Source organism: Balaenoptera physalus (assembly GCF_965194825.1).
Source record: "Balaenoptera physalus genome assembly, chromosome: 10".
In the NCBI taxonomy this organism is placed as follows: Eukaryota; Metazoa; Chordata; class Mammalia; order Artiodactyla; family Balaenopteridae; genus Balaenoptera; species Balaenoptera physalus.
Genome location: NC_138889.1, coordinates 101,866,974 through 102,153,826, shown reverse-complemented (window position 1 = coordinate 102,153,826; position 286,853 = coordinate 101,866,974). Strand labels below are relative to the sequence as shown.

The 286,853-nt window shown below is 43.7% G+C and overlaps 10 protein-coding genes, 3 long non-coding RNA genes and 1 pseudogene across 31 annotated transcripts; 6 read left to right on the top strand and 8 right to left on the bottom strand.

The window, feature by feature from the left end:
* The first annotated feature begins 14,876 nt into the window (after positions 1–14,876).
* On the top strand, positions 14,877–20,067 carry LOC309667554 (olfactory receptor 5P56-like). Its single transcript, XM_082476119.1, is given in 3 exon segments — positions 14,877–16,751; positions 16,754–16,791; positions 16,793–20,067. Coding segments are annotated over 3 exon segments (1,113 nt in total). The 5' UTR covers positions 14,877–16,505; the 3' UTR covers positions 17,622–20,067.
* Positions 20,068–27,896: 7,829 nt separating this feature from the next.
* LOC309667606 lies at positions 27,897–33,359 on the bottom strand. The gene is made up of 2 exons (XR_014267837.1): positions 30,780–33,359; positions 27,897–29,676 (listed from the first exon to the last, which is right to left on the bottom strand). It is a non-coding gene; the product is annotated as an uncharacterized lncRNA (long non-coding RNA).
* Positions 33,360–33,882: 523 nt separating this feature from the next.
* On the top strand, positions 33,883–38,151 carry LOC309636443 (olfactory receptor 5AP2-like; annotated as a pseudogene). Its single transcript has 2 exons — positions 33,883–33,904; positions 35,085–38,151. The product of its transcript is annotated as an olfactory receptor 5AP2-like (transcript).
* A 68,980-nt stretch (positions 38,152–107,131) lies between these two features.
* On the bottom strand, positions 107,132–159,221 carry CTNND1 (catenin delta 1). 10 transcript variants are annotated; one of them, XM_082476074.1, is made up of 21 exons: positions 159,086–159,221; positions 131,289–131,405; positions 129,795–130,085; positions 127,739–127,810; positions 126,512–126,664; positions 125,556–126,091; positions 121,904–122,367; positions 120,624–120,807; positions 119,654–119,771; positions 119,044–119,197; positions 118,614–118,631; positions 118,099–118,167; positions 117,137–117,264; positions 116,885–117,035; positions 115,917–116,109; positions 115,446–115,560; positions 114,664–114,751; positions 110,944–111,006; positions 110,067–110,170; positions 109,564–109,651; positions 107,132–109,291 (listed from the first exon to the last, which is right to left on the bottom strand). In XM_082476074.1, the coding sequence occupies exons 3-21, from the start codon at positions 129,987–129,989 to the stop codon at positions 109,248–109,250; spliced, it is 2,937 nt and encodes a 978-aa protein (XP_082332200.1). In that variant the 5' UTR covers positions 129,990–130,085; positions 131,289–131,405; positions 159,086–159,221; the 3' UTR covers positions 107,132–109,247. The 10 variants fall into 10 exon arrangements, with proteins under 10 accessions (XP_082332200.1, XP_082332199.1, XP_082332205.1 ...); XM_082476073.1 differs by lacking the exon at positions 159,086–159,221 and adding an exon at positions 154,178–154,373; XM_082476079.1 differs by lacking the exon at positions 159,086–159,221 and adding an exon at positions 154,178–154,372 and having other exon boundaries at positions 129,795–129,976.
* On the top strand, positions 154,533–167,835 carry BTBD18 (BTB domain containing 18). 3 transcript variants are annotated; one of them, XM_082476099.1, is made up of 4 exons: positions 154,533–154,924; positions 160,664–160,739; positions 161,658–161,822; positions 164,813–167,835. In XM_082476099.1, the coding sequence occupies exons 3-4, from the start codon at positions 161,699–161,701 to the stop codon at positions 166,873–166,875; spliced, it is 2,187 nt and encodes a 728-aa protein (XP_082332225.1). In that variant the 5' UTR covers positions 154,533–154,924; positions 160,664–160,739; positions 161,658–161,698; the 3' UTR covers positions 166,876–167,835. The 3 variants fall into 3 exon arrangements, with proteins under 3 accessions (XP_082332225.1, XP_082332223.1, XP_082332224.1); XM_082476098.1 differs by lacking the exon at positions 154,533–154,924 and adding an exon at positions 159,362–160,496; XM_082476097.1 differs by having other exon boundaries at positions 159,388–161,822.
* SELENOH (selenoprotein H) lies at positions 167,642–169,358 on the bottom strand. Of its 2 annotated transcripts, XR_014267826.1 has the most exons (5): positions 169,049–169,358; positions 168,816–168,961; positions 168,582–168,712; positions 168,089–168,126; positions 167,642–167,826 (listed from the first exon to the last, which is right to left on the bottom strand). XR_014267826.1 is itself a non-coding variant. In XM_082476170.1 (4 exons), exons 1-3 carry the CDS (start codon positions 169,168–169,170, stop codon positions 168,612–168,614), a joined length of 369 nt encoding a protein of 122 aa, XP_082332296.1. In that variant the 5' UTR covers positions 169,171–169,356; the 3' UTR covers positions 167,642–167,826; positions 168,582–168,611. The 2 variants fall into 2 exon arrangements, 1 of the variants encoding a protein (XP_082332296.1); XM_082476170.1 differs by lacking the exon at positions 168,089–168,126 and having other exon boundaries at positions 169,049–169,356.
* A 371-nt stretch (positions 169,359–169,729) lies between these two features.
* Positions 169,730–177,645, bottom strand: TMX2 (thioredoxin related transmembrane protein 2). 3 transcript variants are annotated; one of them, XM_082476155.1, is made up of 8 exons: positions 177,380–177,630; positions 172,873–172,933; positions 172,514–172,627; positions 172,170–172,246; positions 171,830–171,936; positions 171,586–171,651; positions 171,375–171,504; positions 169,730–170,612 (listed from the first exon to the last, which is right to left on the bottom strand). In XM_082476155.1, exons 1-8 carry the CDS (start codon positions 177,566–177,568, stop codon positions 170,466–170,468), a joined length of 891 nt encoding a protein of 296 aa, XP_082332281.1. In that variant the 5' UTR covers positions 177,569–177,630; the 3' UTR covers positions 169,730–170,465. The 3 variants fall into 3 exon arrangements, with proteins under 3 accessions (XP_082332281.1, XP_082332280.1, XP_082332282.1); XM_082476154.1 differs by lacking the exon at positions 172,514–172,627 and having other exon boundaries at positions 177,380–177,631; XM_082476156.1 differs by lacking the exon at positions 169,730–170,612 and having other exon boundaries at positions 171,597–171,651; positions 177,380–177,645.
* Positions 177,646–177,881: 236 nt separating this feature from the next.
* MED19 (mediator complex subunit 19) lies at positions 177,882–184,946 on the top strand. The gene is made up of 5 exons (XM_082476153.1): positions 177,882–178,238; positions 182,402–182,658; positions 182,805–182,901; positions 183,217–183,311; positions 183,412–184,946. Exons 1-5 carry the CDS (start codon positions 177,971–177,973, stop codon positions 183,478–183,480), a joined length of 786 nt encoding a protein of 261 aa, XP_082332279.1. The 5' UTR covers positions 177,882–177,970; the 3' UTR covers positions 183,481–184,946.
* A 136-nt stretch (positions 184,947–185,082) lies between these two features.
* On the bottom strand, positions 185,083–203,760 carry ZDHHC5 (zDHHC palmitoyltransferase 5). Its single transcript, XM_082476101.1, has 11 exons — positions 203,626–203,760; positions 195,518–195,639; positions 191,816–191,973; positions 190,886–191,058; positions 190,628–190,730; positions 189,933–190,024; positions 189,372–189,504; positions 188,783–188,906; positions 188,243–188,355; positions 186,900–187,759; positions 185,083–186,470 (listed from the first exon to the last, which is right to left on the bottom strand). Exons 1-11 carry the CDS (start codon positions 203,727–203,729, stop codon positions 186,305–186,307), a joined length of 2,148 nt encoding a protein of 715 aa, XP_082332227.1. The 5' UTR covers positions 203,730–203,760; the 3' UTR covers positions 185,083–186,304.
* CLP1 (cleavage factor polyribonucleotide kinase subunit 1) lies at positions 203,625–220,987 on the bottom strand. Of its 4 annotated transcripts, XM_082476109.1 has the most exons (4): positions 215,385–216,517; positions 214,683–215,310; positions 207,880–214,274; positions 203,625–204,820 (listed from the first exon to the last, which is right to left on the bottom strand). In XM_082476109.1, the coding sequence occupies exons 1-3, from the start codon at positions 215,417–215,419 to the stop codon at positions 213,603–213,605; spliced, it is 1,335 nt and encodes a 444-aa protein (XP_082332235.1). In that variant the 5' UTR covers positions 215,420–216,517; the 3' UTR covers positions 203,625–204,820; positions 207,880–213,602. The 4 variants fall into 4 exon arrangements, with proteins under 4 accessions (XP_082332235.1, XP_082332238.1, XP_082332236.1 ...); XM_082476112.1 differs by lacking the exons at positions 203,625–204,820; positions 215,385–216,517 and adding an exon at positions 220,967–220,987 and having other exon boundaries at positions 213,158–214,274; XM_082476110.1 differs by lacking the exon at positions 203,625–204,820 and having other exon boundaries at positions 213,158–214,274; positions 216,398–216,529.
* On the top strand, positions 220,182–225,144 carry YPEL4 (yippee like 4). The gene is made up of 5 exons (XM_082476169.1): positions 220,182–220,541; positions 222,928–223,251; positions 223,424–223,467; positions 223,822–223,930; positions 224,159–225,144. The coding sequence occupies exons 2-5, from the start codon at positions 223,111–223,113 to the stop codon at positions 224,246–224,248; spliced, it is 384 nt and encodes a 127-aa protein (XP_082332295.1). The 5' UTR covers positions 220,182–220,541; positions 222,928–223,110; the 3' UTR covers positions 224,249–225,144.
* Positions 225,145–225,707: 563 nt separating this feature from the next.
* On the bottom strand, positions 225,708–230,499 carry LOC309667602. Its single transcript, XR_014267833.1, has 2 exons — positions 230,436–230,499; positions 225,708–226,717 (listed from the first exon to the last, which is right to left on the bottom strand). It is a non-coding gene; the product is annotated as an uncharacterized lncRNA (long non-coding RNA).
* Positions 230,500–230,548: 49 nt separating this feature from the next.
* Positions 230,549–251,593, top strand: LOC309667601. The gene is made up of 3 exons (XR_014267832.1): positions 230,549–230,630; positions 232,793–233,003; positions 251,259–251,593. It is a non-coding gene; the product is annotated as an uncharacterized lncRNA (long non-coding RNA).
* A 121-nt stretch (positions 251,594–251,714) lies between these two features.
* On the bottom strand, positions 251,715–263,094 carry SERPING1 (serpin family G member 1). The gene is made up of 8 exons (XM_082476108.1): positions 263,004–263,094; positions 262,409–262,483; positions 261,163–261,592; positions 259,564–259,698; positions 257,659–257,862; positions 257,322–257,461; positions 253,649–253,850; positions 251,715–252,226 (listed from the first exon to the last, which is right to left on the bottom strand). The coding sequence occupies exons 2-8, from the start codon at positions 262,457–262,459 to the stop codon at positions 251,973–251,975; spliced, it is 1,416 nt and encodes a 471-aa protein (XP_082332234.1). The 5' UTR covers positions 262,460–262,483; positions 263,004–263,094; the 3' UTR covers positions 251,715–251,972.
* Between the last annotated feature and the right edge of the window lie 23,759 nt (positions 263,095–286,853).

Here is a 286,853-nt window from a genome sequence, read left to right as displayed (position 1 = left end):
GCAACAAGAGAAGCCACCACAATGAGAAGTCCGCACACCGCAACGAAGAGTAGCCCCCACTCACCTCAATTAGATAAAGCCCAGGCGCAGCAACAAAGACCCAACACAGCCAAAAAATAAATTAATTAAATAAATAAATTTTTTAAAAAAACAAAAACCTCTAATAGGATCTAACCCACAGAGATACTGCTTAATTTGGTCCAGGGGGACCAAGGCATCAATTTTTTTTAATTCCCTAGATGATTATAATATGCAGCAAAGGTTGAGAACAACATCATAACTGATCCTTCTAATACCCTGACCATCCAGCTCCTAACCTCCTTCTTCTATCCCATTATTCTTAGCTGTTCATTGCCATGATCATGCCATAGACTTTGACACTACCAATAAAAACCCCTCCATAATCTCAGTTTTAAACCTTCCACTCTCTAGCCAACACTTCCCATCTTTTTAGCCTATACTTCCGAGTACTCCAATTCTAATAACCCCCTAAGACCTAGAGTTCACCATCCTACCACATTTACAAGGTCTCTCGACCTCCATATGGCCTCACTTCCCTCCTCACCCAGTTTAGAGTCTATGGTCAGTCATTACCATTACCCTTTGCATATACCCTTAACTCCCTGTCCCATTTTCACTCCTTCTGTCCCTCCATAGAAATTATCAAAACTGATTAAGCCAGTCTCCCCTCATTATCCACCAATTCCCAAAGGGTGGGAATTCTTCATCCTTACCTTCATGGCTTCTTCAATCAGTTGTAGGAAATTCAAAAAATTATAAGATGACTTCCTTTGCTCTATATTCATAATATTTTTACTCAGACCTCCAGGTCACAGATTTTCTCTATTCAATGCCATATGGCCATTCAGCTAAATCTCCAGTGGGGCTTTACTTACTGATTCAAGAAATTATCCTAATAGAGACCTAGACTTAATGACTTTCAAAAGAATCTCTAATTTTCTACATGGTCTAATTGATATGGGCTTCTGCCATCACTGAAAAACAAGGGAATTTTTAAAGCATTGTTAAAAACATCAGGTTGTTTGTGTCCATCTCCCAGTCCCATTGTGACTCCAAACATGTAGAATAAGCTGAATCCTTAGGGTTATTGTTTCTTAACCTTATCAGAGACACAGAGCAATTTCAGTTGCCTAATTTAATCCTAATATACAGTTGTATACCCTTGCCCCTCTCCCACCCATTATAATTACCTGCAAAACGCCAACAAAACACTGATCTGAGACCTTTAGTCACAATTGGGATTCCTCACCCACATCTAGGGTTCCTTCCACCTATAGATATAGGAATGAAGCCCATGTGAACTTTATTTCAGTATCTCTGATATATACCAAACTTACGAAAACTGAACAGGAAGAGTAAGAACATATAAAGTCTTATAACTTATCAAGAAACTGAAAAACCTTCCCACAAAGAAGACTCCATACCCAGGATGGCTTCACAAGTGAAAATTTCCAATCATTTAAGGAAACAATGAGAGAGATCATCTCCCAACTCTTTTACAAGGCAGCAAAACCTGAATCCATCATGTCACAAAAACATAGAAGAAAGGAAAATTATAGGTGATAATAGATGCACAAATCAAACTAAATCCAGTGATGTATAAAAGGGTTATACATCTCAATTTTGTGTTCCTGGATTAATTCCTGTATTTATTCTGGAAATATAAAAAGATTCTTTTAATATTAGAATATCAAAGTAATTGACCACATTTTCAGAAAATATAAAGGAAAATTATATGATCAACTCAGTAAATGTAGAACAATGTACTTGATAAAATGTAATGCTTATTTGTGAGTTTTTTCTTAAATTGTGACAAGCTAGTAACAAAAAGGCATTTCCTTAATCTGATAAAGCATATCTACCAGAACAAAAAACAAACCACAGCAAACATCATACTTAATGATAAAATATTGAAGGCATTCCTCCTGAGATCAGGAACAAGATAAGGATGCCCACTCACACCATTATATTCAACATTGTATTGGAGAGCCAAGACACTGTAATAAATATTAAAATACACAGTCATTATTTGTGGATGTGGTGGCGTACATTGAAATCCCAAAGGAATCTACAGGTAAACTACTGTGAATTGAGCAAGGTCACTGTATACAAGAACAACATTCAAAGCTTAATTGAATTTCTATATGTTAGCAATAGAAACAATAAGAAAATGAAATTGTTAACCATTGCAAATTAAAGACTTAAAATACCTAAAAATAAATCTAACCAAAAAATGTGTATGACCCCTAAGAGAAAACTACAAAATATGACTTAGATACATTAAAGAAAACCTAAATACACTATGCTCATGGATACACTATGCTCATGTTCAATATATGCAGTATTGGAAGGATATCAGTTTTCCCCAAATTGATCTATTGAGTCAATGTAATTCCAATCCAAATCCCAGCAGAATTTTGTGGAAAGAAACAAGCACATTTTAAATTTTATATAGACTTCATTAAAAATGAAGAACATCTATTCTTCAAAAGACATCATTAAGAAAGTGAAAAAGTCAGAAGACCTAAATTGACATTTCTCCAAAGAAGACATACAGATGGTCAACAGGCACATGAGAAGACACTCAACATTGCTAATTATTATTAGAGAAATGCAAATCAAAACTACATTAAGGTATCACCTCACACCAGTCAGAATGGCCATCATCAAAAAGTCTACAAATAATAAACGCTGGAGAGGGTGTGGAGAAAAGGGAACCCTCCAGCACTGTTGGTGGGAATGTAAATTGGTGCAGCCACTATGGAGATCAGTATGGAGATTCCTTTAAAAAAACTAAAAATAGAGCTAGCTACCATATGATCCAGCAATCCCACTCCTGGACATATATCCAGACAAAACTATAATTCGAAAAAATGCACGCACCCCAGTGTTCAGAGTAGCACTATTTACAATAGCCAAGACATGGAAGCAACCTAAGGGTCCATCAACAGATGAATGGATAAAGAAGATGTGATATATATAATGGAATATTAGCCATAAAAAAGAATGAAATAATGCCATCTGCAGCAACATGGATGGACCTAGAGATTATCATACTAAATGAAGTTAGACAGAGAAAAACAAATATCATATGATATCACTCATATGTAGAATCTTAAAAAAAATGACACAAATGATCTTATTTACACAACAGAAATAGACTCACAGACATAGAAAACAAACTTGTGGTTACCAATGGGGAAAGGGTGCAGGGGGAGGGGGAGGGATAAATTAGGAATTTGGGATTAACAGACAACACACTACTATATATAAAATAGATAAACAGCAAGGACCTACGGTATAGCACAGGGAATTATATTCAATATTCTGTAATAATCTGTAATGGAAAGAATAGATAGGTAGATAATAAATATGCATAACTGAATCACTTTGCTGAAACTAACATAATATTGTAAATCAACTATATTTTTTTTTTAAAAAGCTCCAATAAAAATTCTGGGCATAAAAGCCCACGTGAGCTTCTCTGTTTGGCAACACCCTTGTCATGCATCAATGTCCAGAGAGTAATGTGTCCTGAGGACTACAGGTGCTTTGTATTTGGAGCCCTCTCAGACTCTGCCCTCTGCATCCCTTCCCTTGGCCAATTTTAATCTGTATCCTTTCACTGTAATACACCATAACCCTGAGTATAAGTTTTCAGTGTGTTCTGTGAGTTCTGTAAAGAATGATCTAATCTGAGGGTAGGTTTGGGAACCCCTCGAATTTGTAGTTGGTACAGAAGTGAGGGTGGTTCGTACGGACTCTTCTCTCTAACTTTGTAGCTGGACCCTACGCCCTTGAGGTTGGTGTCAGAACTCTTGGACAGTCTTGTGTGAAAACTGTATCCTCTTCCTGTGTAGTTGACTAAACTCTTGCAGTTGTCCTAACTTCCTCAGAGAAAGGAGCATGGACACAGAAAGAGGTGAGGAATTGGGGCGAAAAATTAATCTACTTTGAACCTTTGCTTTTATACTTGAAAGCGATTATACATGGCCAAGATATCATATAGGGGTAGGAAGAAAATTCTATCAGAGTAGGTTGAAGGTCATGATTAGAAGAAAAATAAAACCATTCTGTTTTTCAGCCTGTTCAGGTTATTCAGTAAAACTTCAGAGGGCCCTTGTATGCCCCTGTGCAGTATAATGCAACAATGAATGAGATGTTTGAGAAAGATGGGGATGACATCTGATAGTAGGTCAGGGAGTCAGGATCCACAGGACACACGAGACTCCAGCCCTGCAGGTGGGATTTGTTGGCTTTCTCCAGAGTGCATCCCATGCCTTCTCTCTTTTTTTTTTTTTTCCTTTTTTTTTTTTTGGAGGTGCCTTGCGGCTTGCGGGGTCTTAGTTCCCCAACCAGGGATCGAACCTGGGCCCATAGCAGTGAAAGCACGGAGTTCTAACCACTGGACCACCAGGGTATTCCCTCCCATGCCTTCTCCACACCTTCCACAAAGCTCTCTATTCCAGGGCTCCATCCCAGCTTCAGGAGTCCAGAGACTGGATTTCCTTCACACAAACAAGCTATCTGCCAAAAAACTCTGTTTTGCATAATAATTTCCCAGTGGAGCAGGAGACTAAGGGTCTCCAATTGCTCAGCAGAGGGGCCAACCCCTTATATCTTCACCTTGGAGCAGCATGCCCACGTAACCCATTCTTATTGGCTCCTCCATGTCCTCAGACTCTGCCTCAGGAAACCCAAATGTAGAGAAAGAAGCAGGCTTCTCAGACTCAGAACAAAGAATTCAGTAGAATAAGAAGCTAAGATTCTGAACACCAGGCTAGAGGTGGATGGAAAAATTGAGAGCCAACAGAGAGAGACCTGCCAGCCATGGCAAAACCGTCCCCCAGACAAACTTGGGGCAGAGAGCCCAGGGTTCACTTCTGATCTCTCTATCTCTCTCAACTCTGTGCCGTTTTCTTCATGTGCCTCATGTGCAAAGCTGCCTCATCCCCCCACCCCTTACATAAAATTACTGATGAGACACAACCTGCTATGGCTTATAGGTTGGAATTAAAGTGGACTTGCTCTGTGGGAAGTTACCCGATGCAACGGCAGCCTCCTAGGGCACAACCAGGGAGGTTACAGAGCAGAAACGCTCATGGACCAAATTAAGATGCTCAAATCAAATGGTTTATTAAATCAGTAACAGAAATACAGGGAGAATCAAGAGGAAAGAGACAAATTTAGGAAATAATTCAAGCAGGGTGAAAGAACTACACTACCTGAATCCTGTGTTACACAGTGTGTGTGTGTGTGTGTGTGTGTGTGTGTGTGTGTGTGTCGCCATCTCTCACCCTGTCTCTCTCTCTCTCTGCCACATCAGTTTTCCTGCTGACATATGGTCATGAGAACATTGAGTTGAGGGTAAACAAAGGGTGTCAGAGGACAGAAGGTGCCTGGAGCCAACAGGTATCCCATCAGAAAAACACAGGGGCAAGTAAGCCTCGCCCGTAGTTCTAGCTCCCCAGTGACTTGCTAAGCAACGGTGCCTTTTGTCTCCATGTCCTGGGCAGAAAACAAGTGGGACCAAAAATGGGCATCACCCAACAGTGCCAATTTAAAAGCTCATGCATATTGAGTGTTTTGTGAAACTGCCTCATTGCTTCATAAATATGTATTGCTTCTTGGTCCCTTCATGCCTTCCTATAAATATTCATCACACACATTCTCTACTTCCTTTCTTGCAAGCTCCTTGGTTCTATCCTTACTTTCTCTTACTTCCTGTGATAGAATTATTCTTAAATAATACAAACATGCATTGCAGGTCCCTCTGTCAGAAGGATGTCCAACCTGAGCCTCAAGATGGAGAAAGTCAAGAGCTGTCACATCTCAGGGCCACTCGGGCATGACTCAGATACCTAGGGCTAAATAGAAAGAAACAGGAACTGAAGCCACAGAAATTCACAGGGAGAAACAGGTGGGATATCTCAGGTGACAGGAGACAGATTCAGAAGCAGCAGCTGCAAGAAAAAAAGGCTGGCCACACAGGAAACGCCCAGGCCTGCAATAATGACAGGGCTAAGTTGGGACAAGAAGTCAGTATCACTGGAGCACTCCAGGAGGTGACAGTCACAAAGAAGGAAGTGCGAACGAGGTGTCCCAAAGCTGTGAGATGTGGTACTGAGCCAGAGGTGGAAGAAAAATACAGAGAAATACAGGCAGAGAGAACCCAGGACAACAAGTGACATTGGGGGGGCCAGGGTGCAGACACCCATTTGGGATTCAGCAACAGGCTGCAGGTTCTATGACAAATAGAATCCCAGTCCTGCGAACACAATTCTGGAGGGAAAGGAGTAGGGATCCTGTTTTCAGAATCTGCTGCCAGGTCATATACTAAGCTAGCCTTAAAAATGCATTCCAATATACATTAGGTGCGGACAAATACTGTTTGATTCCACTTATACAAGGTACCTAGAATAGTCAAACTCATAGAGTCAGAAAGTACATTGGTGGATGCCAGGGGCCAGGGGGTGGGGATGGGAGTGGGGAGGGGGAATGGGGAGTTAGTGGTTAATGGGGACAGAGTCTCAGTTTAGGAAGGTGAAAAATTCAGGAGATGGATGATGGTGAGAGTTGCACAAAGATGTGACCGTACTTAGTTCCACTGAACTGTATAGTTAAACATGGTTAAAATAGTATGGTTTATATTATGTGACTTTTACTACAATAAAAAAAAATTTAATAAAAATTAACAAATAAAGCAGAGTCCTCTCCATAACTTGGCCTATGGTCCATTGAATGGCAGGTGGGTGACATCCTCCAGGTACCAGGGCCACCTGAAGTTGCAGAATAACCTCGTGGGTTAGAGGCCTGAGGAAAGAGGGAAATAAGTATTCATTGAGTGTTGACTCTGTGCTAAGCTGTCGTGAGCCTTTTCTCGAACAGAGCTCATTTAAATGTCGCAGAAATTCTACGAGGGAAATCATGCTGCTCTCCCCACTTGTGGATGGGGAAACTGAGGCACTGAGAAGCTGAGTGATTCTTGAGCCAATAGGAAAGGATGATTCCAAACGCAAAAGGTCAGAGGCAGTGAGTAAAGGATGAGAGGGTGGGTCTTGTCACTGATGATTCCATCCTGAAGGTCTTTCTAACCCTCCCTGGATTGTATGCTGAGGCCTCTGGACCTTTGACAGATTGATTGTTGCTATGGTTAAGAGCTAGGGGCTGGCAAACTTTTTCTGTAAAGGTCCAGACAGTAAATATTTTAGGCTTTGTGGGCTGTGTGATGTCTGTTGCCAACTCTGCAACTCTGTCATTGTAACAGGAAAGCAGCCATAGACAATATGTGAATGAATGGGCTTAGCTGTGTTGGCTGTGTTCCAATAAAACTTTATTTACGAAAAAGAAAGAATCTGCTGCTAAGTAGCTGTACAGGAACGTTATCAAGGACAGTGGGGCTGTGGCACAGAGTATGATGTTGAATTTGCTTATGCCTCTCCTGAAAAACATTTTGGATTATTTCTCTAAACTAGACCAGTAATATCAAGTCATTCCAAGATGACTGAACTCCTAGAGGCTGGGAGCTGTGGAGGAAGCAAAGATCAAATACTAGAAGAGCCTGGCTTTGGTCCTGACTATGCCACTTACCAGCTATGACCTTGGGCTAGTCATATCACTTCCTTGAGCCTCTGTTTTTCCCTTCCATAATATGTGGACAATAATGTTTGCTTTTCAGACCTCTGAGGATTTGTACGGAGACAAAATGAAGTGACATACATGCAAGCTATTGCTAAATTATACCAATGGTGGTTATTAATATTACCAGTGATTTGCTGTGGGATCAGAAAAAAAATTAGTGAGCCTTATTGGGTCTCAGATTTGTCTTATGAGAAAGAGGAAAAGATCACTAACAACCTCTCTGTTGTTTATGAGAGAAAAAAATAATTGCCTCAAAGCCCTAGGAAGATGGTGGTGTGTGAGTGCTCTGTGATGAATTTCTGGGCAGTGCTCTCTCTCTGGAGTCTCACACTCATTAAACTTAAGGTAGAGGCCCTCAGGGAAGAGATTTGGTAAATGAAGAGGGCCAACCCTGTGCCAGGAGCCCCAGAGGTTCCCAGACGTCATGCACCAAAAGGATCTCCATCTCCAGGTATCATTCTCTGTGTGTCCTCGACTACCAATCATTGGTTTCCTATTCAGCCCCTGGGACAATCTAAAATGAGGCAATTCTCGTAAATCGATACAGCCACTATGGAGAACATATGGAGGTTCCTCAAAAAACCAAAAATAGAACTACCATATGATCCAGCAATCCCACTACTGGGCATATATCCAGAGAAAACCATAATTCAAAAAGAGTCGTGTACCACAATGTTCACTGCAGCTCTATTTACAATAGCCAGGACATGGAAGCAACCTAAGTGTCCATCGACAGAGGAATGGATAAAGAAGATGTGGCACATATACAATGGAATATTACTCAGCCAGAAAAAGAAACGAAATTGAGTTATTTGTAGTGAGGTGGATGGACCTAGAGACTGTCATACAGAGTGAAGTAAGTCAGAAAGAGAAAAACAAATACCGTATGCTAACACATATATATGGAATCTAAAAAACAAAAAAAGGTTCTGAAGAACCTAGGGGCAGGACAGGAATAAAGACGCAGATGTAGAGAATGGACTTGAGGACATGGGGAGGGGGAAGGATAAGCTGGGACGAAGTGAGAGAGTGGCATGGACATATATACACTACCAAATGTAAAATAGATGGCTAGTGGGAAGCAACCGCATAGCACAGGGAGATCAGCTCGGTGCTTTGTGACCACATAGAGGGGTGGGATAGGGAGGGTGAGAGGGAGACACAAGAGGGAGGAGATATGGGGTTGTATGTATATGTATAGCTGATTCACTCTGTTATACGGCAGAAACTAACACACCATTATAAAGCAATTATACTCCAATAAAGATGTTAAAAAAAATAAAATAAAATAAAGCAATTCTCACAGGCCCGGGTGGAAAGACCAGGTAAGAGCTCATCCAGAAGGTTTCAGAGGAAGGAGAGATCCAAAGGTCCACCAGGACTGTCTGAGAACACCCACCCCTGGAGGTGGTTGGATACAGCCAACAGCACAGGGAGGGAAAGTCACTCCCGGGGGTCTCTGGAAGCTTGATTCAGGGAGAGATTGTCCCTGCTTCTCCACAGGTCAGCGTGCTCACAGATGACCCCCACCTCTTCTCCTGTGCTTCCCTTCTCCCCACTTACCCTCAAGTCCCCATTTAGAATTAATAACAAGCACTGAATGCAGGTGTTCCTTGATTAACAATAAGGTTAGTCCCAATGAACCCAGCGTAAATTGAATATATCATTAGTTGAAAATGCATTTAACACACCCATCCTACTGAGCATCATAGCTTAGCCCCGCCTTCCTTAAATGTGCTCAGAACACTTACATTAGCCTACATTTGGGCAAAATCATCTAACACAAAGTCTATTTTATAGTAAAGTGTTGAATAGCTCATGTAATATATTGAACACTGTACTGAAAGTGAAAAACTGAATGGTTGTCTGGGTACAGAATGGTTGTAAGTGTATCGGTTGTTTTGTGATTGCTGCCGCTGCCCAGAATGAGGAGGAAGTATCTTACAACACATTACTAGCCTGGGAAAAGATCAAAATTCAAAACTCAAAGTATGGTTTCTGCTGAATGTGTATTGTTCTTGCACCATCATAAAGTTCAAAAATCTTAAGTCAAATCATCATAAGTCAGGGACCGTCAGTATTTACTCTCTGCCAAACACGCTGGCAAGAGCTTCAAATGCATCATCTTATTTAATCCTCACAGCAACCCTAAGGGTAGGTACTGTTATCTCCACTTTGCAGAAGACAAAACTGAGTGAGGTTAAATCACTTGCCCAGGGTCACAAAACGAGTAAGGGCTGGCCCTGGGATTCAAATCCAGATCTGGCCAATCCCAAGGCCCATGTTCTTAACTGCTAGGCAATAATGCTTCCCAGAAACAAGCCACCAGCCCCAGGCTCCAGCAGTGGACTGAAGAAACCCTTCTGAAAGGCAATGAAAGGTTCACCTATTTGGTAGTGCATTTGCAATAGTTGGGGGTGGGTGCGGGAAGAATGGTGTAGAATCTCTCTGTCCCCCAGCTCTTCTAGGCCACTTAGATGTCCGCCATTACTCCGTGGAGCTGGATTCTTGATGCCAGACATTCAAAGTCTTCCTGTCCTCCTGGGCTCTAGGCCTCTGCACCCATATGTTGTCCTCTGACATCCCATCAGTGAAGCAACCCCTAGGCTTGGTTTTTAAGTTCAATACTTCTCTTCCACTCACTTATATAAAAATGTGTTTAAAAAAAAAAGCTAGTTCAATCAACTGCTAATTGCTGTTCTTTGGACACATATACAAACCAGGAAAATCCCATAAGGAAGACAGTGAATTTTCCTCCTGTGCAAGGTAGGAGACCCTCCCATGGCCAGGGATCTCCCTGACATCTTTTCATCCAGGCTAGAAGGAGAATGTCTAGTTCTCAGGGGCTTTCCCCTTCAGCAAATCCTCTACCTTCATGACACTCCCCTCATCAGCCCTCCCAAGTCGCTTTCAGATGTTCCCACCAAATGTGTGGTCACTTTCTGAATCAGCCTCAACACAGACTCTTACAAATGGGGACCAGGACCCTCCTCACCTGCGTCGTTCTCCACCAGCATCCAACTCACGCAAGAGCTAGATCCATTCAGGTTGCTGGTCAGAGTGTCTCAAACCCTAACCAGAATAGGAATCAACTGTGAATCTTGTTAAAATGCAGCTCTGACTCAGTAGGAGGGCTGGGAGGAGCCAGATTCTGCGTTTCTAAGAAGCACCCTGTCATGCTACAGGTGTGTCATCTCTCTTTGGTAACCAGGTGCTAAAGATCAGTGACCACAGCTTGTGAACATCTGTGCCATCTGGCCAGGAGGGAAAAAAAAAAGAAGCAAGAGAAAACCAGGCAGGGTCCCTTTGAGAACCACAAATTTTCTTCTCCCCCAAAAAGGAAACGTAGGAAAGTCCAGCAAGGCTGCGAGTTCTCTGCATGAAAACCAAGTCAGAGGCTGCACAGTAATATTTTTATTGGAGGTTTCCTGGCTCTAGATTCCAAATTGTTTTAACCCAAAGTTGCTTTAAGATAGGCGCTGTTGGTAACTGTAAAAGAGAAGCAGTAACTTAAATATCCCTCATTAGGAGACTTCTTAAAAGAGACATTCATAAAATATCTTTTGGGGGAAAAAATGGGCAGCATTTAATCACTGACATTGAAAGATCTCCAAAATAGGTTGTTTAAAAAGAAAAATAAGATGCAAAACAATGTTTATAGTTTGCTACCATTTGTATCTTTTAAAAGAGAAAGGAGAGTATATATGTACACGTATTGCTCATGTAAGCAATGACTAAGAACAGAAAAATACACAGGAAACTGGTAGCTTCTGAGGAAGAGAGGCGAGTGACTCGGGAATCAGAAGGGGCAGGATGAGAGGACTTCTTTTCACTGTAGTCCCGTCTGAATTTTGTACCATAGAAACACATTTCCATTCAAAAACAAAAACTAAAACTAAAATTCAAAGACAATCCCCTTGTTCTTATTTCTGTACCTCCATCCACCCAAAAATTCAATGAAATTGATTCACTTAACATATTCATATACCCTCTTGGTGAGTCCCCAGCTGAGTTAGTTCTCAGAACAAGGATCAGAGTAGCATTGCCTTGTGTCATTGCTGGGGAGACCGCAAAAGGTGTGTGCTCAGAGTCTGAATGCTCTGGGGGTCCTGATTTCCCTTGTGGAAACCAAGAGACCTGCCACTGAGGTCCAGAACTGACAGTCTGGACTTCCCTGGTAGCGCAGTGGTTAAGAATCCACCTGCCAATGCAGGCAACATAGGTTCGAGCCCTGGTCCGGGAGGATCCCACCTGCCGCGGAGCAATAAGCCCGTGCACCACAACTACTGAAGCCCGCGTGCCTGGAGCCCGTGCTCCGCAACGAGAAAGCCCGTGCAGCACAACAACGAAGACGTAATGCAGCCAAAAATAAACTAAAAAAAGAAAAAAAAAAAAAAAAGAACTGACATTCTGAGTCCTCTGCAGGTGGCAGAAATTCTGCACACCTGGATCACCATCGGAGGCTGGGTGAATGGTGAGAGTCTAGGCTCCTCCTATAATCGGATGGCTGAGCTAGAATCTGTGACCGGAAACTTCAGGTGGGAGAACAATTACTTCCTTTAAAAAGTCTTCTTGTAAGGACCTCATACTATACTTAGGACATGTTCTGTTCTCCCGAGTTATTTCTGGTGTAGACATCTGATTTAGGCTGGCTGAACTATCGGGTGTCACTGTTCTTCTCTGGTTACCCTATATTATCTCTTGATTCTCATTAAGTAATTTCCCTAGCTTGTGTTATTTACTTTCTTTCCTGAGGCTATGATTCCCTACCCAATGAAGAGGGGATTATACCAGTTGCTCTCCCTATGGTCATCCAGCTTCAAGTATCAGTTCACCCATTTGGGACCTCAGGCAGGTTACTCACCTCTCAGATGAGGTCAGGATGGAGGGGAGCACCTAGCCTGGAGAATAGCACAGAGCAGAGGCTCAACAAATATTTGTTTCCTCCATCATAATATTTCTTCCTCCCTCCACCATCACCCAGGATTATTATAAGCACCTCATTCTTTTCAAAGCACCTCTGTTTTTACCATCTCTGAATCCCAAAAGCCCAGCCAAGACGTGTCCTTTGCACTTCGAAGATGAGTACATAGGACCCAGCTTTCTCCAAGTGACTTGCCAGTGTCACATCACCAAGTGTGGAACTGGAACCATAGCCCCATCGAGTAGCTCCCGGGAGAACTCCCTGAACACCACTCCTCAGAGAATTAGGTTCTCAGTCCTGTGGCTCCTTCTTGTTTCTCCCCATCAGTACATTCAAATCCACGAGTATTTCAGCTCCCACAATATGCTGTGTTACAGGCAACTTTTTTTAATGTCCAGATCTTTTGTACATGGAAAGGATTATCTAAAACCGTTTATTAATTGATTATATCTTAATCTGTAAATTTATTTTTTGTGGATTTGTGATCTTTACTGGTTGATAAGTCTAAAAAGTTGACCACCAACTGGAGTCACACAGTCTCCAAACATTGTGTGACTAAAATAAGCTGATACCTGAAACTCCTTGGTGGATTAACATCATAATAATAATAAACTTGAATGAGCATCTACATTGTCCTATGGTGAGAAATTGGCCTTATGGAATTGAGATGCTGAAATTCTCACTTTTTTTCCACTCTTTATTTTTCAAGTATTTTTCTATTGAGTTGTAAATTTGGAACTTAGTTTTTCTTAGGCCATTAAATGCAATTTCTAAGTATAATAAATTTAATTATATATCTAGTAATGTTTGTTAAAATTTAAAACAATCGGGGCTTCCCTGATGGCGCAGTGGTTAAGAATTCTCCTGCCAATGCAGGGGACACGGGTTCGAGCCCTGGTCCGGGAAGATCCCACATGCCACGGAGCAACTAAGCCCGTGCGCCACAACTACTGAGTCTGTGCTCTAGAGCTCGCGAGCCACAACTACTGAGCCCACGCACCACAACTACCAAAGCCCGTGTGCCTAGAGTCCGTGCTCCGCAACAAGAGAAGCCACCACAGTGAGAAGCAACCGCACCACAACAAATAGCCCCGCTTGCCGCAACTAGAGAAAACCTGTGCTCAGCAACAAAGACCCAACACTGTCAAAGGTAAATAAATTAATTAATTTTTTAAAAAATTTAAAATAATCACACTTGATCTTTGGTTACTACTTCCTTTGCCTAAAAATCTAACAGATTAAATTCCCCCAAATAACTTAAGTGCTGTTTTACAATCAAATTCTCTTAAATAATTCAAAGTAAAGTCACAAAAAAAAACCCTACAGGAGCAAATTCTCCTAAACATTTAAACACTATTTATAAAACATGATTAATTAAATGCTCTTAAACTTCTTAAACTACAATCACAAATTTAATGTACCTGATTTCCAAGCCTTTCAAGTGCCTTCATAAACATTTAAACAACTCCTGAAAATTACTAAATCAAAATGTTTATTTTTGATAAATCAAATGTTCTGCATTTTAACAGAGTCTAATCAAACATAGATTTAGTTAATTCAGTTTAGCTAATCATTCTCCATATTTCGAGTCTAATTAAGTAGATACTCTTAACTGTTTCAAGCACCTTAAATAGTATGCAGATGCAATATGTATATATTCAAGTATGTATTCAAGTTCATATTAAATAGTATAATTGTTACATAAACTTGTCATCTTATAAGTAGATCCTACACACAATTATCAATGCAGGGTGCAAAGCATACACCCATCTGAAAAGACTCATCCTGAGGCTCCCACAGCAACTGGAGTTACAAATGATCGTCCAAGATTCAAGGTGAGGGTTGTGGAGTCAGTGATTTGGGCTAAGACTTCAAGACTGGAAGAGGGGAGCACGGGTCTTCCTCCCTCGAGTGTTCAGTGCATCCTTCATGGTAACCAGCTCCTGCAGTCAGGTTCAGCTGCTATAACAAGGTACCGCAGGCCCCAGCTTCCAGCGGTATTGAGTTTCACAACCCAGTGCATCATCTTTCAATTCTACTCTTACCTAATTCTTTTTTTTTCAACATTTTAGTTTAAAAGAATTTAAACTTGCAGAGGAGATATAAACATAGTACAGAGAGTTCCTGTCTCCCCTTCATCCATCTTTCTCTACATGACCACAGTACAACGATTGAAAATAAGAAATTAAAATTGGTGCAATACTGTTAACTAAACTATAGGTTTTATTTAGATTTCATCAGTCTTTCCACTAATGTCCCTTTTTGTTGTTGTTCCAGTTGTTCCAGAGATCATAAACTAATCAGTCATGCGTATATAGCATGTTAGAAGAGAATCAGTCCTACGAGGAAAAAAAGATCAAACCGAGAAGAGGAATAGTGAGTGCTGGAGTAGGAGAGAGTTTCCTCTAAATAGGGTGCTTTGGGAGGGCTGCACAAGCAGGTGACATTTGAGCCACAGCTTAAAGGAGTAGAGAGAAGGAGCCATGTGGCAGCTAACTGAAGCAAAGCGAGGGTAGGGGCCAGTTAGCACAGAGGTCCTGAATCATGCCTGGCATGTCCTAAGAGAAGTAAGGAGAGACGTGTAGCTAGAGCAGGGCTAGGGAGAGTGGGAAGAGGAGGAGAAGAGGACAGAGAGGTAAAGAGAGTGTCAGAGTAGTGGCCACCCTAGCAGAGTGGGCTTTGAGGGCCATCGTGAGGGTTCTGACTTTCAGGTGTTAACAGAATCACCCTGGCTGCTCCTCATAAGAAAGAAACAAGACACCAGCTAAGACCAGTTGCAATAACCCAAGCAAGATAGGATGGTGCCTCTCAAAAAAGGGTGAGAAGTCAGTATACATTTTGAAGGTAGAGCCAAAATGATTTGCTGAGGGATTTGATGAGGTGGGGGAGGGTAAAAGTTCAAAAATGGCTAGAAGGTTTTGGCCAAAACAACTGAAAGGATTGAGTTGACATTACCTGAGTGGGAAGACTTTCTTATCTAATTGATAATTAATTTATATTCATTCATTGACATGAGGCACTGTGATAGATATCAGGGCACAAATTATTGAGATATTAAGTAATTCTCCTCCTACTAGGAGTAAAAAAATGCAATAGGAAAGATGGATGGGCATTTTTTAAAATTTTTATTGGAGTATAGTTGATTTACAATATTGTGTTAGTTTCTGATGTACAGCAAAGTGAATCAGTTATACATATGTATATATATATATCTCCATTCTTTTTTAGATTATTTTCCCATATAGATCATTGCAGAGTATTGAGTGGAGTTCCCTGTGCTATACTGTAGGTCCTTATTAATTATGTATTTTATGTATAGTAGTGTGTATATGTCAATCCCAATCTTGCAATTTATCCCTCCCTTTCCCTTTCCCCCCGGTAACCATAAGTTTGTTTTCTACATCTGTGACTCTATTTCTGTTTTGTAAGTAAGTTCATTTGTATCATTTTCTTTTAGATTCCACATATAAGCGATATCATATGGTATTTGTCCTTCTCTGACTTACTTCACTTGGTATGATAATCTCTAGGTCCATCCACGTTGCTACAAAGGCATTATTTCATTCTTTTTTATGGCTGAGTAATATTGGATAGGCTTTATGTTAAAATATGGTGCTATTAATTCAACTAAAGGAGTATCTGTGAAATTCAGGGGAGAGAGGAAGGGAACAGACCTCTAAGCTGGATTTGGAGAGACCCAAGGACACTCCAAGAAGAAAATGTTGAATTTATGAAGACATAGACATTTGCAATAACATTGTATGTTTGTAGAAGTAAGTTTTTCAGGATTGCTAGAAGGTAAACTGAGAGCAGGGTAGCATGGAGGTGTTTCAAAGAGAACATCTGGCAGGTTAAAGAATTTAGACATTCTCCTAAGAGAGACAGGGAACACTGAGCACACAAGCATGATCATGACATCATGGGATTGCTGTGGGATTTGGAGAGCAATCTGCCACTCAGAGATAGATGTGACTTTTCATTTGTAGTAGATGTTAAAGGCTACCTCTTTGATGAGAGTGTATTGTTTCTCCATTCTCGTTTCTCCTCCTCTTCTTCATTGTCATGCGAGAAACACACCAGTTCAATGGCCTGGGGTCAGAATCACACCACAGTGAAGGGATTCATCCTGCTGGGCCTCACAAACAGGGCAGACCAAAAACAACTCAACTCCTCTCTGCCATCTTCCTGCTGATCTACTCTGTGACTCATGGGCAACCTGGGCCCGATAGATGTGATCCACACCAGCGCCACCCTCCACACCCCCATGCACTTCCTCCTGAGTGTGCTTTCCTTCCTTGACATCTGCAGCGCCTCCGTGTTCACTCCCAGGATGCTGATCAACTTCCTCACCACTGACCAGTCCATCTCCTTCATGGGCTGTGTGGTCCAGATGGCCCTCATGATCCTCCATGGCACAGGGGAGTGTCTGCTTCTGGCCATGATGGCCTATGACCAATTCGTGGCCATCTGCCACCCTCTCGTCTACCACACCATCATGTCCAAGCGTATGTGTGTCCGGCTGGTGGTGGTCACCTATGCTGCTGGGGTGTTCATTTCAGCTGTTCAGACAGGGAATGCCTTCATCTTGCCCTACTGTGGTCCCAACATCATTGATCACTACTTCTGTGACATCCCCCCCATGCTCCAACTGGCCTGCTCAGAGACAACCATGGCCAATGTCATCTTGCTCGTCTTTTCTGCCTTGGTCACTGTCCCCACAATCTCAGTCATCTTGGTCTCGTATGCCTACATCCTGGTCACAACCTGTAGGATGAGGTCCTTGGAGGCCCAGCGCAAGGCCTTCTCCACCTGTGCCTCCCACCTCACTGTCCTCTCCCTTTACTATGGGTCTGTGTTCCTTGTATGTGTCCAACCCAACCCTGAAACTGCCTCAGCCTGTAACAAGATCCTCTCTGTGTTCTATACCATTGTGATCCCCATTCTGAACCCACTGGTCTACAGCCTAAAGAATAAAGATGCCAAGGCCTCTGCACAAGTTAGGGTTCTTAACCTAAGCAGAAAAGTAATTTGTTAGAAAAGTATCTGGTAGCCCATAAGATAGAAGAGAAGCCTAGAGAACCCAGCCAGGGCAAGAACCAGGAGAGGCAAGGCACAGCTAAGAGCCTGCCACAAGAGTAGTCTGTGCAGGATAGCACCATAGGAAGCATCACCTTTGGGCATCCTCCATGGCTGCAGCTAGCACTGCTGCCCCAAGCTTTCAACACAACTCAGCGGCTGGACACAGCCACCTGCACTAGCCACCACACCTCCCTCTATAGCATCCAACTGTGTATCATCTCTAACTGATCCTAGACCTTCCCATCATTCCCTGAAGCTCAAGTCCTAAGCAGGAGCATTCACCTGTCTGGCAACGTAGCTATTCTACATCTCTTGATATATTAACTACATCCAGCATGGATATCTTACATCCACTGAGTTCCTACATCCACATTTCTGTTGTACAAAGCCCTGAGAGGTGGAAATAGGACCTCCTTTCACTTCAGAAGTGGGAGCTAGAGTCTATATTCTTCCTGTCTTGAGAGTTCCCAAATATAGAAAGGATCATTGAATGCCAAACAGTGAAAATGACATATTTCAACAGGAGAAACCTTCCCTACAAGGCTCTACAGGGAATGTTGCCCTTCTGAATCCATGATATTGGAGAAATAATCCATGTGGTGTTTGAGTATAGGAAGGAGATAGTAGTCACTCGACTTTGTGGGAGAGAATGGAGGCTCCAATTAGCCAGGTCCCAAAATGTGCTCTAAAGCAGTAATGAGCTATTATTTCTATGTAAATGGCCAATTAAACAAAATTAAAGGCTGAAAGACCATACAACTTTCTTCAATCAAAATCAAATTACCTTTATGTTTTTAGACAAAACCCTACTTGTATTGTAACAGAAATCAGTCTTACTAATTTAAGAGTGGGGAAAAGGAGGTGGAATTTATTGTGAAACCCAGATGTCAACTGAAGTTCAGTATCTTTTGGGTATTCAAATAAAATTGGCTTGAACGCTGTTCCATGTGTGGTAGTGTCCCCACATCCCTGACAACCTGGGAATCCTAGGTAACAGGAGATGGGCTGTAAATGTGGTTTATGCTTTGCCTGGTTACCTCTAACTCTGAGTTCCTTAATCCACTGAATTACTTCAGTTTATGAATCAGCCAGGGAGGGAGAAAAAGCATGGGATTAAGAATGTGGATGATATAAATGAGGAAGAGGGAAAAACAAAACCTGACCATCTTAGATCCTGATGGGGAAGAAAAAAGGGGAGTATAGGCAGGTTGGGTTAAGGGTAATACAGCTGGGCTTGAGGCCTGTGAAGAAGACAAAGAAGCAGTTGCATCTCTGTCAGATAAATCATTCACCTGTAACTTCAAAGATGTCCAAGTGAAACTTTTTCCTAGAAAACTAATTAATCCATGGGTGAACCTGTTGATCAATGCTTAGTGATGATATTGGAATCACCTCCTGGCTTTATGTACAGGTTTGAGGTCATTTTTCTTAACATACTGTACTAGGATTCTCCAAACAAGCAGAACCCACAGGATATATATGGATAGATAGATATAAGAGGAGATTTATTATAGGAATTGGCTCATGCAGTTATGGAGGCTGAGATCCACAATCTGCCATCTGCAAGCTGGAGAACTAGGAAAGACAGTGCTGTAATTCAGTCTGAACAAAAGCCTAAAAACCAGGGGGCTATTGATGTAAGTTGTGGTGAGATTCTGAAGGCTCCAGAACCAAGAACAGCAATATCTGAGAGCAGGAGAAGATGGAGGTCCCAGTTCAAATAAAAACAGCAAAGTCACCCCTCCTTGGCCTTCTTGTTTTATTCAGGCCCTCAACCGACTGGGTGATGCCCACCCACATTGGTGAGGGTCATCTTCTTTATTCAGTCTACCAATTCAAATGCTAATCTCTTCTGGAAACCCCTCACAGACACACGGAGAAATGTTTTACAACTATCTGTGCATCCTTTTGTCCAGCCAAGTTGACACATAAAATTAACCATCACACATACTAAGGCTAGGGCAGGCTCCAGCTGGTCCCCTACCACCTCCGCAACACTCCATCTCAGACTCAGGAAGTTAGGAACTGCAGTCTTTTCATGAAAATAAGCCATTTGCTTAATGAGAAAGTTTTCTTTAAATAATAATTTCCCTTAGGGCCAAGGAGACGCAGAGGACCAGGAAACAGAGAAGGGGAGGTGCCAACCCCTCCTTCACTGCCCTGGTAAACTCAGACTCTGCTTCTTAACTTCACCAATTCCTGAGCACATGTTGCCAACAGCCCTAGGCAACCTAGTCACAGACTAAGAAGTGAACAGGTTCCCCAGAAATTGATAGGTGAGTAGCCTAAGAGGAATGGAGGGAAGACAAGGCAGAGGTGTGAGCGCAGGAGCAGCTGGTGACATGGCAACGTTTCCCCAGAGAGACAAGGCATCCAATTCCTTCAGCCCCCCACATACTGCCCTCTCCTCCCCTCTCCCTTCACCCAAAACCATCTGGCATAGAACCCAATAGGAGTCACTGGAATGTTGCTTGGAAATTAAGTCAAAGTGTTACCTCTCTCAAGAGCATTTGAATTAAATTTTTATTCACACATCTTTAGAGCACCCAGAGCCCAGCCAGTACCTGAAGATCTAGAACTTTCCATTGGGTGGAAGTGAAGCCAAAGATAGGGGCAGGTCAAGCCACAGGTGCTAAAAGGAAGACCAGTCTGTGGTCCCAGAGAGGCAGCCAAAGCACTGGGCTACAAGGGGCCACAGTCCAAGCAAGCAGTCAGTGTTGAATGAGTGTTTACTGTTACCAGTGACTGGCTCCATCACCTGAGAAAAATTGGTCAGCCTTGCTGGGCCTCAGGTCTGTCCTATGTAGAATAGAGATGATCCCTAAAATCTCCTGTTTACAGATGGAAAGGGGGATAAATCACTTTGAATCTCCTGGATGTTCATCTTGTTCTCAAGGGTCTCAAACTCATTTAAACTAACCTTAAAAGTCTTTGGGGGAGGGACATTGTAATGAAGTAGAGAGTCGGCCCTGGCACTGGGATCTTCAATGGAAAACTCAAGCTCTCCAGCGGCTGATAACGTCACTCACCAAGTGTGATGTCTCTCCAGACATCACTTCCAGGGACAACTTGGGGTAGGATGGAAGGAGCCAAAATTAGATAAGACAGGGGCCTTCCCTTGGAGAAAGAATCCCAGACAGTCTAAGGGCATCTCCAACTGGAGCTGGTCAGAGGCAACTAGTATTACAAGGAGAGGGAGATGGGCAGATATCCTTCAGAAGATTCATGGATCCCGCTAGGGTGTGGCCACCCTGCCTTCTCCACAGGATCCTGAATGCTGTCCACACCCCCCACCAGTGTGATAGACCCCGTTTCATCCTTACCCTCTCCGGGACCTCAGGGAAACTGGCCAGTCCCAAGAAGCTGAGTTAGATGGGAAGCAAGCCTGGCTCATAGGCAGTGTGTGGGTAAGCTCTGTAAAGATGAATTTGCCCCATGGAGGGGTACCAGTCAATCTCAGACCCCATTCTTCTACTCTAAGATGCTCATAAAGTATGATGTTTGATAATTTGAGAGACTGAAGTTTCAAGGCCAGCCCTCCAGAGTCATTATCACCCAGAAAACTCTATGCCCAATAAACACTGTATCTGAAGCAGGACCTCAGGGTCTGAACAGTGCAGCTTCCCTTGGGTGTTACTATTGCATCCAACAGACAGTTTGCTGTTCTACTCACATGCGCTTTGAAGCTCAAAACTGCAATTCTTCATAAAAATGACCCAATCACTCAATTTACAAAGTTGTCAGTAAACAAGTGATGTGAGCAAAATTGGCAGGCTCTCCAACTGTGCCCTAGAAGACCAAAGCAAGAAGGAAGACCAGAGACAGACTTGAGAACTTACGGGCAGGATGGGATGTTTAAAATTTCTTAGCGGTTCCTATCTGACATCGTTGCCTTCATGCCTCTCCCGCTTCTGACTTCCACAGTCACAAGAGTTGGGCTCAGACATGCAGCCCAAATGTGGGTCGCTGCCCTGGCAGCCCCAGCACTGAGTCTCCACATTGGAGCTCCTGGGGGAAGCCAGAGTTTTCACTCAGTGTGATCGTCACAACCCGTGGTTAAAGCCAACTCACTTGCCATGCTCACCCCTCATTTCCTCTTCCCCAGGTCCAGCTGTCACTGAGAAATCACACGCTCCTAAATACAACCCAGACCTATTGGGTAATTAATCTACCTCCTTAGCCACCCAATCGCTCTCCCAAATTTCTTTCTTTCTCTTTCCCTATGAACCAGAAATCCTGAGACAGAAGATTGTAGATTCATGAGAGCATAAGGTGAAACAGAAGTTACATGAGTCATGGAATCAGACAGGACTGGTGTCTGAATCTGGTTTTGCCATGTACAATCTAGCTTAATTTGTAAACAAGAAAGTTGTGTAAAGATTACATACTTATATGGCAAAAGGCTTAGCATATAGCATGGTTTATAGTAGACGATCACTTGATACCAGCTTCCCCACTTCTTCTAGGATTATTCATTCTGGGCATTAAAAGGGCATTGGCTGCTGGTATCAGTGATGTGGTCATGCAAAATGGCATCTTCATTTTGCTCTTCTGTGGCTCCAGCACCGTTAATCAGTACTTCTGCGACCTCTGCCTCTCTGCCTAACCTCCAACTTACCTGTGCTGACATTGCCAAGGCTGAGGCCATCCTCTTCCATTGTTCTGCTTACCCTCTCCATTGTCACTGTCTTCCTAGTCATGGTCAGAAGGATGCATCCCCTGAAAGCCCAAAGCAAAGCTCCCTCCATCCGTGACTTTCATCTTACTGTCATCTCCCTCCTCAATGACACCATCGTGTTCATATATGCTCAGCCAAGCTCTCGAAGTCTCAAGACAATGGGCTAAACCCTGTGGTTCTGTAGCAGGACAGAGCCAAGACAAGTAATCAGATCTTGCAGAGCAGAGTAACTCTAAACCAAGGATGAGTCAAAGGCCAAATACCAGGAGAAGAAGGATAAGATTTCAAAACCCAGGTCAAGATAAGAAAGGCAGCATCATGAGTGAAATCAGGGTCAGACACAAAGTTAGACCAACAGGTGGTACCCTTGGGGGCAAGACAAATATCAGATTCCTTGTCCTTAAGGCCATTGGAAGTCAAACCTAACTTGTGAGGAGCCAGACTCAGAAAGGGGTATTTCAGATCCCTCCAGACTCCTGCTTATGTACAAAATTTGTTTGGAGTTAAGCTTCTTTTAAACACCCATCCTCTCCTATTCTGGCACCTGACCTTGACCTCTCCTCCACATCTCTATTGCCCCTGATAAGAGACAGTGGCCAAAGACAGCACTTCAGAGGCTGCAGTGAAGCGTACTCTGTTCCAGCACCTGTTTCCTCACCAGCCTCTTTTTTTCATGAGCTCTCCACTCCCAGGACAGCATACAGACACAAGCACATTTGTCACTGGGACAGTGCTGAATTATTCCCGCAGAGTTACATTCCTACAAACTCTGCTCACCGTTGTTATCTGGCTGTGTATCTCGCTTCCCCAACTAAACTGCAGGCTCTCTGAAGCAGGAACCAAAGCTCATATTTCATTTCATCCCCCACTGAGCCTAGCACAGTGCTGGGTAGTTAATCAGGGCATATTAATTAAGGCATATGTATTTATATATATTTCACCTCTTCCTCTTTGGATTTTCGGCTTTTAGATGGCAGGAGATAAAAAGAATACCAGTTGTTGTTATTCTATAAGGCTCGGGACTTTATGAACCACTCTGCTCCCTGAAGGAGGCATTTGCCCAATAATGATCATTAATAGCTAATATTTATTGAACATATATTATGTGCCAAGAATTCTGGGAGGCACCACATACAGACTATTTCATTTAACCCTCATAACAATTCTATGAGTAGGTTATGCCTATTTCACATATGAGAAAACTGAGAGTCCAAGAAATCTAGGGTCAAATATAGTTCAATGGCAGATCCAGGTCCAGCTGATTCCAAAACCTATGCTCTACTCTAATGTCTAAAACCCCTTGGGTTTTTGCAGAAAATTATACAAGTTTACTTTTCTACTGCTTCCAAAAAATCCAGAGAACTTCTCCCTATTTCCCACCAAGGCCCAGCTTTTCTATTAATCCCATAAAATCTTGACTCCTACCAGGAGTTTTCAGTTCCTACAGAGCACCTGAAGAGCCACTTGGAAGAGGAAAAAAGAAATGGGATAGAAGGGGCAGGAAAAATTAGGAGATGAAAGGGCCCTTGGTGCCACTGCTCTGGCCCCACTCCTTTTGCCACGAAAGAAAGCCCCAATTTCCTAAGCCAGTTACCTCTCCATCATCCCCTTCCTGAGTTCCATCTTAATGCTAGTGTAGAGTTTCTTTGTGAGTCACAACAAATAATGAAGCCACTTTTTCTTCCAAGGCAAGTCCAGGCTGGTTTCAAGAGTAGACAAGCAGTGATTCACCGACTGAATCATAAATGGGGGGCTTGGAGAAGGAGTGACGTTGCTTAAAGTAGCGTCTCTCCCCTAAATCAGAGAAGGGTCTATTGAACCAGGACCTCAATTTTTCCTTGTGCAAAAGGAAGTATTTAGAAAATATGATCTAAGGAAGGTCACTTCCGGTCCTGATATTCACATGAAATCTGAACCCACTTGGCAGTACCAATGAACTTATGTATTGATAAAACATATACTGATGGGGTAACCTGCCTTACAGGTAATGTAACTCTGTTTTTCTTCTCAATTATCAGGTGGTCAAAACAGGAAGCAAAATGGCTCCCCCAAAAACAGGAAGCAAAATGCTCCCAAGTCACCCTGAGTAAAGAATGGATTGTCAATTGATAACTCTTTGAAACACCACCAGAAAACCTGTTCCTCGACCAAAGCTAAGTTTATTAGACTTACTATAATAAGAGAGAATACAGAATCTTAGTAGTTCTCAATAGGAGGAAATAAATGGAAAATGTTTATAGATTTTGGGGGTCTGGATTCAAGTGGTTTAAGGTAGATCACCCACATCAAGGAGCAGATCAGGACTGGACAAAGTCTGTGACATTATAGTTTAGGATTGACAGGTACAAGGGGGAAGGGCCTGAAAGCAAATCTTGGTAAGTAAACTACGGTTTGTTGAGAAAATTATTTACCCAAGTGAGTGATCTATTGTCTTAATAAGAGAGAGGTTTGCCTAGAGAAGCAAACTATTTGTTCAGATAAATTGGCCTGCAGGAATTTCATGAAGCAAACAGTGAAGTTATTTATTGGTTTACGATCATATCTTCCTAGGCCTGAATTTCTGGGAACAATTAGCTAAGTCATGTTACCAAATAGGAAGTCTCAGCTCTCAGTCCCAATAGTTAAACTATGTGGATATAGATGATCTCCAAGCTCAAGTTCAATTTATTTTTTTTAAACTACCATGAGACGCTATTCTGTTCCCATGGAAACTGAATGTCACCTCACTTCCTCCCACCAGTGACATTAAGCCTGGGCTATGATGCTGTGTGTTTCTCCCATCTCACCCCACAAAGTGAGCAGAGATAGTTAATAGAGAAACAGTTTCAGCTGAAGAAGTGCTCATATCACTTGTCAATCAGGCTTGAAAGAATGGGGTTGTATAGAACCTGCTACTAACAACTAGAACCTCCTCATGTTAAAAAAAATGAATTGTCATAAATGAGTCATGGGGACGTAATGCACAGCATGGTGACTACAGTTAATGATACTGTCTTGCATATTTGAAAGTTGCTAAGAGAGTAGATCTTAAACATTCTCACCACAAGAAAAAAAATTGTAACTACATATGGTGACAGATGTTAACTAGACTTATTGTGATCATTTCTCAGTATATGCAAATATCAAATCATTATGTTGTACACCTAAAACTCATAGAATGTTGATGTCAATTATATCTCAATAAAAAATGTTTTTAACTAAAAGTCAAAACAGTTTTAAAAAATTGCCTTAGGTCAATTAGCTAGATGCTGGCTCAGCAAGTGTGAAGAAAGGGCTTCTCAGAGGAAACAGGAAGGAGCCTGGCCCGAGAAGCATGGACCATCTGAATTAGGAGAGATGAGCTAGAACTGGGGTCACAGCCAAGAGAAGAAGTTTGCCCTGGAAGAAGATATCAGGCAGCTGAGGCTGCTGTATTAACAGACAATACCCAAATCTCTTTGGCTCACAGCAGCAGAAAGTGTATTTCTCACTAGTGTTCACGTCTATCATGAGTCAGTAGTGAGTCTTCTCCTTTTCATTCCAAGATTCAGGCTCATGTAAGAGAAGCCCCTATATCCTGGACATGGCTGGTGTCATAGCAGAGGGAAGAGAGGGGATATGGGAGACCACGGGTTGGCTCCTGAGGCATCTATGCTCAGAGAGGGCACAAATCACTTCCATTCACACTCACGGGGCCACACCTAGTGATGTGACCAAGCTTAATTTAAGTGAGGCAAGAGAATGGATAAGAATTCTTATCTGAGAGCTCCAGGGAGGAGCTCTGACTCTTAGGCATCATAATAAAATCTAGCACAATGAAGGAGACATTGCATTCATGAGTAGAGGACTGGCGGCATGAAGGGGGCATTTGCGGGGTAGATGCATCAGACACCTTGTGCCGGTTGGGATGCAGCACAAAGGTCAGAGGACCCAGCACTGTTGCACTTCTACTGGCAAGATTCAGCAGGTCTCTCCCAAGTGAATAAACCCCCTCTTACCTGCAGGAAACATGGGCAATCCAGTCGCTCATCTGCTGTGACTCCCTACCAGATCTGTAGTCTAGGGACTGAATTTCTTTTACCCAAACAAGTCATTTGCTGAACAAGGCCTCTTGCTTTATGAGGTGATTTCCCCTGGGATTGTGGAAACCCAAGGTGCCAGAGTCCCCAAGGAGTGAGCCAGTGTCTTCCTTCCTGGCCTGGGAAAAGCAGTCTTTCCATACCCTGTTCTCACTGGACTTGGCCCTCCAGGGCACATACCTGAGGGTGTCTGTCAAAGTTATTGATAACAGTGAAAAGTTGGAAATACCTTATTGTCAACCCAGGGGGACAAGTAAATGATGCCACACATACACAATAAAAAACATGCAGTGATTAAATACAATTATATAGACTATTACTTATTGATTGATACAGGGAAATGCCCATGGCATGAGTGAGAAAGTAAATGACAGAATATCTTGTGTAGTATAACTCTGTTTGATTCTGTTTATGGGAAATCATGGTCATGATTGCATTGAGAAATTTATAACACGAACACTCACCAATGTCCATTTTCTGTGGTGGCAGGATTTTAGATGATGTTCTGCTCTCTTCTTGGTTCTTTTCTGTGTTGTTTAAATTTTTTACAACTAGCATGTGTTATTTTTACAAAGACAATAGAGTTATTTTGTAGGTGGGAAGAATTATGGTTTTTTTTTTAGGTGGAGAGATGTATTTTCAATATTGTTAAGTGAATAAAGCAAATATGATATAATCCCATTATTGTATATTTATAGCAAATATACATGCTTGTTTCCCAGGGACATTCCGAGGATCAAAGGAAATAACAATTGGGGAAGTCACATCTAGACCATCAAAGAGGGCACATATGTTGATGTCATTATCACTTTCAGTCATTTCTTGTGAGACCTGGGGATTATGTGGACTTGTGTCCCTGTGCACATCTCGGCCTTTTGAGTCTCAGTAACCTGAAGACAGGCCCACCAGGGATGGACACTGTAAATGAAGGGCATCTGTCCTGGCATTTGATGGCGAATCCCTGCTCCTCAGGGGTTCCCAGACAACCCTCCCCAAGACCTCTCCAGCATACCTTGGAGACAACCTGCTGTTCTAGGACTGCTCCTGGGAGGACCAGTCACAAATTCCCACTGGCACATTTCTTAACTCTAGCGGTCATGATGAAAAAAACTAGATGAAACTTAAGACGGGAGTCTTCCCAGCTTTGTTACAACTGGTTGAGAAGTTCCCTTGAGAAAGCCGGTCAGAGGCAATTAATGAAAAGGGGAGAGGAACACCCCAAGAGGTCTGCAAAACCAAGGCTCATGGATAGATGGTCTCTGCTCAACCACAGGTAAGTGGGCTGAGAGGTGGAATCCTAATACCACTAGGGGCTTAGATTCCTTTATCCTCCCTTCCTCATGCACCATGCTCACACCATTCAGATCTGATCAGCCCCTGCACCGAGGTGACTGGGAAAAAATTGGAGCTCAGAAGCAGTGCACAGTAAGGTTGAAATTAATTTCCTTAGGGTTGGACCCAGGGACCTCTTGGCTTTTTTTAAAAATTAATTTGGTTGTATTTCTTTTTTTTTTTTTTAATTTATTTATTTATGGCTGTGTTGGGTCTTCGTTTCTGTGCGAGGGCTTTCTCTAGTTGCAGGCGAGCGTGGGCCACTCCTCATCGCGGTACGCAGGCCTCTCACTATCGCGGCCTCTCTTGTTGCGGAGCACAGGCTCCAGACGCGCAGGCTCAGTAATTGTGGCTCACGGGCCCAGTTGCTCCGCGGCATGTGGGATCTTCCCAGACCAGGGCTCGAACCCGTGTCCCCTGCATTGGCAGGCAGATTCTCAACCACTGCGCCACCAGGGAAGCCCTTTTTTTTTTTTTATATTTGGCTGCATCATGTCTTAGTTGCTGCACGTGGGATCTATGTTGAGGCATGCGGGGATCTTCCCTTGCGGCGGGCAGGCTTCTCTCTAGTTGTGGCACAAGGGTTCCAGAGCGCGTGGGCTCTGTAGTTTGCGGCGCGCGGGCTCTCTAGTTGAGGCACGCAAGCTCAGTAGGTGTGGCGCGCCGGCTTAGTTGCCCTGCGGCATGTGGGATCTTAGTTCCCTGACCAGGGATGGAACCTGCGTCCCCTGCATTGTAAGGCAGATTCTTTACCACTGGACCGCCAGGGAAGTCCCAGGGGCCTCTTGGCTTTTACTGCTCACATTCTATCCTCTGTTAGCTTCAACTACGAGCTTTACTTTGTACACCAGAGACCTTGGAGTTCTCCCTGACACTACTCTCCTCCTCACACTGGCATCTTCAGCCCATCACCAAATCCTGACATATTTACAGCCAAACATCACTTGAATCCATTTACCTCTGTCTGTCTCCACTATCCTCCACCCCTCTAGTTTAAGCTATGAATCCCCCCTGGATGATTTCAACATCCTCCCAACAAATCTCCCCCATCTATTGGCCCTCCTCCAATCATTTCCCCACAACTGAATTTAGAGTGATCTTATCAAAAAGCAAATATGGCCATATCATCTCCCTGGTTAAAATTTTTTTATGGCATCCCAGAAAAAAAAAAATCCTTAACATAGTCTCGGGTACTAGATAATAACAGTGTAGGCTCTAAACCTGACCACCTGAATTCAAACCCCAGTTCTGCCACTTATAGCTGAGCCTTTGGGCAAGTCCCTTAACTTCTTTGTGCCTTGGTTTCCTCATATGTAAAATAGAGATTTCAGTAGTACATCTCATAAGGTTGTTGAGAGGATTAAATGAAATTAATGGTGTTTAGAATAGTGCTTGATACACAGAAAGCACTCAATAAATGTTACAAAGCACTGCCTGCCTGCTGGCCTCAGCTTGCACACTCTCCCTCTTTGCCCTCTACCAGCACTGGCCCTTTATTCAGCTCTTATTCCTCTCTAGGCTTGCTCAGACCTCAGAGCCTTTGCATAGGCTGTCCCCACTCTTCTCTCCTATGAAAAACTCTTCCTGGGGAAAAACATCCTTGGTCTTCTGGTCAAAGTTTCAGGCTTATAGCACTAAGTACCTCCATGTTGGAGTTATTGCTCCAGTTGCAATTTTCAATAATTTGTGTGATTATTTCTAAATTCCACAAGAGTGGGCACTGTGTCTGTTCACTCCTTACCATTGGCTCCTTACTTCCCACTCTGTGCGTAGCACACAGTAGATGCACAATAAACATATTCTGAATGACTGAATATGTCCGTCAACTCTCAAGCCTCCATCTCCTACGCAGAACTTTCTGCTAAGCTTCAAAATGGTAGAGCAACCTGTCTCCTGGACCTGTGTATTGGGCTCTCCCAAATGCTATCAAAAATGGAACTTACCTATCCTGGAGAATGTTCCGTGTGCACTTGAGAAGAATGTGTAATCTGCTGTTTTTGGATGGAATGTCCTATATATATCAATTAAATCTATCTGGTCTATTGTGTCATTTAAAGCTTCTGTTTCCTTATTTATTTTCATTTTGGATGATCTGTCCATTGGTGTAAGTGAAGTGTTAAAGTCCCCCACTATTGTTGTGTTACTGTCGATTTCCTCTTTTATAGCTGTTAGCAGTTGCCTAGTGTATTGACATGCTCCTATGTTGGGTGCATTTATATTTATAATTGTTATATCTTCTCCTTGGATTGATCCCTTGATCATTATGTAGTGTCCTTCCTTGTATTTGTATGGAAATATGTTAATATAAATGTTTCAGACATTACATGAAATTTCTAAAAATCTTATATGTTCTGGTATAATGTTATAAGTAATAATCCTAGTTATTACTTTAAAATGTATATCTCAGAAATAACTAATTTTCTTGTCAACTGCATTATTATGAACTTTCATCAAATCTTTTACCGTGGTCATTTTTAAGTCTTTTGTCATTTACAGACAGTTCTGGGTGTACTCTGATGATTTTGCAAATATGTTCCTATAAAAGGGTTTCATCTTCAAGAAATTCATGGAAAAGACTCTGACAAGTACAGGTTGCTGGTAACTGACTGTACTGCTGAACTGAATGAATAAGCATTTTCAGAACTCTGATGAAAAACTGATGAACTCATAAAAGTGCTAACAAAAGATCAAGATGAAAAAAAACAATTAATTACATGGGACTGAGTGAACTGATGAGGATGAGTATAATTTTTGTGACTTTCTGTCTGAATTAAAAAAAAAAAAAAATCCCACAAGGACTCAGAGGCAAAGAATATACAAATCAATTTTCACTGCAAAGTAAAGGAGCTGTTACAGTGGAGGATTACTGGACTGAATGTCAATATTATGACATAGTATGAGTGTGTTTCATGTTTGGTAATTGCAATCATTGTTGCTTTTGTTGTGGTCATCCATGTACAATGCTTGGTGTCAGTCTATTTATCTCTTGTAAAAATAAAATACAGTGTGTGTGTGTGAAAAAAAAAAAAAAAAAAATGGAACTTACCACATTCCTCCTCGAACCTGTTACCTGTTAGAGTGAATGACACCATTGTTCACCCCATTACCCAAACGAGGACCCTGGGTGTCATCCTTGACTGCCCTTCAGCCCACATATCCAATTAATGAGCAAGTACTGATAAACCCATCTCCCAGCTATTTCTCTAATCTTTTCACTCTCTCTTTGAGCAAGGATCTCATCTACATTGGTCACCATTGTGTCTCCAGTCCTAATAATGGGACTTGATTATTTGTGAGTCAATAAATAACACTATCCCAGCCAAGGCCACTGTGGTCAGCTGCCTAATGTAGCTCCCTGCCTCCTGTCTAACTTCCCTTGAATTCATTTTAACACCTTAGGCTGACCATGTGACCATCCTGCTTAAACTCCTCCAGCAGCTCTCCACTTATAGGACTCTGCTCTCAAGGCCAGTCCTCCAGGAGCTGAGCAGTATTTCCTCATGCTTAACAGTGACCAGTACTGGTTAGTAAATGTTTATTGTATTTACTTATTTATTTATTTTGGCCATGCCCCATGGCATGCGGGGTCTTAATTCCCCAACCAGGGATCCAACCTGCGCCCCCTGCAGTGGATGCATGACGTTCTAACCACTGAACCACCAGGGAATTCCCAGTAAATGTTTATTTTTAAAAGGCAAGGAATAAATAGTACCTGGACTAACCCTGGGGGTCTGAAAACTCGTTTCTTCACCCATTCACTAAAGCTCTTTCTATCAAAAGAAATTTATTGGGAATTCCCTGGTGGTCCAGTGGTTAGGACTCCTCGTTTTCACTGCTGCGGGCACGGGTTCAATCCCTGGTCAGGGAACTAAGATCCCACAAGCCATGCAGCATGGCCAAAATTAAAGAAAAAAAAATTGTTTATGAAATTAGTTGAGACTCCAAACTACTGATCACTGTACTTTACACACAAATATCAAGCAATTAAAGTTATAGCCAAAAGTGGCAAGTTCCTGTACCCAAGGAAAGAGCAGAGGTGTCAGAGAGAGAAGTGGAACCCATCCTTGGCTCTGTAAGGTATCCATGGGAACAGGATATCTTCAGAAACTCTCAGGGACTTTCTCATCTTGAGATGACCTCCACCTTCATGAGCCGCCCCTCTTCTGACCTTGATAAGCCTTCTCTTTTCTTTCATGTCAGGACACTTCATTGTCATTTATGCACTCTCATTGCCATGGCAGCCCCTCATCAACATCTTAGCAGAGGAACTGGAGGAGGCTGTCCTGCTTTCTCATCCAGGAATTTATTACTGTCAATCCAGGTCCTCCAGGGTTCAATCACACCCATTGTTTCAGCCAACTCACCCCTTAACTCTATCAGTGTGCTAGAGATGAGTGAGCCCAGGTCATGGAATTATTGAAGAGACAGGCCAAGCAAAGCACCCCTGCCAGCTTCCTTCTGGTTTTCTCTGTGCTGAGGTCTTTAAGGACCACAATAACTAACATCTCTCCTCTCTATGCTAATTCTGAACCAATTAAGAGAGACGAGGTAGAAGCAAGGCAGACAGAGAGCAAAATACCACCTGCATCACTGATGCAACTTGGTACTGCAGAACATGACTCATCCTTGTAAATTGTCTTCTTAAAAATTAGACAGACAATGACCTAGTTTTAAGGTCTACATTACGGAGAAATAGAGCAGAGCAGAACCTGTGCTTCCAATGAGCAAAGAAGAGAGCAAAGCAGAACTACACACATTCAGTGCCTTAACCCAAACCCATTGATCACAAAAGGCATCCCTCCTCCAGGAGAAGAGGGGGTGAGGTGTATTACACAATGGATACCCCTCTTTAAGAAAGGAAACATCATGAGCAGAGAAGAAGCATCCCCACTGGTGTTCTCCATAGGTAAAATCTGTACATACTTCTTATATTTCAAGAGGCTGAGTTGCCAATAGGTACTCATAGCACAAAGCCATATTACCAGCTTTGACCAGACACCACCTATTTCTAGCTATCCTGAGATACTCTGAAGAGGCCCTGCCTTATTCCTCCTTTGTTCTCAGTCTCATCCAGACGATATAGAATTCCAAACGTTTAACAACCAGAACGCCATGGGCACCAATCAGAACAAATGCTCCAACAATCAGAACCTACACTCAACCAATCAGAACTGATGTCCAACCAATGATGTCCAACCAATGACAGCAGGCCCTGGCCAGTATCCCATACAAGGGCTTCCCCTCAGAACAGCAGCCTTGGTTATCTGAAAACCCAAAAAGCGAGGATGCTTAGAGGCAAATTCTTGGGAACATGACAACAGCTGAGAAAACGTATATAAACATGAGGGCCCCTCTGGGGAGGTTAGGGATGTAGGCGTGTGAACACTCTGACCTGTGCTCTCTGGTGAAAGAGCTCACCTCCAGTTCTGCCTTCAGAACCATGCCCTGCACTGGACCCCAATACCACAAATCTGGCATGTCCTACTGCCTTCAGTTATTTATAGCTAAAACACAAGACTTTGGTTCTTTGGTCATGGTTTTGTCGAACTGGAGTTTTCATATTTAATGTAGCTGCCTATTCTCCCATACAAATATTTTTCTTAGTTAGTGGTAAATAATAAATGACTTTGTTTTAATTTATTTCGTTTAATTTTCTCCCCTTGGATTATTAGCTCTGTCAATAGAGAGAGATCTGAAAGCCCAGGCTCAGGGATTTCCCTGGCAGTCCAGTGGTTAAGACTCTGCACTTCCACTGCTCCCTGGTCAAGGAAATAAGATCCCACATGCCATGTGGCACGGCCAAAAAAAAAAAGAAAACCCGGTCTCCTGACAACTGCTCAGGAGGCCTGTATCAATAGCCAGGAGTGTCCCCAGCGGGGTGTATTAGTGTCCTAGGGCTGCTGTAACAAAGTACCACAAATTGTGTGGCTTAAAACAAGAAAAATACACTCCCTCACAGTTCTGGAGGCTACAAGTTCAAAATTAAGGTGTTGGCAGAGATGTGCTCCCTCAGAAGCTTCAAGGGGTGGATGTTTCCTTGTCTCTTCTGGCTTCCAGAAGCCCCAGATATCCTTGGCTTGTGGCAGCATCACTCCAATCTCTGCTTCTGTCTTCACATGGCCACCTTGCATCTGTATCTGTGTCTTCACATGGCGTTCTCCCATACCTCCTGTATCTCCATTTTCTTTTCTTATAAGAACACCAGTCATATTGCATTGAGGGCTCACCCTAATCGAATATGATTCAACTTGATTACTTCTGCAAAGACCCTATTTACAAATAAGGTAACATTCACAGGTACCAGGGGTTAGGACTTCAACAAATCTTCCTGAGAGATACAATTCAACCTACAACACTGGGAGAAATCACTGCTCTACTGAGTCACCTTATATTAATGAGGACATTAGGCCTGATTTCCGTGTCCCTGGCCTTGGGGACTAGTACTGTTGGAGCCTTTGCCCCCAAATAAATTACAAATTAACACTTTCACGTATTCCCTCTCTGGACCAACATACCGGCCTCCAGCACTCACTAGTGATGCAGTTCTCCATGGAACAGGAAATTTGGGGAATAGAAAATTATTATAACTATATAATAGACATATGATTAGTACTTGGACTGAGTTCTAATCCCACGTTCTTTATGTACTAGCTCTCTTACCTTGGGCAAATTGATCCTCTCACTAAATATAAATGGACATAATGGGTTTTTTTTATGTTCTATACATTTTTACAATTTATTTTATTGAAGTATAGTTGATTTACAATGTTACATTAATTTCTGCTGTACAGCAAAGTGATTCAATTATACATATATATACATTCTTTTTCATACTCTTTTCCATTATAGTTTATCACAGGATATTGAATATAGTTCCCTGTGCTATACAGTAGGACCTTGTTGATTATTCATTGTTTGCATCTGCTAATCCCAAACTCCCAATCCATCCCTCCCCCTGTCCCATCCCCCTTGACAACCATAAGTCTGTTCTCTATGTCTGTGAGTCTGTTTCTGTTCCGTAGATAAGTTCATTGTCATATTTTAGATTCCACATGTAAGTGATATGCTATATTATCTATCTGTCTCTGTCTGATTTACTTCACCTAGTGTGACAATCTCTAGGTCCAACCATGTTGCTGCAAATGGCATTATTTCATTCTTTTTTATGGCTAACATTCCATTGGATATATGTACCACATCTTCTTTATCCATTCCTCTGTCGATGGACATTTAGGTTGTTTCCATGTCTTGGCTATTGTGAATAGCTAAATGGGCATAATATTTAAATGAGAAAGTATTATGAAGTTTCAATAGCTGTTTAGGAAATGAGTTAGCACATGACTCACAGTAGGTGATCAGTTCAGGCCAGTGTCCCCCCACCCAGTTCCTCTAGCACTGCGCATTCTGGGGGAATTAAAAGAGCTGCAGACACTGACCCCAGGGTCTGCCTCTAGGGTACAAGCATGTCTTACTTGGTGTCTCTGCAGTGACAGGGGCACCACAGGGAAGAACTGCACCCGCGTCACCTGGTTCCTCCTGCTGGGGCTCACAGAGCAGGCGGGGCTCAAGGGCATCCTCTTTGCACCCTTCCTGTTCATCTATTCAGTTACCCTCACAGGCAACCTGGCCATGATCACCCCGATCCACGCAGACCCGTGTACTTCTTGCTGAGTATCCTCTCCTTCATAGACTCCTCCTCCTCCACGTTAAACACCCCCAGGCTGCTGGAGAGCTTCCTCACCTCAAGCCAGTCCATCTCCTTTGCAGGCTGTGTGGTCCAGATGGCCCTCATGCCTCTTCACGGTACTGCTGACTGTCTGCTCCTGGCCATTATGGCATATGACCGATTTGCTGCCATCTACCGCCCTCTCCTCCACCACACCGTCATGTCCCAACGTCTGTGTGTCCAACTGGTGGCAGCCACCTGTATGGCTTCTGTTGCCAATTCAGCTTTACTGACTGGGTACATCTTCAAGCCGCTCTACTGTGGTCTCAATATCGTTAACCACTATGTCTGTGACGTTCCCCTTGTGCTCCAACTTGCCTGTGCAGACGTTGCCAAGGCTGAGGCCATTGTCTTCTCATCTTCTGCCTTGATTATCCTCTTTACCGTCACCGTTATCCTGGTCTCCTATGCCTACATCCTGGTGACTATCTGCAGGATGCGTTCCCTCAAGGCTCAGAGCAAAGCACTCTCCACCTGTGCCTCCCACCTCGCAGTCATCTGCCTTTTCTACGGCACCATCACCTCCATGTATGCCCAGCCAAGCTCTCACAGTTCCATGGAACCGAACAAGGTCGTGTCTGTCTTCTACACAGTGATCATCCCCATGCTGAACCCTCTGATCTACAGCCTGAGGAATAAAGATGTGAAGCCTGCTCTAAAGAGGAGATGCCTTGACATGCTGCCTTCCTAACAGAGAGGGGAACATTCTATCCTAAGCCATAACATGGTAGAGACAACATAAAACATGAATAATATTAACACTTGGATAGAAGGAATTATGTGCCAGCACTATTTCAAATACCTTTTACATATCAATCGATTTAATCTTCACAACAAGAGGTTGAAATAAATACTATTATTATCCCTTAGGAATCTGAGGCACAGAGAGGCTGAGTAACTGGCCCAAGGTCACACAGCTAATAAGAAGCATAGTCAGAATTTGAATCCAGGCAGTCTGGCTCCAGAGACCATGTTCTCAACCAATACATTATATTGCCTTTTTCTGATAAGTGCATCTTACAAACAGACAATGGGCACCGTTTTTCCTAAATTCCATATGTCATAAGGAGGGGCTAGATCATGGAATTATAAGGTGGTATGGGCAGAATATGGACTTTGGCACACCTGAGTAATGCTGCCTCTGAGTGATTCTCTCTTTAGGCAACTGTGTGATGTCAAGTCAAGGTATATAACCCCCTGACCCTCAGTTTTCTCAAGTGAAATGGGGCACTAACACCCATCTCAACTGGTTATCATAAGGTTCCCATGAAGATAAAATGGGCTTACATGGGGTCTGGCACAAACAGTTATTCAGACCATTGGGTTCTTTTCTTCCCTGGGGAAACCTCTCCATGAAACCAAATTTTTGTACATCAATGTTTTTTAAGTGTGAGACCATATCAGATAAACTAAAAGGTCCTACTGTATAGCACAGGGAACTATAATCAATATCTTATAATAAATCATAATGAAAAAGAATATGGAGAGGGCAGACAGCAGAACCAAGAAGAACTACAATCCTGTAGCCTGCAGAATGAAAACCACAATCACAGAACTATAGACAAAATGAAAAGGCAGAGGATAATGTCCCAGATGAAGGAACAAGATAAAATCCCAGAAAAACAACTAAATGAAGTGGAGATAGGCAACCTTCATGAAAAGAATTCAGAATAATGATAGTGAAGATGATCCAGGACCTCAGAAAAAGAATGGAGGCAAAGATCGAGAAGATGCAAGAAATGTTTAACAAAGACCTAGAAGAATTAAAGAACAAACAAACAGAGATGAACACAGATCAATAAGAAATCAAAGAGGAAATCAAAAAATACCTAGAGACAAATGAAAATGAAAACACGATGATCCAAAACCTATGGGATGCAGCAAAAGCAGTTCTAAGAGGGAAGTTTACAGCAATACAATCCTACCTCAAGAAACAAGAAAAATCTCAAGTAAACAATCTAACCTTACACCTAAAGGAACTAGAGAAAGAAGAACAAACAAAACCCAAAGTTAGTAGAAGGAAAGAAATTGTAAAGATCAGAGCAGAAGTAAATGAAATAGAAACAAAGAAAACAATAGCAAAGATAAATAAAACTAAAAGCTGGTTCCTTGAAAAGATAAACAAAATTGATAAACCTTTAGCCAGACTCATCAAGAAAAAGAGGGAGAGGACTCAAATCAATAAAATTAGAAATGAAAAAGGACAATGTTACAACAGACACTGCAGAAATACAAAGCATCCTAAGAGACTACTACAAGCAACTCTATGCCAATAAAATGGACAACCTGGAAGAAATGGACAAATTCTTAGAAGGGTATAACTTTCCAAGACTGAACGAGGAAGAAATAGGAAATATGAACAGACCAATCAGAAGTAATGAAATTGAAACTGTGATTAAAAATCTTCCAACAAACAGAAGTCCAGGACCAGATGGCTTCCCAGGTGAATTCTACCAAACATTTAGAGAAGAGCTAACACCCACCCTTCTCAAACTCTTCCAAAAAATTGCAGGGGAAGGAGCACTCCCAAACTCCTCCTACGAGGCCACCATCACCTTGATACCAAAACCAGACAGAGATACAATAAAAAAAAAAAAATTACAGACCAATATCACTGATGAATATAGATGCAAAAATCTGCAACAAAATACTACCAAACATTGTCCAACAACACATTAAAAGGACCATACACCATGATCAAGTGGGATTTATCACAGGGATGCAATGATTCTTCAATATATGCAAATCAATCAATGTGATACACCATATTAACAAATTGAAGGAGAAAAACCATATGATCATCTCAATAGATGCAGAAAAAGCTTTTGACAAAATTCAACACCCATTTATGATAAAAACTCTCCAGAAAGTGGACATAGAGTAAACCTACCTCAACATAATAAAGGCCATATACGACAAACCCACAGCAAACATCATTCTCAGTGGTGAAAAATTGGAAGTATTTCCTCTAAGATCAGGAACAAGACAGGGATGTCCACTCTCGCCACTATTATTCAACATAGTTTTGGAAGTCCTAGTCACAGCAGTCAGAGAAGAAAAAGATATAAAAGGAATACAGATTAGAAAGGAAGAAGTAAAACTGTCACTGTTTGCAGGTGACATGATACTATACATAGGAAATCCTAAAGATGTCACCAGAAAACTACTAGAGCTAATCAATGAATTTGGTAAAGTTTCAGGATACAAAATTAATGCACAGAAATCTCTTGCATTCCTATGCACTAACAATGAAAGATCAGAAAAAGAAAGTAAGGAAACAATCCCATTCACCAGTGCAACAAAAAGAATAAAATACCTAGGAATAAACCTACCTAAGGAGGTAAAAGACCTGTACTCAGAAAACTATAAGACACTGATGAAAGAAATCAAAGATGACAAAAACAGTTGGAGAGATACACCATGTTCTTGGATTGGAAGAATCAATGTTGTGAAAATGACTATACTACCCAAAGCAATCTACAGATTCAGTGCAATCCCTATCAAATTACCTGTGGCATTTCTCACAGAACTAGAACAAAAAATCTTAAAATTTTAATGGAGACACAAAAGATCCCTAAGAGCCAAAGCAATATTGAGAAAAAAAAACAGAGCTGGAGGAATCAGGCTCCCTGACTTCATACTATACTACAAAGCTACAGTAATCAGGACAATATGATATTGGCACAAAAACAGAAATATAGATCAATGGAACAAGATAGAAAGCCCAGAGATAAACCCATGCACCTATGGTCAACTAATCTATAACAAAGGAGGCAAGGATATACAATGGAGAAATGACAGTCTCTTCAATAAGTAGTGCTGGGAAAACTGGACAGGTACATGTAAAAGAATGAAATTAGAACACTCCCTAACACCATATACAAAAATAAACTCAAAATGGATTAAAGACCTAAATGTAAGACCAAACACTGTAAAACTCTTAGAGGAAAACATAGGAAGAACACCCTTTGACATAAATCACAGCAAGATCTTTCTTGACCCACCTCCTAGAGTAATGGAAATAAAAGCAGAACTAAACAAATGGGACCTAATGAAACTTAAAAGCTTTTGCACAGCAAAGGAAACTATAAACAAGACAAAAAGATAACCCTCAGAATGGGAGAAAATATTTGCAAATGAATCGACAGACAAAGGATTCATCTCCAAAATATACAAACAGCTCATGCAGCTCAATATCAAAAAAACAAACACAATCAAAAAATGGGCAGAAGATCTAAATAGACTTTTCTCCAAAGAAGGCATACAGATGGCCACAAGGCACATGAAAAGCTGCTCAACATCACTAATTATTAGAGAAATGCAAATCAAAACTACAATGAGGTATCACCTCGCACCAGTTAGAATGGGCATCATCAGAAAATCTACAAACAATAAATGCTGGAGAAAGTGTAGAGAAAAGGGAACCTTCTTGCACTGTTGGTAGGAACGTAATTTGATGCAGCCGGTATGGAGAACAGTATGGAGGTTCCTTAAAGAACTAAAAATAGAATTACCATATGACCCAGCAATCCCACTACTGGGCATATACCCAGAGAAAACCATAATTCAAAAAGACACATGCACTCGAATGTTCATTGCAGCACTATTTACAATAGCCAGGTCATGGTAGCAACCTAAATGTCCATCGACAGATGAATGGATATAGAAGATGTGGTACATACATACAATGGAATATTACTCAGCCATACAAAGGAATGAAACTGGGTCATTTGTAGATATGTGGATGGACCTAGAGACGGTCATACAGAGTGAAGTTAGAAAGAGAAAAACAAATTTCGTATATTACCACATATATGTGGAATCTAGAAAAATGGTACAGATGAATCGGTTTGCAAGGCAGAAACAAAGATATAGAGAACAAACGTATGGACACCAAGGGGGGAAAGCAGGGCAGGGGGTGTGGGATGAATTGGGAGGTTGGGACTGACATATATACACTAATATGTATAAAATAGATAACTAATAAGAACCTGCTGTTTAGCACAGGGAACTCCACTTCGCTGTACAGTAGAAACTAACACAACATTGTAAAACAACTACACCCCAATTAAAAAAAAGAAACAGGGCTTCCCTGGTGGTGCAGTGGTTGAGAATCCGCCTGCCAATGCAGGGGACGCGGGTTCGAGCCCTGGTCCGGGAAGATCCCACATGCCGCAGAACAACTAAGCCCATGCACCACAACTACTGAGCCTGTGCTCTAGAGCTCGGAGCCACAACTACTGAGCCCACGTGCCACAACTACTGAAGCCTGCATTCCTAGAGCCCATGCTCCACAACAAGAGAAGCCACCACAATGAGAAGCCCACGCACCACAATGAAGAGTAGCCACCATTAGCTGTAACTAGAGAAACCCTGCGTGCAGCAACAAAGACCCAATGCAGCAAAAAATAAATAAATAAATTTATTTAAAAAAAAAAAAAGGCTAGAAATTGTTCAGACTGATATGGACACTCCATGAAGATCCAGGTGCCAGCATCTTTCTGTCCCAGCATCTTTCATGCATAATTTGTGTTATGGGCCAAATTATCTCCCCACCCCAAAATTGAGGTGTTGAAACCTTAACCCCTGGTACCTCAGAACATAACTGTATTTGGAGACAGGGCCCTTAATACAATCAGACTGATGTCTTTATAAGAAGAGGAAATTTGGACACACAAAGAGATACCTGGGATGTGCACACACAGAGAAAAGACCATGTGAGGACACAGCAAGAAGGTGGTCACCTTCAAAACAAGGAAAGAGGCCTCTGAAGAAACCAAACCTTCCAACACCTTGATCTTGGACTTCTGGCCTCCATAACTCTGGAAAAAATTAGTATCTGTTGTCTAAGTTACACAGTCTTTGGTATTTTGTCAAGCACTAATATGGCTTCTATATTCAAGGCTGCCCCTTAGCCTAATATGACAACGAAGCTCTAGCCATCACTTTACTGTCTGAAGAAGAAAACTGGAGGAATGGGGGACATTACCAGCTGTCTATCCCCTTTTTGTAGCCTTTTCAATAACAACCAAGCACAACCATTGGCCTCTCATTGGCCAGAACTTAGTCACACGGGAGTCATATGACTTGACTAAGTAAGGGAGGCTGGGAAATATGGTTATTAGCTGGGCACATGGCCACCTTGACAATCTTGTGATCCTGTTTTTAAAAAAGAAGGGGAGAGGGCTTCCCTGGTGGCACAGTGATTGAGAATCTGTCTGCCAATGAAGGGCACACAGGTTCGAGCCCTGGTCTGGGAAGATCCCACATGCTGCGGAGCAACTGGGCCCGTGAGCCACAATTACTGAGCCTGTGCGTCTGGAGCCTGTGCTCCACAACAAGAGAAGCCACCACAATGAGAAGCCCACGCACCGCAACGAAGAGTAACCCCCACTCGCCGCAACTAGAGAAAGCCCACGCGCAGCAACGAAGACCCAGCGCAGCCAAATATTAATTAATTAATTAATTAATTAATTTAAAAAAAATTTCTGATACAATCACATTTTTAAATCCCTGTTGCCACTTTCTCTGGGAAGAAAAATTGAATTGGAGCACTCCACCAGTCTCATTCTCAGCATAGTTATAATCATCTGGTGCTGAGTCAGAGATGCCCTTTTAAACAGGACACAGATTCTCCAGTTCTCCCCACCCCATTCTTCCCCATCATTCTTCTTGGAGTGTCTGTTGCCTTTTTATCATGCCCTGAGTTTTTTCATAATAGTAGAGAAAATGTATTATATTCACATCTCTAGCAAAAGTAAGAAAAGAAAATAAAGGCTTAGAGATGTACATGTTTCAAGACAAGTGGCCAGTGCCTAGGACAATGCCTGGTGCACAGAAGAAGCTCGGTCAATACTCCTTGAATGAAGGAAGATAATATCTATTTTTTGGATGTGAAGAATGTCCCTATAGGTGTAAGATTAACCATCCCCCCCCCCAAAAAAGTGTGTCCATGTAGAAGAATACATTTTTCATTCATTTAAGGTGTCTGAGTGGTCCTTGTAGGTATTTGAGTTTGCAACCCTTGGTCATGGGGAAAATTCTCACCTCTTTAGTATTATCTTACAAGCTTGTGCCACCCTAACTTTCCAGGGAGCACCTCACAGTTCCCACCAAGCACCTACCCTGCGGCCCCGACCAGTGACCTGGCGTGGCCTGAATAGGTCATACATTTGCGCACCTCTTCCTTTGCTCACGTCCTCCCAGCCCCTGGAATGTGCTCCCTCATCGCTTTGTCAGCCTGACAGATCTTTTTGTTATCATTCCAGTCCCAGCCTAAATGCAACCTCTTCTCGGAACTTCTCTGACTCCTACACACAGGATTTATCATTCCTTCCTCTGTCCTCTGGTTTGCCTTTGTTAAAGAAAAATGTTTAAACTACCAGAAACCAAAGATTGAGTGCTGAATGGAAAAAAAAAAAGGAAGATTTACTTTCAAGCAGGAAGCCCAATCTAGCACAGCCTAGGAAAACGTCAGATCTGACGATGTGGGAGAAGAAAAGGAGTCATTTTCCAAAGCCAGAAGACTATGAACTGTCCCTTTCCCAGGTTAGGAAAGCAAAGTCCCTGGGTGTTCCTGAACGGTTGCTGACACCTGGGTTTTTATTTTTTATTTATTTGTTTGTTTGTTTGTTTTATTTTTGGCTGCACGCGAGCTTTCTCTAGTTGTGGCGAGCAGGGGCTACTCTTCATTGCGATGCGCAGGCTTCTCATTGTGGTGGCTTCTCTTGTTGCAGAGGATGGGCTCTAGGTGCATGGGCTTCAGTAGTTGTGGCACGCGGGCTTCAGTAGTTGCGGCTTGCGGGCTCTAGAGGGTAGGCTCAGTAGTTGTGGCGCACGGGCTTAGTTGCTCCGCAGCATGTGGGATCTCCCCGGACCAGGGCTCGAACCCGTGTCCCCTGCATTGGCAGGCGGATTCTTACCCACTGCGCCACCAGGGAAGTCCCTACACCTGGGTTTCTAATTAGAAAAGATCTGGCTTAGTTGGAGGTGGTCTTCTGGGTACACATGTGGTGCCTGGCTCGGGTTGGGGTTGTGACGTCCAGCTGCCTCTGCGTGTACGTGAGGTGCCTGAGTCGGGGGGAATCACCCTGTTAGCAGCTTACCTCGTCAGCAGCCAGGAGACCAAGTCAAGGCTCATGACCTCCACACCAGCACACTCACACACGGCACTGAAAATGTCATGTTTTCCTCCCCTATTCGAATTTTGTCTTTTTTTTTTTTTTTTTTTTTTTTTTTTTTGGCCACACCTTGTGGCTTGTGGGATCTTAGTTCCCCGACCGGGGATTGAACCCGGGCCCTCGGCAGTGAAAGCGCGGAGTCCTAACCACTGGACTGCCAGGGAGTTCCCTATTTTGTCTTTTTTTTTTTTTTTAACCTTATGTCCCAGTCACCCAGCCCCTGCCCCAGTGTTCAATACAGAGAGGATATTCAATTATTGCTTATTGCTTGACTTAAATAAGAGAATGCAGCAAAGTACCTACTTAGTGTCTGACACATAATAGATGCTCAGTAAATTATAGCTCCTGTGGGAAGGACACATGAGGCCAAATAACGGGCAGGAATCTTTCTCCCAAGAACAGGGAGGAAAGGATGCCTCAAGCTTCAGCCCAGCACAACTGCTACAAATTACAAGGCTGCATCTTTCTGTAAGGAGCTGATACTCCTCACCTCCACATCAGCAAGCTGCACATGTGAGCCATTTTCCCACAGAGAGGGCAATCTGGAAACCCCCAGCACTGCTCCCTGGGACAGGCTCTACCCAGCTGTGTGTGGAGAATGGGAGCAGAAAGCAGAATCTCATTTATACCTAGATTTTATTGGTGCCTTCATTTCGTGAAGAAGGTCATGTAGCTGGAAAATTTTAGCATCAGGATATAGCTAAAGCCAGTGGGGTCCAGAGCACAGGTTCTTTCCATAGTTCTGGGCAACCCTGTCATCACTCTGTCCCCTGACTCTCTGCTCCTTTAAAGCCTCTGTTACCACTGAGTTCCCTTTAATGCCATTTAAATCATTTTAAGTATGCAGGCTTTGTATCCACGGCTAGACTGTAAATTCCCTGAGGGCAGGGAGTGTGCCTTTCAGAGCTGGGGTTTGGAATTAGGGCTCCATGAAAGCTGGTGGGAGAGTTACAGAATGGACCTCTCCCAACACCAGCAGGGCTGCTCCCAGAGGCAGACCCTGGAGACCTGGGCTTCTGCAAGAAATCCGGAGGCAAATTCACAGTTTTTATTCTCTCTGAGGAAACCCTATCTGCTTCCATCAGCTTCCTTCTCAGCCCAACAACTCTGATAGCTATCTGCCCAACAATTCTGTAGAGTCAGATCTGACCAGGAGCTTCTTGTAAGCTCAGGGCAGCTGCAGAGGGAGTTGGAAACAGGAAAAAAAAAAAAAAAAAAAAGGACTGACAAGGTAAAGGAACAAGAGTGGCAACTAATCATGTACCCTCTGCACCAATCCCTTCCCTAGCCCTCTCTCCCAGAGGGCTTATCTCCTGCAGGGAGAGGTCTCCACCTGAGACTTGGGGCATGTGAGTCACACTTGAGGAGAGTTTCTTCTCTCTCCACCAGGATGAGTTCAGGCAGGTTCAGTGCAGGGCAAGGGCCATGAGTCACCGGTGATGAAGAAAGAGCCAGGGAATGGGAGAGGGTGGGGCAGGCCCTTCTACTGTGTCAGTGTCCACAGCCTCCCTTCCTGTCTTTGGCCACGGATATCAAAGGCGTTTCCTAGGCAGGTCAGGGTCTCTCGACCTTGACACTATGAACACTTGGGGCTGGATAATTCTTTGTTGTGGCCGTTGTCCTGTGTGTTGTAGAACGTTTCTCAGCATCCCTGGCCGCTACCCTAAGATGCCAGCAGCACCCCCACCTCACCCAGTGTGACAACCAAAGATGTCTCCAGATGTTTCCAAATGTCCCCAGGGGGTAGGAAGGAACGAGCCTGGTTTAGACCACTAGGCTTAGAGGGCTTCCTGCCTCTCCTTCCCTTCCTTCTACAGAAGGATGGGCTGGGGTCTCAGTCTGCCATATCTCCTCTCCCATGGCTGCCTCTTCCTAGCAATTCCTGAATATTATCCCCTTTTCTCGTCAAAGGACTTACGGCTGCTTCTTTCAGGGTTGTGGATGAAAAGGAATAAGTAATGATCATGGAGAAGTAATCAAGTTCCCTGAGCCTAAAGAGGGAAGGAAGAACCAGGACAGGACCCAGGAGTCCTCATCCTATGGTAACCAAAAGTCCTGATGGACTGAGGCAGCGTGGTCCAACAGAAATCTAATGCAAGAAATGGAGGTATTTGTAATGAGGTGGATGGAGTTAGAGTCTGTCATACAGAGTGAAGTAAGTCAGAAAGAGAAAAACAAATACAGTATGCTAACACATATATATGGAATCTAAGGGGAAAAAAAAAAAAAAAAAAAAAAAAAAAAAAAAAAGGCCATGAAGAACCTAGTGGCAAGACGGGAATAAAGACACAGACCTACTAGAGAATGGACTTGAGGATATGGGGAGGGGGTGGGGTGAGATGTGACAGGGTAAGAGAGTGTCATGGACATATATACACTACCAAATGTAAAATAGATAACTAGTGGGAAGCAGCCGCATAGCACAGGGAGATCAGCTCGGTGCTTTGTGACCATCTAGAGGGATGGGATGGGGAGGGTGGGAGGGAGGGAGATGCAAGAGGGAAGAGAAATGGGAACATATTGTATATGTATAACTGATTCACTTTGTTATAAAGCAGAAGCTAACACACCATTGTAAGGCAATTATACTTCAATAAAGATGTTAAAAAAAAAAAAAAAAAAAAGAAATCTAATGCAAGCCACAGATACAGGCCACATATGTAATTTAAATTTTCTAGTAGTTAGTTACATTTTTTTAATTAAAAGAAACAGGTAAAATTAATTTCAAAAATATGTTTTACTTAACCCAATATGTCAAAAATATAGTCACTTCAGCATGTAATCGATATTTTAAAATTAGTAATTAGCTGTATTCCACTCTTTTTTTCATAGTAAGTCTTCAACATCTGAAGTGTATCTTTCTCTTACGACACATCTCAGTTGGGACCAGCCACCTTTCAAGAGCTCAATAACCACATTGACTAGTGGCTACCATCCTGGCCATGGCAGGACCGAGTCTTCTTACAGAGGGTGAGGTTCACCCCTGCCCTTCTCCCAGCACCAGGGGGCTTCCAGAGGCCAAGATCTTAGGAACACAGTGAGGCAATCTAATCTCCAAGTAGATATTTGTAACTTAGGGAGCAAGATACCCATTTCAAGGGGCCCCTGCCCCATCCAAAACAATGCCCACTCCTGAACCCATAAACAAAGCAGCCTGCAGGTTGTCTGTTGGGTCCTTTTCAGAGACTTGGACCTCAAACATTCCACACCACACCCCATGTCAGAAGAAAGTTATAAATCCTCAGGGTGTATATTAGCCTAACCCCACCCTACACATAGACTTCCTCCCAGCAGTCAGGTACTTCCACCCAGGCTTCACACACCCTGCTTCTTCCCCTGGTACGCAATGTGCTCACTGCTTGCCTAATGCAAGACTGCAGACCCATGGGGCCCTCAGACCCTGCCCTGTGTGTCATGATCAGCTCACCAACCCTTCACCCACATCTGCTTCCTGGTAGACAGAGATCATGCTCCGTTGAGCCTAGAGCCTCTGTTCGATTGATAAATTCCCAAGCCTGATGGACACATTCCTAGTTAAGGTACCAGACCTAGGATTGGGGCCCCTGATGGAGACTTATAACCTCTCATTATGGGTGGGATTCTCCCCTGTCCTTGTTCTGCCAGGATGTACATCCTGAAATCCACTCGTCCCAGCTCAAACAAAGATCTTGCAGGGGCTTGGATAGGAAAAGATGGGAAAATGCTGAGGCTAAGACCAGCTAAGGGGAAGAAATTCCAAAATTTTCCAAATTTTTTTTCACTGGATATGTTCCCAGATAATCATTCAGCAGCTTTAAAGTTTGTTTGTTTGTTTAATCTTTAGACTCCTAGTACATGAGACCTGGCATACAGTAGGATCTCAATTAATACATGTATGAATTTGTTGTAGGTGGCAAATACAGCCCACACTCTGGGAGGGAAGGAGGGTCTCTGAGAGGTCTCCATGTTTGAAGCTTAGGAAGGAATGAGCCCTTATCTGCACAGTTTTCCAGTGTCCTGACCCTTTATCCACAGAGGATTCGGTGGACAGCTAGATTTATGACTCCTGAGGTCAGTTCCAGCATCCTACCGGTGCCAAGCCTGCGCTCCAGACTCACCTCCCTGCGTGGTCATTCAAGCCCCATCCCCAGCTGTAAAGACCCTTATCCAGTCCTCTTCCCCTTGGGGCCACTATTCAAGTTCCACTCACTTTCCTGGTTTTTAGGAGCCTCTCCACTTCTGGCTCTTGGGGATTTCCTTTCCTTAGATTTGCGTTCAATCATATCTTTCGAATTATTTTGTTAGTAGGGTTTTTTTTTTTTTCTGCATTTCTATGTTTGAGATAGAAAGAGCTTCCAGTTTCCTCTGTTAAAGTAACTGCATTAGACCCAAGATGGAGTCGTGCTAAGCCCCATGTCAGCAAACAAAAACTGAACTAAATTTCTTTGCTCTGACAGAAAAGGAAGCCCTAGGTCAACCCATCACTGCTTACCTGCTCAGCCCAAGTTACCTGACCAGGATCCAAGACTTCCCTTTTCTCCATATGAGGAAAGCAACCCTGCTTTACTCAATCAGCAAATGCCCAGTTTCACTTCCTTGTTCCTGCTCACGTGGGTCTGTAAAAATCTCTCGCCTTGTACAGCTCTTCAGAGTTCCTTTCTATCGGCTAGATTGGAGGCTGTCTGACTCATGAATCGCTAAATAAAAGCCTACTAGATCACTAAATTGCCTGTGGAAAATTTTCTTTTAACACAGCTAAGCCTCCCATACTGACTGAAAATGCCAGGCTGACGTACTAATGCAAATCTGATCATCTAAATTTCGGGCTGAAAACCCTTCATTGATTCCCATTTCCTTCAGCGAAGAGTCCAAAAAGCATACACAGCAAGGCATCTCATCATCTGACCTGGGTTGATTTCCTGGGCTGCTTCTCAGGCAACCCCATCCTCACACCCTTCATGCCAACATCCCTGACATATCTGCTGTGGCCCCAAGTCAGCCATGGTCTCTTACACCTCCTCCCTTTACATATGCTACGTAGCCGCCTGGGGCATTCTACCCCCCTCACTCCCACTCACCCAAATGTCATTTTCCACAGCAAGCATTCCCTCGCATCGACTCTGCAAGCCTGAGTCAATCCCCCACTTTCACGTTGGCGCTCTCTTAGTCTGCCCAATCTCTTCTCACAGTGTATTATAATTATCTGTCCTCATGGAATTATTTTCATTTTCTCAGGAAACACTGGGTTAAGCCTCCAGCCACCATTTTGTTCTATAAGACTCTACCCAGAGGCAAATTTTCCAGGAGGGTGACAAACGAAGGCTTCAGGGCTCCTTACCTACCAGGACTCTTCCAAGGCCCTGGGAAGGCCATAGCTATGTGTTCACGTCATCAGGTGTTTTTTGTCAAGTTTTAGAAGGAAGGTATTTTAGCCACAATTGGTTAAAACCACTGTATCTGGGCTTCCCTTGTGGCGCAGTGGTTAAGAATCTGCCTGCCAATGCAGGAGACACGGGTTCGAGCCCTGGTCCGGGAAGATCCCACATGCCGCGGGGCAACTGGGCCCGTGCGCCACAACTACTGAGCCTGCGCTCTAGGACCCACAACTACTGAGCCCGTGTGCTACAACTACTGAGGCCCACGCACCTTGAGCCCGTGCTCTGCAACAGGAGAGGCCAACGCAATGAGAGGCCCGCGCACCGCAACGAAGAGTAGCCCCCGCTCACTGCAACTAGAGAAAGCCCGCAAGCAGCAACGAAGACCCAATGCAGCCAAAAATAAACAAACAAACAAACAAAAAACACTGTATCTTTCCACCTTGATTTCCCCTCCATCCTCCCACCCTCCTGCAGCTTTAGAGTGGCTGCTGGCGTTATGAAGTCCAGCTAAGGGGTAGTTGAGGTGAGAATATACAATGCTTGGGTTTATTGAATATATTTATATGATTTGTAAATGGTTTGGCATTTAGTTCAGTTATTGGTAGTCATCCCAGGGGAGAATGGCTTCTAGGAACACTGATATCACCCGCTGTACCAACTCTCCCAGAATCATGCATGAAAGTGCAGAGCCAGAACTCAGGTCAGTACACTCATGTGACCTACAGCACTCAGATGCATGTGGGTTTGAAATGGGCAGAGGAGACAGTCTATGGAAACCTCTTTCAACCATGAGACTTAACTAATACAAATACCATGCAATTGTTTTATACTGTAATGTTTTGGTATGTGTCAGCTATAGAACATTTTTAATTTGTTGTGATTTATTTTCTCATCCATTCCAAGGAATCATTTTTTGTATGTAATCTTGTATTCTTTTTCTTAATGACACCCCTGTAAAGATAAAATCTCTAAGCCTCATGAAACTTGGACTTGTCCCTACAGCTAACCCTCTGCCACAGCTGACCCACATTCTCTCACTCAGAAATTTGGAATCTGGGGACTTCCAGTGGTTAGGACTCGGCACTTTCGCTGCAGTGGGCCTGGGTTCGATCCCCGGTCAGAGAACTAGGATCCTGCAAGCTGCAAGGCCAAAAAAAACAAAAGGAAATTTGGAATTGGGATTTCTGTATCCCTGGAACTGTAACATGTAAACACAAAAGCCGTGGGGTTATCACGTTTCTCTCTATGGATGAAGTACTGGAGAAGGCTAGTAGGCAGAGTAGCCAGAGGCAAAGAGTTGTGTCTACTTTCCTGCCTACTGGTTCCTGCCTTTTCCCTTCCTGTAGGGTCTGTTTTAGTTTTCTACCGCAGAAATGAAAATTACCCCAAAAGTTAGTAGCTTAAAATAACAAACATTCCTTATCTCACGGTTTCTGCAGGTCAAATATTCCAGAGCAGCCGAGCCAAATGTTTCTGCTCAGGGTTTCTCATGAGACTGCAGTCAAGATGTCAGCCAGAAACCTTGTACACCCCTGGTGGGAATGGAAATTGGTTCAGCCATATGGAAAGCAGTGTGGCGGTTCCTCAAAAAATTAAAAATAGAAATACCTTCGGATCCAGCAATCCCACTTCTGGATATATATCCAAAGGAAATAATGTCAGGATCTCAAAGAGATATCCATGATTATTGCAGCATTATTCACAATAGCCAAGATATGGAAACTACCTAAATGTCAACAAATGAATGGATAAAGAAAATGTTATATACATGGATATAAGTGTGTATGTATATGTACACACACACACACACACACACACACACAATGGAATATTATTCAGCCTTAAAAAATAAGGAAATCCTGCCATTTGCAATAACATGTATGAACCTGAAGCTAAGTGAGATAAGCCAGACCCAGAAAGACAAATACTGCATGGTCTCACTTATATGTGGAATCTAAGAAAGTCAAACACATAGCAGCAGAGAGTAGAATGCTCTACCAAGGGCTAGGGAGGCAGGAAGTGGGAGACATTGGTCAAGGGGCACAAAGTTTCATGTATGCAGGATGAATAATATCTGCAGATCCAATGCACAACACTGCGGCTAGAGTTAACAATACTGTATTGTATACTGAAATTTGCTAAGAGGGTAAACCTTAAGTGCTCTCACCACCAAAAAAATGTATATATATATAAATAAATTTTATAAATTCATTTAATAAATAAATAAATATTATATAATTAATATCTATAATTTATAAATATATATATATGGTAACTACGTGAGGTGATGATTATGTTAATTAGCTTGATTGTGGTGGTTATTTCACAGTGCATAAGTATATCAAATCATCAGTAATTCCTTGGTGGCCCAGGGGTTAGGACTTGGTGCTTTCACTGACAGGGTCCAGGTTCGATCCCTGGTTGGGGAACTAGGATCCTGCAAGCCGCGCGGTGCAGCCAAAAAAAACCAACAAATAATCAAGTTATACATCTTAAATATACGCAATTTTTAATTGTCAATTATACCTCAATAAAGCTGGAGGGGAAAGATGTCAGTGAGCGCTGCAGTCATCCTAAAGCTCAACTGGGGCTCATTCACCTGGTGGTTAGCAGGAGGCCCTGGTTCCCTGCCAGGTGGACCTTACCATAGCTCTTCTTGAGTGTTCTCACAACGTGGCAGCTAGATTCCTTCCGAGTCAGTGATGCAAGAGAGAGAGCAGGGAGGAAGCCACAGGCTTTTTATGACTGCTATGGTTTGAATTGTGCCCTTCCCAAAATTCATATGCTGAAGTCCTAACCCTCAATACCTCAGAATGTGACCTTACTTGGAGATAACGTCTTTACAGAAGTAATCACTTTAAAATGAGGTCATTACTAGGAATTCCCTGGCAGCCCAGTGGTTAGGACTCTGTGCCTTCACTGCCGAGGGCCTGGGTTCAATCCCTGGTCGGGGAACTAAGATTCTGCACACCTCGTGGCCAAAAAAAAAAAAAAAAATGAGATCATTACATGTACACACTGCTGTATTTAAAATAGTTAACCAGCAAGGACCTACTGCATAGCACAGGGGACTCTGTACAATACTCTGTAATAACCTAAATGGGAAAAGAATTTGAAAAAAAATAGATACATGTGTATGTATAACTGAATCACTTTGCTGCACACCTGAAACTAGCACAACACTGTTAATCACCTATGCCTCAATATAAAATAAAAATTTTAATTAATTAATCAAATTGAGGACATTAAGTGGGGCCTTATTCCAATGCAACTAATGTCCTTATAAAATGGGGAAATTTGGACACAAACAGACATGCAGAAAGGGAAAATGCTGGATTTCCCTCGTGGCGCAGTGGTTAAGAATCTACCTGCCAATGCAGGGGACACAGGTTCGATCTCCGGTCCAGGAAGATCCCACATGCTGCGGAGCAACTAAGCCCATGCGCCACAACTACTGAGTCTGCGCTCTAGAGCCCATGAGCCAAAACTACTGAGCCTGTGCTCTAGAACCCATGCGCCACAACCAGAGAAGCCACTGCAATGAGAAACCTGTGCACCACAAGGAAGAGTAGTCCCCACTCGCTGCAACTAGAGGAAGCCCACACGCAGCAACGAAGACCCAATGCAGCCATAAGTAAAAATAAATAATTTTTTTTAATGGAAAAATGCTGTGTGACAATGAAGGCAGAGATGGAGAGAACACCGAAAGATTGCCAGCAAACCATCAGAGGCAAGGCAAGAGGCCTGGGACAGAGTCTCTCTCACAGCCCTCAGAAGGAAACAACCCTGCTGACACCTTGATCTCAGACTTCTAGCCTCCAGACTGTGAGACAATACATTTCTGTTGTTTAAGTCACCCAGTTTCTGCTACCTCGTTACAGCAGCCCGGAAACTAATGCAATGACCGCATCTCAGAAGTCACGCATCATCACTTCTTCCACATTCCATTTATCAGGAGTGAGCCACTAAGTCCAGCCTATGCTCCAGGGGAGGGGAAGTAAGCTCCACCTCTTGACAGGAGGACTATCAGAGAATTTGTGGACATGCTTCAAAACCACCGCCAGTTCCATGAGATACCTCTGTAACCTTACGATAAATTTTCCTCTTTGACTTCAGTTGACTCAAATTGGATTCCTCAGGTCTGCCCTTAAATATCTTTGTTTTTTTATTTTTTATTAATTTTGTATTGCAGTATAGTTGATTTACAATGTTGTGTTAGTTTCTGCTGTACAGCAAAGTGAATCAGTTATACATATACATATATCCACTCTTTTTTTAGATTCTTTTCCCATATAGATCATTACAGAATATTGAATAGAGTTCCCCGTGCTTTACAGAGGGTCTTATAAGTTATTTATTTTATATACAGTAGTGTGTATATGCACTTAAATGTCTATTAAGAAGTTATTTATGTGTCACTCCTCTCATAAGTTCTTAATGATAAATTTTGTAACTCTGCCTCCCAGGAACCTAATCTAGGGCTGGGAATATTTGTTCCAAAAATTGATTAATCCATTAATTATGTCAAAAATAACAATAGATCGCACTTATATAACATGTAGGACTTCACATGGCACTTTCCTTTTAGATTCCTACTCCAGAAACCTGCGGCAGAGATCAAGTGAGAGAATGGCTGTGAAGATTCCGAAAGCATGAAAAGTTATGATTTTCTGTAGGTGAGATTTATTCAGTAGATAAGTAACTGATACCTGGCTTTTCTACCCTTACGTAAGTGTATAAAACATTTTATATAACTTCATGCATTCATGCATTCAACAAATATACATAGTCTACTCTGTACCTGATGGTGGACTAAGTCCTGGAGATAATGTGATGAATAAGAAAGTCCCTGTCCTCAAGGAATATATAGTCTTGCATTAAAATCCTTGTCAGACTATGTGTCCCAACTACCCCTGGGTGGCTCTGCCTGTAACCATCATCCTCTCCAACCTGCTCTCACTTACGGAGCATCCCCCATTTCTGGGTACTGGATGGAATATTGAGGCCAAGAGCCCCTGTCTGTGAGAAGTGGCTGTTTTAGAAGGGACCAGATGGTCAGAGCAACACAGTTGTCTGAAGTTTAATTTTAATGTTCTGTGAATACTTTTTCCCCTTGAACGCTGCAGGGGATCTGGACCAAAGACTGTGAGTGGGTGAAGAGGAATAGAGAAATGAAAAACTAAAAATGACAAAAAAGGGAGGCAATGATACGTTCTCACTTGAGAAATAACTGAGAAGAGACTGCAGGGGGTTGACGTGGGTGTATGCAAATGATATGTAAATGTGACATCCACGACAGCTCAAATTGTTACAGTCCTTTTATTTTACATAGTTGAATGTTGGTCATTGGGAATATTCTCCTGGGACCTATCGTGCAAATTTACGGACCACTAATCTCACTCACCCTCACTACCTATTTAATCAAGTGATTAAGGTGAGACATTTTTCCAATCTGACCCTTAGCATCTTTTTTTACATGACAGAGTTAGATACATAATCTTCAAATTTCTTCCATATTATATATGTTCTTAGAACAGAGAGTGATCAATTTCTTTGCCCTCAGTATTTCCAAAGAAACTACCTCAGGATTTTAACATTTCTTGAAAGGCTAAATCATGGTGAATAGGTAGGAGGAAAAAAAGGAGAGGATAGGAAAAGAAAGTTGTGGGAAAGAATTAAACATAAAAGGAAGTATAAGAGAAGATAGAAAAATAGAGGTGAACTTGACAAAAGGTTGTAGAAAACTTCCCACAACTCCCTAGGATCCACATAAAGGCAGAGTCATAGGTCATCTGTTCCTTCCCAGCACGAGCATTAGCCACAATGTTAGGTATATATTAAGTTCTCAAATATTTTAAATTGTTGAACTGAGCCAGATTGAATTCCATTTCATTGAATTTATTGTCTCTATGGCTAGCAAAGTCCCCAGTACTAGAGGGGTCAGAGTAGAGGTATAATGCCCACCTGGTGAGGATGTCGACAAGGTGAATCACACAACAGCCAACGCCTTTTGGAGTGAGCCCTGATGTCCCTTCCAGCTCTGTGAGTCTACATTTCTATGACAGTTTAGTCAGATTAGATTGAATTGAATTCCCTGAAACTCAAATTTTAAGCTCAGAAACACCTGAGTCTGTATTTGCAAATCCTGTTGTAGCCTGCTCTGCCCCAGATCTAATCAATTATTCCCATGTCCAATACCCAATGATCCTTTTGGGCTTAATTGTTGGGGAAAGTAACAACCTATCAGATTCTCTGGTCCTGCTGCCCTTCCTGAGATGCCATTAGTCAATTTTCAGTTCACTTTTCTGTTCCTTTCATTTCCCCCAAGTCATTTTCTTCTATTATTCAACCAATAAGTATTTATTGAGGACCACTGCAGATCCTGCCTATGTGTTTGGAACTATATAGAATACAGAACTTGCAAACATCTTGGTCCCTGCCCTCCAAGGTGCCTAGAGTTTGGCTGGAGAGGCAAAACTGCCACATGTTTAGTAATTTTCAAAATGAGCTTAAGGCAGTTTGTAACCAAGGACTAAGTGCACGTCCATGGTGAAAATGCTGTAGGATTTCAGAAAAAAGGAATATAGCTTTCAATTTGGGTGGTCTGGAGGAGGGGGTTTTTTAAAAATATTTTTTATTTGTTATATAAATTTTAAAAGTTACTTTCCATTTACAGTTATTACAAAATATTGGCTATATTCACCATGGAGTAGGAGAATTTTAAATTGGACATTTAAATATGGGATAGATGCATCTTAACTGTAGAAGAAAGAAGGCTATCTTAAGCTTGAAGAACAAGAAGAAGACAGTAATTAGAGCAGGGCATTACATGTAAAGGCCTGAGTGGATGGAGGACAGGGGCAGCGCACGCTGAGACACATGGGAATTGAAGCTGAAGGGTTCAGCACAGAATAACAGGCAGCTATAACCATGTTTCCGAAAGCTGTCATCCTCAACATCTTCAGTCCTTGAGGCTGAAATCCAGCCACATTAACACTGGGGGTTATTTATGACTGAGAGAGAAAGTGTTTTGTAGTCATCAGCTCTCAAAGGCTCATTCCAGCTACTTCCCACACTCAGCACCATCCCAGGAATGAAGCATGTGCTGGCAGCAATGAGCATTATTTGCAGGAAGGTTGGCAATCAGCTGGATAGAAGAGAAGATGGGGTGAGATGTGGAGGTCTGAGTGAGAAAGGTAGATGGAGGAGGAAAGTTGAAGTGACAGACTGTAAGAAAGGTGGAGAAGAGGAGGCGTGCCTGAGAGATGATCATTAGTAAGCAGAGACACATTCAGACAAAATTCCTCACAACTTGCTGTGTGCGGCCCTGGGTCATTCAGCACCCTTGTGACTGGACAGCACTCCCTCCAGGCTTGCTCTTCCTATTGGCCACTCAGAGTCTGTATGTGGTATCTCATTCCAATTCTACCTCAGATTCACCTTTTTCTTCTTCATTCTAATCACAATTTACCAATCACAGCCATTTAACAATCTTCAGCTGGCTGCTTCATGGATTTCTGACACCTCCTTGGAGATGCCAGCATTTACTACCCCAAGGAAAATCTAGTCCACCACAATGGAATCAAATAGGTTACCCTTTTTGTCTTTGTTTCCAGGCAGACAAAACTGTATTTGGAAATTAGTGAATCTAAATTGCAATCCATAGTCAATTAAGTTATCATTAACCAGAAGCACACTTTGTGCCAGGCACTACACCAATCTACACATTTTATGTGCTGCATTTCATTTGGTTCTCCCAGCATTCCTTGTGAGCAGGGATTTTCAACCTCTCTTTATAGATGAGGAACCTGGAAGTCATAGACACTATGTAATTTATACAAGGCTATACAACTAATAAATATCAGAACCAGGATTTAAGTCTGATTTAAGCGATTTCCAAGGCCACATTAGTGTGGACCACAGAATTTTAGGTGAAACACAAGTTAACAAATTTATCTTAACAGTTATATTTTTATTTTAGTTTGCATATGTTAATTTGGTGAGTTCCTAGAGTCCTTTGTATTCAGCTCCTACCAGGTACCTATTCCTGCTTCCTTTAGATATTGAAGACAAGGACTTACCTAAGACAAAGAAACAACAAGCAGTTTCTTGTAAATGGTAGGTATTCGACTGATAGCAATTAAATGAATTAATAAATGAATTCCTACACACATGCATGAATGAGTTAACAGTAGGCATTTATAAATAAGGATTTGAATGTGTAATAAAGAGAGAAGATAGTCAAAGTGGGATAAGAGGAAGTTTCCATTTTTCCTTCATAGAGAAAACAGTTCAAATATAGACACCAAATCCATCCAGGTCACACTTTTTGACCCTCCATTAATACAGTGGATTAAGTAGTCATTCCTGGCTCTCCTGCCAACCTAAGCCCAGTGTCACAGACCCAATAACCATTCCTACTACTTCACCCTTGCCTGCCTCAAAGTATAGAGGTTTCATAAGCCAGACACTCTCTTTCCCTCACCTTTGTGGTTAGAGATGAACATGTGATCTACTTCTGGCCAATGATCTTTCAGGAGAAATTAGCTAGCTGGCTTCTGAGGAAGATATTTGTTCATTGGTTAAAAGAAGTCTACCACCAAATTTATTATTAAATAAAGAATAAATATTCTTATCACTTAAGGTACCTTGCTTGAGTTTTCTGTTACTTATAACTGGGCAGATGTAATACAGTTGACCCTTGAACAACATGGCTTTGAATTGTGCAGATCCAGTTATACTCGGATTTTTTTTCAGTAAATACGTATTACTGTACTACATGGTCTGCAGTTGGTTGAATGCATGGATGAAGGACCACAGATATGGAAGACTGACTATAAAGCTACACTGGAATTTTCAGTTGTGTAGAGGGCAGGCACCCCTAACCCTTGCATTGTTCAAAAGTAAACTCTATATTCATCTAATAATTCCATTTAATTCAGTAGATTATGTTTTTAAGCCCCTACTAAGAACTAAGCCCTGTTCTCTTCAAACTTTCCACTAAATTTGCCATCCTCTGACATGTCCTTACTCTTCCTTCTGTCTTTACTTCCTGGGAAATAGTTGGTCTTTCCTCTCCTCTATTTTACATTCTAGAGGTCTATAAGAAAACATCTGCTTGATTGATTCTATTTCAAAATAGAGAAGGAAGGAGATTAGAGTTTATCCATGTTTTGCGAGCGTTGTCTTATGTGAATCTTTACCATCACACTTTGGGGTAAGTATTTTATCCCTATTTTGCAAAGGGAAAAACTCAGGGTAACTGACTCAAGGTTATACAATTTGTAAAAGTGATGAAGCCAGGTTGTCTTAACCTGTTTAATTGCAAAAGTCATACTCTTTATACTTCATTCTTTCCCACCTACTCTCACTTCCACGTAAATTGGTTCCTTTGGGCTTATGCTGTTTGAACAATCTAAACAACCCACACACGCACCTCCATTTCTCTATCTGTACTTGTATAATTTACAGTCAACACTTGGTTATCAACATCTGTGGGGAGAGAGCAGTTACACAGACATCTCAAACATAACTCGTGTTTGTCTCAGAAACCCACAAGGTAATTTGTTTTTAGAGCAGATTTTCCTTCTAATCATGTTTTCTTCAAGCTAACAAAAGATAAATTTGAACTTTCTAAATACCCAGTGATGGCAGAGTATAAAAGCTCAAGCTGAGAAAGGCAACCACCTGGTAGGATTAGAAATGACAGTAGATTGAAAAGCAATGCCCATGTTAAAAGTTGGCCACACAACCATGTCTTCCAATGCTGTATTAGTCTACTAGGGCTGCCATAACAAAACTCCACAGATGGAGTGGCTTAAACACTCAGTTTATTTTTTCACAGTTTTGGAGGCTAGATGTGTAAAACCCAGGTGTCATCAGAGTTGGTTTCTGGTGAGGCCTCTCTTCCTGACTTGCAGACAGCCACCTTCTTGCCGTGCCCTCACATGGCCTCTACTGTGTCTGCACGTGCACAGAGAGAGAAGCATCGAGAGAGAGATTTGGTGTCTCTTCCTCTTCCTATAAAAACACCATTCCTATCGGATTAGGGCCCTACCCTTATGATTTATTTTAACCTTATCTCCCTAACAACACTATCTCCAAATACAGTCACATCGAGGGTTAAGGCTTCAATATATGATTTGGGGGTGGGGGGGGCACACAATTCAGTCCGTACAGACCCTGAACTTGGAAATTAACACAAGTCAAAAGAAGGTGGAGAAGATAACAAAGGAAATGAGGGAGAAGAAGAGGAAGCAACAAGTAGCAGCTACATTTGACTGAGCATCTGCTATGTGCCCTAGGAGGTGCTTTCATAAGTAACATGTCATTTAATTCTCAGAGCAAGCATAGAAGTCAGATACCATTACCCTTCCATCTCGTTTTTTTTTATTTTTATGGTAAAATATATGTAACATAAAATTTACCATTGCAATAATGTTTAAGTGTACAATTCAGTGGCATTAAGTACATTCAGAATGTTGTACAACCATCACCACTGTCCATTTCCAGAACTTTTTCATCATCCCAAGGAGAAACTCTGTATTTCTGAAATGATAACTCCCATTCCCTCCTTTTCCAAGCCCATGGTAACTTCTGTTCTACTTTCCACATCTGTAAATTTGCCTATTCTAGGTACCTCACATAAGTGGGATTATATAATATTTGTCCTTTTGTTTCTAGCTTATTTCACTTAAGGTAAAACTTTCAAGGTTCATTTACATTGTAGTGTGTATCAGAATTTCACCCTTTTTTCTGGCTGAATAATATTCTACTCTATGTATGGCTGCATTTTGCTTACTCATTCATCTATTGGTGGACTTTTGAGTTGTTTCCACCTTTTACTTATTGTGAATAAGACTGCTAGGAACATTGGTATATAAGTATCTACTTGAGTCTCTGTGTTATGGAATGAACTATGTCCCCCTCAAAACTCATGTTGAAATTCTAACCTCCAGTATTTGAGACTATTACTCTATCTTGAGATAGGGTCTTTAAGGGGGTAATTAAGGTAAAATAGATTGTGTGGGTGGGCCCTAATCCAATATGGCTGATGTCCTTATAAGAAGAGGAGATTAATATACAGAAACACACAGAGGAAAGAACATGAGGACACAGAGAGAAGGCAGTCATCTACAAGCTAAGGAGAGACCTCAGAAGAAACCAACCCAAACCACACCTCGCTCTTGGATTCCAAGCCTCTAGAATCTGCTGGTTAAGCAACACAGGCTGTAGTATTGTTATGGCAGCCCTAGCAAATAAACACACTCTACTTTCAAATCTTTAAGGTATATAGCTAGACGTGGAATTACCACATGATCTGATTAATCATATGGTAATTCTATGTTTAACTTTTTGAGGAACCACCATACTGTTTTCCACAGCTGCTGCACCATTTTACATCCCCACCAGCAATGCACCAGGGTTCCAAGTTCTCTACATCCTCACCAACACTTGTTATTTTCTGGGGTCTTTTTGTTTGTTTGTTTGTTTTTAATATTTATTTATTTATTTGGCTGCACCCAGTCTTAGCTGCAGCATGCATGATCTTCCTTGCAGCATGTGAACTCTTTGTTGCAGGGTGTGGGATCTAGTTCCCTGACCAGGGATCAAACCCGAGCCCCCTGAATTGGGAGCATGGAGTCTTAACCACTAGACCACCAGAGAAGTCTTCTGGGGTCTTTTTTTTTTTAATTAATTTATTTATTTTTGGCTACATTGGGTCTTCGTTACTATGCACAGCCTTCTCATTGTGGTGGCTTCTCTTGTTGTGGAGCACGGGCTCTACGCGCATGGGCTTTAGTAGTTGCAGCACATGGGCTCAGTAGTTGTGGCTTGCAGGCTCTAGAGCACAGGCTCCATAGTTGTGGCACACAGGCTTAGTTGTTCCACGGCATGTGGGATCTTCTCAGACCAGGGATCGAACCTGTGTCCCCTGCACTGGCAGGCGGATTCTTAACCACTGCACCACGAGGGAAGTCCCTAGATAAACTCTTTGATGTGTGTTTCTTTTATATATGTATGAGTCACAGTTTGTTTTGTTGTGGTTTTCGTTTGTTTTTGTTTTGTTTTTTGTTTGTTTTGACCACTCCGAGCAGCTTGCAGGATCTTAGCTCCCTGACCAGGGATTGAACCTGGGCCACAGCAGTGAAAGCACCAAGTCCTAATCACGGGACCACCAGGGAATTTCCCACAGTTTTTTGGGTTTTTTTTAAATTATGCTTTCATAGACTAAAAGATACAAGCCAAATTTATGATAATGGTTGTCTCTAAGAAGGGAGGGGCTTGGGACTGGGGTAGAACACATGGGGATTTCAATGACCATTAATAATGTTATTTCTCTGATTAAAAAAAGATCTGAAGTATATATAGCAAAAACATTTACAGTTATTAACTCAAAGTGGTAGACATATGGTATGACATTTGTCTCTATTTTCAACTAAAAAAACTTTTTTCCCAAATAGTAGAGCAGTAAAGTACCAAACCATCTTTTTGGGGCAAGATAGAAAGTTCTATGCACTCATGAATCCCAAATTATTGACCATACACCATTTAAGAGGATGAAAGCCTTGTCTAAAGATTTGTACACTGGGACCCAGGAGACATGAGTTGAAGTTTTGAGTCCAAAACTAATTAGGTGCATGATCCTGGGTAGGAAATTTCCTTTCTTTGAATATCACTTTGGTTTCCTCCAAGATAAATACTGAAAAATTATGGTGCATACCACTCTACTTATGAATTTTGAACTATAAACTAAGTGAAAAGAATTGCAAGAAAGTTTGATTTTTCTGTGATGCTTCAGTGTTTTTTAAAACACTCTCATGTTTATTGCAGCATCATTCACAATAACCAAGGTATAGAAACAACCTGAATGCCCATCACCAGATGAATGCATAAAGAAGATATGGTGTGTGTGTGTGTAGTATATACCATATATATATGGTATATGGTAAATATAATGGAATCTTCTTCAGCCATGAGAAAGAAGGACATCCTTCCATTTGCAACAATATGGATGAACCTTGAAGACATTATGAAAATGAGATAAGTCAGACAGAGAGAGACAAATACCATGTGACATCACTTATATGTGGAACCTAAAAAAGTCAAATTCATAAAAACAGAGTAAAATGGTGGTTACGGGGGCTGGAGAATGGGAGGATAGGAGAGGTGTTAAGGGTACAAACTTGCATGAAATAGTAACTAAGTCCTAGAGATCTACTAATTCACAGTGTAGTGAATACAGACAACAATACTGTATTATAACCATCAACCTTGCTAAGAGACTAGATCTTAATTATTCCAACCACTAAAAAGAAATGATAATTACATGACATGATAGAGTGCTAATTATCACTACAATGGCAATCATATTACAATATATAAATGTATCAAATTAACGTCATACACCTTAAATTTACAAAATGTTATATGTCAAATATATTTCAATTTAAAAAATAAAAATATTCTTAAAAGGTTCAAACATGTACAAAGCAGAGAGTATGATAAATTAATACCCATTTACCTATCATTCAACTTCAACAATTAACAGTTCATAGCATCTCTAACATCACTACTCCTCCCACCCAGATTTTCTTACCTTTTATTAATATAATTTAAGTTATTTTATATTTATAATGTATTTTAATATACTTTTTAAAGTTGCAAGAATAATACAGGAACTCTATGTGGCTTTTATAGTCACCAATTGTTTATATTTTGCCCAATTATATGTATATGTACATAATATATAAAATATTCATATAACAATATATATAAAATTTTTCCAAACCATTTATCACTAAATAGTGAAGAGTTCCTAAGAATAGGTCACTCTCCTACATAGCCAGTAAAGTTATCAGAACGGGGACATTTTACAGTTATATAGTACTATTATTTAATGAACCTTCATGTTCATATCTTGTCAATACTCTCCAAAATATCCTTTATATTTTTCCCCATGCACCCACCCAGATGATTTTTTTTTTTAAATCCCAGTGTCCTACTATTTCCTGGTACTCTTTTTAAATGCCCAAATATGTCCCTTTTTTTCTTTTTTCATTTATTTATTTATTTTTGGCTGCGTTGGGTCTTCATTGCTGTGCATGGGCTTTCTCTAGTTGCGGTCAATGGGGGCTACTCTTTGTTGCGGTGCATGGGCTTCTCATTTCGGTGGCTTCTCTTGTTGCAGAGCATGGGCTCTAGGCACACGGGCTTCAGTAGTTGTGGCTCACAGGCTCTAGAGCACAGGCTCAGTAGCTGTGGCACACAGGCTTAGGTGCTCCTCAGCATGTGGGATCTTCCCGGACCAGGGATCAAACCCGTGTCCCCTGAATTGGCAGGTGGATTCTTAACCACTGCACCACCAGGGAAGTCCCTATGTCCCCTTTTTTAATGTTAATGCCTAGACTTTGCTGGTGCCCTAAGCATGTTCTTGCTCTTTCCATTGGGTAATCTCATCCTGACTCAGAGCACCGCTGTAACATCATATCTCAGCTGAGAGCGCACTGGGCTAGATGCTCTGTAATTCTCTTCACGATTCCAGAACCACAACCACCCCCGTTCCAGTAGCCTCAGCTGAGCCCAGCAAGGGACAGTCTCAAGGGAACAGTGTCAGCTGACCAATGGTTAGGGAGGAAGCCGTGTCCCCACCCCCAAAACACAGTCAGAGAGGGAAAAAGGAGGGAAAAAGCCACAACTGGGAGATGATCAATGTGTGTTTTTGCTCCTGGTTAACAATTCCCTTGGCTCCTCCTTTTGCCCATTGGCGTTTCCTATGCTCAGAAGTTAGCTTCATTTCTGAAAATATAATTCCTTTAATTGCTAATGTAAATAAACTACCCATTCCATTAACAAGGCCAGCAGCACCTCCTCAGACGATTCCCTGGTGGCTGAAGCCAGGAGAGCTTCCTAGAGAGGGTCAGGCCCCAGAATGCCTGCCCCTGTGCCCCCAACTCCCCTCTGTGCTCCACCACGGCTGGGACACAGAGACAACAAGAAAAGGAACTTAGCCCCAGCCTGATCTAGCCCTAGACTCCCACCCCATGGAGCTCATGTCACCAACTTTTTCAACCAGTATAAGAGCCCAGAATAGGTCCTCAGCATCCAGCAAAGGCCCCCTGGGTCCTTTAGTCAGAATAGCTGGGTAAACTGTCCTCCAGGTTCCTGCAAGCTCCCAACGGGGCAAGAAGACTTCTTTTCATCCAGACTTCAGAATCCAGGGAGGAAACAGAAGGGCTCTTACCTGCTCCTGCTGAGTCTTCCTGCTGGCAAGATGGAACCATAAGCTCCAACTCCTCAAGGAGACCCTAAGCTCCCTCTGCCTCAAGACCAAAACGAGTGACCAAAATCTGCAGGGCATAATCTCTTCTTCCCTGAGGCCTGAAGCTTCCAGGACCCCAGGAGAGGATATGGACCTGGGTGTGTTTCAAGGACCTTCCCAGAGCTCTGAGCCTCTGCACCTGGGATCATGAGGGCACGGAGCTAGCCTTATAGACTCTGGCAGGACCGGGATGCATCCACAGCTTCAGTCCTGGGTGCCATTGTCTCGTTTGCCTGAGCTGTGTGCCTTGTCATTGGATCTGGATGTGTGGCCACCTCAGAAACAGCTCTAGGAGGAGAACCTGAAAGACACAGGCTGGAACGAAAGTGACTCTCAGAATCACGCCACGTGCCTGGTGGGGATCTTGAGTCCCCAGTGGAGGTTCACCATTAAAGTTGATAATTGTCTATCAGAAATCCTACTGAGTTCCATCCAGCAGAGCTGATTCAGAGAGCTGAGTTTGCCTGTTCTCCTCTCCTTCCTGCCCCCCCAAATCTGCACCCACCCCATCCGCTACTCTGTCAGCCTTTCAGCATTTCCTGAGACCCCACTGCATTCAGGGGTCCCAGGCAATCTCTTCCAGCTCCCCACCCACTATGTGTTCATAATCTAACTTGTGGTGGGAAGAAAGTTAATGTGCATCAAGTGTCTGCCCTGTTTCCAGAAGTGTGCTAAGTGCACTGACACACGTTGTCTTCCAGTCCTCACAGAAACTGAGGAAACTGAAGCTCAAAGGGGTTGAGTAACTCTACCAGGTCTCCTGACTCTTTCCAATGCAATTTTGCCCAGTAAATGCTTACCAAGGAGATTAAGTCCCACTTCCAGGCTGTTGTGCGTCTCCTCCATCGAGCCCCACCTTCCTCATTTTTCAATGTCCAGCCCCGTCCCTCCTCTTTCTGAAGCCCTCACAGGTCACTCGAATGGTTCCCACTGCAGAGTGGGCACCACGCAACTTCACTCCTGTGTCACGGGAGCGAGTTTGTCTCAACAACATTTCAAGATCCTAAACAGCCAAGGCTATGCTTTATGCTATTTTGAACAGAAGTCGTTTAAATACTGTTGAACAACCTCAACTGTCAAATACTTTTGGGTAACAGTAATTGTTCAAATATTTGCTATTCACTTGATACAAAACTTAGAACAGGGACTTACCTAGTGGTCCAGTGGTTAAGACTCCAGGCTCCCAATGCAGAGGGCACGGGTTTGATTTCTGGTCGGGGAGCTAAGATCCCACATGCCACATGGCGTGGCCAAAAAAAAAAAAAAAAAAAAACTTAGAACAGCCTCTGCTTCCAGAAGTTACAGTGTGATAGGGAAACAAAACAACCCGGTCAGGGAAAGAAAGACTTGGAAACATGGACAAAGCCCTGCTAAAGAATTCTAAATATATCAGTGTGGGTCAAATTCAACTGCCAGGTTACACCAGTGCACAGAAAGAGAATTCAGCTGGGTAAGGGAAGGCTGGCTAGCAGTGATGAGGGATGGCTTTGCAGGCTTATGAAGGAAATCTGGAGGTACTTCACTAGCTGAGAACCTCAGGATACATCTGCAAGGCTGTTGGTCAAGGTCACCACAGTTGAGAGTTATTGATAGATGTCCCTCTGAAGGAATAAAATGGCCCTCTAGGAGTTGGGATGAGAGTAGTATGTTAGGCGGGAACACAGTCTGTCTGGACCAAGGGAAGAAGGGAGAAAGGGAAAGTTGGGGAGGAAGGCAAGAAACCTCATTTACTGGAAAGCAAGATCAAGAAGCTCAGCCTAAACCCAATGCTGAATATGACCTTGTGTGTGTGTGTGTGTGTGTGTGTGCGTGTGTGTGTGTGTGTGTGTATGTCTAGGGAAAGGGGCTGTCATCCTTCTGATGTAAATGTAAAACCTCTGAATGTCTGGAACACAGTAAAGAATCAATGAATGTGAGGTTACTTCCCCATTCTCTTGTGCCTGTATCTATAAATATAGGCCAAAATATGCAACACTGAAAGTCAGGGTCCTGGTGGTGTGGCAGAATCCTATCACATGATTCAGCCTTGAAGTTTAACCTGCAAGGTCAACTTTCTGACCTGTATTCCAGTTTCTCCACCCAGGTGACCCATGTATTTTTCGTATTCACTCTTCCTTTTCTAACTTTCTTGGTTTAGGGGTTTAATTTTGCCCAAATGGAAATGTCCATGAGTCTCTGGTCCACAATGAATATTAATGTTTTCCTTTTTCTATCATAGGATGACAGTTTCCTCATACAACTGTTTCCTAGCCAGAAGTAATGTACATGACTCATAATTCTCAAGAGGTGTGTGTGTGTGTGTGTGTGTTATTTAGGCAGCTACAGCCTTATATAAGATACTGTGCTTTAGGAGACTCATTCAAAAAACATTTGGCTTGGACATCTTTAAATATACATGTAATATGATGTATATGTGTTTTAGAGAATCACACAAAGCTGAACATGACCTAATTCAAGGTTGAATGCTGGGCTTGGAAGGCATGCTCTTAAACTAAGGCAAAGTCTTAACCTGGCCTGCATCGGCCTCACTCTGAGATTTTTGGATTATTAAAAAGGCTTTTCTCAGATCTATCTCAAGGATGTTATTGTAAATGTAGAAAATCTTACTATACAAACAGGCTTATCACTGCATCATTTTTGAAAACAAAAAGTTAGAAGAAACCGAAATGTTCAAAAAGGAAAAGGATTAAAAAATCCACCCCCTAAATGGATTATGATGTAACCACTAAATGTAATGCTTATGAAGACTACATAATAACATGGAAAACAGCAGGTCAGAACATCTAGAGTGTGATTGTAACAATGTGATAAAAACGAGTGGCATAAAACCTGGGAAGAACACACAAAAATGTAAGTGATGGTTATATTACAGTGGTAGCACAGTGGGAAAATGTTTTTCTATTTTTCTCAAAAATTTTACTAAACTTTTTTTTTGTCTTGAAAATCAATAGGTATTCTTTTTTTTTTTGTAAAGAGCATGTGCAATTTGATACTTTATTCTAAAAATGAATAATTTAAAAATCGCTGTCCAGCAAGCTAAGCGTGAAAATTTCTTACTTTTGTCTCCTTTCAGAAAGTATATGCTTACTAACTTCCTCCGATTCTCCACATTCCTTTAACTAATAAACCAAGCTTTTAGTACATGCCTGGAATTGAAGTCAGGACTGGAACATTATGGTGAAGAGACTTGGTAGAAATTAATCTAATTCACTCACCTGTAAAAATATATATGAGGCAATTAGGGACAGCACAGTGTGGTAGCCCCTACCTAGATTAATAGTCAGAACATGTATTGGTCAGATAGCTTACGCTACAAATAAACCCCACAGTGTCAGTAAGTTAACACCACAAAGGCTTTTACCTTTGCTAAACTTGAGACAGACCAGGTGACTCTCCAGGGCAACTTTATCCACCCATCAGTATTTGAACCCCTTTCATCTGACAATGCCACTATCTCAACCTTGGAGTGCCCTCCAAGACTTTAATGCTGGGGGAAGGTCATGTAGAGTGCTTTTTTTTTTTTTTTAATTTTGTAAACACTTATTTATTTATTTACTTATTTGTTTTTGGCTGCATTTGGTCTTTGTTGCGGTGCGCGGGCTTCTCACTGTGGTGGCTTTTCTTGTTGTGGAGCACGGGCTCTAGGCGCGTGGGTTTCAGTAGTTGTGTTACGTGGGCTCAGTAGTTGTGGCTAGGGGCTCTAGAACGCAGGCTCAGTAGTTGTGGCGCACGGGCTTAGTTGCTCCACGGCATGTGGGATCTTCCCGGATCAGGGCTCGAACCCGTGTCTCCTTCATTGGTAGGCGGACTCTTAACCACTGCGCTACCAGGGAAGCCCCTTATAGAGTGCTTTTAATTACCTGGCCTGAGGTTGCCTCACATCCCTTCAACCCCCACAGCATTAGCCTGAAGCTACTCATCTGGCTTCAACATAACTGCAAAGGAGACTGGGAAAATAGCCTCCTTTTTAATCCAGACATAGGAAAACTAAATGAGATTTCATAAACACATAGTTTTGCCTCTGTCACTGGCCAATTGGGCAGGTAATTACACCATCATCTGTATGGAGTTTGAAAACATCACCAGATTAAATCTGAAATAAGGTGCTGCTTAACTCACTTTTCTGCATAATTGAGATGGACTGTTTCTTTGGGTGGAAATTTTTAAACATCCTTTGCCTGTGCTAAACTACCTCTGTTGAGTATTTTTTGAATCTCAGACTAAGTTCATGGTGCCACTACAAGCAGTAAAACTAACTCTGAGACCTGTTAGTTGACAGTTGCCTGAAGCTGGAGGTCATAGTTCCCTTGAATTCTAAAACTAAATAATGCACAACACAGTAGTATTTACTAAGAGTGATCTCATCTAAGCTTAAACCCTGTAATGTATCACCCAAGAGTTGGTATGCACAAACATCTACCTTCCTGAAGAGAGAATAAGTAACTACAAAAAGGAATGCATTTTGAAAACATGAAAGTCAGAAAACAAAATAATACAAGTTAAATGTGCGTATGATGTGGCTCTACTGTACAATTTTAAATTGACTATCAGCTGCTATCCACCTCAACTATATAAATGTTGAACAAATATTTATACTTTCAATCTGAGGAGTGGCAAATTAGTGTCCTGTCCCATTCACTCTTGTATCCTCACTGTCTAGAACAATGCCTGACACATTATAGGCACTTGATAAATATGCTCAGTAAATGAATGCATGGGCATCTACATTCTTGTTTTCCTTGGACCAGTGGCATTGTCGTCACCTGAGAGCTTTTGAGAATTGTAGAATCTGGGACCCACCCCAGACCTACAAAATCAGAATCTGTGATGGCTCTGTGTAAACTGGACTGACCACTTTTGAGAACAATTTGGCATCAAATTAAAAAGTTGAACGTGTATATACAGTATGATTCAGCAATTCTATGAGTAGGCATATAATCAAGAGAAATTCTTGCATATTTTCATTATAAAACATGTACCAGAAATGCTTATATCAGGACTGTTTCTCATAGCAAAAAAAGTGGAAGCAACACAAGCATCTGTCATCAGTAGGAACAGATGAATAAAATAGAGCATATTATACAATTCAGAAACTAAACAGTAGCAGAAACAAATGAACTACAGGTCTATGCATCCAGATGAACATGCCTCTAAAACATAAGGTTGAGTGAAATAAGGAAGCAACAGAAGAATGCACACAGAATTATTCCATTTGTATAAAGTTCAAAAAGAGGTAAGGTAATGATCAAGCAATTCCACTCTTGGTAATGATCAAGCAATTCCACTCTTGGGTGTATATCCAAAAGAAACAAAAACACTAATTCAAAAAGATACATGCATCCAATATTCATAGCAGCATTATTTACAATTGCCAAGGTATGGAAACAATTGTACCATCACAGATGAATGGATAAAGAAGAGGTGGTATGTATATACAATGGAATACTACTCAGCCATAAAAAAGGAAAGTTTGCACCTTGTAGCAACATGGATGGACTTGGAGGACTTTATGCTAGGTGAAAAAAGTCAGACAGAGAAAAACAAATACTGTATGATATCACTTATATGTGGAATCTAAAAACTACTACAAAATAGTGAATATTAAAAAAAAGTAAAAAAAAAAAAAAAGTAGCAGACTCACAGATATAGAGAACAAACTAGTGGCTCCCAGTTGGGGTAGGAGAGCAAGGGGTACTGTAAGGTGGGGGAGTCAGAGGTACAAACTATTGGGTGTAAAATAGGCTCAAAGATGTATTGTACAACACAAGGAATATAGCCAATATTTTGTAAAAACTGTAAATGGAAAGTAAATTTTAAAACTGTATTAAAAAATTTGTTTTAATTTTAAACAGCCCCTCTCAGGGGGTGAGCAAGGGCACCTGCTACTTGGTTTCGCTCCCTCATGATACAGTAAGAGTCCTAGTAAAGCCTTGCCTGAATTTCTCATCTGGCCTATCATGAATTTCTATTGATTACAGAGTCCAAGGACCTTGGTTGGTAACAAAAGCTGGCTGACGCTAGGATGTGTGAGGATCCTGGGTTAGAGGGAGCCTGTCAGGAGCTTCTTGTTTCTGGAGCCACTGAACCCCAGTTGCAGGAGCCAGCTCACACTGAGGTGTTATAATACCTTACCTGGAATCCTTGCCTCTTATGAAGGTATTTTTGGGCTCAGATACTTGTTCAAATTGATGTTTCTGAGAGAGGACAAGCGCTAGAAATTGCTATACTTGTCATGTTGCTGACATCACTTCAACAATATATCTTGAAGCCGTGTGGCTGACAGGGTCTTGGTGCTCCAGCCGGGTGTCAGGCCTGTGTCTCTGAGGTGGGAGAGCTGAGTTCAAGACATTGGTCCACCAGAGACCTCCCAGCTCCATGTAATATCAAACAGCAAAAGCTCTCCCAGAGATCTCCATCTCAACATTAAGACCCAGCTCCACTCAACAACCAGCAAGCATCAGTGCTGGACACCCTATGCCAAACAACTAGCAAGACAGGAACACAGCCCCAGCCATTAGCAGAGAGGCTGCCTAAAATCGTAATAAGGTTAGACATTCCAAAACACACCACTGGACGCGGTCCTGCCCACCACCAATACAAGATCCAGCCTCATCCACCAGAACACAGGCACCAGTCCCCTCCACCAGGAAGCCTACACAACCCATTGAACCAACCATAGCCACTGGGGGCAGACACCAAAAACAATGGGAACTATGAACCTGCAGCCTGCAAAAAGGAGACCCCAAACACAGTAAGTTAAGCAAAATGAGAAGACAGAGAAACACACAGCAGATGAAGGAGCAAGGAAAAAACCCACCAGACCAAACAAATGGAGAGGAAATAGGCAGTCTACCCAAAAAAGAATTCAGAGTATAGATGATCCAAAATCTTGGAAATAAAATGGGGAAAATGCAAGAAACGTTTAACAAGGACCTAGAAGAAATAAAGAGCAAACAAACAATGATGAACAACACAATAAATGAAATTAAAAATTCTCTAGAAGAGGGCTTCCCTGGTGGCACAGTGGTTAAGATCCGCCTGCCAATGCATGGGACATGGGTTCGAGCCCTGGTCCAGGAAGATCCCACATGCCGTGGAGAAACTAAGCCTGTGGGCTACAACTACTGAGCCTGCACTCTAGAGCCCATGCACCACAACTACTAAAGCCACGTGCCACAACTACTGAAGCCTGCACACCTAGAGCCCATGCTCTGCAACAAGAGAAGCAACTGCAATGAGAAGCCTGGGCACCACAACGAAGAGTAGTCCCTGCTCGCTGCAACTAGAGAAAGCCCGCACACAACAACGAAGACCCAATGCAACCAAAAATAAAAATAAACAAAATAAATAAATTTATTTAAAAAAAATTCTCTAGAGGAATCAACAGCAGAATAACTGTGGCAGAAGAACAGATAAGTCACCTGGAAGATAAAATGTGGAAATAACTACCACAGAGCAGAATAAAGAAAAAAGAATGAAAAGAATTGAGGATCGTCTCAGAGACCTCTGGGACAACATTAAAGCACCAACATTCTAATTATAGGGGTCCCAGAACACGAAGACATAAAGAAAGGGACTGAGAAAATATTTGAAGAGATTATAGTTGAAAACTTCCCTAATATGGGAAAGGAAATAGTCAATCAACTCCAGGAAGAGCAGAGAGTCCCAGACAGGATAAATCCAAGAAGAAACATGCCAAGACACATATTAATCAAACTATCAAAAATTAAAAGCATCAAGGGAAAAGCAACAAATAACATACAAGGGAATCCTCATAAGGTTAACAGCTGATTTTTCAGCAGAAACTCTGCAAGCCAGAAGGAAGTGACAGGATATATTTAAAGTGATGAAAGGTAAAAGCCTACAACCAAGATTACTATATCCAGCAAGGATCTCCTTCAGATTTGATGGAGAAATTAAAAACTTTACAGACAAGCAAAAGCTAAGAGAATTCAGCACCACCAAACCACCTTTAAAACAAATGCTAAAGGAACTTCTCTAGGCAGGAAACACAACAGAAGGAAAAGACCTACAAAAACAAAACCCAAAACAATTAAGAAAATAGTAGTAGGAACATACATATCAATAATAACCTTAAATGTAAATGGATTAAATGCTCCAATCAAAAGACATAGACAGGCTGAATGGATACAAAAACAAGACCCGTATATATGCTGTCTACAAGAGACCCACTTCAGACCTAGGGACACATACAGACTGAAAGTGAGGGGATGGAAAAAGATATTCCATGCAAAAGGAAATCAAAAGAAAGCTGGAGTAGCAATTCTCATATCAGACAAAATACACTTTAAAATAAAGACTATTACAAGAGACAAAGAAGGACACTACATAATGATCAAGGGATCAATCCAAGAAGAAGATATAACAATTGTAAATATTTATGCACCCAACATAGGAGCACCTCAATACATAAGGCAAATGCTAACAGCCATAAAACGGGAAGTCAACAGTAACACAATCATAGTAGGGGACTTTAACACCCCACTTTCACCAATGGACAGATCATCCAAAATGAAAATAAATAATGAAAGACAAGCTTTAAATGATACATTAAACAAGATGGACTTAACTGATATTTATAGGACATTCCATCCAAAAACAACAGAATACACTTTCTTCTCAGGTGCTCATGGAATATTCTCCAGGATAGATCATATCTTGGGTCAAAAAACAAGCCTTGGTAAATTTAAGAAAATGGAAATCATATCAAGTATCTTTTCCGACCACAATGCTATGAGACTAGATATCAATTACAGGAAGAAATTTGTAAAAAATACAAACACATAGAGGCTAAACAATACACTACTTAATAACCAAGAGATCACTGAAGAAATCAAAGAGGAAATCAAAAAATACCTAGAAATAAATGACCATGAAAACACAATGACCCAAAACCTATGGGGTGCAGCAAAAACAGTTCTAAGAGGGAAGTTTATAGCAATACAATTCTACCTCAAGAAACAAGAAACATCTCAAATAAACAACTTAATCTTACACCTAAAGCAATTAGAGAAAGATGAACAAAAAAACCCCAAAGTTAACAGAAGGAAAGAAATCATAAAGATCAGATCAGAAATAAATGAAAAAGAAATGCAGGAAACAAGAGCAAAGATCAATAAAACTAAAAGCTGGTTCTTTGAGAAGATAAACAAAATTGATAAACCATTAGCCAGACTCATCAAGAAAAAAAGGGAGAAGACTCAAATCAATAGGATTAGAAATGAAAAAGGAAAAGTAACAACTGACACTGCAGAAATACAAAGGATCATGAGAGATTACTACAAGCAGCTATATGCCAATAAAATGGACAACCTGGAAGAAATGGACAAATTCTTTTTTTTTTTTTAAACATGCTTTCTTTTTATTTATTTATTTATTTTTTTTAACTTTGGGTTTATTTATCTATTTATTTATTTTTGGCTGTGTTGGGTCTTCGTTTCTGTGTGAGGGCTTTCTCTAGTTGCGGCAAGTGGGGGCCACTCTTCATCGCGGTGCGCAGGCCTCTCATTATCGCGGCCTCTCTTGTTGCGGAGCACAGGCTCCAGACGCGCAGGCTCAGTAATTGTGGCTCACGGGCCTAGTTGCTCCACGGCATGTGGGATCATCCCAGACCAGGGCTCGAACCCGTGTCCCCTGCATTGGCAGGCAGATTCTCAACCACTGCGCCACCAGGGAAGCCCCTGGACAAATTCTTAGAAAGCACAACCTTCCAAGACTGAACCAGAAAGAAATAGAAAATATAAACAGACCAATCACAAGCACTGAAATGGAAACTCTGATTAAAAATCTTCCAACAAACAAAAGTCCAGGACCAGATGGCTTCACAGGTGAATTCTATCAAACATTTAGAGAAGAGTTAACACCTATCCTTCTCAAACTCTCCCAAAATATAGCAGAGGAAGGAACATAACCAAACTCATTCTATAAGACCACCATCACCCTGATACCAAAACCAGACAAAGATGTCACAAAGAAAGAAAACTACAGGTCAATATGACTGATGAACATAGATGCAAAAATCCTCAACAAAATACTAGCCAACAGAATCCAACAGCACATTTAAAGGATCATACACCATGATCAAGTGGGGTTTATCCCAGGAATGCAAGGATTCTTCAATATACACAAACCAATCAATGTGATAAACCATATTAACAAACTGAAGGAGAAAAACCATATAATCATCTCAATAGATGCAGAAGAAGCTTTCGACAAAGTTCAACACCCATTTATGATAAAAACCCGCCAGAAAGTAGGCATAGAGGGAACTTACCTCAACATAATAAAGGCCATATATGACAAACCCACAGCCAACATCGTTCTCAAAGGTGAAAAACTGAAAGCATTTCTTCTAAGATCAGGAACAAGACAAGGCTGTCCACTCTCACCACCATTATTCAACATAGTTTTGGCAGTTTTAGCCACAGCAATCCGAGAAGAAAAAGAAATAAAAGGAATCCAAACTGGAAAAGAAGAGGTGAATCTGTCACTGTTTGCAGATGACATGATACTATACATAGAGAATCCTAAAGATGCTACCAGAAAACTACTAGAGCTAATCTATGAATTTGGTGAAGTAGTAGGATACAAAATTAATGCACAGAGATCTCTTGCATTCCTATACACTAATGATGAAAAATCTGAAAGAGAAATTAAGGAAACACTCCCATTTACCTTTGCAACAAAAAGAATAAAATACCTAGGAATAAACCTACCTAAGTAGACAAAAGACCTGCATGCAGAAAACTATAAGACACTGATGAAAGAAATTAAAGATGATACAAACAGATGGAGAGATATACCATGTTCTTGCACTGGAAGAATCAACACTGTGAAAATGACTACACTACCCAAAGCAATCTACATATTCAATGCAATCCTTATCCAACTACCAATGGCATTTTTTACAGAACTAGAACAAGAAATTTCACAATTTGTATGGAAACACAAAAGACCCCAAATAGCCAAAGCAATCTTGAGAAAGAAAAATGGAGCTGGAGGAATCAGGCTCCCGGACTTCAGACTATACTACAAACCTACAGTAATCAAGACAATATGATATTGGCACAAAAACAGAAATATAGATCAATGGAACAGGATAGAAAGCCAAGAGATAAACCCATGCACATATGGCCACCTTATTTTTGATAAAGGAGGCAAGACTATACAATGGAGAAAAGACAGCCACTTCAATAAGTGGTGCTGGGAAAACTGGACAGCTACATGTAAAAGAATGAAATTAGAACACTTCCTAACACCATACACAAAAATAAACTCAAAATGGATTAAAGACCTAAATGTAAGGCCAGACACTATAAAACTCTTAGAGGAAAACATAGCAGAACACTCTATGACATAAATCATAGCAAGATGCTTTTTGACCCAACTCCTAGAGAAATGGAAATAAAAACAAAAATAAACAAATGGGACCTAATGAAACTTAAAAGCTTTTGCACAGCAAGGGAAACTACAAACAAGACGAAAAGACAACCCTCAGAATGGGAGAAAATATTTGCAAATGAAGCAACTGACAAAGGATTAATCTCTAAAATATACAAGCAGCTCATGCAGCACAATATCAAAAACACAAACAACCCAATCCAAAAATGGGCAGAAGACCTAAATAGACATTTCTGCAAAGAAGATATACAGATTGCCAACAAACACATGAAAGGATGCTCAACATCACTAATCATTAGAGAAATGCAAATCAAAAGTACAATGAGGTATCACCTTACACCAGTCAGAATGGCCATCATCAGAAAATCTACAAACAATAAATGCTGGAGAGGGTGCGGAGAAAAGGGAACCCTTTTGCACTGTTGGTGGGAATGTAAATTGATACAGCCACTATGGAGAACAGTATGGAGGTTCCTTAAAAAACTAAAAATAGAACTACCATATGACCCAGCAATCTGGGCATATACCCCAAGAAAACCATTATTCAAAAAGAGTCATGTACTACAATGTTCATTGCAGCACTATTTACAATAGCCAGGACATGGAAGCAACCTAAGTGTCCATCAACAGATGAATGGACAAAGAAGATGTGGCACATATATACAATGGCATATTACTCAGACATAAAAAGAAACGAAATTGAGTTATTTGTAGTGAGGTGGATGGACCTAGATAGAGTCTGTCATACAGAGTGAAGTAAGTCAGAAAGAGAAAAACAAATACCGTATGCTAACACATATATATGGAATCTAAAAAAAAGAAAAAATGGTTATGAAGAACCTAGGGGCAGGAGAGGAATAAAGACACAGATGTAGAGAATGGACTTGAGGACATGGGGAGGGGGAGGGGTAAGCTGGGACGAAGTGAGAGAGTGGCATGGACTTATATATACAGCCTATATAAAATAGGTAGCTAGTGGGAAGCAGCTGCAGAGCACAGGGAGATCAGTTCAGTGCTTTGTGACCACCTAGAGGAGTGGGATATGGAGGGTGGGAGGGAGAGGCAAGAGGGAGGAGATATGGGGATATATGTATATGTATAGCTGATTCACTTTGTTATAAAGCAGAAACTAACACACCATTGTAAAGCAATTATACTCCGATTAAGATGTTAAAAAAATAAAAACTTAATAGATGCCTGTGGAATACATAATTAATGAAACTTTAAAAACACCATTACGTGTCAAAAAATGGTCCACTTAGGCCAGTATTCTGTCTCGGAGAAGAGCATTTTTTTTTCCTTTTATGATGGTAGTCTCAAAAGCCAAGGGAGGTACCACTTCATCTACAATTCCCAAGATTTCCCTATAATGACCCTCTTAACAGAATGTGCATATAAATTTGGTTATTGACTGGATCATACATAATTTTCCAAATATAATTGGAAGACAGGTTTTTTAAAAGCTGTCATAGAGGGGTTTGATCTGTGGTAAAATAATTTAGCTATCTTGGGGATGTTCACCTTCTAGGCAAGCTTCTTAGTTGTACTCATATTGATTTGGAGACCTTTTGCTTGAAGGCAGTACTTATATCCTACTGTATGAACTGAAGGAGATATGTCTCCTTTCTCTTTTCATACCAGTAAAATCAGATGGTAAAGCTAAGACACAGGCCTGGCCAACAGGTATTATCTTGTAGGACTTTGAATCTTGAGCAAGTGATAGCACAATATGACTGTTAGTGTTGTGTGACCTTCCCTGGTTATCTTCTGCATAGCCCTCCAGAAGTCACTTGGTACCTGTCAAGTTTTCAAGCCAGTTCCTCCAATCTTCTAGTATCATTCCAATATATTCTCTTTCTGCTTCAGATTATTATGTAATTTTCTATTGTTTGCAACCACATGCAACAGATGATATAGTGTTGTTAAAGATGTAAGAAAACATGTTACTCTTTATCTTCATTCAAAACTGATTGTTTTAAAGAAGTACAAATATTAATATAAAGTGGAATTTTGACCCCCCCCCCAAAAAAAAACTACCATACGACCCAGCAATCCCACTCCTGGGCATATACCCTGAGAAAACCATAACTCAAAAACAGTCATGTACCACAATGTTCATTGCAGCACTGTTTACAATAGCCAGGACATTGAAGCAACCTAAGTGTCCATCAACAGATGAATGGATAAAGAAGATGTGGCACATATATGCAATGGAATATTACTCAGCCATAAAAAGAAACAAAATTGGGCTTCCCTGGTGGCGCAGTGGTTGAGAATCTGCCTGCCAATGCAGGGGACACAGGTTCGAGCCCTGGTCTGGGAAGATCCCACATGCCGCGGAGCAACTAAGCCCGTGAGCCACAACTACTGAGCCTGCGCATCTGGAGCCTGTGCTCCGCAATGGGAGAGGCCGCGACAGTGAGAGGCCTGCGCACCGCGATGAAGAGTGGCCCCCGCTCGCCGCAACTAGAGAAAGCCCTCGCACAGAAACGAAGACCCAACACAGCCATAAATAAATAAATAAATAAATTTATTAAAAAAAGAAACAAAATTGAGTTATTTGTAGAGACGTGGATGGGTCTAGAGACTGTCATACAGAGTGAAGTAAGCCAGAAAGATAAAAACAAATATCGTATATTAACGCATATACGTGGAACCTAGAAAAATGGTACAGATGAACCAGTTTGCAGGGCAGAAATAGAGACACAGATGTAGAGAACAAACGTATGGACACCAAGGGGGGAAGTGGCGGGGGTGCGGTGGGGGGGGTGGTGGGATGAATTGGGAGACTGGGATTGACATGTATACACTGATGTGTATAAAATGGATAACTAATAAGAACCTGCTGTATAAAAAAATAAATAAAATTCAATAAAAAAAAAGAAGGAGATATGGGGACATATGTATATGTATAGTTGATTCACTTTGTTATAAAGCAGAAACTAGCACACCATTGTAAAGCAATTATACTCCAATAAAGATGTGAAAAAAAATTTTTTAAACAGGCAAAATTAAACAATTATAATATTTAGAAATACATTTATAGATGGTAAGGCTATTTAAATTAAAGCATGGGGTGATTGACACAAAATTTGGGATAGCGCTTACCTCTTGTTGGGGAGAAAAAAGGGGGTGAAATTAGGGAGAGGTACACAGGAGCCTTCTTAGGTCATGCTATTCAAGATGTAATTTGTGGACCACCACCTTCTGTGTCACCTGGGAGCTGGTTAGAAACACAGAATCTCAGGCTCTTCCCCAAACCTACTGAATCAGAATCTGCATTTTAACATGATCCCCAGGTGATTCATAAGCACATTAAAGATACTTGTAAAGTTCTATTTCTAAGGTAGATAGTGCATACCTAGGTGTTTATTTTAGCAATATTCTTTAAATGCTGTAGATTTTATACACTTTTGCATGTGTATTTTGTAATTAATAACATTTTTAAACATATAGTTTGAATAAAGTTTTAAAATATTTTTAAGTATACATATAGAAACAAAGACAAACAGGAAGACCACAAAGATGGCAAAGAACTGAAACCAAACCCAGATATTTAGACTCAAAATCCAATGCTATTTCCACTCTTCCATGCCTTTGCCCCAAGGCAATAAATGAACTGACTCCAAGGAATTGACCCATTTCCAATTCATGCTGCAACTGGATGAGCCAAAGGCCATGATAAAAATAGAAAACTCTTGGAAACTTTGGTGACTCGATCATTTTTATTTAGATATTCTGGGATGGGATAGGAAAGTTATTTTTGTATTCAGATAATCCGTGCCTCTCCTGGAAATACTTTCCTGAAAAATGTTTTGGAGAGTGGAATGCCTGAAATTTGAACCTTGTACTTATATGCTTTATATGTCTGGAAGGAAAGGAAGGAGAGAAGGGATACAATTCAGAGAGTTAATAAAATTATGAAGTCTCAAATATGATATAAACGCTTAATTTGATTTCGTACCTGAATGTTATACACTGTATACGTGAATATTTAAATTATTAACAATAGATTATACTTTAAATACTAACAATCAAATTTAATTTTTCTTCTTTTTTTTTTTTTTTTGGCCGGGCTGAGGCTTGCAGGATCTTAGTTCCCCAACCAGGGATCGAAGCCAGACCCCTGTCAGTTAAAGCGCCAGGTTGTAACCACTGGACCACCAGGGGACTCCCTCAAATTTTATTTTCTGCTGTAACTTTGCAATTCAAAAATCCTTATTCATTTGGTTTATTTGAAAGGAGATTTAATTTCATTGTTGAATACAAAGATCTGCTAATAGTAATTATGCAAATGATGGAGTTAGAAATCGTGTAACTATGAAAATGACTTATCAATGCTCTTTTAAATTTTGTAAAGAGAAGGGACTTCCCTGGTGGCACAGTGGTTAAGAATCCGCCTGCTAATGCAGGGGTCACGGGTTCGATCCCTGGTCCAGGAAGATCCCACATGCCGTAGAGCAACTAAGCCCATGCACTACAACTACTGAGCCTGCGCTCTAGAGCCCACGAGCCACAACTACTGAGCCCATGTGCCACAACTACTGAAGCCCATGCTCCATAGCAAGAGAAGCCACCACAGTGAGAAGCCTGTGCAACAAAGAGTAGCCCCCACTCGCCACAACTAGAGAAAGCCCATGTGCAGCAATGAAGATCCAAAGCAGCCATAAAATTAATTTTAAAAAATTAAATTAAATTAAAATTAAAGAAAAAATGTGTAAAGAGAAAATGTGACACTGATCGTCTTTCTCCCTTCATAAAGAAGACTGCAACAAACTAAATCATGGTCCACAGCTTTGTGGACTGTGAACTTCCCTCTGTGAAGTGTTAGCTGATGCTGATTCTCAGTTCCTCTAGAATAGGTGCTTATTCAATGCTCCAAACTCACCTGTACGAAATGTATGACTTTATTTTTTTTCTTGGCAAGGTCTTTTGAGTTCCTCTTCTGCCAGATGGCAAAAACATTCTCTCTGTCAATTCTGGGCAATCACAGTCAGTTTAACAGGACCCCCTGACCTTTGCCCAACACCCACCCATACACACACTCCTTCCCTTTCCCAGGGCTGAGAGTACCAAGGAGTAAGGATGGGATAGATAGAGATATTGCCTGGTCCTCTGTCATTGTCTCTCCATGCTGGTATTTACTGTGACATCCTATTCCCACCTGGTTTCCAATTGCCAGACCATGAAGTCATGGTCATAACTCTATGTCCAAAAGGAAAGCCACTCTAGACTCTCCACTACTCCTTGTACCCTCTCAGAGGGGGTCGGATGCATTCACCCTCTCCCACACCACTCCAGGTCTCTGGCCGGCCTGCCATACAGGCATTTCTTTCCATTGCTCCTACACCTCAAGAGGTACGGAAGCTCTGGAGACTGGCTCACAGGATTCCTTCCGGATTCACCAGCCTCTAAACTCACTACTGCTCTTTCTTCACCTTACAAGTCTAGGGAATTTTTATTTGGTCTTGGAGAAAAAGAAAGGCACTGGAAAAAGCTGGCTCTGACTGAGCACCTATTCTTATATGCCTGTGGTTTAAGGCATGAGTTTATGCCCTGGGTTATTGATGACTCTAGCTTTTGGAGTTCAAAACCTTTTAATCACAAAAGTTTTATCTCTGCCTTGAGTTTCCAAAACATATTTTAAGCCTCAAAGGCCAGGGATTGACTTTTTTGGTATCTGCACTATGTTGCACCAACACTACACCAAGATGTGTCTGCCAAGAGGTCTAGTGTGAAGGGGGAAGGATCATCGATTTTTTTTAAAATTGTTTTTTAAAAATCACGTGTATCAAAATAAGATTCCACTACATCTAATTGTAAAGATCCACACATTTGCTCCACCACTACAACTTACCTTTTAGCAACAAACTTTGCAAATGTATGTACAGCCTTTTGTACATGTGTTTTAAATTTTGTTGTTCTCCTTATTGAAACAGTCGTCAGACTTGCTTAAATTCAATAAGCATGAAATTTACTGTTTTTGGCGTACCAAATGATATCTTCCTTTGTCTCAATTGTAAAATCATTAACATCATCATTTTATTTTTCCATTTTCCACTCTACTTTTATAAAGAAGGGCAAATACGCAATAAAATGTTCAAGTAGTTATACAAACATTGCCATATTTAGATGACAACACTGCTAAAATGAAACTATTAGCTGGCAGACAGCAGTACTCTGAGGTAACATAAAATGGTTATTTGTCTACTGAAATAGAAAAGTCAAATTTGGTAGAAGAAGGTTGTTTAGAGGTGTGGCTATATAACATATGAAAGGGCCACTTGTTCAAAAGTTAATGATTACCTGAATTTTGATTCATTAAATTTTTGCTCACCCTTACCTATCTTCACATCTCTAAGTGGAAACAATGAAAACAATTTTACTTATAACGACTTTATCAAGATATAATTCCCATACCCTACAATTCATCCAAGTAAGAAAAAACCCACACCTCTCATATTCCTTTGCCTCTCCTTTACCCTCACACTACCACCACACTCACAAAACTTCTGATACCAGATGTTTGGGGTTTTCCCCCCACACCAAGCAATTCTCTGTGATACCAGCAAAGTGTTCTACAATTCAGTTCAATCTGACAGTAACCAAAGTTAGCACAGACCCCACAGGTAAGGGTTCAGTCCCACAAGACTGCTCCCCACTTCAGACACCAAACCAAGCAGTAGGTCCCTAGGTTATCACAACTGCAGTCTGACTTGGCTGCAAATTGGAGGTTCCACGACCACCATCACCTCACTATTGGATTCAGTTATTTGCTAGAACAGCTCATAGAACTCAGGGAAACACTTACCAACATTTATCAGTTTATCATAAAATGAAAGGTATGATAAAGGTTACAGATGAACAGCCAAAGGAAGAGATACATAAGGCAAAATCCAGCAGGGTTCCAAGTACAGGAGCGTCAATCCCCGTAGAGTTGGAGTATACTACCCTCCCAGGATGTAGATGTGTTTACCAACCCAGAAGCTCTCCAAACCCCATATTATTGAAATTTTTATGGCGGCTTCATCATGTAGGCATGATCAATTATTCATTCAATTTCCAGCCGGTCTCCCCTCTTGGAGTATTGGGCAGTGGAGTATGGGCATTCCTTTTCATGGCTGAATAATATTCCATTGGATCTACAACATTTTATTTATCCATTCATCAGTTAATAGACATTTGGATTGTTTCCACCTTTTAACTATTATGAATAATGCTGCTAGGAACATTCACGTACAAGTTTTGTATGAACACATATTTGCAATTCTCTAGGAATAGAATTGCTGGGTTATACAGAAGCTCTATGTTTAATCTTTTGAGGAACTACCAGAATGTTTTCCAAAGTGTCTGCATCATTTTACATTCCCACCAGCAGTATATGAGGATTCCAGTTTCCTCCTGTCCTCACTAATACTTGTTAATATCCATCTTTTATCATTAAAAACATCTTAGTGAATGTGAAGTGGTATCTCTCACTGCAGTTTTGATTTGCATTTTCCTGATGACCAAAAATGTCAAACATCTTTTCATGTGCTTATTGACCACTTGTATATCTTTTTTGGAGAAAATGTGTATTTAGACTGAGTGCCCATTATTTTTTTTTTTTTTTTAATTTTTTTTTAATTTATTTATTTATGGCTGTGCTGGGTCTTCATTTCTGCGCGAGGGCTTTCTCTAGTTGTGGCAAGTGGGGGCCACTCTTCATCGCGGTGCGCAGGCCTTTCACTGTCGTGGCCTCTCTTATTGCGGAGCACAGGCTCCAGATGCGCAGGCTCAGTAGTTGTGGCTCACGGGCCCAGTTGCTCCGCGGCATGTGGGATCTTCCCAGACCAGGGCTCGAACCCGTGTCTGCTGCATTAGCAGGCAGATTCTCAACCACTGCGCCACCAGGGAAGCCTGAGTGCCCATTATTAATTGGGTTATTTTTGTTTTTATTATTGAGTTTATGTGTTCTTTATATATTCTAGATACAAGTCCTTTAGCAGATAATATGATTTGTAAGCATTTCTTCCATTCAATAAGTTGTCTTTTCCTTCTTTTGATAGTGTCTTTTGATGCATCAAAAGACACTTTTTTTAATTTTTATGAAGTCGAATTTATCTATTGATATGGACTGATTTTTTTGTCACCCCTACCGCCTCTCAGAAAATTTATATGTTGAAGCCCTAACCCTCAATATGATAGTATTAGGAGATGGGGTCTTTAGGAGATAATTAGATCTAGGTGAGGTCATGAGAGAAGGGCCCTCATGGTGAGATTAATGTGCTTGTAAGAAGAAACACCAGAGAGTTTTCTTCCTTCCTTCCTTCCCTCCTTCCTCCCTCCCTCCCTCCCTCCCTCCCTCCCTCTCTCTCTCTCTCTCTCTTTCTTTCTTTCTTTCTTTCTTTCACTGTGCTGGCACTGTGATCTCAGACTTCCAGCCTCCAAAACTGTGAGAAATAAATTTCTATTGTTGAAACCACCCAGTCCATGGTATTTTGTTATGGCAGCCTGAGCTAAGAAATTTATTTTTTCTTTTGTTGTGCATACTTGTGGTGTCTTATCTAAGGTCATGAAGTTTTACCTCTGTGTTTTCTTCTAACAGTTTTTAGGTTTTAGCTCTTACATTTGGATCTTTGATCCATTTTTGGTCCATTTTGTATATGGCGTGAGGTAGGGATCGAACTTCATTCTTTTGGATGTGGATATCCATTTGTCTCAGCACCATTTATTGAAGAGACTGTTCTCTCTCTATTAAATGCTCTTGGTACTCTTGTCAAAAATCAATTGGTCAGGGGCTTCCTTGGTGGTGCAGTGGTTAAGAATCTGCCACAAATGCAGGGGACACGGGTTCAAGCCCTGGTCCAGGAAGATCCCACATGCCACAGAGCAACTAAGCCCATGTGCCACACTACTGAGCCTGTGCTCTAGAGCCCACGAGCCACAACTACCGAAGCCCGCATGCCTAGAGCCCATGCTCTGCAACAAGAGAAGCCACCGCAATGAGAAGCCTGTGCACAGCAATGAAGAGTAGCCCCAGCTCGCCACAACTAGAGAAAGCCCGTGTACAGCAACAAAGACCCAACACAGCCAAAAATAAATTAAATAAAATAAATTAATTTTTTTTAAAAAAAGCTCTTTTAAAAGTTGTGAGAGCAGACATACTTTTCTCTTTCCTTATTCTAGGGGAAAATCATTTAGTCTTTCACCATTAAGTATTGTGTTAACCATGAGTTTTTCTTAGATACCCTTTATCAGATTGAGGAAATTTCCTTCTATTCCTAATTTGTTGAATGTTTTTATAAAGAAAGTGTGTTGGATTTTTCTCACATGTTTCTTTCTGCATCTATTTATTTATATTATGTCAGTAATAATGTCCCCTCTCTTATTCTTGATTATAGTAATATGAGTCTTCTCTCCTTTTTTCTTGGTCAGTCTAGCTAACAGGTTTGTCAATTTTGTTGATCTTTTCAAGGAGCCAACTTTTGGTTTGTTTATTTTTCTCTGTAGTTTTTCTATTCTGAGTTTAATTTCCACTTTAATCTTTATTATTTCCTTTCTTTTGCTTGCTTTAGTTTTGGTTTGCTCTTCTTTTTCCTCAAATATCATAAAGTGGAAGGTTAAGTTATTGATTTGAGATCATTCTTCTTTTATAATACAGGTGCTGATAGCTATAAATTTCCCTCAGATTACTGTTTTAGCTGTCGCCCATAAATTTTGTTATATTGTGTCTTCAATTTTTCTCTTTTCTCTTGTGATTTCTTCTTTGACTCACTGATTATTGAGTGTGTTAATTCCACCTATCTGTTAATTTCCAAAATTTCTTTCAGTTATTGATTTCTAATTTCATTTCATTGCAGCTGAAGAACACTGAATAATTTCAATCCTTCCAAATCTATTGAATAAACAGTTTTCCATATATTTATTAATTCTATAACCTTTCTAATGGTTAATTTGCTCAAGTCTTCTGACCATATATTGTATGAACTTTTTGTATAAGAAACACATTAACCATTTGTCATCTTTGCTGTATTTTTCACATTTTGCGTGTATCTCATTTTATCTTGGTTACTTATGTAGAGAAATTTTAAATGTCTGTGTAGTCGAATATGTGTTTTCCTTTTTTAATTTATTCTATTACTTAAAAGTTTGTAAGTTAAGAAAAGATTAAGACAGGCCACAGACTGAAAGAAAATATTTGCAAGACACTTATCTGAAGAAAGATTATTATCCAAACTATATGAAGAAATCTTAAACCTCAACAATAAGAAAACAAACAGCCCAATTTAACAATGGGCGAAAAATCTGATCAGACACCTTACAAAGAAGTTATACAAGTGGCAGATAAGGATATGAAAAGATAAGCATTTAAGGAATTACAACTTAAAACAACAATGAGATACCACTACACAGCTGTTAGAATGAGTAAAATCCAAAAGACTGATAACACCAAATGGTGGTGAGGATGTGGAACAACAGGAACTCTCTCACTCATTGTGATGGTAATGCAAAATGGTACAGAGACTTTGGAAGGCAGTTTGGCAGTTTTTTACAAAACTAAACATACTCTTACCATACGTTTCAATAAACACACTCTTTGGTATTTACCCAAATGACTTGAAAACTTATGTCTACATAAAACTTGCATGAACGTTTATAGCAGCTTTATTCGGAATTGTTAAAACTTGAAAGCAACTAGAACAAATAATTCTAAAATTTGTATGGAAACATAAAAGACCCTGAATAGCCAAAGCAATCTTGAGAAAGAAGAACAAACCTGGAGGTATCATGTGTTCTGATTTCAACTGTACAACAAAACCATAGTAATCTAAACAGTATTGTACTGGCACAAAAGCAGACACATAGATCAATGGATCAGAATAGAGAGCCCAGAAATAAACCATATACAAAAGTAAACTCAAAATGGATTAAAGACTTAAATGTAAGACCTGAAATCATAAAACTCCTAGAAGAATACATAGTCAGTACACTCTTTGACAATGGTCTTAGCAATTTGGGGTGGGGGGGGGGTGGGGGTTGGTTCTGTCTCCTCAGGAAGGGAAACAAAAGTGAAAATAAATAAATGGAACTACATCAAACTAAAAAGTTTTTCACAGCAAAGAAAACTATCAAAACAAAAAGGCAGCCTACTGAATGGGAGAAGATATTTGCAAATTATATATCCAATAAGAGGTTAATATCCAAAATATACAAAAAACTCATAAAACTCAACATCAGGGAATTCCCTGGTGGTCCAATGGTTAGGACTCTGTGCTTTCACTTCTGAGGGCCCGGGTTTGATCCCTGGTCAGGGAACTAAGATCCCACAAGCTGCAAGGTGTGGCCAGAAAAACAAAAAATCAAAAAAAACCTCAACATCAAAAAAAAACTGATTTGAAAATGGGCAGGGGTCCTGAATAGACATTTCTCCAAAGAAGACATACAGATGGCCAAAGACACATGAAAAGATGCTCAACATGACTAATCATCAGGGGAATGAAAATCAAAACGACGTGAGATAACACCTCACACTTGTCAGAATGGCTATCATCAAAAGGACAACAACTAGTGAGTGTTGGTGAGCACGTAGAGAAGAGGGAACCCGCATGCACTGTTGGTGGGATTGTAAATTGGTACAGCCAGTATGGAAAACAGTTTGAAGATTCCTCAAAAAATTAAAAAGAGCCGCCATTTGATCCAGCAATTTCACTTCTGGATATTTTCCCAAGAAAAGAAAAAACTAATTTGAAAAGTTATATACACACCAATATTCATTGCAGCTTATTTACAGTAGCCAAGATATGGAAGCAACTTAAGTGTCCATGGATAGACGAATGGAAAAAGAAGATGTGAAATATTACTCAGCCACCAAAAAAAAAAAAAAAAACTTGCCATTTTCAACAACATGGATGGATCTAGAGGGCATTATGCTAAGTGAAATAAGTCAGAGAAAGAAAAATACTGCATGATGTCACTTGTATGTGGAATCTAAAAAACAAAACAAACAAAAGAAAATAAAAACAGATGCATAGATACAAAGAACAAATGGGTAGTTGCCAGAGGGGAAGGGGATGGGGTGGGGCAAAATAGGTGAAGGGGACTGAGAGGTATGAACCTCCAGTTGTACAATAAATGAGCCACAGGGTTGTAATATACAGCATAAGGCATATGGGCAATAATATTTTACTAACTTTGCATGGGAACACATGGCTACTAGACTTACCACACTGACCATTTCATAATGTATGCAAATGTCAAATCACTATGTAGTACACTGGAAACTAACATAATATTGTATGTCAACCATATTTCAATTTTTTAAAAAGGCTTATAATCTATCTGTACTTTTTAAATGTGTAAAATTATTAGAGACTAATGTGAAAGTACAGTTGACCCTTAAACAACATGGGTTTGAACTGAGCCAGTCCACTTTTTTTTTTCACTTCTTAATCTATATTTTACTTATTTATTTTTAGGCTGCACCGTAAGGCTTGTGGGATTTTAGATCCCTGACCAGGGATCTAACTCAGGCCCAAGACAGTGAGAGCACCGAGTCCTAACCACTGGACTGCCAGTGAATTCCCAGCTGGTCCACTTCTAAGCAATTTTTTTCTGACAAAGCACAGGTGAGATTGTTTCAAGATGGCAGAGTAGAAGGACGTGTTCTCACTTCCTCTTGTGAGAGCACTGGAATCACAAGTAACTGCTCAACAATCATCAACAGGAAGACACTGGAACTCACCAAAAAAGATACCTCACATCCAAAGACAAAGGAGAAGCCACAATGAGACAGTAGGAGGGGTGCAATCACAACAAAATCAAATCCCATAACTTCTGGGTGGGTGACTCACAAACTGGAGAACACTTATACCACAGAAGTCCACCCACTGGAGTGAAGGTTCTGAGCCCCATGTCAGGCTTCCCAACCTGGGGGTCTGGCAACGGGAGGAGGAATTCCTAGAGAATCAGAATTTGAAGGCTAGCGGGATTTGACTGCAGAACTTCTACAGGACTGGGAGAAAAGAGACTCCAATCTTCGAGGGCACACACAAAGTAGTGTGCGCATCGGGACCCAGGGGAAGGAGCAGTGACCCCATAGGAGACTGAACCAGACCTACCTGCCAGTGTTGGAGGGTCTCCTGCAGAGGCGGGAGGTGGCTGTGTCTCACTGTGGTCAGGACACTGACCGCAGAAGTTCTGGGAAGTACTCCTTGGCGTGAGCCCTCCCAGAGTCAGCCATTAGACCCACCAAAGAGCCTGGGTAGGCTCCAGTGTTGCGTTGCCTCAGGCCACATAACCAACAGGGAGGGAACCCAGCCCCACCCATCAGCAGACAAGCAGATTAAAGTTTTACTGAGCTCTGCCACCAGAGCAACAGTCAGCTCTACCCACCACCAGTCTCTCCCATCAGGAAACTTGCACAAGCTTCTTAGATAGCCTCATCCACCAGAGGGCAGACAGCAGAAGCAAGAAGAACTACAGTCCTGCAGCCTGTGGAACAAAAACCACATTCACAGAAAGATAGACAAGATGAAAAGGCAGAGGGCTATGTACCACATGAAGGAACAAGATAAAACCCCAGAAAAACAACTAAATGAAGTGGAGATAGGCAACCTTCCAGAAAAAGAATTCAGAATAATGATAGTGAAGATGATCCAGGACCTCGGAAAAAGAATGGAGGCAAAGATCGAGAAGATGCAAGAAATGTTTAACAAAGACCTAGAAGAATTAAAGAACAAACAAACAGAGATGAACAATACAATAACTGAAATGAAAACTACACTAGAAGGAATCAATAACAGAATAACTGAGGCAGAAGAATGGATAAGTGACCTGGAAGACAGAATGGTGGAATTCACAGCTGCAGAACAGAATAAAGAAAAAAGAATGAAAAGAAATGAAGACAGCCTAAGAGACCTCTGTGACAACATTAAACGCACTAACATTCACATTATAGGGGTCCCAGAAGGAGAAGAGAGAGAGAAAGGACCCAAGAAAATATTTGAAGAGATCATAGTTAAAAACTTCCCTAACATGGGAAAGGAATAGCCACCCAAGTCCAGGAAGTGCAGAGAGTCCCATACAGGATAAACTCAAGGAGAAAAATGCCGAGACACATAATAATCAAATTGGCATAAATTAAAGACAAAGAAAAATTATTGAAAGCAGCAAGGGAAAAACAGCAAATAACATACAAGGGAACTCTCATAAGGTTAACAGCTGATTTCTCAGCAGAAACTCTACAAGCCAGAAGGGAGTGGCATGACATATTTCAAGTGATGAAAGGGAAGAACCTACAACTAAGATTACTCTACCCGGCAAGGAGCTCATTCAGATTCGATGGAGAACTCAAAAGCTTTACAGACAAAAAGCTAAGAGAATTCAGCACCACCAAACCAACTATACAACAAATGCTAAAGCAACTTCTCTAAGTGGAAAACACAAGAAAAGAAAAGGACCTACAAAAACAAACCCAAAACAATTAAGAAAATGGTCATAGGAACATACATATCGACAATTACCTTAAACGTGAATGGATTAAATGCTCCAACCAAAAGACACAGACTTGCTGAATGGATACAAAAACAAGACCCATCTATATGCTGTCTACAAGAGACCCACTTCAGACCTAGGGAAACATACAGACTGAAAGTGAGGGGATGGAAAAAGATATTCCACGCAAATGGAAATCAAAAGAAAGCTGGAGTAGCAATACTCATATCAGATAAAATAGACTTTAAAATAAAGAATGTTACAAGAGACAAGGAAGGACACTACATAATGATCAAGGGATCAATCCAAGAAGAAGATATAACAATTATAAATATATATTCACCCAACATAGGAGCACCTCAAAACATAAGGCACCTGCTAACAGCTATGAAAGAGGAAGTCGACAGTAACACAATAATAGTGGGGACTTTAACACCTCACTTACATCAATGGACAGATCATCCAGACAGAAAATTAATAAGGAAACACAAGCTTTAAATGACACAAGAGACCAGATAGATTTAATTGATATTTCTAGGACAGTCCATCCAAAAACAGCAGATTATATTTTCTTCTCAAGTGCACACAGAACATTCTCCAGGATAGATCACATCTTGGGGCAGAAATCAAGCCTCAGTAAATTTAAGAAAATTGAAATCATATCAAGCATCTGTTCTGACCACAGCACTGTGATATTAGAAATCAATTACAGGGGAAAAAATGTAAAAAACACAAACAAATGGAGGCTAAACAATACGTTACTAAATAACCAAGAAATCACTGAAGAAATCAAAGAGGAAATCAGAAAATACCTAGAGACAAATGACAATGAAAACATGACGATCCAAAACCTGTGGGATGCAGGAAAAATAGTTCAAAGAGGGAAGCTTACAGCAATACAAGCCTACCTCAAGAAACAAGAAAAATCTCAAATAAACAATCCAACCTTACACCTAAAGGAACTAGAGAAAGAAGAATAAACAAAACCCAAAGTTAGCAGAAGGAAAGAAATCATAAAGATCAGAGCAGAAATAAATGAAAATAGAAACAAAGAAAACAGTAGCAAATATCAATAAAACTAAAAGCTGGTTCTTTGAGAAAATAAACAAAATTGACAAACCATTAGCCAGATTCATCAAGAAAATGAGGGAGAGGACTCAAATCAATAAAATTAGAAGTGAAAAAGGAGAAGTTACAACAGACACTGCAGAAATACAAAGCATCCTAAGAGACTACTACAAGCAACTCTATGTCAATAAAAGGGACAACCTGGAAGAAATGGACACATTCTTAGAAAGGTATAACCTTCCAAGACTGAACCAGGAAGAAATAGATAATATAAACAGACCAATCACAAGTAATGAAATTGAAACTGTGATTAAAAATCTTCCAACAAACAAAAGTCCAGGACCAGATGGCTTCACAGGTGAATTCTATCAAACGTTTAGAAAAGAGCTAACACCCATCCTTCTCAAACTCTTCCAAAAACTTGCAGAGGAAGGCACACTCCCAAACTCATTCTATGAGGCCACCATCACCCTGATACCAAAACCAGACAAAGATACTATAAAAAAAGAAAATTACAGACCAATATCACTGATGAATATAGATGCAAAAATCCGCAACAAAATACTAGCAAACAGAATCCAGCAACACATTAAAAGGATCATACACCATGATCAAGTGGGATTTATCCCAGGGATGCAAAGATTCTTCAATATACACAAATCAATCAATGTGATACACCATATTAACAAATTGAAGAATAAAAGCCATATGATCATCTCAATAGATGCAGAAAAAGCTTTTGACAAAATTCAACACCGATTTATGATAAAAACTCTCCAGAAAGTGGGCATAGAGGGAACCTACCTCAACTTAATAAAGACCATATACAACAAAGCCACAGCAAACATCATTCTCAATGGTGAAAAATTGAAAGCATTTCCTCTAAGATCAGGAACAAGACAAGGATGTCCACCCTCACGACTATTATTCAACACAGTTTTGGAAGTCCTAGCCATGGCAATCAGAGAAGAAAAAGAAATAAAAGGAATACAAATTGGAAAAGAAGAAGTAAAACTATCACTGTTTGCAGATGACATGATACTACACATAGAGAATCCTAAAGATGCCACCAGAAAACTACTAGAGCTAATCAATGAATTTGATAAAGTTTCAGGATACAAAATTAATGCACAGAAATCTCTTGCATTCCTATACACTAATGATGAAAAATCTGAAAAAGAAATTAAGGAAACACTCCCATTTACCATTGCAACAAAAAGAATAAAATACCTAGGAATAAACCTACCTAGCGAGAAAAAAGACCTGTATGCAGAAAACTATAAGACACTGATGAAAGAAATTAAAGATGATACAAACAGATGGAGAGGTATACCATGTTCTTGGACTGGAAGAATCAACACTGTGAAAATGAGTATACTACCCAAAGCAACCTACAGATCCAATGCAATCCCTATCAAATTACCAATGGCATTTTTTACAGAACTAGAAGAAAAAATCTAAAATTTGCATGGAGACACAAAAGACCCCGAATAACCAAAGTAGTCTTGAGGGAAAAAAATGGAGCTGGAGGAATCAGACTCTCTGACTTCAGACTATACTACAAAGCTACAGTAATCAAGACAATATGGTACTGGCACAAAAACAGAAACATAGATAAATGGAACAAGATAGAAAGCCCAGAGATAAACCCACGCACCTATGGTCAACTAATCTATGACAAACGAGGCAAGGATATACAATGGAGAAAAGACAGTCTCTTCAATAAGTGGTGCTGTGAAAACTGGACAGCTAAATGTAAAAGAATGAAATTAGAACACTCCCTAACACCATACACCAAAATAAACTCAAAAGGGATTAGAGACCCAAATGTAAGACCAGACATTATAAAACTCTTAGAGGAAAACATAGGAAGAACACTCTTTGACATAAATCACAGCAAGATCTTTTTTGATCCACCTCCTAGAGTAATGGAAATAAAAGCAAAAATAAACAAATGGGACCTAATGAAACTTAAAATCTTTTGCACAGCAAAGGAAACCATAAACAAGATGAAAAGACAACCCTGAGAATGGAAGAAAATATTTGCAAATGAATCAATGGACAAAGGATTAATCTCCAAAATATATAAACAGCTCATGCAGCTCAATATTAAAAAAAAACAAACAACCCAATCCAAAAATGGCCAGAAGACCTAAATAGACATTTATCCAAAGAAGACATACAGATGGCCAAGAAGCACATGAAAATCTGCTCAACATCACTAAATATTAGAGAAATGCAAATCAAAACTACAATGAGGTATCACCTCACACCAGTTAGAATGGGCTTCATCAGAAAATCTACAAACAACAAATGCTGGAGAGGGTGTGGAGAAAAGGGAACCCTCTTACACTGTTGGTGGGAATGTAAATTGATACAGCCACTATGGAGAACAGTATGGAGGTTCCTTAAAAAACTAAAAATAGAATTACCATATGATCCAGCAATCCCACTACTGGGCATATACCAGAGAAAACCATATTTCAAAAAGACACATGCACCCCAATGTTCATTGCAGCACTATTTACAATAGCCAGGTCATGGAAGCAACCTAAATGCCCATCGACAGACAAATGGATAAAGAAGATGTGGTACATATATACAATGGAATATTACTCAGCCATAAAAAGGAATGAAATTCGGTCATTTGTTGAGATGTTGATGGATCTAGAGACTGTCATACAGAGTGAAGTAAGTCAGAAAGAGAAAAACATATATCGTATATTAATGCATATGTGTGGAACCTAGAAAAATGGTGCAGATGAACTGGTTTTCAGGGTGGAAGTTGAGACACAGATGTAGAGAACAAACGTATGGACACCAAGGGAGGAAAGCGGCGGAGGGGTGGGGGTGGTGTTGTGATGAATTGGGCGATTGGGATTGACATGGATGTGTATAAAATTGATGACTAATAAGAACCTGCTGTATAAAAAAATAAATAAAATTAAGTTAAAAACAAAACAAAACAAAAAAAATAAAATCTTATTCAGTAATATTTTTTAAAAAGCTATCAAGTCATTAAAAGACATGAAGGAACCTTAAATGCATATTGCTAAGCGAAATAAATCTGAAAAAGTTACATTAATGTATGATTCCAACTATAAACATTCTGAAAGAGGCAAAATTATGGAGACATTAAAAAAACAAAAAAAAACAAAACAGGGGTTAGGAAGGAGGAAGGGATTAATTAGAGGAAGACAGAAGATTTTTAAAGTAGTGAAACCATTCTGTATGACACTGTAATGGTGGAAACATTACACATTTTTCAAAACCCACAGAAAGAGAAACTCACACAAAGAGTGATCCCTAATGTAAACTATGGACGTCAATTAATAACAATGTATCAACCAATGTTGGCTCACAAATACACCATATCAATAACAGGGGAACTGGTTCGGGGGTGGTTAGGGAGACACTAAGTAAGGGGATATATGGAAACTCTCTGTACTTTCCACTCAATTTTTTTGTAACTGCACCAAAAAAATATAACTTTTTTCAAAGAGTTTGCAAGCTCTTCTCCCTAAAATCTAATATTCACTTGTTTTCTCCCCCTTTTAAATATAACTTTTAAAATCTAAATAAATGTAGTATGTGGTATGGCAGGAAAAAAATCTTAGATTTTTCTTTTCCTACTTGTTAACTCCATCATCCCAACACCATCTACTGACTTTTCTTCCCTCTTTGATTTGTGATGCTTTATCATAGTCTTATGTAGAAGGACCTATTTCTGTGCTAACCCATATAACATTTTGAATTACAAATGATCTACTCATCATCCAATAAGTTTATCTTTATTCTTAGCTTTCTGTGTCTCTTGTTTCTGCAGTGAACTTTAAAAAAACAACTCTATTTCCTTTCAGATCATAGACTATCAGAGTTGACAGAAACCTAAATATGACAATACCCAAATGACTCATTTTATAGATGAGGAAATTGGGGCCCAGAGAGTACATAGACTACCCTGTGGTCATGCAACTGGTTAAAGGAAGAAATAGGACTAGTACCCAAGTGTTTTTCACCTATGTCAGAAGATAATCTAAATCTAATCTTCCCATTTTTCAAATGGTTTAACGTTAGAAAATTTCAGAGATGTGTTCATTTATTAACTGGGGAAGGGGGACCCAGTGTGCAAGTGAACCTCAGGAAATCTAGGATAAGACAGAACACTGGAGCTCTATTTGCATGAGATGCTTCCCCAGCCCAGTCTCTGGGGAACATGTTTCAAGTTCTTGAATGGAGGGAACTATAAGAGATTGAAAGAGTGGGTAAAGCCACTCTTGAGCAGGGGTGGGAGGGTGGCGGGTGGTCACTAGAGCTGAGGATCCAGAGCTGGCCCACAAGGACTTCTACGTATCAAAGGAAGAAAGTTTTGTTCCAATTTCAAGTCAGGAACAGCACAGGAAAAAGACAGCAGTAGTCTTAGCAGAGGCGCCAAAGGGGAAATAACAGTAGCCACAGCAGAAAGAACAAGAACAAAGGAGGCAAATCTCCTGAGAGTTTAGAATACCAATGGCAAACTGGGTTGGGGTTCATAGTCCAAAACTCTGTCATAATATTTACTCAAGCCTGAAGTCTCTGAGAGGATGTGGTACAGGATTTTGCTCTAGTATTAACAAAACAGACCTCCTCCTCCTCAGGGGAGAAAAGGAGTCGCTTCCATTGACCCTCTCCTCTCAATCCTATTTACCCACACTTCATTGTAATATCTTGCTTGTGTGCAAACCCTTTGAAGTACTTTTGTTATGTAGTGCAACTTCTACATGTGGTAAGACATTCCCATTGAGCTAACCTTTCTTGAAAATAGTTCGGTACAGTATATCAAGAGCCTCAAAAATGTTCTTAAAAAAAAAATGTTCTTAACTTTTGACCTCTTCTAAGGAAATAATTCAGATGACAAAGATTTATGCACAAAGATGTTTATTACAGCATATTTATAATACCATACATAAGTAGTATACCTAAGTATCCAACAACTGAGCAAAAGTTAAATAAATAATGTTATATCCATTTGATTAAATATCATGCAGCCATGAAAAAAAAATTATGGTCTTGAAGAATTAACTGGGAAATGTTATAAACCAATGTTAGAAAAGAGAAGCAGGTAACTATGTTGTTTGTATTGTATAAGCTCTATTATGTTTTTTTTAATAGGAAAATACTAGATGGAAGGGTGCCAAAATGTTACTAGTAGTTGCCTCTGGATGACAGGACCCAGGATTATAATTGACTTATCTTCTGCTTTAAAAAAAACAAACAAAAAAACTGTACTTCAGTACTTGCTAAGTTGTTTTCAGTTATTACATTTAAAAAAATGCTTATAGCCAGTAAAAAGAATCAATTAAAAGGAAGTTACTCAGTGACCTTCTCTACTCTGTCATCAGTTTGGAACCTCAAGGATGTACCTGGACCTGTTAGCATTTAGATTTAACCCCACAAACCTGTTTACTGTATCCTTCTATCCCAATTACAAGGCCCTCTAACTCTGAACCACTGGCTATCCACAGGACTAATACACATGAGATGAGGCAAACGTGCAGAAGCACAAGATGTCTTGCTTTGGGTGGGAATCTGTGTCTCCAGTAGAAGGGCGTTTCCACTCTGGATTGGGGAAAGTGAATACATAAAGAACGGATGCAGGATGGATCAAAGGAAGGGGGGAAATGTGGCTCTCTTAGACATGACTTGGCTCTCTAAATTTAGAACTATGCCTGCAAATGAAAGAGACCTAACCCCATTGTCAGACTCTAGAGTTTCTCCAACAGGGGGCTTCACTATAGCCCTAGAGGACCAGGACTCCAGAGTTTGAACCATAGTTAAGTGGCTGGGAGGGGAAGATGAGATAGACTGCGAAGATAAACTGAGTCTTTATAGCACCCTTTCTTAAATTTTAGTGTACTTATAAATCAACCAGGGAGATTGTTTACATTGTTGATTCCGAGGCTCTACCGCCAGAAATTCTGATTTAATAGGTCTGGGGTAGAGCCAAAGAACATTGCGCTTTTATCAAGCAATCCCACCATCACCACCAAAAGGCTTCCTGATGCATTGAGCACAGCTTTAAAAATCTAGAGACTTTGAAATTATAGGCAAAATACTGTGTGTGTGTGCTTTTCTGGAGAAAGTCCATTACTATCATCAGATTCTCAAGGAGTTCCATAATTCAAGACGGCTAAGAACAGTCTTGATGAGCACAAAGAGAACTAGAGAAGCTTCACTCAAGCAACGAGTCAGGGGGGCAGGGGCAAGGTTTTCAAAGAACAAAAACCTACAACTTCTGAGAAACCAAGCAGAACCAAGGCAGAGTGAAGTGAAAGCCAGTAAGGTGGAGAACCCTGAGGAGGTACCTAAATCATTTTCACCTATAAGTCTGGAATGTTAATAGCTTATTTTTATTAACCACAGGAACTTGGTGGATGGATGCGTGGCTTAAAGGCACAGGGGTCAGGGAGACATCAGCTCCAGGGGACAGTAATAGGAGCGAAGGTCAGTGGATTTTCCTAGGCAGATAGACTCCAAGGTTGTGGAGATAAGGGAAGAAATGGTGGTTAACTGTTGGGTTTTACAATCTGGAGTTCAGCTGCTATAAGAATCTAGAGTACTGTTAGGTAGATGTGGTGGGGCATACCTGAGGCAGCTGTAGTTGAGATGGGGCAGTGATGATAGAAGTGGTCACCATTCCCTACCTCCCTGTACGATCAGTCACGGTGCACAGGAGGACAAGAATAGAGACTGTGATCAAAGATGCTGAGACTGCAGCAAGGAGGACGAGTTCTCCTGGTGTTCTGCTAAGAATCGGGTAGGAGAGGGAGCTGGCTTCCAGCCCGTACTCTAGTAAGTGCTCAGAGAGACTGACTTTGTTAGAAGAGTGAGCATATTTCCACACCCTCTTTGTTGTCCTTTGTGGACTGGGAAACAACTATTACAAATATTATCATAGGGACTTCCCTTGTGGCGCAGTGTTTAAGAATCTGCCTGCCAATGCAGGGGACACAGGTTGGAGCCCTGGTCCGGGAAGATCCCACATGCTGCGGAGCAACTAAGCCCGTGCGCCACAACTACTGAGCCTGCGCTCTAGAGGCCGTGAGCCACAACTACTGAGCCCACGTGCCACAACTACTGAAGCCCGTGCACCCTACAGCCCATGCTCTGCAACAAGAGAAGCCACCGCATTGAGAAGCCCGCGCACCACAACGAAGAGTAGCCCCCGCTCGCTGCAACTAGAGAAAGCCCGCGCACAGCAACGAAGACACAACGCAGCCAAAAAAAAAAAAAAACCAAACATTTTCATAAAAGGTTTACCTCCTAGACCAAATGTTCATTAGCTACATTCTCCTCAAAACAAACTTCTCATTCGTTTGTGATATCACAACAGTCTCTTAGCTGATTTCCCTGCCTCCAATCTTCTGGACAACAGCTCAAGGGATAGTCTTTAAAATATTCAGTTGTTCCCCTAATAGTTAGTGAAAAATTTTAAAGCTTCAGAATCCTGTTTTTAAATGAAATATCACTGAGAAGTCCAGTTTAATAAGTTAGAAGCCAAGCTGTTCTTATTAAAATGTGTAGGCGAGCTACACAGTAGCTGTCCCCTCTGTTCAGCACCCCTCTCCCATCCTTGTGGCTGCTCTGGAGGCAACACCACGGAGCTCTAGGTGTCCTTGGTGGTTTGAATCCCACTGGCCTGCTTACGGCAGTAAAAGTACTTATAACCCAAGCATTATAGTTGCTGCCACCACCCCCCTTCCTAGTCCCATACCTGGAACAATTAGCTCCCAAATTGTTTTTCACCATTTTTCAAAACTTTTGACTATGGGGAATTCCAAATATACATAAAAATCAAATCAAATATAATAATAAACCTCCATATACCCATAACCCAGCTTTAATGATTATTAGCTCACAGCCAATCTTGTTTCATTTATACCTCTCTAACCTCTCTTACCCCACACTACTTAGAAGCAAATTTCCTTATAACATTCCATCCACTAGAATTTCATCACATTGCTCAGTCTGACAAGGAATTAATTATAACCAACAATACCAGTGTCACATCTAAAATATAATAATCCCTTAGTAAAATCAAGTATCCAGTGTTCAAATTTCCAATTTTCTCATAAAATGTTATGTTTATATCAGGAATCAAATAAAACTCATGCATTGTGATTCGTTGATGTCTTTTAATCTGTAGAGATTGACTGATATCTTTCAGTCTATAAGTATCCTTCCATCTTTTTTCTTCTTGCAATTAATTTATTTTAAAAATTAGGTCATTTGTTTTGTAATTCTTGTCCTGTTTTGCTAACTGCATCCCCATAGTGTACTTTAACATTTTCCACATTCTCTGTATTTCCTATAAAATAGTAATTGGATATAGAGGTTTGATCAGACTCAGGTTTGATTTTTTTTTTTTTGAAAAACCACTTTGTAGGTGGCATTTGATTGTCTCCTTTTGTGATGTTAGCAGCTGTTGATGCTCAGTGCCTAAGATCTATTTATTAAGGATGGCAAAATGGTGATATTTCAATCACTCCATTTATTAGATGAAATGTTTTTATAAAATAAACTTCCCCTCACCTATGAGGATACCCACACCTCAATATTTTTCACATTATGCCATCTGTCCTGCATGACACATCTTCTCCAATTGATGAAATGCTAGCTATCCTTTCAAACCAACCAGAATATTACCTCTCAGTGAAGTCTTGCCCTCACTCCAAGCAGACTTCACCCTTCTTCTAATGCTAGAAACATATCATTATAATAACGCTTATCTCATTGACTCATAAATTTAATGCCTGTATCCCTGGGGCTCAAAAACAGAAATGGCCTTTGGTCCTAGCACCTGTATAAAGTATTTATTGAACAAATATGTGTAGGATTTCACTTTAGAAAAGTCAGTATCACTTAAGTGACATTATGTAAAATACAAGTTACAAAGCAACTCGCAACGAGGTAACCATCACTAGAAGAAGAGTTACCAGAATTCAAGACACTTTACAAGATGGAGTAGAGCTGAGTTACCAAGTGTCCACCATCAGACTTTAACCAGACTGAGAAGAGAGCCTGGGGCCTGACTTTTCAAAAATACAGAGAAGACATGGTGAGAATCAGGTTGAACCCGGGTCCTTCATAGGAATTCCATGAGTAAAAAGTCAGAAGCAGGCTAGATTTGAACCCTGGTGGTACATCAGTATTTAAGAAGGGAAAGGAGGTCCTGAAAAAGAGTACTAAAAGGAGGAGAGAATTTTTTTCCTAGAATGTTGGTGATGTCCCTAGGGGCATGAAACTAGAGAACTCTCTGGCTTGGGAGCAGTTTTTGTTTGTTTGTTTGTTTTGTTTTTAAGAAGCTGCATGGGGCTTCCCTGGTGGCGCAGTGGTTAAGAATCCGCCTGCCAAGGCAGGGGACATGGGTTCGAGCCCTGGTCCGGGAAGATCCCACATGCCGCGAAGCAACGAAGCCCGTGCACCACAACTACTGAGCCTGCGCTCTAGAGCCCGCGTGCCACAACTACTGAAGCCCACGCACCTAGAGCCCACACTCCACAACAAGAGAAGCCACCGCATGAGAAGCCCGCGCACCGCAACGAAGAGTAGCCCTCGCTCGCTGCAGCCAGAGGAAAGCCCGCGTGCAGCAACAAAGACCCAACACAGCCAAAAATAAAATAAATAAAAAATTAAAAAAAAAAAAAAGGTGCATGGTTTCCTAGTGCAAAGAGAAGTAACTAGCAGCAAAGAGAGTAGGGTTTGCTTTGATGTTTCATGTTTGGATTTTTTTCTCATCTTCCTATAGTGTTTATTTGGATCTTGGTCTGGGGTCTGGGGTCTGGAAACATAGAGGGCATGGATTCAATTTTCATTTAACTCTTCTTCCTCTGATGTAAAACTAAGGTTCCATATCCTGAAGGACTGCAGGAGTCAGCAATTCAGTGGGCAAGATATGAAAATATTCTGTCCTAACCTCCTATCTTTAAGTCAGGCTGACCAATTCACACACAACCCAGCAAATAATTTTTATTTAAATTTTAACTTTGCTTTAATGGAAACTATCTTGGACCTGTTCTCTCTGCCCCCCCCTACACTTCTCTCACTGTTCTTTTTCTGCACACACTATGTCCCAGTACTGTGATACACAGGTAGGCTCCTCACCACTTCCTATAACTGGCACCCTGGGAGCTTAGATTGTTCTGTCAGAGGTAGTACCAGATCTGATCCCCCCATCCTCCTCTTGCCTTCTTCCCTCTCTACTTGTTTGAAGGTGATATGCTCTGTTCTCTAGTGGTTATTCTAGCTAATAGGTACAGTTTCACAAAAGTCTTAAGCTAATCAATACATTCATTTTCCTCCTGAATATAAGAACATGAAAATTAGTGTTCTAGTCACCCCAAGTTACATGCTATTGTCGTCCAGTATTTTAATTCTAGCTCATATTTCCCTCCCACAAATTACAGTTTTTACACTTAACGCTTACCTACTCTTACCAACATTATTTACCAGTATCTTTGTTCAGTGTTCCTTCTTGCATCAGATTTTCCATTTAAGACCATTTTCCTTCTGCCTCAGGAATCCTGACTTACCTGCGGCAAACTCTGCTTTTGGCTGAAAATGTTTCTAATTAGCCCTTTCTTAAAAAACTTTTACCAAGTGTCAATTTCCACGATAACTTCTTTTGTTAACGGGATGCAGCGAAAGAATTCCACTGTTTTCTGGCTTTCATTGTTGATGCTGACAGGTCATCCATCTAGGCTGTTTTCTAATGTTTGTCTGCATTTTATCTCTAGCTGCTCAAGATAGAGAGCATTTTACCTCAGTGTCTCTAGATATGAGTTGCTTTTTATCTTGCTTGGCGAACTCATTGGGATTCCTAAATCTGAGGTTTAGTGCCTTTCATCAAATCTGAAAATTTATCGGTGGTTACCTCCTTGGATAATGTCTCTTCCTATTGTCTCCTCCTGGAGTTCCAGATAACTTAGTACATTAGATCTCATTCTCTTGTCCTCTATTGTCTGCTTCTCAACATCTTTGCCATTTTCCATTCTTCCTTTCATTCTCTTTGGACTGCATTCTGTATAATTTCTTGAGATCTTCCAATTCACTAGAACCCCTTCAATTTCTCCAATCAATTTAATCTGAGTTTTTATTTCAAATTGGTATTTTTCATTTCTAATTCAGAAAGGCTTTTTTTTCCCAAAAAAATCTGCTGGGTTGTTTTTTGTCACCTCTTAGCTTCAAACTTGTATTAGCTCATTAATCAAAAATTATTTCATTAGTCTGTGTGACAATGCTATCATCTGAAGTATTTAAGGATCAGCTTCTGTGACTTTTTGGCCCCTTTTCCATTTGTGGCATCTTATTTCTTTGTGCATCTTATAATTTTTAAGCAGGATTTGCTTTGGGAGTTTATATATAGGAATTGAGGGCTTCAAGGGATTGCATTTGCTTCTGGAAATCACCTGAAGGCATGACCAACTGTAAGCAGATAAGTAGGGGGCCCAGAAAAGAACCAGATATAGCTTTCTGACATAAGAGAAGCTGTTTTAGGCCTAAGCCATTTTATGATCTAAGCCTGGCCACAATGCCTGCCCTTGAACAGGTCTCAGTAATAATGATCTTAAGGGAACAAAAGAACAAATTGTTACTGGGCAAGAGAAGTAACAATAGCAAGGCTAATAAATGAGTTGTAGAGACTCCCAGTTCTGTTTTAAAGGTAAAGATTAGTCTGAAGCACTTTCTTGAGCTGTTTTTCAGAATTTAAACACCCCCTTGGGCACTCAACCACCAGATCAACTGGAACCTAAAGATGATGATGTTGACCTTTTCTGGCTTCAATCAACTACAGCTTGGACTCTGGCAACCTTAGCCCCAATTCTATGGTGAATTCTCCTCAGCCCAAGCTCCTTCATGAATATGCATGTAGCCTTAGCTTAAAACTTCCCCCATTTTGCTGATCCGGAGAGACACTGCTTTGGCAAAGATCCCTGGTGTTCTCCTTACTTGTTGCAAGTAATAAATCTTTCTTTCTCCTGATCTTTGGCTTGACACCCACCAAGAGGTGAGCCCAGTTTTTGGGTAATATCAAGGTTGAGACAAAAAATTCCTTGCTGCCCTCTTCCATAGAGTTTATTTCTTGTTCACCTTTACACTGAGGGTATCCTGGCTTTACTTGCAGTCACCTTCATTTTGTTTCCCATACCCTGCATAGTCACGAAAATAGATGCTGAAAGCCTGCTGAGTTTGGCAAAAGCTGAGTAAAAGCTAGCTCTAGCAGTTGCTTACTTCCTACAATTCCAGTTTTCACTTCATTTTTGAAGATCTATGGATGCCTTACTTTTGTGCTTGTTCAGCAATATGTTTGTAACTATTTTTTAAATAAATACATTTTACCCAGCATCTTGTTTCTGCTGAAAGTACTTTTCAGAGTATCCAATCCACCACAATGCCAAAAAACAGAAGTCTGAATTAGTTCCAACTATACACACTACACTCCCCCCACCCTTGATTCTAACAGACTGGGTTGTAAAAAGGCCCAGAGTGCAAAGTTTGCAAAAGCCCAATGCTAACTTTGCCTTAAGGATGGAGCAAAAAAGAATTGAAGACAAGAGCAGTGTAAGTGCCTGGCACATTACCGTTAGTATCTCGTATTTTTTTCTTTTCCTCAGGCACAAATGCCTTATGGCATTCAGACTATTTGTCCATTAGCACTACAAATACCTGGGCAAAGACAGCAAGATAGTAATCCCTTCTGTATCCTAAATAAAAGTGGAAGAACCTGTCCTTTTCAACAATAAAGATAGAAATGTATACAGTGAGAAGCATAGCACTTTCTCCTCAGCTAAAAATAAAACAAAATAGCTAGTTGCCACATGCTTACAATAATATTTATGGCTCCTACAATTACACTAACAGGTATAATGCTCTTGACTCAATCCATCCATGGCTACATTTCATACTACATAAAAAGCGAAAAAATATTGTCAGGATATAATACAGACAGACCAAAATGACTATCTTCACTTATGCTTTCCCTACCTCATTTCCTCCAGCTTCCTCTCCATCCACGTCTGCCCCTAAATTCTGGGTGGATCAGCTGAAGAACTAACGCTTTAAGTGATATAGACAACAGCAAAGTCAAGAGGTCATAGGTTGGGACTTCCCTGGCAGTCCAGTGGTTAAGACTCCGTGCTTTCACTGCAGAGTGCGAGGGTTCGCTCCCTGGTCAGGGAGTTAAGATCCCACATGCTGCGCACCAAGGTCAAAAAAAAAAAAAAAAAAAAAAGTCATAAATTTACATGAAAAAGAAATTTGCGGAGTTCCCTGGTGGCATAGTGGTTAGGATTCCGGGCTTTCACTGCCATGGCCCAGCTTCAATCCCTGGGTGGGGAACTGAGATCCCACAATAAAAAAAAATAAATTAGCTCCTACAATGTCGTGTGTGTGGGCACGCGCAGGCGCGTGCTTTCTTGGTATAGGCTGTCCCTCAGGAGTGATTTAAATTTCGACACACCTCCTTGGCTTTGGCCAATGGGGCCACTTGCCTCCCAGCTGAGGTACCCTTTGTAGCCAGAAGTGACACTTTAGTTAGAGCCATCGGCTCAAGGGAATTCTCTATTGCCCTAGAGGGCCCCATATCAAGGGCTAAGTTCACGTCTCATCAGCTTGGGCATTATATAGATGACATGATTTACAAAAGAAGTTTCTCCAACCTACATGCTACATATCAGCCTGTCACTATCATCTCAGATTCTACAGTAATCATTCATTCCTTTGAGATAAACACTGTTTCCTATATGAACACTCCTTTATTGTGGTTATCACCACACCCACCATGAAACTAGTATCACTGCCAGCGGAGTTGAAGCCAGTCATCCTGGATTCTAGTTTGAGGCTGAATTCTTAAAGCAAGTCTTTAGTGTCTCAAGTTGCAATTAACTCACCACAGGCATTTGAATAACCTAGGTTACGTAAGATTTCAAATTCCTGAGTCCCACATATTTAAGCAATTTTTGGAAACTTAGCACGGAAATCTGCATTTTTAACAAGCTTCCCAGGTAATTCCTGTGTACTTGCTCAGATCTATAAGGCTGCGTGTAGTTGGTCTGTAACTCTACCTATGAAAATACCAAGATAAACCTTTACTATCCTGTACTTCAGATATAAAGATAAACAAAATGAAAAATAACGATCTAGAATAACTGGTCCTTAGTTCTTCCTGGTTGAGATACTTCTAGTCTGTAACAAAGTGCATTAGTTCAGCAAGAAAGAACAAGTGGCCAAGTGAGGTCATAGCTCTGAGCTGTCAGAAAGTATGTCACAGCAAGACTCATTGCAGCTATTGCACAAACATGTTCACAAAAAAGGCTCACTGAGGCAGAAGAGTGGTTGAGCATAATCTATAACCGCCTCCAGGAAAAAAAAACCCAAAAAAACTCAGGCTCTAAAGGATCAGGGAACAAATGGGCAAATCTTGACAAAATACACAGGATTCCTAAAGTTGGTATTAAGAGATACCAAGGGCCTTCAAAAGCATTACTAAATCAGTGTCAAGAAACGAGATACAGGGACTTTACAGATCATTCTTTTTAACACCTTGTTTTAGTTAAGGGCAGAAAAATGTTTTTAAAAGACCACCGATCTCAGCTGCATAGAATTCTCATGGATTGCATATGAGAAAGGGTCCATCTGTTTCATTCTCTAATCTAAACCTAACATACACAACAATGCCTGGCATATGGAAGATGCTGGGGAAATATTTATTGAATGAGATAAAACAAATGGACCAATCCAGAGAGAAGAGTAAGGTTTCTATGAAGCTCAATGCCCGTGCATAATAAAGAATATGACAGAAATAAACAGAAATAAAGGCTATTCACCAGTAGCCAGGTTTTTCTACATTTAAAAAAAAAAAGTCTCAAGCAGGTCTACCAAACCTCTTTGTAAAGCAAACTCTAATAGCTTTTTGGCTCTGTGCTTCATCCTTCTAAAACTACAACTGTCAGACACAGATCAAGCTCTAAAAGATTATCAGCTACAATGCTTAGATTTCTTGGTCTCACAAGCCCAAGAAAGTTTTCATACCCAAGACCTAGTTCAACAAAATTGAGACATGAGCATCACCAGAAGCAGCTATATATTTTTAATCTAAAGATTGGGCATACAGAAAGCATTTTACATAAATTCTCCAGTCTTAATAATGTAACAGGAAATATGGGCCCCAGAGAAATAAGCCCCTTTCTGTAGGTCTTAATCCTTGGCCTCTACAGTAAAGACAACCCCTGGTAATCCAATGAGTATTTGCTACCCACCCACATATTACTTGGGAGGACACAGAGGAAGCTAGCTATATAGACCTGCCCCTTAACATCTTACTAAAAGATTGCAGAGAGCCTGAGAAGCAACATTACGGCCTAGTGAGCCTTTTAATTCTACATTTTCATACTTATTAGGATGATAGCTGGAGCTGGTAGTTTCTAATCTTCTACCCATAAATGTTCAAGAGGGTCATGTATTGCAATGAGCTTTATTCAACGTTAGTTTTGTCAAATGTCACAAAAGAATCCCAGTGACTTGTTCTTTATACTTCAGTTTCCTATCTCTAAGTTAGCAATAAGCTTCCCGTGCTCTACTTAGCCACATTTAATTTTTAAGAATCTTCAGAGGAAAAATGTTTCATATATAATTAAAAAGAATGTTCCTTGTTAAGAGTTGGGATTGAGCTCAAAATAAATCAGTCCTGGTACAATCCCCTTCTAGTTGCTCTGCAGAGAAAAAAGACACTGATACATAAGGAAGTAACCAAGATGAAAAGGAGAGAAGAGATACAGCTTAAAGTGAAGAAATGACACACACCCCCCACACACACACTTTAAAAACTTTATTTATATAAAAAAACTCATTTGTTTTTAAAAGCATTAACAAGAGAGAGAGAAAAACAGAAAAGGTATGGAGCAGAAGACATGCCCCTTAGTAGTGTTCGGTGGGAAAGTGGGATTTTTGGTTCTCTGAAATTGAACGTTTAGTGTTTTTATAAATGAAAAGGAAAAAACAAACAGTTAAAGGTCCCCAAAAGCCCATGGTTGTTCTATTACCCACACCCCACCGACAAAAAGAGCACCAGGAAAAGAGCAGAAGACAAGAGAAACCAAGAGTGGAGCCACATCTGGATGGGGGCGATTTCCCCTGTGCAGTATGCTTTTAGGGTCACAGAGAGGAAAGGGCTCCTTTTTGCCAGAAAAGGAGTGGGACAAAACGTGAAGGGGGAAAAGGGGTAAATAAGGAATTTTAATGCAGAGGGGAAGGGGGGTGGTGGGTTGTGCACTTTTCTCCTACCCCAAAGCCTCAATATATAAAGGAAGGGGGAGAGAGGAGGATAAAGATTTCCAGTTGCATTAAACAGAGCTTTTAGATTAAGGGGAGGAGTAAAAGGCAAGTAAGGGAAAGGGTTAAAAAAAAAAAAAAAAAATCAACCGCATAGCAGCTGATTCCTCTAGCCCAACCTGCTAATATACACTAAACTGAAAGGAAGAGGTATGGGGGTGGTGGGGGGTCGGGGAGGGGGATATGGACACGACTTCCCTATAACCCCTTCAGAGACGACAATCATTCTGGGCAACTAAGGAGTAAGAGCCACACCACTCACTCCTCCCACCAATCTCATTTGGAGGTTCATCAGAACAGGATTTTTGCAAAATCCCAACATACACAGTTGAGAAAAACCTTCTATGGCTAATATTAGAGGCTATTCCAATTCCCAGTGGAGAGACTGAGGTTCTCTAGGTCACCTCTCCTCTTCTTTCTGCTATTTAGGGCCAAGAAGTAGGTAAGAAAGCAACAAAATATAATTTGCAAAATCATGAGAAATGAGACTGCAGAGGCAAAGAAAGGCACATGGAAGGGAAGGAGGAGATGCACCCCAGGCCAAAGGCACAAAGAAGAGGCAAAGCCAGGGGCGAACCCCACCTTTTTAAGGGTAAAGGGGGCAGGAGTATGTACATCAAGTCCTTTAGTCAGCCAACCAATCCAGGGAGGAAGCAGGGGAGGATGGGGCTATAAGGGTGAGAAAAAGGAGAAATAAGGGCAGGGGGAAGCCAGCTTCGTAGCTTCCTGCCAGTTTCAGACTAAATGATTCATGTACATTCCTACTAGCTCCTCCTAGAGGCTCTTCTCCTCCCCGGAAGACATCTTTCTGCTCCTTCTCACCCAAAAAGTCTTCCTTGACATATTCTCCTCCTTCTACAGCCTCTTGCAAATGGCCAGGCCAAGTCAGCAGACATTATCACAGGATGGGAGAGGAGGGTTAAGGACAGCAGCTGCAGCCCAGGGCTGGCATGAGGCGTGGAGAAGAGATGGAGTCTGTAGGTCCTTGATGGTCCCTGCCCTGGAGATGAGGAGGGCAAGGTTTCTTAATCTCAGCTCTAGGAAACCTTCACTTTCTCAAGGGCCCTTGCCAAGTGGTATGTGCCAATGTTGCCGGCCTTCTTTGCTTCAAAAATAGTCATTAGGAATAAAGGAAGAGCTCACGCCCGCCATTCTCCAAAAATGTAAAGGTCCCTTCCCCACCAAGAGAAAAAAAATCTTGCTTAAGAATCATCGGTTTATCAGATTGCTGGACACTGCATATATAGCATATAACTTCCAATTCTTCCCATGGCTTCCAGTGAGGATTCCCACTCGCTCCCTCCCTCCACACAAGGTCAAGAGTTCCAGGGAGAGCTGGCAAAAAGAGCTAATCTGCAGCAGTTTCTCAAGATATGCATATAACCGAGTCAGGCTTCTTGGGAGTAATTGCAGGGGATCTGGAGGGGGGAGGAGGGACAATTAAGCTTCACTGGAAGAAGTTAGGGAGTTGATGGAAAGAAGGCAGCCACTTAGGGCTACGAGGGCAGGAGGCAGTGTGGCAGTGGGCACAACAGTCCAGCGAAGAAAGGGAAAAATCATCAGTCCATTTCACCACCAAAAAATAAAAGTACATATATTATAAGCCCAGATGTAGCGGAGAGAGTGGTGCTAAATCTTCTGCTGTAGGGAAAAAAGAGAAAGAGATGTTAATAGGGTTGGGAATAAGGAGAACCAAAAGAGAGTTGAGCAAATCTGAAGGGAAGAAAGTAGCACATAATGGAGAATCAGATCACCAGTGGCATGTCCCAGCCTCTTAAGAGGTAACAATCACAGAAGCAGCACCCCCACGCCCCGTGTGGCTGAGACGGATCAGATCAGCATGATTGGCAAACTGCTGGCACACAGAGACCTCCTTCCTCAAGGATGATCCTGGGGGTGGCGGAAGGACATACCATGGGGGCGGTAAGACATTTGGTCCCCCTCATCATCCAAAACCAACACATCCACCTCTTCCTCCAGAGATTCCTGCCCCTCGTCCTGCTGTGAACACATGCAATGTGTTAGTATGAGAGTAAGAAAATAGGAACCTCATGAATGCGTGCCAGATCTAAGGAAAATCCCCAAATTTGTAAACTCAAACAAAACAAGGTAATAGTAAGTGAAGGGCAAGATATTCAAAAAAAGGCAGGAACAGAAAGAGAGTAATGTGAGAATAGATCAGTTGGCGTTAGTCACATAAGCAACACATTTATAGCCTTCTTTCTCCCATCTCAACCATCACAGAATAATGGCACAAGAAATCCCAACATGAATCAAAACTCCTACTTTTTCCCTGAAAACCCCTACAAGAAAAGGTGCTGTCTTTCAGTACGTACTTTCTCCCTATTTCACAGAACATGCAGGCTTCAAAACAGAACTAGCCTTAGAAGGACAACAGTATATAAAGAGAATTTACCATCAGGGGCGTTCCCTTCAATGGCTCCATTTCGCCTAGATCCCCAGATCGATCCAGTGTTCTATTGTGGTCTCCTCTCTCATTCAGTGTGGAATAGTTGTTATCTAGTTTAAAACAAAAAAAAAAAGAAGTACAGAGACATGATGTTCCCCTCTAGTGTAAAATATGTATTAAGTAGATAAATGTGATCTAGGCACCTCTTTGGTGAAGCATTTGAGCTTTACCAAAGGCATTAAGGTCAGGTGGTCCTTGACATAAAAAAACTTACATCTAACTGGGAAGGCAATATATATCATATATGATAATAAAGCTAAACTGAAGAGATCTATGAAGGGTACTGGAATTAGCAGAAGATAGTGAGGTGAGCTGCCATAGTTAGGAAGGACCTAACAAAGTAGACAGGACTTCAGCCAAGCCTTTGGGGATGAAGACCATTTACAAAGCAATTGGGAAGGACATTCCAATAGGAGGTATTACAAGAGCAAAATAAAAAATTATAGACTGAAGAGACAGACCTAGTCTACTTCTAGGTGGGCTCAAACAGAGGATATGGAGAGTAAGACAGAGCGAACCTGGCGTCAGACTGTGAAAGGCTGTGGGCAACAGTTTAGGGACACACACTTGACTCTGTATTAACGGGGGAGGCATATGAAGATTTTTTTTTTAACCTCTGAGCATTTGGGAATGTGGGAAAAGGTAGATAGATCAGGTTTTACTACATTTCCTTGAATCCTTCCAAATGGGATGTCCAGCCAGTGTTCTTCCAGGAAGGTAAATGGTGCGGGTGCTGGAAAGAGCTGCAGAGCCAGATGGTTCTCCTCATCCCATATAATAATACGGATTACTCCATATCCTTAGGCAGGAATTCATCACCTACCTAATGATTTTGTGTTTGAGCCCATACTGCTCATCTGAATTTCTTCCCGATCAGGTTTCTTATCTACAGGGAGTCAGAAAGTTATCCAGGTCAAAAATCAACTCTTCAAAATCTAAACTCATAAAAATTGCTTTCTAGTCTGTCCCCCCTTCCCCCTCCCTCCCATCAAATTTTTACTAAGCACCCACCACAAGTGCTAGGCTCTAGACAAAGCCCTCATGGGACTCAAAGTGATCCCTTTCCTACAGACTCTAACATAAGAAACGATTCACTCTAAGCCAGCAGGTTTCAAATTATTTGGTCTCAGGGCCCCTTTATATTCTTAGAAGTTATGAGGAGCCAAAGAATGTTCACTGGTGTAGATTACATGTATTAATAGCTACAGTGGGGCTTCCCTGGTGGCGCAGTGGTTGAGAATCTGCCTGCTAATGCAGGGGACACGGGTTCGAGCCCTGGTCTGGGAAGATCCCACATGCCGCGGAGCGGCTGGGCCGGCGAGCCACAGCTACTGAGCCTGCGCGTCTGGAGCCTGTGCCCCGCAACGGGAGGGGCCGCGATAGTGAAAGGCCCGCGCACCGCGATGAAGAGCGGTCCCCGCACCGCGATGAAGAGTGGCCCCCACTTGCCGCAACTAGAGAAAGCCCTCGCGCGAACCGAAAGACCCAGCACAGCCAAAAATAAGTAAATAAAAATAAAAAAAAAAGTAGCTATAAATATAAAGTTAAAAAAAAAAAAAAAAAAAAAAATAGCTACAGTGCTTTTAAATATTTATTTCATTTAAAATTTATTTTAAATATTTATTTCATTAAAAGAAAACAATAAACTTATTCCGTTAACATAAATAATACTTTTAATTTTTTTAAAAAAAGCATTGTTTTACATTTTTGCACATCTTTAAAGTTTGGTTTAAGAGAAGATAGCTAGATTCCCATATCTGCCTCTGTATTCAATCTGTTGTGATGTTATTTTGGATGAACATAAATGACTCACTTTGCTGTACAGCAGAAACTGACACAGCATTGTAAATCAACTATACTCCAATAAAAAAAAAAAAGGATAAAAATGATTAAAAATTTTTTTTTCTCACCAGAAAAAAAAAAAAAAAAAAGAATCAAACTGATTCTTATTTAGTAGCATCACAGTGGATAGTGTACCAAATTGTTCAAGATGGCTTTATAAAACGTACACACTTATTAAAAAAATAAAAAGCATTGTTTTACATTTTTGCACATCTTTAAAGAGAAGATAGCTAGATTCCCATATCTGCCTCTGTATTCAATCTGTTGTGATGTTATTTTGGATGAATTATATAAAGAAAATCCAGCATCACACAGATAAGAAGTTGGAAAAGGGAGGAGATCTTTATTAGTCTTTTCAGATAATTGTGGATATTCTTTGATAGTATACTAATACTCGACAAGTAGAGTTTCTTTAAGGTTAGCGCAATAAGGAATCTGAATCCAAACTAATGCTCTCTTCACAGTCTGTTAAATTAATATCTATTGGTCTGTCTTACACTTTGAATGGATCAGTTACTCATGCATGATTTTGAAAATCATGCACTTGGTCACTTGGAAAATACTGGTTCACAGAGTTACGCCGATTTTCTAAATGTTAACACATTTCATGATATAATATCAAAAAAATCACATTCATTAACATCGCCACTGATTTCATTTAAAAGTATATTAACGGGGCTTCCTTGGTGGCGCAGTGGTTGAGAATCTGCCTGCTAATGCAGGGGACACGGGTTCAAGCCCTGGTCTGGGAAGATCCCACATGCCGCAGAGCAGCTGGGCCCGTGAGCCACAATTACTGAGCCTGCGCGTCTGGAGCCTGTGCTCCGCAACAAGAGAGGCCGCGATAGTGAGAGGCCCGCGCACCGCGATGAAGAGTGGCCCCCACTTGCCACAACTAGAGGAAGCCCTCGCACAGAAACGAAGACCCAACACAGCCATAAATAAATTAATTAATTTAAAAAAAAAAAGTATATTAACTATTGGGATGTTACCAGGCTCACGGTGACAGATACAAGTCTTCCAAAATTAAAATTTTCACTTGAAAATTCAGGCAAGTACTGGCAGTTATTTTTCCTCAAACTGACAAGCGCACTGCGTTCATTTTCAAGAAAAGGTCTGCTGTTTTTTTAAGTAAAAATAGTGTTCCAAAAAAAAAAAAGTGGTTAGTGTACCTAGTAACTCCAACAATAGCACAAGTGCATTTCCTCACGATAACCATCATGCTTTGGTATGCTACAGGGTGCTTTATGAGTACTCCCTGTATCACCAACACAGGATATTAAAAAGCTGTGTGCTCAAGAGCAGAAACAATAAAATTAATATTGTTACAGTTCCATCAAGTACATTCTTAAGTGAAATTGGCTCCTTCTTTTCCCCCTACCCTCCCAAAACTGGCCCTTCTTATAACTGCAAGTACATGGCAATGGAGAGACTACAACAACTAGTTTGGTTTGGCGTCATCGCCCTGGTTTACACTCAGCCCCCAGCAATAAAGCACCACCGCTGCTTTTGCACCATCAGCACAAATGTCAACAGATTTGGTGATCCTCAGACTACACTTTAAGGACCCAAGGACCCGTACTGAGGCAAAACCCAAGTGTCATTAAGATAATAAGGGTTATAATGAGCACTTAATATATGATTTGTCTTTTGAAGAAAAATGTATTTGCTCACATGGCAGTGTTTAAAAGATACAGGATAGCAGTGGTTATCTCTGGATAACAGAAATAAGTGACTTTTTTTGTTGTCATTTTTCTGGTTTGTCTGTATTTTCTAATTTTTCAACAGTAAACACATACTACTTGGTATTATATGAACATTTAAAAGGGAAAAATAATCATTTTGCAATATACAGATCTTCCTCGGACTTACAATGGGGTTACATCCTGATAAATCTATCATAAGTTGAAAATATAAGTTGAAAATGCATTTTAATACACCTAACCCACCAATCATAGCTTAGCCCAGCCTACCTTAAACGTGCTCACAATACTTACATCAGCCTACAGCTGGACAAAATCATCTAACACAACGCCTACTTTATAATAAAGTGTTGAATATCTCATAATATAATTTATTGAATACTGTACTAAAAGCGAAAAACAGAACGGTTGTAAGTGTATCGGCTGTCCACCCTCATGACTGCACGGCTAACTGGGAGCTGCAGCCGATGCCGCTGCTGCCCAGCCTGAGACACTGTCCCACCATGTATCGCTAGCCAGGGAAAAAAGCAAAACTCAGAATGTGAAATACAGTTTCTAATGAATGCATATCACTTTTGCAATACCACAAAGTCAAAAAATCATAAGCCAAACCATCATTAAGTCAGGCACTATCTATATACATATGTCAAATCATTATGTTGTACATCTTAAATTTATACAATGTTATGTGCCAACTATATCTTAAATAGAGAAAACAGAGTAGGGTTCACTCCCTGGTCATTTTAAGTCCACAAGCAAAGATGGGGGAATCACACTCAGGCTAACTGCCTGTCTTATTTTCTAATGCTCAGGTCTACCAGCTTCTGGGTTATAATCCTGAGGTGAAGTATTACTCTTCCTCCACCAAAAGACAAGCTCATTCAGAAATAAATATATATATCCTATTTCATTAGATGGTAAGCCATCTAATGAAAGAATAGCAGAAGAATAGCAGAAGTGGAATAAAAGCAGAGGGGTATGTCCCCCAGTTACTGTACCTGATTTCTGGTTCCGGTCAATGAGAGGGAGAGTGCTATCATCATATGAATGAGTGCTCTGGCTTCGAGAAGCATTGTTTAGATTCACCTGGAGGCAAACATAAAACACAATAATGTCACAGAGTAATGAATTCACCCTTATCTTATTCCTTAATGGGCTCAGACTTTTAGGTCCTTATTCTCAAATACAATTCTTACCAAAAGGTAACTCGTAAGGGTTAAATAAACACCTATATAGTGAAACAGAACTAGGATATTAGGCTTCTGTTTGTGTTCTGAACAGATTACAAAGGTATCAAACACTCACGCTATCAAGGAGATACAGTCTCAGAAAATGACAGTCTCAGAAAATGGCAAACTCCTTCAAAGGGCTAAGGCAGATTTGGAGAAAAGTCAAAAAGGCCATCATCCTTCATTACCACTGGTATTTATTTACACTATGCTATGACACAGAGGAAGACCAGAGCTATTTCAGCAGCAAATGAACTACAGGCACCATTTTGGGGGAAAAGTTAATAAATGATTTCTTTACACACAGAGACTTGGGGCAAAAGTAGACTCAGGGGAAGTTCTCTGGTGGCCTAGTGGTTAGGATTCAGCGCTTTCACTGCAGAGGCCCAGGTTCAATCCCTGGTTGGGGAACCATCCCACATGCCGCCAAAAGAAAAAAAAGAAAAAAGTAGACTCAGTGTGACAGTGAAATAGAAGAAACAAAGACAAAAGCATTACCTGAGACCAAGGGGGAAAAAAGGTGAAAGTCGTGGTCCCAAGAGTTATTCTACCTGAAAGTCTGACTTCTTCCATCCTTCTTTTTCCAGTGGCTTCCGCAGTTCCTTATATCCCCAGATTGTCTGTAATACAAGCGCTGCTGCTCGAACTTCTTTTTCTGAGCGGTTCCTTTTGAGAAAGTAACACCAGATGGAATTTGGATGTAGGACGAGGGAAGAAGCTGAGAACTTGTACTCTCTAATGTAATGTAACGTAAGAATATAAATCCCAAAACGGGCAAGATCAAGTATTCACCAAGTCCCATATTTTAACTCAAACGGTGACACAAAAAAATGTTTGATGTAAGAGTCTTATCAATTTATGGATCAACATTAAGACAGAAAAAAGAGCAATACCTCTTCATACTTTCCATGTAAATAAGGGAAAATAACCTTAAAGAGCAAAAGGGGAAAGAAAGCCCCTTCCCAGCAACCCCTCTCTCATATTCAAATTTTTCCAGTTGTAATTTTAAGTGTTCATCTCACCCTGATTTGTTGATCAAAACCAGCTTCTCAATACCCTGTGTCTCTCGAAGCTTTTTGGCAGCCTCCAAGTTCTCAGCAATAACTTCATTGATGGTATTCAAAACAGAGACCACAGTGTCCTCAGAGAAATTCTGGGAAGAGCTCTGTTGCCCTCCTGGCAGATTCTTTACCAAGTTAGGAATAGCATGTTTACCTACAGCGGTAAGACAGGAGCAATGTGTGCAGGGAGAACAAGCTGAGTCAGGTTCTGAGGAGCCTAACACTACACTTAGTCGCACTGATCATATCAAGTATAGATACTATCCGTATGAATCAACTTCATTCTCCTGTAGGATTATCATTTCAAAAGAGCAAAGGACCTGGAATAGCCATGGATGTACTGTCCTTCCTATTCTTTTATTTATTCTTTCAGTCACATTAAAACAATCTGAATACTTTATATCAAATATGCTACACAGTCCATTCAGATAGTCTAATGAAAATAGTACACTGAATACTATACTACTGAATATTATACTACTATTATAGCTTAATAGAACAGTCATTGTGAATTTAAATAAAACAAAAACTGGGCTCTGTCACTTATGAGTTATATTAACTCTGGACAAATTACTTAACTTCCCTGACCCTCAGTTTACTTATTCTAATAAAAAATTTTTTTTAAATTTTAAAAAAAGGACCCTTGTAAAGTGGTGACATTTAAATGAGAATATACAGACATGCTTAACAATCCCTAGTAACAAAGTACATGCTCAATAAATAGATATTATTATTCTATTTTTGAAGAGTCAGCACCTCTTGTCTTTCCAAGAACCATTAAACTATAACCTTCTCCAACCCCCAGATTCACAAACTATGGAGGACTAGGATTCTTCCTCAGCCCTTTCAACAAATAAATTATTTAGCACCTGCTGGATTAAAGGTGCTGTACTAGATGCTAAGGTAACGGCTAACATCCAGCTCCTCACCGATTAATTCTTTGTTGCGAGCATCCACAGCCAGATTTCTCAGTGCTCCAGAGGCAGCTTTCACGACCCGCTCATGTTCATTGGTCAGGAGGTCAGCAATGGCAGAAAGAGCCTTCTCTTGACGCAGAGCTGAGCGGATATATCGACCATACTACAAGTAGCACGTGGAAAGAAGTAAACAGGTTACAAATGGTAGCAAACTAGTTAGGTAAGTCCTCCCATCTCCAAATCCATTTTGTAAAAGGTACTCACCGTCCAGCGCCCAGCACACAAGTTCTGGATGGCCCCAGCTGAGGCTTCTAGGATGGCAGGATTCTTGCTCTCCTTGAGGAGTGAGATGTATATCCGAACCACCTCTGGCTGAAATAAAAGTTCATAGCCTGCACGAGGAAGGACAAGAAAGCAGAGGATGCTGATCAGTACCCACAAACCAGGCTCTGGCCGGCTGAAGTCCAGTGTCAGTACTCTGGATTAACGCGTTTACGCTCCTATACCAGTAGACTCTCTAAACCCTCCCACCCACCCAACAGCAAACTCAAGAGATCTGACTACTACATCTGATGCAGTCAGATGTAGCCTTAAGAATGTAGCCTTAAGAATAAATCAACCACGGCAAGAACAAAACAGATATCAACTCATGTGCAACTCCTGTCTCTCCCTCCTCCTAGCCTCTTCTCTCCCACAGTTTACTCTGACCTTGCTTGGCACTCAAGGGATTCATTTACTCATCGATAGCACTCAGAGTTAAAGATTCCTCATCTCAAATGAATTATTTCTAACTTAATTGAGTCATTCTGCCCACCTGAACTATGATTAAGTGAAAGGGGCTCTCACAGATTTAATAACATCTGAATTTTTATATCCACGGAGAGCTGTGAATTTTGGACTCACCATACTGATGAATATAAAGATCCAAACTGTGATAAAGAGACTTCTTATAACAAGTAAAGTTTGAGTCCCAAGAACTAGTGGCTACTTAGGGTACTTAAGTTTCTGGTCTAGACTACCATCAGGTCCTTATCCTCAAGTAATCTGAATAGTTGCCGTAACAAGAAGTCCTTTGAAAGTTACTGTTATTAGTTTCCAAATACTTTTGTCATCACTTCAAATCCTTAAGTCAGAGAAGACAGAACAGTGAACGCACTGTATAGCCTGTTAGGCTGCTAAACACCTATCTGTGGACTATGGAGCCTGAAAAGAAAAAGGTAACTTACCTCGAGCAGGACTAGTTCTTTGAGGGAAATCCACTGTATCATTTGTTGGATCCTCTGTGGGTTTTTTCCCTTTGGAAATTAAAAAAAGGGGGAAGGGGTAAAAAGTGTAAGAAAGGGAAGAGTCCACCCAGTATATTTTTTTATTCTTCAGTCAAAATCTTTGGATCAGAGATGCATCAAGAGGGGCGTAAAACAAGAAAACAGACAAACAAACAAAAAACCAGGATCCCCAGCTTGTCCCAGATACAAGAACAGAAAACAGGCAGCACATGAGTAAGATAAGGATAACCACTACTGTTGCTGCTGTCCTGAGTTCTGATAACTGGGGCTGCTGTCCAGAAATAGCATGCCATGAGCCATTAGCTCAGAAGAGCTAAACTTGTTTCAGTGGCCATCCTCAACTGAATTTTCCTACATGCATCCACAGGGAAGGGTTAGGCAAAGAAATACCAGGGAAGCTAAAACCAAAACATGCAAATTAGAAGTAGGTAAGCGCCTTAAAAGATTCCACTCACCTCTGGAGAACCACTCATCTTCCAGTGCATCACCCAAGGTGGAAAGTACAGGAGAGAAATGAAGGAAGAAAAATGTGGCAGAGAGATGTCAACAGGATCATGGGAGAATAAGCAGGAAAGCGGAGAGGAAAAGAAAAACACAGGAAACACAAAGGAGGAATGGGGGAGAAGGCCCCAGATTAGTTGAGTTCTCGGCCTTCACTGCCCAATTACTGATAATAATACCACCACCACCACCACCACCACCACCACCACCACCGTCACCACCATGAAGCACACGACACAGGGGAAGCAGCAGCAGAGCAAAAAGACATCCCTGACTAGGCTGATTCCTGTACTGCTCAGCAAATATTTTGTACCTAAAGCTAAAAGTGTTCCTTCCTCTCCCCATCCTACATTAAAGAGCAAGGAACAAGGAACCAAGACTCACCTTTGCCCTTCTTGGCCCCAAAGCAACTGGCAGCATGTGGCCCAGTATTGTTGGCAACATTGGGAGGTGCCTCTTGGTAACGTTCTGCTTGTGGGATTTCTCGGTGAACTTGATAGGACAAGTTCCGAAGGAGGCACACACAGTTCTCCACAAGCTTGGGATCACAAAATACAAGGTTCAATGAGAGAAGAGAATGACTATAGTGATTTTCTAGCAAGTACAGGCTTCCATGATTCACGTATTAAAATATTGATCCTCAAAAGCACAGCCCAATTCATCATCTCTCACAATACCTCAAGTGCCCACGCTTCTCAAAATTCTTGTAGCCTCAGGCTAACAGAAGGTTTCTGCTACCATTTGGTGTGTTAACACAAAACTCAGGCTCACTCTTTTTTCCTAATTAGAAAAAAATGGAAGTATGGCTAAACAGCTTTAAAATATATAGGTGAAGGAAATTCTAAAGAAAACAGTTTTCGTCTATGGTGAACACCCACTTTAAGGAGTAGGGGCTGGTATAGGTATCTAATGTTATTTGAAAGCCTGAGATGATAGGTCTGCACTATGGGTACCTCATGGTTGTTGTGAATGGAATTCTCACCCATTAACCTACCTTGCTGTCTGAATCTTTCTGTCCAATCTCAGCCTGAACAATGAAAATGAGCGCATCCACCAAACCATCACATTCCCGAAGTTTCCGGCGAGCTTCACTCCTCTCCGAGCTGACATTCCTGAGGGAAAAAGGAGAGGCTTCAAGGTGACTAAAATCCAGAAACCCTCTCTTAATATCCTTAACATCTACAAGCCTCCTTAATATCTTTTCTTTTCACTGTAGCAAATAACGAGTACCTGTTATAAGGAAGGCACTGGAGTTGAAAGTTGAATAAAACAGTTCCTGCTTTCAGGACATTTATAACCAGGCCAGGGAGGGGGGTGTATAAATAAAGTATACCAACAACAATAATTTAAGACAGAATAGATTCTTCTTGTATGGAAGTACAAATGAAGAATAGGGGCAGAGCACATAGGGGTATATTCCAAAGAGAGAAAGAATATATTGCACATTTACAGGGTATTAGAAAAAGAAATCAGGAAAACTTACATGAAATAAAAGCACTTGAGTTTAGCTTCAAAAGATAAATAAGCAGAGAAAGGCATTGCAGACAGAGGAAGAGCTCTTCCTCACTCTATCCTTCTAGTAGTTTGTACTCCATTTGTTGCATCTATCGCAGCCTGACTTGAAATACAAATAATTGAAGGCAAGAACACAGGTACACACAAGCCTAGGACTAGACGACTGCCTTACGTGCAGTAGGTATTGAACAAATGTTTACCAAATTATATGAACAAAGTCAAAGAGGCATAGAAGTGAGGAAGATATGTGGTTTACTTGCCGTTCCCCACACAAGGCATATATGGTATGCAAGGGAGTAGTGACAAAGGTAGAAAAACAGGTTGAAGTATGCAATTCAAATAGGAATGGAGGCTGAATGACAGGCTAAGGAATTTAAACTTTTTTTAAAAAGCAATTTAAGTTAGTCTTCAAAAATTCAATCTTTATACTCTCAGAACCCGTATGTTACCTAAGGCAGCCAGCCGTGTTGGTGAGCACAGACTCCCACTCAATGTGGCGCGGCTTACAATCTTCATTAGGTTCCCGCTCCCAACCAGAATGCGGAATGATCACTTCATCTGTCAAGGCATGCAGTGCGTGGTCCACAATCTCCATTTTGATTGAGTCATGGGATGAGAGATTCCACAGGGTTCCTGGCAGAGACAACTCATCAGACAGCTCTCCAGCACCCAAGACAGTATGCTTGAAGAATGCCAAAGAGAATCCCCTATTCCAACATTTCTCAGTCTTCCCCAATGACCAAATACCTTGTAATGATATTCAAGCTTTAGTCTGTGACCCACAATAAGAAATATATTGTACATTATGGCTCAGTACAAACATACATAGCATGAAGTAAGATTTCATAAAACAATACTTATTATAAGCCATACCCTCTAGGCTATCTACACCCACTTCTCAATCCCAGCACCACTGACATTTTGGGCCAGATAATTCTTTGCTGTGGGGAGCTGTCCTGCCCAACATTAAATGTTTAGTGTATGTCCAGCGTTTACTCATTTGATGCTAATAGCACTCCCTCCCAACCTCCCCTAGTTATAACAACCAGAAACACCGCCAGACATTGCAAATGTCCTCTGGGGGGCAAGATCACCCCCAGTTGAGAACTCATGATCTATGCTACTTCTTTTTTTTCTTTCTTTCTCTTGGAACGCTGATTGTGATCCACAAAGTTGTGTTCAATACACACTAATGGAGTATGACTCACAATCTGAAAAAACCACTCTTCTAAAGCGAGGCCCACAAGCATAAACGCCTACACATGCCAGGCAGGTGAGTCAGGACAAGCAGGTATTTAGAAGAAATTACAAGAATATGGGTTCAGTGCCAGCTGACACTCAGCTTCAATTTTGGGGAGACAACTTCCTAGGTGCTGGCAGTTGGTCTGAGATAACATGTTGGAAATTATTGCGAACTGGAGAGCACATGCCCCAATCAGCTCAGACCAACTACTGCCAGGTAGCAAAATAGATCCATTGTTACCAGTTCCCGCACGTTTAAAATAGAAGGCAAGAATCTGGAATTTTAAATGAAATCTTCTGCATTTAAAACATTAGCAAACAATGCTTTAAAATCTGGAAAACCTTGCATGATCCAAATCTGTGAGATGGATTTGACCCAAAGGCCACAGCCTTTAATCAAAAGTCAAAGGACTAGAAATCCTTCTAGCTCTCAATATGTCTAAGGGGTAACAGTGACCCTAACCTAGCAGTTTCCCTTAGAACTCACCAGTAATCACTTCGGTGAGGTCCATATCACGAGCCTTTCGGAGTAATCGCACAAGAGCAGGAACACCATCACAGTTTTTTATAGCAATCTTGTTATCCTGGTCGCGCCCAAAGGAGAGATTCTTGAGAGCTCCACAGGCTCCAAGGTGCACTTCCTTTTTGGGGTGGTCTAACAACCCCACCAGTGCTGGGATGCCCTTGAGCTTCCGAACGTCAGTCTTCACCTTGTCATTGCGGTAGCACAAGTGTTGCAGGTATGCCGCTGCATTGGACTTGACAGCATCCAAACGGAATCCTAGCATGGCTATCACCTCTGGCAGCTCTGGCTGTCTCCAATTCGGGGGTGGAGGCCCTCCCTTGCGCAGGCTATCCAAGCTTGCTAAACTTCCCCGTTCGTGTTGGGCCAAAGGAGCCCAATAGTACTGGTCTGATGGCACCTCCTCACCAATCATGTCTTCATAGCTCCTGCAGTGTTGGAAGAACCAAAAAGAAAAAAGGAATACATTAAGTTGTTAAGCCTGGTTTCTTGGAGGGTTCCCATTACCCCTCATCTTCAAGGAATGAGTAACCCCAGCTCTAGTACACTAGATCTTATCTCTCCTTTGCATAAAAAATATACTGATCAATTTTTCTTAATGAGATAAGACAATAATCTTAAAGGCATCTGCAATTAGATTAAAACTGCCATTTTTTTCTGTGAAGTTTACTAGCTTGGAGGAGCAACAAGCATTCGGATAGTTAATCACAAAAAAGAAACAAATCCTGACTGCTTAGCGTTTGAATGATACCTGACACCTATTAAACTTCTCCGAATAGAGATTGAAATAAACCTTCAGACAGCAGAGTTAATGAAACCAACTGACTTGGTACCACAGAAATTAGCGAACAATATCTGAGAACAGCTCTCGTACGGCCTTAGGCTAAAGGGAAAATAAGGCATTTACACACGGGAAAGAGCTGGTGGAGTAAGACCCTCAAACACATTTCACATTTAAGTCTCTCCTTACCCTATTCTGGAAATTACTAAAAAAGAGATGATAGAGTAAAAGCAGTAAAGGATGTCTCAATACCTCATGTGAGGACTTGGCTTTGGTATTGATGAGGTATAAGCTTGAACATTAGTTTGCACTAGTTCATCCCAAGGTCATCTCTGCTACTCAACAAATGTGTTTGAGACATAATTTCTAGTCTCCAATTTCTAAAGACAATACTTCCAATTCTGTCAAAATAGACACTACTGACCACCATCACATTTGGGATACCCAGTCACTATGAAAAGGAATAGACAGAGCAATTGAAGGTAAAGAAAAACATCTAACCAGAGATATTGCTTCCTATTTCAGTACTACCAACAACCACTAGAGGGTGAGTCTGTCACACTGTTATTTATTCATAACCACCAGGAAGGAAGAGACCCATTATCTGTGAGCTCATCTCACTCTGTGGCTCCCACAGGAGAGAGGAGAATCCATTGTGTGGAACTCTCCAAATAAGCCAGTCGTTTGTTCCGCAAAACCACTCCCACTGTCACCAAACCCTCAAGGTTAGCCTGAGCAGAGGGCCTGCCTCATAGCTGTCAACATCAACCACTCAAAAATGACTTAAATGGACAAAGCAGTTAGTAAAAAAAATCACTATTTTTTAATATCAGTGAAACAAAATAAACAGGTTATATAGCTGAGTTTTAAAAGTAGGCAACTAAACAGCACATTAAGTAAGATTCCATTTCAGTAGGGAAAAAAATAAAGTCAGAGTGTGTTTACATGTATAAGAAAAAGAACTCAAAGGAAAAGCATCAAAATGTTAACAGTAGTTCTTTATCAATGGATGGTGTGCTTATCTAGTTTTGTAGTGATGATGTTTTTACTTTTATTATTATTTTAATACAAGCAATTACAAAACAATTACCATAACAGAAGATTTTGGTCACTCAAGATATTTTTACAAGTGGATCATGACATTCTTTCCTTTGTCTTACAAATAACAAAGCTGTGCCCAGAAAGATTAAATGACTTGCTTAAGGCTACATAGCTAGTGGCAAAGGCACAACTAGAACCAAGGTCTTCTGGTTCAGTGCTTTTTCTACAAATCATTCTGCCTTACTGTTTTCGTTTGACCTTGTATTACTCTCCTAGCCCCAGAACAGGAAGCAGCAAATGTTCTTGCTAGTCAAGCAGGTTTCCAAGTCCAGTATCACCCTGGAATAAACCCAAGAAGCAAGCCCAAACCCTCTTTCTTTATGTCAATTGCCACAGCAAGGGACAACAGAGAATGACCCGGCCACCAGCACCCACCTAGATCCAATCCCTCTAGTAATGAGGAAGTCAGAAAAAGCAGACTTGTCAACAAAGAGAAGAAGCCAACACCCTAGGCAGACTCCTTTGGTGATTGCTGTTATCTACCACTGCTCCAAGTTGCACCAACTAAGGTCTGGTGTGCTCCCTCACCTCCACCCCAGGAATAAAAAAATGAGTCACATGGGAGTTGGATTTGCTGTCCAAAAGATACCTGAAAGGTGAGTGACTCAGGCTTAGATAATGAGGCCTCTACCCCTGGGCCCAGCCCAGTCTACTGTTCACCAAAGCTACCTAATATGAGTAAAATGAGCACCAAGGCATTTGTTTTAGAAAGTCATGACCTCATACAGAAATTCAGCAACAGCTGTTAGGATATCCTTACCATTAAGACATCCATAAATCTTCTCCCTTGATTCTTATCATTTCTCTTTGCCTGGAAAACACTGTCTCTGATTTATTCTAAAGCAGGATTGGCAGCCCATGGGCCAAACCTGTTTTTTGTACAGTCCCAAAACTAAGAATGGTTTTTATATTTTTAAAAGGTTGTAAAAAGAAGAACAACGACATACAACAAAAATGATATACTGTTTGCAAAGTCTAAATTAGTTCTATTTGGTCCTTTACAGAAAAGGTTTGCCAACTCGAGTTCTAAAGCATTTTTTCAAGGCAAACCATCTACCAGTCCAAACGTCGTCAATTACTACCCTTTTTCACATCACCAAAGAATCCCCAGGGATAAACAGTAAAGTCAGAATTAGTGACCTTTCAGAGTGTCAATAATGTACCACCCTCTAAGGAAGCCACCCCCATTTCACTTTACAATCAAATGTAAGGACCTAAGCACAAAGTGTCAGGGTTTTTGTGAGATCAAGGTTTGTTTTTACTCGAGATTAAAACCATCACAGCGAAGGTTCTTATATATACCCTTAACTATCTATTCTGGCCTAAAACCCTCAACCTTGTTCTTAACACCAAACCAGAAGCTGAAGAAATTCACAAGAACACATATTCCATAGCCTCAGACACCAGGCTCCAAAAAGGGGTCAAATCTTAGGCAGAAAATATAGAAACTCTTGGCACAGAAACAAAGGCCGCTCTTCAGAACACAGACCAATAACCATCACAAGTTGTTTTCTATAATGAGAATATATGATTTCTACAACGAAAAAGAGACAAAAAAGCACATCAATACTTAGTAAAATCAGAAAAGGGAAGAAAAGGGTGGTCTTCCACAAAAACAGGCAGAGGAGGGGGCCACAACTACCTCTGATCCCAAAAAGCACTTAGACGGAGAAGGAAGAGCTACCCCTTTTTGCTGTCTTTGAAAGACCCTTTTCTTCCCTTTTTCTTGCCTACCTGAGGCGTCGCCGAGGGTCAGAGGGTGTCCCAGTCCGACGGCCAGTGCCGTAATCAGACATCATGCCGTAATCCACGTCATCGTAGCCCATGCTACGCTGGTCATCCTCAAGCCCATAAGGCTCTGGATGGAAACGATGCAGATCCACGCTGCTCCCACCTACCCGAACCTGGGGCTGCGGCCCATAGACGTCCTGTCTACTGGGTGCCCGGTAACCTTCCATGCTGGGCCTATACCGCTCCTCAATGCGGGTCACCCGGGACAGACTGCCATAGTTGTCACTGCTGCTTGGATAACCGTCTTCATAGTGGCGGCTATATCCATCAGGGGGGTAGTGGAAGTTCCTGGGAAGGGTAGCAGTGCCTGCTTGCCCCACATAGGGGCCAGGTCCCCCATTGCCATTCTTGCGGAAGTCACGACCCAGAGTCTGGATATAGCTGTTCGAAACTGATGAGGCATCTGCAGGCAGCCCGTCTGGTCCCATAGAGACTGGCTGGACCGTCCGTGTTGTCACCGTCTTCACCACTTTCTTGACCTTCAAGTAAAGAGAGAGAAAAGAAAAATTAATGAAGTGAACAAATTAAGCTTAAATTCTAGACCACTCTAAGAAAAGAAACAAACCTCTACCCCCGGCTCGCTTTACCTAGAAATGCCACGCAATCTACCATCTACCTTTCTCTCCATCTTATAGGAATTCTCCAGGCAGGAAAATTGCGCTGGCAGTTAACTATGCCTCTAAGGGAAGCTACTGCAGACTCTCTTCCTCATTCCATTAGATTTTCCCATATCTCTTCTATCTTCTCTGTCTACCCAGAGGTCACTTTCTTTATGCCTTTACCACAGATCAGTGAGTGGCTCCTCATCCACCCTAATTGAGTGCTTAGCCCCTCCCCTTAACAAAGACCATAGGAAGAACTCCTCCATCATCCCAGCCCTTACACAAGTCTTAGCTTACTGTGGTCTCTGTGCGCCGAGTGGTTCCATCATCCGAGGTCTCCACAGAGACAACAGACATGGCTCCCTCAGGGTCCTCCTCCGTGTAGGTCTCCACAATCTGCCCTGGCTCCTGCATCCTGGGGATGGTGCTATACAAAAGGTGACTGTGATCCTACATGGAAAAGAGAAAAAAGAAAGAGCTATTATTAAGCCATATATACTAACAATCCATCCCAATCAGAGGCACTGTCTCCCTAAAGACACTGCATCTTCTATGGGCCCCAGGATTTTTAGTGGGGTGCCTGTCCCCACTTTTGAATTTGTACAAAAGGGCAGAAGACATAATTTCCCAGTTCTAGTCATTTAACAAACAGGAACTGAGTTAACTGTCGCTACATCAACACCCAAGTGACAGAGACAGCAGATATAACTTCCCAGTTCTAGTCATCTAAGTGAATATGAACTGTGTTAAACTGCAGCTACATCTATATCTGAGGGATCTTTCAAAAAAAAAAAAAAAAAAAGTTCACCCAATAAGAACTTTTAAGATGAACCAGAAAATCCCAATAAGAGCTATCTTCTGAATAGCTCTATACTATTCTTCAGATATGCCTAAGGCTCAAGATCAGCCAGATTTTAGGCATGGTTTTCTGCAAAGTAGAACCATGCCCATTCTAGAAAAGGGATGCAGTAATTGAGAGATCAAATACTGGATCAATGGTCATTACAATTAATTCCAAAATAAAACTACATTTATAGTGTATAAAACTGATGACTAATAAGAACCTACAGTATAAAAAAACAAACAAAACAACTAATACTAAACTTTCATTGGGTTATTTGTATGGAAATATGTTAATATAAATGTTTCAGACATTACGTGAAATTTCTAAAAATCTTATATGTTCTGGTATAATGTTATAAGTCATAATTCTAGTTATTACTTTAAAATGTATATCTCAGAAATAACAAAAAAATAATAATAATAATTCCTAATGTTCAGCATTTTTCCACGCCTTTTTCTTTTCTGTTAAAAAAAAAGAAAAATTATGTGAGTACAATTAAAAAAAAAAAAAAAAAACCTACATTTATACTTTGAAACTCCATTTTTTAATTTTCCTAAATGAAAGAAACTAACGGGAGCTTACAATGTGCCAGGCACTTTAGAAGACACCAATATGCTCTTAAGCTGAGGAAGTAAGAAAGATATGAATAAGCAACCCAGACCTTGAGCCAAAAGAATTACCTGGGGTCCGTTGAGTTTTAGATCTGAAAATTTCTGTCGCTCAAGGTCAACATCGCCCACAAACCGGCCGTTCTGAAACATAGCCCACAAGAAGACAATTCATTTTGTGGCCTTCTTTTGCTCTATCAAACACAAATGATTTTTTTTCCAAACAGGAAAAGGCCTTTCAAGAAGACATTTGTGGCCTGGAGTCCTTCTGTCAGTACAGATAAAAGAAGCACATCACTCCTTAGACTTAACACCTCAAAATTGGAACCGGGCCTAGAACTCTGGCAGACTGGGTCTCTGGAACATAGGAACGTAAGCTCTATGAGGGCAGAGGTTTATTGTGTGTTTTGTTTTTGGTCAGTTTTGTTCACTGTCTCCCTAGTGCCTTGATCAGTGCCTGGCACATAATAGGTACGCAAAACCTATTTTCTGAATAAATAGCAGAGACTCAGATAAGTTCCCCACGAAATCTTTTTGGAAAGCCATAAGAACGTAAGGAAACTTGGAAAGCCTAGGTTGGGGGGTTTCCAAAAGCCTTCTTTATTGTTTCATGCATCTTCATGCTCTACAACCACTGGAAACTCCCATACCAGGAAACTTTTTAAAGAAAGAGGCAAGAAATATGAGTTTCTCTTTCCAAGTAGAAAGAAAACAAGTATCTCAACTCCCCTCAAGCAGATGTCTCAGTATCTTCATCACCAATTATTAGAGCCACAGAACACGTTAAAAAATGTCATTCTTAAGTTGCTCTGTCTTAAACAGCAGGAAATAATCTAATAACATTATACTATGTAAAAATACATTTGACTACTCCCCTTCAAAAAGAATACAGTGAGATTCAGCCACCTTGGGAGACTCTTCCCCCACCCTACTCCCATTACATAGGGAGTGTAGTGCTGTAGGGAAAGGAAGTTAAACATTACTTTCAGGAAGAAGGAAGGGTGTGGTTTCATTGCTGAGCAGAAGTTAAAAATAAAAGAGAAAGAGAGAGAGAGAGAATCCATGTACTAAGTCCTGGAATTCCCCACCACCGCCAAGGCTGAGCAGTCCTGCTCTCCTTTTCCATACATACCCCTCCCTCAACCCTAACCCTCTATTCTTGTTCCTATAAAAATCCTAGGAACACTGCAAACACACTGCTTCCAAATTCCTGATCATCCCCAGTTGGAATTATATCCTCTCACTCAACATGCTCCTTAGCATGAGGGACCTTCTCCATCTTAAAAAATAAGTAAGTAATCAATGAAAGGACTTATTGGAGCATGAGCACTGTTCTTAGTTCCCATCAGAGATCTCTTAAAATGAAGTCTATCAGGCAATGCCTACTACACACACACACACAAACACACACACACACAAAACCTCAGACAGATTACATCACAGCGAAGTCAGACTACAGAAACCATAGGAAACACAAGATACTTCTCATTTCTAACACCAACTCTCCCAAGTCACATCAGAGTCAGCCAACCCAGAGACCACTGGCTCCTGTGGTTATCTGGGTTAAACAGCAGCACGATGCTCCCTCTCCAACTCTAACCAAAAGAATTAACAGTGACCCCTTCCTCCAAGAAATGATTTGCACAGCCAACAAAAAGAGTATGGAGCAGGAATACACAATTGATGAACATTGCCACACCTTCTGAGCAAACTGTTCTCTGAGGGAGAATACAAGATGCCCAACTTCCCCAACCACTAAGCAGGCATTTAATTTCCTGAATTTCTGATATGGGGGGGTGGGGGACACACAAGAAAAAAAACAAGTAACCTGAGTACAGTTTCAAATTATATGATCTGCCATTTACTAGAACTGCATCCCAACCCAGAAACCCCACTCCAGCAAACAAGAAGTCAGATGGATGCTTCTAGAGATAAGTCCACCCAACTCAGCACAGCAGCAATATTCCCTATCTCTTAATCAGTATTTATCACCCCTGTAAAGGTTATCATGAGGCATGGGCACTGGACAGCCCATAACCACGAGGAGAGTAGTTTCCCAAGAAGGATCATAGTCTCTCTATGACCATGCCAAAGTCCTACCTGCAGGTCTGATGGAGAGAGGGGTTACCTGGTGCCGGCGGGTGAGGGTGCCGTTGGCCATGAGCGGGTTGGCATCTTGTGGTGAGACCCGGACGCGTTCCAGTTGCGCCGAGACGTGGCGCCGTTCCTCCTCCAGCGCCCGGGTCAGCTTCTCAAACTGGGCCTCTTGTTCCTTCACAGAGGCCAAGATGCTGGCGGTCGACTCCACCTCTGAGTCGTCCATGAAGGTAAGGGGCAGAGCCGCCGCAGGGCAGGGTAAAAAGGGAAGGTGGATCACAGGGGGAGGAGGAAGGAGGGAGAAGGCCCCCCTCACTTCACACTACCGGGAAAAGGTAAGAGAGAGGAGAGAAAAGGTCACAGGTCAGAGAAGACAGATGAATTATTAATCCCAGAGCCAAAGATGCCCTCTCGTGGTTTTACTGCAGCGCAGAAAGAGAGCCACCACCAAGCCTGGACCCACCACCAGTGTGTCTGTTCAAGGAGGATCCTTTGCCCATTACCCTCTTTAACACCCCACCAGAAATAACTATTGAAAGGAAAAGTGCAACTAGATCCAAGAGAGAATGTGCCTAAGGGCTGTAGTCATGACATGAGTTTAAAATTAGGTTATTCTCCCCTGGAAAAATTTGCTGGCATCAACTCAATGAAAGATGTAACTCCACAGTATAGACAAGCACACACTGTCCTGCAGGGGCAAGCCACCTCTGAGATAAGGGGGCAGTACAGATCTTACTTAACCTCTCCCAAATCTGAACACTGAAATTGCTGGAGTGGTGGCAAAATATACTAAATGAATATGCTAAATTAAAATGCCGATAAGAAATGGATGCAGTAAAAAGAATTCCCACCATCAAAGGCAGGAAAACTAAGGCCCTCAAATTGAATACATTTATAAAGGGACTTTTCTACTTTTAAAAACTATACTACAATATTGAGGGCAGAATGTGTGCCTTGGCTAACAGAGGCAAGAAAGCAACAGAATAAAAAAGTCTATGTGCAAAAAGGCTATTTTCAGTGACCTTCACATCTCTTTGTGGAGTAGGAAAAGGAGCATTATATTAAGTTACAAAGTTAACCCTTGAAGTAGTTCGTATTCTAACCTTCAATAAATAGCTGGAACTTCCTACATCTCTGTTAATCCTGCAGAAAGCTCTGAACAGGCTACATTTTTACCTCTTTACATATTCCAACTAAGGGTAAATATCCAAGTATCTAGAGGGTTTACGTGTACCACTTCCACAATAAATGATATTCAGAAGCGAAGAGTTCCCCATACCCTATTACATAAACTGCAAGTTGGCTAGTAAGTGGAGGGGCATTGTACTCATACTGTTGGACTTAGTAGGGTTTCTCTCTTATAACTTGGCTATAAGGGACTTTCTGGTCAGTCCAAGATATACCATGTTGAAAGGCAGGTTTTAGAATAAACCCTCTCCCCTATTTCCCACCCTCTCCTCAATCCCTCCAGAAAAAAGGCACTTAAATTTTTTTTTATTCTTAATAAACATATTTACATACACACCTGTTAAGAGAAGGTCGTAACTGATTGGTTTAACAGAGAACAGCCCAGTCTAGATTCAAAATATCATGGGAGAAGCATCCCAGCCACCACAGCAAGGAGGAAGCAGGAAGAAGAGAGCTGTAGAAATATTTGGAGGAAAAATAGGAATGAGAGGAAAATAAAATATACCTAATACATTTAAAAAAAAAAAAAAAAAAGGAGCAGCAAGGGCAGGTGTTGGGGAAACAACAATCTGGGAATGGAAGGGAGTAATTTAAAATATGACTTGGAATTGCTTAATGTGACAAATGCCCTTTGGACTTTGCTCTGTTTTCAAATACTTGGACCTTGGTTGTAGTTTTCATTAAAACCTGGATTCCACTGTCATGTCAGAGTTCCTCTACATGTATTTCTGTAGAGAACCAGGAGCAGGTCATAATATGGATATAAATTCACTTACCCCCTGTTCCCAGCAACCAAATTGGGAAGGAAAAAAAAAATTGCTGTTGGAATGCCCTTCCCCCTCCTTCCCACCCCTAAGGCAGAAACCTCAAAGCCCAGTCCCAGCATGCCCACAAAGATATTGAGAAACCAATGCAATAGTCGTCGTGGGGAAGACATGTGGGGACTAGCCTAGGCTAAGCCTTTTGCTTCAGTTCCCTTTCCCACGCTCCCCAGAGCCCTACCAAGCACAATCGCTTGGGCCTGTTTGCTTTAGAGTATGTGCAGTATTCAGCAAGCAAGAGTACCCAGAGGAATTGATAAATAGGTGCCCAATAAACTCCCTAATTAATTCTCCATCACCAAGACTCCTTCCAGTGGATCTAAATCCAAGAATGTGGCAGTCTTTTTTCCAAAGTCCTCCTACCCAGGCTCTGGGCTCCTGCAGTCACTTATCAACTCCTGTTCTTCCTTTAGGTCCAAAGCCCATTGTCACTTGCTCAATTCCCACCCTACATTCCAACAGGCCACTCAAAGGTCTTTAATAAGTAGCCTTAATTTTTTTTTAATGTTGCTCCCTTTTCATCTCTATTACTTCATTTGCACTTGCCCTCATCTGCTATGTACAATGACCTATGAACCTTCCACACCAAGAGGACCCTGAGCTGGGGAGATTCTTCCAGTTCTGGGTTTCAACAGGGTCTGTCCGAACTGTAGTTAGCACTCTGGCAGTCTCCGCCCTGTAATCTTCTTTGTTAATAAAAGACCAAACTACCACTACTATCAGGCATACAGTGCCAACACTCCCTGTTGCACAGAGAAACTGTCACCCTTCCATAAAATTGCCACTTTCTGCCCCCACAGCTTTAGCTAATACAATACAGGGAGTTAGGAAGGGTAGCAGGGCCTCTACCCAGGGCTCTAGGTCGGGAAGCAATATCTGGAAAAACATCAGCTTCTCCCATCTTCGTGGCTTTAAAAGCTGACCACCTGGCTCTAATTTGGAGAAGAAGGCAGAAAAGTTAAGAAAAAGAAGTTCAGATTCCTAGGCCTAACAGCATGGGGGAAATTTTCTGCCTGAAAGAGGGCAGAAGCAGAGCTCTGTAGGACAGAACTGGACTCAGAAGACAGGTCCCAGTCCTGGCTCTGCCACTAGCCAACAACGGCAGTAAGTCACCGCCACGTTCTCATCTGTACGATGCCAATACCACCAGCCCCGTCTAACTCAGAGTTGCTGTGAGGATCGGCTGAGAATTCAATGCTATACAAATGTGAGGTATTAAGTTGTTTCAAGAGTTAGTTTCTATCTTCCAATTACATTACTTAATAGTAATGCCTCAGCCCAAAACTATTTTGTGAACTAGTAGACAAAATTAACTGGATCAAGTGCATAACTGGGTTCTAAGGAGTGGATGAGCTGGTTTCCCTACTCCAACACTATTTACTAGGAGGGAGGTCCCACCTAGACCAGTGTTCCTGGGACACAGGGTGCTTCTCTAAGTGCCTGGCATTTATCACAGAATTACACATCTGCTATAATGAGCTCTCGATTCCCTATTTGAGGCCTTAGCAGTTTATTACTAAGGAGAAAGGCAGGGTGAAAAGAACTAGCAATTACTGAATGTTTTACATTTATTATCCTGGCAATCCTTACAGCAACTCTATGGAAGTTTTACTGCAAATGAGAAAACAGGCTATAGGTGTAGAAATTACCCAAGGTCTCAGTTAATAGCAAATTTTGAACTTAAGTCCAATATAAAATGGACAGTCCAGCACCTCTCTCTTACAACTCTTAAGAGCTTTCTACCCAAACATCACAGGAAAAAGGGAAAAGAAAAAGTTTCCATTTATCTTTAGGTTAAAGGGTTATCCATAATGTCTACAAATAAGAAATAAGTGGGAGAAAAGAAATAAATGGGAGGAGAAAGCAAGCATATGTGGGGGAAGAGAACGAAGCAGTTAGGCAAGATATATAGTACACCACCTCACAACTCAGAGACTTGAGTCTTCTCCATGCCAAACATACACATCATAAGAAAATCATACTATAGACCAGAATCTGCAAACTATTAACTGATTTTGGCAGTTAGAATCAGGAAAGCCTTAAGACTACAGGCCAACATCTTTACAGGTTGGCCACTTATTATTTTCAATGGATACACTTGTTCTCACTTAAAAAAAGTTCATTGGGAATTCCCTGGTGGTCCAGTGGTTAGGACTTGGGGCTTTCACTGTCGTGGTCCCGGGTTCAATCCCTGGTCAGGGAACTAAGATCCCGCAAGCCGAGCTGCACAGCCAAAAAATTAAAAAAATTAAAAATGATGATCAAGGAATTGCCAAGGTGGGGGAGAGGGGCAAAGTGAACAAGTGAACCTTGCAATTCCCCTAACACTAGATTTTCTCAGAGTAACGGGTTTTACTCTTTTTTTATTAAAATAAATTTATTTTATTTATTTTTTATTTTTGGCTGCGTTTGGGTCTTCGTTGCTATGCGCAGGCTTTCTCTAGTTGCGATGAGCAGGGGCTACTCTTCGCTGCGGTGCGCAGGCTTCTCGTTGCGGTGGCTTCTCCTGTTGCAGAGCATGGGCTCTAGGCGCATGGGCTTCAGTAGTTGCGGCGTACAGGCTTCAGTAGTTGCGGCGTGCGGGCTTCAGTAGTTGTGGCACGAGGGCTCGGTAGCTGTGGCTCACAGGCTCTAGAGCGCAGGCTCAGTAGTTGTGGCACATGGGCTTAGTTGCTCCACGGCATGTGGGATCTTCCCGGACCAGGGATCGAACCTGTGTCCCCTGCATTGGCAGGTGGATTCTTAACCACTGCGCCACCAGGGAAGCCCTGGTTTTACTCTTAACAAGCCATAGGTCCTACAGACCTACGAGTCTACAACAAAGCTCCCACATTCAAGCAATGACAACAGTAAGTATTCAATCTCTTCTGTAAGAATTCTGAACCAGAAGAAGTTGAATTAAATCAAATACCCAGAAAGACCAAACAGCTTGACAATGCCAACCAGGTAAAAGGGGAAAAGAAGAAAGTCACTTGCCAATAGCACAATCCCCACAATGACTTGTTCTACTGTAAATTGGCCATAGAAATATAATTTGAAATTATAATTTTTAGAGGTTAAGAACATAAACTTTGGAATCACACTGACTGCGTTCAAATCCCAGCTCCATTGCTTCTTAGCTATATGACTTTGGGCAAATCTCTCTAATCCTCAGGTTTCTTTTCTGTAAAATGGGAAAAATAAAATACATAGGGTGGTTGTGAGGATTAAACGAGACAATCCATGGAAAGTACTTAGAAAATGTCTTGACGCACAGAAAGCTACTGCTACCAATACAATACTATTACAAATAGTTAACACAAGAGACTAGGGTTTTGGTCGTGTTGTTAGGGCTTTTGAATAAACCACACGTCTCCACATGTTCCCCTCTCCCACTTACTGTAGCTCTGTAAACTACAGGAATCCTTCACACCCTTAAAGGGAAAAAAAAAAAAAATTAAACTCCAGGCCAGGGGTCAAAAGACCCGAAGTTCAAGCCCTGGCTCCGCCAAAAACAAACTGTGAGACCTTGGAGAAGTTATAAATAACCCCTGTAAGCTTTACTTTTTATTACTTTTCAGAGTTTAGCTTTAATGGGCTAATATATGTAAAACTATAGGCTGGGTAACTCTGAACTTCTCTCCCACCTCCATGCACTTCAGGTAAGTATATCCAAAGAGATGACCAGAATCAGGCATATAAGCCTCTGCGGAAAGCAGAAAAATTATTTGTCTTCAGATGGAGAACTCTAAACCCCATAAAATAGTCTTTGGGTTCTTAGGAAAGAACTGTTATCTTCTGTAGAGCCAGGTCCAAATGCAGCCCTCTTCCCTTCTTCCTATTTCTTCATTATGAAATCAAAACCAATGTCATAAAGTTATCCCTTCCCTCTAAATGCAATGGTAAGCAAAATTCCTCTTCTACATCACCCTAGGGATTTCAAACTGCTTTTTTAAAAAGCACACTGAGGCTTCTATTGAAGAATACCAATCAATAAAATATAGCACCTGTTAACACTACAGAACTGTATTACATAACATTCAAACCAAAAAAGGTAGGTCTTCCAAACACCTAAAAGGCATTTATTTGCCTTAACTGGCATTTGCCCCAAGTTCAAAGCAATTAATGCTGTTCAACCACAAACAGAGAAAATTGGCACCTTATTTTTAAATCAAAAGGAACATATTTTGTCAATAGTTTTTCTATGGCTTCTTATCACAGAGTGCTTAGACCAAAGTCCAAAGTCTTAGTACTCCACCCACCACTTGATGTTCCACCATCCAAAGCTTAGAACAATTCAAAGCTCAGTCAGAACAATTCTCATATTTCTCCCTGCTGGAAAGACTCACTCCCACACTAACCCCAAGTCTCTGAAAGTGACTTGAAATAAGATGGTGAAAGGACTCTGCTCGCTTCACAATCTCATGTCAACTGGGCACTTCTCAGAATTACAAAACTGACATTCCAGAAATGGCATTGTCTTAGGTGTTTAGCAGTTTCTGTGCTTCCCTGGGGATCTGCTTTATGCTAGGCTCAGCTTCTCCACTTAAGAGCACTCAAAAGGCTGAATGAAGGAGTCTCAGTTTTACAAGTAAGGACTAGGTCTCACTGTGTCCAACACAAATCTGATGAATTAAGGGAGTCTCTGGCAAATCACCCTCCTCTTAGGAAAGAGTGATCATTCTATCTCACTGGAGTTTCAGGGAAAATAAATATTTGAAAGGTTTGTGTTGGTTTTCTTTTTTAAAGAAATACTCCTTGTTAAAAGGCAGCTGAGCTAGCAATCTCTACAGGTCACTAGGACACCTTAAACATTCTCGTTACCTGTCAGGATTTAAAGTTTTTACTGTGACTTTAAAAGGAAAAAAAAAAAAAAAAAAAATCACCTCCACCATCTTGACCCTAAATTCAGAAACCAGATGGAACATTCTTCTTGCTCTCTTTTCCCCTCCCAAGTATTCTGGGAACCCCCCAAACCATAAGATACTAAAATGTCTAAATGTTAGACTGGCTTTGAAGCAAAGGAAGGGTGTGGCTCTCGGCTCGTGAGGGGGCCCAGGACTGAAAGGGTATGGAAAGAAACAAAACCTGCTTCTCTCTGGAGCGTGTATGACACACACACAGGACTGGTCTAACAAGTCCTTCTGATCTCTCAGGCCAGGCCACCTCCTTCTCCTCCCCCACCACCCACGTGCCTCTCCAAGGCCTTCCACTGGGACAGATAACACTGAATTTTCTCTCAATCCTGAGAGTCTGAGACACATCAAGTTACTTACCTGTATCCCTGTTGCAACCCTGCCAAAGGCACCTCACGCAGCCTTATAAGGAGAAAGCAGAGCTTTAGGGAGAGGCCAATAAGGAAACAAAGATAAGAAGGAGGGGCAAAAAACAGAGGGAGGTGTCAGACTGGAGAAAGGGGAGAGGCCAAATGCCTTTCTCCATTCTACAAAAGGAGGGGAAAAGAGAGGAGGTCAGGTATACAATGGGAAATTAGAAAAAGTCTAGTCAAAATGGAACAGTATTGTTTAACTCCTGTGTCATAAAAGAGAAATCCTAAAATTAACTAGGACACCTTACACTCTTCCCTACCCTAGGCTAGAGGAAAAAAAAAATTCATGGAAAAAAAGCTTAACCTTAAGGTTTACTAGAGGCCACCCCACTGTTTGAGCTCCCAGTTCTTTTTTAAAGTGGCAGCTTCTCATCAAACCTCCTAACTTTCTATCTCTGGCATTCCCACCATCTCTCTGCCCATCATTTGAAGATGACTTGGAAAAGCTGAAAGCACGTAACTGAATCATATTTACAGTCCAGCTTCCTAAGAAAGCCCTGAGCCCTGAAAAGAGCAACAAGACACCCCTTCCATTAGGTTTAGAGTATGCCTCCCTTTTGAGACAAGCCAGAGAGAGGTGTGAGTCGATGAAGAAATCATAGGAAATATGAAGGTCCTATTTCAGCTCAGGGCAGATAGCTGAAGGAAATGTTTCTCCCTATCTAAAAGAAGAAAATCTGACCTTACAGGAGGAGAAAAGTTGTGAGTCATTAATTACTGACCTCCCCCTATAAATTATCACAGATACTCTTCCCAACAACCTTTGAGGCAATGTTGGCCCCTTTTATAGATGAGTAAACTGTGCATCAGAAGTACTGGCTTCCCTGGTGGCGCAGTGGTTAAGAATCCGCCTGCCAATGCAGGGGACACAGATTCAAGCCCTGGTCCGGGAAGATCCCACATGCCGCGGAGCAACGAAGCCCGTGCACCACAACTATTGAGCCTGTGCTCTAGAGCCCACAAGCCACAACTACTGAGCCTGCGTGCCACAACTAATGAAGCCCCTGTGCCTAGAGCCAGTGCTCTGCAACAAGAGAAGCCACTGCAATGAGAAGCCCGCGTGCCGCAACTAGAGAAAGCCCGTGTGCAGCAACAAAGACCCAATGCAGCCAAAAATAAATTAATTAAATTAATTTTTTAAAAAAAGTATTCACTATCCTGCCCAAGGTCATCATATAACTAGTAAGGGCTAGAAACGCATCTCTTTTACTCCAAGTCCGTGTTCCTTCTCCTTGATAGAGTGAAATGAGTATGAACTTTCTATGCTTCCTGTGGTTAAAAGTTATTCTAACTCAAATAGAGAAGGTGACCAAAAGTAAACTTTGGGGGGAGGAGGGGAGGGTAGTGAGAAAGGATGAGGTGGAAGCACCTAGACCTTTGGGTATTGCCTTCATTTTAAAGAGCAAGACCTCACTCAATTCTGGAGAAGAATGGCCAGAATTGAGAAATACCTTAGATTTCCCATTTTAAAAGGAAAAAGAACTCAGGAGAAAAGGTGAGAGGAGCAAAAGTAATAGTATTACTTGGTACACAATCACCTACTTTTCCACTGAAAGGCCCGCTATAGAAATCTGGCTACTTGCCACATTCTCTAATCACAGCTCAAGAAAGAAATCTAATCACAAATATCCCTACTCTCATTTTTAACGTGACATCTCACTAAACCAAAAGCAAAGATCAGATCAGAGGTGGGGTGGGAAACAGAAGGAACTAGAAGCAGGGAAGACTGTGCTAGCCAGCATCAGAACAGAGGGAAGGGATTGTTCTAGCGGTATGTTAGCAATCTGCCTCTAGGGCAGCTGTCCTCCTGGGTAATCAAAGGCCGGCTTGTGTGTGTGCTCAGGGACTAGCCAGCCTGGCAAGAAGCTGAGGACTCAGCCACCCAATCCACAAAGTGAGAAGAGATGCCTGTTTCACAGCTGGAATGGAGGGCAGGGAAAACACAAAACAAGAGGAAAAGGCGGCGGGAGGGGGTGGGGGGCGGGGACAGAGAGTGCTACAGGTGCTACTTCAGTCTAGACAGAGGGGAAAAAAAAATCCTAGGAAACTACCAACCATTCCCTAGTTAAGTGCAAACAGAGAATTGCCAGTACCTCTCAATACTAAAATAAAAAATGGGTAGGTTTCTCCAGCTCTGTACATAGTAAGATGTCAACTGGAAGGATGAGACCTAAAATGTAGGGCCCCGGCATTGCCTGTTTCTCTCTATCCCTTTCAGACTCAACAAGGTATCTGCAATACACACAGTGAATAAACATAATATAAATAAACATCTATCTCCTTCTAAAATTCCTTTCTTAATTAAATCCTAGAGATATATAAATAATAGTAGCACACATAAAAGTCAGTGAGATCCCCAATACTAAGAGATCGAAGCCATTTATATAACTCAAGTGCTAAAACGCAAAAGGCCGCAGTCAGAATTCACACTCCCTAATCCCTCAGAGTAGCTAGATGCTCTGAGACCCATTAGACACACAAAGGCTGCTCTCTTCTCAGTAGAGCCCTGGTAGCAGGGCTGCTCTCCAGGGACAAAGAGATTTCACAGGAGAACCACAAAGACATCGCCCCTCTCCATTCCCCCACTCCCAGCTTTCTCACTTCCTGTCACAGTAGCACCAGACCACAGTCTCCCAGAAACAAACAAATACAAAGTGCTGGATTCTGGGCTTCAAGCCAACTGCATTCCAGGGCATCCTGTCTACCAATCACCAGCCAGAGCTCCCACTTTGCCCTGCTCAATTCCTTATCATGTTCAGGGAAAACAACCCTCCTCCCTGCCCCAAGCCAACACTACATAGGACAAAGCTCAGGCCTTTAAGAATCAGCAGAAAGATACTGTGTGAAGATCTAAGGGTTCAGAGGGGCTGAGGGGATTTTCAAGATTCCTACTTAGCTGGTTTCTTCACTTTGGAGGCTGTGGATCTTAAAACCGGTATTATACTCAGCTCAGCTACGTGTGATACATCTCATACAAAGCTTCATCATGGCAATCTGATAACCAACCTGAATTCAGTCAATGGAATATTCCCACCTGGAAAAACTACTTTAGGACACATCCTCTGTCAACTTCTCTATCACCCATTTCTACTGTTTTCAAAGTCTTTCAAACTCTTTTCCCCACAAACATAAAGCTGATTTTTTAAGAGGCCCCAAATAGAACAAACAAAGGCAGCAGACTCCACCCTACAAAGAGGCAGAATAGGTATCAGCAGATGCTAGGAGAAAAGTTCTCTACTTCCCTAGGGAATGAAAGGAGGCCCACTAGGAATTGCACAGTAGTGCTTGCAGCAAAAAAAGTCAACACAACAAACAGCTTTTCCTGCTCACTGCTCCCCCTGGAGTGGATCAGGGGCTGTAGATTTGGAACCTCATCAGAAGAGAAAGCCTCCCTTCCTGGTAAGGGTCCACAGCTGACACCAAGAATGGGATAAATGATACATTTTTCTGTTATCTTAAACAAGCCCACTGGACGTTAGCTCTAAACTTTAGAAGCAAAGATGCAGATAGATCAAGCTCTATTTAGCCAAAGATTCTTGAAATCCAAAACAACACCCTTTGCCCCCAGGGCTCAATTCTTGCATAAAGCGTAGTATAAGGCTCAGCACAGAGGTCTCAAACCAGAGGGACATTCCAGGCAACTAACTAGTAATACACTATCATTTCTCATCTTTTCTCCTGCCTTTCTCCTACACTCCTTTCCCCTTCTTCTTGGATCTGCTAGAAGTACTCTGTGCAGAAGCCTGATTCGGATAGTACATGCTGATGCAAAAGGAGATAAGTCTAAAACAGCACAATTAGAAGGAATTAGTCCATATCTGGCTATGATATAACCAGATGGAAGGAAATGGGGCAGGTATATACACAATAGTCAGCCATTCTAGGACTGGATAGAAAAAAGAATATTTAGCAACACTACGTTTTAGAACTGAACTTAACAGCAGGGCCTAGCCACTGCAAACTCTATCACTGAAGTACACACACAAAAAAGTTACAGATCTCTTACCTAGCACTAAATCGGACTAACTCCCTTTTTCACTCAAGAATAATTTTAAAAATTAGTTACAATTGTTGGTATTCTTATCCAATTCTCCCTTATTCATAGCCCAGGCCAAATAAATCAGTCAATTAAGTACTACTGTGTGAGATGGTTATATAAAAAGCAGATAAAAATAGTAGAGTAGAAGAGTTTTCTGAGATACTTAAAAAAAAAAAGGGGGTTATAAAAGACACACCCCAGACAGAACTGGACACACCCGTATCAGTGCTGCTACTGCTACTCCCTCCAAAAGGATGCTTAGCAGGTTCTCTGCCTCAAATTGAGTAGGTGAGACAGAAACTGCATGCTGACTCAGAAATATAGAAACCCCACAATGGAAAGGAGGGAAGGAGACCAGTATAGCCAACTGATCGCAATTCAGCACAACTTCATCAAAAGTCCTGGTCTAGGGGCTTCCCTGGTGGCGCAGTGGTTGAGAATCTGCCTGCCAATGCAGGGGACACGGGTTCGAGTCCTGGTCCGGGAAGATCCCACATGCCGCGGAGCAACTAGGCCCGTGAGACACAATTACTGAGCCTGCGCGTCTGGAGCCTGTGCTCCGCAACAAGAGAGGCCGCGATAGTGAGAGGCCCGCGCACCGCGATGAAGAGTGGCCCCCGCTCGCCGCAACTAGAGAAAGCCCTCGCACAGAAATGAAGACACAACACAGCCATAAATAAATAAATTAAATTAAATTAAAAAATTAAAAAGAAAAAAAGTCCTGGTCTACTTGTATCTCTGGCTGTTTGCAGACATTTAGAAAACCCAACCAAGGGAATAACAAATGGGTAAGGAGAAAGTCAATGGAAGGGCCCAAGACTTAAGCTGAATACTCAATGGTTGGAAAAGTATGAATCTGTTTTGCTATATAACTTCCCACATACCCCTTTCTCTCCAAGTCAGGGCCAAAGCTGAAAGAACTGGAGGGAGGGGAGGCAGAGAAAAGAATGTGATTGGGAAAAGGTTTTGCTACATTCCAACTAGCCGACATCCCACATAGCATTAAGAGTGCCCAAGAATCCAATCCCACTACTGAGAGTTGCTAGGACTCCGCTAACACACGTCCAATTCCTCTACCACCCTCCCCCTAAACACCCTGAAAAGCAGCAGAATTGAGATAGCTTGATGAAGGCACCAGCTGTTTCCACCACTCTCCCTCCCCCCAACCCCAGAGACCACAGTTCAAACTCACATCAAACACGTAATACAATTGGCCAGTAGGAAGGAGAAGCCAGAACTAAAATAGCAGGAAGAGTGCCAACTGGCCCCACTTAGAAGGAATGCTTTCTTGGCTCAATTTAAAATAAGAAACTTTTGTCATCCACTCCCCTCTGCCCAATTATGTTCTCCTTTCCACAACCCACCCCTCAGTGTCAAATGGATTTCAGTTTCTTCCCTACAACTCCTTGATCTATTTTCAAATGTCAGGGAATACAGGGGAGGTATAAGGTTGAATGTAAAATAACGTCTGGGAGATTGGAAGCCTTCCTGGACTGCAACAGCCAAACCTAGCACAGGGCTACCACATAAGGGCAAGTAGACAGGAGCCCACACGGCACCCATCACCATGTTTCAAGCAAGGAAAGAAGGGAGCAAATGCTTCTGCTACTGAACACTGATGATAACCCTATTTCCCATGGAACGCACAGCCAGCTGAAGTAGTAACGCGATCAGCCCCTCCCCCACCCATATTCTAAGTTGACCAGCATTAGCCAAGGAGGAAGGGAAGGAAGCCAGCACTTCCTTTTCAGACAGGAAGTAACATTGGCCCTTCCTGTCGAGTTTTAAACAAATTGTCCAGCTGAGTTTCAATGTTAACATCCTCTCCTGAATTTGTTCCACAATTTCAAAATGGAGAGGGGAAATGGAGATATGGTCTAAAAGTTTCCCTTCCCCCTAAGAGGCAAGTCCTCAATTCCATACTAAGTGCTGGCAGAATCCCCAAATCAGGCGGTGACATCTGTAATTCCAAAACAATACGGGATACAGAGGTAGAAAACTTCAAATTAGCAACCTTCTTACCATGTCTACTACCATGAACTATTCTTCTCTACTTCTTACACTAAGTAAATAACCACCCATCTGAGAAATCATATAGATATGTAGCTTAACTCAAATGCTCAGATTTTGTGGTCCTCAAGCCTAAGTGATCAGAATCACCTGGGAAGCTTTTTTAAAAATACAATCTCCCAAATCTACCTCCCCATCCCTCATACCTCAATTTCTGGAGGGAATGCCTCAGAATTCATGTTTGCAAAAAGCCCTCAAAGTGATTCTGAGAGTCAGCTATTGGGAACCACCGTACCGACCTATCCCAGGCAACCTTCTGACCACCACATTCCTCTCCCAAAAAGGGCATTAGTTATAAAATACATTTTTTTGGACCTGCTTTACTATTCAGCAGACAGCTCATTATTCAGTCTGGATTTGAAAGCATGGATTTAAATATATAAATGGCCAGAATGACACAATCCTAAATGCTATATTCTAGACTCAGAACCTAAAAGAAAGAACTGTCTCACTTTGGAATCCTGAGTTGCTACAGTGGTGGACATCCCTATTTACACTGCAGATTGGACAGCCCAACTTTTTTTTTTTTTTTTAATTTAACATACAGAGCTGGAATTTTTATTTAAAAATATGAAAATCCGATCAAATCTTATTAAATATTTTTATAAAAATGAAACTATACACAATTCTAGGATTCAATGTTCATCTAGTTGCCAATATAAGAAATAATTTCATACTGCATGCATGTTGTGTCACATATGTACATATTTAAGAGTAATACGAGTTATTAATAATCTAAAATGTTCTGTGCCACCATGTAACCTGCAACTGTTGTGAAGACAATGTGAGTACCAACTTGTAAACCCAGTTATTTTCTAAATGACTCAGTTTAACTTTCCTCCAAGGAACAAAGAGTTGTGCCACATTTTCAAAGACTGTTCCACATTCCATCCCCGAAGAAGTCCGAAGTCCTAAATCTAGCATTCAAGACTCTAGATAATTTTAGCCCAGCTGACGATAGAAGTAACCAGAAACTCTGGATTCAAGTGTTACCTCTGACACTTATCCAAGTCACTTTAACTTCTGGTTTGAGTAAGGGCAAGTGAGTAGCAAGATGTTTTTAGAAGAGGCATAAAGAGAAATATTTCCACAAAGACGCATGTCACTGAAGACTTAGGAAAGAAGAATGGCATTGAAAGACATACTTTCAAGACAACTGCAAACATCTACAAATGCTGAAGTAATACACATCAAGCAGTTATTTAAAGCAACTTCAAAATTTGGGGGAACCTGATTGCCTAGAGTATTTCCTGCAAGATGATATACAGTTACCTGACCAAAGGAGAAGAGGATGGAAGGGGGAAAAATGTTTCCTGATTGAGGTCATCGCCCAAGGATGATATTAAGTAACAGAATGACAACTAGATAGTTATAATTAAAGAGAAGAATAGAGGGTAACCAGGTCAAGTTCTAGGGCTACACTCCAAACAGAGAGAGACAGAGAAATTCTTTCACTGAAGGACAGGCTAGCTAAACCAGAAATCTTGAGAGGGAAAGTAAGAATGGGTGATTCAAGACACAGCTACTCTGGTAATCAAATATCCTTTTACTTTCCATTATGGGGTTGCCACAGAACATCAATCACTAAACAGCTGGTGCTTCTTCTTCAATCCCACCAAAGCCAACCAGGCCAAGTGGTTCGGCAGTACGCTTTAACAACCATTACTGCTTAAACACACATATAGAAAGGAAAAAGAGACAGTTAGTTATCAGGATTGATCATGTCCCCTGATGTGCAAGACAGAAATATGGATATGGTGACCTATAAAATGGTACCTGAAGCCATTTAATCCCAATGATTAGGGCTGCGGGGAAGCAGGAGCTTTTTAGTCTAATGAGCAAAACGAAAAGCAGCAGATAAGCGGGGTAGGCATAATATTTGGTCATAAACCAAATCAACAAATGTACTCAAAAGGAAACTCAATCTACTCAAAAAGAAGGCTGTCACTTCTACTATTCATAGAAATTTGAATCTGTAGATAAGAAGGTGGAGGAGAAAAAAAAAAAAAAAAGAAGGTGGAGAAATAGATTTCTCTAGGGAAGAAAATTTTGATCTCACGTCCCAAACACATACAAGCTCATTCTAAGTAGTTGCCTTACTTTTATCATTCTCCAAGACAAGGGTCATCAACCTATGCAAATTCTGCTACTTTGCAAATTATGTGCTGACTATACTCACATGCAACTTCTGCAATGGGACAAAGATGGAGGCTGGGCCAGGTGTTCCCTCAACTCCTTACAAAGGCTACACAAAAAACTGTTAACAGCTGTTGTCTCTGGGGTCTGAAGTGAGGAGACTTTTCTTTGTACCGTATAGTGCAGGAGGAGGTCCTATACTGTGTCTCCCCTTATCTCCAACACACACCCATTGGACCTCTCTGAACACGTCTACTGCCCCCATCTCTCTTGCTTGCTGGTAACAACCAGCCTCAGGGCCTTTGCACTTTGTACCCATACCTATGTGACTTCACTCTCTAATTTCTTTTAAGTCTCTTTCAAACATACCTTGTAAGTGAGGCCCTCCCTGACCACTCTGTATTAAACAACCTCACTCCCACCCTTGCACTTCTTATTCACCACCCTACATATTCTGATTTATTTTTTCCTCAATAGTGTTATCACACTCTGACTTACTATATATTTACTTGCTTACTTAATATCTCTCTCTTCCAACTAGAATGTAAGCTCTGTGAGGTCTATTTGGTGTACAGCAGGCTCTCAAATTTCTTTTGAATGAATGAATGAAGATGTTTTACTTTTGTAATGAAAACAAAAAGTTAAATTTTAGAAAAATAAATCAGTATTATTTCATTTTTCTTTCTATACATTTTTTCTAATTGTGACCTTAGGCCCATCAGTTGGGGTCTCCAGTAGCCTTACCTGCAGATTTGGCTGACCTTCAGCGGGGCAGACATTCAAATGGCCAATTCTGCCCTGGTTTACAAAGTAGTCAACAGAGAAGAGAACAACAGAGAGGTTACAGAACTTCCCCCATTCCAACAAAGAAACAGTGGAAAGAAATCAGATTGGCACCAATTTCTCCTTTAAAATAGACCACTCTGTTTTTAAAAGTGTACTGAATATACACCAGCTACTTTATTTCAATGAGATTTACTTCACTTGCAATGAAATGGGAACTGTAGGTGCCTTGATAAAAGTACTGAGAAGTTGACTTAGTTTCTATAACAATGTCTTATATCCTCAACCACCGGAATATATTTTGGTTTTTCAAATATAAGCTCCCTAAAACAAAAATCTTTTCACTCCACAAAGAGACCTCTCATTATGAGACCGCATTCCAATATAGAACATGGGAAGCACACACAAAATTGACAATTTACTTTGGGAAAAGTAAGTATCTTTTGCTCTACTGTCAACTGAACCAAAATGAGTAATTAACTAGTAAATGTGGATGAGATTTGAAAATCGAAAAAATAAAACCTAATCTTAATTACTAGAAGAAATCAATCTTCTTGAATCATAACAATTAATCCTAATCTAGACCTAACTGAAATAAACCAAAAGCAGTATCCTAATACTTGTACCTTCACCACATGAAGTACAATTTATTCTATTTTAAGAACTAGAAATTTCTTCCAGGGCTTCCCTGGTGGCACAGTGGTTAAGAATCCGCCTGCCAATGCAGGAGACACGGGTTCGAGCCCTGGTCCGGGAAGATCCCACATGCCGTGGAGCAACTAAGCCCGTGCGCCACAACTACTGAGCCTGTGCTCTAGAGCCCACGAGCCACAACTACTCAGCCCATGTGCCACAACTACTGAAGCCCACACGCCTAGAGCCCATGCTCCGCAACAAGAGAAGCCACCGCAATGAGAAGCCCGTGCACCGCAACGAAGAGTAGCCCCCACTCGCCACAACTAGAGAGAGCCTGCGCGCAGCAACGAAGACCCAACGCAGCCAAAAATAAATAAATGAATAAATAAATCTAAAAAAAAAAAAAATTTCTTCCATATTACGTGTCAGTGAGGCAAAGTGATGCCCGTGAAGACCACCAACCTAAGGGGAAAAAAAGACAGGGGAGGCAAAAAGACAAAGGGAGACACCAAATAGAAAGGGGAAAGCAAACGAAAAGAAGAAAATGTAGGAGAATCAGTAGAGGGAAATGGGGGTTTAAAAAAATTATGGAGAGCTGGGTGAAGGAGTTATGATAGGAAGCTATGGAGTGCCAATAGAAATTAAGTTTAAATACTATTCAGAACACTAGTTTCATGGGTTATTTAGTATGAGGGAAGGAAAAAAAGAAGGAAAATCTTAGGCTGGAAGAAACCAAGTTTCCAGGCAAGGCTGCATCTAACACACGTGTATTTCCCACGGGCCGCAGTTTAGCTTTTCCACATAGAAGAGCAGACCTTCTTCTCAGAGGCACACTTCTCACAGGAAGCACTGATGAACTCAAAATTTCTACAAGTCTCAGTTTAAATAAAGGTTGAAAATAGAAAATGATGTTTCCTGAACATAAAAAAGGGAGGTTTATTTCAAGAAAAGACATAGTAAAAAAAAAACTGCCTTCATTGCTATGTAACTGTTTCCTGTACATTCAAAACTAACGTTATCCTACAAAATCCTGGTTGGACAAGTGAGACGGCAAGGAAAAGAATCTGGTTCAAAGTCAAGAATAATAAACCCAAACAGAGCTTTTTCAACCCACTCTCTGCCAAAATTAAAGGAAGTTTATCCTTGGGTGCTAGAGTTCTGTCTCTTGTAGATACAAAAAGGTGGGAGAAACTTGTATTGCTGTTTTTTCCCCTGAAGTATCCAAGTCTCCTAAGAAATTACTGCAAGAGATTCAAGCTTTGCCACCAGCTTCTCTTCCCTCACTCACACCTTACTTTACTTTATGAAGGGTTACCCATTCCCCTAGCACCCATATTTTGGACAACCCTGCCCATGTAACTCCCCAAACCTGCCTATTGCTAAAGGCACTTTTTTCCCCATTAAAGAAAAAAAGTTAGCCTATCCATCCAGGATGCCCATTTATTCTGTAATATAAGCATCTATATCCACCATAGGGTCTCAGGTTTTAAGACACCTTAGAGGGAACTTAGTCCAACAGACAAATGATGTTTGAGTTCACTTGAAGTATCCATTCTAATAGCAAACACAAGGTGTTCCCATGAGCTGGGCAACATCCTATGAATTTTGCACGTATTAAGTCACTTCATCATCACAACAATCCTATGAGATGGTTAATATTATTGTCCTTATTTTACAAACAAGGAGATCAAGGCATAGAGCAATTAAACAATTTTCCCAATTTTGGCTAGTTAAGTGGTAGAAGATTTGAACCCAGGCAGTCCGGCTCTGGCATCCATGCTCTTAACCATGCAAAGCTGCCTTGCCTCTCTAAATTTATGGAACACTGAGATTGGAAATTCCCAGTTTAGTCAGCATATTGATCAAAAAATACAGAATAATTAAGCATTTGTGGCAAAATTTTAACAATTGGTGTCAAGGTGAATGAAGGGTATATAGGAGTTATTGTGCTACTCTTCCAACTTTTCTGTAAGCTTGAAATGTTTTCAAAATAAAAAGTTAAAGTTTCTTTTATCATCACACAATGGCACAAGTTTTGTGAAAGTGATGCCCAAATTATCTGTTAGCCATCAAAGAAGGCTTTAAGAAAACTCTGGATCCTTATAATGTTCCCACTACATGCCTGATTTAAATTGCCCACACCGGGACTTCCCTGGTGGTGCAGTGGTTGTGGTGCAGTGGTTTAAGAATCCGCCTGCCAATGCAGGGGACACGGGTTCGAGCCCTTGTCCAGGAAGATTCCACATGCCACGGAGCAACTAAGCCCATGCGCCACAACTACTGAGCCTGTGCTCTAGAGCCCGCGAACGACAACTACTGAGCCCACGTGCCACAACTACTGAAGCCCGCACGCCTAGAGCCCATGCTCCGTAACAAGAGAAGCCACCGCAATGAGAAGCCCACGCACTGCAATAAACAGTAGACCCCGCTCACCTCAACTAGAGAAAGCCTGCGCACAGCAACGAAGACCCAACGCACCCAAAATTAAATAAATAAATTTTTAAAAAATAAAATAAATTGCCCACACCACTCCAGAAAGGCTTAAGGACTCACTGGAGAGGAAATGGCCTTAAAAATGGGGAACACTGTCCCTGAACCAGAATAGTAAATGTGGGCCCTGTTCTCAATACTTAATATTTAATAATCAATAACATGCAATTCCAAGTAGACTTAGTGGGAAAAAATTACTTCCAAAAATACATTATACAATATAACTAAATACAAATTAATCCATACCCTTATATCCCACTTGTTAGTTCTAACCAGTAACAGTTTTTCTTCCCCGCCTTCACAATCTCCCTGCCAGGCTATATCAATGCCCTCTATTGCAAACCTTGGAGGCAGCTGCGTTTAGGCAGAGCAATCCCTATTTCAGCTTCTCAAAGCATTTAACCCCTTTTGCAAGGGAAGAGAACATGAAATCGCATACTGATAACCTATGGCTTGTTCCTTTAGGCAAATTTCTTGTTACTATTATTCCAAATTTCCCATGAAAATTAATTTGGGTTCTTAAACTCATAAACTTCCCACTTTGTGAACAAAATCTCCTGAAGTTTCACAGTGAAAGCAGTGAAAAAAGTACAATGATGCCCAAACATACTTTCTTTGAAGCACTGGTGTTCAAAACTATGTTCCCAAGCTTTTGGTTTTTATTAACAAGTATAAAAACCATTCACTTCCAACATGGCTGAAAGCAATATTTCCCTGCTGCGGCCCTAATATGTTCTGGGTAACGAGTTCCTCTCCCCAAGAAAATGGCTGCATTTAAGGTTTCAGTGGTTGAAGTTAACAGCTGCCTATAGTATGAAATGAACTGACTAGGACCCTTACTTTTTTCTTTTTTTAAAAATTTATTTATTGATTTATTTTTGGCTGCGTTAGGTCTTCGTTGCTGCACGCGGGCTTTCTCTAGTTGCGGCGAGCAGGGGCTACTCTGTTGGGGTGCTTGGGCTTCTCACTAAAGTGGCTTCTCTTGTTGTAGAGCACAGGCTCTAGGCGCGCGGGCTTCAGTAGTTGTGACACACGGGCTCAGTAGTTGTGATTTGCGGGCTCTAGAGCACAGGCTCAGTAGTTGTGGCGCACGGGCTTAGTTGCTCCGCGGCATGTGGGATCTTCCTGGATGAGGGCTCGAACCCGTGTCCCCTGCATTGGCAGGCGGATTCTTAACCACTGTGCCACCAGGGAAGTCCCGGACCCTTACTTTTTACACTATTATTTGTACCGTCTGCCCAGAAAGAAAACAGGATTAAGGAGAAATTAAAATTTTAAATCTTTAATTATTTCCAGAAACTTTATTTAAAAATGGAAGGTGGGAGATGTGTAAAAGGTTGAAACTACAGACTAAAGTTTCAAAATTACATTGCAATTTTATTAATCTTTGTTGAATTGCTTCCTATTTCAACTTCCTTTCAGCCTTCCCCACAAAAGTCCCTCACTGATTCCCATAGTGCCTATTTAACCAAAGCTTACTGAGCACCTCAATATATCCCAGACACTAAGATAGGTGCTAAGAGGATACAGAGGTAAGACAGTACCTACACTCAAGCAGGTCAGTACAGAGGCAAAGACAAAAATAAATAGATAATTTAATAGAGACACAGATGTAGAGAACAAATGTATGGACACCAAAGGAGGAAAGTGGGGGGAGGGGGGTGGCATGAACTGGGAGATTGAGATTGTCAATATACACACTAATATGTATAAAATAGATAACTAATAAGAACATGCTGTATAAAAAATAAATTAAATAAAATTCAAAAATTCAAAAAATAAATAGACCATTTTAATACAGTGTGATAAACATTATTTGAACTACCTGCTACAAACCTCTCCCTGCAAGTTGGCAGTATCATTCCAAACCACATGCCAGAAAATTCTCTGGAAGAAGAAATTTCACTGACAATCAAATTAAGTTTGAGACATTTCCAGCAAGTTTAAGAAAGAAGAGGAGGGGAATGGTGTGCATATGGAAAGACTCCTGTTCTAAAGATTGAAATAATATCCATTCTAACATATCTAGCTCCCCACCTCCCCACAGGCTTTATGGAAAATGGATTTTTTTACGTACATTACTCTAACACGGAGGGGGTTGGAAATCTAAATGAGCACTGACCTTCAGGCAAGATGAAACACTCCTGCCTCTAGCAAGGGCTCATTTTAGTTCTGGCTCGTTTCTATTCTCTGTGGAGAATGGCAGTGTTTTAGTGGTTAAGTCCACTAACTTTGTAGTTAGTCAGACCAGGGTGTAATCCTGGCCTTGGTCACTTACAAGCCCTGAAATTTTCAGCAAACCTCAGCTTCTCTGAGGCTCAAATTCCTTAAAAAACAAAAAATAAACCAAAAAACAAACAAACAAAAAGTTGTTGTAGGAAATTAAGTAAATACAATAGTTTATGCAAAATGCTTAGCACTCAGTAAAAAAACAAGGAGGGGGGTGGGGGAGGGAGGGTGGGCAGTTAGTAACAGGGGACCACCAGGTGCCAAAATAGAAAGCAATAAATTATTACAGAGCTAATCATTTTGCTATTCCAACTGAAGAGTGATCTATGCTTAATTTATTTGCATCCATCCTCTCTCACTCATCCTTAGAGAGCAACTACCTCATAAACCCAAGGCTGAATTGCAATTACTTGGAGCTTTTTTTTTTTTAAGATTTCCAATAGTCCCCATTTTTATCCTAGCTGGAAGAACACGTTCTAACCCTTCTAACTCTCCATAACTGGAACCCTAAGAAAGGCACTCGGACTCCAAGCGCCCAAAGGAGGCCCCCACCTGGAACACAGCATACCTTAGTCATGTAACAAAGAAACCGACAGCATACAGGAGTCAGACAAGGAAAGAAAAATCTGCACAACTCTTCCTTACTTGTCTTTTTTTACCCCCAAACCAAAATGGGGAGCAAAACAAAAAATAAAAGATTTACTTATTCACACCCCTTATTATATTTCCTGGAAGAACTAGGAGAGGTGAGGTAAAAGACAAATCTTCCATCTTATCATCCAAAAGGCTCTAATAGTACACACCAGTCAAAACAATGCCTCAGTTCGTGAAATAGTCCTGGACGCTAGTTAACTAGGATGTTCACTGCAGCTACACAAAGCCCAGCATTTAAAGCTGGACCCAAACCACCACCACTCAGCCATCCAGAACCTATTTTCAAGCTGCCTTTGTACTCCTTCTTCAGATTCCCTCATCCCTCCCCCTGAAGGTTGAGTGGGAAACTGACACTCTGGTAGCAACATGACCAACCCTCCAAAGATCCACCAAGAAACCCCTAGGCTGGGGTCAAGGCAGAAAGAGCATTTGAAAATTTGTTAATGAAATAAGAACTACAGCCCAACAAACTGTACACATTGTCCTTTTTCTTTCTTTTTAACTGCACTTGCTATAATTAGGAGATCCAGACATTAAAATCTTACTGTAGCCCTTGCATAAATTATATTAAAAGAAGGAACAAAGTTCCATTTCCTCTGAAGCCACAACGTCACAAGAATGAAATCAGCTTTCAAGAAATACTCATGTCTGGAAAAGAAATTCAAGGAAGTGTTCTAGTCTAAAAAGAATTAAGGGGTGGGGGGTACAAAATCAGAGGATTATTATAGATACATACCAGTTTAAAGCTAATGAGCAGCTTACATATTAAGGCCCATCTTGTTACAATTAGGGCAGTATCTACTGCAGTTATAATTTTCAAATGATTCACATTTTCAAAGGGAGAAGGAAGAGAACATCCAGTTTTCAGCCACTGATGAGTTGGTTAAATGGTTATCTAGCATCAGTATTTTTACAAGAATGTGTTTGCAAAACAAAAACAAATCTTAAAATTAAATATAAGATATGAAAGCACAGTCATGGGCCTTCAGATCTTAAAGGCTTCTGATTTCACGGCAAATTAACCAAATAAAAACCTCACCTCCAAAAAATAACTTTGTTTGGTTTAAAAATAAGAATTCCCCTTGTGCTTTCTCAAATGCATCCTAAACACTAAAGTTTGTGTAAGTGTTTTACCCTTAGCCTAACCTTATTTTAATCCAAGGCCCTTTCAGAGAGCACAAAGCTGAAAATATTTTCACATGTGCCACTTTACTCAGGTGAACTAAAAAGCATGATTAGAATTTCCTTATTCCTTTAAGCACATAAACCAAACGTTATCGTATATGCAGACTGAACATACAATACCTCCACAAATCTTTGCTAGCAAAGGTAGTTTTAGAAGGAAAGGGATGGCAATTCAGTTACCATGGATCCATTTATTTTCTTTTATAAGGCAAAACAGGGAGGCTAAGTCTAGAAGAATGAGGCTCCTACCCACCACACCTGGAAAAGTAAAAGAAGGATCCACCCAGCAACAGCAGGGCTGAAACCGATCTGGGCCGTTCAAACTCTCTATGGGAAAAAATATCACCATTTAAGCTGCAAAGTTCCCTGCAACTTTCCACTTCCACAAATCTAATGATAAAAAGGAGAAAGAAAAGTTTTGAAACATATGAAGAACCATCTGTATAACTAGCTTCCGACCCGGACAAATTCCTTTCCCAACCCACACGCAACATGCCAAAAAAACCAACTTTTGGTTTGGGCTCTGAAAACAGAAGTTTGTTAGCCTAACCTAGAAAAAAATACATAAAATCAAAGAACACACCAAAATGTACATTTATGGAATTGCTCTCACCCTCCTGAATCTATTCATCTCCCTATATTAGAGAGACCAGAAGTTTGTTTCTGGGTCTTGAACATTTTACTTTGCTTTAAATATGATAAAATACCAAAATTCCCCGAAATAAGTAGAAAGAAAAATTAACTGCTTAAAAGTTACCCGTCAGCATAACAGACTCTCTCGTTTTTAAATTCCCTCGGTTACCGTAAGATAAAAATTCAACTTGGCTTATCCTCCTTTACCCGTCTATACACATATTTTTTAAAAAGGCACACACCTCAAATGTGGACTTCTAAAAACCAGTCCTTTAAGAAAGAAAACCAAGGCTTCGTCAATGTTCTGAGAAAGGCAAATCCAGCAAGGTAGTTGATTTTTCGCCACCTCTTCCTCCTTTCAGGATCTTTCCTGCTCTTCTTTCTCTCTCTCCCTCTTTTTTTTTCTCTCAGATCCAACACCTAAAATGGAAGTTGCACCCAGCCAAAGGCTAGGGAGCCTGGGTGGTGACAAACTGATCTGGCAGCCCTACCCCCTCGCTTTCCTAAGTGATGTCAGCCCCTGAGAACTTCCAATAGGAGCCGGGCATAAATCAGGGAGCTGATTGTATCCAATAGGAAACTTTATTATAGGAAATTAAAAAAAAAAAAAAGGGGGGGGGAGCAAGAGGAGGAGAAAAAGAGACAGGGGGAAGTTTTATATATATATTTATATTTAAAGTGGAGACCTATATAATCTCTGAGGAATTACTGCAGAGCTGGGAGGGGTCGGGGAAGGGGGCTGAAGGAATAAGGGGTTTTTAGAATGACATGCCTAAGAACCTCGGTTCTCTTTGATGGTGGGGTTCTTGCTCCCTCCTTCCTTTCCGGGTGGGGAAGCAAAAAAGAGCTGATTTTATTTGCCTGCTGCTATTTGGTTTGTTGCTTTCTACCCCAAAGCATTTCCCCAAAGGAAGACAGGAAGGGAAGGAGCGTGAAATGCTAGAAACAGGACTACAATGTGTTGATTGGGACGGTAGGGGATATCTGAGGTAAACTCTCAATTTTATTGTTTTGGTTTAAATGCATTAGAGTTAATTAGAAAACCTAATGCTTGGACTTGTTAACAATTTTCAGTGTCTATACTTTCAACTAGAAGGAAGCTGAATCCACTAGGCTGTTGAGGAAAATCACTGTCTTCCCATTTGTCCCCAAATCAAAATAATGTGGGTTTGAGGGGGAGAGTAAATGATATCCAATAAATAATATATTTGGAGGAGACGAGAGCATGTGTAAGGAAAAGAAAATCTCATACCTAGAAAATTCAATTTGTTAATTTTGAGCTTAAGACTGTCTAGTTCATACATTCTGTTTATGCTTGACCTGAATAAAGGATTATAGCAAGTATTCTTTTTCTGAATTAAAAGTTATCTTTAATATGTTCTTAGACTATTAGTCCATGAAGGACAGAGATTGAAATTTTTTTTTTACATGCTTGACAAAGACTAGTATTTTATGGGCATTCGGGGATTAGCTATGTGAAAATCATACTGATAAATTGAAAATTTTCTTTCTTACTGAAAAATCTATCCTGTAAACTGCTACCAAATGAATCTTCATAAAGTTTTCATAATCTAAAATAGTTAAGAGCATAGGTTCTGCAGTCAGACTGACTGGCTTCAAACCTTTCTCTGCTGTAAGTATACTCAATCAAGTAAATGTACTACATACTTTGTGACCTTGTAAAAGTTATATAATCTCTCTGTGACTCAGTTTCTTAACTATAAAATGGAGATAATAGCTATATCTCTTTCACAGGACTGTTGTGAGAATTAAAATACACATAAGGTTCTTAAAATAATGCATGGCATATAGTACAAACTCAATAAGAACGAGTTATTATTACCAATATCTACCCTACCGAAAAACTTTCAGTGATTCACCATTGCCCAATAATAGCAACCAATAAATGAAGCATCTATCACGTGAGGGCACTTTGCACTCACTGTCCCTAACTTCTAAGACACCACCATGGAGATAGTATCACCACCGTTTAGAGACGAGAAAATCAAGGCTCAGCAAGGTTAAGAAACTAACCTGAGCTCATCTGGCTAAGGAGTAAGCCCCTCATCAGTCTGACTCCAAGGCCCATGCTCTTTCCATTACCTTACACTGTCTGTCTTCGTCTGTTTTCAAGACGCCATATTTACTCATCCAATACATTAAAGTAACACTTATTAAGCATAATCTGACCTTTCCTTATCTTTCTAAACTGGAATTCTGCTCCTCCTCAGGATGAAAGTGCCCTTCTAATCAGGTTTATCTGATCGTTACCCACCCCCTTGTATTTGGTCTATGGTCTCATATACCCTCATATTTGGTCTAATGTGGCCAAAAAGGACTTCTCTCAGAAGTGCTGGAAGACGTAACAGACATCACAGCACTTGTCTGATGGGGTTTAAACAAACTATAATAGAATAGGAAATGAATACATTTGACAGAGAAACAAACAGCCTTTAACTCTCATTGTCTAAGAATCTTTTCCAGTTACCTTATCACATCTTCTACCTCTACTTTCCATCTATTCCTAGTCCTACATAGCAAGTTTAAAAGCCAAAGATTAAAAAAAAAAAAAAAGCCAAAAATGATTGTCAAAGGAAAACAATCAACACATATGTTTGTTGATTCACTGGTTCCTAGGTCAGAGCCATTATCTAGAATATGCTATGATTTTCTAGAGATGGACTAGTCTTGTGTCCTTCACACCACCACTAACTTGTAAGTATTTTGCCTTCCTTTTTTCATGTGTATGTATGTGTGTGTGTGTTTTCCTGTCTCCCCCACCAGAAGATAAGCTCCATGAAGGCATAAAAAATGTCTTTCTAGTTTATGGTGTATCCCCAGAGCTCAGCCTTGTATCTCATATTTAGCAACAGATGAATAAATGAATGAAGTCTGTTGGCTTACTAGTTATATAATCCTGGACAAGCCATTTAAGATTAATGAATTTGTAGATAACATTCAAAATAAAATTATATACAAGTCAAAAAAGTTAACTCAGTGGTGAAAAAGTTGTTAAATTTTAAATTTATCTCAAACAGCCATCTCCAAATAATCACAAGGATTAATACTCACTGAGGGAAAAACTGTTTATACTCAGTGAACAGAAAAAAGACTAGTTCCTTCTGGGTTATTTTGAGCACCATCCCACTCTTCCAGACGTCAAGGATAATGAAATAGACAATTTTCCTGCTCTCAAGTTTACATTCTAGTTGGGGTGGGGGGGGGGGATGCAGTTACAGAAGATTAACAGATAAGATGTCAGATGGAACATTATGCAGAGATCAAAACAGACTGATGAGAATGACTTGGGGCTTGTTCTAGACTGGATGTCAGGGACAGTCTCTCTGGACAGGTGACATTTAAGTTGAAATCTGAATGGTAAGAAGCAGCCAACCATGAGAAAATATAAGCAATGGCAACTACTAATGCCAAAGCCCTAAAGTGTGGGGCTGAAACATACTGGATCCAGCAGAGCATGTTGGAAATGAGGAGGGAGGGATAGGTGGGAATCAGAATGTGAAGGGTTCTATAGGTTAGAGAAAGGAGTTTTGATTTTATTCTTAGGTGGAAGAAAGCCTGTGGGGATTTTAAACAGCAGAGTGACGTAATCCAGTCCACATTTTGAAAAGCTCTGGCTGCTTATGTGCCAAATGGATTAAAGTAGGGGCAAGAGGACTTCGCTGGTGGTACAGTGGTTAAGAGTCCGCCTGCCAATGCAGGGGACACGGGTTCAAGCCCTGGTCCGGGAAGATCCCACATGCCGCAGAGCAACTAAGCCCATGAGCCACAACTACTGAGCCTGCGCTCTAGTGCCCGTGAGCCACAACTACTGAGCCCATGAGCCACAACTACTGAAGCCCACGCACCAAGAGCCAGTGCTCCGCAACAAGAGGAGCCACCGCAATGAGAAGCCCATGCGCAGCAACGAAGACCCGACACAGCCAAAAATAAATAAAAATTTAAAAAAATAATAATTTTAAAAAGTAGGGGCAGAAGCGAAAGCAAGGAAATTAGTTTGAAGGTCAAGTTGCAGTGATATGGAGTTGACTACAGTGGTAGCAGTAAAAATGGAGAGAAGTCAATGGATTGAGGATGTGTTCAGAGATACAGGGTTGTTTTTGTTTGGGGCTTTTTTTTCTTTCCTTTTTTGCTTTTTAGTTTAGTTTTGTTTTGTTTTTTATGCATGGAAGACTACAGTCAGTGCTCACTCTTACAACTCTCAAAGTTTAACTGCTCCACCAACAACCATCACCACGTACACACAAAGAAAAGATACCATAAAATGGTGAAAGATTAGGGAAGAGCCGTGAAATAAAATTATACTTAAAAAAGAAGTGTTAAAATTATTATGTAGGGCAGAGCACTGTGCTGTGATGGCTCTACTTCTAAAACAGACTAAAACTATAAATGCCAAAGAGAAGAAATTTTTAAAAATCCAACTCCAAAAAAAAAACTGGCTATCCATACAAAGGAAAACAAAACATTTTTACTCCTTTCTACCCTCTGATGACAACACATTACCATCCAAAGTTTGTCATTTTTGAAGCCCTGCGTAGGATGGCCATTTATCATTCCCTTTAGAAAATCTACTAACACAAGATTTAACTAAAATTGGATTAAAAAAAAACAAACCGAACATAAAACCAAGAAGTGAGTCCTCGCTACCTCTTGAAAATTAATCTAATCCTGATAACAATATATTCATGAGGGGATGTAATACTTATATTTTCTTTACAACCCCGAAGAATCACCTATAGTGGTATTGCACCTGCATAATCTAGTCTTGATTCCACAGTAACAGAGGCGCGAACAAGTATTGTCCTGCCTTTTTTTCCTTGCTTGCTCGCTGTGTGTGTGTGTGTGTGTGTGTGTGTGTGTGTGTGTGCTGACAACATCTAAAACCTGTCCCTCTGCTAAGTTTTATGTCCTTTCACGAACTGCTACCTCTTCAAAATATGACGGCAACCAAAAATGTCTTCTGTTCCTTGTTTCTTTCTTCCTCTTAAAAGCAGGAGCCTCAAACTAGGGAAAATATTACCTGACTTGGAAATCCACCCCCACCCCCCATATTTCAATCAACCACCTCAAATCCTTTTTGAAAAGGTGCAAAATATCAGTAAAGATACACTTGAGCGCCCTGTACTACTCACCCCTCTACGTTTTGTCCGTGGGCAGGTTCCCCTTCTCTTAGACATCGTCCTTCCTGCCTCCAGTTGGCCTCCGCGGGGGCTGCTCCGGGCGAATTCACCACACTTTGTCCCCAGTGGTGTTGGATTCAGCCAGCGCCGTCCAGCGCTGGACATCACCTGGCAGCGACCCGAAGCCGGGACCCGCGTCCTAACGCGCACAGGGCAGGGAGAAGAAGCTGTCCAGATTTCTAAAGTGGCTTGGCATTCTCTCTAAATGTTTAATCTCGAGATCTTTTAATTTTTGATATCATCCCTGAGAACAGCTGTTTCCAGTCGGGAAGCGTGAGAAGAAAATCAACACCGGTGACCCCCCCTCCAGACGGAAAGTTCTGCCACCCCCTGGGTCACGAGGTCTCCGAGATGTGGGGCTGGAGTGGAATCTGTGAAAAACTTGAATTCAGAAACTAGCCCGAGGACCTTGTTCCAGAACATTCCTGGCCTTAGGAGACATCTAGTGAGAGACATGGGGGACAAGGTGCGACTGGAGCCATCCAGAGGCCTTCTCCTCCATTACGCCTGGGGTGCTCTTAGTGGGGCCGAGGCCATTCGCAGCCTCCTCAAAGGGAAGCCGCAGGTGCCCTTCTACCACCTTGGAGCCTGCCCCGTTGGGAGTCCTGAGCCTCTTTTCCGTGTGTTTTCATCGGGTACAGAGGACGAGGCCGGCTTCCAGAAGAATTCCTTCCGAGCGGGCCCTTCCCCCTACCTCTCGCAGCCCTGCCGCCCTCCCGCAGCCTCCAAGTCCCTCGAGACTTAGCCTCCCGCCCAAAGCGCTCCTCGTCCTGTGATTGGCTCTTTGAGGAGCCTCTGCCAATGGGGATAACGTATTCGGGCAGACGTAAGCCCGCGAGCTGGGGGAGGAGGAAGGACGTCGGGGCCGCGACGTGCGGTGAGCGGAAACGTGGCGCGAGGTGTGTGGCACCGGCCGCGTGGCCTCAGGCCCTCGCTGTCACCACTTCCCAGTGCATAAGGATCCCCGGGCCTGCGGCAGGACGAGGGCACCAGGGAGTGGCTGCAAAGCCCGTGCGGCCGGAGGTGACGGTGTTGGGTGAGCCTTGAATTAGGGCCTCCGCGATCCCCACGCTCCATTCCCAGAAACCTTTGCGCCGAGAGCTCTGTCTTCAAAGGAGTTGGGCCGAGGCGCCCAGCTTTGCAGGGCCTTCCCTGAAGCCCTGCTTTCCCCCGCCAACCCCGATTCCCTTGGTTCTGGACGGGGAGAACCCTCAGGACGTTGTGCAGCTTTGCTAAACCCCACCCCCACCCCCAGCCCCGTCCCGCGCCAGCCTGGACCTTGGGAGGAAGCAAGGCAGGCTGGACCGAGGACCCAAGCACGGAGAGGACAGCAGGAGCACCTCCTGCCGCAGAGCTCTTCCAGGTTGGGTCTGGGGACAAGGCCCAGGGCTGGTGGATTGGGAAGCTTCCCCAGGGCCTACCTCTGGGCCCTTGCAACAGCTGCCATCCTCCATCCCCATCTCTCTGGCTGGGATGGAATTGAGCCTACAGTTTCTTAATTTACCTTTCCACTCTTTTCTTTCCTGATAGTTTGACGTGAACTGTTCGGAGCTTCAGTGCCACCTGACAGAAGACTGCGTGCCAGGGAAGGAGCACCGGCTGTGCAGTGAGTGTGGGGAATCTCAGTGCAAAAAAGCTGGAAACGTAATGAGCCTTAAGTCAGAATACCCAGCTTGTGTTGGGAGGGGTAGAACGCTTAATTATCCTTGCTTTATTGTTAGCCAGAGAACTGACCACATTGACAAACCGAAAGGCCAGATTCTTTGCCAATTTCCAGGTGGAATCAGGCTCACTTCGGTCAAGAACATCTGAACCCACGGTGGCAATATTCTTACTGCTGTGAGAGACCTTCCCACCAAGTCCAGCAGCTTCTTTTCTTTACTGTGCACCCTCTGCTGGTTAGTGTGATAGAGTGAGCTCAGGGAAAAGAAGGTGTGTACGACTTCCTAGAGGTCATTTAATACTCCGTGGTGTTTTGTTAAAATGTGTTAAATTGGGGAAGTATACCCATGAAACGGTGCTCAGGAAGAATATGAGTAGTGAGCAGTATAGGAGTTGGGTTTCTGGCAAATGTGAATGAGGAAGGTTTAAGGATAAGAACAACTCCATTTTTGGAGTGCTAGTTTCGTGCCAGACACTCACAGTACTAAGCAATTTGGTAAAATTGACTCATTAAATCTCTAAAACAGCCTTACGAGGTAAGTACAGTACTGTTATAATTCCCATTTCCTAGATGAGAAAAGTAAGACTCAGAGAAGTTAGGTCATTTGCCTGAAATTATACATCTAAGCTAATAAATAACAGAGCTGAGATTCAAATCTAGGCTGTTTCTGAGCTCCCACCTGTAACCACTAGGATATTCTTTCTTAAGATACCCTTGGCACAGTTCCTGGGCTTATGGTTCCTCAACTCATGCTTTTGTTCTCCCACTTTCAAAATTTCCCTGTCATTTCAAAGACAAAAAAAAAAAAAAAAAAAAAATTAGGTATAATCGTGCTTCTGAAAGGTATTATTTCACCCACAGGAATCTGATCCATGAAAACCTAGGTTTGTTAAGAGACCAACATGTGCTCTTCTGCCAGTCCCACAATCCTATACAGGAATCCCCGGTTCCTCCGGCTAGCTTTTCTGCAGCTTCATCACCAGCAACAGAGTGGTGTGTTCTGTGATGTCCTTCTGCAGGCAGAAGGTAAGAGACCAGTAGGGACTCAATTGAAAACTCACCATAGACTAAGATAAAATGACTTCAGGGCCAAGCAGTGCAGGAAAAAACCAGGAAAGTGTGTAATTATCGCCTTTGAGTACTGTAAGCTATTTGGTAAAGAGCTTGGCTCTTTCTAGGACAGGTACATTTTTCAAGAGTGAAAGTGAGATTATGCTCCTTCGCTTAAAAAATGAAACTAATTACAAAGTTTTGTAAGCATAGAAATTTGGTAAAACATGGATACACCGTAGTGGGATGGTTGTGAACATTGAGTTAACATACGTAAAGCACTTAGAACAGTACTTTTAATGTACTAGGCACAATGTAACTATTAGATGATACTATTACATATTTTCCTTTTTTCTTGTCTTCAAATTGATGGCTTTTATTGTTTTGTTGTTAAACCTAAAAACATATAGCTTATTTCCACCCCTTCCCTTTACACTTGAAATGTTAAATCAGCTTGGGGTAGAGCCTGGTATAGTGTAAAAGGCCTAAGACTAGGAGTCCGAGTTTAAGTCCTAGTTTTGTTACTAACAGTAACAAATGAGCAAGTAACTTCACCTCTTTCCAGTTCACTTTCTTCATTTATCAAAAGGGATTATGACAGGCAACATTGTGTAACACTCTACAGTTTGCAGAGTACATATAGCACAGTTTAGTGTCTCATTTGATTCTTATAACAGCCTTGTGAGATGCGGAACGTTACATGGTTCCAGCTCTACAGATGAGCGAATTGAGGCCTAGAGAGTTAAGTGACTTGTCTCTTGGTTCTCTTAGGAAGTGCAGAGTTGGGATGCATTCCTTAATTCAAAATAAACATAAAAAGTATCAACTTCCTGGTGTATGCTAGTATACTTTACTAGCATGGCATGTAGTATATATGAAGATAAGTCCATCCTCGTAAGGAAACCGTGTAAAGGGGAGACGTTCCAATAACCAGTGCATCCAGGTAACTGGGCAGTATAATAAATAACACTGGGGTGAGTATAAGCTGATACAGCACCACAAAAGAGGAGCATCCTTCACAGACTTGAGTAGGTTGGGGGATGGGTGTTAGGGAGAATTTCTTGGAGGAAATAACCCCATAGGGGACTTCCCCGGTGGTGCAGTGGTTAAGAATCTGCCTGCCAATGCAGGGGACACGGGTTCAAGCCCTGGTCCAGGAAGATCCCACATGCCGTGGAGCAACTAAGCCCGTGCGCGACAACTACTGAGCCTGTGCTCTAGAGCCCGCACGCCACAACTACTGAAGCAGGCGCGCCTAGAGCCCGCACTCCGCAACAAGAGAAGCCACCGCAATGGGAAGCCCGCGCACCGCAATGAAGAGTAGCCCCCGCTCGCCACAACTAGAGAAAAGCCCCCGCGCAGCAACGAAGACCCAATGCAGCCAAAAAATAAATTAAAAAAAAAAATCAACTGTTAAAAATAATTAAATAACCCCATAGGTGAGTTGTGAAGGACAAATAGAAGTAGGAGGAAATGGGGTAAGATTTTCCCAGGCAGAGAAAACAGCATGTACAGAGATGTACACGTGACCAGGGATTTGCGAGTGGTTCATTATGGCTAGAGCACAGACTATAGGTGTATTGATCAGAGGTGTGGCTAGAGAGGTCAGCAGGTCTGAAGTGTTACACCAAGGAAGTTGGTCTTATCCTAAGAACGCTGGGAAATGTATTTAAAGGTTTCAAGAAGGTCCTAACTGCTTTAGAAACAGCACTCGGGCTGCAATGAGAAGAATTATTAGATTGTTACTGAGCCCAGATAGGAGGCTATTTTGGAATCCAGGAGAGAGGGAATGGTGGCCTGAACTAAGGCACTGAGAATAGAAATATATAGTTTATGAGCTATTCAAGAGAATTTACAAAACTTGCTGCAGTTAAGAGCATAGACTGTAGCCCTGGGTTCAAATCTTGTCCCTGCTCCTTAACTGTAATTGTGGCCATGTTACTTCACTATGCCACAGTTTACTTATCTGTAATGACAGCTACCCCACAAGGTTGCAGCGAAGATTAAATGAATTAATGCTGCTAAAATCCTTAGATGCCTGGCACATAATAAGGACTCAAAAAGTATTAGCTTTTTTAAAAAACTGAATGTTTGACTAGATGCAGTGGGTAAGAGAAAAGAATCAAATATGACTTCTGGTTTTCAGGCCTGGGCAATTGGATGAATGTGCTATCTTATTTTGAAGTAAAAACTGGGACGTTTTGGAGTGTGGGGAATGGTGAGTTCACTTTCTAGAAAGGTTGCGTTGGAGGTACTTGTGGGACCTCCATGTAGTCATGCAGGCTACGGCATGCTTAATATCTCAGAAAAGATACCTGGGCAGATGTAGAATCTGGGAAGCCTCAGCAAGCCTTTGCCAACTGAAGCCATCGGAGAGACGGAAATTGCCCATGAAGTGCCCATAAAATGAGAAGGTTGTTCAGGACAGTGGATACCAGGCAGTGGAGAGAGCTCAGGAGAGAACTGAGCCCTGATGACCCATATCCAGAGCTCATGATCTTTCTGTTAGACCACAAGCAGCTTCTATACAAAGTTTTAAACTCTTGTGTGAGTCAAAAACATTTACTCAGCAGGTATTTGATCCCCTACTTTGTGTCAAGCACTGGCTATACTTCAGTGAGCAAGACAGACACGGTCTCTGTCCTCACAGAGCTTACAGTTTAGTGAAGGAGATGGACAGTTACAGCGCAGATGGCTGAATGCTATGATAGCTACAGAGCACCTAACCCAGACGGGGTAGGGTGGGGGAAGGCTTTCTGAAAGCCTAAAGTAGATAAAAACTGAGTTAGCTAGGTAATGGCAGAATGTTCCAGGCAGGCAGAAGAAATAAATTTATCCTTCTACTTGAACTTCTGTGGAGGGAAATTGAGAGAAGAGGCAGCACATTTAGGTAGTCATGTCTGTGCTTAACCCATGAACATGCCAGTCGGCGTGAGACAGATAACAGTGTTTGGGTTTCCCTCCAGGCGAGGCAGTCCCAGCCCATTGCTGCATCCTTTCGGCCTGCAGCCCCTTCTTCACAGAGCGCCTGGAGCGGGAGAGGCCAGCTCAGGGTCGGAAGGTGGTGCTCGAGCTGGGGGGCCTGAAGATCAGGACACTTAGGAAGCTGGTGGACTTCCTATATACCTCAGAGATGGAAGTATCTCGAGAAGAAGCCCAGGATGTGCTTTCTGCTGCCCGTCAGCTCCGTGTATCTGAGCTAGAATCCCTTCAGCTAGAGGGTGGGAAGTTGGTGAAGGCCCCTCAGGGTCGAAGACTGAACAGGGAGTGCCTACAACCTCCAAGTGCTGCTGCCATCTCTGCCAGGGTGGTGGCATCCATCCGCCGCCCTCGAACTCCACTGCCTGTTACCCAGACTCCCTGTCCTCTTGGGGCAGTGAGACTGAAGTCCTCGGGGAAGGAGGAGGGGGCCCAGGAGAAGAACAACCGACAGAACACAGAGAACTTGTCTGGCACTCTTCTCAAGAGGAAGGCCAGAGCCTGCCCAACTCCACAGGAGAAAAGCTCTTCACCGTCAAGCCACAGTCAGGGACCTAAAGAGAACAAAAGTTACCCTGCCCTTGGTCCTACAGCACTTTCCCGACCCAGCTTGTACCCCTCTGTGGACGAGCGACTATTGCCCAGAAAGATCAGGCTGAGCCGCGTAAAGCTGTCTCCTGATGTCTGTACATCCGAGCCTGCCAGCCTTTTAAGTGGACCCAGCTCAGTACCCCCAGCCCCTGGCCGGCGTCTTTGGCGGCAGAAGAGTATAAATAAAGAAGCACCAGAAGACGAGCAGAAAACAGGGCGAACTAGTCCTCTACATAGTACCCCGAGCCAATCTGGCCTTGGAAAGTCGGATGGGAACAAGAAGCGGAGCCCTGAAGTCAGGGCATCTAACTCCGACTCTGCAGAGGAGGGGCAGGTTGGCAGAGTGAAACTTCGCAAGATTGTCAACGGGACCTGCTGGGAGGTAGTTCAAGAGCCTCCCCTCAAAAGCTCTCAAGACAGCCCTCAGATCCCAGAACCTGAAGACTCGGAAGAGCCTCCAGGGACTCAGCCGTCCTCAGGTAACGAGCAGGAAGTGTCATCTGCTAGCACAGACCTGTGTGAGGACTTCCCCACGTGCTCTAGGCTACAAGGCATTCTCCTCTCTGCTGGCCACTCCCCATACAACCCAGTGGTGAAGTCCGAGTTCGGGTCCAGTCCAGAGCTGATAGGGGCGGCACCGGGATTGGATATTGACTGCAGAGAGCCCTATGCATCTGACACAGCCCTGCTCGGGCAGCCGTGTGAGGCTGAGGAGTACCGAATCACGGGTGCTGCTGCCGCCAGTGAGCTGGAGGAAATCCTGGACTTCATGCTCTGTGGCTCAGACATCGAGCCACCCATAGGGTCTCTGGACAGTCCCCGGGCTGAGGGCTGCGGGACTCCTAGTTATCACCTGACAGAAACAGGAAAGAACTGGATTGAAGGGGAAGAATGGTGTTTGCCAGATGTGGAGCTCTGGCCCAGGGAAATCGCAGGATTGGAAAAGGAACCTGCTGGTGAGAACAAAGGGCCAATTGAGCCTTTTAGCCCCCTTGTCATGCCCTCTGAGAACAGAGAGCCAATTGAACCCCACAGCCCCCTTGTCATGCCCTCTGAGGTGAGTGAAGGGGAGGTGCTTTCAGTGGGAGGCTCCTGGACTGCAGACCTGGAAATTCCCAGCTCCCAGCCACTGGATGGTCAGAGAGACAAACTTCTCCACCTCAACTCCCTTAACCCTCCCCAAAGGTCCTATGGGGACCTCTCACCTCCCTGTTCAAGCTGGGTGGAGACTGGGCTGGAAGTGTCCCTAACTACGGAGGAAGTATTATACCCTGCTCCAGAGGCAAGCAAGGAGGGATTTGGCAACTCTGAGTTGTTGGATCCACTTCCTGCTAGCCCTGAAGAGGAAGAGATTGATGTGGTGGACTCGCTGTCAGAGGGGATTGTGCCCATGAGCATTCCCTCCGTGTGGCCCGACCCTTCCTCAGAGTCAGAAACAGAGGTGGACATACTAACGTAGTGGAGTGGGGAGGGCAGGTTAGAGGGAGTGGGCGGGTGGGAAATGTTGGCTAACAGAAGGTACACGGGAGGGCTAGCACGTGCCCTGTCCTCTTAGCACAAGAGGCAGATATACCCCCAGCTCTCCTTCCCTCCCCAGGCTTTTGGAGGCAGGCAAAAATCGTTCCGTGAGTAGAAAATTATGAACTTGAACCACCTTACCTCTTTATAATCTATTTTGCAGTTAGTGACAAGTGAAACAATAAACTGTGTGTCACAACTCTAGTGGGTCATAGGTAACAGCCAAAGCCAGGTCTCCCAGGTCAAGAGGCATCTAATAACTGATTGAGGAAGAGCTGAGAAAGACCAGCCTCTGTGGTGGGGGTTCTGTGGGAGAGAAAATGTTCCAGGAGGAGATGTGAAGCAATGCTGGGATGGAACACTAAGTGGGTGGGAGTGACAGGGTATTGTCTAGTACCTAATGTGCTTGGCTTAGTCACTGCCAGTATGGTTAGTCTAGCCAGAACCTCCACAGGGGCCAGGAAGATGTACTTCCATCATCACTTCGGAGAATTGAGTTGAAAAAGATACAGTTGCTTTTTTAAAAAGAAATTATTTTGTTTTTCCCCATAGTTTTTACAAGTATTTCACATGCTCTAACAGGGACCATAGGAGTTCCAGGTTAATTGGTGACCTTAGGCTATGAAAAACACAAGGGGGACCAATCCCATAAGGCTGGTTTAGGGCATCCCTTACCTTAAGATTAAGTTTTACTTCATCACTCATAGTTTATATCAAACCCAAATACTTTAATTTTTATTAAACCAATCCAAGAACTTTTCAGTGCCTTACTAGAGGATTGCCTCACAACTGAACCACCGTTTCTGGAGGAGAAGAAACCACAGCTTCAGGCACATGACTGAAGTTTGGCCATGTCCCGTCATAAATGCTCCAACATCACCAGGGACAGAGGCTGTGAAAATGAGAGTGGGAAAAAAGTTAAGAGAAGGGCTCCAGGCAATCATATAGCCAGCCCTCCTCCCTTGAACCCACAAACCCAGGAGAGCTCAAGGACTGCATCCTCCCCCCACATCTCACTCAACGTATCAAGTGCCTGACAACATGCCAAAGCACTCTATGAAGCACTGGGGATAAAGACAAGGTCAAATCCTGTGACCAGGAGTGAGTACTACAATGCAGGGTCATTACACGGGGTGGTAACAGAAACAACATACCAGTAACAAAAAACACAAGAGGACAGGAGTAGGCATACCTGAAGTTACACAAAGATTTGATCAGGAAAGGGGAGAATCATAACTTACCAATAAATAAGGGAACCGGTGGGATTTACAGGAAAATGAGTTTTTTTAAACAAATATATAAAACTGGTCTACACCCCAAGGGCAACAATTAACTGCATCCTCTAAGGACACAATTTGCATTTTTATAATCATTTACATTACCATCGGTATTCCACGACTTAGCTCAAAGACAATGAAATGAAACATGGAGTTAGCAAAGGGCACACAGGATAGAAATCATTTTTTGCGGACTTCAGTTTTTCCCACCAGTAAGGGGAAGAGGTATTCCCACTAGAGGAAATCCTGAGAGCAGAAAAGAGTTATGAAAATGTAGGTCCTGTGTGAAATAAGGGGTTTAACAGTAAGGGCTGCTTCGCCAAAAGCCACACCAAGATCAGTCCACTCTCCCCCATTTCCCATTTCAAACCTCAGCGTGAGGACTTCTGCCCAAACCTCCCTACGAAAGGTACTTCTTCAGCTCGTTCACCACCTCTTGAGGCTCAGGGAACTTGAGTTTGCGTGGGGGCCCCTTCTTAATCCCAGTCCAGAGCTCCGCACCTGGGAAAAGTCCACGAAATCATCAGGTGGCGGCGGTTTGAGACCCGCGCTTCCTCGCCTCGGATCCATGCCCCGCAACGCCCCGCCCCGGGCCCTCACTCACTGCTGCCGTCGGGTCGCAGCAGTGTCACCTCGAAGCTGCCCCTCCGGGGCTTGGTAGGGTTCACCTTCACTGGAAGCTCCGGGGCCTCCAGGCGCAGCGCCTGGCTCAGGGCCGCGGCGTTGCGCCCGTAGACGCGTCAGCTCATGCTAAGGAGAGATGGGGAAGGTCAGAGACTGGGACCCTTGGTCTGCGGCGCCCTTGCCCGCCCCCCATTACTCCCCAGACCCCCTCACCAATGCTCGATAACGACGCTCGCCTCCTCCACTCCCTTCTGGCTGCTAGCCGGCTTCTCCCGCTTCTCGGCCGCTGCGGCCAGCGCCGCCTCGGCCTTCCGCTTCCTCCCGCGGGAAGCCATGGCGCCTGGAGCCCGGCTGGGAACCCAGCCGACCTGGGGCGGGAATAGGGTGGAGATGCGGCCACCGAGGAGGCCAGCCAAGCTCCGAGATCCAAACCGCAACCCACTCAGCTCTCCAAACAAAACCTCTCTTAAACTGCAGAAAGCGTGGCGCTGGGCGCACACGTGGCCTGGGGGCGGGGCCTTCGGGCAGAGCCACTCTGCACGCAGAGACGGGGGAGGTAGGCTCCAGACCGAACCACCAGTGCTTGGGGGGGCGGGCAGCTCTGGCAACGAGCCCGGCTTCACACAGGCTTTTCTGGAACCGCGAGACCAGCGAAATGGTGTGCATCACGATCCCTACCCAAAACCGCCTTCCGGGGACCCGCGGACCAATCCCAAACCAAGACAAATTAACTCTAGGGTTAGGGAATCTAAACCTTCTCCAGCTCTCCGCAATCGTGGGGACCGATGTACAGCATTTGGTGAAACTGATCACTATGCCCTTTGCAATTAAGATGGACAATTCCTCTGCAGTTGCCTCGCTTTTCTAATACGTGAATAACACACAAAGGCGCAATCAAAAGTAAATCCCAGTCTCTTTATTATGGAAAACCATCAGCTGGGTGTGGGGAGGATGTAGGAGGGTAAGTGAGACCCTGCCCAGGGGCTTTCTCCTCCAGGGCCCACCACACAAAGGCAGTCTCAAACTTCTATTCCCCTTCCTCCCAATCTCCATAAAATAGGGAGCTTATTCAATACTATCTTCAATGAGAAAACTCTGTGGTTAAAGATTTCTCCTTGGGACCAGTGACAGGCTTATACTTTTTAAATATAGGCCACAGACCAAGCCAAAATGGCTTAAAGCAGCAAGCGTCTTGAGGGAAAAATCTTAGCACTAACTCTGCATCTTGGCCTGTTATGTTAGGGTTTAATCTAATCTAAGCAGGCTGTGTAGATCCATTATGAGGAATAATGAAACCAGAGTGTGATGGAGATGTGTGGGCAGCACACAGCAGTCGACACACTGGCCGAAGGTTGGAAGGAAAGCATTTCCCCCTCCACCATATAAGATCTTTCCCTCCTTCCAGTGAAATAGCAGACCACAGCAGTAGAGGCCTTCCTGGAGGATACCTGTCATTTCCCTGGATGCCTCTTAAAAATCAGAAGCAATCTCCTGCCCCTCCTAGGCAGAGCCGCACAGGGAAAACATAAAAAACCGGCCAAGGCCTCAGGCAACGCTTGTGGCTACAGAAAGGGTAGGGCCTCAGAGGTGCCTGGGATTGACAGGAGAGGAAGTACTGAAGGCAGGGATCCTATTTGTCCTTCTTGCTCTCCTCATCTGGCACTGCAGTGGGCACTGGGGCCACAGGGTGCTCCTCGGGCGTATTATCTCCAGCCTTTGATAGCTTCTTGGCCCGTTGATATAGCTCATTCAAGTTGAATTCTCGGATCACATTCTCCTGCGCAAAAGAGGTGCACACATCAGGGTTCAGGTTGGAAGGGGGTGTTATGTCTGGGAAGTTAAGTACAGTTGACTCTTAAAGGTGTGGGGTTAGGGGCACCAACCCTTCTTGCAGTCAAATATCCACCTATAACCTATAGTCAGCCTTCCGTATCCACAGTTCCTCTGAATCCGTGGTTCCACACGTGCGGCGGATTCAACCAACCTCATGGATCGTGTAGTGCTGTAGTTACTATTGAAAAATGTCCACATAAGAGGACCCACACAGTTCTAACCCATTTGTTCAAAGGTCAATTGTATTTAGACACAGTCTAGGAAAGGAGGAAGCAAAGGACAGGAATCTACTCTAACCCAGCTGTCCTTTTTTGGGTACCTGGAAAAGTCAACTAATATTTACGTATTATGTGCCGGTCGCTGTGCCAAGAATTATGGTTACATTATTTAATGTAACCTGCAAAACAAAACCTGTGAGCCAAGTGCTACCGTCTCCAATGTACTGCCAAGGAAAAAAGACTATAGGTACAAGAGCCATTGAGACTAAATCTTAACTAATAATTGTTGCCCAGTACTAGCATGTCTGGCACATGGTAGAAACAGTATAAATCTGCTAAGTGAATTCATGAACGAGGTCTAATAACTAGTCCACACTCTCAAAGCTTATGGGCAAGTAGCAGAACTAGGAAATTAAACCCAGGTTGGGCTCTAAAACCTACCTACTGTTCCACACCCTCCTCCAAAACTTGCCCACTCTTTCATATACCTCAGAGAAAGTCCAAGAGACAGCTCGTCCTTTCTTGTCGATCTGTGGCCGCCGCATGACCTCCTTTCCACCTTGGAATAGGATCAGGGTAGGGAGCTGCTTGGTGAGGGGTGACATGCTCACTTTGTACCTACAGGGCCCAGAAGGTACTCTGTAAATGCATCTGTGTATATATCACTCTGAATGATCCCCTGCCCAGGCCCTTACATACCGTGTACTAACATCAGTGTAGCGTCCAACGTCCACCTTCCCAAAATTTAGCCCTGTACAGTTGTACCTGAGAAGAATATATTATTTAACATGGTGAAAGAAGATAGAATGAATCAATGAAGTAGAAGTACAGATATTTAGGGGTGGGGGTGGGAGTGCCTTTGGTTGCAATATGCAAATATCAAGGCCAAAAACAATGAGAGGGAAGGTATAATTTCTGTCATCCCTCCCTTTGTCCTACTCACTTGAGGGAGAGATCAGCGTAGATAGGAGCAAATGACTGGCAGTCATTAGACCAATTGGCAAAGAACTCCACGATCCAAGTGACCCTCTTGTCCTGCTCCAGCTCTTCCTGTCACACACAGAACAAACAGTGAACCGGCTTACACAGGCTCCTGGAAAGATTCAGACCTTAGCACCTAATTCCTCATCCTGGCTTCCCTACACCTCTCCTCTAGATCCCACAGTGAACGAGTGCCCTTGACTTGCATTCTGAAGCACTGCTGTTCCTCCTAGTGAGGAGAGAGCACAACTACAAAATCACCCACAAGGGACCCAAGAAACAGAGGGAGAAAGAGTACTCACATCAATGGTTTTATCATTGAAGTACTTGATGTACTCAGGGCCCATATACAATGGGGGTTTGCATGTCATCAGGAACACTAAACACAGAAAAAAGTTGTCACAGGAAACATATAAGGCCTTGGGCAGGGGATTTACTTTCAAAGCAACTCAAAGATTTCAAGCACCAAAGAGTGCATTTTGTGGACATACATAGACACATTCCCTTCCTCTTAAAATCTCTGTAGATTCTCATCATCTGAGGCTCACGCATAATTAATTAGGTATGAGGTATGGCAGAAGGGTATGGAGAACCTGGTTTGGGGATGGAATTTGGTTCCCACAACCAAGTCTCGCAGTCTCCTTACCTATGCAGAGTGTGAGATAAAGCAGGCCCATGCGAATATCCAGGCGGAAGAAAAGAATTGCATTGGCCACTTTACTAAACATGAAGATGTTGCCTATATGTTGCTCCACGGTGACTGAAACACAGAGATGTCACAGGTCAGGCTGGGCTGCATGCTCCTATGACCTATTATTTGCCCCTCTTCCTGGAGTACTTTGAAATGGGAGAGGGGGAAGAGGATAAAAGTCCAAGATCAAATTCAGCCTTGGCACGGAATGAGGGACAAGTTCACCAAATAACGCCCCTCTCATAATATGGATGAAAGCACCTCAGAGGTCACTAGTCCTAATCTTGAGAGACAGAGAAGCAGGCTACACTTACTGGATCTGCGGTTCTTCATCATTACAATGGCACTAAGGAACATGAGGATCTCTACTTCTCTCTGGAACAGAATCAGAGTGACAGGAATGCCATGAACAGAAATGATTTGGGTGAGCAAGGGAGCCAAGTATGTAATAAAAACCAACAGAGATCCAAACTGGGAATGGTAACAATAGAGAAATAACTGGAGTCAGCTAAGGTGTAGTGGGGAAAACACCAGTCAGAAGGTCTAGATTCCAGCTCTATCCCTGCCACAAACTGGCTGGTGCCCTTCAGCAAAGCACTTAACCTCTGAGCTTTGGTTTCTTTGACTGAATATTTCAAAATGGTGTTGTGAGGATTAAATGAGTATGAAAGAGTTATATGAAGTATATAGTATAAAACTGTAGATATTACAATCAACTCAGTGTGACCCTGGTAAAATAAAACTTTTCCAGGTAAACTTTCTCAGTAATATTCCATTAATACAACATATGGTTATTCCATTTGTTTGTTTTCATGTAAGTTAAATCATTCCTCTCCACCTAATATTCATAGTGATAATCCATGCACCTTTAATATAATTTGAGAGCTGAAGGAGGCCTTTCAAAGCTCTCAAAGATCCTTTTCAGTACCCTTGGCTTACTGTTCTTTCTCACCTTCTAGAATGTAAGCTCCGTGTGAATGAGTGAGACAGACACTAAACATGACATAATTTCAAAGAGTAAAGACTGCAATGAAGAATAACAAGGACTTTGTGAGAGAAAGTATAGGGGGAGGATCTGAGGCTTTCCATACCTTTCTGTTTATAATACAGGGATCCAAATCTTTACTTCAGACAGAACCAATTAACTGCGATTTACAGCTAGCAATCAAGGACTTAGGTTTTTAGCCTCAATCTCCAACAAAAAGCAACTGACTGGATTTAGAAATGGACATGTGAAGTGGGGGCTAGGGAATGTGACAGACCTTACTAAATATTACATCCGAGTAGAAATTAGGAAGAGTTTTCAAGAATGAAGCTGGATTAGAATTGGCACTTATAATTATGGAAAGATGAATTTAAAAAGGGAAGTATGGCCAATCAGGAGACCAGAGATAGGACTAAAAGGAATATACTCTAAAGACAGAGAATGGGTCTGTGGTAAAGCCTGGCCATGTATACTCCAAACCTTATTTCCTTTTTCTCCTGGGCATACTGCAGGTAGACTCTCTCCTTGCATCGAGGGAGAACTGTGTGACTAGTACTTCTAAATGGAATGTGAATGGAAGTGATGTGCCACTTCTGTGCCCAGGTGGTTAAGAAAGGGTATGTACGCCCTTGCAGTCCACCTTTCTTTCTTCATCTGCTGGCTTGATGATGCTGGGATGATCTTAAGGCCATCAGTTGAAGACAGCATGAGACAGGGTTCCAGAATAACTATATAAACCTGAGCCCCCTTGGTTGTTCACTTGTTTATTCATTGTTTTCAAACTTTTTATTAAGGACATTTTCAAACATACACAAAAGCAGAGAGGATACTGAGGGTAGCAAAATATGCTACCCCAAAATATGCCACTTTGACATAAGGATTATTTTGAGTCTAAAGGCAATTCAGAAGTAGAATAAAGAAAGGCTCAGTGCCCTCTACCTATTTGTCAAAAGGTAGGACATAAATTCTCAAAGGTGTCCCTCCAACCTCTACCAAGAACAAAACTAATCAGGGGAGATAACTTTAGACCCTATCAGCCTGGAGACAGCACCAGGGGAATCTACATAACAAACTAGCCTTTATCTACCATTAGTTTACCTTTCCACAGTTTTCTGCTCTTGCAAGCCTAAAACTCCTTCCTTCATCCCGTCATTTCTCCACAAACTTATTGTTCTTTGTTGAAGATGCCATATAAGCTGGAAGCCACCTCTTTGAGTTACTGATTTTTCCCTGGGTATCTCCCGTGTATACAAGTTATACATGCTAATAAACTTCTGTTTGTATTTTAATTGTCTTTAATCTGTCTTTTATTAGAGAGGTCTCAGGCAAGACCTCAGAAGGGTAAAGGGAAAATTCTTTTCTGACCCCTACAACACCTTAATAAACCCCTATTACTCAGCTTCAATAGTAATATTTTGCCAATATGGTTCAATTTCATCTATGCTACCCATTTCTTTTGCTGGAGAAACTTAAAGCAAATTCCAACTATATCATTTCACCTGTAAATACTTCAGTATGTACTGCTTACGGATAAGAAATTTTTTTTTTTATTTTTATTCATTTATTTATTTATTTTTGGCTGCATTGGGTCTTCGTTGCTGCGCACGCGCTTCCTCTAGTTGCAGCAAGTGGGGGCCACTCTTCGTTGCGGTGTGTGGGCTTCTCATTGCGGTGGCTTCTCTTTTTGTGGAGCACAGGCTCTAGGTGCGCGGGCTTCAGTAGTTGTGGCATGCGGGCTTCAGCAGTTGTGGCGTGTGGGCTCAGTAGTTGTGGTGCACGGGCTTAGCTGCTCCGCGGCATGTGGGATCTTCCCGGACCAGGGATTGAACCCGTGTCCCCTGCATTGGCTCGTGGATTCTTAACCACTGCGCCACCAGGTGAGTCCCAAGAACTTCTTTTTTAAAACAAACCAAAATACCATTATCATACCTAACAAAATTAACAATAATTACTTGTTATCTAATACCTGGCCCTTATTCAAATTCAAAGAACAAAGTATTAGATTTTGTACAACTTTGTACAGTTGTTTGTTCAAGTCAGGAACAAGCAAGCAAGAACCGCAAATTGCATTTGGCCAATGTGTTTCTTTGGTCTTCTTTAATTTCTAAAGGATACTTGCTCTTCCTTTTTACCCCAGGCTATTTATCTGTTGAAGACCTTGAGTCATTTGCACTGTCAACCTTCTGACTTTCTTGGATTTGGCTGCTTGCATACTCGTGGTATGTGTTCTGACGATGATGATCCTCTATTTCCCATATTTCTTGTAAAATGGTAATGAAATCTAGAGATGTGAATACAATGAAATCCAAATCTTTTGCCAAAAATACATCATAGGAGGTACTAGGTACTCCCTACTGAATCACTTCAGAGGACATAGCAACCTTTCATCTGATGGCTTTAGATGATCATTGTCTAGATTTATTATTTCATTAGAGAATGCTACATGACTTTTAAATGCTATCACTCCTTCTGTAAGCTCAAATTTTCCTATATCAATTATTTGGTTACTCTGACAGTATGTAAAGGAAAAGCAAAATACTTGATTCTTTCTTTTTATTTAATAAAATAGAAATAAACTTTTATTCTGTTAAGCCACTGAAATTTTGAAGTTTACCTGTTATTGCTAACATTATTTACCTTATATTCTAACGTCCAAATCACCAAGGTAAATCAGCAAAACACAGATTTTCCAGGAAAACAAACACTGGCTATAAACCCTACATAGTTTAAAAACAAAAAACATAACAGAGTAATATGAAAATATAAAACCTCACAGTATTTTGCACGTAATTAAGACAAGAGTATAGAGAGAAATTAATTGTATAAAAGGTCCCTCCTTTTATTAAAATCTTTATTACTATCCACTTATATGTTTGAATCTCATTTTGGTTAAAGTGGTATAGATAAAAATAGGATCTTTTGAAGTAGCATGGCTACATTTGAGCTAACTAATAACAATGGGAAAGGACAGAGGAAGTATGAAAAAGTAAACAAGGGATGGAGAATAAAAGTAAGGAAGTGGGTTCTGTTAAAGGTCAAGACTCATTTTGGGGCCTTGAAAAAAGGACAAAAACTCAGGTGATCCTCCTTTCTCAGAACACAGATGCGGCTATACAGCAGAGGTCAGAGAGGTTCAACTTATTTTTCTGAATGGTCCCTCCACTCCAGCTCAGGGAATACTGCAAGAGGCTTGAAATAGATTTCTTTGCAATGTATTTTTTACAATTCCATTTCAACAGCCCTAACAATTTTATTCATTTTTACATCCCCAGGATGCAGCACAATGCCTAGCATTAACAGTCCTCACTCAGTAATTGTTAACTGAATTAAGCAATGGCTGACAGAGCGTGCTGGTGCCATGGCCGAAGAGCGGTTTCAAGTCCTAGTCACTCACTAGTTGTGTGACCTTGGACAAGTCGCCTAACCACACCTAGATCAACTTCTTCATCAATAAAACGAGAATACTACTTGCCTTGTTTAACTCACTGGTTCCTCAAAAGGCTTTACATAATGAGCAGCACTGGAAAACAATGTACTTGCCTAGTTTGGGTAGGTCTGTTGCCGAATATGAATTTTGAGATGGAAAGGAGCTTGGACTCAAAAGGCAGAAGACTTAGGCTGTTGTGCAGGCTAACCGGATGTTTTCCCATCCCAAACAAGAGGTTTAGGCTCGATGACGATCCAAGCCCTACACTCCTAATAGTCTGTTAAGCCCGCTAGAGGCTCGGAACCTCAGATGTTCTCAAAAAGGTAAACCTCGGGGCTCCCGGATGCAATCACAGGGGCAGGGGCAGGGACAGTCAAGGTCGCGGGGTCCTAAGGCGGGGGTCGCTCACCCAGTCAAAGTCACAGGGGTTACCGTCTTCGCGTTGCGTAGGGAGACTGTGGCAGACAGGGGGCAGCTTCCTCACGAGTAGAAAGGCAGCAGAGAGCAGGGCTGACAGAAGGTAGTAAGGTCGGGCCAGCCATCGTGAAAGTCGCGGCACTGAATACACTAGAGCAATTAAAGGTGCCAGGACCGCCATCTTTCCGGCCCTAAGGGCGCCGACCGCTCTTCGGCGTCCGTAGGTCTGGTCCCGCCTCTCCCACCATTGAGGCTGCCATTGGGCCCAGTGTCGGATGCACCGCCTCTGGACCCGGAATTAGATCTCTGATTGGCCTCTACGGCAGGTTAAAAACTGAGAAAGGGATTTGATACTTTATTGGCTAACCTAGCTGTCGCTTTTTCTACGTGTCATATTATTGAATATACGACTGTGGCGAACGGAGGTATCGGAGGAGAATTTAATAAAGGTAGGTAATACTTCCGGAACGTTCTCAGAAGGCGCCGGAAGTAGTTACCGGAAGAGGGTAGGCAGGGCCCGAGGCAATCCAATGGTAAGAGGCTCCTGAAGGAAGGGGGCGGTAGCCCGGGAAAAGATTGACCAATGAAAATCATTAACGCCAGACACCGGGACAGCGCCGGGGCAGAGGGGACGATGGAGAATTTCACGGCGCTGTTCGGGGCTCAGGCTGACCCACCGCCGCCACCAACCGCCCTCGGCTTCGGAGCTGGAAAACCTCCACCCCCACCGCCTCCTCCTCCGGGTGGAGGGCCCGGCCCGGCCGCGCCCCCAACCGCGGCCTCGGCCCCTTCCGGCGCTGACAAGTCAGCGGCAGGTTGTGGCCCCTTCTACCTAATGCGGGAACTGCCAGGTGAGTACGAGGCCTGGCTAAAGCCAGCCAGTCAGATCATAGCGAGGAGGGGATGGGCGTGGCTCTCAGCCGGCTGGCGGAGGTTAGGGGTAAAGTAGGTAACGCGTGCGGGGATTCCAGAGCTGTATATCGGAGAGGACTCTGAGACTGAGGATTCACAAGCAAAGGGATTACATGAATTCTTGAGATGGATTGGGAATGAGAAGAGTAGATATCCGTGACCACCTTTCACGCTCTATCGTGCCCCTGTCCCTGACAGTGGTTTATGGCTCCCTAAAAATTATCCAGAGTTTGAGTTTGCAGCTTGAGAGTTCTGATTTAATATCCTTGCTAACTTAGTTTCAAATCTGCCTCAAACTTCCTGTTGGTTTGGAGCGTGTTGCCTTCCTTCCTTCTCTGGGCCTCGGCGTTTCCTCATCTGTTGGAAGTGATTAGAATTTTTTTTAAATAAATTTATTTATTTAATGTATTTATTTTACTTATTTATTTTTGGCTGCGTTGGGTCTTCGTTGCTGCGCGCGGGCTTTCTCTAGTTGCGGAGAGCGAGGGCTACTCTTCATTGAGGTGCGCGGGCTTCTCATTGCGGTGGTTTCTCTTGTTGCGGAGCACGGGCTCTAGGCGCGCGGGCTTCAGTAGTTGTGGCGCGCGGGCTTCAGTATTTGTGGCACGCGGGCTCAGTAGTTGTAGCTCGCGGGCTTTAGAGCTCAGGCTCAGTAGTTGTGGCGCACGGGCTTAGTTGCTCCGCGGCATGTGGGATCTTCCCAGACCAGGCATCGAACTCGTGTCCCCTGCATTGGCAGGCGGATTCTTAACCACTGCGCCACCGGGGAGGTCCTCAAGAGTCATTCTGGACGTGTTTTAAGTCTCCAGGATGCCTTTCAGTTCATCCCAAGTCCTACTGCTACATCAAGAGCTGAGGGAGATAATAATATTGTTACAGACTTTAAGGTTCACAGTGCAGTTATTTATATTATAGTATTTAATACTTAAATAGTCCCTTGAGATAGGCATTGTTATCTGCATTTTATAGTTGAAAAAACTGAAGCAAGGACTTACCTGCTGGTCCAGTGGTTAAGAATCCGCCTTCCAATGCAGGGGATGCAGGTTCAATCCCTGGTCGGGAAACTAAGATCCCACATGCTGCAGGGCAACTAAGCCCATGCGCCGCAATTCCTGAGGCCCGCGCACCGCAACGAAGATCCCGCCTGCCGCAACTAAGACCCGACACAGCCAAATAAATAAATATTTTATAAATCTTAAAAAAAAAAAACACTGAAGCATAGCGAGGTTGACTTGATTTTAGTTAATTAGTGGTTGATATCTACCAGCAGTTTCTTTAACCTTAACCTGTTCTGATTGTACCTATATACATCAATCACTTGATAGATATTGACTATCCGTTCTGGGCAAATACTGGGTGCGTAAAAAGGGAACATGTGATGAGAAGGGGAGAGAGATCAGTAAGCCTGGTCCTTGCTTTTTTTTTTTTTTTTTTTTTTGGCTGCGTTGGGTCTTCGTTTCTGTGCGAGGGCTTTCTCTAGCTGCGGCAAGTGGGGGCCACTCTTCATCGCGGTGCGCGGGCCTCTCACTGTCGCGGCCTCTCTTGTTGCGGAGCACAGGCTCCAGACGCGCAGGCTCAGCAATTGTGGCTCACGGGCCCAGCTGCTCCGCGGCATGTGGGATCTTCCCAGACCAGGGCTCGAACCCTTGTCCCCTGCATTGGCAGGCAGATTCTCAACCACTGCGCCACCAGGGAAGCCCCCTGGTCCTTTTAAGCAGCTAATTTTACTTAAGAATGAAAAGTATGTCGTTTAAAGATAAAGTAGTGACTGTTATTTCTTGTCAGGATCAATGTCATTATTTTCTGGTCATGCCTCACATACAACTACTAAGAACTGCGTAATGGTTTTCAAAATGTATTTCTTGTCGTTCAACATGACAGCAAGAATAAGTTGTCACTTTAGGTGGACTTTGAAGAATTCATACTGGTGAGGAAAATTAGGAAGAATTTTCCTATAATTAGGTCAGTTTTTCTAAAAGGAAACAATATGAGGGGTATTTTTTTCAGGAGATGATGGATACCCGTTTGGATGGATCAGAAATTTTACATAGGGGAGTAGCAGTTGGTCAGGCCCCGAAGCTAAGTTACAGTAAGATGTGTTTAACCGTGAGTGACAGTCAAAGGAATTTGAGCTTTTTCCTGAGGGAATAGGAAACCATTGAGATTTTTGAACTGAGTACTGCTTCTAAAGATATCTGGAGAATGTGGGTGCCATGTACTAGAATAAAGGAACCATGAGTGAGGTGGGGAAGATTTGGAGTTAAAAAAAAAAATTAAATCTGCAGTGAATTAACTAAGACAATGTTGGAAATGGAAGATTAGTTTTCAGGAGAGGAAACTGAAGAAGAGAGATTTATAAGTCATCTTCATAGAACTGATAGGCAAAACAAAGTTGGATGGACTCTTAAGTTAAAGAATTTACAAAAAAGCACAGAGTGCCTTTTCACCTGAGCCTTGAGAATAATCATCTGGAAGGAGAGCTGACAGAGAGGAAAAAAATCAGGATACTCTTAATGGCAGGAAGCAGTGCTGAGTTATGAGAAGTACCAGGGCACTGAGTCTCCTGCCATTACCATGGACCACTCTTCTGAGATATTTGGCTTGAGAAGACAAAGGAAAAGAATAACGTAAGGCCTGAAGGTGGGGAGGAAAAATACATTGTTCATTTAATGTGTGCTGAGCACCAGTGGTACATGAATGAACAAGGCATTTTCTCTGCCCTCAGTGGGCTCATAGCTCAGAACCTGAGTTTTATCAAGTGAATGATTATAAACAAGTCACTTTTGTCATTTGTACCCTGAGTGTTCATCATAACTATACATCAAATTGTAGGCTAGATATTTCTACCCTCACCACTGGACCCTAGTTAAATTACTCATAAGTTTGTATTCTTTCAAAAAAGCCGGCCGTGAAATGTTTATACTAATAATGCTTTCCATTTATATAATACTTTATACTTTTCAATATGTTTTCATTTGAACCTTAAAAAAAATTGTGTAATTAAGGTAGCTTTTACCCCATTCCATAGATAAGCGGAAACTGAGGCATAGAGGACGGCTAGGATTAGAAGTCTAGTTGCCCAGCTTCTAATCAAACATTTCTTTCTTCTAGGCAAAGCTATCATATTTGGTATTATTAGGAAGACTAAAGATGGTGGTAACAAAAGTTATGCAGCAGTAGCTAGAAAAATCTCCCGTTTTTCTCTGTAAAGGTGATTAGTGTTTCTTGCTAGTTTAAAAAAAAAAAAAAGGAAGCAAGACACTCAAGCCACTGGGTCATATTTGACCCTAAGTTTGGTTGTAGCTGAGCTGTGAGGTTATATTATTCTGGTCATGGCCAAAAGTATAATTTCTCATTAGTACATTTATGAAACACAGAGCAGTGCACAGTGCTTAGCACAGAGCATAAGCATCATGTAAGTTATTACTCTGGTTAGTCCGAGTGTATCCTTTATTGGGTTAAAGCAGTTTCCACTGCTGCCTTATTTGGATTTTTGCCTATTTTTTCTCCTTCTCATTCCAACCTACCATTCTATAGTATTATATTTTTAGTGTTTATTGTATGTTATTTACTTTTGCTATTTTTTTTTAAATAAAGTTATTTATTTATTTATTTATTTATTTTTGGCTGCGTTGGGTCTTCGTTGCTGCACGTGGGCTTTTCTCTAGTTGTGGTGAGCGGGGCTACTCTTCGTTGCGTTGCGCGGGCTTCTCATTGCAGTGGCTTGTCGCGGAGCACGAGCTCTAGGCACGTGGGCTTCAGTAGTTGTGGCGTGCAGGCTCAGTAGTTGTGGTGCACGGGCTTAGTTGCTCCGCAGCATGTGGGATCTTCCTGGACCAGGGAACCAGGGATCGAACCCATGTCCCCCCCCCCGCCACCCCCGCTCATTGGCAGGCGGATTCTTAACCACTGCGCCACCAGGGAAGCCCTACTTTTGCTATTTCCTACTTTAAAAATAACTTTTTTTTATTATTATTATTTTTTTGGTAATTCTCACTTAAAAGATTCATTTACTTTCCCTTCTGGGTCAATGACGTAAAAAAAAAAATTCTCTCCTCTTGGGACTGATTTTTCTTATTATTATTCTCCCTGTATTTTCTAGGCAGCACAGAGCTGACAGGCAGCACTAATCTGATCACACACTACAACCTGGAACATGCCTATAATAAATTCTGTGGGAAGAAAGTGAAGGAGAAGCTAAGTAACTTCCTGCCTGACCTGCCAGGGATGATTGATCTGCCTGGGTCCCATGACAACAGCAGCCTCCGCTCCCTCATTGAGAAGCCCCCTATTCTTGGTGGCTCTTTTAATCCTATCACAGGGACCATGCTGGCTGGCTTCCGCCTCCACACAGGCCCGGTGAGTCCCCTCATGGGGAGGCCTGAAAGGCACGGAGGTGGTTTTCTGTCTACCTCTGTTCCTTCATAACTTACTGAGCAGAACAGATGATGGGAGCAGGGGATTTCCTCCCTCTACTCACCTGGACCTTCCTTTGGTTCCTTCAGTTGCCAGAGCAGTGTCGTCTGATGCATATTCAGCCTCCCAAGAAGAAGAATAAGCAGAAGCACAAACAGAGCCGTACCCAGGATCCGGTCCCCCCAGGTAAGAAGTGGTTCTCTTCAAAGCCAGAAAATCGGACGTTCTGAATCTGTTTTGACCTTCCTCAGTTAAAAACCCAGTCAAATTCCTTATGAGCCCTGGACTCCCAGATTCTCCTTAAAGAAGAAATTGACATAATGTGGGTCTCCTGGGCAAGTAGGAACTTGGGACAGGAGCTTAAGCAGTGCCTCCAAATCCTTTCTGGTCATTCGAAGAAAAGCGGTTGCCCTCGACTAGGGGTTTTCCTCTAGTCTTCAGACTTACGGCAGTGGAGAATTTTGAGCTCGACAGGTAATAGGCTCCTCATCTCTCCTACAGAAACACCATCTGATTCAGATCACAAGAAGAAGAAAAAGAAAAAAGAAGAGGATCCTGAACGGAAACGGAAGAAGAAAGAGAAGAAGAAAAAGAAGGTACGGGAGCGGCCGGTGTCTGCAGCCCGGTGAGTCTTCCCGTCTCACTCGTCCTGGGTGGAGTCTGGCTCTCTTACTCTTGCTCGCTTTTCTTCCCCAGAACCGACACAGCCCTGACCACCCAGGCGTGGGCAGCTCTCAGGCCAGCAGCAGCAGCAGCCTCCGCTAGCAGGACCAGGGGACTCTGCCAGGAGGACCTTTCTGCTGTACTGAACCCGCTGACAAAAGCTGCCCTCCAGGCTCTTGGTCACTGCCTTGGGAGCATCCCCTGCAGCTGGGACAGAAGCCAGCTCCTGCTGTGCTCAGTTAAGATGAACCCATTGGAAGAGAGAAGGGCTATGCTTTTGTAAGCCTCAGCCCAGTTTGCTTTCTCATGGACATCTCTTCCTCTCCCAGGAAGCTTTCATCTCTTTTGTGCCATTTGTCTGATTTAGGACTTTATCTGATTTTTTAGGATTTTTAATTTTCTTAAAATTGCATTTATCAAACTGGCTGAAGTGTGGCTGCCTGTTAAGAGGTAAGTGCCTTTCTAGGAGAGTCAGGGTTTAAGCCAAGGCATGCTAAGATCTGAGGGGATTTGGGTCTTGTATTACATTATCTCATCAGCAGGCAGGGAAACAACCAAAATGAGATAGGGGAACATGGTCCAAAGGCGAGGCAGAGCTTGCTAATACCTTTCCACAGCAGGCACATAACACTCTGCCTGTAATGCTGAGAACCAGTGACCTGGATGAGCTTCAGGCTCTGTCTCAAGGAGCGGATTCACTTAGGTCTCAGCTGTGTTCTGGGTCAATTTTGTGTTGAAACAGAGTAGCCAACGGAAAAAGCACCCACAGTCACCAACATAATTCAGCAAGGTTGCTTCTTGGTCAAGCCTATCATTTTTTGAAATAAACCTCTGGCAAGCAAAGGTAAATGCTTCTCTTTATAATAAGAACTTTTGACCTGCCTCATTCCTTAAGACAATGAAATTATTTGGCCGACGTGAAAACATTTCTAAGCTTCTAAGACAGCAAAAAAGAAAGATAGCCTAAACTAGCAAAATGTAAAATAAATCCCTTCAGTCTTTGCAGCAGGCCAGATAACCAGAAACATCCATGAGAAAACAAGCTAATGTAATCTGACTTTAAGCTCAGTTTGACACAGAACAGTTAAAATCTGTTGCAGTGAGCCAAGATTGTTCACCTAGATCAGCAGGTGGAAAACCACTCATCCGGCTCGTTTTAACTAGGATTTCAGAGCAAGAGTTTATATACTTAAGTTATGGACAGTGAAAATAAAGGGTTCTGGCCAGTTTTCTGAGATTTAGTATCTGAGGGTGCCTTTTTAAAATTAGGGCACAGCCTTTTGCTTTTGACAAACGGAAGAGACATATGAGATGTCAGACTGCCACCCATATATCCCTCTAGTCTGTCTGCCTTTAACAGGCCTTCATACTGTGATCATCCACCGGCTCACCTTTGACTACATCCAAAATGAGCTTTATTTTCCAGAGACAAAATTCTGTATTAAGGAACAACTGTGGCAAAAGTCAAGAGCTCTCTAAGCTTTGAAATGACAAGTTTTGGTGGTTACAAAAGACCTTTTTCTGAAACATTTAAATCACTGAAATAAAAACAGGACCTCTTGTTTTAAGTGGTTATTTTCACTATAGTCCTGCTTAAAGATGGACCAGGACCAGAGACGCTTATGAGGTTTTCCTTGTAACTGACTTCCCATCAGAGATCATTCACCCTGCCTTAACCACACAAAATAACGCAAGTCAGGGGGAGCTGGTTAGATCAGGATTTCTTTTTATTCCTTGTTGGTTTAAAATGGCTAATCAGAATAAAAAATAAAAGGGCTTCTGTTTAGAGGCTGGGGTCTCCCCTATTTAAAGGTTAGAACCCAGGTATCCCCTCTACCCAGCACCATACTGAGGTGGGCTGAGGGGTCATCCCCAGGGGACAACTGGAGGGGCCGAGGCCTGCCACTCCTTCTCTCTATCCCGTTTTTGGCATGTGATGAGAAATATTGCTTTTTGGATTCTTCTCTCCCGGCCTTGAATTTAAAAATAATGTCAACCGTGTGAGTTGGGGGAAGGCTTTGAGGGGCCAGTTGAAGAAGCCCACCATAATCCCTCTCCCCCAAGAAGGGGGGATTATCCAATATTGTTTCTGGAGCTCAGCCAAGCTCTTTTCCTGATCTCCCCACCACCACCACCAAAGTCATGGGGCTTTGACCCCTTCCCTGGGGAAACTAAGTGCCAGTGAGCCTAGAAAACTAACTCTCCTCTCCAGGTCCTTCCCTCCTCCGACCAAAACCCCACCCAGACGCGCCTCTCCCTGGGTTTCTTTCCTGGTCACTTAGCACCAACAACAGGGGGTGCTATTTCCTTAGATGGTAAGTGGGACAAAGAGAGGGAACCACGGGGAAAAGAAAGACTTCAATCGATGTCTCCCCTCTTTTCCTGCTGGTCTGAGGAACAGGAAGAGTAAAATCCCCCTCCTTATACATATCCCGCCCTCATTTTCCCATCCCAGGATAGATATATAATTTCTTTGATATTTATTTTATATATATATATATATATATATATATATATATATATATATATATATATATATATATATATATATGTACACACACACCTGGTAACGCAGAAGAGGAAAAAAATAGAATCCGTAACAATAATAAAAAAAATTATTTCTGGTTTAAAAATGATCTGGTTCCCTCCAGGGCGAGCAATTGCACAAATGTCCACTGAGTCTGGTCCAGGGGTTAAGGAAGGGAAAGGTCTTAAAAGGTGAAGGGGGTTGCTACCCCAGTCTCAGGGCCCCAACTCTCCAACTCCCCAACCCCACTGCATTTTATAAAATGTCCTCATCCTCTTGGAATCGGTTGTTTAAAAAATGTCCATGCAGGGGAGGGGAGCCCCTTGAGGAAAGGAAGGTGGCCACCTGGGGCCCTTTGGTGTAGGCGCAGAGGTGTGGGGGAGGGGAGCTGCCCAAGGCTCACACCGAAATCTCATAGGTGGTGCCACCCACCCCCGACACCTTCTTGACTCCTCCCCTTGTGGGGCTACTGAGAGGTGGCTGGCCTGGGCCAGGGGAGGCTGAGCCTATATTCTTGGGCTGCCCGTTGGTTTTGCTGTAGGCGGTCTTGAGCTGTACTTCATCTCTGGGAAGAAAAGAAGAGAGAGGTGTCAGAAGTGGGACACACAACACCGAAAAGGGAGGTAGTTTAAAAAGTTGAGAAAAAAATGTGCTTTCTACATATATACTTTCTTATACAAAGATTCCCTTTTATTTTACTGCCCTGCTTACAAGCAGCCTGATTCCCTCTCTCCTCTACTTATTCCTTTCACTCTCAGGCAAATAAATTACATTTTAGGAAGACAGAACTAAGAAAAAAGCATTAATCCTCAGTGTCTTAACAGGAATAGCCCATGAAGGCAGCTGGAGTAAAAGTGAAAATGAAGGGCTATCTTACAAGCAGGATAACCCTGGGTCCACTTGCACTAAAATGTACAAGTGAAGCCCTGATACCTTCTGCAGGGCAGTACGCTACTTTTAAGTCCATTGGGGGCCAGGATGGACTAATACTTACTTGGGTGTCAGTAATGGCTGCAAGGCCACTTCCTCTGTCTCAGAGACACCAGATGGGGCTTTTTGGCTGCTGTAAGACATAGATCGGCCCACGTAGGGGGCAGTTGGGCCTGGTTCAGGGGACCCTAGTCCCCGGCCCCTTAGCCCATCTGGCTTGCCAAAACGGGGGGCAGCTGGGCGTCCCAGTGGAGTCTTGCCCAAGGGTGATCTCTTCGAATCATCTGAGGAGGAACTAGTACGAGGGGCATGGCCCGAGCCTGGTGTTGACTGGATGCCTGAGTCCCCCAAGCCTGGTTCTTCCTCGCGGCCTGGGAGTGGGGGTGACTGGCGTAGCAGCTTCTCTCGTTCCTGGAGGGAGGCCACAATATGGCGCGACAGATTGTCGTACCGGACTGGTGAGGGCTCTCGGTGCGTTGGGCCGGTTGGCACCAAACGTGGGTGCCTCTCGGCTTCCCGTTGCTGGGCCAGCCGGGCTGACAGGAAGGGAGAGGTGTAGCCTAAAGGTGGGTCTGGCTCAGGCCCTGCCTGCACGGACTCAAAATCAGGGCTGTCTGAAGGAGTGAGCAGACTGTCGTAAGATAGGCTTCCATTACGTGTCTGGTTGGCCAAGCTCTTATAGGAGGTGGAGGTTGTGCCCTCTGAACGGATGGACTGCAGCTGGCCCAGCTCAAAGCCTGTGCCCTGGGCTGACTTGAGGCTGGAGGAGCGAGAGCCACTGGACAGTGGATCAAAGTGAAAGCTTCTGCCAAAGGTGGGAGAACGGAAGCTCTCTGGCTCCAGGCTCGGCTCTGAACGGTAGCTGGGATGACGGCTGCTCTCCGCAACCGAGGCTGGCTCCTTCAGGCTGTCCCCACGACTCAGCTGAGGGAGCAAAGCAAGGCAGGTTCTTAGTGCTCCTCCTCTTGTCCCCTCTTGGGACACTAGGCCCCACAGCCCAAGGAGGCAGTCAGAAACAGTATTTGTTATGTGCCAGCAATACGCTTAGAATTCTCACATGCATTATCCTGTTTAACCCCTAAAGTAAATCTGTAAGTAGGAACAAATAGCATCTCATTTTAAGATGCAGGAAATGGGGCTTAGAGAGGTTAAGGAACTTCTCTGTGATGGCACAACTGGGTTTTGAACTCAGATCTGACGCTGTAATCAATGCTTTTATCTATTATGTTACCGTGACCTCTCTTGGATGAAGGACAAACTGTCAACGCTATTACTAAGCCAACAATTAGTAAAATGCCTTTGGTTTTCTTCTCTTCCCTCTGCTTCTTCCTTCCCTTCTCCCAATCTTCTTTTTCCCAGAACAGCTGGCATACATGACAACCCTGCTTCTTAGAGAGCACTCAGTACCTTGGCGCTGGAAGAATGAGGCATGGCGGCTGATGTACTGCTGCTACTGTAGCCCGGCCGGTACTTGTACATGGTAGGGGTGGGGGGGCTGTCCTTGCCCAGGAGGCTGCTCTCTGCAGGAAAAAAGGCCCAGGGGGCACCACTTTACAAGCTGTTCTCTTAACCTGGCTAGAGTTCGTTGAAGTACAGGGGGAGAACAAGGTAGGAAAAGATATACCAAGCAAAGGAACATAATGATTTTGCTGAAATCAAGACTACAGACTCGTACCAACCCAGAACACAGAGTGAGTGAATGTACCGAACAGATCCCAGAATGTTCTCTGGTCTGTCCGGACGCTAACAGTACACACAGAGACACAGAGACGTCCAACTCACTGCCAATAGCTAACTGTCATCCCCTTTCTCCCGCTGTCCAAAGAAGTGGTTCAAGTACCACTTGCTGGGTTTTCTCAGTCACAACATAAGCATTATCACCCAGCCCTTGCCTGTGTCATCTCCACAGCTAACAAATAACATTCTCACTCCTGCTTCTGCCCTTACCCTCATTAGTAGCCAGGCTGAGGTGTGTCCGTAGCCCTGCGTAACGGCTCAGGTCCGGCTTAGGAGGGGGTGGAGGTTCAGCATCTGCAGACTGGCTTTCTGTTATCTCCAAGCTTCCTTTAGACTGGATAAATGAGGGAAAATCAGATTTGGAGAACTGAGCGTTAGGGCAACTCAAAGTATGAAACTGGTGTAAGAGGGGCACTGGGGAGTCATCACATAACTTCTGAACTGGAATTGGAAGACAGGACACAGATCAGTTTGGGGACGGTTTTGGAGAAAGAAAAGCTTTCAACAAGGGTTTCATTCTGTCACTTACTTATTTCCACCAAAAACTACTTGTTGAGTTCCTACCATTTATAAGCTGCTATGTTAAGTCCTATGAAGACATGCAAATGAATGGACTAAATTTCTACTGTCAATGAACTTACAATCTAATGGGAAAAAGAAGATATGTGTTTAAGTAACTTTAACACAAATCAGAAAGTGATAAATACTATAAGAGAGATGTAAACGAAGCAAGTTTCCATCTCTTTGCCATGGGTGAGAGTCCCCAAGTTACCTAGCTTTACTTCCCTAAATTCCTCACCTTAGTTCTCCTCAGCTCTCCCTGGATGCCATTGTCCATGATCTTCACAGTTATCTGCCCATCTGACACTTCTGGCCGAAGGAAGGGTGGTCTGATTACAACTGTCTTCTCTTTCTTTGGTCTCCCCAAATACCTGAGTGTCAAGAGTGAGAGGGCTTTCATTCATTCATTCATTCGTTCGTTCCAAAATATCTAATGGTTGCCTACCTTGTGTAGAGCAGTTTTACAAATACAAGAAACAGTCCTACCAGGCCAGGGAAAAGATCAGCATTGAACTGATTTCTTTGATTCTATGAAGAACAAGAACAACAGCAAGACCAGGCCTATGGGCAGATACACCTAGCTCAAGGTACTCTGGAGTAAATCTCAGCCTCAGTTCTCCAAAGAGAGTAACATAATATCTAAAGAATACAACTGAACTCACAGGGTCCATTAAAGTGCCTCTCCCTTGTAGGCACTTCCCATTCTAAGAGAGCCCTCCCTAACAGGCAGCCAGAATAAACCCAAAGAAGACAAAAGTTTTAACCAAGGGTGAACACTAGAGCAAAGGGGTAGGTGTACCTGGGTGCGGGGGAACTGCAGAGTACACGGCTGACATTGTTACAGCAGCCATTAGTGAAGGGGTTCACACCTCCCCGGAATTTACCCGTAACCTAGAGGGAGGGAAAAAGGACCAGGTCAGTCAAAAAATGGGACCTTGACCTCCAAAAGCCAAAACACAAATCAATGACAAATTATTGTGCACCCACTATCTGGGAGATATAAAAATGAGTAAAATACAGTCCTACCATAAAGAAGCTTATACTTGTGACGACTAAGAATGGGAACTCCAGAGTCAGGGTCATCAGTTCAAATTCTGGGTCCACTTCATGGTAGCTATCTGACCCTAAACATCAGTTTCCTTATGTAAAATGGGGATAAATAGCTCTCTAAATATTGAAAACTAAGATAACATACGTAAGAATAAGCAAGTAAGGTTAGCTATTGTTATGGGCACAAAAATAATTGTTTTCCTTTAAGCAGGACTGTAAGCTTCTTGAGGGCTGGCCCAGGTCTTTCACTGTTTCTATTAGCTCAGAGCCTAAATCGACCAGTATACAGCAGACATTCTATAAATGTTTGTTAACTAAGAAGTGGCCCGTCCTCATGCTTACGTGAGGAACTTGGACACCTCATCATAAAAAGCAGACAGTAACTAGAGGGCCAAGAGACACATGCCCTGCTCTTCAGGGATCTCCCGTCACTTCTCCCCATACCTGTTCATTGGTTGTGCGTCCCCTAGCCACCAGCACCACGTGAAATCCCGTGAGGCCAGCTACTGGGATGAAGAATAAGCCAGCCACACACATCACTGCCATTCTGAAGCCAGACAATCAAGGAGAGCAGAGCAACGTGGTCTCGCCTTCCCCAGCCCATGCTGTAGCCGCCTCCCCTCTGACCCTCACTGCCACCGGACTCAACTTTCTCCATTCTTCCCCCTCCCAGTCCCGCAACCCACAGGCCTTGAAGGATACGTGACAGCCGTGCGGACCCCTGAGAGTTCCTCCATGTGGTAGAGGACATAAAGGAGGCCAAAGCCAAACACACCCATAATGTGGGCTGTCAGGGAAAGGAGGAAGAGGAAGAAATAACGGTAGTTCCGGCGACCAATACAGTTGTTCACCCAGGGGCAGTGATGATCAAATTCCTAGGAGCAAAATGAGACAGACTGAGCGGCATCCTTGGACCATGGCACTAGATCATTTCTGTCAAGCAGAACAAACAGCAGAACTTAAGTATTTCTTTTAATAATCTGTCATCATGTTCACCATTTAGTTACAAAATTTAAAAACAGTTCATGCAGTTTATCTTGCTCTATCAATCTATAAGGAAGACGTTCCAGAGGCTGATCGAAGGCCAAGGCCACCTCTCAAAGTTTATCCTATGTGACCAAGGAACTCTGAGAGGTACAAATGTCAGAGGCTTTGCAGAAACATTAAGATTCATGAAAAAAGAGGCTTGGAAGAAAAATCTGGCAGGCAACTGCTTACAGTTAAGTAAAAATGCACTGAAAAAAGGGTTAAAAATAAAAGACAAGGAATGCAGAAGAAAGAAATATAATTGTAAAATTTGAATGCAACAGCATGATGAAGTGGAAGGAGTGGAGAACACTAAGCAGGTCAAATAACTGAAAAGAGGAGCCAAGGGATGGAAGGCTGGAGCTATGACTAATGGTGCTGGGAAAGCCTATGCCTACCCACTTGGGCTCCCTCCTGTAACAGAGTATTTATGCTCTACCTCTCATGTGTACCTCGTTGCTAACACTTTGTGCCAGAGCTAGAACACAGCCCAGGTAGTCAGGGCTATATTTTCATCCATGGCCAAGAATCCACTGGATTCAATTCTTATTCTGTGGGTAGGAAGAAGGTAACTTAGGTTCAGCTTACCCCACCCAGAGTTCTTACCTCCACACAGTTGTCACAGACGCTGCAGTGGGAACATCGAGGAGGACGGTAGAAGCGGCAGGTGGCACACCATTTCATGCGCACCTGGATGCCCTTGATCTCCACTGTTTTGTAAAGGGGAGCTCTGAAGTCATCTTCCTTGTCTTCATCCTCTTCAGCTGTAGAGAGTAAAAGTTAATGAAAAAATGACTATGCTAGAACTGTACTAGGCACTAGGGATGCAGTGATATTTAAAATATGGCCTCTGCCTTCGAGGAATTCACAATCTAATGGTGAGAGAGACTAGGAACTAGTAACTCTAATACGGTGAGATCAGCTCTATATACAACACTATGGAAACGCAGATGAGGAAGCAATTTGTTCTACACTGGGAAATGAGGTTTAAGAATATGACTCAGAGGTGGCTCTGATATGGATATGCTGATATTCTTGGTTTACGTATTATATTTCAAAAGAAACAGACACTTTATATATCAAAGTACATCTATAATGAGTTTGCATAATAGTTCAGTATCTACAAGTACACGACTGAACTACAACAATCCGAAAGAGGAAGTAACGAACTAACATCAACCTTTTTTCCACACACAGACACCCTTGCCCAAAAGATCTTCCCCTAGTTCCCTATATACATTACAGTACTGTTTTTTGGCTGCAGACATTCTCTTTACCTGAATGCCCTTTCAATTTTCAGCTATCAGAAACTCACCACCCCACTTCAAAACTTAAAGGACATCATTTGCCTTCTCATCTATATAGTGTGCAATTTTCATTTTTTATTATTAATCTAAAAAAAATACCCATGAGAAGGAAAAATTAAGTAAGTGATGGTATAGGAATTAAAAGTTTTCAAATGTACTGACTTAGGGAAATGCTAACAATGTAAGTGAAAAAGTACAAGGTAAAGAACTGTACAAACAAAAAGATCCCATTTTGAAAACAGAAATAAAAACAGACACACATATATGTGCTACCGATTTATGGTATATATAAATAATATTGTATGTATAAATCGTCACAATATTGATTGGAAGGAAATATACCACAATATAACAGTAGTCATCTCTGGGCTGGGAAATTATAGGTGATATTTACCTTTTTTATACTTTCTATATAATGAATATTCACTACTTATTAAAATCTTTTTTTAAAAAAGTTTTTTAAAGGAAAAAAATTCAAATGCTACTTATATTGAAATATCTGATTCTTCCACACTATCATGTATCAGAAGTGAGCTCTTTCTCTTCTTAAAGTACTACAGTTCTTTGATTACTCTTTAAAGTTACCACAGTGTATTTATGTAAACGTCTTCTCTATCTTCCCTTCAAGACCGAGCTATTTGACCATCATAATAATCATCCCAAATGACCATATCATAATAATCAATAAATATTTGATAAATGAACATTAAACGCTCATTAAAATAGCATCTTCCTTGGCTTTAGGGACTCAAAGCGCCTTTTGTTAATCTAAGCTTTGAAACAAAAGTCACCACGCACAGTGACACAGGCTTTGTGAGCACAATGAATTTCAGAAAAACCTCATCTCACTGAAGTTGCTATCCCAATCCCACCTGCCTCACTCTTACAAGGTAACTTCACATTTGAGAGAAAAATGAGATGTCATCAGTAACAACCATCATCAATTCTCTATCTCTTATCCCAGTAATGCTGGTTGGTCCTCACTCTCACCTCCTATTCCAGAAACAGCCTACTTCTGTAAGCATAACCCTTCCAGCACGCAGAGGAAAGCATCTCCTTCCAGATGGTCACTCTTCAATTACTCGTTCATCACCTTCTGCTTGTCTCTTTTCTGGTTCCACCTCTTCATGCTATCAACATGCTAAAGTCTTCTGTATCATTAAACAAACAAACAAAACTCCTCCCTCTGCCCTAAGATATTCCATCTTCTTCCTTCTCTGCTTAACTTCCTGAAAGAATAATCTTAATACTCATTGACTCTGCTTCCTCATTTCCTATTCACTGCCTTCCAAACCGTTATAGTTTTGGTAATTTAACTGTCTCTCTCCCACATACATACATAAACACACTATTAAAACCATTCTTGTTGGGAATTCCCTGGCAGTCCACTGGTTAGGACTCGGTGCTTTCACTGCTGGGGCCTGGGTTCAATCCCTGGTCGGGGACTAAGATCCTGCAAGCCATGTGGCCAAAAAAACAACAAGGAAAACAAAAACAAAAAACAACTAGTCTTGTGTGTGTGTTTTTTTGTTTTGTTTTGTTTTTTTGGCCGCACCACGCAGCACGTGGGATCTTATTAGTTCTCAACCAGGGATGAACCCGTGCCCCCTGCAGTGGAAGCGCAGAGTCTTAACCACTGGAACACCAGGGATGTCGCAAACTATTCTTGTTAAGATCACTAATTTCTTAGTCACTAAAACAATGGGCAACTTTGAGTTTCCATACTATTGGACCTAATTTCTGATATTGCCAACCATCAGCTACTTCATGAACTTTCCTTGGTTCCCACTTTGTCCGGTTTATCCTCCTACTAACTTTTCTTGCTCAATCCCTCTTCAGCGGCTCCTCCTTCTCATTATTAAAATGTCAATACTGGTCAGGCTGACTTTCGTTCTTTCCTAATCTCATTCTACTTTCTCTAGAAAATCTTAACGCCTGTTGCTTCAAATACTACATGGCTGAGGACCCTGCCATGAGTCTGACTACTCAACTGCCCACGGGTAACTACCTGAATGTTCCATGAAGTATCTCAAATTCGACGTGTCTAAGATGCTCTGTCTTCCCTCCAAACCCACTCGACAGTCCTATAACTTGGGTCCTGGTTTACAAAGATCCAGCACACAGCCTATCTTTCAGGTGAGGAACCTTGGAACGACCCTAGACGATTCCTTCACCCTCTCACTCTCCCCCAGTAAGCAATGAGTGAGGGAAAATTCTGCTGGGTCTACTGATGAAAAATCTGTAAATCCAGCTTTGAATTCAAGTTCTCATCTGGTCTGCATTATTGCAATAGCCTCCCAAAAGGTATCTGTACATTCTTATAAGAATTATTATTGTAAAAGGAAATGTGATCCTGTGATTCCCCCAATTAAAGACATCTTGCTGTCCGAAGGAAGAATTACAATCTATCTAATTTAGCACATAAAGTCTTTTACACTTGGCTCTGGTTTATCTCTTGCCCCTTCTGGCCCCACCATGCATTCTAACTTCCACCCACTGAATTCTGCATTTCACAGCTACAATTCTGTATATGCTGCTTCCTCTTCCTAGAATGCCTTTCCCTTCCATCCTCTACTCGATAAAGTCCTTCCTACCTATCTTCAGCAGCATTTCCCCAATTTATCTGGGCAGATATAAGTGCCCCTTTTTCTAAGGTCTCAGAGAACCTTTTTCATGCTTCCATTACAGTTTGTTATCACACTGTCACTCTCTAATTCATCTTAGATAGTATCAAAACTAGCAACAATGCCCAACCCATGTGCTCGAAATAAATTTCTGCTGAATGAGTAACTGAAAATCAAAGAGTTGGGCCAAAGTGGATCAGATGCCTAGAAGTTATGACATATATTCCTAAGATCCTGACTTGCTTTTCATCATTAGACTATAAAAGTATCTCCAAACCCAAGACTCCTAAGGCCCCAGACCAAATGTATAAATGTCCAAAAATCATTCTTTTTCAAAGGCAGTAAGATATTTCCAAGAGAGAGGAGGGAGATCTTACCTCGAGGGAAAATCCCTGGGTCCATGAAGGTGGCCATGCTGAAGTTGGCCAGCACAAAGAGAAAAACAATCGCATTGTAGATGGGCACTGCAGGTGACACGTAGAGGCTTAGTCCTGGACAGCTGCACAGATAATAAAGAAAATGAGGGGCTGCCTCTAACACTTTGGACACCAACCATATAAAACAATCTATAAAGATTCAGGGACTTCCCTGGTGGTGCAGTGGTTAAGACTCCATGCTCCCAATGCAGGGGGCCCGGGTTCAATCCCTGGTCAGGAAACTAGATCCCACATGCATGCTGCAACTGAGAGTTCGCATGCCACAACTAAGGAGCCGGCGAGCTGCAACTAAAGACCCAGTGCAACCAAATAAATAAATATTAAAAAAAAAAAAAAAGATTCAGTCCCCATACCTATATATAAATCTTGTGTGGTTCACCTTTGAAGTCTCAAATTATCTTTATCCTTCCCAACAAGTGGGTCTAGTTTCCCACAGAAATACTCATTTTAGGACTTCCCTGGTGGTCCAGTGGTTAAAAATCCGCCTGCCAATGCAGGGGACACACAGGTTCTATCCCTCGTTCAGGAAGACCCCATATGCTGTGGAGCAACTAAGCCCGTGCGCCACAACTACTGAAGCCCGTGTGCCTAGAGCCTGTGCTCCGCAACTAGAGAAGCCACCGCAATGAGAAGCCCGTGCACCACAATGAAGAGTAGACCCCGCTCGCCGCAACTAGAGGAAGCCCGCATGCAGCTACAAAGACCCAGCGCAGCCCAAAATAAATAAATAAATACTCATTTTTGATCAAGGTACAAGACTCATAACCCTTTGCACTAAAGTCTGTGTTCCTCAAATTCATTCTTACCTCGTGGATCTTTCCACATGTTTTGGACTCTGTCCTTACCTCCTTTTAACCAGGCACAAGAGCTAGGGACTAAGTATGTAACTGACACCAGCTGCATTCCCTTCTCTGGAACAGCCTGAGGCTTCTGGACCCCAGCCATGCCCCACTGACCTGCACATTCACCCAAAGCATGGGACACCACCTGCCTCTCTGGCTTCTCTTTCCTCCTCCCAGCTGGCTCTGAACTACTCTCAACTGCCTAAAGTCTCTCCAGATACATTATACATCAGATATTCCTGAGAATTTTATTCAACTAGAGGCTAGTTCTCAAGGTAAAGAAAAGGAAACCACTCACAGGTAAGGAAGGATACCAAGACACAGGACTAGACCCCAAGATGAATAAATGAAGCAGAAGAGTGGAGGAGGAAAAAAAAGGGACGATATCAGACCAAAGCAGCCCCAAATCCTGCAGGAAGAAGAAACTGGCCACACATATCCAATATTCCACAGGGTTCAAATCAAGAGATATGCTTTAGGTAACTTTTCCTTGACAAAATAGTGACCTAGTCCAGGATTAAGCTCAGTTTCTGTCAGGATATATGTCTCAGGAATGCTGCAAGAGCTCTCCCTTTCTCTGAAGATGGTTCCTGGGAGTTGGAAGTGTCAAAAGAACATCTGATGTGCTGCTTGCTTGGTCAGTGGTATCAAACACCCTCTCTCCTGTCGCAGCTCAGGAAGAACTTCCCATAACAAGACAGTGGCTAAATACCCTAATCTGCTTTGTGGCTGAGAACTTAATCTCCAGAATTAGGCCAGCATCTGTCCTTGTTCCCTTTATCTAGACCAGCGGAAGGAAAGGAAGAGTTCCCTGAAGGAAAGGAAGGAGGGGCCAGGAGAACAAGACAGCAAATGACTCCGGAGAATTAATCCACAGCAGTCCTGGATTCTGTTGAGAGGTGATCTGTCTCCATCAAAATAAAAAGCACAGGGCTTCCCTGGTGGCGCAGTGCTTAAGAATCCACCTGCCAATTCAGGAGACACGCACGGGTTTGAGCCCTGGTCCGGGAAGATCCCACGTGCCGCGGAGCAACTAAGCCCGTGCGCCACAACTACTGAGCCTGTTCTCTAGAGCCCACGCGCCCAGAGCCTGTGCTCCGTAGCGGGAGAGGCCACCACAATGAGAAGCCCGCGCACTGCAGCGAAGAGTAGCCCCCGCTCGCCGCAACTAGAAAAAGCCCACACGCAGCCACGAAGACACAGTGCAGCCAAAAATAAATAAATTTTAAAAAATAAAAAGCACAGCCCTGAATAGTGATTCAGGACAATTCAAAAGAACTGAGCTCCTCAATGAAAAATAAACTAATGATAAAAGGTAAAACTGATTGTCACAAAGCATCTCACAAGTCTTTACCAGCACCATCTATTTATTCAAATTCCATTTAGCCGTTCATTAAAAAAAAAAAAATTTAAGTAAATATTTATGACGTGCCAGGCTTTTTAGATAGTAATTATCAATTAACTCTGCTTCTCTTTATGGGTCAGTACATAATTGGGAGACAAAATAATGAAGCTAGAGCGCAGGGAGTGATTTCAAGGAAAAAACAGACCTTCAGTCACAGCTCTAGTTTTATTCTACCAAAGTCTCCTATGGAAGCCTCTTCCTCTGGGGGTTCTTTCATTCAAAAAAGATGTCCCCGTACCTTGGCAGGGTTTGGGGTGGAATACGAGCAAGAAGGCAAGAGGCTTTACACAGCCCCACCCAAAGCCTCCTTGCGAGGGAGGGAGAGAAACTGAAACCCAGTCATCCAGGTCAGAGCGCCTCCCTAGTACTTAGCTGTCACTTCAATTTCCACCCAGGGACGAGGAGAAAGGGTGACTCACTTGACTCCTACAGCCTGGGAAGATAATTAGAAGGGAAAAAGAAATGAAATCCTTAGAACACTGAGGTGTCCGTGATTTAAATGTCTCATTCCTAGAACTGGCTACGTGGCCTCTTGAGCTTCTGAAAAAATAAGGGTGCCTCCATCTCTGAGGGAAACTAAGGTGAATGAGAATGAGACATCAGCCCCCTTGCAGGCCCAGATGTCAATCTTTCTGACCCCATTCTTTCTCCAGTTTCTGCATTTCCAAACAAAGCAAATCACTCCATTTCTTGGACAACCTGCCAATGACCTGCCCCTGGATAATGAACTTTACCCCTACAACCTTCTTGATATCAACCCATCCCAGCTGAAGTGTGTAACTCTAGAATCAAGTTCCAGTATCTGTTGCCAAAATAAAGCCTACCCTCACAGTGGCAGTATCTGGAAATAATGCAAATAACTCAACTTCACAGGCAACAGCCGCTCCTAGATTCAAGTCAAAGACCACTGCTTCCAACCTGAGCACTCTGAGGGAACATCCCACCAAGGAGAGGCCTGTGAGATCAAAGCCTGCTCCCGCCGTATCCCACATTCTGCTTGGCTTCAGGAGAGGCTTGCCGTTGCTACAGTACTTTGCCAGATTCCTAAGTGACCACCCCAAGTGGCCCATCTGAATCTGTGGCCTTTGATGGACAGAGACGCGGGCGGAGCTGAGGAGCTGCTGGGGCTCGTCCTTAGCCTATGGGAATAATCACAGAGCTCCAAAGCAGAGGGCGTGGCTGTAGCCCAGAAGGCTGGCTGACTCACCGACGAGACTCCCAAACCTACACCATCCCAGGGAGAACAGGTTCTTCTGCCCGTCCCTTTAGCACTCCTGTTTTCAAGGCCAAATAAAATTGGGAGAGTGGGTTTCAATACCCACACTCCTGCACATCTGTTTCCTAGCCCTCTCTAACTCTGCCCATTATAAAAAATGGATAAGTTCCTGGTAAGAAAAATAAAGTAGGAGTCAAGAAGCTTTGGATTTTAACCCTGTCTTGATCAATGCTTTGCTATTGTAGCCTTAGGTAATTCACAGGAAACTCTCCAAGCTTGTTAGGTCAGCTACCTAATACAGGTACGAGAATGGAGGAGACAATGTCTGAAATGAGCCTAGAATTCTTTTTAAACCAGCTGGTTTAATACTGAGCATTCATGGGATAGAAGAAACAAAAAAAACCACATTATTAACTATCTCCATCATCATCAATTATCATTCCAGCTCCACCTTCATCGCTAACTCCACTTCCTCTCCTCTGAACTACTAGATTCAAGAATATTTAACAACAGAGGCACTTCGCTCCTAAAGAACAGGTCTATGCATTCCTCCCATGCCTAGCACATACTTTGACTATGTGTATGAACATGTGTGACTAGTGTTCTTTGGTGATGAGGCAAGGCTAGAATGAATATCCCACTTCTTGCCCCTGGGGATCCTCAGATTCCACAGGAAAACAATCTCTCCCCTTCTAGTGGATAAATTTCTCGTAAAAGACTTGATTTGTCCTGTCTTACCAGACTTTCAAGCAGCTGAGTACAAGATATAGGACTTGGGCACTTATTCCTGGGTGAGAATACAATGTGGGAAAGAAAAGAACAAACACTGCTCAATTAATGCCCCAAATCATGAGGCTGCTCCCACTCAAATCAGGCGCTAGCACCTCTGCAGTCATGAAAAAAAAGGGCCAGAAGGGAGAGTCACTGAGGTTGCCCAACTCTGTGGATGAAATGCTTGAGAGGGGATAGAGGCAGAAACTGTAAAGGAGAAAGCTCTTTCACGGATGGGACACTGGAAAGACCATCATGGATTTCTGGACAACCCTGACTTATCCCTCCCACAGAGGATCACTTGCAGCGGAGACCTCACCCCCATGTCCTCCCCATCAATTTTATTTTAAGATTTTTTTTTTTCGATGTGGACCATTTTTAAAGTCTTTATTGAATTTGTTACAATATTGCTTCTGTTTTATGTTTTAGTTTTTTGGTCGCGAGGCATGTGGGATCTTAGCTCCCCAACCAGGGATCGAACCCGCACCCCCTGCATTGGAAGGCAAAGTCTTAACCACTGGACCGCCAGGGAAGTCCCCACCTCATCAGTTTTAGAAACAGATATATGGGAAGCTAGCTGACTTAACTCACAGCTCAAGGAGACTTTAGGGGATACAATTCTGCGATTTATTTCAAATGGTATTGCCAGGAGCCCTAAGAAGGTCTCAGGGGTCCCCAGGAAGGCAAAGAGGAGATACCCAGTGTCTGGGCCTCTATGCACCAGCCTCACTTGAACCAGAGCAGCCCTACTCTGACATTTTAAATACTGGGGTTCCCCAGAAGATCTCATTTGGAAAAAAAAAAAAGGTCATATTGCTTAAATCAACTGCTCTAGGTCAACTTCCTCATTACACACAGAAGAAAGAGGTCCACAAAGGTTAACAGACTTTACCAAAATCAGCTTGCTCCAAACTGCTTATTCCTCTCACCTGGCACTGCCCCCCCTGCCAATCACAAAAGGAGACTAAACTAAGCCAGATGAGGGTCCAGGCCCGTTATCTTAAATGCAGTGTCTATTACCTAATGGGGACCAGGAGAGTTACTTTAGCAGACACTCTCCTTCCCAAATAGTGAAAAGAGAGAAGAATTAACACAGGTTCCCCAATAACTCCTGCCTAGTTTTAGTACTGGACAAATCCTATAAATGAGAGGGACGGGGTCAGAGGGGGAGACCTCAACTGTTCTATTCGAGTTTCTCTGGGGCAGAGGAGGATCACCATTTTTTTGATGACGAAACCCAACTGATAATTTCTGCTCGTAGCCTTCCCTACTTGACAAAGAAACACGGAGGGTAAATTGTTTCTAATTAGTGGAAGCCCACATGCCTCCACTAATTATGTCTGCCAACTGAAAGGGCTCCTCCTCCTCCTCCCAGCCCTATAGGTCCCAAAGTAATTCTCACCTGGGGTTTATACTGACGTAAGAACAGACAGTTGTAGCCTAGTGAAGAGAACAGGAGGATGACAAAGTAGCTACAGATTTAAGGCCCCAAATAGGAGCTGGTTCAAAAAGAGCCTTCCTCTTGTCTCTATTTGAAACCAGTCATTCTTTTTTAGGTGGTGTATGGTTTTAAACAGAGAACTGAACATCAAAAGGGACAGAACAGCTCTGGAGAACTGTGGTACCTCAGCCCAGGTGTATACTTGCAGAGGAACTGATACGGTCAGATGGCGAGGAAGAGATGAGAATTTCAGAGGTACCAAGAGCTAGGTAAGATAAACAGGGTATTTATGTCTCCCCAGAGTGGACAGGGGAAAGCCCAGGGAGGAAAAGACAGCCCAGAAACTCGTGTCCTGAGGAAACTGCCAGGGAGAACTCTAGCTAAGACTTAAGGCTCTTCTACCTTTGGGTTAGAGGCAGTAATTCCAAGTAAGAGTCAATACTGTCCTCCAAAATTCTTTGTCCCAGGGCTGACAGACCATGGAATAAGGAGGGCCCCATACTCTTCTAGCATCAGGCAATGGGGAAGTAGGTTAAATAGCTTCAACTATCAGTTGAGAAAATGTCTATGTCAGGACAACTCTTTGTGGCAAAACTGGTATAACCAGCCAAACACTTCAGTGGTTCCAGATTAGTAAATTAAGAACAAGGTTTCTGCTTGTCCAAACTCAAGAACAGATGGGTTGAAAGAAAAACCACTTAGCCAGTTCCCCAAATTTCCTAACTTCCCGAAGGCTTTGCCTCTTAAAGGAAAACAGACCCTCCCCAATTAAGCAGGTCTAAGGGTGTCAAATTGGTGTTGTACTTATCCCTCCTGACACAGCACCACAACAGCTACAAAGATACTAAGATCCCATGTAAATGTCCCTTGGTTAAAATGCTGATTCCACTTAGTGGTCATAAGAGCAGAAACCAAAACAAGCCTGACACTGAAGACTCACTCCTCCTCAAGGGTAGGAGTGAAATCCTTGAGGGTTTCAACAGGTATGCTCAGGCTGAAGAGCTGGGGGCCAAAGGATCTACGACTTCTACTCTTTAGAGGAAGAGGTGGGAAGCAGGATGATGCCCATACCTTAGATAATAGATTCATTCTTGCCTTGTTTAAAAACTAAATAGGAAAACATCATATTTACTTTACTTTTGCGTTATTACTCCTTTGGCCAAACGACCCATAGTTTTTAGAATTCCTTCTGGCATCAGAAGCTCTGTTTGGGTGGAGGTGGCAGGTGCCCCTTCCCTCCTATCTCAGAGTTAATTTCTGCCTGTACCACAGCAACTCCTGCTCATTCATCCTTCAGTGACTCCAAACTGCTTCTATTCCCTACCACGTCAATTCATTCTCTTCCTCTTGCCGGCAACCTCACACTGGCTCTAAACAGCACCCACCATTAGGTCTGAGCCTGAATCACAGCAAAGTGAACTCCCCAGAAAATCTAGCCTGCTCTGATTGTTCCAAGAGCTACAACTGGAACACTAACTCAATGACTCAACAGTTTAAGGCTCAGAAGCCTGGTACTTGTTAATTTATAAACAGGTAACGGCAAAGACGCTTGCCAGATAGTCGACAGCTGAAATACCAGGGAAAAGGAAAAAGATGTAAATCACTCACGTCTCCTCCAGTAACAAGCAGATGAACAAAGGCTGAATATCCTAAGTGGGAAATCTTTCGACACCAACTGTTTTTCCTAATAGGACCAGGCAATGGGAGAAATGACTGTCATTCCCTTCAGCAGGAACTAACGTAAAGGAAGCCTTCTAGAACTCTCTTCCTAAATAAAACTTGCCCTTTCCCAGTGGCCTTCACTTCTCCAGCCTTCGGCTCTTAAGAATACAGAGAAAACCATCTAAGTAACACTAAGAGCCAAAACCATCTCATTGGTATACCTTGGAAATCAATTCTGAAATTCTCTAGTACTCCCAGTTCCCACAGTCTCAAATCTAAGCTTCAGATATCCTGGGGAAAAGCCACTACTTTTTGAAAAACCTTTCATCTAGTCCACTTCTCTCACAGAACTGACTGCTTAGGCTGCTTCAAGACTCTCTGGTGATTCCCTCCCATTTCCTTCCTAGTACAGAATCATCTAACGATGAAACTGGGTAGGAAAATATGAAGACATCTGTGATTTCAAAGGAAGGGAGGCAGGGGAAAGTAGAGGAGTCAGCAGAGTAAAATTCCTAACAAGGTCGAGAGGGTAGGCCTGTTCTTACGCTTCTTGCCACATCTCTGGGATCTGGATTTACCTGTATCAGACCTCAAACTCTCCCAGTCCCTTGCCTTTGCAAGTAAGTAGCCAAACTCAAGAGGAAAAATACCCCCTCGCCTCCCATGGAGCTCCCCCACCCCCGCCCATAGCACCACTGGGAGAAAACTCACGTAAAGGCAAAGAAGAGGGTCGTAGCTCCCACTAAGAAGATGGCGGCTGCCGAGACTGGAACATACTTGCTGGGTTTGAATCTCTTTCCAGACTCCGCGGGCATGTTGGAGCTCTGATGGAAGATCTGCCCTGCCGCATAGCCCAGGCCCACACAGCGGCAGAACAGACAAGAAAATGGGATGAGGGAGACAACGGCCAGAAGAGTACAGAAGGAAACCAGGGAAGCAGAAAATTTAGAATTATCACCCTTCCCCCTCCCAAATAAAACCAAAGGTCAAAAGATCTCAAATGAAGGAAAGCACATGGGAGGGGGAAAGGTGATTCCAAATGATGAATAACCACCTCCCCAGAACAAGGCAGAAGGAGAGATTAAGAAACACAACTTGTACAGTTTAAAAACTGGAGACAAACAGTAGGCTGTACACATGAAAATGGCTGCAGGTAGAGAACATGGGCAGTCAGACAGATCAAGGAACAGCTCATGGAGGGAGGAGAGTCTTCAAAAGGAAAGAAGGGGAGGATATCAGGGTAGGACAGAACACTCCAAGCAAGGAAAAATTCTTCAGAGGAGATACTACAGAACCTCCACGACTACCACACTTCCACAAAATGTGAGCGGCACCTAAAGGAGGTGTTTCTATTTCAATCCAAGAAGGAAACTGGTGCCCCTTCCAGCTTTAAGGAGAAGCCGTTTTTACTGCAGTCTTTGTCCCTTTCAGGCAGTTTTCTCAATGCCACCACTCCCACACCTTGACTTCAGGGCTTGTAGTCTGGCAATGGTGGTTTAATTTTATTTACTTTCTCTTGATGGTTAAAGCTGGGCAGCAGCTGTTACAAGTTTGAGTTGTAAATCCTTTTCTTTGAAGCGGGAGGGAAAACAGAGAGAGAGAGAGAGCACACGCAAGCTTGCCTGTCTTCAGTCTCTTGTTATTCCCAAACCCTTTAAGGGCTCCTTTTCCTATGGAGTTCATGCAAAACTAAAGGGAAACATAAAATCCCTGAAGCCATGTTCTTCCCAATAAGCAAAATAAGATGAAGAAATCAATTCCACTCGATGATACTTTTAAAAGCCACTGCGGATGAAAGCAAAGTTCCAAAGAGGTCCCTGTTTCCAGGTCAGTCAATGTCTCTGATCTTTCTTCTTCAATCCTGGGCTTTCTGGATGCAGAGTTCAGCTGTGTTACAGTGCCTCACCTGGAGAAAAACAAATATCTTTATCAGAGAAATTTTTTCATGGCATTTCTTAAGACCAGCAAGGCTAAAACCCCACAAGCTACTCTGTTAAAAAGTGCCTTTTGAAAGAAAGATGGTTTTCTACTTCACTATGTGTATGTGGGAAAGGACTGTGAATTGGGAGGACAATGGGTTCAGAATTCTTCACTCTTCTAAGTCCTCTTCATATTGAAAAGAGAAAAACATGGCTTCAGCTGGCCTAAGGTCATCAAAGAACTAGCTCTTGACACAGATGGGGCCCATCTCACCTGACACATATAGGCAGTAACAAATACCAAGACTATCAAAATCTAAAAACAAACAAAGGCACAGCAGTGAAGGGCAGTCCTAAAAAAGAGACTTGTCTTTGAACAAAGAGAATATTTATTGCTACAATGAAAAAAGAAAAAAGTAGGACAAAATTAGGACAGTCTCATTTCCTTTCTGTGTATGTCTCTCTCACGCTTACCCTTCTATACTTTTTAGTTATAACCTTAAAGAGGCAAAAGCTGAATTTTTGGTCTTCTGAAATAACTGATGAAAGGACCTGGATGAGAAATGTCCCTGCACTGAAAGGTGAGATGCCCTCTATGAGAAACTGAGTCAACAAGGGGAGGGCTGGTCTTTTTCTTCCCAATTCAACAGTTCTCTATTCCTACATTGGCCTATTAGGAAGTCAACTGAGCCCCACCTTCCCTGATATGATTAAAAATAACAATTATTTCTGTTGATGGTAGTAGCAAAATAACATTAGCACTCTGGATTTTATAGGATGCTTTTCATCCAGTGATCGCAAAGCATTTAACTCATTATCTGGTGACACAGTTCCTTATCCCACTCGGTAAAATTGAAGGCTAGAGAACGCCTGAGGCCATTCCACTGAATGACTTGAGCAGTCAGGTTCAGAACCCAAGAGTTCACAGGCCCCTTTGCCGACACAAACCCTTTCTACCTCTTTCTCATCCACTACACTACCTGCTCAGTGATGACAGCTTGGAATCTGCAGACCAAAAATTTTACTTAAGGTTTTTTTCCACCTAAGAGGAGTAATAGCTTCCTTAATTCCAAAGGCTGAAATTAAAATACCAGAAGTTTTGAATAGTGAAATATGAATGTACCCTGGAATTTAGCACTTCCTCTCTTTTCTGTGGCATGAAAGGCTAAGGTGCCTTCCTTCAAGATTCATTCATTCTCTCTCTCTCAAAAAAAAAAAAAAAAAAAAAAAAAGAGTTTTAGAGAGCCAAACAGCATTATTAGAATAGATTGATTCCTACAGGAATCAAAGCCCAACTTTCTGAATTTAGGCTTAAGTAACTTTGTTAACAATGCGAAGCAAATTCTTGCTTTACAGACAACACTATTAAAGTAAACTTGCCCCTCAAAACCCCAAAGATTAGAGAAGATGGAAAATTGCACTGCTTATATTTTATCTAGGGTAGGATATCATTTAAACACCATATATGATTTCAGATTATATTTTCTGACAGGAGAAAAGTCACATGGGCTAATACTGCCAAAGTAATTCAGAGTCATAAAAGGCCACGGCATCTAGGGAGTACAATACTGGGAAACAAAAGATATCAGTGTCTCAGATGTTTAGGGGATATGCATTAGAAGTGACAAGACAAAACCTAAGAATGTATTGGGTATAATAAAGATGCACCAAGGCTTAGCAGAAGGATGTACTGTGGGTAGTAGGGATGAGACTGCAGGGTGAGTGGGGTTCATCAGAGCCAGCAGTCGGGATTCATACCAGTAGGAGAAAGGTGTACAAGAATGTGTATGACACATTTCAGGCTTAATCTATGGAATAGGAATATGTATATATAAAACAAACTACAGAATATGTGGTTTCAAGCTTTAACAAAGGTTCAATACAAGTACCTCCTTAAAGGGATAAATGGACATGGCAGCATGACTGAGAACAAAAGTATTGTTTGTTGAAATAAAGTGGTATAATAGTATAATACAGTAAATCTGAACACAGTTATCAACGTTTCATGGAATAATCCACATGTCAAGATACTGGCTGAAGAGTCAAACAGAAGCTTAATATGGGTGTTATCATCTTATACCAAGGTACCGAAGTACATGGCAATATAAATCTTGTAAGTATTTAAAGAACGGGTGATAATGAATACTCTGAAGAGATTTAATATAGTACAAAGGGATACTGGGATAAAAGGATAAAGATGCGAATATAAGGTCAACCTAGACAAGATGGCATTAACCAGTAAATGAAAAATCCAAGGCAGAAAAATGGTCTAGAGTATAACGTATAAGTGATCCTACACCTTTCATAACGTTGTCACTTTCTTACTTCTCATTTCAATGTTTTCATGCGGCCAAGTGGGTAAAACACTTTCTGCCCTGTCCCATAACAGATTCCTATAGGTAAAAAAATTGGCAAATATATTCGAGTTCCCACTTGTAAAAAGTACGAAGTACTAAAAGCGTGGAGCTCCCGGCTGGTGGGGGTAGGGGAGGAAGAGGACGGATGCGAAAGAACAGGTAACAGCATGAGGCTTGAGCCAAAATAAGTATCAGAAGAATGGGGCGAGGGGACCTGAAACGCAGGGAGGGAACAGCACCCAGTCCCCAGCCCGGAGCCGGGGCACTGAGAAACACCGTATGGGGCAGGGCTGGCCGAGACAGAGAAGACGGAATCCGCGGCAGCAGGGCCCACTGGGGCTGCGGGAGCAGGCTGCGGGAGGCGGCAGAGCCTCGGGGTGCAGGGCCGGGGGCGGAAGGGGCGGCGGCTGGGCGCCGGGAGCGGAGGGACCGGGGTCCCGAGCTAGGATCCGGCGGCCCGACACTAACCCGTTCTGAGCCCCGGCAGCCGTGGATCCCCGGCCTCTACTCGTCGTCCGTTTCCGGGGCCCAAGGGTCCCGCCGCAGTTGGATGACCCGGCCCGGGGGAGGAATGGGGCCTCAAGCCACCTCCCCCTCCTTGGTCCCCCTTCCCTAGAGGTCACTCTCCCCTCCCACCTTCCTGGCCCGGCACTTCCGGTTCCGCAAGGACCCGTGTCCCCGGCACTCACCCCCGGCGCGGTTCCCGTTACCGCTGCCGTCGTAGTCGCCGCCGCCTCTCAGCAGCGCCGTCCGGCCTCTGAGAGGCAGCGCGCTGCCCCCGCACGCTCCACGCCCGCCCCGCTCCGCGCGCTCCCGCCCGGCGTCGCTCGTCTTCGAGCCGGCGCGCGGCCGCTGCCCTCAGTGCCGGGTCTCGAGCCCTCCCAGCGTTCTCATTGGCTCCCTGTCCCGGGCGCGCGCGACATCTCGCGCGGGGCACGTTTCTCTCATTCATGCGGCTCGCGCCGCCGCGCCCGCCCCCGCTCACTCTCCCATTCACCCATATCCCCCACCCCAACGCCGCTCTAGGGCGTGCGCGCGCACCCCGGCGACCGCGGCGACCCCGCGGCCTGATTGGCTGCAGGAGCACAGCGCCGTACCACGCAAGAAAACGAGAACGCGCGCGCAGAGCCGTCTGGCTCCGCTGGCAACCGGGAGAAGAGGGTGGGCGTACTGCGCAGGAGTTGGAACTGGGGAAATGGCCGAGCGAATATTCCTTTTTCCTGCCTCCTGCTTTCTACCCCTCCTGAATCGATGCAGAAATCCTCAGAAGTAAAAAATAATTATATGTGTTTACTGAAAGTACTCAAGAACAAGCAGCTACCCTTCCGAATTCGCCAACCCCCCCTCCAATAAGTATGGTACAGTCTAGACAGGCTTCTGGCGTAACCAATTATCCACTGGCCCCGGCGTCTTCCTGCTTCAGCCCCTTCATGCATTGGCCAACGGTTTGGCCACTAAATAGCCCTCCCCCAATCCCTCCCCCCTTTTTGGATGGCGAAAACTTTATTTAAAACCATCTTTATGGAGCAGTTCTCAGTCCGACGAGTTCCCTGGTACCAGCAGAATCCCAGGATAATGGAAATGTCTGGGCTGTGGCTTCCGCAGGGAGGGGCCGCAGGGAGTGGAAGAGTCAGTTGGGGGCCGAAGCTCCTGCCTAAGGCACGGGAGGAATGGGAAGGAGAGCGGCAGCGAGCCTTGGAGCCGTAGTGCCAACCGTGGAAGGAGGCGCAGGGAATGCGCGCTGAGGCGGTGGCAGCCCCCTGGAGTGAGAGCCGGCTGTTGGCTCCGCTTAATTCCCTTAGTGTTTCACCGCAACACAAAGGCTGGACGCCCCCAAGCCTAACCTCTCCCAATCCGGGAATACAGACAGGAAGGAAAAGTTTCTCTAGAAGCTCCAGTCCCTGGCGAGCTGCTGGCCAGGTCTACGTAGATCACAGCGCCACATTTTGCCCTAATTAGCCCAACATAGCTGCGAACCCAAGAGCAAGGCCCAGTGTTCTTTCATTTCGCTCAAGGCCATTTCTCTTTTGAAAGCTGCTCTGGCTATTACATAATAGTCTTTCAAAAAAGTGTTCCACCAGCCACTTCTCTGAAGCCAAGGTGTCTCACTTGTAAAGTGTGATTCTAAATCCTGTGGTCTGTCCTCGGTTTTGGTGTCAAATGTCGATGGTTTAACTGTGCCCTGATAAGTTAGCGCTAAGCAGGAAGGGAAAGGAGAAAGTCTACCTTCTGTTTTCTGAGGTCTAGTCTAGTTCCTTCTCTGACATGGCATATATAACAGGTTCTAGTTCATTCTTGCTAAGGGCTTCAATCTGCCATTAATTGCATCACACTGGAGAGTTCTCTTTTAATGACAGTGTTCATTTAAAAAATGAAAAATTTAAAAACTTTAGACCTTATAGAAGGTAAAGGTAAGGTATTGGAGATACAATATTTGTTTTATTTATAGAGGATTTTCTATTTGTAAATCAGGTTGTTTCCTTAGGAAGAAATCAAATGTCATTTTCCTATTGTATATTTTTCTTGGATTTTAAGACTTCATTTCCCCAACTTCACAGATTAGGGATCTTTCTCTTCCCGCTTTCAACAGTCTAAGAACCTGTAAATTGTTTTGTCTCTTGGCTAGACAGTACTAAATAGGAACGAGTATCCTACATTCCGCCAACCAACCACATATACCAAACTCCGCTAGGACACTGGATTACTGAATGCCACGCTCTTAGATAGGTGAGCACTAATGGTGGCTTAATCACTATCCCAAGGTTTAGAGAGAGATTCCATTTTCTTATCCAGTTTTCCTTAGGATCGTGCAAGATATTTCCTGGAAAGGATGTTTAATAGAACATAAGGTTTAAACTGACAGCCACTTCTGAAAAGTACTGCACGGTAAAAACCAGACCAGGGGTCCCCAACCCCGTTAGGAACCGGGCCGCACAGCAGGAGGGGAGAGCGGCAGGCAAGCGAGCAAAGCTTCATCTACAGCTCGTCATCGCTAGCATCACCGCCTAAATAGCCCGCCCCACCCCACCCCCTCCCTCCGTTCTGTGGAAAAATTGTCTTCCACGAAACCGGTCCCTGGTGCCAAAAAGGTTGGGGACCGCTGATCTAGATTAAAACAATGAGATATCCAGACCACCGAACTTCAAATAAATTACTTTGCTATATATGTCAAGTAATACCTTATAGTTGTTTTTTTTTTTTTCTAGTGTAGTTTATCTATACTTCTTCAAATCCTCTCCACTTGCATTTCCTCATGTCTATAGGTGGCAAACTACAGGGTCTTTTTTTTTTTTTTTTTTTTAGTTCAACTCACTGTATTTACAGGCAGACAAGAACAAAATGCTACGCTTGGATTTAGGTGCAAAGAATGCCCATTCAGAACCAAAACCACCAGAGACCTTTTTATGTTTAAATACTGCTGCCTTCCCTCCTGTCCTTCTGAAATGTCTTTGCTTGTGTTAAGGCACAGTTTCCCCTCTTGTGCTCTGGATCCCACACCCTTCATTTTCTTCTGAATTTTTTGACATTTTATTTGAAAAATGAAAAACACACCCATGTAAAGAACACACCCATATCCATCATTAAATTCTCTCCCTCTAGAATCTGTTGATATGCTGAGGCATCCTATCTAAAAACCTAACAACAAACCCTCCCTCGACTCCATAACCCCACCCCCACTTCCTTTCTAAGCAAAGCTTCTTGAGAGTTCTCTATACCTGTCATCTTCACTTCTGTTTATCTATCTCAATATGTTTCAACAGGATTTCATCCCCACCATTCCAAGACAACACACTTCAAGGTGAACACCGACATCCAATGCTTCCAGATCAATAGTCAAGTCTCCTTTGCTAGCTCCCATTATAATTTACCTGTTATGTTTGGAATGCCCTGAAAGTCCATTATTCTGCCTCCTTCTGATTTCCATTTACACAGTCCCTAAGTGACTTCGTCCAATGCCATTGCTTTAAATGCCCTCTGTAGGCCAAAAGCTCCCACGAACCTTCAGTCCTAACTCTCCCCAACCCTCCAGACTCATGTTTCCAACTGTCTATGTGGCATCCCCTATGGATGACTAATAGTTCAAACTTAACGCTGCCGAAGTAGAACTCCTGCTGTTTCCTTATCCCCTCTCCCAGAGTTTCCCCAATCTCAGATCGGATCTAGTTGCTCAAGTAAAAAATGTAGGAATCAGGGACTTCCCTGGTGGCACAGTGGTTAAGAATCCGCCTGCCAATGCAGGGGACATGGGTTCAGTCCCTGGTCCAGGAAGATCCCACATGCCACAGAGCAACTAAGCCCGTGCGCCACAACAACTGAGCCTGCGCTCTCGAGCCCGTGAGCCACAACTACTGAAGCCCGCACGCCTAGAGCCCGTGCTCCACAACAAGAGAAGCCACCCCAGTGAGAAGCCCACGCACCGCAACGAAGAGTAGCCCCCACTCACCGCAACTAGAGAAAGCCCAGGCGCAGAAATGAAGACCCAACACAGCCAAAAATAAATAAATAATAAATAAATTTATAAAAAAGAAAAATGTAGGAATCATCTTTGATTCCACTTGCTTTTCCTCACCTCTCCCATCAGCAAGTCCTATCAATTTTACCTCCAAAATATCCCAAGGCAATCTACTCACCAACTCTACCTCTGCTGCCCTCTTCTAATCCATTCTCACATTGAAGCTACCACAAGTCTCCTAACTCGTGTCCTTGCTTCTTCTCTCGCCTCTATAACCCATTTTCCACACAGCAGCGATCTTTTCAATGTAAATTATTGATAAATCATGTCATTCGTCTGTTTAACCACCTGCTATGGTCTGAATTTTTGTGCCCCCCCAATCCCAATTCTTATGCTGAAATCCCCAAAGATGATGGTATTAGCGGATGGAATCTTTGAAAGATGCTTGTCATGAATGTAGAACCTTCGTGAATGGGATTAGTGCCTTTATAAAAGAGGCTCCAGAGGGCTTCCTGCCCCTTTCACTATGTGAGGACACAGTTGAGACAGGCAATCTGCAACTTGGAAGACAGCCCTTAGCAGAACGTGACCATGCTTGGTGCCTTGATTTTGGCCATTCCAGCCTCCAAAAATGTGAAAAATTTCTGACGTTTATAAGCTACCCAGTTTGTGGTATTTTTTTACAGCGGCCCGAAGGGACTAAGACATTACCCCTCTCCCATCATTTCCCACTACTCTTGGATTATAAAAGCCCTACATTATCTGGTCTTTGCTGCCTCCCTCCCCCCAACCCCAGCCTCAACATTTACCGCTCTCCCCCTGATTCACTACACTCCAACCACATTGGCCTCTCCCTTCATCCAAAACATTTTTTTTTTCCTTTCTTAGGGTTTTGCACTGTTTCCTCCACCAGGAAGATTTTGCCCCGATTTCACACAGCCATTCAGGTCCTAACTCAAAATGTGTGCTCAGAAGAGGCCTTTCCTGACCACCCAATCTAAAAAGCCTCCCAGCCACTCTCTCCTATCACCCAATCTTAAGTCTCTGCAGAGCACTTACCTTTTTATGTTTAGTGTAAGCTCTGTAAGACTTTGTCTATCTTGTTCCCCGCCCCCATCTAGAATGGTACCTGTCACACAGTAGGTGCATGATGAAAATGTGTGGAAAGAATGAATGGACGAAAGGCATCACGATGCTTATTCAATAATGCAAGTCCAAACCAGGTATGACAATCATTTGCAAGAGATCAAAGAGAATGGGCGCTCCCAGCTTACCACCTGAAAGCTCAATTTACATTTTGACTTAGGTCTGGTTCCAATTAAACAACAGATTTAGCATCTATTTACCTAAGTGCAAAGGAAAGGGGACCCATCATAAAAGTTCACCTGCTTAGCTCACAGGTGGGCTCTTGGCTTTCCTCTCCTCTAGGCATTCAGCAATAAATCATTCCAATAATGTTTCTATAATCCTTAGGGGAAAAACAAAAATTTTAAAAATTACACCAACTTCTGTGATATGGCAAAAATGTTTATTAAAATAGTTTTGTTTTGTTTTGTTTCCCCAAGTATGAACTTTATTGGAAGGAGTCCTTTGAATTCGCTCTCTCATCCTGGACAAACAAGATAACAAGTACTATATACAGAATATAAAAAGCAGTAATAAATTAGTCCACATAGTAGCAGAGTGAAAAAAATGGGACTTCTCTGGAACTCAGATCATTCAAAGTGGCAACTCAGCTGATCTAAGAAACCAATTATATTCTCATGGTTCTCCTTCTGGTTCAAGATCAGAAGAGTTAGGTTACCACCACCTGTTGTAAGAGGTAGAATATACGCTTCCGAGTAGTCCACCATTTACTGGTCAGCCTGGCCTCAAGAGATCCTCATACCGCAGCCCACGTGCCTTAGGTGATGGCCAGAAGATCTCTACGCCCCAGGCAGCAAGGCTTCCTGCTCATCTCTACTTAAGATCCATGAACCGGATATCCATGATGAGAAGGAAGTTCTTAGGCAGTGGGCGGGGGGCTGGAGAGAGAACAGTGAACACCTGATGCTCTAGGTCCACACTGGTCACCACGATGAAGCCAGCCACACTTGTCTCAGAAAGGTTCTCCTCTGTGCCCTCAGCAGTGCTGACACTCAGGAGGTGGTGCACCATATCTCGGCCAGGGGTGACGGGGACTAGCTTGAGCTGATTGTCCTCCTGAGACATGCCCAAAGGCAGACAGGAGTCTGGGATGGTGGGTGCCCCAACTTTGTAGATTTTCACATCTGAAAATTTGACATTGAAGGCATGGGGATAGAAACAGCCCCGGAATCCATAGAAATACTCACGGATACGCTCATCCCTACATTCCCGCCGGAAGTCCTTGGAGCGCTCAACCACACCCCCGGATTTAGGCAGCAGCACAGTGCGTACAAAGTGAGGTAGGTCCCGTTTCAGTTCATTGTACAGTCGTTCTTGATCCAGAACCACAACTACATCCACCTCGAAGGCTGAGGCTGCATGCACCAGTGCCTGGTAACCAGAGCCCTTGACCCAGCCACAGGTGTTAATGACACAGCCACTCACAGAGGCCCTTCGGTTCACTTCACACCTTTGGTTGAACACATCTGCTAAACGAGATGTAATCTGCAGAAGAAAGGATTGAGGTGAGGGGAAAAAAAACCCAGAAAAACAAACCAATCTACAGCTCTTTTACCCTTCTTTAGAATAAGTGGAATCAGATATAAAAAAACGGACACTCTTAATGGCTGTGGTTGTGACCCCATAACGTGGATTTAATTTTTATTTTATGTTGCTTCTTCTGCCTCTTGTGTTTCCTGTCCTAAGTAGAAACTTAATAAATCACTTAAGAATAGGTCCATAGAAACGTTTAACAATCTGAGGTTGACTTATTTTTGAAACTGTCTTTTCCAAAATCATGTGGCAATAATACCAGCTGAGAGGGAGCAAAGAATTTTAACTGGCAAACTTCTGCACAGCTTCCAACCCTGACAGCAGCCCTTCCCTCCACCCCACCTTGGCCCTGGCTCTGACCTTATTATAAAGCTTGATATTGGTGCCAGGAGTGGTGGAGCCAAAATGATACACCAGAGGGGCCTGGATAGAGAATCCCTCTTCAACATCTGCTGGCCGCTCAATGTAGAGGGCCCCCATGGTACCAGGGATGGACACAGAGCCCTGGCCCACATCCAACTCCACGTAAGTGGGCCGGCGGCCCAAACGCACTGCGTAGTTGAGCAGGAGACGGCACACTGTGGACTTGCCCACATCAGTGGGGCCCACTACCATCACCCGGGGCCCTCGCTCTTCTTCCTTCTCCGCCTGCCTCCGCATCTGCTCCAAGGCTGTATGAGTGTTGAGATAAAGCAACATAGGGGTGTCCTTGGAGACATACGCCACCTCGGTGCGGCCACTGAGCTGTAGAGCACAGCCATGCCAAGTGAAAACAGCCACCTTGGCACCAGCATCAAAGGTGAATTTCTTGTTTCGGGTCAGCTCTGTGCCAAAGATTTCTGCCATGCCAGCGAGCAGCTCCAACTGAACTGACTGAGAGGCCTCCACCTCAAAGCGAAGTTCTGTTTCTCGCTCTAGTTCAAATTTAGTAGTTGGCTTCTTGTCATCATTGGCCTCCTCTCCCATCTTTTCTGTGTGGCTGCTGTGCCTAGAACACAAATATCAGATATAAACAGAAGCCAGGACTCACTTCAAAATCCTCCAGTGGACGTTTCTGCTTACCTTGCTTCATACTTCTTCTTACCTCTGATCACCATCTGTCTCACTATATATTTGTTTATTGTCTGTCTACCCTCACTAGAACGTAAGGGGGGGGGGGTATTTTTGTTTGCTGCTGTAACTCTAGTACCTAGAATACAGCTTGACAACCCAAAGGCACCTCTATAAAAACACCCAGTGAATACACGACTCGGAGTAAGAAGAAAACGGTATCTACAGATTGAACGAAGACTTGATTACATCACCTTCATCGCCCTACTGGGATATAACAGACTTAAAAAGGCAATAGAGGGCTTCCCTGGTGGCGTAGTGGTTGAGAGTCCGCCTGCCAGTGCGGGGGACACCGGTTCGAGCCCTGGTCTGGGAAGATCCCACATGCTGCGGAGCAACTAAGCCCGTGTGCCACAACTACTGAGCCTGCGCGTCTAGAGCCTGTGCTCCGCAACGGGAGAGGCCGCGACAGTGAGAGGCCCGCGCACCGTGATGAAGAGTGGCCCCCACTCGCCACAACTGGAGAAAGCCCTCGCACAGAAACGAAGACCCAACAAGCCAAAAATAAATAATAAATAAATAAATAAATTTATTTAAAAAAAAAAAAGGCAATAGATGCCCAATCCCTAACCCTCTTAGTCAACAAGAAAGGGAGCCAGCAATCCGGATGCAAAGCAGAGAATACCGGGTTCGGACTCAAAACAGCACTAAGAAAACAGCTCAGCAACCACTAGTAGTGTCTTTAGACAAATAAATCACTTAACTTCTCTGTACCTTTTCCTCAGTTGTCAACTGGAGGAACTTACACTTCCTCACACAAAGTGTTGTTCTGGGGATTAACAGCGATTGCTAGAGGGGGGGAAAAATCACTACATAAACTAGAAAACGCCGAGGAACAGCGAAGAATTATCTCCGATCCCGGGATCGCAGCTCTAGGTCCAGCATCTGTCCCAGCCTCCCCAGGCACCGAAATCTGCCCAGGCTCCAAGGAAGCGACGGTTGCGTTCCTGAGCTTATTACCTTACCTGTACAGCCACGAGCCCAAACTTGTAAACCAAAAAGCCCTCACTAACTAGGACCTAAGCCCAACGGCTAGCCACGCTCGCCTAGACCCACGCCGGAAATTCAGGCGTTTCCGCACTTGCGCAGTGGAGAAGCCGCGGCCGCGCGATGCCCCCTGGGATATGTAGTAGTGCCAGAACAGCCGCGAGCGATCGCGTTCACACAGCCGCTCGGCTTTCTGGGACTTGTAGTTAAAGGATTGTTTTTGATTGTGACATCAAAGGTGGGCGGGGCGGCGGCCGTCATTGTTCGCAAAGCCCGTGGGCGGGCGGAGTAGGAGGAGTGGCGGTTACGCCCCCGCGCGGGGCGGGGACCAGCAGAGGGGGCCAACGGTCGCTGAGACGCGGCGGCTGGGGCCTCTCGCCACAGTACTCCCGCTCACCTGCCGTCCGGGAAGGGGTAGGGCGGCGGGAAGGGAAGGGGACTCACTAGTCTAGGTCCCACGATCGCCTGGAAACGGGGAAATTAGCAGAACACCATTTGGATACGAAGAAACCAAGGGGTAGGGAAAGTGGAGGAAAACAGCTTATCAGAGACTAACCTGGACGGTCATCCCCGACCCGACACAATGTTTGCCCCTAGAGAGCATTAAAAAAAATTTTTTTTAAATAAACGAATAGAAGTCCAAGAATTTTTTCCAGTTACTCTGCAAGTCAGTCGTTACCCAGCAACCTCTCTCCTATTGAGCGGGGAGTTTTGTTGGGGACTCTGTTTCCCGCCCTATATCCCTGACAGTTATACAAGGTCAGTCATTTAACCCCACAGGCAACAGGTTGGGCCACGTCTATACGCTTCTGATGCGCTTGGACTTTGGAATCTTGTATTCTTTGCTATGTATGCCACTTGCTTGCTGTGTGACTTTGGGCAAATCACAGACTTAAACTCTCTGAGACCCAGTTTTTTGACTGTGAACTAGCGATAACAGTACCCAACCTCTTCAAGTTGTTTTGAAGATTGCATAGGATGATGTATGTAAAGTACTAAGCCCAATGCCTGTAACATAGAAAGCATCTGATGTTAGCTCTTAAGTTATTGTAAGTTGAGGAGGGGAAGCTATAACGATGCCATCTATTTGTAGTTTACATTTTTCAAAGCCCTTTCAGGTATCCTCTTTCACAGCCACCTGTAAAGTCAGCTTTATCATCTTCGGTTTCAGGTGAGGTAGGAGACTAAGGTAGGTGAAGCGACTTGCCCAAGCTAGTACTCAAACCCAAGATTTTGGAGTTTGAGTGTCGTTATAATAATAGCAAATGCATAGTGCCAGATGCCACACAGTGTTCTATGGGCATTACAGGTATAAATCCATTTAATCCTCACAAGAATCCTGTGAAGTACACACTGTAATTGTCATCCCTGCTTTAGAGATGAGTACTTTTTTCAGTCCAGCTCACAGGGTTAATCTGGGTAGAAAAGCCTGGGAAGATTTTCTGGGTTGCCTTTTTCCGGCTGGCCCCATTTTACCATTCACTTCCTAAGAGTGCCTTCCTCACTTCTCACTTCTATTTATTTAATTATTTTGGCTGCACCGGGTCTCAGTTGCAGCACGCGGGATCTTCGTTGCGACATGCGGGCTCTTAGCTGGGGCATGCGTGCAGGATCTAGTTCCCCGACCACGGACCAAACCAGGGCCCCCTGCACTTGGGAGCACAGAGCCCTACCCACTGGACCACCAGGGAAGTCTCTCACTTCTCACTTCTCACAGTACTTTCTTTGGTGATTTGCTTTAATTATTTAATTCATTCACCACGCCTCTATTAGTTCTCCAGGGAACTACCAGCTATCCCCTAATCTTTCACCATTCTTCAAAAATTCAGTTCTAGTCTTCCATTTGCAAAATTCTCTCCCTTAGTGAGCTCATCCTCTCCTGTTTCCATGCAGTCTGTCTCCCAGATTTGTTTCTTTGCCTCTCCCCTAAGGCAATTTCTCCCAGTTATCTGAAGGTCATCTTAATTTGGGTATTGTATAGCCATCTCAAGCTGACTTTAGGGAGAAGAAACCCCTCCCCCTCCTTTGGACTGCTCTCCATTTTGCTTCTTAAACACAGAAAGAGTCAGGGCAGAACACTGAAAGCATCTGTGCTTCCCTACACTCTCTTTCCTCACTTTCAGTCTTTCACCAAGCATTCCTGTCATCTCCACCCCACCCCCAAATAATACTGTCCTCACGTGTCTTGTTCATTCTCCTCTCCAGCGAAATCCTTGATAATTTTCTTCCTGAGTTCATTTAAATTAACTGGCATCCTTTTTTGCTTCCACACTTTCAAACCTTGCCCTAAAAAACTACTCACCTTCCTTTTCCCACTTCCCACTGTTTTCCTCAACAAATGCCTCCTCCACTTACATTTCCCTTCTCATCTGTTGCCCAGGCAAGAATATTTCCCTCTTTCTTTACTCAGTTCTACCTCTCAATTCCAAACCTCTGGTAACATCACTCAAGATACCACACTGTGCTTTCAGAATTTACCTTAAACCCCAGAATCTTCCCTGATTAAATATTCAGAATTCCTTTCACTTTTTCATACCCAGCTAGCACTGCCTCCCATTAAGCTTATTTCCCTACCTTAACTTTTCCCCCTCCTTGCTTGTGAAAGTACTTCGTTTTCTGGATGTTAGCCTTGGTTAGAAATCGGAGTTTTTATCTTAGAGGGTTATGTTCTGTGATCACCTACTTTAGCAGCTTGCACAGGGCAACACTCCATGAGAAATATTCTGGGTCAACTGAAGTTTAACTGGAAACCGATACAAAAATAGCAAGAAAGATGTTAAATTCTTCATCAGACATAAATTTGGCATGTGTCTCTCGAGCTAGCAGAATTTAATAGTAAATCTGCTCTGGGTTTAGGGGTGTTAAGTTGAGAATACTGTTTTGAAATGACAGTAACTACGGTTTACTAAGTGCCTATCACGTGCCAGGCATTTTTTAGGTGTTTACATGTTGTCTCACCTTACTTCACATCTCCATGAGGTAAACATTATTAGCTTCATTTAGCAGAAGAGCAAAACAGGGGCACGACGTTTATTGGTAACTCACCCAGTGGTGTCTGGTAAGTGTATTGGCAGAGCCGGGATTCCAACTCAGGTCTCTCTGAGACCAAAGCCAGACACTTGGACGACATCTGAAGATGCAACTCAATGGCTGTTTTGTGAGCATCTTCTGTATGCAAAGTTCTGCGCTAGGCATCGCAGTCCTGGGATGCAGAGAGGAGTTTCCCAGAGGACCTGCCTCAGAAAGTTTATAGCCCAGTAGAGAATCTTATGTAACGTGGGTGTCTCCGTTCACGAAGCACAAGTAATTTGGAGGTAGGTGATAAGAGGTTCCTGCATGTGAGATGTCATATTTGGTCTATGACTCCTTCGGGGGTATTCAGCTGGAGGCTTTGAGGCTTGGAAGTGCCTGGTACAAGCTTGGGGGCACTCTATGCCATATGTGACAATTACTATGTCTTTCTTTTCCCTGCGTCAAGGCTGGTACCAGAGCTGAAATGGGAAATGTATCATCTTGAATGTGTGTGCACGCTCCTGACTCTGCATCCATCTCTCACGGTCACCCGCCTAGCCACCTCCTTTCCTCCAGTCCTGCCACCCGTACTGTACTCCATCCTTGCGCAGCCCTGTCCTTCCCCCAGGTTCTTGCCGTCTCCTTGGCCACACTGCCTTCCTCCTCAGCAACCAGCCTCTCCTCTTGCACCCGCCCCTCCCGTCCCGCCCCTCTGCTCCCATCCCTCTGCATCACTCCCCCAGCCCCATCCCTCAATGCCTGCCCGCTCCCTTCCTCCCAACCCTCCTCCTGTGTCTCCCAGCCCTGCTCTGACGTGGGAGGTGAGGGGGGTGGGGGGATGGATGACTCACAGTGTTATGATGCAGTTCCACAACATACAGCTACATTCACCCACAGCCCGAGGTACAGACGAGAGACAACCTCTGGCCCCCTAGCAGCTGGCCAGCTTTGCAGCCCCAGTCTTGAGCCCCTAACTACCCTCCCCGCGCCCCCACCCCCTTCCCAATTGAAGGAGCGGAAGGAGAAGAGAGAAGAGTGAGCAGAGAGATTGAGAGAGAGAGAGAGAGAGAGAGAGAGAGATAGACGGAGATCTCTGGAGCCGACCTCAAGGTGAGGGGGCAGCCCTTCTCCAAATGAATCTTTTTCCCTTTGCAAATTTCCTCCTCCTGCTGCGTGTTGCTTTCTCCCCTTTGCAAAAGCATTATTCATCCACCCTTTGTCCTCCCTTCCCCCTCCCCGCTGCCTCCGCTCCTCTCTCAGCTCCTTCATCCCTCTCCAAGCTCTGACGGTTCCCGCACTTATTTCCCGGCAACTCTGGCTGCAGCATCAGGCATCGCTGTTTATTGTTTTGCGGCTGGTGCAGACCCCCAAAGCCCGCCCTGGGAGCCGGCTGCGCTGCTAATTATTTGGACCTTACCCTACTAAGGAATGCCAGCCCGGAGGGGGCCGAAGCCTCAGAGCAGATGAGAAAATCCTTTGTGAGCAGGTGTCCCCCTCCCTTTTTTTTCCCCCCCTAAGAGGCACGGGATTCGCACCTGTTTCCTGGAGCCTCCGCCTCGGCGCCTCTGCCGTCAGCGCTGGTTGCTCAGCACCCCCCTCCCCCCCACCTCCCACGGTCCAGCCCCATTTCACTTGAGGGAGCGTCCTCTCCCCAGCACTCAGCTTGCCTTTGTTTTTTCCCCAGTCATTTGCTCAACTTGCTTCTCCCGGTAATCTGAGAAGGGGAAAGAAGTGACCCCTCCTCCCCTCCTCCCACTCCCGTGAGTGACTCTCCGGCCTTCCTTGCAGCCTCTCCTGGGCTGGATGGGGAAGCAGCGGGAGAGAGAGGGAGGGAGGCGTGCTGGAGGCTGGGGAAGGAGTCTGAGAGCTAGGACCCGGCCCCCTCCCCAGGCCCCTCGAAGGTGTGTTAGATGGAGCGCGTCAGAGGGGAACCTGCAGGCAAAGTTGAAGGCAGACCTGTGAAGTGGAGGCTGAAGAGTGCTCTGCTGGTGAGGAGGGCCTGTTTCCTGCAGCCAGAGCCCAACGTCACCCTCAACACAGCCCAAGGTGTCTTCCTGCGCCCCAGCGGGGGGAGAAGACCTGAATCTGAAGATGGTCTCTGCCAGGGGGGTTTGTAGAGAGAGTGCCTGGCGGCCCCAGGAAACACTGGAACAGCTGGGGTGCTGGGGGCCACCGCAGAGGACAGGATGAGAGCCCGTCGCCCTGGCAGCCCAGAGTCACAACACCTCTGCTCTGACTAGTGGCCCAGCATTGCCAGAGCACCCAACGGGCATCTTGGAGCCAGACTTGGGCTAAACCGTCCACAACGGGCCTGAAGGCCCCGTGAAGGAGGGAGAAGACAGCAGCTCGCTTATCAGAGCCAACAGGGTACACCTCCCTCCTTATCCAGCACCCTCAGCCACTCTGGGGCTGGAGTCTGGGCCTCTTCCTCAAAATTCTTAATCAGGACCCAGCAATTATTTTATCTCATGTCACCCACAGAGTCACTGCTGTTTGTCCTGCCCTTGGGAGAAGGTGAAGAGAAACATCCTCTGCCTTGGGCCCCAAAACACAGGTTTTGAAAATAAGAGCCTCCACTTTTGCTGCCCATCTTAGACGCTGCTCCCACCCTACAGACACAGCCCAGGAGCGCTGGCGTCCCAGACACAGTCCCCATTTCCCACTGGTTCCAGCTGTCAGATGCGCCCGAAGGAAAGAGAGTTTCTCTCCTAGGCTGGGTGCCCAAGTCCTTAACCGAGGGCTAAGGCAGCAATTCCAGAGGGCAGGAAAGAGAGACCGAGGGCCTCAGAGGCTGAGGAGACAAGCCCAGAGTTGCTTCCGGGCCAGAACGCGTGGACCAAGGTGCAAGACTGCAGCAGCCACGTCTGAGGTCCTTGGTACCGGCTGAGACATCCATCAAGTTCTAGTTCCCAGAATGCAGGACTCCAGCCCCAGAAGAGGGCTGGAGCAGAGTGTGTGCACCTGCCTGCCGGCCCGCCTTCCCCTTCTCATCACGCCCCTCCCTCCCCCACGAAACGTGTGATGGACCAATTATCTTGCAAACGGAGGCCATGAGAAAGAAGAACTGCCAGACTCCCCCAACTTTGTAAAGGCTTTGAGCTCCAGAGACGCAGAGCCTACCAGAGCATGTGGGACGCAGATCCTCACAAAAGAACTGAAAATCAAGGAAAGAGCACTTGCAAATGACGTTGCTCCCATGGCAGCGCTGGTGCCAGCGGGCTGCTCTCGGTGGAAAATGGTGGAGGCAGCTCCCGCCTCAGGAGAGAGAGACACCACCTCCTGGGCTAGAGGCCTGGATCCGCTGCCAGGCTTGCCAGAGCAGACTGTCATCCAGGGGACAGGGAGACACAGCGCGACTGGACGCTGAGGAGGGTTGCTGGTGATGGGGTGGGGGGAAGTAGGGGTGGAGGTGAGCGGAGCCCCATCTTCTCCATGCCCGCAGGAGGGGCTCCTCAAGCGGTCTCGGCTCTCCTGATGCACCTTCCCCTCTTCCCAGGTGACTTCCATTTCTATCTGGTCCACGTCTGGGGGGGCCCTGGCCGGGCAGCCCCCCACATCTCTCCTGCCCTGAAACACGGCTCTAGCCAACCTGCTCCGCTGCTTCACCTGCGACCGTCTGTGTGGGAGCTGCACGGCACCAGCCCCTCCCGCCCGCCAGGGCATCGTCCTCCAGCCCGTCATGCCCAGCTGCGACCCTGGCCCGGCCCCTGCCTGCCTCCCCACCAAGACTTTCCGCAGCTACCTGCCCCGCTGCCACCGCACCTACAGCTGCGTCCACTGCCGTGCACACCTGGCCAAACACGATGAGCTTATTTCCAAGGTACGCCAAGTGGGGGCCTGCCACTCCCCTCCCAGGGTAGTCCAAACATCACCTAGGGGTGAGGCAACGAAGCCCAGCCTCCCTCCTCCGTGTCCCGGGGGGGACTCAGGGCAAGGGTAACCCTGGGGTCAAGGGCTACCCAGTAGTCACTGTCGGTCCTATGTCTCCACAGTCCTTCCAAGGGAGCCACGGCCGAGCCTACCTGTTTAACTCCGTGTGAGTCTACCTCTCTCCTTGTGCATGTGTTGTGAATAATTTCCCCCTGGGAGAAACAGGGTGAGCCATCTGAAGGTGGTTTTGCAGCTGCTGCCTTTGCCTCTCCTTTTGCAAAGCGGTTCAGAAATTCAGTCTACAGTTCTTCTGTGGGGAGTCTGGGCAGAACTGCAATCCCAGCACCGGAAGAAAAAGGGCCAGGCACTAGACAGAAAAGGGTGGATTGCTGAAGGCAGGGGCTTCCATTTGGAGGATTAAGCTCTCTCCAGATGGAAGGTCCTTTGGGCTGTTTGTTTGGGGTCTAGACTGACAGAGCGACCCCACTGGGTCCTGGGTCCCTCCTGTTTCCTGAAACAGGGTCAACGTGGGCTGTGGGCCCGCTGAACAGCGTCTCCTGCTCACGGGGCTCCACTCGGTAGCTGATATTTTCTGCGAGAGCTGCAAAACCACCCTCGGCTGGAAATATGTGAGTACCGGGGGGAGAGGGCCACTCTCTCTAGTGGAGTCTCCATGGCCCTCCAAGCCCCAGTGCCCACATGTTAGGTCTTTGCATGATCCAAAGGGGAGAGGGAGCTAGTAGTGGGTTGGACTGGGTCGGGGGTAGACGGGTTGGGGTCAGGGGTAACACAGGTGGCGGCAGGAGTGCCTGGAAGGGAACTGCTCTGTCCTGCGTTCACTGCTTCCCCTCCATCAGGAACAAGCTTTTGAGACGAGCCAGAAGTACAAGGAAGGGAAGTACATCATTGAAATGTCACACATGGTGAAGGACAACGGCTGGGACTGAGGGGCTCCGGCAGGCTGTGCCCTTCCTCCGCATGCCCCACCCTCCCTACCCCTGTCCCCGGGCCCTGCCAAGCGTCCATACCAGCATGAGTACTGCCCCACCCCTGGGGGGAATCCCGGCTCCCACCAACCCCTCCCCCGCCTCCACCTCATCACTCCCAGGCCCCTTTGGAACGGGGGTCTGGGGTACCCCAGGGGTGCTGAAGGCTCAGGAGGGGGCAGCAGCCAGGGAGACAGACTGGGGGAAAGGGCTGGCTGTGGGGCCTTCTAGCCCCAAGGTCCTGAAAATTGAGGGGATGGCGGGGCGTAGACTCAGGCAGAGAGGACCACGGGAAGAATCAGTGTTTGCTCCACCTCTGTGAATGAACAGAGGACCAACTCTGAGTCATGGGACTGGTAGATCCTAGGCCACAGAATAGCGGATGGGAAAAGGCTCGAGATGGAGTGAAATTTTGGCCTCAGACACCGGGAGATACCAGAGTCTCTAAGGGTGAAGTTTCCCACCCCTGTTTGTAGAAGCAAGGATTCGTTGGGGGTGGAAATCCCAAATCCCAGGCCCTGGGTACTAATAAAAGAATCACAGGGGTTTCCATTTCACTCCACTTGTTTATCTTGGCACTAAAGAGGCACTTTCGAGCATCTGACCTTTGGGCGCGGTAGAGAGAGTTGCCCTGGAACAGCCTCACCCCCAGCTGGCACATTCCAGAGCAAGCAGTCTTTGTGGGCGCTCTCCGAGGCCCAGCCACTGCTCCCTGGGACCCAGTCCCTTGGGGGGAAGGCGGGAAATCAGTGCTACGGGGCCAGGCTTCCTCGTGGCTGCCACCAGCGGACGAAACTTTTGTATGATACATAAAGTGTTTGGGTCTATTTTTAATAAAAAGGGGAAAGCAACTGTGAGGCACTCGGTCCTCTGACTTTTCTTCCTCATGCAAGTACCATACCAGTCACATACAACCCCCATCCCAGGCCTGTCCCTTCACACCACTAGGGGGCAGCAGTTGCTTCATCAATGGCAAGATACCAGGGGATGGAGATTCAGGTGAGGTTTTGCTTGTTAAGAGATGGCTTTTGTGAGTGGTCTTCCAGCTGGAGCATCCAAAACAGCTCCTGTCTTTTGGAGCCCTTGACAGTGAATCTGCTTTTGCCTGGTTTGGGCACCTGGAAGAGGTTTATTCCAGAACAAGGGTTTTCTTGGGTCCCATTGCCTTTCAGCCTGGTTCTGGAATGTTTTGGTCAGCTCATGGCCACACTTAAAGCTAAAAGGAAAATCGATCAGCCAAGGTGCTGCCTTGGCAGCTGATACAAAGTGGAACAAAATAGCTCAGAACTGCAGCATCAATGCAACCATGTGACGCAAGTGCAATTTTTGGCAGTGATGTGAAATCTTATTTTTGTGAGGTCACCGACATCTGCAGGGAGGATTGGACGCATCATAAAAATCATTGTTTTTGTAAGCTAGCTTGTTATTTACAGATTCATTTATTGATACTGCAGCTATTTGTAAGAGCACCTCCTACTTGCCAGGCCTTGTTCAGCACTGGGGATGCAGTGGAGAACAAGGCAGCCACGGCCTGACTTCATGGACCTCTCGGTCTAGCGCGAGGATAAACAAGAACGAGGCAATTCCAGTAGGTGACAACGGCTCTGAGCGGGGCTGGGGGAGTAAGCTCGGGAGCTTGTAGGAGAGGCTTAGCCTAGACTTAAGGAGTCAAGGAAGGCTTTGCAGAAGTGATGACTATGACGGCACTTGAAGGATGAGAAGTTGGGTGGGCAGGGCTTCCCTGGTGGCGCAGTGGTTAAGAATCCGCCTGCCAATGCAGGGGACACGGGTGCAAGCCCTGGTGCAGGAAGATCCCACATGCCACGGAGCAGCTAAGCCCGTGCGCCACAGCTACTGAGCCCACATGCCACAACTACTGATGCCTGTGCACCTAGAGCCCGTGCTCCACAACGAGAAGCCCGCGCACTGCAGCGAAGAGTAGCCCCTGCTCGCCGCAACTGGAGACAGCCTGAGCGCAGCCAGGAAGACCCAACGCAGCCAAAAATAAATAAATAAATAAATTTATAGTAAAAAAAAAAAAGTTAGGTGGGCAGAGAGGAAGATTGGGGGGAGGGGGATATTTCAGGCCGAGAGAACTGTGTGTTAAGTGGCTCAAGTTTAGATGAAATAAAAGTTTCCAAAGCTGGAGCACAGATGCAAGTGGGTGAGATGAGATAGCACAGGAAAGATAGGCAGAGGCCATAATACACTTAAGAATTTCATCTCAAGGGCATTGAGGAAACACTGAAATTTTCTTGTTTCTTAATAAGTGGAGTCACATCACCAAATGGCTGTTTTGTGCCCAGAGAAGAGGCTCAAATCGAAATATTAAGAATGAAAAAAAAGGAACATGAAGCTAACTGTACCGTCTCAAATACTGTTGTCAACGTCAGGATGGAGAGGCTGTCTGGGCAGAAGGGTGGAAGAGACCTGGAAGACACAGGTGCTAGAAGAAGGCAAATCAAGCCATGAAGGAATGATGCCCAGCACCCCCATCTGAGAGGCCTGATGGGGGTCTGTCCCATCATTCAGTTCCCACATGCCTGGTGATGCCTAAAGCCTTCTTTCAGTTTCCAGCAAGCGACCCAGAAACCCTGTCCCTCTCAGTCCCACTTCCTGCACCAAAGTTCAGGAAGGCTTGTCCTTGAAAATCTCTGACTTTGAATATCAGGCACAAACTAGCCACCTTCTTAAAGCTCCCCAATCTGCCTCTCTCTCAATTTACTTATTAAGCCAACTAGACACTGTGGGAAACAGGGAAGTAACTGGCAGTCATTGCCCTCAAGTTCTTTGTAGTCTCTCCTGGAAGAATCATTCTGCGAGTTGGGTTCAAGGGATCCTATTTAATCTTCAAGATCAGGCCATGGGCAGTGCTGTCCGAATCTTGGATGCCCAGACAGGTGTGCCCTGGAGAAGCACCACTGTCAAATTCCCTGTGACTAAGAGGGGTCATGCTGGGAATTGCAGGTGGAGATGAGGTCTCCTTTTTCTGCCCAAGAGCCGGGGAAGGAGCTGCAGGTGTGGAACGCCAGGGGCACACAAGTCCCTGTCCCCAGGGAGCAGTCCTTTCAGGTTAGCCCTTTTTCCTTTCCTGGTCATCGCCTTTTTCTCATGGAGGTCTATTCTGGTCCTAACAGTGACTCTCCCAATCTTATCCACCCACCCTCCAACCCCAAACTGAGTCTGGGAACTCCTCCTTCTAAGCCAACAAGCCACTACTTGTATCCTTAAAGGCTTGAACCTTTGGAAGATACTCTCATACAACCAGCAGGTGGCATCAAAACCCTCTACCCCTCAGCTCCGGCAATCTCTCAGTTGAGAATCTACTCAACCCTCTCCAAAGAGACTGGTGAGCTGTCAGACTTAGGACAGGATTAGATCTAGGCTCTGCAACTTAAGGGCTGTTAAAACTTTGGCAGCTCTGCTTAAACCTTTCTGACTCTCAGTTTTTTCATCTGTAAAATGGGGGTGTTACTTGCCAAAGTCATTAGAGGTCCACCATAAGGTATTTAGTGTCTAGCACGTGGACTGCACGTGGAAGCGCTTCCATAAATGTGAGCTCTTCGTAGGACTGCTCATAGGGAGGATTCTGGGTGAGGAAGTCTCAACGCTGAGGAGGCAGCTGGCGCTGGGTAGCACTACGCGGCCAATGCCCTTTTAACATTGCACTGCTAGTGATAGGCGCAGACAGTAGCACAATGTGAAAAGAGCTCCGGCCCGCAGCAGAGGCATGCCGGTCCTGCCTCCTCGCCCCTTCTCCCAGTCCCCGGGCCACTCAGCTCTCCTGGCCTCCCTCTGCCCCTTCTCATCTTCAGTACAGCTTTCCTCCCTTCTCTTCCGTCCTCAGCGTAGATCTTCTATTTTCCCTCCACTCGTCCTTTGGCCTTCTTCCTCACACCCTTCTTGGCATCGAGACCACCCTTTCCCTGAGGTTTCGGGGCTGGGGGAACAGGGTCCAAGGAGGCAGCTTGGCACTCAATCTTCACAGGAAATGACCGGTAGAAACCCCCCAAATTTGGGGGTGACATGAAGCTGTGTTTATCTGGATTTGTATCTCCGGCAGCTTCCCTCCAGAGAGGAGCTGGCAGACCAGGACCAGAGAACCCTCTCTTCCTCCCTACGCCAAAGCTCGCTCTCCTTTTTAGTTTAGATAAAGGGAAGTTCTAGGCCTTAAGGGGACAGCCTCAGATGAACCTTCAGGACCAGAGGGATGGTGGAGAAAAGACACAGGGTCCCCAGGCTGCACAGGAGGGGAGGTGCTTCTGGAGGTGGAAGCTGCGGGCAAAGTCCCACCTCTGCATCTCCTCTTGGAGGTCATTAAATCCACTTTATGGGTTCAGCATTAAACGAAACGGTGCGGTTGACTCCCTCACCATTAGAGATAGGTTTTCATTGGCAGTGGGATCCGAATCCGAGTTGTTTCTCATTTATCCAGGGACTCCAGTTAGGGAGCCCTCAGCTCACCCAGAACTTCCCCATTCTGCCTGGTCTAACGGGCTTAAACCCTGGATAAACAATCCTGACACCAGCCAAAGGTTCAGAGCCAGGCAGAGCTCTAGGGTGGCACATTCCTGGCTAGAGCTGTGGCCCCGGAAGCTCAGCTCCAGTTCGGACCCGGTGAACTGTGTGCAGCCCAGAGGGTCAGGGGCTGCGGGGTAACTCCCCGGTGCAGCGATCAGGGAAGGCCTCCAGGAGATAACCTCCGCCTTCCACAGCCGGCCGGAGGAATGGCGGACAGACTCCCAGTTGGGAGCTCTTCCTCTGGGCTTCCCCTCCGGCCCCCTCCCACCCCCTCAGGAAGCAGGAGAGCCTCTCTCCCGCCTTCCCAGGCAGAGTTTGTTCCTGTGATCTGCAAAACGTTCTAACGGACGGGGACCCAGGCCCCACTAGGGCCAGTCGCCAGGCCTCTGCTCTTGGGTTGAGCGAAGCAGTCCCAGCAGGGAACTGGATCATGCCAACAGGGGGCAGAGGGGCAAAGGCAGGACTGCCCAGCAAGTTCCTGGAGATGAGGGGAAGATTCCTCACCAAGGGGTTCCCAGATCTCTCCCGGGGGGAGAGAAGGGAGAGGGGGCTGGGACCAAGGTCCCTTCGGCTCTCACACCCAACTCACTGCAGAGCGGCCCCTGCGATTCACCAGCCAGCAGGGCCCGTCCCCCAGCGTGGGCCCAGGAGCCATCCCCCAGCTCCTTCCAGAGGCGGGTGTGGAGACCGAGGAGGAAATGGGGGAGGGGAGGCCCCGGCTCAAGTTCTCTCCACTCCCCCTCCTCATTGGCCACCATCTTCCGGCCCCTGCTCCCCAGAGCCGCAGGGGATGGGGCCCAGCCTGCGGAAGGGAGAGAAAGGGCAGGTGGAGGGTTAGCTGGAGCAGCGGGGGCAGGGGCTGGCCCCAACTGTCTCCTCCCACCCCCGCCCCGCAGCCATGGCGACTGGAGGAGGAGGGGACCAGGAGGGTCCTGAAAGCCCCGTTCCGTGAATGGGCTGAAAGGGGCAGGGGGAGGTGGGGGGATGGGGGTGCGCTCGCCCTCAACGCCCAACGGTGCCCCCCCCACCTCCGTCCCCCAGGACACACACACCTAGAGGCTGGACCACACACGCGCGCACACGCAAACTCCCAGCCACACTCGCTGCACAACTCAGCCCTTACTACACACTTACCCAAACAGCAAGCCCCGGAGTGTGAGCCCACGGCTGCTTCACAGAACACACCCCTTAAAACCCCACAACTCTCAGCCCAAGAACGGGCCTCACACGCACACACAGCCCCTTGGCTCGTGCACAACTTCTCAAGATGCACAACTCCCCGCCCGGCTCCAGCCCTTCAGCCACGGCGCTCCCCTCTGAGCACAGCCGCCAAGTCCCCGGCACGCCCGGCCCCAGACGGCCCGGCCCCAGCCCGGCAGCAGCCGCCCTCCCCTGCGCACCACCTCCCGCTGGAGAAGGACCGGGAAGCCGCCCCAGCACGGCGTGCCCGCTGCTCGCCAGCTACAGGCGCTGCGAAAGGAAAAAACGGAAGAGATGCCCACGAGGGGAGGAGGATGGAGAGGGGGAAAGAAGACGAGGGGACGAGCCCAGACCACCCCCCGCCCCTCGCCGAGAGAATAAAACCGAAAACCGGGGGCGTTACCCCTCAGGGCGCTCAGATACCTACACATCGCGCTTCCTTACGTTCCTCTGCCTGCCACCTCCTTCTTCCCGGGCTCTTTCTCTGCCCTTCCCTCCCTCTTGGCTTCCCTCCCTGGCCTCGCTCCCCCTCTCTCACGCCCTCTCGCACCCCGCCGGCTCCTCTCCCGGGCCGGGCTCGGATCCCCGGCGGCCGCCCCTCCGCCCGCCGGCCGGGACCAAGGTAGGTCCGGGGACCAACCGGCCGCCGCGCCCTGTCCTCTGCCGATCTCGCTCTTCCCCCCTCGCCCCCTTTCTCCTTCCACACTCCCTGCCGTCCATCTTGAATACTTGGGATTCTTGAATGGAGTGAGGAGGATCCGCTCCCCCAGGCTCCCATTGGCTGTGGGTTAACCCTTTTGAAACGAGATCCTCCCTCTCATTGGCTGCCAGGCTCCCCTCTTCTCCCCCAACCCCCATCCCCTCCGCCTCCCAGCAGCCGGCGAGGTCAGGGCGCTCCCGGGCGCCCCCTCCCCTGGCCTCTCGGCCCCCCACACCTCCACCCCCGGACGCCGGTCTCCCTGCTCTTAACGTCACACCCGCCACAGGGCTGCAGGTGAGGGCAGATCCGGTTCCCGCCAAATGCGGCCCCAGGGTTGGACCGGCAGAAACCCTGTTCCCAGATGCCCCTTGTGCTGGACCTGGAGACCTTAGAAGATGCAAGAGGTGCAATTTCCTGCCTGTCTCCGAACCCTCCTTGAGCAGAAGTACCTCTCCAACGGGGAATCCACACTGCCTTTCAGCTTCACCCAAGGCGATCCGAGAGCGCTCCCGAACCAACCGGCCCCCTGGGCCGGGCAGGAAGAGGGCAGCTCCGGAAAGAATATCTGAGGCTCTTCTGAGAGGCTAATTCCCTGATTGCCGCAGGGCAGGTCTGACCCTACTAGGAATGTGCAGCATCTGGAGCTCTGCTCAGTCACAAACATCCCCTGGGACCAACCAACCCAGCCGCCTGGTCCTGTGCTGGACCCCCGAGGGGCTCTGAGCTGGGAGCCCAGAGGGGCATAGAGGAAGGAGGCAGCAGGGAGTAGGGCAATGAGTCCGGCCTGGGAATGGGGTACTTTTGTTCTAGGCCCAGATCTGCCATAACATGCTTCGCCAGGTCATGTCTCCTCTCTGGGCCTCAGTTTCCTGATTTACAAAAGTTTGATCCAGAACTTCCTATAGGAGTTTCTGTGTGAAGATGGAAATGCTCTATACTGCATCATCCAATATGGTAGCCACTAGCCACATATGGCTACTGAGCATTGGAAATGTGGCTACTATGACTGAGGAAATGGCTTTCTAATTTTATTTAATTTTAATCACTTTTAAATAGCCACATGTAGCCAGTGGCTACCATATAGGACAGTGCAGGTCCAGAACGCCAGTGGTCCTGCTGGTGAACAACATTCTAGGAATCTTGCTGGGGAAAAAAAAAAAAAAATCCTTTCTCTTTGTCTTCAGGTGCAAAATCTCCCAGGTCCAAATTGCAAATCACCAAGGGCATCAATGCCTAGGAAATGAGGTTCGAATCCCTGTCACCTTTGTCAGGAACCCTTTTCTTATGATTGTCGCTGCTCTGCGGGAGCTGAGATACACACACCCATGACACATGGAAGATTAGGTCTAGCAGGATTTGCAAGTTTGCCCAACCTTCTTGTTTTTTCAAAGATAGAAGGCAAGATATTGACAGGAGTTAGGGTGGGGGATGTCACTTGCCCAAGGGCACACAGCAATTTAACACAATAAACTTAGTGCATCTCTTTGGGGCTCTTATACGCCCACCACGCATACACCATTAAGTTAATTCACTGAATGCACTTCTCTGGCCCAGGTCAAAAGTGAACTGGGGTTGAAATCAGCCAATATGGCTGATAGCAAGGGATAGCCAGCTCCATGGGAAAGGCAGACAGGCTGTCCAATCAGCACGTGAATACCCAGAGCTCCTGGGTTGTAAGAACATAGGTAGCTCAGAGCCTGTTTCCTAAATCAATGTGTGTAAGAGACCCCATTGTGGCATCCCCCACCATGAGGAGAGAAAGCCAGCCGAGAGACAGAAGAGTGAACCTGAGTTTATCCTTAGGTTAAGCAGGAAGCAGAATCAGCAAGCAGCTGGGGCTTCTGTAGGAGGAGGGGTGCAGGGCATCCAGGATTCTGGTAGTTACAGGCTTGGTGCGTACAGGGCCCTAGCCCAGCAGACAGAACAGCCCCAGGAGCTGGTAAAAGGGACTGTAGCACCTTGTACAGATCCTTGTCCAGTCCCCACTTGTGGAGGGCGTCTGCCTGGGTAATGTGCTGTGGGTAAGGGGAAGACACAGAGCTGCCTGGAGAATGGCTTCTGTCCTCAGCACTTCTTTATTACAGGTGAAAATTGCTAAATGACTTCTCTGGTGACAGACAGATAACGAGTTCGGAGGAGGGAAGGATTGCTCCCAGTTGGGAATGGAATCTAAGAAGGCTTCCTGGAGGAAGTAGCATCTAAGATTTGAAGACCAGAAAGGATTTAAAGACAAGAAGATGGGAGGAAGGAAGACCAGGAAATGACAAGGAGAGGAAACAACAGAAAGGCTGGAAGGTGGGGAGATGGTGGGATGTGCTTAGAATGGGTTATAAATTCAATAGGAACCTAGGATATAGGAAGGAGAATAGCAAGGATGGAAAGTCAGGCTGGGAAAGGTTGTGGAGGTCTTGAACACTTCCCTCTAGCCTCGGCTCAGCTCCAATGACATCATTTTTCTTGAAGATGCCCTTACCCTTTTCCCCTGCCAAGAGATGCCTCCTACCTATTCATCAAGCTACCCCAGTGCCTCCACCCTCAGCTTTCTGCAGCTTCTACCTTAGTCTGAAGGCCCCCATTTGTGTTCCACAAACACTCTTCCCAAGGCAGAGTGGACTCTGGTTCCCCACGAGGGGATGGACTCTCTTTGGTCCCTCTCAGCTCAGTCTCCAGTCTCTGGATTCCCTGTGCCCAGGTGTGAGCTGCATAAAGAAGGCTTCCTTTTTCACTTATCACCTTTTAAACCTCTGTACAGCCCCATCCCATCTCAGGAGTTTAAAATGGAGACCAGGGGACTTCCCTGGTGGTCCAGTGGTTAAGACTCTGCGCTTCCAGAGCAGGGTGCGCAGGTTCGATCCCTGGTCAGGGAACTAAGATGATGCGCAGTGTGGCCAAAAAAAAAAAAAAAGTACCCAGGAGCTATTTGGCTCCAGCCCCTCTTACACTCTTCTCTCCCCCTTCCCCCCTCGGGACTTCCAGAATGCTCCTGGGCTTTGCAGTACCCTTTCTTCCTCGCCATCCCACAGTATGTCCAGGATCATTCTGGAGGTGGCCCTTTGCCTTCCGCCCTAATCTCCAGAGTCCTCCCCAGATTCCAGTATACCACTTGTGAGACAGCAAGACCTTCTACCCCAGTCCTCTGCCTCTTGGAAGGACTCAATCTGAAACATCAGAGACACGTTACCTCTCTGCTTAAACATCAGTGGAGGGAACTCGGCTTCATGGCTGCTAACTCGCTGAGGAGACACAGGCCTGTCCATATGTGTCTCTCTCCTTTCCCCTTCTTCCACAATAAGGCGCCTTTGTGTCTCCTCTCAACTGCTTATGTGTCTGAGGGCTTCCTGTGTGGAAGCCTCTGGAATCATTGCTGGGAAACATTCCTAGCCCCAAGGTGCTCATAGTTGAGGGTTACAAGGCAGACACATAAAGAGGAAGTCAGAGAGCAACAGGTGTCCAAATAGACGCAAGAACCTTCTTTCTGAGGCAAACCCATTTCCCTGAGGTCTTGATGCTATCCTTGCTTCAGCAGTTGCCCCATTTATTGCATCTCCAATCCCCTTCCATGAGCCTAGAGCAAGGATCAGCAAACTATAGCCCACAGACGAAATCCTGCCTTTTGCCTGTTGGGGTTTTTTTGTTTGTTTTTGGTGTGTGTGGCTTTTCTTTTTTTTTTTTTTTGGTAAATAAGGTCCATTGGAACACAGCCCTGCTCACTTGGTTACACATTGCCTATGGCTGCTTTCACACTACAGTGGCAGAGTTGAGTGGTCACCACAGAGACCCTACGGCTGGCAAAGCTTCGTATATTTACTAGCTGGCTCTTTACAGCAAAGGTTTGTGGACAGTTTTGGACCCTGTCATCTCAGAAAGCTGTAACAGAACTCAAGGAAGTCAACTGAAATTACCCTGAGATGGGAGTGGAAAGGCACAGCCCAGACTTTCCCCCTCAGCCTACACATATGCTAAAATCTTCCCATAAGCCACCGTGAAACTTCTCACAATGCTGGTCAGTTTGCCACGTCTACCCTTCATGTCCCACCCACTCTTAAACCTATGCAGTCTGGCTTTGGCCCCTACTTTCCCCTGGAATGTTTCCCACTAGGACCACCACGAACCTCCGCATCCCTGGCCCATCACTCTTTTCTCAGTTCTCATCACACACAACCTCTCTTTAGCTTCTGCCTCTCTTGACTGTATCAGTCTTGAAATGCTCATGGTTTCTGGGAGGCTAGACCAGTCTTGAATTGCCTCTTATGTCCCCAACTATTCCTTCTCAGGTCCCTTCCCATGGGTCTGCTTCCCTCCCCTGCTGCTTAAACACACATTCTGCAAGGATTTGTCCATGACCTCTTCTCCCCTCAAGCCTTCTCACTGGACAAAATCATCCGCATACCTGATTTTAACACTCTCATTTACGTGGATGACTTCCCAATGTACAATTTCTGAACTGAAAGCCCAGATTTCTAACAGAATACTGCAGCTCCTCAGATGCTTGTCTTACTGACCAGACAAGCTGAATTTGTTCAATATCAAGCACATCATCCTATACCTCTGCCCCTCACCTACTCACCTTTGCCTCTTCTTCCATCCACCCCTTAATTGTTGCTCTTCCTAAGAGATCTGCCCTTGGCCCTTCTCTCTTTGAGGGCAATTTCATCCATTTTTACAGTTTCAACAATCACCTGTGCATGAATCACTGCCAAGTCTATTGGGGTTGGCTAGAAAGTTTGTTCGGGTTTTCCCATAACATGAAAAAACCCAAACAAACTTTTTGGCCAACCCAATATATCTCCAGGCATGTTTGCAGCTGCTTCCTTACATTCCCAAGTAGGTATATGAGGCAGGTATCTGGTGCTTTTGCCTGCCTGAATTCCATCCTGCTTCTAGTAACTACACCTTAGCTTTCCTTTGGGGAGACAGCTGTTCTCTACTTTCATTCTGCATGGTTCACATGAGGCTGACCTCACCTGCCCCTTCAGGGGCAGTCCCACAACCCACGTGTATTAGGTCTATGGCTGTATAACAAATTAGTCCAAAATTTAGTGGCTTAAGACAACACACATTTATTTTCTCACAGTTTCTGTGGGTCAGGTATCTGGGCAGAGTTTGGTTGGGTCTTCTGACCATGGTCTCTCATGAGGCTGCAGTCAAAGTATCACCCAGGGCTGGGGTCTCATCTGAAGGCTCAGAGGGGAAGGAGTTGCTTCCACGTTAACTTTCAGAGTTGTTGGCAGGATTCAGTTCCTCAAGGGCTGTTGGACTGAGGGTCTCTGTTCCTTGGTGGCTGTTTAGCCACCCTCAGTTCCTTGTAATGTGGGTGTCTCCAACATGGCAGCTTGCATCAACAAAGCCAGAAAGAGAGTCAGCTAGCAAGATGGAAGTCAAAGTCTTTTGTAACCTAATCACAGAAGTGACAACCCCTCAACATTGCCATATTCTGTTGGTTAGAAGTAAGTTACTCAAGAGGAGAAGATAAAACAAGGGTATGAATCTAGGAAGCAGGATCACTGGGGGACATAATTGAGGCTGTCAACCACAGAAGATTTAGCCAATTAAACGACAAAAATTGATTCAAGGATGGGTATCTAATCAAAGTCAATCAGAATTAGACCTGAGGGGCTTCCCTGGTGGCTCAGTGGTTAAGAAGCCGCCTGCCAATGCAGGAGACACAGGTTCGAGCCCTGGTCCGGGAAGATCCCACATGCCGCGGAGCAACTAAGTTCGTGCACCACAACTACTGAGCCTGCTCTCTAGAGCCCGCGAGCCACAACTACTGAGCCCACATGCGACAACTACTGAAGCCCATGCGCCTAGAGCCCGTGCTCCGCAACAAGAGAAGCCACTGCAATGAGAAGCCCGCGCACCACAATGAAGAGTAGCCCCCGCTTGCTGCAGCTAGAGAAAACCCGTGTGCAGCAACACAAAGACCCAACATAGCCAAATTAATTAATTAATTTTAAAAAAACCCAACATGCATGCGTTAAAAAAAAAAAAAAAAAGAATTAGACCTGAGATGTTTGCCAGAACTTTGGAGAGAGTGGAATTGCTGGCATTGTTTTGCTGGCAGAAGAGGATAAGCTTGAAACTGCTGTTGGTCATAACCATTGCCTTGTGGAGGAGAATCTGCCTAAACTGGAGACATAATAAGGAACAAGAAGGCAAGAGACGGGGAGAGACAGATGCCTGATAACATCATTTGAGAAGCTGATACAGCCATGCCTACAGCAGAACCTCTCGAGTTTTCAGTTATGTAAGCCCAGACATTCCTTCCACTTACATTGGTTTCAGATGGATTCTGCCACCCACAACCAAAAGGTTCCTAATGGATAAAATGTCTCAGAAATACCTCGGATTCAGTTTGCCCAAACCCAATTTAATTATCTTACCTTCATCTTCCCCACAAAACGGCTTCTCTTCCTTGATTCTGTTTTGCAGTTAAAAGCATGACATAATTGCTTAGGGTGAAAACCTTGAAGTCATTTTTGCCCTTCCTTACTTGCTGTGGAGGTTGGAATAACCCATGCAACACGGGCTCTATAGAACCATAGGAGATGCCTTTTTCCTTCACAAAGATGGGGGAGGCTCTAAGGTGACCCAATGAAATACAGTCTTAACTATACAGCTAAACAAGTAACTAGGTTTTCCTCCAAGTCATTAGAATCTTACAGAATTTCTGGATGTAAATCTCATGATTTAGAGGAGGAGAATACTGTATCTGACTCTCATATCAAAACATACCATAGACAAAGTGAAATTCTGGCAAACTGCCTGGTGACCTTGTCCTTTGGAAGGCACTCCGGACTGGTTTTGTGAAAACATTCCTTCTGTCTCTAAGGCAGACTAAAAGAAATTGTGTCATTTGGAAGTCAGTCATAATTTCTTTGACATCTTTCTCCTTAGAATTCCAATCAGAATGCTAATCTTTACCTTCCTTTCCCTATGCCACCTTCATCCAGAATTGCCCTAAATCCTGTGCATTCTACCTCTCAGACATGTCCTGTTTTCTCCATTACCCTGTCAACTTAATATCCACCTTGGGGTTTTGGATCATCTTCTGAAAAACTTTCTTTCCAATCTCCACTCCATCAGAGTGTGAGTCTACAACACAGACTTCAGATCACCTGCCCCAAACTGTGATGTCTCCCTAGTGCCTAGACAATGCTTTCTAACCTTTATTGGGTTATGGACCCTTTTTTTATTTTTTATTTTATTTTATTAAAAAATTTTTTTGGCCTCATTGTGCAGAATTGCAGGATCCTAGTTCCCCGACCAGGGATCAAACCTGTGCCTCTTGCAGGGGAAACACAGAGTCTTAACTACTGAACCGCCAGGGAAGTCTCTGGACCCTTTTTTATAAATTTTATTTATTTATTTATTTGGCTGTGTTGGGTCTTCGTTTCTGTGCGAGGGCTTTCTCTAGTTGCGGCAAGCAGGGGCCACTCTTCATCGCGGTGCGCGGGCCTCTCACTGTCGCGGCCTCTCTTGTTGCGGAGCACAGGCTCCAGACGCTCAGGCTCAGTAGTTGTGGCTCACGGGCCTAGTTGCTCCGCGGCATGTGGGATCTTCCCAGACCGGGGCTCGAACCCGTGTCCCCTGCATTGGCAGGCAGATTCTCAACCACTGCGCCACCAAGGAAGCCCTGGACCCTTTTTTAAAAGGCTGATGAAATCTATGGGCAAGGTAACTCTTTCTGGAAAAATCTGTATTTTGTGTTTTGGTGTACATTTCAAGAGGATCGTGTGAACCCTCTGGAGTCTGTTTCCTAAATATCGTGACGACATAGCCTCTCTTGTGACGACATAGCCTCTCATCAACTCAGGTGAGACCTTCATACAAAGACTACATTCCAAACTTCTTCGCACGGCATTCAATGCCTTCCAAACTTAACCCTACCTGCCTTTCTAGCTGCACCTTCTGTCTCGTGCAGTTATGGTTAGTTTGTCTGATTCCCCACCAGGCCAAGAGCCTCCCTTAGAGCAGAGATTTTGCTTTTTTATTTTTCCTTGTTATATCTCCCCAGATGGAATGAAAGTTTCTCAGGAGCAACAATCAGAATGCCTAGATTAGTGCAGGATCAATTGTTAGTTCACTGTTAGTTTTTTTTGTTTTTTTTAATTTATCTTATTTTGGTGAGAATACTTAACAAACACTTAACATGAGATCTACCCTCTTAACAGATTTTTAAGGGTACAATACAGTATTATTGACAATAGGTACAATGGTGTACAGCAGATCTCTAGGATTTATTCATCTTGCTAATTGAAACTTTATGCTGGTTGATTAGGAATTTTCCATTTCTCTCTCCCTCCAGCCCTTGGCAATCACCGTTCCATTCTTTGATTCTAAGAGTTTGACTATTTTGGAAACCTCATGTAAGTGGAATCATGCAGTACTTGTCTTTCTGTGATGGGCTTATTTCATTTAGCATAATATCTTCGAGGTTCACCCATGTTTTCACATATTGCAGAATATTCTTCTCTTTTAAGGCTGAATAATATTCCATGTACGCCTTTACCACATTTTCTTTATCCGTTCATTGTCGATGGACAGTTAAGTTGTTTCCACATCTTGACTATTGTGAATAGTGTTGCAAACTATTAATTTAAGAATTATTAATTTCTAGCAGCAAAAGGATTTTAAGGTGATGGGCCTAGCTAGTATGATACAATGCCATAGGCTCCAAATCTATATTTGGGGAGAGTTCTGATTTCAGAAGTTTTCAGTTTTAGTGGACCCCACAGGGATGGGAACTTCTCAGATCTTGTGCCATGATTTTGGTTTAGAAAACCACCCCACTGGTGAACTTCTTACCACATTTGCCAGTACTAATGCCAGGAATCATTTTTGGTAGCTGGAGCCCTTTGGGACCCTGGAGAGACTTTTTTTTTTTTTAATTTAATTTAATTTTTATTTTATTTTTATTTTTTGGCTGCATCGGGTCTTTGTTGCTGCGCGTGGGCTTTCTCTAGTTGCGGCGAGCGGGGACCACTCTTTGTTGTGGTGCGCGGGCTTCTCATTGCGGTGGCTTCTCTTGTTGCGGAGCACGGGCTCTAGGCGCGCGGGCTTCAGTAGTTGTGGCACGCAGGCTCAGTAGTTGTGGAGTACGGGCTTAGTTGCTCCGTGGCATGTGGGATCTTCCCGGACCAGGGCTCGAACCCGTGTCCCCTGCATTGGCAGGCGGATTCTTAACCACTGCGCCACCAGGGAGTCCCAACCCTGGAGAACCTTAAAGAACTGGTTCGGGTGGTGGATTCTTACGTGAGTTTATTGATCTCATATTGTAGCTCTGACTCAATCCCCACACTCAGCACAAGCCAGAACAAGACATAGGAATGTCTCCCCTGTGGCTCCAAAGTGGACTTTCTCAGGAAATCTGGGGTGAGAGAAAATTGCTCCCCTTCGGCCACATTTCAAAACTCCTCCCGCGTTCCAGTCACGCCGCCCCCACCTCCCACATACATGGGACATTTCATACCACACGGTGAGAAGTAGAAGGAAGATATTATCAGTCCATAAAAGTGCATGATCTCGGGGGGCAAGGACTCTGTTGGTCTTGTTTGACACTATATTTCCAGGACTACAACAGTGCCTAGCACATAGTGAGCACTCAAATTATACTTGTTGAATGAATGAATGAATGGAAAAATGGGAGAAGTCAATGATCTCGGCTTCTAACTTACAAATGTTTGTCTTCAGAACCTCTGTAATTTCTTTGTGGGCACATGGATCTTGTGATTTCATCCAACCATAAGCACTGAAGGATCTAGGTCCTACTAGACCTGTCAGGATCAATGGGATGACTTCAGATTTCTCTCATATGTAACATATGCAGCATCAATAAATGAGATGCCCTCATTGTGTGCAAGGGCCTCACACGATGGTATCAACGTGCTATGGTTGGGCTTATCGGTTAATATTAGTTTTTACCTCATGACCCATTATGGCCACTCAAGATCCAGCCATCATGTTTTATTCCAGCCAATAGAGGGCAGGAAGAAGGACTGAAGAAGGGTGTGTCCCTCTTTTTTTTTTTTACATTAAATTATTAAGAATATTTATTTTTGGACCATTATCATTTTTTTGCCCACATTTTATAAATTTCCTACAGTGAATGTGTGGGTGTGCCCCTCTTTTAAAGAGACTCTCCAGGGACTTCCCTGGTGGCCCATCCAGTGGTTAAAATGCCAAGCTTCCACTGCAGGGGGCACGGGTTCAATCCCTGGTCAGGGAACTAAGATCTCATATGCCACACGGCATGGACAAAAATAAATTTAAAATAATAATAATAATAATAATAATAATAAATAAAGAGACTTTCCAGAAGTTACCTATGATTCTTCTCCTTACATCCCATTAGCCAGAACTTAGTCACATGGCCACAGCTAATTTCAGGGGAGGAAGTCTTTATTTCACGTGACCAGGTAACCAGCTAAAACTCAGGTGTTCTATTACAAAGGAAAAGTGGGGAACCTATTGAGGGAGACTGTTAACACGGTGGGGGAGGTGGTTTGACCTGGAAAGTCTTACAAAACCAGAGAAACCTCTCTCTACTCACAACCCCACTCACGGCTCTCATCTACGGTGCGGTGGTCACCAGCCCAGTCCCACGTGAGAGTGGAGGGGTCTGCCCAGTGGTTAGAAAGCATGGCTGCTGGAGTCAGATGGCCACAGGTTCAAGTATGTCTCTGGACCTCTCCTTTCTTCCCTTTCTGAAGCGAAGAAAACAATGCCCATTGTGTAAAGTTATGGTGGGATTTCCTGGGAAATCCCTGGGACAGACTTGTTGCCCATGAATGGTGCTTTTTAAAAAAATTGTGGTAAAAAAAACCTGTACAATTTACCCTTTTAACCATTTGTAGTGTACAGCACAATAGTGTTAACTATATGCACATTGTCGTGCAACAGATTTCTAAGACCTTTTCATCCTGCAAAACTGAAACACTGCACCTGTTGAACAGCAAGGCCCCTGCTCCCTCTCCCTCCAGCCCTTGGCAACCACCATTCTACTCTCTAAGAGTTCCACTACTTTAGATGCCTCACATCAGTAGACTTGTACATCATTTGTCTTTTGGGACTGGCTTATTTCACTTAGCATAATGTCCTCAAGGTTCATCCATGTTGTAGCATATGGCAGGATTTCCTTCCTTTTTTTAAAACTGAATCATATTCCGTTGTATGGATATGCCATATTTTCTTTATCCACATATCCTTTTTTTTTTTTTGGCCACGTTTGGGTCTTCGTTGTTGCGCACGGGCTTTCTCTAGTTGTGGTGAGCGGGGGCTACTCTTCGTTGTGGTGCGCGGGCTTCTCATTGCGGTGGCTTCTCTTGTTGCAGAGCACGGACTCTAGGCACACGGGCTCAGTATTTGTGGTGCACGGGCTTAGTTGTTCTGCGGCATGTGGGATCTTTCTGGACCAGGGCTCGAACCCATGTCCCCTGCATTGGCAGGCGGATTCTTATCCACTGCGCCACCAGGGGAGTCCGATCCACATATTCTTCATCCAGTGGATGTTTAGGTTGCTTCCATCTCTGAGCTATTGTGGCTAATGCTGCAAGAATGGTGCTTCTTATTAGAAACTAGTTAGTATCAGAGACTAGTTCTCTCCTTTCTTTCATTACCCTTTGGTGGGGAGCTTCATGGTTTGTTTGTTTTTTTCTTTTCCTGTGTGTAAATAATTGTTAGGTTAAACATCTGAGGTGGAAACAAGATGGATGGATCTGGGAGTTTTATAGATACTGCATATCTATTAGAGGGAAGGGGAAAAGGTGTCCCAGGACATTTACAGAGTACAGATTCTCTTTAGACGGCCCATTTGAATACATAAGAGGAGCTGCAGGGCTGTCACATTGTTGAATCCTAGAGCCACTAAAATTCTAGACTCCAGATGTTTACTTACAGGAAAGGTACAGAACCATTGTCCAGTTCTGACTGAAGCCATCCACCCATGAATCCTAAATCTTGACCCCAAGGATCAAAGGCCTCGAGCAGCAGTGAGGAAGAAAGACCACCTAACACAAATGTGTGGTTCTCTCATTGAGAAGTAACTTATCAGGCAAAACCCTAGCTGATAGTAACTCTGAGAAGCTGTGCCTTGGTATTCCTTCCTCCAGTGGTTTCCTTAGGAGACACAGAAAATAAGAATAACATCAATGTCATCGTTATAAAAGAAAATCTTTACCCAAATATGGATGTTGCACACTTTGAATCAAAAGCATTTGTTACGCATTTATAGGTATAGATGGTGTCAGAGAAGCATGGACTGAACCAGCTTCCCAAGGAGCTTCCGAGTAGCTGGAGTGAGAAGGCAAACACTCATGAACTTGGTGACATTGGCTGGGAAAAGCAGAGAACACTACTGGGGGGAGGGGAGGATGTGGTCTGCGCGGGACTTAGAAGAATGACAGCATTTAAATAAGTGGACAGTATTCAGAAAGGCATTTTTTTTCTTTTGTTTTGATTTAGCCAATATGCACTGAGTGCCAACTCGGTAGGTGCCAGGCTCCATGCTTGAAGCTGAGGATAATGACAAAAAGACATAGTCACTGCCTTCCAGGAGGTTTTCAAAACTATTTCATCAGGGGAGCAGATTTTTCTAATGAGGCCCACACTGCCCTGGCCTCACCCTCTGAAGGGGGCCCAGAGGCACCTCCAGGACACCCCGTTCCCACGAAGCACAGCTCGATGAGCAGGGGTTGGAGATACAGAGCTGACAGTCTGGCTGTGGCAGCAGAAGGGGAGTTGGCTCTGACACTGTACCCTGGAGCTGGCCACCGGTCAGGTACCTTGCGTCCACAGTGAGGCCATCCTCCAGAACCTTGCTCTCCCATCTCACCCACCTGGCTACTGCCATGCATTTTCTGCTCAGCCCCTGACCCTTGGCCCTGTGGGACTGGTATTTGGTCTCCCACTGTGGGACTCCTTCAGACTCTAGCTCTTTAGTTGATTTAGGACAGAAGACGAGGAAGAAGTGCTAGTGTGGTTTCCAAGAGGAAACGCTCAGCAATAAGCAGGCTCTTCAAACCTGAGACGGTGAACTGGGGAGTCACCCACATGGAGGTGGGGTGGGGTAGGAGATGCATTGGGATCCTGTGCAAATAGCAGAATCTGGTTTGAATAGCATTGCTAGCCTTCCCAGCTGGGTGACCCTGAGCAAATCATTTCTGAGAGGCTGCTTTCCTTCATTTGCAAATCTGGCAAAACAATACCAAGTCACAGGATTATTGCTAAGTTTCAATGAAATACTGAAAATGAAGCCCAGGGTGGGGCACATGATAAAAGCCCGAGTGAAAGGGGCTTAAGCGAGGGAGAGGAGTGGGGAGCTTCACAAGAGCCCTTGGAGTGTGGAGAGGGAAGAACAGAAGGCCAACAGCTGAGCCAGAGTGTGCCCTTAACTCTGTAGAGCCAATCTCCCCGGTCACTCAAGGAGAAATGGAATGGAATGGGGGAGGGGGCTGGGCGGCCAGACTGTCACTCGGGGATGATGGATGAGCGAGCGTATTCCATGGCTTGTAATTAGTGCCGACTGGCTCTGAGATTCTTCCCCTGGAGGAGTGTTCCCTGCTCCTGCTGCTTGGGAGGCCCTCCTCAGGGCTCGGGGCTGGGGCTGGGTGTAAAGTTTGCCCTGAAACTGGCACAGACTTCCAGCGGCTGGTGTGCGTGTGCTTTTCTACATGGGTGTGAATGCAAGTATATGTGTATATTTGTGACTCTGGTATCAGTGTATGCATGCATGTGCACATATGTATGTTTGTGTGTACTTACACGTACCCATATGAGTGTGCATGTGTGCTAAGTTGCTAGTCAAGATATGGTTAAATATGCAATGAGAGGAATACATAAAATGCTAGATTTTTGTTGGGGTCACTTGAAGGGGACTTTCAGTTTGAAGAAGTCACTTGACTGGTAGGCAGCCCATGTCCTGAGGGAGGAAATAACAGATATGACCATGCCCCTTCCTGAGGTCCCTGGTAGCTAAAGCAGGTCAGGATGGAAGAGGTGTCCTAATTTGCTTAAGGGTTTTTCTGGGGTAAGCGGAATTCACATTTCCCCAACATTTCTTCTTAAGAGTCAAAATTGTGGAGAGATTTGGGGAATGAGTGAGTATAATTTCAACCAAGGCTTAGGACAGAGAATAACAGTAAGGTCTCTAAAGTAAAATTTCCTTGAGAAAAATGGAATCTAGGTTGCTAAGCACTAGGGTCTACTCCCAGCTCCACGATTCATCAGCTATGAGACCTTGAAGGAGTAGATTAATTGCTCTCTAAGGCTTCATTGTCCATTGACAAAAAGAGGATAATACTGGCATGGTGCTATCATATATTATGTAAATTTGAATTATGCAGATTTGAAAAACTGCAAATCCCTCTAAATTAAAAAAAAAAGTCATCAAGTTTGCATGATTTCAAAATTGGTGTGTCAAGTGGTTTGTAGGCTGTTTACAACTATTACCCCATGACAGCATCACTTGGGCTGGCGAAAGTAAATAACCACCATCAGTATTTCTATCGTGAATCAAACTGTTTACGTGCGTCATAACTTCTGATAGTGACCGTAATGACTAATGTGCTATTATTCTAATATTCAACATTATCATTTAAAATATTTTCTGTATCCTAGAATGATGTTATCTTAGAGTTCATTAAGTGGTGGCATTAGTGCCAAAAAACACTCTCCAAAATTAATAACTTTGTAATGGAATTTAGATATGATAAAACATTATGAAAAAGCCCAAGTAACTGTCATAACATGCCAAGAAGTTAGTTTAGGAGTGCCTACTCTGTGAAACGTGAGACTTTTGGGGTTTAGTAAATAAAAAATAGCACAAAGGCAGAAATATTCTACAGTAGTTGAAGATTCCTTTCCCTACTTTTTACAATTACTCTTCTGGGAAATATAGTGTCAAATTATGTGAGTCTTGAATTATCCAGCATCTTCGGTAACATATCTTTTTCATAAGGTGTGATCTCCTCTTAAATGAAATTATGTAACCCATGAAAATTTCTCAGCTTGGTAAATGCGTATGCATATTAGGTAGTTTTTACAGTTATTCTTAATCCCAGCGCTAAGGGTTTTTAGGGACCAGGTGGATTCTGACACAGCATGTGGCTCAGGTCGGGAAGTCTTCTGGAATCCAGGTAGAACCTAAAGCTATTGAACTTTTGAAAACAGTGGCTGAATGAGTGTAAACTGTTAACTCTGGAATCAAAGTTTAAATCTCTGCAGCAGCTGTTTAAGAATCTGGAACAGGGGCTTCCCTGGTGGCGCAGTGGTTGAGAGTCTGCCTGCCAATGCGGGGGACGTGGGTTCGAGCCCTGGTCTGGGAGGATCCCACGTGCCGCGGAGCAACTGGGCCCGTCAGCCACAATTACTGAGCCGGGGCGTCTGGAGCCTGTGCTACACAACAAGAGAGGCCGCGACAGTGAGAGGCCCGCGCACCGCGATGAAGAGTGGTCCCCGCTCGCCGCAACTAGAGAAAGCCCTAGCACGGAAACGAAGACCCAACACAGACAAAAATAAAGAAAGAAAGAAAGAAAGAAAGAAAGAAAGAAAGAAAGAAAGAAAGAATCTGGAACAGATTATGTGTCCAAGAGGCTACACAGGACAAAGTTTCAACAGTGACACCATGTGGCAGCAAGGACTAACTGCAATGCAACCCTAATCACACTTCAAGATTCTTTCTCTGAACACCCTCAACTAAATCCACCAGTGGAGGATTGTGTCATTGGGGATGGGAAGCAGATGACTGGAACTTTGCCTATCCCAGAGTGGGACTGCAGGGCAGGACGAGGAGGTGGGCGTCTTAGATGTGTGTGTTTATGAGTGTATGGCCCTCTGTCTTCCTCATAAGTGACACCTGTGGGTGGAGGAGCTGGGGGTTGTTAAGTATGCCAGTCACAGAGATAGCAGAAAAGGAAGGGTAAAATTACATGCAGGCAACATGACATTTCATGTAATAAGTTGTTTCTAATATTATAATGATACAGACAAAAAGTTCTTGATTCTTTAAGGAAAATCTCAGAGTAGCAAGCAGTTGGGGAAAGTTGCTGACTTTCTCTACATATACATAAGACCACTATGGTAGATTAGAAAAATGGCCACAGTTATTCATGCTACCTTATAGGCATGCCTTTTGCAAAATGACTCTGCAGGTCTTTTCTTTAAAAGTGGACACGTTTCTGGAATTCCCTGGCGGTCCAGTGGTTAGGACTCTGTGCTTTCACTGCTGAGGGCCTGGGTTCAATCCCTGGTTAGGGAACTAAAATCCTGCAAGCTGTGCGGTACAGCCAAAAAAAAAAAAAAAAGGTGGACACATTTCCCTGATGCTTTGAATCTAAGCTGGCCTGATGATTTGTTTTGGTCAATAGAATGAGGCAGAAGTGATGTTATATTACTTCCTAGCTTCAGACTCAAGAGGCCTTGTGTCTTTCTGCCCACTTTCTTAGACCCCTGCAACCTCCATTTGAATAAGACCAGACTAGCCTCCTGGAAAATGAGAGACCAAATGGAGCAGAGCCGGTGAGCTGATTCATTTCAGCCAAGGTCCCAGCCATATGGAAGAGCCTGTACAAACCCAAAGCCAAACCTCATCAGACCTTCCAGCTAACCCCCCCAGCTGACTGCAGCAGACACATAATCAAGGCCACCCTAAACCTGCCAGGCCCTCACAGACTCAGTGACTCATGAGCTAAATAAATGTTTATCGTTTTAAACAAACTAACCCCCTAAAAGGGACACGTGCCCTCTTACAAGAGAAGCCTCAGAACAGAAAATATTTAAATTTCCTTCACTCTCAGACCTTCTACTCTTTCCAGATGTAAACGAATCTCCTCTTTCCTCCTACCTGGATGTGGTGATTCATTCATTCAATCATTCATTCACTCAATAGATTTTTTTTTTTTAATTAATTAATTTATTTATTTATGGCTGTGTTGGGTCTTCGTCTCTGTGCGAGGGCTTTCTCCAGTTGCGGCAAGCAGGGGCCACTCTTCATCGCGATGCACGGGCCTCTCACTGTCGCGGCCTCTCTTGTTGCGGAGCACAGGCTCCAGACGCGCAGGCTCAGTAATTGTGGCTCACGGGCCTAGTTGCTCCGCGGCATGTGGGATCTTCCCAGACCAGGGCTCGAACCCGTGTCCCCTGCATTGGCAGGCAGATTCTCAACCACTGAGCCACCCGGGAAGCCCTTTTTTTTTTTTTTAATGTAAGGCACTTTGATAGGTGTGGTGGGGCACATGGTGCAGGGCATAAAAAACACAGATCTGATGTATTATTATCATTTTTAATTTTATTTATTTTTGGCTGCATTGGGTCTTCGTTGCTGCATGCGGGCTTTCTCTAGTTGTGGTGAGCGGGGGCTACTCTTGGTTGCGGTGCATGGGCTTCTCATTGCGGTGGCTTCTCTTGTTGCAGAGCATGGGCTCTAGGCGCGGGCTCAGTAGTTGCGGAATGCAGGCTCTAGGGCGCGTGGGCTTCAGTAGTTGAGGCGCACGGGCTTAGTTGCTCCATGGCATGTGGGATTTTCCCGGACCAGGGATCAAACCAGTGACTTGTGCATTGGCAGGCGATTCTTTTTTTTCTTTTTTTTAAAAATTTATTTATTTTACTTATTTATTTTTGGCCGCATTGGGTCTTCGTTGCTGCACGCGGGCTTTCTCTAGCTACAGCGAGCAGGGGCTACTCTTTGTTGCGGTGCGTGGGCTTCTCATTGCGGTGGCTTCTCTTGTTGGGGAGCACGGGCTCTAGGCACGTGGGCTTCAGTAGTTGTGGCATGCGGGCTTAGTAGTTGTGGCTCACGGGCTCTAGCGTGCAGGCTCAGTAGTTGTGGCGCATGGGCTTAGTTGCTCCGCGGCACGTGGGATCTTCCAGGACCAGGGCTCAAACCCGTGTCTCCTGTGTTGGCAGGCGGATTCTTAACCACTGCACCACCAGGGAAGTCCCAGATCTGATTTATAGTCTAGTTTGAGTAGAAAGGAAATAAACCTGGCCCAATAAGCCACCTCGTACATTCGAATTCAGACAATGTGGGATCAATTTATAGATGCGTGATATCGGATAGTTACTTAACCTTTCTGAGTTTCCGCTTCCTTATCTCACAAACAGGAATAATACCTGGCTCTCAGCATGGTCGGGAGGGTTAAAAAATTTGTAAAGCTCTATGCCCATGGGTCAGGATCACATTCTCCTTCAAATTTGGGGTTGGCACTGAGCACCATTTTTATCACATCAGGATCTCCCCCAAGGAGGGGGGAATCTTCCTAAATTTGAGAGGTGACTGCTTTCAACAGTTCCTCACATAGGGCTCAGTGTAAGTCCAGCCCCCCACCCCCCGACAGGAATTTGGCATCTCTCCAGCAGCCTGAGAAATTGACTGAGAAGGGAAGGACATACAGAGATCACTCTGCAAATCAAGCCTGATGTGAGCGGTCTCTCCATGTCCACCAAACTACAAATCAAGTTTGGGTGATTCTTATTTGGCTCTCAGCCTTGCCTGGGAGACTGAGCTGCAGGGAAGGCCTCTGGCTGGGGACCTGCCATTCTAAAGTTTTGCCCCAGAAACAGTCCACATGGGGAGCCAGGTCCTGAAGCACAGTCTGAAGATCGGGAAGCAAGCAGGAGTAGATGAACGACAGGGCAGGGGATAAGCCTTGAACCCCCTCCATGTCTTCTTTCTTCCCCTCTCAGAAACCCCTGACCTCAACTAGAACATGCATAAACTAGAAAGAGCACACAGGAAGCTTGGGTCTTGACTTCCCTGGCTGTCCAGTGGTTAAGACTCTGCGCTTCCAACGCAGGGGCACAGGTTCGATCCCCGGTCGGGGAAGTAAGATCCCACATGCTGTGCGGCATGGCCAAAAAAAAAAAAAAAAAAGGGAAGCTTGGGTCACCACTGATCCTGCACTTCAGCCCTGATCTTGGCACCCCTCCCAGGCCATAGAGAAGTAAACCAGCCCAAAGGGCAGAGAGCTGCAAGTGTGGCTGCAGTATCCAGCTAGGTCAGTTACTGCACTGCCCTCCCATGCCTGCTTCTCCTCATCACCAGGGTATGTGAGAGGGGTACAGAGAAGCCAGATTCTATAGAAGTCCCTATGGTGAGAGCTGCAGTGATGTAAGCATATATCCTAATGGCTCTGATGGCCTTAAGGAAGACACTCCCCGCATAGAAACATTTCAGGCAGGGCTACTTTGACCTAAATTGAGACACTATTAGAAAATTAAATCAGATACCTGATAAATGTCTGTGGACTGACGGCTGAATCCCCACGTGTCGTCCTGGGAAAGTAGTCATACTTCTGGGCTGTTTGTGCTTGGGAACCTGAATGTCTGAGTGTGTGAGAGAGCTGGGAGGTGAGGGGGCAAGGGGGGGTAAGTGGCAGGGGGCAAGGACAACCAGACCTGCAGCTGAAGGGCTAAAGCCAGAAATCAGTCAGCATGTTTGGGTTGACAACATTATAACAAGGAGAGGGGAAGGATGGGAGAGGAGAGAGACGTAGTGGCCGGGGCGGTGGGGGGGAAATGGAGGCAAAGAAAGGAATAGAGATTGAGACAAAAAGGATGAGAAGGAAAAAGACGGGAAAGAGGGAAATAGAAGGGCTAAGAGCTGGAGCATCAGTGAGTCTCGGAGTAGAAGCTGGAAATGAGGAAAACTTTTCTTTTTTTTTGGCCACGCTGTGTGGCACGCGGGATCTTAGTTCCCTGACCAGGGATTGAACCCGCATCCCCTGCAGTGGAAGCGCAGAGTCTTAACCACTGGACCACCGGGGAAGTCCCCCAGGAAAACTTATTAAGAAATATCTTCAGAGACTAAAAAAAATGCTCTGTGTTAAAAATCTATCTTCCTATCTGTCTCCCCCATCAAGCTATAGGTTTTGGTTTATTTTATTTTTTAAAATTTATTTATTTTGCCTGTGTCAGGTGTTAGTTGCAGCACATGGGATCTTCCTTGCAGCATGTGGGCTCTTTAGTTGCAGCAGGCGGGCTCTTAGTTGCAGCATGCATGTGGGATCTAGTTCCCCGGCCAGGGATCGAACCTGGGCCCCCTGCATTGGGAGCATGGAGTCTTACCCACTGCACCACCAAGGAAGTACCAAGCAATAGGTTTTAAAGGCAGGCATTAGGTTTAAGCCATCTTTATATCCTCTGTGCTTAGCATAGTGCCAGACACATGCTAGGTACTCAATCAGTTGGTTGAACAAATGAAATATGAAGAAAAGGCAGGACTTGAAGACAGAAGGGCAGAGACATAGAAGAGAGTGGGTATGAGCTTAGACTTCAGAGTCATAAGGATGTGCTTTCAAATCCCAGTTCTGCCATCTAACTGCAGGACTTTGAGCAAGACAGCCTTTCCGAGTTTAGAGTTTACCATATAAAGTTGTTGTGAGGATTAAATGTCTGCAAAGCTCTTAGCAGACAGCCTGTGTAAGTTCCCAACAATGTTAGCTACTGTTATTACTGTTGTCACAGTTGTTGCAAACAAATAAGCAAGATAGGGGCTGTGATAAATGGATTGTGTGAAAAGCCCCCAGTTAATGACTCTGCCCTGCCACTTTGCAGTGCCTTTCCACTCTAACTCTGGGTCTGGCCATGTGGCTTGCTTTGGCTGATGGGACAATGGTAAACGTGATGCAAGCAGAGGTGCAGGGTGTGAGAAAGACTGCCTATCTTTGACTCCTCACTTGGAACTCTGCCACTGCAGGCTAGCACTGCTGGAAGGATGCCGGAGACATGCAGAGGACAGCCAAGGTGTTCCAGCTGAGGCCATCGTAGATCAGTCATCCCCAACCAACCCACCAACTATTACAGATGTATGAGCGAGCCCAGGGAAGGTCAGCCAGGTCCATCCCAGATCAGCAAGACCATTCAGCCCTAACCCCCAGACTTATGTGAAATAATAAATAGTTGCTATTTTAAGCCACTAAGTTTGGAGTGACTTGTTACAGCAATAGCTAGCCGATATAGGGGCCTCGAAGCCCTAGTCCTCTAAAATTGAAAGGCAAATGAGAGAGGAAGTCATGGATTGCCAGGTTTTATTTGTAGAGTCTGCTATATCTGTACCAGAGGAAGCTGCGAAAAGTGCTTTGGAGAGTCACAGGGAAGGGATGATAGAAGCAGGTCCCCTCACCAGACCCCGCGGGAGCCCTTCAGGTGGAGGGCAGACCTGAGGTGGGAGGCAGCCGGGGACAAGTCCAGGCAGGCAGCAGCAGGGCTGCAACTAGAAGAGCTGAGGCCAGAGGGGTCGGGCTTGCCCTGGTCGGCCTCCTGCAGGTCTCAGGTGCTGGGGTCATATATCCGCCCCATGAAGACCGGGAACTTGTGCTGCTGGTCCCAGAGCACAAAGAGGAAGGGCTGCTGCACTTCAAAGACCAGCAAACTGCGGGCCACAGAGACAGCCGAGGCTGCAGCCGCCTCCACCCCGCTCTCCGTCAGCTCCAGTACGGACTGGTGCTGCATCGCAGAAAGCTGCAGATCCGGGTCCTCTGTCAGCCCGCACAGGTTGATGTCGTAGGTAAAGTCAAAGAATTCTAGGGCATAACCAGAGAAAAACAATAAGTCAAAGACCAGCACGACTGTACAACACGGGGAATATAGCCAATGTTTCGTAGTGACTGTAAATGGAAAGTAACCTTTAAAAATTGTATAAAAGAGACTTCCTTGGTGGCGCAGTGGTTAAGAATCCACCTGCCAATGCAGGGGACACAGGTTCGAGCCCTGGTCCGGGAAGATCCCACATGCTGCAGAGCAACTAAGCCCGTGCGCCACAACTACTGAGACCACACGCCACAACTACTGAAGCCCGTGCACTCTAGGGCCCACGTGCTGCAACTACTGAGTCCGCGCGTCTAGAGCCCATGCTCCGCAACAAGAGGAGCCACTGCAATGAGAAGCCCGCACACCGCAATGAAGAGTAGCCCCCCACTTGCTGCAACCAAAGAAAGCCTGTGTGCAGCAACGAAGACGCAACGCAGCCAAAAAATAAAAAATAAAATTGTATAAAAATTTTAAAAGTTAAATTAAAAAATAATAATTTAAAATATTTTTAAAAATACTGCAATTAAAAAAAAAAAAACAGCACAAAACCCTCAGCTGTTGGAGACGTTTGTCCTGAATTTTCTGGGTTTGTCCCAAGTTCCAATACCCTCTTTCTCCTCCTCCTGTTTATCAAATTATAATCACGTTATAATGTGCCTTCCGGTCCAGTTCATGGGATCCTCTAACAGTGGGCCCATCTTCACTCCAACCACCACTTTCTCTCAAGTGGAGAGAAGCCTCGTCCCCAACCCCCCAAAACCCTGAAAAGTGATGCTATTGCTTCCTTATCAACAAGGACCTTGGAAGTGAGGTAATGTATCGGAAAGAGGACATATGTTCCCAAATGAGGTCACATACAAGGGTGTGATGTCATATACTAGGAAACAAGATCATCTATTAGGAAGTCAAGTTCTATAACAGAAAATGAAGTGATATATTTGGACATGACATCAAAGATCAGGAAGTGAGGTCTAAGGTTAGGAAACGGAGTATCTGTTGACCCCCCTAAACTCAGAAGCCTCCAGACCCTTTTAGTAGAGAGCTTCTTGCATATGCCGTGGGGTGCCTGAGTTTTATGACATGTCTCTGAGGGAGAAGCATCCACTCCCACCTCGGTGACCTGTTCCCAGTGTCTATGTCACAAGGGACCGCAGTGGAAACAGTTGGGAGGGCTGTCGACCTATATTGGGGTTCCGGCTCACTTCTAATCAGCTTAAGGGACCTTGAGTAAGTCATGCAAACTTTCTGACTCTCAGCTTCCTCCACGATCCAGTGGGATAATCAGAGGATTGAGGGGCAACCTGAGATTACGGATGAGAGGGTTAACGGAATTTCAAGGCCCGCCCTCCACCCCCAGCCCACCATCACAACCTCTTCTCCTCTGATGGCCTAGGATCAGTCCTGCCAGCGCTCACCCAGCATGTCCTGGTTGCTCTTTACTTTGATGCGAGGCATCATCAGGTGAGTAGGATGGAACTTGGCCGACTCCAGCTTCCTCATGACGGCCTTGAAGACAGGGGGGCTGAGAGCCTGCTCCAAGTCTTCGAGACGGTGTTTCAAGGTCTGGGGCACCAGGATCACAAAGCTCAGGTTGTGGGACAGCTGCAGACGGGCCACCTGGAGAGTAAGACATGCACATTGTCAGTCTTCCTACCCCAGCTCTCTCCCGGCTCCTACCCTCTGTGTCCCGAGGCTGGTCTTCAGTCCGCTGCTACGGTCTGTACTATTTTAACAAGCAGCAGCCAGAGCTAGGCTCCCAGGCTTTGCCATGAGATGAGGATGCCAGCTGGGTGAACAGTGCTGGTCTAACCCTGTGCTGGTTAGAGGCAGAGGAATGAGCACGAGTTCTGATCACACAGGCTGAGGATCACGTCCTGACTCTACTGCTGATTAACTGTGCACTACAGGCAAGCAATCTGATCTCTCTGAGCCCAGTTCCTTTCAAGCATGTTGTGCAGAAAGTATATAACGTACATAATGCACCACCACAGTCATCAGGTTCGTCCTTTTAAAGACTTCTGATGGCTTTTCACTGCCTACGAGATTAAGTATAAACTCTTGGTCTGGCATTCAAGATTGTGTACAAGCTGATCCTAGCCTACCTTTTCAGCTAGTTTGTCACTAGAAGGACTTACAACTGGTGGCCAGATAAAAGTATGAGAGAAATGCAGGACCCACAAGTCCAATACAGGGGTGTTCTCAACTCAGGGCAAATTTGCCCCCAGTGGACATCTGGCAATGTTTGGAGCTGGCAGAAACAGGAGCTCACAGTGCTACTGGCATCTAGTGGGTAGAAGCCAGGGACGCTGCTAAATCCTACAATGTCAGGGACAGCATCTTATAATGAAGAATCGTCGAACCCAAAATGTCAATAGTGCCAGGACTGAGAAACTAATAGGAGATAAGAGACTATTACTGAAATGGCATTATGGTTGAGGTTGAGAGATGGACAAGAATAATCTAGAATGCAGAATTCAACTGGGCAATGAAGAAATTAACTGAAAACAATCAATTGTTGGACTTGAAAAAATGGTCCAGAAGAAGCAGGTTGTACACTGATTTATCACCTGAAGAGCATGGACATGGGGATCCCTGTTGACAGAGGCTCCAGATAGGGTACACTCATCTGGCAGTACACACTCTTCGTGTCCCGTGTACAGACCTTGCCTCTGTGACCAAAAAATTACCACACTGTGGTCTTGAATTTTCAAGCCAACAACCTGAGCATACCTGAGTTGGTAAACCTAACCCCCTTCATTGGGTAAGTACTCTTTAAATCCCAGGAAAATTTAGAATGAAGTATGGGAATAACAAAATAAGCCAACTCTGTAGTATTAACACCAGGTGATAAGTTCAGAGCAATCTGTGTTTGTTATTTAAAATAGCGTTTATAATTTTTAAGAGAATCAGACATGCTAGTTTTATGCTTTTGAACAAAAAGGTGTGGGATAATTTCATTTGGTTTGAGAATGATGTTGAGATGTTGACTGAAAGTTGATTTACTCTTCAGATTGAATTTTCAATTCACAAGTGGGCTTTAGTGCTAGCAAGATGTGGCCAAGCAGGGCTGTAATTCTGTCTGTCAGGTATCTGACATGCTAAAAGAGAAAATCAAGTATATCAAATGTATGAAGTATTTATAAAGTATATACATAAGCTCAAAATGCTTAGGGGAATATTAATTAACCATATTTGTAAATGAAACAAATGGTTTAAAGGAGTTTAATCTGTTCAAAATGGCTTAATTGAAGAACAAATGAAAGTTAGTGTTTTATATAAATATATGATTAATAATGTAGCAAATTCAGCTAAAAATTTAAAGGCTTAAGTAAAACTTTGATTTTGAATTTATAACATGAATATATTAAATCAAGTATTTGTTTAAAACCCATGAAACTGTAAAGAGTGGGGTTTTTTTGCATAAAATTCCCTCTTTGCCATTAAAAAACCCCTCACATTGGGGCTTCCCTGGTGGCGCAGTGGTTGAGAATCTGCCTGCCAATGCAGGGGACACGGGTTCGAGCCCTGGTCTGGGAAGATCCCACATGCTGCGGAGCAACTAGGCCCGTGACCCACAACTACTGAGCCTGCGCGTCTGGAGCCTGTGCTCCGCAACAAGAGAGGCCACGACAGTGAGAGGCCCGCGCACCGCGATGAAGAGTGGCCCCCGCTCGCCGCAACTAGAGAAAGCCCTCGCACAGAGACGAAGACCCAACACGGCCAAAAATAAATAAATAAATTAATTAATTTAAAAACAAAACAAAACAAAACCCTCACATTGATATTCTCCCCCATATACTCTGCGTTAGAGTGATGCCCTGAACCGGCCATATATATTCACTCTTCTCTGCCTTATGCATGTATTCTGGTTCTGTTAAATAGTTGGGAATGTTCAAAGCCATTGGATAGGGACGGATGGACGGAAGGGTAGAAAAGTGCATGAATGGTTAAGAGTGGTCAAAAGTAACCACCTCTGTGACGTCTTCCTAGCCATTCATACTAAGGGAGTTGCTCCCTTTAGCATCTTCCATTGAATTCATTCATTTATTCAGCAAACATAATGAGCACTTATTATAGGTGGTATTGTTCTAGGCCCTCAGATATAGTAGGAAAAAAATGAGATAAGGTCTCTGATCCCAAGGAAAGAGACGGTATCTCAGGGAGATAGATAATACTGCAATCAAATAAGCAAGTAAACAACATAATTCAGATAGTGATAAGTATCATGGATATAATAAAACAGGATGATGTTACAGGGTGAGGAGGAGGCTACTTTAAGGAGGGGGAAGGTCTCTCCACCAAGGTGGCCTGTTAGCTGATACCAGATGAGCAGAAGCAACAAGTTATGTGAAAATCTGAGTGAAGAGGGTCCAGGCAGAGGGAAAAGCTGGGGAAAGCTCCCCAGGTGGAAACAAGCCTGGCATGTTCCAGAACAGATCCTATATTTCTCAGCCTGGTACCAAGTCACTGGGTATCTCCCATTGTTTTCTGCCTCATAGTTCTGTGTCTTGCTGCCCTAACAAGGCAGAAGTCATTGGGCACGAGAGAGTTTACTAACTAGAATCTTCTGGGCTCCATGTTCTCTCTTCCCTCCCTCCTCATCCACTGAAATCATACTGTTCAATTTCTGCTAAGGAACTTAAGCCATTTAACACATGCACACACATGCACTTACCACATACATGAACGCATGGATATACCTAGACATGTGTACACATACAGATGCATGCTGTACACAGGTACACACCCAGAGGACTTACTAAGCCAGCAGGGCCCACTGGTGGGTTGACTGGAAAGAGAAACAGAGGCACAGAATAGGAACACGACGCACTTTTTGCCATTCAATGCAGTAGAGATGCATGAAGAAATTTTAGAATCCTGCTTTCCAACCTCAAATATATAATGCCTGCCTCGGCCAAGGCTGGAGAGGGGGAGAAGGAGAAAAGATAGGGTGGAAATAGAGTCAGAAGCAGTAGAAATGATGAATTAAGGGTAAGGCTATGCCCCACACCGATGGAGCCACAGCAGGAAAGAAGTCAGGATACGCAAGAGGCTCTGAAACAGGAGTGCGAAGGGCCAAGAACTTACCTTGGCCTTCAAAGTCGGGTCTGTGAAATGGGCCACAGGGTACTTCTTGCTATTCATCATGGGCACTTTTATCACAGAGGATCTGCTGTAAAAGGCCTTCATATTTGTTCTGCTGTGGTTAAATGTTGTCTTCCACTTGGCTAGAGGGAAGAGTGGGGGAAGGGTTACTCTAATGCAGGTGGGGAGAGGATGAAGTGGAGTTAAAAGGTTCTGTTAGCAAGGGGTGGGGCAGGTACCATGGGATCCAGTCTTGGAACTTGGGGTTGAGTGGGTTTTAAGCCAGGAGGAGAAGGAGGAACTCAGGACGGGAAGACATCCTGGTCCAGGGCCCCCTTACCACTCAGGTAGATAGCGTTGAGGAGGACAAGGCGGGAGTCGCTGGGCAGGCTGTCTAGCAGTTGTCTGATCTTGTGGTTGGTCTTCTTGGCTACCCAGGCGTTGATGAACTCCAAGTTGCCTTTACCGTCATTTGCCAGGGCTTTGGGGCTGTTGCCATACAGGCTCTGAGAGGCATTCGCAAAGGTGTCCCTTATAGCCAGGTCTGGCAGCGGAAGCAGGTTGAGAGAGGGAGGCATGAGATCCTGGAACACTCTCTCCCCTTCCAAGAGCAGGCTTGGAGAGGGAGCTTGTTTCCCATCACTCTTCCTGCTCCAATGAACATAGTATGTCGGAGCAGGGGTCCAGCCCGCCCCTCTTACAGATGTGCTCAGTGAGACCCAGAGAAGGCAAATCCTGAGCTAAGAGCAGAACTCATCCTAGGCTTTAACTGCCTCTATTTGCCATGGGACCACGGCTTGGCAAGGTAACTCTTTGAGATCTTAACTTCCATTTGCCTGTATTTTCCCTCTTTTCTTCCCTTAATTCAACAGGAAACAGACTCTGCTTTTCAGCCTCCCTGGAAGGTGTGTGACAAGACTTCCTGGGTTTTGCTCTCCAAAGCCCAGGTCCACTAAAGAAAAAAAGTGTTTGAAAGAGAAATTTTTCCTGGACTAAATAGATAATATTGAATGCAGCTGTATTTTCCACCAACCTAGCAAGACAGAGGATAAATCTGATTTATAGCAAATAAGTAAATGCAACATTTCTTGAATCCCTCTAAGCCATATTTTTCCCATCTCTAAAAAGAGGGTTTTTGGTTTTTTTTTTAGATAATGGTGTGATAGGTGAGTTTTCTTTCTATCTTTCTTTTTTCTTTCCTATATGTTCTCAGTTTTTTGTTTTGTTTTTTGTTTTTTCTGGCCATGCCGAGTGGCATGCAGGATCTTAGTTCCCCGACCAGAGATCGAACCCATGCCCCCTGCAGTGGAAGCACAGAGTCCTAACCACTGGACCACCAGGGAATTCCAATATTTTCTCAGTTTTCTACAATGAATGAGTATTGCTTTTATAGTAAAAAAATAAAAGACAGGGAAATTTTTTTCCTTATTCAAAGAGGAAAATCACACTAAATCTGTAATTTTTAAGCTCAGCAGAACTGAGGTTTCAAATATAGTCATGTCTGAAGCCCACAATACAAAAGGGCTCTGGTTGAGGCTGGTGGGAGTTCAAAGCCCACCTGGCTTCATCTCCCTCTCACAGGAAGTGACACCTCACTTCCCACTCAGCCTCCCTAACTCCCCACTCCCACCAGGACTCCTGCAGCAGCTCTGCAGAACCTTAGGGCTCTGGGGAGCAAAATTTGAAAGAACTGCGTTAGGTCATTTTAGAAGCTCATTGCTCTGATTACCTACCTAATAATGTAATATACATAAATGACAACAAAGTCACATAACACGAAAGTACAAAGGAGTCCCAAGACCCCCTGACCCAGATTAACAAACTTTTCTTTCCAGCCTTGCAGCTTGCAGGATCTTAGTTCCCCAACCAGGGATTGAGCCCAGGCCCACAGCAGTGAAAGACCAGAGTCTTAACCACTGGACCACCAGGGAACCTCCAGATTGACAGGCATTTTTTGTCTATTTTATGTCTAAAGTTCTCCAGCCCTCTCCATTACTGAATGCAGAAGGCTATTCTTACTTTAGATGGAGTTGATGAATGCAGATGACTTGCCTAAGGTCTCACCAGGGGACCTATCCAGCTCCCAGGAGCCACCTGATATTTCTGAGGCCCCAACCTGCTCTGCATTCCATCCCCCTGTTCTAGTTCTAACATCCCCTCTGTCCTCTCTTTCCCCAGTGCTGGGTCTCCATCAAAATCCTGAAGACCCAGCTCGGCACCTGCCATCCTTCCCCGGGGAACTCACCTGGGCTGTGGAAGATTTGAGAGACTGTGGTAAAGCCTTTGGACGTGGAGGCCTTCAGGGCCTGGTGGACACAGGTAAAGTCTTTGGGGTAAGAGAGGAGTCGCTCCAGGCTTTCCTTGGTTTCTCCTCTAGCCCCTACAACAAACAGCAGAGATGAGGGGCAACTGCAGGAGGAGTGGGAAACCACCGTTGGGGACCAGGGTTGAGGGACCAGGCTGCAATGGGGGGAATCCCATATCATCAGAGCCAGAAGTGTTTTGGAAGATAATACATGTCAGAAAGAGAAGGGTGGGGGAATTATGAATAATCACAGGATTTTCTAGGGTTTTGAATACTTTCTTCCTCCGTTTTCCTACCTAATTTTAATACCACTCATCATCCAAAGCCTGGTCCAATCGCTGCCTGTTCCACATGACCTATTATTTAGTTGGTTCAGGTTTACAAAGGTTCGCCCTATAGGCAGGGACACTAGATCATGGTTAAGAAGAGACATCAGGAAATCATAAAAGAGGATGCATGTTCAGTGCCCTTTCCGTTTTTCATTACTGAATACTTATTGTACACATCTTCTGTGCAGTAATAGATAAGATGTATCAAGCACTTACTTCATTCCAGGCATCATAAGTGCTTCTCCCATATTATCTCATTGAATCTTCACCATAACCCTTTTACATAAGGACACTTCCTATCCCCGTTACACAGATGAGGAAACTGAGGTTTAAGAGAGTAAGTAATCTACTCATTTTAAGATCACAGAGTTAATAATTGGAGGATGGAGAAAAGATTCAAGCCATATCTTTTGGGCAATAAAAAAATTAACTGAAACCAATCAGTTGAAATGTGCCTCCCAGGGGACATTTGGCCACATGTGGAGACATTTTGGTTGTCATAACTGGGGGGTGGGGTGCTACTGGCATCCAGTGGGTACAGGCTAGGGATGTTAGGATTCTGGGACTACAGAAGAAAGGTTCTTATGTGCTCACTGTATTGTCTCTAGTAGCCTTCCTGGAATTCCCCCTTGGAGTGACAGCTGTTTCCACTGCTGGAGCACTTTGTTGGTGCCATTCCTAGGGTAATTACCCCAGGGGACTTGATTGTGGTCTCTCAGGAAAGCAGAGGAATTAACATTTTTTGACCTCTTACCACATCAGGCACTGGGCTACCTGCTTAATTTTTTTTAGGTCACTACAACCATTTCCATTTTACACAGAAGGACTCAGGCTCAGAGGAGTTAAGTGATCTGCCCAAGGTCACACAGCTAAGAAGCAGCATTATCATGATTCTACTCTACATCTCTCTCTTATCATTGATCTTCCTTATGGCCTTACCTTGAACCATGATTGGTGGCTGGGACCTTATTTTATATGTTCTTGTATAGTCCATAGGATTTTATAAGCAATAGTGTCTATTACATCATGGTTAAATGAAAGAATAAATGAAAGTTCCAGAATAAAAAGATTCCCCTCCCTCGCCCCCAGTGTAGCCCATTTTTACAGCTTCCTTCCAGAGGCACAGATAGCTGTGTGTGTATCTGGATACGCTCCCCCCTCATGGGAACATCTAACACACAACCTGGAGAGAACTCAGTCAGGTTCTTACCGAGCAGGACTTGAGTGAGGAGACTGGCGATGCTGAACGGGGAAAAGACAATGTTGGTCTCCTCCTTCTTTATTACTGAGAAAGTGTGGTAGAGATTCAGGGAGAAATCTGTCAAAGCCTCCCCCAGCACGGCCTCTGCTGAATGACTCTCCAAGTCAGAGCAGGAGGTGACAGACGCTGGGCAGAAGGGCTTAGCAGTGGCCTGGGTAGTTGGCTGGATGGGTTGAGTGGTGGACTGGTTGAAGGGCTGGATGGTATTGACTGTTACGATGGTCAAGTTGGTTTTCAGCAGGGTGGAAGAGCCCTCCGTGTCTTGAATGGATACATTGTTGGGAATATCTCCTTTTGGGATATCTCCTTCACTTTCCCCTCCTTGTAAGCTCTCTGGATCCACGGGGCTGACACCAGTCAGATTTGAGGAGGCTCTATCCTGTGGTTCAAGAGACTTTCTTTCTTTCTTTTATTATGAGGCACAGTCCCCTTCAAACACTCAAAGCAGGAAGAGAAGGTGGGCTACCAGAGAATTATTCCCGGGATAGCCTGGTGGCAGAGGGGCCTGCCCTGGGGCCACCACCAGTAATTCCTTCAGAGAAAGCGTGTATTATCCCATTTCACTGATAAAAGAAACTGATGCTGAGACAAATTAAGTAACTAGCCCAGGGTCTCAAGGGAAGCAGAAGGAAAAACTAGGAGTCAAACTTGGGTCTCTGATTCCAGATCCTTGATCACTACCACATCATCTGATACATCTCAAAGGGCACTGCCAGTGTCAACTTCACACACATACATTGAATGCACACGCCAAAGTTAAGCACCCACCTTTGTCCTGGGCTCATCCCTTATCCCTGACCTCCCAGACCACGGGGGAGAGCCTAGGTCTCGCCAGCCCAACATCCATCCCGCAACTCAGCTTTCCTCAACAACCCCTTGCTTTTAATATCGCAAAATGCTGCCCATCTCCTTGCCCTCTTTGATCCTTCTGCTTTATTCTCCACTTCGTAAATCAGGACAGGTAGCCTCGGAGAAGTGACTGGCTCAAGGCCACCGCAGCTGGTACCGTAGCGAGTCAGGATTAGACCCCGCGTGGGTCTGAATCCCCGCTCTTCCCATGCTCTGTACCAACTCCGGCGCTAGGATCACACTTGCTGAGCCCAAGAGGAGCTCTCCTCATTCTCCGGAGCCTGAAGGGTTAATCCTCAGCCGCCCCCCCCCCTCCACTCCCCCACCTCCCGAAGGGGTCACTCACCCCAGCCAGCAGCAGCAGCAGGAGGGTCAGCGGGGTCAGCCTGGAGGCCATCTGGGCGGCGACGTCAGCCCAGACCTGCAGAGCCAGCCACCGTCGTCGATGCCAGCTCCGAGCCTCGAGCCTAGGGGGCCTCCCCCCGCCGCCCCACCCCGGGGCCCGCCCCCATTCCATTCGCGGCCCTAACCCCTCTCTGCGAATTCCGCCCCCTCCCTCCTCCGTGCCGGGGCCACCTTCTCCCTGGCTCCTCCCCCTGTTTTGTTTTCCCCAAACCGCTTCCCTTTCCCGGCACCGGCTGGCCCTTCCTTTCCCCCCAGGCCCGGGTCTCCGTCCATCTGTTCCATCCAGAGGGTCCCGCTTTAGCTAAACAATGAGGCCAGGGGCCCTGGTAGGAGGGGAGGTCCAGAGGGGGCTGGGCACGACAGCCCTGGGGGAGGAGATGGAGGGGAAGGAGGGGGAGGCAAAGGTCTTAAGAGGAAGCGAGGAAACAGAGACTGCAGAGATAAAGGGGTGGGGGGGCGGGGCACTGGGGAGGAAAAGAAGGAGACGAGGATGAGGAGACCTCCTTCTCCCAACACCCCCCTCCCCAGCACCAAACCTGCTCCAAACTCCTGGTCACTGGGCAGCTTCAGGGCAGACTAAGTGGGTAGTCCCACAGCGTCGGGGCGTGGGGGGGGGGGAGTGCGGGGCGGGGGGGCGGGTGTTCGGTCTTAGCTATTGGCTGGCCCAGGACATTGCCCAGTTACAAATTAAGGCTGATTGATCGCTGGTGTGATTTCCCGTAAATCAGGATGGGACGGATACTGATTCGTAAGCCAGGCCGGGAATTTAGCCCAAAGCCCCTTGGGAGCCGGGGGTGGGGCAGCTTGGGTGCAGCTCTCAGCTGTACACAACCAAGCCTCCTCCTGCATCTTTATGGGTCATGATAGAAGCAGCACAGACACAGAATGTGCTCCACAGTTCGCAAGCAACCAGCTTTCCTGGAATTGCTCATCTCAGTGGACCCTCAGAGTAACCCTTTGGAAATAGGCCCGATTGTGCCCATTTGATAGTTAAGAGCCTTAAAACACTTAAATGGCTGGCTCACTTGGAGAGCCCTCACTTGAAAATAAGCTTGGACTGGACCTCCTGAGGTCCTAACCTCACCCCCGCTCTCCTCCATGGGTGTTCTGCTTCTCCTCTTGGAAACCCGGAGTTAGTGGTTCTTCCATTCTGTAACAGACAAGGAATCTGAAGCCCCCAGTCCAGCGAGCATTCACCTTAAGTAAAAAACACAAAGCTGAGCTATATGTGTTGAGGGTGGGAGAGAGTGGCCTGGGAGCCAACAGCCCTGGCTGTGAGGCCTGGCTTGCTGTGTGACCCTAGCAAGTTGCTTTCCCTCTCAGCACCTAGCTCCCCTCTCATGGTTGCCAGATAAAATACAGGAAGCCCAGTTAAATTTGAATTTCAGATAAATGAAAAAAAGTTTATTTGGAAATGTGCCCCCCGCAATATGGAGGCCTACTTATACTAAACAAAGTAGTTTTTGGTCTTTTATCTGAAATTCAGATTTAACTGGACATTCTGTATCTTATTTGCTAAATCTGGCAACACTACCTCTGCAAAACAAGGTGGTCTCTGATGACCTGATACAGCTCCGATGTTCTATGATCACCTCACTGCTGGGCCTGTCCTGTTTGGCACATTCTGGAAAGTTGGCTGCTAGCGCCAGAACTGCTACTCTAAGGGGTTGACCAAGGACAGAAACGAGAGAGAATATTTGTGTGGCTCCTTGGGGGGGGGAGGGGTGTCTTTGGAAAAGACTCACAAAGACACCAGCTTTGCAGGTACTTCATTCCCTGCAACCACTGGGGAACCTCCAAAGTCATGGGGAAGTTCCTTCACATCAGTGCCATGGTTGAAACAGCTGCGCACACAATGCCACTTCTCCATCCCCAGGGCCCAAGTTGGGGCCTTTGAACTTGTGGGTCAGCCAAACACAAAGAAGATGATGGCAATCAACCTCATTCATCCTTTCATTAATTCTCATGACACCAATGAAGTGGGTGCTAATATTAATCCCACCTGAAATCAAATTTTTAAAATATGAGACTCAGCAGAAATTATTTGATTCATCCAACATCACACAACTAGTAAGTGACAGAGCCAGGATGTGGACCACGTCTCTCTGAGCCCGAAATCCTGTATTAACCCCTATGAATTACTGGCACGTGCCAGGAGCTAGCCTAAAGCCAGCAGCAGAGTGAACACCCTGTGTCCAGCTGCAAGACTGTGGTGCTCTGTGGGCCAGAGTCTCAGGGTGCACGAGCACCAGTGGAGAGGTCTTCCCGATCTCCTTTAGACATCTCAGCTCTCTGGCCGCAGCCATCTCTTCTGGACATTTAGAGGGTGTCTCTGCTTTGTGGATACTGTCCTGCCTGATGAAACTGGAGCGAAGCGGAAGCCCTTCCCCAAAGTGAATGGCCTGAGGTTGACTTAATCAGGGTGTTCGCACAATTTCTCCTTAGTGTGGGCGATCCGATAGTCAATCAGCTTAGGGTTGTGAATTCAGTCCTTGCCCCACCACTGGGGGCAGGTCCTGGGTTTCTCTGCCATTAGAACCTTCCCTTCCAATGGGTGAGGAGGGATAAGCCCACAGGAAGCTCTTTCTCCGTGTCGTATGTGTACATGACTTTTCCTTGCTGCGGGGTTCCTGGTGGTGGATGAGTTCAAATTCTCGCTAAAGCTCTTTCTGTACTCAGAGCGTTTTATCAGCTTTTTCCCCTTGGGTAAGTCCTCAGATACAGAAGGTACAAATTGCTGTGGGTGAACGCTTTCTCAAAATCTGTACACCTGTAGTTTCTCCTCTGAAAAAAATTGCCCCAACCTTGGAAATCGGGCAGGAGAATTAGGGTCACCAGATTCTCGGAAGACGGAGAATCATTGGGTGATTATTTCCTCATTTCTCTCACAGGTAGCACACAACTAGTACCACTATAGACGCAGAGAGTGGTTGAATGATTACGTACAAAGAATATCTTGGGCAATAGGGCTTAATCCTCTCTTCAGAACCCTGGCTGAGGAATACCATTCGAGGAGAATAAAATTTTCTTTGATTTCTTATTTACTATAGATCAGGGCCCAGAATCTGTAACGTCAGATGTTGACCTGCCAAAAAGGAAAAGATGCAAATATTTTTTGTCTGGGAGAGATGAGAGTGAAGTGGAAACACCTCTTCTGTGTTAGCGCTGCCAGGTAGACCAGGTGCACAACTTTACCTAGGACGTGTGTGACATGAGCCAACCATTTCACACAGCAACACACCACCTACTCGACTCCACACACACACACACACACACACACACACACACACACACACACACATAACATCAAAGGTCGGAATGGTAGTTACTAGGGGTGGGTCGGGGATGGGGATAGGGAATTATTGATCAATATACATAAAGCTTTGGTTAGGGACTTCCCTGGTGGCACAGTGGTTAAGACTCCATGCTCCCAATGCAGGGGGCCTGGGTTCAATCCCTGGCCAGGGGACTAGATCCCACATGCATGCCGCAACTAAGACCCGGTGCAACCAAATAAATAAATAAATAAATATTAAAAAAAAAAAGCTTTGGTTAAGTAAGATGAACAAGCTCTAGAGACCTTCTGTACAACATTGTACCTATAGCCCACACCAATGTACACTTAAAATTTAAGAGGATAGACCTCATGTTAAGTGTTATCACAATAAAATAAAATAAAATAACCCTTGATTTTCATCGTCCTGTCAGTCTACTGGTAGGAGGTAGTGGGGAGTGAGAGACAAAGACCTGGATTAGATCCAAATAATTATTGAGAAACAAACACCCAAACCCCAGACTCACAACCTATTTGAAGGCCCTGTAAGACCAAAGAATACAAAGCTTTTCTGGGTAGAACAGAAACAGATGATGACTCCTAATGGGTGTTCTAAATGGGCTCCTTTCTTTCTTCCTTCCTTTCTTTTAAAAATATTTATTTATTTATTTTAGCTGCGCCAGGTCTTAGTTGAGGCATGCAGGATCTTTAGTTGCGGCACGCGTGCGGGATTCTAGTTCTCCTACCAGGGATCGAACCCGGACCCCCTGCATTGGGAGCAAGGAGTCTTATTCACTGGATCACCAGGGAAGTTCCTCGTTTATTTCTTTCTAAGGAAATTTTGTATCATGCTTTCAAAGTTATCACTACGATGTCACATGTGTACTTTGTAAAAATTTTCAAACAATCCAGACATTTATAAAATGAAGAGTTATTCCAGACACAGCTGCTGGTAACAGTTGCAAGTGTATTCTTCAAGACCCCCCTCTCTATTTATGAAGTTATATCCACCTCTCCTGCACACGTAATTATTACTCTTCCATAATTTCTTTCCTCACTTTAATGTCACGGACATGGTTCCATGTCGTTGCAGGCAGCTGTACCTCATTCGTCCTTACAGCTGCCTAGTGTTCCACTGTGTGGATGTATCACAAACTATGTCTTTGATCTCACACTGAGAGGCATTTGGGTTGATTCCCAGGCCCCTAATTGCATTCTGGTTCCAGAAGGCTCCCTCTTTCCTGCCCACTTTTACTCTCTTACTCAGCAGCTTACCTGGCTTCTCTGCCACAATCCTGCCTGTAACTTTTGGCTCTAGCTCTCTGTTGCCACCTTTTTGGATAGAAAACCCAGGTTTGGACGATTTACTCAGCTGTGAATTTGGTTCCTTTCATATTATGATTTCTTTCTTTCTTCCTTTCTTCCTTTCTTCCTTTCTTCCTTTCTTCCTTTCTTCCTTTCTTCCTTTCTTCCTTTCTTTCTTTCTTTCTTTCTTTCTTTCTTTCTTTCTTTCTTTCTTTCTTTCTTTCTTTCTTTCTTTCTTTCTTTCTTTCTTTCTTTCTCTCTCTCTCTCTTTCTTTCTTTCTTTCTTTCTTTCATTCTTTTCTTCCCTTCTCTTTTGCAGCATGTGGGATTTTAGTTCCCTGACCAGGGATCCAACCTGCCTCCTCCGCATTGGAAGTGCAGAGTCTTAACCACTGGACCGCCACCACCAGGGAAGTCCTCAGATTATGATTTCTTGTTTTGACCTGCTGCTTCTGCTTCCCTGCACTGCTCCTGAGGATAAAAGTGCCTGCCTCAGTCCCAGGAAAGCCAGCTCGCCTGCCCCATCCCTCATTCATCCGTGCCTGACAAGGGGACAGGAAGCCAACATCCTAACCCTGCCCTATTTGGACATGCAGCCCACATGGTCACCTACCCAACTGAGGGCTTTTCTATGCTCCACCCTCTAATATGTAATTACCCTTGCCCTACAAACCATGTAAGTATCTTTCATCATCCAACTATTTACCTGCCACAAATGATAGTTTTTTTCATCTGGAAGAAGGGCTGCACATTTCCCCCCCACCCAGGGTCGTATGTGATTAGATGCAGGGCAGAAAGGGGGAAGGACATATGCCTCTGAGTCACACTGACTTGGAGTCAAATACTGTTTTTCTACTTATTAACTGTCCGGGGGGAACTTAACGTCTCTGAGGAGTCATGGTTTCAGAATCTAATATGGGGGTTGTGCTCTCTCCCCTACAGGGCCATTCTGAGGATTAAGTAACACAGGTGAAAAGTACATGAAATGTGCTTGAAAGGTAGCAGTTTTTGAGTGGTGATGACTAATTTCTCATAAATTCCAGAAAAAGGAATCATTTTTGTTTCCCATTAGAGTGGTCATAAATTGCGCGTTCATGAATGGAATTTTACATCAAGGCGGGTGTTCGTTCTTGAGCAAATCATCCTTGTAGGCCCACCTAGACCTTTAATTTCATTTTCTGATGAGACACATAATGCACAAGGAACCTGCAATGGCTGCCCAGTGTCTTTGTAACATTAAAAAAAAAAACAACTATAAAGAGTAATTCATAAAGAAAATTACATAAAATAAATGTACAATTTAACAAAATATTATAAAGTTCACATCCATGTAACCACCACCCTGTTCAAAAAATAGATTATTATTGTCAAGCCATAAGCATCCCCTGTTCACCTCTCAATCACAATTCCGTTTCCCTATAGGAAACCATGGTCTGAATGTTATAGTAATCAATTCCTTACCTTTCTTTATACATTTGCCACCTATGTCACCGTTCCTAAACAATATCGTTAGTTTTGTCCATTTTGGAAGTTTATATAAATGAAATCATGCAGTGTGTATTCTTAAGCATCTGGCTCCTCTCACTCAACATTACGCTTTTACGATTTGTCCGTATCAGTGCATGCAGCTGTGGTTTGTTCATTTTCAGTATTCTATAGAATTCCTTTATGTTAATATACCACAATTTTATCTTTTCTAGTATTGATGGACACTTGTTTCTAGTTTCAGGCTCTTCTGTATAATGCATGTATGAATATACCTGTGCATGTGGCCTGTTACTCTAGGGCTGACGTTGCTGAGTTAAAAGATGTGAGCGCCTTCAATTTTTCTACCACATCCAAAGTGATTTTACCAATTTAAACTTTCATAGCAGTTTATAAAACTGTTGTGTTAGACCTTGTGATGGTTAATTTTATGTATCAGATTGGCTGGGCCATTGTGCCCAGGTATTTGGTCAAACATTATTTTGGATGTTTGGATGTTTCTGTTGAGGTTGTCTTTTTTTCAGAAAAGATTAGCATTTAAGTCAGTGGACTTTGAGTAAAGCAGATCACCACCATAATGTGGATGGGCCTCATCCCATCAGTTGAAGGTCTTAACTGAACATAGACTGACCACCCCTAAACAAGGAGAAATTCTTCCAGCAGACAGCCTGCGGGCTCTAACTGCGATTCTTCCCTGAGTCAGCCCACCGGCCTAGCCCATCAGATTTGGGACTCACCAAGGCTCCACAATCATGTGAACCAATTTCTTAAAATAAATTTCTCTCTCTCTCTCTCCCTATCTATCTATCTATCTATCTATCTATCTATCTATCTATCTATCTATCTAATCTATCTATCAATCAACATCTAGAATACATACATATATAGAGAATATTATATATATATATATTTATATATATGGAGAGAGAGAGAGAGAGAGGAAGCCAGTCTTTGTTCTACTAAGACCTACAACTGATTAGATGAGGTCCACCCACATTATAGAGGGCAATCTGCTTTACGCAAAGCCCACTGATTTATATATGTATGTGTATGTAGTATACGCATACACACACATCCTGTTGGTTCTGTTTCTCTGGATAACCCTGACTTATACAGACCTAAAATTAAGGCTTATTACGCACGGCATTGACAGCTGGCAAAACAGAGAGGGCCTTTAATGGCCTAACTGCAAGTCCGCCTCCTCACGCTGCTCCATTGGAAAAGGTCCCCTAGCCAAACAACCCTCCTTATCCAGGGGACCAGGCACAGTTCCTGATGACCTCTGAGTACTGGGTTTCAGTTTCCTGTCAGCCTGTAGAATTATTCAAACAAATCAATCATATCTTCCCATGGGAGCCAGAGGGCACTCCATCTTCCTGATACCGCAAAGCCTGCTTCCCACAGCCCCTGGTTGTTTGCTCTGTTCCTAAGTGCAGGCTCTGTGTGGCCCTGTATGGCATGGGATGTCCTCATCCCTCAGGATGTGAGTATATGTGACCAATAAGCTGCTGTTGATCTTATCTGTCCAAGTGTCAAGTGTTGTGTGTTTAGTGATCCCCCTAACTATAGAGCAGGAATCCCTCCCTCACTAGTGGAATGGGAGGCATTTAAAACAAAAAGCTAGGGCTTCTCTGATGGCACAGTGGTTGGGAGTCTGCCTGCCAGTGCAGGGGACACGGGTTCAAGTCTTGGTCCGGGAGGATCCCACATGCCATGGAGCGACTAGGCCCGTGAGCCACAACTACTGAGCCTGTGCTCTAGAGCCCGTGAGCCACAGCTACTGAGCCTGCGTGCCACAACTACTGAAGCCCACGTGCCTAGAGCCTGTGCTCTGCAACAAGAGAAGCCACCGCAATGAGAGAACCGCGCACCGCAGCGAGGAGTGGCCCCCACTCGCCGCAACTAGAAAAAAGCCCTCACGCAGCAATGAAGACCCAATGCAGACAAAAATAAATAAATAAAATAAAATAAAATAAAATAAAATAAAAATTTAAAAAAATAAAAAATAAAAAGAATAAAATAAAACAAAAACCTAGTATTCCATCAAATTCTCACCAACACCTGGTATTGCCATAATTTAAACTTTTAGTCAATCTATTAATATCTCATTATAGTCTTAATTTTTTTCAGTTTTTTTAATTGAAGTAAAGTTGATTTACAATGCTGTACAGCAAAGTGATTCAGTTATACATATATATACATTCTTTTTTTAATATTCTTTTCCATTATGGTTTATCATAGGATACTGAATATAGTTCTCTGTGTTATACAGTAGGACCTTGTTGTTTATCCATCCTATATATAATAGCTTACATCTGCTGACCCCAACCTCCCACTCCATTCCATCCCCAAACCCCCTCCCCCTTGGCAACCACCAGTCTGTTCTCTATGTCCGTGATTCTGTTTGTTTCATTGATAGGTTCATTTGTGTCATATTTTAGATTTCACATGTAAGTGGCAGCATATGGTATTTGTCTTTCTCTTTTTGACTTACTTCACTTAGTATTATAATCACTAGTTGCATCCATGTTGCTGCAAATGGCATTATTTCATTCTTTTTTATGGCTGAGTAGTATTCCATTGTATATACGTACCACATCTTCTTTGTCCATTCCTTTGTCAATGGACATTTAGGTTGCTTCCATGTCTTGGCTATTGTGACTAGTGCTGCAATGAACATAGGGGTGCATGTATTTTTTTGAATTATAGTTTTATCTGGATATATGCCCAGGAGTGGGATTGCTGGATCATATGGTAATTCTATTTTTAGTTTTCTGAGGAACCTCCACACTGTTTTCAACAGCGGCTGCACATTATGGTCTTAATTTTTATTTCCTTGATCACTAATGAGACCATGCACTTTTAAAAAAAATTTTATTTATTTATTTATTTATCCATCTATGGCTGTGTTGGGTCTTCGTTTCTGTGCTAGGGCTTTCTCTAGTTGCGGCAAGTGGGGGCCACTCTTCATCGCGGCGCGCGGGCCTCTCACCATCGCGGCCTTCTCTTGTGGCGGAGTGCAGGCTCCAGATGCGCAGGCTCAGTAGTTGTGGCTCATGGGCCTAGTTGCTCCGCGGCATGTGGGATCTTCCCAGACCAGGGCTCGAACCCGTGTCCCCTGCTTTGGAAGGCAGATTCTCAACCACTGCGCCACCAGGGAAGCCCTGGGATTGATTTTTTTGGTATGATGTGAAGTAGGGGTACAACTTGCTCATTCTCCTGTGTGGATCTCAAATTGTGACAACATCACTTATAAATTTTGGTATCTGGTAGACCAAATCCCCCCACTTTTTTCTCCTTCAAGAGTGTCATTGCAGGGCTTCCCTGGTGGCGCAGTGGTTAAGAATCTGCCTGCCAATGCAGGGGACACGGGTTCAAGCCCTGGTCCGGGAAGTTCCCACATGCCGCGGAGCAACTAATGCGCCACAAGTCCTGAGCCTGCGCTCTAGAGCCCACAAGCCACAGCTACGGTAGCCCGCGTGCCTAGAGCCCGTGCTCCACAACCACAACAAGAAAAGCCACCGCAATGAGAAGCCCGTGCACCTCAACGAAGAGTAACCCCCGCTCACCACAACTAGAGAAAGCCTGCATGCAGCAACGAAGACCCAATGCAGCCAAAAATAAATAAATTAAATAAATAAATAAATTAAAAAAAAAAAGAGTGTCATTGTTTTTCTTGATCCCTGCATTTCTATATGTATTTAGAATCAGTTCATCATGTTCCACAAAAAAACCAAAATATCTGTTGGGATTTTTGACTGGTATTAATTTACATCTATAGATTATTTGGGAGGAGAATTGACAAATCTTCCAATTAATGAATATATTATAGTTTTCCAGTTATTTGGGTCTTCTTTAATATCTCTCAGTATAGTTGTTTAGTTTTTTCTGTAGATGTATCCCACCTATTTTTGTTCATGTTTTTCCTAGATGCTTGATACATTTTATGTTATTAGATGTGGTTTATATTTTAGTTCGATCAATATCACTAAAAATCTTTTTTGTGTCTAGTTTCCCCTTTCTTCTGTTTATGTAGCAAGGCCTAGTTTTATCACTGACTAGCAGTCTTAGATTTTGTATCTACTTTACAGCTCCAGTTACATTGAATTTGGTTGGGTTTGGGTCTTCAATCTTAGATCCTAACCAACAAGGACTTACTGTATAGCACAGGGAACTCTGCTCAATATTATGTAACAATCTAAATGCGAAAAGAATTTGAAAAAGAATAGATACATCTTTGCTGTATAACCGAAACTATCACAACATTGTTAATCAACTATACTCCAATATAAAATAAAAAGTTAAAAAAAAATCTTAGGGACTTCCCTCGTGGTCCAGTGGTTCAGACACCGCGCTCCCAATGCAGGGGGCCCAGGTTCGATCCCTGGTCAGGGAACTAGATCCCGCACACTGCAACTAAGACCTGGCGCAGCCAAATAAACAAATAAATATTAAAAAAAAAAACTTAGATCCTAATTTGAACCCTCTACCTCCACGTCAGGTTCTGTGTGTGAGACTAAAAGGTGGTAGAAGACTGATTAACCTCTCACCAGAGGGTCTAGGGAAGATTGATCTTTCCTTATATCTAGCCCATTAAGCAAGCCTTTCAGTAACATCTCCAGAATGTATCCTGAATCCACTCGTCTCCTTCTCTGAGGCATGACCCCCAGTCTAGCCACAGTCATACCTTACCTGGACCACTGAATAGCTTCCTAACTGGTTTCCATGCTTCCACTCTGCCTCTTCCGTGCTTCTCCATGCCACAGCCAGAACTGTAAAGAATATGAGTTGATTTTCCATGGGAGACCATTCTGATGGGAAGCCATTTAAAAGGCTTTCTCTCTACACTTCTAATAAAATCTAAATTCTCTAGCCTCTCTGGCCTATGAGACTGGTCCCAGCTTACCTCCATCTCCCTGTCCAATCTCCTCTTGTGTTACTCAACACCCCCTTATTCCATCTGGCCCCAGCCTTCTGACAGTTTCTAGAATATGCATACCCTTTCCTGCCTCTCTCCTTGCTCTTCCTGTGCCAGGACTTTTCTTTCACCAACTTTCTGCGTGGCTGGTTCATCCTTCAGGTGGGTTTGAGCCTTTAAATATTCCTCCTCAGAGCAGGCTTTCTGACCACCTTCACTGTTATTCTCTGCCATAGTGCCCCTTGGCTTTCCTCGTTACGTTTATGACAAGAGGGCTATCATTTTGTTTGCTCATTGTTCCCTTGATTGTTATTTGTCTTCCGCTCTAGACTGTGAACCACCTGAAGGCAGGGACCCCACCTGTCTTGTTCACCATTCCATTCCTGATACATCAAACTGTGCTCACCATCTAGAAGGTATTCAAATGATTATCTAGAAGAATCTCAAATGATTGTGTGTAATGATCAGTGACAACCGTGTGTGTGACTGGGATAGGAGATGGGTGAACGAGTCTAGTATAAATGTTCTTCACCCAGTGAGAGGGTGCTAACTAAAAATTGGCACTCGCCACCTGCCTGTTCAAGGATGAAGTCACTAGCCTCTGCAGCTGCTGACCTTCAACACACCCTGAAGGGAGTTCAGGGTGGAGATCAGGAACGAGGTACACTGCTCTGGGAACAACTGGCAGAGCAGGCTTTCAGCAAGTTAGATGTTTTCAGGAGAAGATTTTATGAGCCCAATTCTTGCATCTCCTCATGTCTAGAGAAGCACTGAGATCATTAAATGTGACACCTGCGCCTCATGACTAGCAGCCAGCCTCTGCCAACATGTGTCTTGACCGTACGCGGCCCCTTCACTAAAATCATATATAACACTGACCTTCCCTCTTTGAATAAAAAAAAAATGTTGCCTGCCATATCAGTAAACAAAAGATGTTGCAGCCATCAAGCTATCACATTACAGCCGCCCCCGGATGGTGAGCCCTGAGGGAACTCAGGATGGAAACAATGCCTGCTAATGCAGCCACCCCCTAACAGTACACCCTGAGGAGACTCAGGATGAGAAAACACAGGATACTGGCCCCAGATAGCGGAGGTGCACACCAAAGGAATGATTTCAATGAGCCCAGATTTTGCATCTTCCCTTACAAAGAAAAGCACTAAATTCCTTCACTTGAGATATCTGATTTTCTTTAATTAACAGTAATCATTTGATGTTCTGACTACCTGGTTTTTGTTGCAAAAACTACTATGCATCTTTCCCTCGCCCCCTCGCCTCTTCAGGGCAGTCCCTCAGGGTGATCTGAGAGTCCTGTCTCCTGGGCTTGAAGTCCTCAGAATGTCCACCAAATAAAACATAACTCTCAGCTTTTAGGTTGTGCATTTTTTTCAGTCAACACCTTCTACCTCTTTGGAGCAGTTTCTCAGAGCTATCTGAAATGCTATCTCCCAGGCTATAGTCCTCATTTTTTTTTTTTTTTTTTTTTTTTGGCTGCACTGCGTGGCTTGTGGATCTTAGTTCCCCAACTAGGGATTGAACCAGATCGGGTTGGAAGCTCAGAGTCCCAACCACTGGACTGCCAGGGAATTCCCTATAGCCCTCATTTTACCCCAAATAAAACTTAACTCACATTAAGCATTTTTTTTTTCAATCATCAAGGGGATTCCACCTGTTGGTCCCTAACAATTCCATCTTTCTGATCCCTTTCCATCCTTCATCTCAGTGAGTTAAAGGACGAAAACTACCCACAAACAGGAAGAACGGGTATTAAAAGAAGCACACCAATGGCACACTGGTATCAACTGCTGGCTTCTGCTGTGGGTGGGGGCTAATGTGGCCCATCCTCATGGTTTGCAATCACAGCTCTTGCCTGCCTTGTGACAGGCTCAGATTCCATTTCTGGTCCATGCAACTTCCTTTCAGCCCGCCACCCGGCACACAGCAGAAACTCAACAGATATTTGTTGACTGATTGGATGACTCTTTTGACACGGGCCATCAAGGACACAGATGAGGGACTTCCTTGGTGGCGCAGTGGATAAGACTCTGCGCTCCCAATGCAGGGGGTCCGGGCTCGATCCCCGGTCAGGGGACTAGATCCCACATGCATGCCGCAACTAAGGAGCCCATGTGACACAACTAAGACCCGGTGCAACCAAATAAATAAATAAATATTAAAAAAAAAAAAAAGGCCACAGATGAAATTGTCCTACCATGCCTTCTAGCAGTTATTTCCTCCTGCACACCCACCCAAGTAGGCACCTTTGGCAGCTGCGACCAGGAGGCTGGTGATGCCCATTACCTCCTCTAAAGAAGTGGTAAGGCTAAGAGAGGAGAGACACAAAGATATTACATGGAGGTGGGGGTGGAGCGGAGGAGAGCAAGCCCTCTCCCAAATTCCAGAGAAACAGCTGCACCAGGGGCACATTAACAATTCAAGGCTGCGGAGGCAACGCTGTTGATCCCACCCTCACCCCAATATATATCAGTCATGCTTTCCTTGTGACTGCTAGCCCCAAGTTACTCTCATTTTCATACCTTACTAAATACATAGAAATTTAAACATTAGCATTAATTGCCTTCATTTACCTGTGTGCTACAATAAAATGATCTTTTGGTAAAATTTTCTTTAATATTACAAATAGGGCTAGATTGATGCTTTCCATCCATCCTAACCGTATTCTATCATTGCTTCACCTCATCCCAGGGTATTCGCTGGGGAGCCAAACCCCACTGCCTTTTCATTTAGTCAGAAGCTCCCTAGGGCCTTTCTGGGCCATACTTCCGGCCACGGTGCAGCTCAGACAAGTGGCAAAAGCTCCCACCTCAAAGAACTCTTGTCCTGTCTGCATTTTCAAAGACTACCCTTTCATCCGCAACACCATTCTAATTTGCCATCCAGAGAGCTGACCCGGAACGCTGGATACATTGGTGGATTCTGGCTCTCCTGCTAGGTCTCTGGACTTTCCCCTCAGCCTCTTCTCCTTTAGGCTAAAATGGAAAAGGAAGAGGGAACAAAGCCCTGGGGGGATGGGGTAGCCAGGGCCCTTCTTTCCGCCTCAGGAAGTGTGCTCTGATCAGGAAGTGGCTACCTGGGTGACCAGAGTCGGGTTTCAGGCCTTTGAAGAGCCCCCTGGTCAGAATGCTGGTTTACTCTTCTTCAAAGCTCCTTCATTTCTTTTTTACTGTTTTTTTAACAAGGTGCCGCCGGCCTGGATTTAAAGGGACTTTGTCCTTTGTTGGCCTCTCTGAATGGTTTTTAAAGCAGTGTTCTGATGGAAACAAAACCTATTTCTTTTTTTAAAAAATACTTATTTATTTATTTATTTGGTTGCGCCGGGTCTTAGTTGCGGCAGGTGGGCTCCTTAGTTGTGGCATGCAACCTCTTAGTTGCGGCATGCACGTGCGACCTAGTTCCCTGACCAGGGATCGAATCCAGGCCCCCTGCATTGGGAGCGTGGAGTCTTATCCACTGCGCCACGAGGGAAGTCCCAACAAAACCCATTTCTGACGTAATTTCCTGGTAGGGTCCTCTGGACAGTGGACTCCCCAGGCCCCAGGGCTTGGCAAGAGCAGGCTGTGGGGTGAGTCCTGCATCCCTATGCAGACCATCTAAGCCAGTGCGGAAGGGATCATCCTATTCCTGGGAAGTGCCTTGTCACAAATTGTCCTGAAGGGTAGACAAGCCTTAGGAATTCCAGCCCTGGCTCCACAAGGCTTTATATTCCCAGACCTCAGTCTCCTCATCTGTAAAACAGTGGACTTTTTTTTTTTTTTTTTTTTATAAATTTACTTGTTTTATTATTTATTTTTATTTTTGGCTGCGTTGGGTCTTTGTTGCTGTGCACGAGCTTTCTCTGGTTACGACGAGCGGGGGCTACTCTTCATTGCGGTGCGCGGGCTTCTCATTGCAGTGGCTTCTCTTGTTGGGAGCACGGGCTCTAGGCACGCGGGCTTCAGTAGTTGTGGCATGTGGTCTCAGTAGTTGTGGCTCGCAGGCTCTAGAGCGTAGGCTCAGTAGTTGTGGCGCACGGGCTTAGTTACACTGCAGCATGTGGGATCTTCCCGGGCCAGGGGTTGAACCCATGTCCCTTGCATGGGAAGGTGGATTCTTAACCACTGCGCCGCCAGGAAAGCCCCTAAAACAGTGGACTTTTATTTTTGCCATATTCTCGCACCGCTGTACTAGTATGTACTTTCATATTTGCTGTGGACTGAATTGTGTCTCCCAGACCTCCTCCAAATTCCTATGTGGAAGCCCTAACCCCCAATGTGATTTTATCTGGAGATAGTCTTTAGGAGGTAATTAAAGTTCAGTGAGGTCATAAGGATGGGGTCCTAATCCAATAGGACAGTGGCCTTCTAAGAAGAGGAATAGACACACACATATGTTAGGGCAAACACTGACTGAAACTGCCTGCCCTGGCCAGGCAAGGTAGTAGCCACTTGCATGAGTTATCTTAAACAGGAGGTCCTGGTAAGGAATGCTGAACTAACAAGCTACCACCAACCAGAAGAATTCGGGAAAGGTCAGAAGGAGAGAGGAGACTGCAGTCTATGTGTCCTACCAACCTCCAGAAGGCTTCTCGCTGGAATCCATCTTGGCTGAACGATGCGTGCGCCACCAGTACGGACCCTGAGCCAGAGTCATAGGCCAGAGACAACCCGGAAACTAAGCCCATTCCCATAAAACCCGAGACTGTGAGCCACATGGCAGAGCAGCCCTCCTGGGTTCCCTTACCCTCCTGGACCCCACCCAGGTTGCCCTTCTCAATAAAGTCTCCTGCTTTGTCAGCACATGTGTCTCCTCGGACAATTCACTTTCGAGTGTTAGACAAGAACCCACTCTTGGGCCCTGGAAGGGGTCCCCCTTCCTGCAACACCTACACTTCCTCCATGTGAAGACACAGAGAAGAGGGACCTCCCTGAACATTCTTCTGTGCTGGCACCCTGATCTCGGACTTCCAGCCTCCAGAACTGTGAGAAAATGAAATTCTATTGTTTAAGCCACCTAGTCTAGGGTATTTTTATGGCAGCCTGAGCCAACTAATGGACTCATTTTGTTTACTTGAATACACTTATATAAAAAGGAAACTTGAATTCTCCTCTGTAAATGGAAAATCGGTAGCCCTCACCATAAATAGAATGAATCAGGGCCAACCAGACACAGGGCCTTGAGCCCAGAGTACTTTTAGGGGCCTATGAAAATGCTTTAATTTTAATTTATTTTAAAATCAGAAGAAAAAATAAATGCAGTAACGAAACCAGTCTAGATTATATTCTTATTTATACCAATAAAGTCTTGAAATGTAATTTTTAATTTTTTTTTAATGCAGGAAGGGGCTCACCAAGGCAAAAGTGCCTAGGTTCCATGAAAGTCAGAATGCAGCCATGGAATGAATGTACCTATAAGAGAAATGCAATGAAAACAAATGACGTTCCTAAATTCTAGCAGATTCTGCCTGCTGAATTCTCTGTACTTCCTTCCTTCTGTGCCTCCTCATTCCTTGTTAAAAATGGAAATTAACATGTGTTAGGTATTAAACACTGATTAGCACCAAACTGATACTGTGTCCTGGAGAAATCAAGAAGGATCAAAAGAAGTTGAAAAGGGAAATGCTTTCTCAGCTTATGATTTATTGTTATTTAGTACCACCTAAAATTGCTTGACATCCCTTCAGTGGGTTCATCCTGTACATGCGAGACACTGGCTTTGATGATGATGGTGATGATGATGATGATGTCGACCATCATATTATTGTGGTCCAGGTTTGTTAGGAATGCTTACCATATGTCAGGTCCTTGCCTAAAAATTTTCATATTCAAATCTCACTTAATGTTCACAGACACATTGGGAACAAGGTATTATTACCTTTATTTTACAGATACACTAAAGCTTAGAGAAGTTAAGTAACTTGCCCAAAGTCACTGAGAAAATGTCAGAGCTTTAAATCCAGGTCCGATTGACCCTAAATCCCATATTCTTAATTCCTAGATTATACTTCCTATTTTTGTTTCCCTCTTTTCAATTGTCTTTAAAAAACATATTGTATTTGTTTATAGTTTTGAATGGATAGTTATTCACATAGTAGGAAATTTTAAAAATACAAAATAATTGAAATTAAGTCTCCCCACCCCACCCCAAGACACTCAGTTTCTCTCCACAGACTGATAAACCACACATCAGTTGCATCCTTCCAGGTTAGTCTATAACTGCTTAAAGATAATTTCCAGAAAAAGATAAAATCATGACTTTCATACAGATATAAAATGGACACATGTTAAAGATTTCATTCTACTCATTAATCAACAAGGGAAACAGGCAGATGTTAAACTCAAAGAGAATCTGAAAACAGATACATTTATAGATCAAGAGTATTGAAATGAACATGCAAATAAAGGCAAAACTGATTTTTCCATGGGGTGGGAGAAAGTCAATTAAACCTCTACTGGACAGAAAAAATTTGCATGTCCCTAAGAATTATTTTGCATCAGTTACTACAAATTACAGAATTTCAAAGACAATGAAAAGCAGGCAGTCTGAAAAGGGTATGCTGTTTGTAGATAAAATTTTTTTCCCTCCCAAACTGATAATTATTCTATCAAGTTCTTAAGTATCCTTTCAGGTGAGTCTCTAACCTGCAAACATAAATGTATACACTGTAGTCTTTAAGCAAACAGCTAGGATGTCATACTATCTATGGTGTCTGAAAAGGTTTTTTGTTTTTTTTTAATTTATTTATTTTTGGCTGTGTTGGGTCTTCGTTGCTGCGCTTGGGCTTTCTCTAGTTGCAGCGAGCTGGGGCTACTCTTCATTGCGGTGCACGGGCTTCTCATTGTGGTGGCTTCTCTTGTTGCAGAGCATGGCTCTAGGCATGCAGGCTTCAGTAGTTGTGGCACACAGGCTCAGTAGTTGTGGCTCGCGGACTCTAGAGCGCAGGCTCAGTAGTTGTGGCACACGGGTTTAGCTGTTCCGCGGCATGTGGGATCTTCCCTGACCAGGGATCGAACCTGTGTCCCCTGCATTGGCAGGCGGATTCTTAACCACTGCACCACCAGGGAAGTCCTGAAAAGGTTTTTTGTTTTTGTTTTCGTTTTTTTTCTTGTATTAATGTATTTCCTGACTCTTTTTTCAGATGGTCTCTGAGACCCCCTGTCAATGACAGAACTGTCAGAAAGGAAGGTCTTGGCTCTCCCAAGGGTGGAAGATGACAATTCTCCCCTGAGAAGTGCCTGGAGGGTCCTGAGGAGGGACCAGGCACTGTCACACCACCCAGACAGGTACACATCTATGTCTCTACCCTGGGGAAGAAAGGAAAGGAGAGGGTCTGCAAGATAGGAAGGTAGCAAATTCAAAGAGACTCCAGAGCAGGGGTCTCTTACAGGGCTAGGCAGCTAAAAAAGCAAGTGAAACTGGCCCAGCCAGGAGCAACGGGGAGTGGTGAGAACTGCGGTAAATGAGGGCAAGTTTTCCTGCTCTAAAGGGGCAGCCCCTACTAAGCTCCAGCCAACCATTGCCATGAGCAGGTGTGGGCCTACATATTGCCAACAGCCTCCTTTTCCAAGAGAAGTCAGAAATAAAAACTTTAATGTAAAAATATTTCCTTTTTAAAGAGAGAATATTTTTTATTTTTTTATTTATTATTTTCTTAATTAGTATTTTTTTTAATTGAAGAATAGTTGATTTACAATGTTGTGTTAATTTCTGCTGTACAGCAAAGTGATTCGGTTATATACATATATATTCTTTTTTTTAATTATTCTTTTCCATTATGATTTATCATAGGATATTGAATATAGTTCCCTGTGCTATACAGTAGGACCTTGTTGTTTATCCATTCTATATATAATAGCTTACATCTGCTCACCCCAACCTCCCACTCCATCCCTCCCCCAACCCCCACCCCTTTGGCAACCACAAGTCTGATCTCTATGTCTGTGATTCTGTTTCTGTTTCATAGATAGGGTCATTTGTGTTATATTTTAGATTCCCCATGTAAGTGATATCATATGGTATTTGTCTTTCTCTTTCTGGTTTACTTCACTTAGTATGATAATCTCTAGTTGCATCTATGTTGCTGCAAATGGCATTAGTTCATTCTTTTTTATGGCTGAGTAGTATTCCATTGTATATATGTACCATATCTTCTTTGTCCATTCATCTTTCGATGGACATTTAGGTTGTTCCCATGTCTTGGCTATTGTGAATAGTGCTGCTATGAACATAGGGGTGCATGTATCTATCTGAATTAGAGTTTTTTCTGGATATATGCCCAGGAGTGGGATTGCTGGATCATATGGTAATTCTATTTTTAGTTTTCTTTAAGGAATCTCCATACTGTTTTCCATAGTGGCTGCACCAGTTTACATTCCCACCAACAGTGTAGGAGGGTTCCCTTTCTTCCACACCCTCTTCAGCATTTGTTATTTGTAGACTTTTTGATGATGGCCATTCTGACTGGTGTGAGGTGGTACCTCATTGTAGTTTTGATTTGCGTTTCTCTAAAAATTAGCAATGTTGAGCATCTTTTCATGCGCCTATTGGCCATCTGTATTCCTTCTTTGGAGCAATGTCTATTAAGGTCTTCTTCCCATTTTTTGATTGGGTTGTTTGTTTTTTTGTTGTTGAGTTGTATGAGCTGTTTGTATACTTTGGAAATTAAGCCCTTGTTGGCTGCATCATTTGCAAATATTTTCTCCCATTCTGTAGGTTGTCTTTTCATTTTGTTTGTGGTTTCCTAAAGAGAGAATATTTTAAAATTTAAATGTTATTTATTTTTGAAGAGGTAGTTCATTCACATTGTTCAAATATTTAAAAGGCAGTAGGGTTCATAATGAAAGGATTTCCTCCCCCTCCCATACCCAGTCACCTAGTTACCTTCCCCAGAGAAAATCAGAATATCTTGTAACCTTCCAGAGATGTCGTAGGCATGCAGAGGCAAATATTATTTTTCCTTTACTTATACAGATCATAACATACTTTTCACTTTGTACTATATTTTGCTTTTTTCCTTAAAATTTATCTTTAAGAGTCTTCTCTATCAATACATAAGCAGCTTCCTCATTCTTTTTTTTTTAAATTAATTTATTTATTTGTTTTTATTTTTGGCTGTATTGGGTCTTCGTTGCTGTGCACGGGTTTTCTCTAGTTGTGGTGAGCGGGGGCTACTCTTCGTTGTGGTGCGTGGGCTTCTCATTGTCGTGGCTTCTCTTGTTGCAGAGCACGGGCTCTAGGCATGAGGGCTTCAGTAGTTGTGGCTCGCGGGCTCTAGAGCACAGGCTCGGGAGTTGTGACGCACAGGCTTAGTTGCTCCACGGCCTGTGGGATCTTCCCGGACCAGGGCTCGAACCCGTTTCCCCTGCATTGGCAGGCGGATTCTTAACCACTGCACTACTAGGGAAGCCCCTGCTTCCTCATTCTTGCTTACAGCTGCCTAATATTTCTTTGCATGCATGTACCATAATTAACTTAATCAGACCCCTCTTGATAAACATAGATTGTTTCCAAAGTTTTGCTCTCATAAGTAAACCTCTATTTATATTATTTCACACATTGATAAATATATCATCTATAGGCAAAAATCCTAGAAGTAGAACTGATGGATTAAAGAAATGTACATTTATGATTTTGAAAGTTACTGACAATTTTCTCATCAGAGAGATGTACAAATTTACATTTCAACTAGCAATATATGAGTGCCTATTTTTCCAGACTCTCCCAAAGATGTGTATTATCCATCTTTTTTATTTTTCATCAATCTGATAGGTGAAAAATGGTAACTTAGTATTGTACATATGTATTTCTCCTATTGTGAGCATAGTTGCTGGTCTTTCCACATGTTTAAGAATAATTTCTACATGATTTTCATTGAATTATCTTTTCATATCTTTCATCTGTTTTCTACTAGAGTTGTTTTTATTTTTCTTTATTTGTGGGTGCTCTTTATATATTAGGGGAATTAATACTTTGTTTGGAATACATTGCAAATAAGTTTCCTAGTTTGGTGCTTATATCTCTCATTTTTAAAATGTTGCATTATAGTTAAAAACTGGCACAAGCCAAACAAACAATACCTGCAAAATCGACCTTGTTTCTGAGCCACCAGTTGCCACTTCCATTTGCTAATCTTAAGAAAATGAATGGGAAAACCAAGGTATGGAGGCTATAAATTGCATTGACCAGAGTCATGTGGCCATGAGCATGGAACTCACCATATTCTGGTCTGGACCAGGGAATGCTTCCTAAATACCAGTTGTCCCTGATGGCAAACCAACAGTGAAGTGTGACCCCTTTGCTCCCATCAAAAGGTTCAATTCAGAAAAAGTCAGGGACTGAGGCTGAGGCTGAGACAATTAGAGGAAGCCTGCAAAGAACTCACTAGACCACGCATAGGGATATCTGGGTTCCGATCCATGACTTGGGTAAGCCATTTCCCCTGTCTGGGCCCCTGTGTTCTCATCCACACTGTGTGACGTTGCAGAGAGTGGAGTGGTTAGACAACCCTAGACAATCTCAAAACTCCCTTCCAGTTCTGGGTTTAAGGGGACCTGAGGCTAATTTGAAGGTCCTGGGGCAGCCACGTTCTAGAGGCTGTTCCCTGTTAAGAAAGACAACTTACAAGTACACATCCCTTTGCAGGAATCAAATTCCTTTGAGTATAACCTAATGAAGCAGACAGGACAGAAATTTTCATCACCATCTTTAACATGAGAAACTGAGGCCCAGGTAGACATAGTGGTTAAGAAGCGAGAAGTCAGCAGTCTGTGTTTAAGTTCCAGCTTAGAGACTGGACAGATGTGTGACATTGGGCCAATGAGCTAGCCTCAGTTTTCTTACCTATAAAATGGAGACAATTGGGAATTCCCTGGTGGTCCAGTGGTTAGGACTCCATGCTTCCACTGTCAGGGGCCTGGGTTCGATCCCTCATTGGGGAAGTAAGACCCCATAAGGGGTGCAGTGCAGCCAAAAAAAAAAAAAAAAAAAAATGGAGACAATAAAAAAACTTATTTTATACAGTTAGAGGGAAAATTAAGTGAGAATGATGGGACAGATCAATTATAATAACGCATACCAAGCACTTAGTACAATGCCTGTGTTATGGACTGAATGTTTATGTTTCCCTAAAATTCATATGTTGGAGCCCTCACCCCACATGTGGCTGTATTTGGAGATGCAGCCTCTAAGGAAGTAATTAAGATTAAATGAGATCATAAGGGTGGGGCCCTGATTCAACAGGGTTAGTGTCTTTATAAGAAGAGACACAAAAGAGCTAATGTTCTGGGACTTCCCTGGTGGTGCATTGGTTAAGAATCTGCTCCCAATGCAGGGCACACGGGTTCGAGCCCTGGTCCGGGAAGATCCCAAGAGCCGAGGACCAACCAAACCCATGCGCTACAATGCCTGCACTCTAGAGCCCGTGAGTCACAACTATTGAGCCCACCTATCACAACTACTGAAGCCTGCGAGCCTAGAGCCCGTGTTCCGCAACAAAGAGAAGCCACCGCAATGAGAAGCCTGCACACAACAATGAAGACCCAATACAGCCAAAAAATAAATAAATAAATAAATAAATTTACAAAGAGCTAATGTTCTCTAGCTCTCCTTGAGTACAAGAACCAAAGAAAGGCCATATGAGGACATAGCAAGAAGGTGGCCATCTGCAAGCCAGGAAGAGAGCTCTCACCAGACACCAAGTAGGCTGGGACCTTGATCTTGGGCTTCTAGTCTCCAAAACTGTGAGAAATAAATTTCTGTTGTTTAAATCATCCAGCCTGTGGTATTTTGTTATGGCAGCCCAAGCAGACCAATACAGCCTGGCACATTCAATACACAGTAGTTATATTGCCACCATTGTTATTATTGTTACCTCTCTTGTCCAAAGTCTCCCAACTAGCGAAACCGTGCAAGACCCTGTGGGGCTTCTGGGCACGGAAGCTTTTCTGTCCCCTGTTTCTTGTTTGTAGGCAAGACTCCAGCCTCCATGACCTTCCCTGAGTTCCAAAGGGCAGATACTAACACCTGCTAATCGAGGGAGGAGAAGCCAAGAAACCACCTGAGGCAAGATTCAAGGGACCAGAGAAGCTCATCAAGATGACGAGACTGACCACCTGAGCTGAGATGAAAGGCGTACCGGACCTGCCCACACCCTAGTCTAGTCAGCCACCCCACCCTGGGACTATTGCTATAAAGCTCCTCATTAAATCCTCCCAGGTGGAAACACACAATTCTGAGAGGCACAAGCCTGCTGGGTCCCCCTTTGCCTGGCAAAGCAATAAAGCTATTCTTTTCTACTTCACCCAAAACTCTGTCTCTGAGATTTGATTCAGCACCGGTGCACAGAGGCTGAGCTTTCGGCCTCACTAGCAAGTGCGTGAGTGGCTGAGCCGGGCTGAGGAAGCGGGTTCCTAGACTCAGCAGGCCATCTTCCTGCTCCTGGGGCAAGAACCACCCCCCCCAGCTCCTCTCCTGGGCCTCCTCGTCTCCATGGCTACCCTCTGCTCCACGCCCTCCACCTCACCCACAAGGGCCGGGCTCGCCTTCACTCACGGGGGGTGCAGCCTATCAAGAGAGGTTTGCATGTGTGCGTGTCTGTGCGTGTGTGTGAGAGTTACCCAGGAGAAGGAGATGTGTGAGGGGGACCGGAAGAGGGAGTCCTTCCTCAGTCAAAAGAAGCAGGAAATTCCTTTCTGCCTTTGGTTCCTTGAGAACTTCTCTGGGCTGTATAGAGACAAGGGAGGGCTAGGGTGATTCTGAGATTAACCCTCCCTGTCCCAGACAGAAACAAGCCCAGGGAGAAGGCCTGGAGGACAAAAACTGCTCCTTTCTAACCCAATCTTCCTCTCAAAGATGCTCTGAAGGGTCCCGGCCCCTTCTGAACAACTTGAACCTTTGGCCCAGAACTCTGCATTATAAACAGGTAAAGTGCTTTGGTACCTACAAGGTGCCCCTCATGTATACAATCTCATTTTGTTCTTTTTTTTTTTTTTTTTGGCCACACCTTTCGGCTTACAGGATCTTAGTTCCCCGGCCAGGGATCAAACCCAGGCCCTCAGCAGTGAAAGTGCCAAGTCCTAACCACTGGCCCGCCAGGGAATTCCCTAATCTCATTTTATTCTTACAATAAACAGACAATAAGTCAAACCTAGAGTTTTTGGGGGGTATACCTTCTTTATTAAAAAAATTTTTATTGAGCTATAATTGACATATTATATTAGTTTTAGCTGTACAACATAATGACTCACTGTTTGTATGTACTGGGAAATGATCACCACAGTCAGTAAGGCAAGTTACCAATTATCTTTCTTGTGATGAGAACTTTTAAGATGTACTCTCTAAGCAACTTTCAAATATAAAATGCAGTATTATTAACTATAGTCACCATGCTGTACGTTACATCCCCAGGAC

Excerpts from the sequence above, each read along its gene's own strand:
- CTNND1 (XM_082476074.1), bottom strand. The coding sequence starts at position 129,989 with ATGGACGACTCAGAGGTGGAGTCGACCGCCAGCATCTTGGCCTCTGTG. Across the intron at positions 122,368-125,555 it reads GACCCTCGGCGACGCCTCAG|GAGCTATGAAGACATGATTG; the intron begins GTAGGCAAGAAA and ends CCAACACTGCAG. Across the intron at positions 111,007-114,663 it reads TGACCGGAACCAGAAATCAG|ATAAGAAACCTGATCGGGAA; the intron begins GTACAGTAACTG and ends GACTCCCTGTAG.
- BTBD18 (XM_082476099.1), top strand. The coding sequence starts at position 161,699 with ATGTGCTCTTCTGCCAGTCCCACAATCCTATACAGGAATCCCCGGTTC. Across the intron at positions 161,823-164,812 it reads TGTCCTTCTGCAGGCAGAAG|GCGAGGCAGTCCCAGCCCAT; the intron begins GTAAGAGACCAG and ends GTTTCCCTCCAG.
- TMX2 (XM_082476155.1), bottom strand. The coding sequence starts at position 177,568 with ATGGCGGTCCTGGCACCTTTAATTGCTCTAGTGTATTCAGTGCCGCGA. Across the intron at positions 172,628-172,872 it reads GATGAAGAACCGCAGATCCA|TCACCGTGGAGCAACATATA; the intron begins GTAAGTGTAGCC and ends TCTGTGTTTCAG. Across the intron at positions 170,613-171,374 it reads TCTCTTGGACTTTCTCTGAG|GAGAATGTGATCCGAGAATT; the intron begins GTATATGAAAGA and ends TCTTTTGCGCAG.
- MED19 (XM_082476153.1), top strand. The coding sequence starts at position 177,971 with ATGAAAATCATTAACGCCAGACACCGGGACAGCGCCGGGGCAGAGGGG. Across the intron at positions 178,239-182,401 it reads CCTAATGCGGGAACTGCCAG|GCAGCACAGAGCTGACAGGC; the intron begins GTGAGTACGAGG and ends TGTATTTTCTAG. Across the intron at positions 182,659-182,804 it reads TCCGCCTCCACACAGGCCCG|TTGCCAGAGCAGTGTCGTCT; the intron begins GTGAGTCCCCTC and ends TGGTTCCTTCAG.
- ZDHHC5 (XM_082476101.1), bottom strand. The coding sequence starts at position 203,729 with ATGCCCGCGGAGTCTGGAAAGAGATTCAAACCCAGCAAGTATGTTCCA. Across the intron at positions 189,505-189,932 it reads TGCAGTTCCCCCGCACCCAG|GTATTTGGGGAGACCAAAGA; the intron begins GTACACCTACCC and ends CTTGACACTCAG. Across the intron at positions 188,907-189,371 it reads GAGAGCTGAGGAGAACTAAG|TCTAAAGGAAGCTTGGAGAT; the intron begins GTGAGGAATTTA and ends TCATTTATCCAG.
- CLP1 (XM_082476109.1), bottom strand. The coding sequence starts at position 215,419 with ATGGTGATCAGAGGTAAGAAGAAGTATGAAGCAAG. Across the intron at positions 215,311-215,384 it reads AAGAAGAAGTATGAAGCAAG|GCACAGCAGCCACACAGAAA; the intron begins GTAAGCAGAAAC and ends TTTGTGTTCTAG. Across the intron at positions 214,275-214,682 it reads ATATCAAGCTTTATAATAAG|ATTACATCTCGTTTAGCAGA; the intron begins GTCAGAGCCAGG and ends TTTCTTCTGCAG.
- YPEL4 (XM_082476169.1), top strand. The coding sequence starts at position 223,111 with ATGCCCAGCTGCGACCCTGGCCCGGCCCCTGCCTGCCTCCCCACCAAG. Across the intron at positions 223,252-223,423 it reads ACGATGAGCTTATTTCCAAG|TCCTTCCAAGGGAGCCACGG; the intron begins GTACGCCAAGTG and ends ATGTCTCCACAG. Across the intron at positions 223,931-224,158 it reads CCACCCTCGGCTGGAAATAT|GAACAAGCTTTTGAGACGAG; the intron begins GTGAGTACCGGG and ends CCCCTCCATCAG.
- SERPING1 (XM_082476108.1), bottom strand. The coding sequence starts at position 262,459 with ATGGCCTCCAGGCTGACCCCGCTGACCCTCCTGCTGCTGCTGCTGGCT. Across the intron at positions 261,593-262,408 it reads TGCTGCTGCTGCTGGCTGGG|GATAGAGCCTCCTCAAATCT; the intron begins GTGAGTGACCCC and ends CTTGAACCACAG. Across the intron at positions 259,699-261,162 it reads CCTCACTCAAGTCCTGCTCG|GGGCTAGAGGAGAAACCAAG; the intron begins GTAAGAACCTGA and ends TGTTTGTTGTAG.